At 50.5% G+C, this 221561-nt stretch overlaps 3 protein-coding genes across 7 annotated transcripts; 1 reads left to right on the plus strand and 2 right to left on the minus strand.

Moving 5' to 3' along the window:
• Window positions 1-13305: 13305 nt before the first annotated feature.
• Window positions 13306-152708, minus strand: RBPMS (RNA binding protein, mRNA processing factor). Of its 5 annotated transcripts, XM_084627011.1 has the most exons (11): window positions 132160-132277; window positions 119280-119357; window positions 109100-109138; window positions 107190-107252; window positions 83687-83763; window positions 82365-82459; window positions 77040-77190; window positions 49931-50061; window positions 32661-32730; window positions 18747-18852; window positions 13306-14989 (listed from the first exon to the last, which is right to left on the minus strand). In XM_084627011.1, coding segments are annotated over exons 4-9 (519 nt in total). In that variant the 5' UTR covers window positions 107192-107252; window positions 109100-109138; window positions 119280-119357; window positions 132160-132277; the 3' UTR covers window positions 13306-14989; window positions 18747-18852; window positions 32661-32667. The 5 variants fall into 5 exon arrangements, with proteins under 5 accessions (XP_084483137.1, XP_084483136.1, XP_084483134.1 ...); XM_084627008.1 differs by lacking the exons at window positions 82365-82459; window positions 83687-83763; window positions 132160-132277 and adding exons at window positions 120191-120299; window positions 152509-152666 and having other exon boundaries at window positions 13307-14989; XM_084627010.1 differs by lacking the exons at window positions 49931-50061; window positions 82365-82459; window positions 83687-83763; window positions 132160-132277 and adding exons at window positions 120191-120299; window positions 152509-152708.
• Window positions 152709-193065: 40357 nt separating this feature from the next.
• On the minus strand, window positions 193066-204044 carry DCTN6 (dynactin subunit 6). Its single transcript, XM_084626618.1, has 7 exons — window positions 203910-204044; window positions 202042-202106; window positions 199465-199570; window positions 196846-196934; window positions 195997-196044; window positions 194372-194514; window positions 193066-193523 (listed from the first exon to the last, which is right to left on the minus strand). Exons 1-7 carry the CDS (start codon window positions 203930-203932, stop codon window positions 193425-193427), a joined length of 573 nt encoding a protein of 190 aa, XP_084482744.1. The 5' UTR covers window positions 203933-204044; the 3' UTR covers window positions 193066-193424.
• Window positions 204045-210131: 6087 nt separating this feature from the next.
• Window positions 210132-212506, plus strand: MBOAT4 (membrane bound ghrelin O-acyltransferase MBOAT4; the record flags this gene model as incomplete). Its single annotated transcript, XM_084627357.1, has 2 exons — window positions 210132-210310; window positions 211549-212506. The coding sequence occupies 2 exons, from the start codon at window positions 210132-210134 to the stop codon at window positions 212504-212506; spliced, it is 1137 nt and encodes a 378-aa protein (XP_084483483.1).
• Between the last annotated feature and the right edge of the window lie 9055 nt (window positions 212507-221561).

A 221561-nucleotide genomic window follows, 5' to 3' on the forward strand; every position in this document is an offset into this window, starting at 1 on the left:
GCAGGTGGAATCTCAGGTCCATTTAGTCAGATCCACTTTTGAGAGACTGGGCCTCCTCCTCAATGTGAACAAGTCAATCTTGTCTCCCACCCAGAGAATAGAGTTCTTCTGGGTGGTGCTCGTCTCGGTGCAGGCAAGAGCGTTGCTGCCAGAGACAAAATTCCAAGCCATGTCAAATATTACTTAAGGCCTCAGGCAGTACCCGACCACTACTGCAAGGGGATGTCTGAGTCTCCTCAGCCACATGGCAGCCTGCACTTATGTGGTCCGGAATGCCAGGCTGAGGCTCAGATGCCTGCAGGCGTAGCTCGCGTCGGCCTATCACCCGCAACAGCCTAAACTCAGTGGTCACGGTATCAGAGCACATACTCAAGTCCCTCCAATGGTGGCTTGACCCTCGGACGGCGTACGAAGGAGTCCCCTTCCACAGCCCACAGCCCTCCTTGTCCCTGGTAGTGGACGCGTCGGCTCCGGGTTGGGGTGCACATTGGGGAGATCTCCAAACACAGGGCCTATGGTCACAAGACGAGCTCTCCCTCCATATCAGTATCAAGGAGCTCAGGGCAGTACACCTAGCATGCCAAGCTTTTCGGGCCCGGCTGCAAGGCCAGTGTGTGGCAGTGATGACGGACAACACCACTGCCATGTTTTACATCAACAAGCAGGGTGGAGCCCGTTCCTCTCCCCTATGTTGAGAAGCCCTATGGGATAGCCTGCATAGCCCACTCCATTCACCTGGAGGTGTCCTATCTCCCAGGAGTTCAGAAAGAATTAGCAGACCACCTCACCTCAGCAGATCGTTCCACAATCACGAGTGGTCCATCCGCCCGGATGTCATACACTCCATCTTCCAAAGGATGGATCTGTTCACCCCCCAGAGCAACAGAAAGTGCCCAATGTTCTCCTCCTTCCAGAATCACAACCCTGGCTTGATCATGGACACATTTCTGCTACTCTGGAGAGGCTGCCTGTTGTACGCCTTTCCCCCAATCCCTCAAGTGCACAAAGTACTTCTCAAGGTCTGCAGGGACAGAGTGGAGGTAATCCTGGTGGCCCCGGAGTGGCCTCGACAACACTGGTACACCACGCTCCTGGAACTGTCAGTGGATGCCCTGATCGTGTTACCACTCCGCCCCGATCTGACCACTCAGGACCACGGTCGCCTTCACCACCCAGACCTCCAGTCCCTCCATCTCACGGCCTGGAAGCTTCATGGTTAAACCCCATGGAACTTCTGTGCTCGGAACAGGTAAGTAAGGTCCTGCTTGGCAGCAGGAAACCATCCACCAGGGCTAAATGGAAAAGGTTCACTTGCTGGTGTGTCCAGCAGCACACACCTCCACTCCAGGTGTCTACACCACTCATCCTAGAGTACCTTCTGTACCTGAAACAACAAGGACTGGTAGTGTCATCTATCAAAGTACATCTCGCTGCTATCTTGACCTTCCATCCGGGAGTGTCCGGATGCTCTGTATTCGGCAACCTTGTGGTAGGACATTTCCTCAAGGGTCTGGAACGGCTACATCCTCAGATGAGACAGCCTGTTCCTGCTTGGGACCTTAACCTGGTTCTCTCCAGACTAATGAGGCTCCCATTTGAACCGTTGGCGACTTGCTTACTCCTCTACCTGTCATGGAAGGTGGCCTTCCTGGTTGCCATCACATCAGCTAGGAAGTTGTTGGAGTTAACGGCCCTTGCCGCCTATCCACCCTAGACGGTCTTCCACAAGGATAAGGTGCAACTCAGGCCTCACCCAGCCTTTCTTCCCAAGGTAATGTCATCCTTCCTTACTAGCCAAGACATTTTTCTACCTGTCTTCTATTCTAAGCCTCATGCCAGTAGTCGAGAGCAGAGGCTACACTCATTGGATGTTCGGTGGGCACTAGCATTCTACATCGAGTGCAGTACGCCATTCAGGCAGTCAAACCGGCTGTTCATGGTGGTAGCAGACTGGATCTCAAAGAATATCTTCCTGGATCCCGTCCTGCATCCGCACATGTTACGAGCTGGCCAAGATACCAGCCCCAGCACTTACGGCACATTCCACGAGAGCACAGGCGTTCCTCGCTCAGGTCCTGATACAAGAAATTTGCAGGGCAGTGACTTGGTCCTCGCTGGGCACGTTCACCTCTCATTATGCTGTCACCCAGCATGCCAGAGATGATGCATGGGAGTCACCTGATTTGGAATTGACATGAACAAGCACTGGAAGAAGAAAAAATCGTTACTCACCTTCTCGTAACTGTTGTTCTTCGAGGTGTGTTGTTCATGTCCATTCCAATACCCACCCACCTTCCCTTCTGTTAGAGTAGCCGGCAGGGTCCTATATCCAGCTCCATGAAGGGGCCACTCCAGGGGGCTCCACGGCTGACCCGACGGGAGCTGGTAAGGAAAAACTTTCCAATGACTGTGCATGGGGTGCTCACACAACCATTTGGAATGGATGTGAACAGCACATCTCGAAGAACAATGGTTATGAGAAGGTGAGTAACCGTTTTTTCCACGATGTGCAGGAAGTACTGGGAGGGAGGAGGCGGAGTTGATCAGCAGGGCTGGCGGCCCTGGACATGACTCACAGAGCCCCTGGAGTACCCTCGTGGACCCCAGTTTAAGAAACGCTGATATAGTGGCATTATGATATTTGCTGTCTTATTATCAATCCCTTTCCTAATGGCTCCTAACATTGTTAGCTTTTTTGAGCGGATATTTTCAGAGAACTATCCAAGATGACTCCAAGATCTCTTTCTTGAGTGGTAACAGCTAACTTAGGTCCTATCATTTTATATGTATAGCTGGGATTATGTTTTCCAACGTGCATTACTTTGCAGTTATCTACATTGCATTTCATTTGGCATTTTGTTGCCTGGTCACCCAGTTTTGTGAGATCCCTTAGTAGCTCTTTGCAGTCTGCTTTGGATTGAACTATCTTGACTAGTTTTTTTATCATCTTCAAATTTTACCACCTCACTGTTTACCCCTTTTTCCAGACCGCTTATGAAGATGTTGAACAGCACAGGTCCCAGTACAGATCCTTGGGGATCCCACTATTTACCCCTCTCCATTGTGAAAATTGACCACATTCCTACCCTTTTTTCCCTATCATTTAACCAGTTACTGATCCATGAGAGGACCTTCCCTCTTAGCCCATGACTGCTTGATTTGCTTAAGCACCTTTGGTGAGGGACCTTGTCAAGGCTTTCTGAAAGTCTAAGTACGCTATATCCACCGGATCACCGGTGTCCACATGCTTGTTGACCCCCCTCAAAGAATTCTAATCAATTGGTGAGACAAGAGTTCCCTTTACAAAAGTTAGGTCGACTCCTCCCCAGCATATTGTGTTTATCTCTGTGGCTGATAATTCTGTTCTTTATTATAGTTTTATCCGCTTTGCCTGGTACTGAGGTCAGGCTTACCGGACTGTAATTGCCAGGATCACCTCTGAGACCTTTTTTAAAATTGGCAAAACATTAGCTACCCACTAGTCAAGTGGTGCAGAGGCTGATTTAAGCGATAAATTACATACCACCATTACAACTTTTCTCTGTTAGATTAAAGAGCCACCCTGTAATTATTCCCCCCACCCTGTAATTACTTATAGACTGTAATCAGTCACCCCTTAACCTTCTCTTTGTTAAGCAAAATAGATTGAGCTCTCTGTGTATGTCTGCACTGCAAGAAAAGACCCGCAGATGCATTGGCTACTTCCCGCAAAGTTACTGCGATTGAAGAATTCTTCCATCTCCTCCCTGGTTGGGAGGGCAGGGGACAGCAGGATTTTGCATGGTTGAATAAGAACACTGACATAAGGCAGTTTGTAGTGCAGCTGATCTTTAATTCATCACAATCATTCCAGGCTCTTAGAGAAAGGAGAAGAGAGAGGCAAGCTAGCCTAGACCAAGAATACCCACTTGGCTGCGGTCAGCCTGCTCCTGTCACTTCCTATATGTGCAGGCAGATGGCAGTCAGGCACAGGGGGCTGCTGGGCTCTTGTTACCTGCTCATCAGGAGGGCTTGGAAGCTAAGGATGATTAGAGGAAGTAATAGCAGTGACATCTGATTATTTCCTGCTTTGTTGCTCATATTCAGATTGCTGCTAATGTTCCAGCCTGGAATTCAGGAATGTGCTGTTGCGTGGAGACTATGAGCAAAAGCAGCAGCAGCAGCCACGGCCCGGGGAAGGGCAGCGGAGGTGGGGATGAAAATGGTTAGTGTTTACCAGATAACTTTGTCGGACTAGTGCCTGCAAACAGGGACTGCGCTCACTGCCCATCTTCACCAAAGGACCCAAGTCTGCTGTCCTGCCAAGGCTGTTCTGCTAGACCGGGCACAGGGGCACCTGGGCCCTGCACTGGGAGGGAGCTATGTGCCCAACCCTGAACATCTCCCCACCAGGCTCTGTCTACACGACGACTCAGACTTGCCCGCAACCAGTTAGTGACATGGTAGGCTCCAGTTGTGGCTTGTGTCCACACAGAAAGTGTTTAATCACAGTGAGGGGAATGAATGACACTGAAATCTACATCACCTGGTGCCTGCCCATCCAGACTGGGCATCTCTTTCTAAATGATCTGCTCCAGCTCAACCAGAAGTGATGGTCTCAGTGCAGGACTCACTGGCTGGGATGCTCTAGCTTTTGCTATGCAGGAGATGAGATTAGATGGCCATAGTCGTCCTTTGTGGCCTTAAAGCCTATAAACTCATAGTCTGCCCTGGCCACATTTGTTTCACTGGTTTGGCCCATGGTTTTTTTCATTTTTGATGAGACCCGTAACCATGTCAGTCTAACCACTTTGGTTGGTTCTTCTTCCTTTCAGCTCTCTGGGTAGCAGGCCATCCGTGTGCTGTGCTGCTCTGTGTGCATAACCAACGGGCACTCTGCTCCAGGATATCCCAGCATGCACTGGGATACTTGAAGCAGGTCCAGAAGAATGGTTGGCACATGGGTGTGTTCTGAGAGAGACGTGCTGTATGGACACCCCTCATTGCTGGGATGAGGTGGAAGGAGCGTCACAGACTCAGTACCGAAAAGGAAGAGGCTGAAGCTCAGCTAAACCTAGACCTCACTAAACTGGGCAGCACTTGGGGTGGGATTTTTACTTAAGTGGAATTCTACTCTTAGAAGTTTCTTTGTGAAAATAGCCTGATTGCTCTTAGCAGCCACAGCTAACATTTCTCTAGCTGGAACGTTCATGTATTTTTGATGCTCAAGCCAGAATAGCATCCCTCTCACATTCCGATGACTCTGCTGGCATTAGCAGTGAACATGTCTAAGTTAGTGTATTAAGCAGACAGAACCAAGGGCACACTGAGGGAGAAGACCTATTGAGTAAGCAGCTTCCACTTTTACCAAGTTAATTTTCTGACCAGGACTGCACTTCAGGGTGTACATTATCCAAGGCATTATGCACCAGTCTTTTCTCTCCCTGTCTCCGTCGTGCATGTTCTTTTTCCACTTGTTTTTTCCCCAGCACTAGACTGTTAATCAGGGAGCGTGCAAAGATAAATGCCAGTCTGCATTAATGGTTATTTCCTCACACTTTAAACATACCTCAGGGCACTGCTAATGGCGGAAACTTTAGACTAAGTTTCAAAACTCCGCTTATGGCCAGGAAGCAACTGGTAGTGTGTAACCATATGTGTTAACTGTGGCTTTATGGAGCCCTGAGAGTGAGTTTAGAGGACACTTGCACAGTATCCAATTTTCTGGGCATTTGAAATCCACTTTCCCCAGCAAACACACGAAGACCCCAGATGGATCCCGTATCCCATAGCAGAGTGCATAGTGGCTGCCTCAATAGAAGATAAGGCTATGGACACAGCTGTATTTTGTGACTGTTGTGTCACACCACGCCAGGCTTTGATGCGCAACTGGTGCTTTGCTCTCTGTCACTCAATAGTGTATAGTTCTGACTTTTTGTGCATCATTTAACATAGAAGATTCCAATGTGCAGTTTCCCCACATCCTTGCCAGGGCGTTATGGAGTGTTAGGTATTTTTCTGTATCCTGAAACCTTTCTCGGACAGGCAGGGCCTGCAAGGAGCAGCACTGTGGTTGGGCAAGCGTCTCCGAACGGTCATGCTGGAACATTGCTTTCAGTCACTTTAATGACAGACATTATCTGTGTGACTTTCCCTCTTGACTTCTCCAAGGCTCTGAAAACTCAGGTACAAATCGGCCGTAAATACTGCATTTCTTTTGAGTGCATGATTATACTTAGCATGTGTGTAGCTCTTTTCATCCATGTTTGCTAACGGGGCCTTTCCACCCCATTACACAGATGGGGCAATAAAGGCTCAGGGGAGGTTTCACTTGCCCAAGTGTTTTGCATTTGAAGGTGGGCAGAACTGGTTTCCATTGTCTAGATACTATGTGTGAGTGTTACTAATCTCCAAACTCCCTGTTCCGTGCACAGACCCCGGAACCATGGGCATGCAGGGAAACAACCGCATGGGATTGCGAGGGGTGGGAAACGAGAAAACTGGAAGGTGCGGACTTGTCCCCAGCCCTTTTGTTTTTCCGCAATAGGCAAAAACACATACCCAGTTCCTCAGCGCACCCTGGGATTTTTTTCCCTGTGTCACTCTCTCTCTCCTGCTTCAGGGCCTATTGCAGGACTGTTCTCCCCTTTCAGCTGAGCCCCACCACCCAGGAGGCTCTTTTTCCCTGCAGGTCCCCACTACCTCCCCTCCCAGGGGACTCTGGTAGCCTCTCCCAGGGGCTTCCCTGCTGTTCCTTCCATACTGACAGCCCGGCTCCCTATAGGGCACACCTGTCCCTTCCTTAGCTGTGCCTGATTAGTGAGCAGGGCTGGCTGACCCCAGGCTGCTGGCCCTTAAAGGGCCTGTCCCTGTAACACTCAAAAGGGAATGTCAGGGTTATTGTTACGTGCACCCCGCATCTTTAAGGGTTTGGAGCTCTGCTGAAGAAGTAAAAAGGAACACAGTGAGGCTGCAAGGGGGTGGTTGTGCTCTGGTCAAGCTGAGCTGGGGTGTGGGGTATGCAGGCTGCCTTTGTTTGTTTGTTAATATTACATTCACTACAATTCCTTCAAGTGGGCGCATGTGGTAAGGATTTTACCTTGAATCTAGTCTAGCTGGTTAAGTTTAGTTACTAGAAAGCATTTTATCTTCATTTCTTTTGTAACCATTTCTGACTGTAATGCCTTCTACTTGTATTCACTTAAAATCTATCTCCTTGTAGTTAAATAAGCTTTTATTTTTTTAACCAAAACGAATCCAGTGTTGTGTAAAGTGACCTGTTTGGGTGACTCTGGTTAACGTACCAAACTGTTGTAGATTGGCGCCCTTACAGGGGCAACAGACCCTAATCTCTGAACTGCCCAGGAGAGGGCTGGACTTTCTTTTGTTCTTATAAGCTGGGAATGGATGACAGGGGACGGATCACTTGATGATTGCCCTGTTCTATTCATTGCCTTTGAGGAGTCCGGCATTAGCCGCTGTCGGAAGACAGGGTACTGGGCTAGATGGACCAAGATGGCCATTCTTAGAGGAGAGGGCAGAACACACATTTTGGAGAAAATCTGGGACTGGGAGTGTGTTGGGGTCAGCGGTAACCAAGGCTCCGGGAAGCCAGAGTGTGTCTGTTGTGTTGCTGACAGGCTGCTGGGGTCCGAGCTGCTAGATCAGGCCTGTAGCTGTACACAGAGACTCAGGGTGTGACCTGCACGCTAGCAGGCCGTTTGTGAGTGGCCGAGGTTGAGCGTTACAGCCGCAAAGCATTGCGAGGCACCCAGCGCTGCAGGACAGGTGCTGAGACAGCCCCTCACCGGTCTGGATTGCATCCTGGAATGTGACACCCGCCTCAGCTTGTGTCCCGGAATCTCCCCTGGGATGTCTCAGCCTCTTAAGATGAACGTGACTAAACCCAAACTTCCTTATCTTCCCTCTTCTATCTGTGGGCAATCCCACTGCCCCCTGCCAGTCAGACCTACAACCCGAGGGTGTTTCTGAACCCCCTCCCGCTTTTACCCCACACATCCAGCCCATTCCAAATCCTGCCACCACTTCCCCCTCAGCATCTCGATCCCTCCTTTCTCTCCCAAACACACACGCCCCCCTCCAGCCCATGCAAAATGCAGCCACTAACCTCTTTTTCCTTGCCCAGTGATCTGATCATGTTACTTCCTATTTACAATACTCCCATTGGCGCCCCATCAAATACCAGTTTGTATTTCAGCTCCTTGTCACTGCCCTCAAAGCTCTTTGTCACTCTGACCCTTCTACAGATCAAGCTTTGCGTGTTGCCCTGTCCTCTCCTCTTCGCCAGTCCCCTCTTTGTAAGAGTCTCATACAGTCGCCTACGCAGCCCCTTAGGCAGGGCGTGACCACCTGAGCTCATCCCTGTCCACATTGAAGTCCCTCTTAATATTTCCTTCGCTGCACTGCCTATGGTGAATCAAGGTGACTTCTAAATAATTTGCCTATTGTGAGGCCCTTCCCTGAGCTCTGGCTGCTTGATTGTGAGTTGCTCAGCACATGGGCTGTCCTTAGGTTCTCAGAAGGGCCTAGTACACCGTGGATGCTATCACAAACTCCTACGACTACTAATCTTCCTGTATGTGACTTGTATGTTTAATTAATATTTGTACAGACGTTAGTGATTTTTAGACATTGGGGCACATTCACTTCTGTATATATTGTGTGTGCAAAGATGGAGATTGCAAGGGGCTGTAACATAGCACAAATGCAGGCAAATATGTAGGTGCTGTTACAGTGACTTGGGACACTTAATGAATTTGAATATATTTTTCTCCTTTCCAGGTGTTCCAACCCATCCCATTTAGTCCACTGGGATTTTACCCGGTGTTAGAGTCCAGTATTGGCCCTGGAATTCCAGCTTTCAGCCATATCCTGCTGTCATTGTGGTCACCTGCATGTACACATGCCATGCTGAGCTAAGGGGTGTGTAGAGCATTTCAATAGTTCCATGATGGATTCCCTGGGTCATTTATTACCCTCTTTGCTCGTGGAGACACATGGAACTGTTGGGGTTTGTTTTAGTAAATGTGGGCCCAATGAACGCTTGTTCCAGCAGGTTCCACTAGGCTCCCTAGACTGGTTACCTCCCTCTCAGTTAGCAATTTTACCTTATGTGACTTATATTTTGCTCTAACTACATGCCTAACTCCTGCTCTGGGTCTGCCAAAAATTCCCTTCCCAATGCCTCTTGGAAAGAAAATGGTGACTGCACTGTTCACCTTGGGGTTTCCTTAGCCCTGGTCTACACTAGGGGGAGGGATCCCTCTAAGTTACGCAACTTCAGCTACGTACTTAGATCTGCTTACTGCGGTGTCTTCACCGCAGTGAGTCGACTGCTGTCGCTCCCCCGTCGACTCCGCCTGCGCCTCTCGCGGAGCCGGAGTACAGGAGTCGACGGGAGAGCGCTCGGGGGTCAATTTATCACGTCTAGATCCCCGCTGGATCGATCGCTGCCCGATCCTTAGTGTATAATGTTGAGAATAGCTTCCCGGTTCATCTCGATTCTCATGGCCTTCACTAAAGCGGCACAAACAGTGCTTTTCCCACAGAAAAAGGCCACATTTTAATCCTTTTGATGCATGCTGAGTTTACGTACTATGGTTCTCAAAACTGTTTCACCAAGATGGCTCTTTTCATTAGTATGTTGTTTTAAGCATCTTACTCTTTGGTCGAGGCTAATGGGGCATATAAGGACACAGGCATTTTCATCCACTTTATAATGAAAACATTCTGGTGCAGATTTATGGCCAGAGTTTTAAAAATGCTCAACACCCATTGGCTCCCACTGGGACATTCCATGTTCCTTGTTCTCAGTGGGAGCTGCTGGGCACTTTTGAAAATCTGGCCCTTAGAGTCAGATTTTTAATCATATTTATATGCCTAAAGATGCAGGTAGACACCTATTGATATTTTTCAAACTCGCCTGGTGCCTAGCTCCCATTGCAATCAAGGAGAGTTAGGCACCTAGGGCTAGTTACACAAGGGGTTTAGGCAACTACGTCCAACATTTAGATACTCAAAACCTTTCCTCAGCTGCCACCTAACCCTGTATGCACCTGAATGTCTGTTGGTGGGCATGTGCAAAGCCATCTAAGTCAAGCTGCCAGGTGCCTATCTCACACCTAAGCCCCATAGGATTCATGAATTTGGCAATTCCCCTGCCTGTCTTGCCTGCAGGGGTCCACTCCAGTAGGTGTGCTCAGAGGTGCCCACAAAGGGCATCTACCAGATCAGGCCCCACACAATGTGGTGGTGCTGCCCCCTCCTTTTCAGCCAATAGCTCCCTGGTGAAGGCACTCACCTGGGATTTGGGAGACCCTCCTCTACCTGACCTGGTGCAGGGACTTGAACCTTGATCTCTTCTATCACCCATGACTTCCCTACCCACTGGGCTAGCAGGTCTTCTAGGGTGCAGCTTTCTCAAGCTTTCCTGTTGATGATGGGCCACGTTATATAAGTACTGAAATAGTCAGTGGAGTAGGAACTTGAGCCCAGGCTGCCCCCCCTTAGATGATGCCCTAGCCACTAGGCTAGAAAGTCATTCACATGCTTTCTCTGGCCCAGTGAATGTTTAGGCACCTAAATACCTTTAAAAGTCTGGCCTTTAGTGTCTGCTGTGTTCGCGTTTTTCATGCCTAACTCAATGGGAAATCACATCATTGCCAAGCCGGATGGGCCTCAAAATCAACCCATAGCAATTTTAAAAACACGGACTCATTGCTTGAGGTCCTGCTGATCCCTTCCATGCTGGGTTTTTAAGCTTTCTTAAAGGACCAAGCAAGCCAGGTGTACCGTGTTTTGCCCTGGATATCGTCGTGTCTGGGTGAATGCTTTACCCAGACTGCTAACTTTGAACACCTTGTATGGACGAGAGCAGAATGTGGAACCAGTGTGAGGGCCTGGCGTTTCATAGACCCACAGGGTTAGACGGGGGCCGCAAGGGTCATCTATTCTAAGCCCCTGCCAAGATGCAGGATTTGTTGAGTTCAGAACATCCAAGACAGGTGACTATCCAGCCTCCTTTTGAAAACTTCCAGTGAAGGAGCATCCATCCTAGGCGGTCTGGTCAGTTGTCCTACTGTCCGTATAGTTATAAGGTTTTCCTGAGATTTAATCCAAATCAGCTGTGCTGTAGTTTGAACCCATTGCCTCTTGTCCTGCCCTTTGTGGCAAGATTGAGCAACTTTTCTCCATCTTTTTTATGGCAGCCTCTCAAATATTTGAAGACAGCTATCACGTCTCCCCCTTGTTCTCCTCTTTTCCAAACTAAACATACTCAGTTCCTTCAGCCTTTGCTCATATGGCTGCATTCCATCCCTTTGATCATCTTTGTCACTCGCCTTTGGATCCTTTCCAGTTTCTCTACATCCTTTCTATCCATTGGTGACCAAAATTGGACACACTACTCCAGCTGAGGCCTAACCAGCACCGAGTAGAGCGGTACTATCGCCTGCCATGGCTTGCATGCTCTGCCTCTGTTATTGCAACCCAGAATTTCATTTGCTTTTTTTGTACCAGCATCACACTGTTAACTCATGTTGAAGTTGTGATCTACCACAACTCCCAGATCCTTCTCAGCAGTGCTGCTGCCAAGCCATTGTCCCCCATGCTGTATTTGTGCACTGGGTTTTTCATGCCTAAGTGTAGCACCTTACTTTTGTCTTTGTTGCATTTCATTTTGTTGTCTACAGCGCAGTTCTTCAATTTATCAAGCTCCCTTTGAATTTGAGCTCTGTCCTCCAAAATATTTGAACCCCCCACCCCCAGCTTTGTGTCATCTGCAGATTTGATCAGTATGCTCTCTATTCCTAAGTCCAGGTCATTAATGAAGATGATAAATCACAGTGGACCCAGAAAAGATACCCGTGGAACCCCACTCTAGACCTACTTTCAAGCTGACATCATCCCATTAATAGTTACCTGTTGTTTGTGGTTGTTTAACCAATTATGTCTCCACTTAATGGTAGTTCTGCCGAACCCGCATTTCTCCAGCTTACTTGTCAGAATGTCACATGGGACTGTGTTCAAAGCCTTGCTAAAGTCCAGGTATATTATGTCCACTGCATTCCCACATCCACCAAACCAGTTACCCTGTCAAAGAAGGAAATCAAGCTTGTTTGGCATGATTTGGTCTTAGTAAATCCATGCTGGCTGCTAGTGATCTCCCCCTCATTCTCCAGGTATTCACAAATTGAATGTTTTATACATTGGTGTAGTAGCTTCCCAGGTATCAGGGTCAGGCTGACTGGTCTGTAGTTCTCGGGCTTCTCCCTTTTCAAGATGTTAACCCTTCCCCAGTCTTCTGGAACCTCTCCTGTCATCCATGAATTCGAAAATATTATTGCCAGTGGCTCTGAGGTTTCTTCAACTAATTCCTTCAGCACCCTGGAGTGAATAGCATCAGGCCCTGCGGACTTTAATGTATTCAAATTAGTCAGAAGATCTCTGCTGTGTTCGTTACTTATCCTGATCTGCCTCCCTTTCTCTTCATAGTCTATGGTAACTTTCCTAGTCGTCTGGTCACATGTTATTTTTTGTGTGAAGACCGAAGCAACGTAGACATTGAGCTGCTCTGCCTTCCTATCATCTTCCATGACCAGCCCACCTTCTCCATTGAGCAGCGGACCCACACCGTCCTTGACCTTTCTCTTTTGCCTGACATATTTAAGGAACCCCTTCTTGTTGTCATTAACATTCCTTGCCAGCTGTAACTCATTCTTTGCCTGGTCTTTGCTGATTTTGCCCCTGCACACTCATGCTATTCCCATGTATACTTCCTTGGTGACGTGCTCTGTTTCCTCCCTAAAAGTGCAAAAGGGACCATTGTGAGCACCTGGTTTGACCTCCTGCATAGCACCAGCCAGAAGAGAGTGGGCCGGGCTGGGAGGCCTCTGCATACACAGTCCAAAATTGCCCCCCATGTTCCTCCCCCACCCCCCCAAACACTGAAAAACATGAATGCTACTTGCTGCTGGCTAGAACTGGCCTGTAATGATCTTAGGTTGGCTGCCTGACAACAATGATGAGTTATCGAAAGTAATGGTGCACCACATTTAACAATCGTGTACAGCGCTCAGATCTTGTAATTCATTTCCTGATATCAGGGCCTTGTGATATTCATTCTAGAGCCGGTAGGCCAATGTAGTGCCTGTCAGAGCTTCTTGCAGGACTGAGACCCCAGCCTCAGTCACATGTGAGGTTCCCAGATGCACGTGGATTGGTCACCCTGCCATAAGCAAATCAGCACCCCAGGCTGTGGTATAAGTTATAATAATCATTGTTTTATTTTTTAAAAATTACAATAGAAAAGTACCTTTAAACATATTTCAAAAAAGCAGAGTAGACAATGTGGAAGTTTCTTTCCTCTATTACCCAAAACAAATACAGAAAATCCGTTTTCTAAAGAACTAGTCTATTGGTTCGAATGCTTATACATTTCTGTTTAGATTTATTTCAACATTTGCCTTAGAATTTAATTTGTTCTCAAGTTCTCCTTGTCACTTTGTTTAAACAAAAGTAGAAGTGATGTTTTTCTTTCAACTACCGTTGTGGTCTTCGGACTGAAGAATTCTCAACATCTGCATTTCCACAAAGAACAATTGTGTTGTCATCATAAAAACACTGACATCACTACGTGTTCAGCACAGTGTGAACAAAACTAGGGGGGAAACTTGTGAGCACACTTTCACCACACTTGTCAACAATCAGGGCCTCGACCCAATCAGTGCAGTCTGCAGCACAGCATTCCTTACGGGCGAGTGGGTGGAGAGAGAGTCGTCTGTAGGGGGAAGGAGTTGTCAATCCTTTTACAAGAAAACAAAGACTCATCTTTATATTCTATTCCTGTGCAGAGTGAAAAGCAATCGGGGAAAAGGAATGTACTGTGAAAATAAGCTTCTTGTTGCTGGTACAGTATTCTCAGTAAACATTACAAATATTGCTTCAAGACAATGACTGGAGTAAAGAACAGGGTTTAGCAGAAAATGCCAACGCTTCCCTTTTTGGCTTCACTTTTGCATTGAAAATACCAGTATATTACCGAGCAAGGAGCTGGACAGGCATCAACTATTCATTAAGGCCCAAATTCAACAAAGCTCTTAAGTGTAACTGTGAGCATGTGTTTAAGTCCCATGCACTTCAACTAGACTTAAGCATGTTCTTGAGTGTGTTGCTGAATTGGGGTCAATTTTTCCCCAGTACAGCTGTTTACATTGCCAATAAAAATTTCAAGCAGTTACTGGAACCAGCCCTTCCTGCCCCTGGAAGGAAAGATGTGACCCAGCAAATGTATCTGTACATGAAGAAAGCACAGGGAGAGCTCTCATCAATAACAGTCTCAACTTGCTCCATGCATGGCTTTTTCCTGCACAGCTCTCTGCTAGACTAAAGCCTCACACTGCAAGCTGTAACTGTAGCCCAAAGGTAGAAAAATTATACTAAGTTGTTTTCTGATTGTCCTGCCTGATAGAATATGGTACACTGGGGAATAAAACCCGAATACTGTAAATATACTCAGATCTGTAGTTCAGCACATTTTAACTCCGCCCAGGCTGAGCACAATACCTATAAACCTAACAATACAATTATTTAATTCTGAACAAGATTTAAAAACGTCTTCAACATGCAGCTTACAAAAAAGAAAAACAAGAGAGAATCTTAATTGCACGCATTCAAAAGTCAAGCACAAAACTGGTGATCTAACCCGGTGTAAGATCATTATACGCACAATGTCTGGTATAAAAATACTTGCTCTCTTTTTGCTTTTATAGTTTGCTTTTTTATGTTTTTTGTTTGAAAATACTTTTCAAACTATACAGCAATGACTGTCCGACCGTGCTTTCACAAGTAACACTCTTCCTTACAATAATACAGTGTAAAAAAGGAAAACATCATTAGTTTGTATGTTTTTTTTCTTCTACGAGAGCAGATGTGTGATAGAGGCTGTGGCAAAGTCTTGAAGGAATCAAAACTTGTGTGAGGTTTTTCAAGCCTGCAACAATGGAGAGGAACAGGAGTTAGAAAGGCATTTGAAATCCTGGAATGGGAGAGATTAAAAGTAACTGGATTTGAAGGAAGCTTTAGATGCATTCACATGCAGAAGTATGTGTCTGGAGAGTTGTCAAATACATCTAATAAATGAGCTCTCTGGGCACCTGCAACAGGGAGAGTTTTTTTTTAAATGGGTGTATGTGTGTATCTACAGGGGCTAGAAGGGTGGTGGAGAGGGAAATCATTACCACATAATAGACACATAGATTTTAAGGCCAGAAGGAACCATCAGAACAATATAGTGGCCACAAGGGGTCAGCCCAATGGTCCACCTAGCCCAGTATCCTGTCGTCTGATAGTGGCCAGGTGCTTCCGAGGGAATGAACAGAACAGGGCAATTACTGAGTGATCCATCCCCTGCCATCCAGAGCATAGGGTTGTGCCCCACACCATCTTATGGACCGATCCTCCATGAATTTATGTAATTCTTTTTTTAACCCAATTATACTTTTGGCTTTCACAACATCCCTTGGCAATGAGTTCCACAGGTTGGCTGTGCATTGTGTGAAGAAGTACTTCCTTTTGTTTGTTTTAAACTAGCTGTCTATTAAATTCATTGTGTGGCCCCTGGTTCTTGTTCCTTTCCTAATGGTTCCTCACATTATGTTAGCTTTTTTGACTGCCTCTGCAAATTGAGCAGATGTTTTCAGAGAACTAGTCACAGTGACTCCAATATCTTTTTCTTGAGTGGTAACAGCTAGTTTAGACCCCATCATTCTGTATGTATAGTTTAGATTATACTTTCCAATGTGCATTATGTTGAAGTTATCCACATTGCATTTCATCTGGCGTTTTGTTGCCCAGTCACCCAGTTTTGTAAGATGCTTTTGTAACTGTTCGCAGTCCTGGCTTTGGACTTAAATATCTTGAGTAGTTTTATATCATCTGCAAATTTTGCCACCTCATTGTTTACCCCCTTTTCCAGATCATTTATGAGTATGTTGAACAGCACAGTTCCCAGTACAGATCCTTTTGGGATCCCACTCATTCCCCCTCTCCACAGTGAGAACTAACCATTTCTTCCTATCCTTTGTTTCCTGTCTTTTAACCAGTTACTGATCCATGAGAGGACTTTCCCTCTTATCCCATGACTCCTTATTTTGCTTAAGAGCCTTTGGTGAGGAACATTGGCAAAGGCTTTCTGAAAGTCCAAGTTCAATATATCCACTGGATCCCCCTTGTCCATGTGCTTGTTGATCCCCTCAAAGAATTCTAATAGATTGGTGAGGCATGATTTCTCTTTACAAAAGCTGTATTGACTCTTCCCCCACAAATTGTGTTCATATATGTGTCTGATAAGTCTGTTCTTTACTATAATTTCAACCAATTTGCCAGGTACTGAAGTTAGGCTTACGAGACTATTATTGCCAGGATCTTCTCCTGGAGCCTTTTTAAAAAACTGGCGTTATGTTACATACCCTCCAGTTGTCTGGTAGAGAGGCAGATTTAAGCGATAGGTTACATACCACACTTAGGAGTTCTGCCGTCTCACATTTGTGTTCCTTCAGAACTCATGGGTGAATGCCATCTGGTGCTGGTGACTTATTACTGTTTAATGTATTGATTTGTTTCAAAACTTCCTCTACTGTCACCTCAGTGTGGGACAGTTTCTCAGTTTTGTCACCTAAACAGAATGACTCAGGTGTGAGAATCTCCTTCACATCCTCTGCAGTATTCATTTAGCATCTTAGCAATGGACTTGTCTTCCTTGAGTGCTTCTTTGGCGCCTTGTTTGTCCAGTGGTCCCTACTAACTGTTTGGCCGGCTTCCTGCTTCTCATGTGCTTTAAAAAAATCGCTGGTAGTTTGTGTGTCTTTTGCTAGTTGCTCGTCAAATTCTTTTTTGCCCTGCCTAATTACACTTCTATACTTGACTTACCAGAGTTTATGTTCCTGCTATTTTTCTCAAGATGTCTTTCTATTTTAAAGGATACCCTTTTGTCTCTAACTTCCTCTTTTAGTCTGTTGTTTAGCCAGGGTGGCATTTTTTTTGGTCCGCTCACTGTTTTTTTTTAATTTGGGGCAGACATTTAGTGTGTGCCACTATTGTGGTATTTTTAAAAAGTTTCCATGCAGGTTGCAGGCATGTCACTCTTGCGACCGTTCCTTTTAATTTCCATTTAACTAGCTTCCTCCTTTTTGTGTAGTTCCCCTTTTTGAAGTTAAATGCTGCTGCGGTGGCCGCCTTTGGTATTTTCTCTCCCACAAGGATGTTAAACTTAATTACATTATGGTTACTAATAACAAGTGGTTCAGGCATATTCACCCTTCTGGGGGAGGTCTAGATTGGATATTAGGAAAAACTTTTTCACTCGGAGGGTGGTGAAGCACTGGAATGCGTTACCTAGGGAGGTGGTGGAATCTCCTTCCTTAGAGGTTTTTAAGGTCAGGCTTGACAAAGCCCTGGCTGGGATGATTTAACTGGGAATTGGTCCTGCTTTGAGCAGGGGGTTGATGACCTCCTGAGGTCCCTTCCAACCCTGATCTTCTATGAGTCTATGATTCACCTCTTGGACCAGACCCTGTGCGCCACTGAGGACTAAATCAAGAACTGCCTCTCCCCTTTTGGGTTCCAGGACTAGCTGCTCCAAGACACAGTCATTACTGGTGTCTAGAAAATTTATTTCTGCACCCTGTTCTGCAGTGACACATACCCAGTCAATATGGGGATAGTTGAAATCCCCCAGTGTTACTAAGATTTCTATTTTTTTAGACTCTCTAATCTCCCTGATCATTTCAGATTCCGTCACCATCCTGGTCAGGTGGTCAGTAGTATTTTCCTACTGCTGTATTCTTGTTATTCAAACATGGAATTTCTATCCATAGAGATTCCTTGGTACAGTTTAATCCATTTAAGATATTTACTGTATTTGACACTATTCTTTCTTTCCCATATAGTACAACTCTCCCACCTGCACGACCTACTCTCATCGCTGAGTATTTTGTACTCTGGTATTACTGTGTTCCCACTGATTATCATCATTCCACCAAGTTTCTGTGATGCCTATAATAATAATAATCTCATTTAGTACCAGGCACTCAAGTTCACCCATCTTAGTATATAGATTTCTAGCATGTATATACAAGCACTTATAAAATGTGTCACTGTTTAGTTGTCATGTGATGTAATTGAATAGGATTTCTTTTTCAAATGACTGTTTCTCTTCAGTGGCTTCTGAGACTTTATCAACTTCTATCCTCTCTGCTTTATTAGGCTATAGAGAATCCCCGTTAATAGATCCTCCCCTAAGGGATCTCTCTGTCTGAACTTTGTGCTCCTCTCCCCCAGGCCCTAGTTTAAAATGTCCTGTACCACCTTTTAAATTTTACATGCCAGCAGTCTGGTTCTATTTTGATTTAGGTGACGCCCATCCTTCCTGTACAGCTGCAAAGTGCTTTGCATGGCAGACAGGTGACGGCCCAGCATGTGGGCTAATGAATGTATTCTTCTCTACGTGCCCCTGCGACTGCATCTGTGCCATTTGCCACACAGATGCAGGAGCAGGGTGAAGTGCCAGTCCCATGATTCACTGCACTGGACACTGCATCCTCACTCAGGTCTGAGACAATAATTCTCCCACATTATGACTGTACGCCCCACTGCAGCTTAGGGGGTGAAGAAGCTGATCCTGCTCATTTGCTGCCAGGAGGGTTTCATCCCCAAAGCAGTGTGTGGTTTGACAGTTGCCTCTAACTTACCAGCACACTGTAGTTTTGCAGGAGGGCATGAGAAACCAGTAGCCACCTTCAAAGGCTCCATTAATACCCACAAGACTGATTGTAGCCACCATCACACACCTGATACCTGTGACATAAAAAAGACAGGGTACAGTCAGAAACTCCACAGGAACCATGTGTGTTTCTGAATTGACACTGAGGTCTGGAAATCCAAGAGGAGGAGTACCAAATAACAGAGAACTTGCTGCCATTCATGCAACACTGACTGTTTCCAAGTTGTCAATAATGGAGGTGATCACGTCTGTTTCAGAGGAGCAAGGGGCTGGGTGCACGGCCCCAGGAAAGGCTGAAGTTGCTGGAAGTGGCCTCATGCCTTCATGGATGACCTGGGAGGTTGCTGTGATAGCAATGTCAGGCGTTTGGCCTCATATCCTGCTGAAGAGGTTTGTGGGGGACTGGGGACTGTGTGTGAAAGTAGCTAGAACTACAATTCTCTTTGCTGTTTGTGCAGTTACAGCTGCATTACTTTTATGCTTCATAAACTCCCTGTTCAGTTCCTAACTCTCCACTGGACTTCCTTAGCTGGTGGATTAAACACAGCAAACATCTGCATCGGGGAAGGTTGGGAGATGGGAGGTAGGGGTGTCGGCCTCCGTGTCTGGCCTTTGATGCTACAGGCCTGGTTGGGATTACTTGGAGACTGCTCATTCCAAAGTACAAGAGACAGGTGTTCAAGATAACACGGGCATGTTGACTTTTTAACAAAAACTGACTAATGTAATAAAAAAAAAATCAAGTTTTAAGTAGAGCATCTTTAACGAGAATGTCCAGTATTACAACCCTCATGATTTTCTGTCCCCGGCCGCTATTTTTAAGAGTCTCTTCAGCAGGGAGTGTGAGTGGGCCTGACAGACACCCCAAATGTGCTCAGGCTTGCTCATAGATCTGCAGATTCCAAGGCTAGAAGGGCCATTGTGATCATCTAGCCTGACCTCCTGGAAAACATGGACCACAGACTGTCCTAGAGCAGATCCAAATAATTCCTAGAGCAGATATGTTAGAAAAACATCCCATCTTCGTTTAAAATTGCCAGTGATGGAGAATCCACCACAACCTTGGTAAACTGTTAAAATGGTTAATTACCCTTGCTATTAAAAATTTACACCTTATTTCCAGTCTAAATTTGCCAAGCTTCAACTTCCAGCCATTGGATCATGTTATATCTTTCTCTGATAGACTCGAGGAGCCCATTATTAAATATTTGTTCCCCATGTAAATACCTATAGACTGTGATCAAGTCACCCCTTCACCTTCTCTTTGTTAAAATAAATAGATTGAGCTCTGTGAATCAAGGTGTGTTTTCTGATCCTTTAATTATTCTTGCAACTCTTCTCTGGCCCTTCTCAGATTTATCAACATCCTTCTTGAACTGTGGGCACCAGAACCTTACACAGTATCCAGCAGCGGTCAGACTAGTGCCAAATACAGAGGTAAAATAACCTCTCTACCTCTACTTGAGATTCCTTTGTATACGTATCCCAAGATCACACGAGCTTTTTTGGCCACAGTGTCACACTGAGAGCTGATGTTTAGCTGATTGTCCCCCATGCTCCTCACATCTTTGTCCAAGTCCCTGCTCCCCAGCATAGAGTCCCCCATCCTGTAAGTATGGCCCCCATTCTTTGTTCCTAGATGTGAACATTTAGATTTAGCCATATAAAATGCATATTGTTTGCTTGCACCCAGTTTACCAAGCGATCTAGATCATTCTGATTCCGTGCTCTGACCTCTTTGTTTTTAACCAATCCTCCAATTTATGTGTTGCCTGCAAACTTTATCAGTGATGATTTTATGTTTTCTTCCAGGTCATTGATAAAAATGTTAAAAAGTATAGGGCCAAGAACTGATCCCTGCAGCACCTCACAAGAAACACACCCACTTGATGATGATTCACTGTTTACAATTACATTTTGAGGCCTATCAACCAGGTTTTAATCCCTTTAATGTGAGCCACATTAAGTTTATATTCTAGCTTTTTAATCAAAATGTCCTGCTGTATCAAGTGAAAAGCCGTACTTCTGTCTAAGAAGATCAATCAACACTATTATCTTAATCAAACAAATTTGTAATCTCATCAAAAAAAGATATCCATCAGTTTGAGAGGATCTAGTTTCCTTACATCCTTATTGATTGGCATTAATTATATTACCCTCCTTTAATTCGTTATTAATGATAATAGTAATTATCACATGATTTGACTGTCTGTTTTTCACCAATACAAAACAGAAATATTTATTGAACTTCTGCTTTTTATGCATTTTTATTGATAATTCTGTTTTGATCTAGTAATAGACTAGAATTCTTTTTGTTCCTAATATACTTAAAAACCTCCGCCTTATTGTCCTTAATTCTGCTGGCCATGATTCCTTTTTGGGTCCCTTTGCTTCCCTTATCATTTTTTTACAATTCCTAGTTTCTGCTTTATATTCATTACTATCAGCTTCCCCTTCCTTCCATTGTTATGTATTTTTATTTTTTACAGCTGCCTTCACTTCCCCTCTAAACCAGGTCAGTTCTTTAACCAATATCATTTTCTTCCTCTACTGTGGGATTGTGATTTTTTGGGCATGTAGTTTGGGCTTGTCTGCACATTTCCCCTTTCCCTTCCTGTCTGTGCACACACCGGCCGGCCACGCCCGCAGTTTTAACTCTACCGCTGCGCAGTGTAGGGGAGTGATGCCAGCATGCTAGCGCTCCCAGCATCACCAGTCCCGGGTTCACCAATCCCAACACCCTGACCCCAGGAGCCAATCATCACATACTAGATGTGCAACATACTAGAGCAGTAACTAAAATGAGTCACTGGGCAGAACAAATCAAACAGAGCAGTAAGCCCAGCTGCCGCAGATCCCTGCCCAGAACTGTCGCGGTCCCAGGACTTTACCAAAGTGACGTGCAAAGCTCAGGCAGCCGCTCCCCAGAAACAGTCAGTGACCACACAATTGAGGTGCAAATCAGGAGGCACCCGGCGCAGTCTGAGCCAGGGAGGAGCGACAGTGACCCTGTGTGCCTGGGACACAGAGGCACATCCCACTCCCCTGTTCCCACTTGGAAGGAGTGCCAGAGAGAGACAAGTGGAGCTGCCCAAGTCGTTGTCTCCCTGGCAGGCTGCTCTTGGGGCAGTGCAGCGAGAAGCACGAGACAGACTGCACTAGGCCTGACTCTCGACTGGGCAGTCCGAACATTTACTGCTACTGCTCACTTTGAACTGTAAGTGTCGCCCCTGTACCTAGGGCATCTGCAGCCTTCTCCTTTTCTGCCAGCCCTAATAAACACCCTCTCCTGTAGCCCTACGAGTGGTTAGTGGGATCCACCAGGGCTAGCGCCTACAAGGCCCAGCTGCTGAAGCACCTACAAGGCTGGCCTCTGAGTTGCAGTCCACCCAGCATGCTATGGGCACCGTAGGGGTTTGGCGTGCCTGGCCCTGAGCAGCCCCAATAATGACAGCATGACTGAGCCCGTAAATGAATTAGGCTGTCTCTGCTGCAGGGGGAACATTGCCCCGCCTCGCAGACTTTCAGGGATTCCTACAGGGTGGCACAGAAAGTCTGGAAAAGAGCTGGGAGCAGAACGCCGCTCTCCCCGCAGAACTCTGATGGAGACAGGACCCCGTCCTGCCGAGAACCTCGCGGGGGGAGCCATTCTCCTGCCCAAGCGCCGCGCCCACTCTGTTCTGGAGAGAAATGTGGGTGTCTCGTTTCAGACGACAAGCTGTGCGGATCCCCAGGTGCTGGGGGGGCCCTTACAGCAAGGTGCAGGGGCTGCTCTTTTCTGGGCCAGGTCGTGTGGCTGCAGCAGCCAGAGAGCCGCGAGGGACCTAATAATACACCATGCCCAAATACGGCGTTGTGTACGTCTCCATTAGTGATGTTGGAGCAATCCTTATTTTGGAAAAAAAGCTGTTCCCCAAACATTCAAACCAGATTCTTCATGCATCGCTTTCTAATACGCAGGCATGGAAATAGCCACTGGACATCATGTCCTTTCCTAAAAAGACAGGACCAAGATGTGGAGGCTTAAAGGCAACAGCCATAAATTAAGGTATCAGCTAAGAGACATGGTCCTTTTCCAAGTGTGGCTATTTCCAGCAAGGCTGGTTTTGATCTGTTCTGGGGCCTCAAGCTAGCTGTGAGGGCCTGGGAAGAGTCAAGCTAACCATGTGGATGGGTGGGGGCGTGCGTGGGATTGGTGGCTTGGAGTGGGGAGCACTCCCTCAAACAGTAAGCAACCCCCTTTCGCAGCACCTCCCCAGCCAGCTGTTCTGCAGTCTGTCCAGCTGGGGAGCTTTGATTTTTCACTGGTGGGAATTTTTCTTGTCGTCATCTTATAAGTTGTTAGTGGGGTGGGAGGCAGGGGAGTGGGACTCTGACCTGGTTACTGTTAGCGAGTGGGTGAGACTGGGACAGAGGAACAGGCTCCTCCCGTTTGGCTCTTGTTTCTATGGGGTGGGCTGGGAGGGTTTTTTGGAAGGGGCAGATGGACGATGGGGCGGGGTAGGTGGGTCTGGAGCAATCTGGTTAAAAAGCACCTCGCAAGATGCGCCGTTGGGATTTTGGCTGTCTGTCCGTCTGTCCCCACTATGGCTGTCTAGGCTGGCTGGCTTGTAAGCGCTTCGGGGCACAGACTGCTTCTTAGTCTGTATTGTGCAGGGCCCGGCCCAATGGGAGGGGCGCGATGCTGCATTGTGGTCACACTGGGGTTGAGTCAGGAGGGGACTCACGAGTCCATTGTATTGTAACTGCCTTGGATTGCTCCTGCGTTGTACGCTGCTGGGAGGGGAATGAAACCTATGTTCTCTTTCCCCAGGGTCTAGGGGATTAGCACCCAGGAACAAAAGGCCAACCTGAAATGGTGCTGATGGCTCTAAATACTGAACTGGATGGGCAAGAAGTGGCTTGTTGCCCATTGCAAGAGGGCTATCTGCTCCTTTAATAGCCCAAAGGGAGAGGGCTGGGGAGAGCTGACCCTGCCCTAGCATGAAGCCCAGCAGACAGATGCTGGGAAGCTGCTGACCAGCACCACATGATTGGTCCCCACTCTCAGCTGGCCAATATAAAGGGGGAAAACCAGGAGAGCAGAGCTGGTAATCACTGCAGGCAGACCAATCAAACCTGTGTAGGTGCCCTGTGGGGTCAGAGAGGGCCCCACCTGGTAGCTGCCAGAAGACCCCAGTCTGAACCCCCCCCCCCACCCCAGATGGTTGTTTGTGTTGCTTTTTGCACACTTGTCTATCTTGTTTGTGAAGACAATAAACAGAGCCCCAAAGACAGGGACAGAAAATGAACCTGGGCCTGTCTGATTGTCTATTTCCAGCTGGTGACTAGAGCCACCAGGGTACACGTAATGGAGAATGCGGGCGTGGCTTTCCATGGCCCGGGGAAAAGTAGGGGTCTTACTGCTTCTGTGACGTGGAAAGGAAAGCAGTGGCCACCAGAGTGCCTGACTGCCACAGCAGCAGCCGTAGTTCCCGCAGAAGCATCAAGAGGGTCATCAGCAATTCGTGCTCAGAACATTGGCTTGGGACCCTCCCACTCTACAGGTTGGTGCAGGCTGCCAGGGTGGGAAGAGGATCCCTCACACTAAGATGGGACCAGAGGGTGACCTGGAGTCCTTCCTAGAGACCTTTGAGCAGGTGGCTGAGGCCTACTGACCCCCAGTATTCAGTTTTGTATTGACTTCCACAAAATAAATGAAGTTCTAAATTTGATGTGTATCGTATGCTTAGGATTGATGAGATGCGAGATGAACTGGGGCAGGCCTAATATATAACAATTCTGGCCCTTACTAGCTGACTGCACTTGCCACACCTTATGACCTCTATCAATTCCAAACCCTTCCGTTTGGTCTCCATGGGGGCTCAGCGACATTTCCAAGACTTATGGATAAGCTACTCCTACCTCACTGGGTATATGCTGTGGCCAACCTGGATGATGAAGTGATTTATATAAGTATCTGGGCAGAACATCTCCAGTGGGTCAGAGTGGTGCTCTAGTCCTTCAGAGAAGTGGGCTTCACTGCCAACCCCATGAAATGTTGGATCGGATATGCAGATACAAAATACCTGAGATACCCTGGGGGAATGGGAGAATCAAGCTGCTGGTAGACAAGGTAAAGGCTCTTGTAGACCCGCCAATCTCTGCCACTAAGTGACAAGTAAAATCTTTTCTGGGGCTAGCTGGATACTATTGTCGATTTATACCACCGTCCCTTTAACGAACCTTCTGCACAACAAGGCACCACAGAAGGAGCCTTGGGCTCCTGCATGTGCAGATGCATTTGGGGATATCAAGTGAATCCTTTGCAGCAAACCAGTGCCACGTAGCCCGGACTTTACTAGGGACTTCATCCTGCAGACTGATACCTCCGAATGGGGGTTGGGGCTATCCTTGAGGATGGGGAACCCCCATGTTACGTCTGAGGAGAAAGTTCCTGCCCTGGGACCAAAACTATGCAGTGATTTGAAAAGGAACGCCTGGTGATAGAGTGGACTATTGAGGACCTGAGGTACCATTTGCTTGGAGCAAATTTCATCCTTATCACTGACCATGCTATGTGCAAGACAAACCCCAAGACAGATACAACGGCACCTAGCCCTGCAACTGTATGCATTTACAGGTCACTACCGGTCCGGAGCCAGACACGTGAATGCAGACAATTTTCATGGGAAGGAGGCACTGCGGGCACCACTCTTGGGGGTTGGGGGGGGTGGGGAGGCATGTAATAGCGCAACCTGCCCCTTTAAGTCCTGGGGAGGGGCGGGGGGAACAGAGAGCAGCTGACCCTGCCCCAGAGAGAAGCCCAGCAGGCAGGTGCAGAGAATCAGCTAATGCATCTGATCAGCACTGCATGATTAGCTCATGCTCTCAGCTGGACAATATAAAGGGGGGAAACCAGGAGAGAGGAGACGGTAACCAGAGTAAGAGGCTGCAGGCTAGCGGGCAGACCCTGTGTGGAGCCAGAGAGGGCCCTATCTGGTAGCTGCCAGAGGACTAGCCTGAACCCCGAGCCAAACTGTTGTTTGTGTTGCTTTTTGCACACGTTCCTTTCTGGTTTGCAAAGACAATAAGCAGAGCACTGAAGAAAGGGAAAGAAATCTAACCTGGGCCTGGATGCTGGTCTCTTTCCAGCTGGTGGGGAGGAACACCAGGGCACACCCCTACGTATGGGAGGCTGGGCAAAGGGGAGTCCAACTGAACAGGTTTGACAAGACAATGTGATCAGGATCTGAGCGCTTGTTGCCAGGGTACCAAGAGCACGTGGTGTCCTACATAGAACAGAGACATGGGGGCCAGCTAGGCCCTGAACATGTGCCATTTGCAAGCAGAGCAGCAACGTTAAGGAGGGGCACGACAGCCTCTGAGCGATCAGTATCTCCGTGGGGAACAAATATTTAACAGCAGGCTCTTCAGTCTAGCAGAGAAACGGATAACCCGATCCAATGACTGGAAGTTGCAGCTAGACCAATTCAGGCTGGAAACAAGGTGTAAGTGAGTAATTAGCCACTGGAACAATTTACCAGGGATCGTGGTGGATTCTCCATCGGTGACCATTTTAAAATCCGGATGGGATATTTTTCTGAAAGATCTGCTCTAGGAGATACTGTGGGGAAGTCCTCTGGCCTGAGTTACACAGGAGGTCAGACTAGATGATCAGAATGGTGCTTTCTGGTCTCAGATCTATGAATCCCTGGGGATGCAGGCTTTCTCCCTGCCAGTCAGGGAGACGGTGTGCTGGGCTGGCCGCGGGGTCTGTACGGGGCGCTGGGCTCTCTCCGAGACGGTGTGCCGGGCTGGCCGCGGGGTCTGTACGGGGCGCTGGGCTCTCTCCGAGACGGTGTGCCGGGCTGGCCGCGGGGTCTGTACGGGGCGCTGGGCTCTCTCCGAGACGGTGTGCCGGGCTGGCCGCGGGGTCTGTACGGGGCGCTGGGCTCTCTCCGAGACGGTGTGCCGGGCTGGCCGCGGGGTCTGTACGGGGCGCTGGGCTCTCTCCGAGACGGTGTGCCGGGCTGGCCGCGGGGTCTGTACGGGGCGCTGGGCTCTCTCCGAGACGGTGTGCTGGGCTGGCCGCGGGGTCTGTACGGGGTGCTGGGCTTTCTCCGAGACGGTGTGCCGGGCTGGCCGTGGGGTCTGTACGGGGCGCTGGGCTCTCTCCGAGACGGTGTGCCGGGCTGGCACTGGGGTCTGTCCGAGGCGCTGGGCTCTCTCCGAGACGGTGTGCCGGGCTGGCCGCGGGGTCTGTACGGGGCGCTGGGCTCTCTCCGAGATGGTGTGCCGGGCTGGCCGCGGGGTCTGTCCGAGACGGTGTGCCGGGCTGGCCGCGGGGTCTGTACGGGGCGCTGGGCTCTCTCCGAGACGGTGTGCCGGGCTGGCACCGGGGTTTGTACGAGGCACTGGGCTCTCTTGGAGGTGCTGGGGTCTTTCCAAGGTGGAATGCCTGGCTGGTGCTCGGGTCTCTCTGAGGCAGTGCACCTTGGTGGTGCTGAGGTCTGTCTTAGGTGCCAGGGTCTCTCCAAGGCACTATGATTTCTCTGAGGCAGCATGCCCAGCTGGCACTCAGGTCTCTCCAAGGCACTGGGGTCTCTCTGGGGTGGCACGCCTAGTTGGTGCTGGGGTCTCTCTGAGGCAGTGTATCTTGCTGGCATGGAGGTCTGTCTTAGGCACCTGGGTCTCTCTGAGGTGGCCCACCTGGTTGGCACTCAGGTCCCTCTGAGGCACTGGAGTCTCTCTGAGGTGGCCCACCTGGCTGGTGCTGGGGTCTCTTCTACGTATTTGTTTATCTTAGGGTACGTCCACACAGCCACTGCGCGGGTGTTTCCCAGTGCGGATGGACAGACTTGTGCTAAGTCTGCTGGAGGCAGTGCACGAGAAGTAGCAGTGTGGCAGCAGCCTGGGTTAGCCGCCCGAGCACAATCCCACCTGACCCGTGGGCACATAGTCAGGGTGGCTAGCCCGAGCCGTGACCTGTCGGTTTTAACGCACTGGCTTGAGCAGAGCTGGCTCATGTTGGTCTCCCCGTGCTGGGATGACTACTCCCAGCTGCCGTGAAAACATACCCTTAGGTTTAGAAATTAAAGCCAAGATTTTCTAACGCGACTCGTGAGTCTGGGGTCCAATTTGTGGCAGCTTGTGGTGTTTGTTTTTCAGGTGCCCGGGCACAAGTCTGCAGCACTGCCGGCCAGATCCAGCCTTGGAGATCAGGCCCTTCTGAGGGCTCTCAAGTTGGGCACTGAAAGGCACGAGCTGCTTGCAAAAAATCTTGCCCTAACTGGCCCGAGCCCATCTGTGTCAGGATGACTTCCCGTTGCTGCTGCTCCCCTCAGCCTCAGAGCAGAGGTCTGCTCAGGTCTACTTTCTAAGCCTGATGTGAACCCAACCCAGACCCAAGCCCCAGCCCGAGAGGCTTGAATCATTTTCTGACCCAACACTTCCCCCTGAACCTGAGTGAGTATCAGCACCACTTCCTGCCCGTGCGGCTGGCATGGTGGTGGCTGCAGCTGTGTGCCCGGCTCCTGACAGCCGCTGCCCCATGCTGACTCTGTGTGCCGTGGAGCGAGCGGTGCTGTGACTTCTTGGCACGCTCACTGCACAGCATAGTGAGGTGGTGGCAGCCGGCAGGAGCGGGGCCAGCAGCCACCGCCACGCCAACACCCAGGCAGGACGCGGAGAGCCAACCTGACCGCAGCCCCGGAGGATCCAGTTGTTTTCCCACCTGCCCCAACGCGGGCCCAACACTCGTAGTCAGGTCCTCCTGCTGGGTTCAGGTCAGGTGGCACAGCTTGAGCGCACAGGGGGCTAGGCTCTGGCCTGCTTGCACAGATCGGAGTGGGAGAGCAGGGCCTCAGAAGAGGCTTGGAGCCCGGTGATGGGGCCGAATGTGCTTGCGGCTAGTGAAGAGCTGTGGCTGAGTGGAGGATGTACAGCCTAGCCCTGCCAACCTGGCCCCTTTGCTAGGCACTAATCTCTCACTGAGGGCATATGAAGGTGCTCAGTGGGACATTACATACAACATCAGAGCTAGCCAGATGTGGTAGCATTTGCTGATCTCCCTTAAGAAATGTATCCCCTGAGTTTTATTTGTGACAGTCACGTTTATTGAGCTTTACATGTAAAATGCACAGCTAGTGGGGAGTGTGAGGGAAAGGGGGAGGCTGTCTGGCCGTAGACAGTATCACTGGGAGGGACAGTACGCCCAGACTCCAGGAGCTACCAGTGGTGGGTGACCTCGGCGTGTGTATGGTGGGAAGCCTGCTGAACCCTTTTATCTGAGCTGCATGTCAAGAATCACAAGGAGCTTAGACTGATGTGCTGTGAAAGTGGGCAAAGCCTGGGAACAGTCTGGTAGATGCATTAGGGCCTAGCGCTGCTACTGGCCTAGCGGTTTTACTTTTTGTTTTAATATCCACAGTTTATTTATCCACAAATGGCTGCAATATTTACAGACTGTATCTTCTCTAACTTCTCTTCCAACACTGATTGCATCAAAAGAGTATATTTGTATAATAAAATAAATTCTCCCCTGTGCTGTTGTAATCTGTGCTCAGTAACTACATGTGTTTTTCATTTATGGACCCTGGCCTGATCTGCTGCCAAGGGAGTTTTCATTAACTTTTAATAAGACACTTTTGTTGTATTTGGACATGCATGTTGTAAAGAGTAAGGAAGGATCTGTGCATTTCAGAGAGAATGGAGCCTCCTTGCTTTCGTCTTTGTGGAGAATCTTTGCAAGCTGTATTCTGTATGCACTTTTAGATTCAGATTTTAAAGCCTGAAGGGGACCATTGTGATCATCTAGCCTGACCTCCCCATCTAACACAGGCCAGAGAACCTCACACAGCGATCTCTGCATCCAACCCATAACTTAGTTTGAGCCAGAGCATATATTTTAGAAAGAGAGAGTCCAGAGAGACAGATGTCAAGCGATGGAGAATCCACCCCGTCCCTTGGTAGTTTGTTACAGCAGTTAATCACCATTCCTGTTAAACATTTGCACCTTATTTCCAGTCCAAACTGTTAAGCTTCGACTTCCACCTGTTGGATCTCGTTCTGCCTTGGTCTGTAGGTTAGAGTCCTCTGCTCTCAGAAAGCCCCTCCCTATACAGGTGGCTTGCAGGCTGTCATAGTCACTTCTCAACCTTCTCTTGAAGCCTGAGCTGCTTTAGTATTTCTCTGAAGGCAGGTTTTCCAGACTGCACATCATCCCTATAGCTCTTTTCTGAACCCTCTCCAGTTGATTAGCATCCTTTTTGCCATGTGAGACATCAGCGTGGGACACAGTAACTATTAATGGTCTCACTAATGTCATAAGCAGAGGTGATCCCACCTCTCTGTGTATGCACACAAGGATCTTCAGACGTGTGGTGAATGTTGTCTACGGGTGACTAGAGGCCATGCTGCTGGAAGATTTACTGAGTAGTTCAGTGCCATTCTGAATGAGTCTGGGTTACAGCTTTGACTGTACCCCTGCAGAACATTCAGTGGCAGGGTGACTGAGTCATTCTTTCAGCTGAGAAAATATCCGCTTATTAGGGTTGTCTCTCTCTAAATGAAGTCTATCCCATGGTTTCTTAGCAGAGATGGTTTTGAGAGGGGGCGCAGATTACAGGCACTTTCAAGTCTAGTAAGAAACAGTATTGCTGAGATGGTAATCAGCTGGACAATGAGGATGCGCTGAGGATTGGCACAGTCACTGCGAGGGCATCAGTCAGACCACAGCATGTCCCACCAGTGGGCACCAGGATACCCCAACGTGATGAAGCTGGTAAAAGGCAGTTTCCTCGTGCCATTTACTCCCTATGGACACTGGTGAGTAGCTAGAAGCTCCACGGGCACTGACAGACCTGCCGTCTGGAGTGGGGCATGCTTGGTAGCCTGGGTGTTTCAGATAGACTGCTCTCGGCTTTGCACTGCCATCGGCCAGTGCCGGGCCACTGGCAGGGAGATTCTCCCCCACATACAACTGCATGAGGGACCACCCACAAATGTCAGCAATAGACAAGGGCAGCAGCACGTGGGGCACCCCTCAGCGTGCCAGGGCCTACCGTGGGCACAAGGTCCCCGCAGCAAGAGAGACAACTCAGGCCAGGAGCACCGAGTGCTACAAGACCCCTGCCCTGCAAGCACACAGGCCTCTCTCTGACCTCAGCTGTGGGCTCCTGCAGTGCTGAGGTAGACGGCTCTCAACAAGGAATGTGATGGTGGGGACCCCAGCTTTGTGTGGCGCATAGGGAACGTGGTGCCTACAATGAGCCTGTGAACGAGGAACGCTTGGGGATGAGCGCACAAGCCGGAGCCATGGCACTGAGCCACCCAAACCCTGGGTTATGTTCTCCAGCCTTCCCTGGCAGCCCTTGCTAGTCACCTCCAGGCCACGCTCCGCGAAGCTGACTGCCAGTGTGAGACATATGTTAACGTCACATCTCTTTGAAGGTGCATGCCCACTGCGGCCAGCTATGAGAGCGTGCTCCCAATACAGCCTTGCCAGCATGGCACCGTGGGGCACAGGGCCGAGGAGATGAGCAGTGGTGTCTGGGCATGATCCTGAATCCATGCTGACTCTCCAGCACAAACATGCTGCTGTGGCCAGAGTTGTGGGCAGTGTCTGCAATCCTCTCCCCTCCCTGCTCCAGGGGGCCCAGTACAGCTGGGCCTGGGTCAGCTTGTGCCCATAGGGTGCCAGGCCCCAGCTCTGTGTGTCTGCTCTGCCACCATAGCCTGGGTCCTGACCCCATGGGCTGCAGGGAGAGCAAGGAATGACGGGGGGATAAGACTAGAAAGAGAAAACAAGGTGCAAAGGGAGAAGGTGGAGAGAAAACAAGGGACAGGAAAGAGCATGGCCAGGCCAGACATAGGGAGAGGCAGGGTAAGTCTGCCAGGGGATGATAGAGGGGCTCTAGGCATGGGGCACAAGGGCTGTGGGGTCAGGGTACCCAGCCACCCAGCTATTAGCCTGGGGCTCTGACAAAGCCAGGCTGGGAATGACGGAGCTAAGACCTGCCTGTTGGGTTTAGTTAGTTCACCTGGGGCCCTGTTCTCCAGGGTGTGTGATAGAAACACACAGCAATGGTGAACGAAAATGTTCGCCATCTTTGCCTGACGGAGGCTAAACCAGTCACTCCAGCAGCAGAGCCCGCTAGCTCTCTGTTCGGCTAAACATGCACCCGAAGGAGAGAGATTCACAGTCAATGTTTAGAAAACACAGGTGTTCGTTGAGCACGTGTGAGCGTTCTGAACGATCTGCTCTAGGGCACCCACAGGGAGGCGCCCTGAGTGAAGGATACAGCTTAGGCTATGCAGGTCAGACAAGACCTGCAGCCTCCTCCTGGCCTTCCAAGCTACAGAGCTAGGGCATTTTCTCCCTGTCTGGCCCTTTGATGTGGTTCTGCTTCGTGGGCTCCCCGTGTCCCACAGAGCAGAATGCCCGCCCTTTTGCCTACACACACACACACACAGCTTGTCTTTCCATGTGCTGCACCCTCCCTTGCAGCCAGCGGTGTCCCCTCCTGGCTCTGCTCCGGGGGGGAGCCTCGTACTGAATGAATGGCATCACAGCCACTCCAACAGCACTGTCCAGTGACTTCCTTCAACTGCAGTTTTGGAGCCCTGGGCTCCGTCACCCACCCCTAATGCCATCTGCGGGCACTGAATCACTTTATCAGACAGTGACAGCAAGGGAGAGGACTGTAGGGACTGGGGATGCGTTAGGAGATACCGCCGTTCCTCCCAGACCTACAGACTCCAACCAGAGCCGGGGGCCGCGACGTGAATTCTGCTATGGCAGGACATCCCCTTCCTCGCCTGCCCGCAGTGACGGTTGGAAGGAGCCATTGCCTCCAGCTGGTGCTAGGGAAGTGAAGCCCACGCGGAGCCATCCACTTACACAGTATTCAGCAGAACTGACGGGACTTCCAGCCCTGAGAAGCAGCCTCTGAGGGAGGGAGCCAGCGCATCTGAAAAGACAAGAGCGGCGGAAGTGAAACATGAGCTAGGGTGCATCACACGCCTTCAACTCCTGCACAAACCACATCCTGGGTCTCATCCTAAGTGCCAAACAGGCCTGGCCCAAACCCCTGCTTCAAACACCACCCCCTTCTAGTTCTGGGCAGTTTAGAGCTGCAGACCCAACATTTTGTCACCCGTGCATTTCCCCTTGCAACCCTGTGGCGGTGCACAACGGATTCAACAGGAGGGCCGAGGCCAGTGTTCGTGGCCCCCTGCCAGAGCACACCTGTGGGGCTGGATGTGGGGCAGATCTGTGCCGGAGCTGCGCACCCGAAGTTGGAGCTGTGGCTTAGAGCTGGGGTTCTCGGTTCTCGCGCCCCCTCCCCCCCAACATGCTGTAACAGCTCCATGGCCCATCTGTGCCACAACAACTGTTTTTTCTGCCTATAAAAGCCAGGGCCTGGCGTTGGCCAGGTTTGCCGAGCAGTAACTCGCTGGCGCTCCATGGACAGCGCCTTTCCTGCTGCACAAAGAGGCGCTCATTCGCGCCTGGCTGTTCCTTCTGCAGGGCAAGGGGGACTGAAAGCAGGGAACGCTTCTTTCAGCGGCGAGCGCTAGCAGCTGGGACCCTGGCTCTGCAGAGTGGGCAGCGCTGCTGGGAAAGGAGGAGGTGCCGTTTTGACTCAGCGCAGGACCGCGTTCTAGCACGCACACGTGACGGCGAGCTTGCGGGGCTGTTGTTACGCAACAGAGACGTCGCTAAGATCGTAGCGTATCCTCCGCTGCTGAAAGGATGGCTTCTCCCTCCTTTGCTGCACCAGTAGATGGGTGTAGGAAAGCAGTACTGCCTGCGTGCTGAGGGGACACAGCTTCTTTCCAGCGGCACGTGCAGCACCCAACACTATTAAAGGGACAGCTGCAGAAGGAGGGACCGCACCCTGAGAACGCGGCTCTGGAGAAGGCACTCTGTCAGGGTCGGCCTGAAAAGTTGCTTTTGCTCCCACAAATAGGGTGTGAAATGCAAGGTCTGCATTAGGGCCTGACTCTGCCGAGTGACTCCCCTTGACATGGGGGAGGAGCTGCTCCGATGTCACTCGGCCTGCTGTTGTATAAGGTGCTAATCAGCGTGGGGGTGGCAGAAGCAGGCCTTGAAACCCTTTCTCTCTGTCCTGCAGGTGCTTCATTGCGTACCAGCTCTCTCTGTCCCAGGCCAGGATGCATGGAACATGTCCAACCGCAACCATCAGAGTGAAATGGGACCATTTTCACTTGGCCGCTGAGCGGCCTTGTCCAGCTATATGGAAACATACTATTTCCCACTGATGCCTTTTGTGCCTGAATGTGAGCAAGGCAGAACGGAAAGGCAAGAAAAGAGCCCACTCCGACCGCCAGTGGGGACAGGGGCTCAGGGAGGGAAGAGTTGGGCAGGACTGGTGGGGGGTGGGGGGAGAGTATGAAGCTTGAAACCAACCCCAGCTCTCCTGGCTCTGAGTTTCATTCCAGGGTAGTTGGGCCCTTTGACATGCAAAACTTGGAAGATTCTCATTGTAGCCATTTGAAGTTGGGCGAAACCTGATGATTTTGACTAAGTTTTGGGTTCATTTGAAGCCAGAAATTCATTGCGCAATGCAGGGGCTCAAACTCATGTGAATTGAAACAAGTGGGAGTTTCATGGATCCTTGCACGTGGAGATCATTGTTCGATGCATCCATTATGATGTCATCAGCTTATTTCATTAATAACCAGTGAGGATGCTGTTAATGAGTCCTGAAATGTCGGACCTGAAAGCACAATTGTGCACAAATAATTTGTATGTGCAAATAGGCAGTTAAATGTCTAACTGATCATTGGGATATGCAATCGCAGTAATTACATGGACAAATTATGTGCCACGCTTTTGCACACTCATTTTTAAATATACCTTTTGATATTTCATTGTTCAGGTACTGCTGCTGGCCCCTTGGCGCTCTCGGGGTGGAGGGGCTGTTATCAGATTTTGGTTTGTATCCACAGCATGTCAGTGGAGCCAGAAGGGAAGGAGACACTGAGGGAGAATGGGACAGAAGCTGGTGGCCAAGTGCAGCATCTGGCACTACCTCTGCTCTGCAGTGTTTGGTGGAGGGATGTAGAGATGTCAGGAGACTGCTCGCCTCATGGGATGCATTGACTATTTCTGTATAGGTGAAAGCCATGGATCTTGCTGAGGAAGCTCTGAGCTTGTTCTCCTGATGAAGATGGCCTGGAAAAACTACTTTGGGTAAGAACTCTGGAGTATCCTAATAACCACTGGCCTGAAAATTAAGGAGGGAAACTTTCTCTGCCAGACAAAGTATTTTATTCCTAATCCCTGTGGCTGGCAGCTTTGATAGAGAGGAATGTATCAGAGTCATAGGTTATAAGGCCAGATGGGACAGACCATTTGGTCTGACCTCCTGCATGGCACAGACGAGAGCGGCCCCGGTTTTCAAAATTCGGGTCGCGACGGCATTTCAGGCACTGGGTCACTCTGGGCAGCACCGCCGACTGGGATGTGAAAAGTCCCCTCGGCGGTGCTGCCCAGCTGAGGCGGGCTAGTGCCTACCGGTTCCGACACCGCGCTGTGGCCAGCCGTGGGTCCGGCTTCGAGGCGGGGGGCCACGGGGCGCTGCGCCCACCCCGAGCACATTTGACTGTATTGAAACTCATCCTGTTTTAAGCATGTTATCTCAATACAGTTACTTTTCTCAGCTGACCTTGTTATCTCATCCAATATCAAGTTTGCCTGACAATACCTGTTTTCCATAAAACCATGCTGGTTATTAATTATGCTGCAAGCCTTTAATTATTTACTGATCGATGTCCGGGTAACTGGCCTGTAGTGACCTTTCTGAAATTAGCTATTTTCCAGCCCTCTGGAACTTTCCCAGATTCTGAGGTTTGTTAAACAGGAATAGCAACGTTTCGGAGATCACGCCTGCCAATACTTTCTAAACTAATCTGTTGGATGCAAGCTACCTGGTCCCGCGGACGTCAAAATAGTTAACGCTCGCGGTTACTGTTTGTAGTTGCTTTTGCAGTGTCTGTGTGTAGCAGGGGGTGAGGCTCACAGGGCAGCATCTGCGTGTAGCAGGTGGACAAAGGCCGGTGGGGCCGCGTCTGCGGGTAGCCAGCGGACAGAGGTGTCTGTGTAGCAGGCGGATTGCTCTCCAGATGGTAGGCTGCTAACTGTGGATCAGAGAGGTTGTGAAGCCCTTGATTTAAGGGACTAGCCGGGTGTGGCCCGCTGCGCAGACTAGTGCAGAGTCTGTCCCTGGTGCTAGAGATGTGAGAAGGAGCAAGAGCTCTTTTGCCGACAGTTCTGCCAGGCTGGGCTTATCATGTAGCGGGCCCGGATGCCGTTGTGTTGACATGGGAACCAAATGAGCAGGATGTCCAGGTAGCAGGAACTGTGAAAGCCCTCGTGCTCAAAGCAGGCAATGAGCATCACTGCAGGCTGTAAGAGCCTCATCAGCAATACCCTTGGCTATTTGAAGTGTGACCCAGTCTGGACCCAAGGCACTGGGATCAGCCACACCTTAGCCCCTTGGCCACAGTCCAGGTCTGGATCCAGACTGCTGGTGTGGAGAAAGAGAGGAGCAGAACTGGTGCCATACTCAAGAGCCTGCAGCCTAAATCAACCCCACTGAGAGCAGAGCGGCTGAGAGAAGCTGCTTGCTGTGGCAGACACAGTGCCCGGGCCCATGCCTGTATGCGTGGAGCCTGGAGGGCACCAAGAATTCTACCAATGGCTGCTTCCGTGCCATGAATGTGCCTGGCAGCCCTCGCAGCCAGCCCCCAGGCCACAGGGCTCGGTGGAGGAGATCAGCCCTGAATACAAGCACTGAAGAGTTAGTTCTACTTGCTTAAGTAAAATCATGTGAACAGAGACAGTTGCCAACGCTTAGGTCTGTGTATGTGCCGTGCCTCGCACAGCAGGCTCACTCCTGCCTACAGACACAGTATTGCCAAAATCGTGAGTCAAATTCCTATAAATCATGATTGGCCCCCACACAGCAGGAGATGTTTTTAAAATCAGCAAGCCAGACTTCTTAGTCCATCTTTTGACTTTTTAACTCCCCTCACCCTCTCCTCACCCCTAACATAGGGGAACTGCCAGCCATTTCCTATTACTGCCTTCACTCCCCTCCCTCCGACCCAGCAGCACCACCTCCCTGACTCCCTCCCTCCCACTACCCCGGCACCCTCTCTCTGCTCTAGCATCATAAATGTAGGCAGGGCTTAGTGGCAGGGCCGGTCTGTGTCCTCAGGCCCGAGGCTCTCGCACAGAGCTCTGCCAGCCTCGAAAAACACAGGATCAGAGGCGCTTCTCGTGTCACAGCAACAGCTCCTCCGGCAGGTGCTGAAATCCTGTGAGAGAATCCTACGACCCCTTTGCCAGTTGGCAGTCCTTCCCCTGGCTGCTACCCGTACCCAACACTCGCCCTGGGCTGTGGGCACTGCCACTGGATCCCCTCCATCTCCCACTCCATCACTGTCCTCTGCCTCTCCCTGCACCCGCATGCCCCTGCAACCTCTAAATCACACTCCTGATCCCCCCCCCGCGCTCCCCATCACAGGGTCTCTGCTGCTCCTCACAGTCCCTGTGCCCGGTCCAGCCCCCTGAAACATGCAGTGACAGCCACATTACCTGTGGGCCCGGCTTCAATCTCATTGGAAACCATGGGAGGTGGCAGATATCTTTCTCAAGGGCAGCCTCCCTTACCCACGCAGACTGTAGGGACATGGTGCCCATCATGTCAGCGTTAGGCCCATTCGCTGGCATGGCAGTTGGCGGCCATTTGGAATCAGGGACACTTCCCGTGTGGGCACCTTCCATCCTGTATTCATCGACGGGTGCAAACAACCCAGAAGCACGAGAGCCGTGATAAACCTGTGAGCGCCGGCCCTACGGGGGGGGACCAAACCAGCAGCTAATAATACCCAGCTCTTGAACAGCAGCCATACAACCACTGAGTGGAACTAGGGGCCGAGCCGTCTGGAACGCTCACAGGCCCCATTTCGAGGCAGATGGAACAAGAAGGCCTAGTAAGCAAAGGAAGTTCCTCCTAGCCACGCGCGTTCCTGGCTCCAGGACCTTCCCTACCGACCTGTGGGCGCCTGCCTACTCTTCTTTCACTTTTGGTCTTATTGCCATTTCCCATCTTTCACTGGAGCGAGGGCCAGCCACCGGGTCCAGGAATACACTTACTCTGTGCTGCACAGCACTTCCCCTGGCTCCAGTCTCTACCTCCCCAGTTTCCTCACACCGTGATTTTTGTACCCCTGTAGAAATCCTGGTGCCATTCACCCAACCAGGTCTGTAAATGGGGTAATAAGGGTCCCTAGCTGCCAGGAGCATTGTGAGGGTAATCCAGGAACACTTGGTAGCTATTCGGATGTCTGGATGCTGTGGGCTAGGTAACGCACCCTGGCTGGATGACTCGGCCGAGGGGCACAGCAGGGGCATTTGTGCTGCTGCTCTCCGTGTGCTCTGGGCATCAGCAGCTTCAGTTTCTGGGGCTCTGCAGGGACCCCCTTTCCCTATGAACGTGCTATCAGCCTGGCCTTGCCAGGTGGGCTGTGTTGTTTGGAAGGTAGGTTAAATGTAGGCTGAAAGGAGCTGACAGTATCCTTTTAACTACAGCTCATTGTTAATCCAGGTGGGCTCTGACTCTGGTAGGGACCATGAAGCCCCACCTCTGTGTGGCCTGCCTCTGGCACAAGCAGGACCATAATAAATTGGTTGGTCTCTAAGATGCCACACGTACTCCTTTTCTTTTTGCGAGTACAGAGCTAGTTACGTAGGTAGCTCTCTTGCTGAATTAGCCTTCAGTGCAGGCACGCTCCCAGGGCCAAATGCAGCCACAATGTTACTGGACTGAGTGGAGCTGCATCTGCTCATACTGAGCCTTTGGGGTTGCTGTTCATACAGGCGCCCATACGGTGCCGATACTCCATGGTTCTGTGCATCCTTCTCCCGCCCCATCCATAGAGCAGGGGCGTGTTACCTGCTTGGAGACTCCCAGCTCTACGCAGATTTCGAGATGGGAGTGACAGTCCCATACGCCTTGGCCAGCCATACCTAGGCTACAATTGCCCTGGCCCCCAGGACATGGGAGCTGGGTGTACTTCATCCTTGGGTTCATTCAAAACAAAGAGATGGCTCCGGAACTCACTGGGTGCGACATGAGCACAGGGAAGGGAGGTAAATTTTCCCGAACCCTATTAAACAGCACTGGAACTGTCCTAGGGCCACAGCCCATGACAGGCAGACAGATCCCTTTTTCAGTCATTTATTCCTCTGAACATGACAAACATTCCTGTGTTTTCCCCCCTCCAGTTCCACGCGTTCCCGCTTCCCTCTGGCCATGGCGTTACCACAGCACATCGGAACAGGGTGGAATGGTGGGCACCCTCCCAAGGCATTACTTGGGTACCCAGCCCAAGGACCCAGGAGCCGGCAACAGGTAGAACTGGCACCTGGTAAGCCGTATCAGCTGTTTCTGTATCTACTGTTTGGGGTAATGTCATCGCTTCTCTTATCTGCCTGGCTGCACGCTGCGCAGAACTGCCATCGGGCAGCACACCACCAAAAGCCCCTGCTACTCACCTCCCCAGAGTGGGGAGGTAATGGCTGTCTTCGGATCAGCAGAGGAAATGGGCATTTGTTTTTCATGGTAGAAAATTCTGGGCTGAATTTCCAGCAGGATAAAAGGAGATGTAGTTGTTTAACTCCCACTCGGCTTAACAGGCTCTGAATGTCTTCCCCCGCCATGCTGAAATAGCCCCGATTTGTAATAGAAATGTGTGTGTGGGGAGGAAATAAAAGGAAACACGTACCCCTTACTTATGGTTTGCTGCCTCTGAGTCCATGAATTCACTAGTCAAATGGCAGCGTTGGTGTTGCCTTCCTGGGATAGGTGGTAAGGGCCGGGGGTGGGTGTGTGTCGGGGCGGGGGGGGGGCATTGCTACCACAGTGTGTTGGGGCAGAGCTTAGGACAGCATATGATAGAATGGGGGGGGGAGGGTAAATGTGTGTAACTACTGTCAGTGTCAGGGTGCAGCAGGTGGAGATTGGTGCATCCTGTGGGTTGGATAAAGGTGCCCAGGGGGATCCAAAATGATTGAGAGCTGGTGTTTTCCAGAGAGGAAGAAAGGAAAGAACGAAGAGGGGAAGAAGGTAGGCAGAAGACAGTCTAATTCCCACGGCTGTGCCCAGGACTGGCAGCTCGCCCTGCTCCTGGAGCGGTGCTGTAGCATGGCTCCCGGCTACCCCTCTGCACACTCACTTCCATGCACTCACCACACTCACTATGTTACCTGTCTGCTGTCACGCTTCATACTAATACAGGAAGCTAGAACAGGTCAGCCGGCTCTGCTTAAGACTGGGCTAGCCCAGCTCTGGGCAACCAGGAGCTACATCGCATGGCCACAGAGGGGCAGATGAGCCACCATGGAAACAGAAGATAATGCCATTCTCCCCATCTGTGGCTACCTACAACACATCCTGTCATCCCTGAAAGCCAGGGACCTTCAGGACCACAGCCAGGGGCCTCTGGTGCATGAGCTAAAGAAGAACTTGGTTAGCTGGGAGAGTGCTGGGGGCTCTGAAATAATCCCTGGGTACAGCGGCTCCAGAGAATGGTCTCTTGCCCTAAGCTCATGTGTTAAAGGCTGATGCCAGACCTGGGTGAGTAGCTCTGTAGTTCCTAATACAGCTAGAACCCAGCTGTTCTTGCAGAGGTACCTACTGGTGCTATATTGCCTTTAAACGCACTGCAGTGTCATTGCACTGGCTAGGCCATTGTTTCTCTCTTACCTTGGTGGGCGAGATGTTCTGAGAGATGCATCACAGAATTCCTAGCCCCCGGAGAGGGGGGTTAAGCAACCTCTGCACGTCCTGAGCATGGGTTGCTCTGGGGACTGGAGAGGCCCCTGGCATCACTCAGACAGCCCTGGGGGGGCCTGGCTAATTGTAGCCGTCTCCCCAGGCTGTGCTGTGGGCTGCAGCACTGCCGGGACACCACACAGTGCTGCATGCCGCGGGCCCTGCTCCTGGCATACCTCTTCTGCCCTCAGTCTGCCCACTACACCAGGGCTTGTATGGGGTTCCCTGCAGTGGGGGAATCCTCTTCTCCCTGCCCCCAGAAGTGGGGCTGTTAGGGACCCTTTATGCCACTCTGGCTCTTTCAACCAGCATACGGGTGAGTGTGAGGCACTCACCCTGAGAGTGTGGCCAGGACCTGTGGTATAGGAAATAACTCATCCACAGCTCTAGTATCATGACAATCTCTTGCTTGGTACAATACAAATGAGGGAATTACTGTCTGGGAGCATGGGCCGCGTTCGGCCCTCAGATGTGTACCGCGCATCTCCTGACCTCACTAGGGACTGAAATCTGTCACTTCACTTCTATTCCTGTTTGCCTGAACTTTGCCACGGGCCAAGCCACACTCATTATCTGAGCTACCTTCTCAGTGACTCTTCAGAAACAGGAACATTTTTACCCCACATGTGTGAATTTAGTGAAAATGGTCCCATTCTTCTGCTATTAGCATCTCTCTCTGGAGGGCTCACAGCTGGCTTTTATGGTACTAACCCATACCTTTGAAATTCCTCAGCTGGTAGCTACTAGGAAATTATGTGGCTACCTGTGTTTTTAAAAATCTCTTGACCATTATCACTGCACACCTATAAGTCTGCAGTTGTGTTTTCATTATGCCGAATAGGAACTTATCTCTGGTATCTCTTCATATACCAGCTAAAGTTCTGGCACTGGCCGGTATATAATAATGATCGCTGATATTAATATAAGTGCCTTTCATCTCTAAGAATTCCAAGCATTTGCACAAATTGAAATGCAACCGCAGTGGGGCTGGAACATGGAAGATTTTTAACAGCACGTGGCAACTCTATACAACAGTTAAAGATAGACAGAGGCAAAGGACTTCACACCTAAATTACCCACTGCAGAGAATTTTAAGTAGGGGGAATGCCTAATTACGCAAATTAAAATGTGCCCAGAGACAACTGATAGTGGGACAAGGGCCATGAGATCAAATGGGAAGAAATGCCCCAGAGTCTCAGGCTCACATCTTGTTGGAAAGACAATGCCTCCAGCCAAAGCATGCCCTCTAGCACCAGGCTGGCTCACAACAGACAGAGGCAGCGTCTGCATTCAGTCACCAGTGCCATGACCTGCAGCACGTAGGTGAGCGTAGTCAGGCTCCTATTCCAGCAATGACTTGGCTTAGCCACGCTTATCTGGGAAGAGCTCACTCAATTACAGCCCAGAACAGTTGTGTGGAGAGCATGCTGACTTAAATTCTGTACATTCATCTGTGCAAGATCTAATCCTGCTTCTGTTTGCTCCATTTCCCAGATCCCTGCAATAATAAAAGCGGTGAGCAAAATCATCAGATTTAGTGTGGCTGATAAAGTAGAAATAAAGATCTGTCGGACACACGCTTTATTACTCAAGTTAGACGTGACTAAGATGCACATTAAATGATTCTGTATCTTGCGTTTGCAAACTTGTTAGAGAAGGGAGGATCATACTGCTAAGTACATTTCCTTGTAATTCACCAACACAGTGAGCTTTCTGCATCTCCGGTACATTGCAGGTTTTGCCTGTCAAATGCTATTTGATAAGACAAGTATATATCTGCAGTAATATTCATCAGCTTTCTTCCCGTAAATAGCAGTATCTGAAAATCTGGCCTTTCGCCCAAGTCTGAAGTTGGTTTTTGAAGCAAAGCAGTTTGCTCAACCCTAATGGCAAGTATTGGTGGGTTCAGCTCTCCTCCACAAAAGGTTCGTTTCCATCTCTATTATATGGCCTCCAGAGCTTAACTGTTTGTGTTGTCTCCTGGCCAGAGCAGGGGACTGCAAACCAGTGTTTTACTGTGTGCTACAGCAATGCTGGGCTGTGAGTCATTGGCCAAGCCGCTCACTCACTGAGACACGTCTCATGGGGGTTAATTAATGTTTAGAAAGTGCTTTCAGATCCCCAGGTAACATACTACAAAGCTCTCAACTGCTCTCCCAATTAGCTTTAATTAGAAAGTTAAATAAGGTAATTAAAAGCTGGCTGAATATTCCTGAGACAGCTTTACCCATTGGCTAGATTCCACTGGCGAGCTCTGCTTTAGGGCCGGATTCTGATCATTCAGACGCTGCGGATTGCACTGTGAACTATTACTTGTAAATAAATGGACGGCGCCTGCTCTCATTGACCTCCAGGGGGGTTTTGCCTCAGTGAAACTGATGGAATTGGGCCAGAAGTCTTTAAAGGTACTGTGGAACTTATCTGGAAAACCCTTGTCTATTTGCAGCCACCTTCAGTGCACTTCTGAACAAAAGGCGATGAGCAAACCCCCGCTTCTCTAGTTGCCCAAGCTGAAAGAGAAGAAAACTTCTCACCAGTGGTTTTTGTAAGTCCACTTTCATTGTGGAAACACAATGATATTATAAAATAACCCAAAGCTCCAGCCAGTGGGTGCCATGGACCAACGTTTGCAGTGTGGGTCAGACGTGGCTGGGGGCCGTTGGCAACCATTCTGAGTGTAGCCCCGGTGTTGCCTGGTGCTCTAGGCAAACACATTCTGAATGTGGGTCCAGAAGCAGCCAGGTGCCCCGGGCAAATATGTTCTCAGTATGGGTCAGATGTGACCTGGTGCCTGAGACAAATGGGTTCTCAGTAGGTCAGAGGTGGCCATTCATGCAGGAAAATTCCTCTCTGTGGCAAATCTGGAAACCTTTCACCTTCTTGCTAACTCCTTTCCCCCCAAAGTAGGGCCAGCTATGTAAGTACTTTGTGCAGAGCTCTCCGGATTCTCAGCTCCTCTCTGGCGTGCTGCCTTTAAACCCTGATCTGGTCACTAGTGACAAGCTGTTGGATTACATGAGCCATGGATTGCCATTTCCCCATGTTAACAAACCACCAGCTGACTTGGGCTGACTGGCAGCCTCCACTAGGAGAGGCTCCCCCACCCTGGAGTCGTGAAGGTGTTTCAGGGCAGAAATGCATTAGCATAGCTGGCCTCAGGGAATCCCCAGCCGGCATGTGGCAAATGCCAGTGCTGTTAGCCCTTCATTTTCATCATTACAAAGTTCATGCTCATCTTTTATGTGCATTAAAAATAAGTTATAATCCACTGCCCTTGAAAAGTCATTGGCACATATTACTAATAGTCCTCTACGTATTTCTCACAGCAAATACTCTGAGCACTTAACTGGCACCCTAACAATTTAATTTTCAGTTTGTTTGCCCATCACTAGATCCCAATGCTGCTAGAGCAGAAAAGGGACCAAAGCCTGCGAGCTTAGCACGAGCTGCAGAAGCACAAAAAAGCCTCTGCACCTACCAGCCTCTGCGCTGCTTCAGTCTCATAACTTACATGGCCTGGTTTCATTTACGGTTTCGTAAATGCAGCCACCTCTGGGGCTGAGCCCTTGAATGCTACTGTCACAGCTGAGTAATCACCCTCTGCAAGCAGCTGTACAGTGGAAATGCTGGCTAGCTTGGGGGTGTTCACATCTGGTGCTTGGGGCAAGCCCAGCTAGGGCTAGACAAGTAGACATACCGAACACGAGAGAAGCCCGAAGCAATAGTTTGGCCCCAGGAACGGAACAGGAGGATGGAGGGCTATAGGAGGTAGACTGCATTGCATAGATTCATAGCTTACACTCCCCACCAACCAAATAAGGCTAGCAGGGACCATTGTGATCATCTGATCCCCAGCATAGCACAAGCCCTATGACCTCATCCAGGGATTCCTGCATCCAGCCCGGTTAGTGTATGGTTAAACTAGAGTGGCTCTGTTAGAAAGCAAAAAGAACAGGAGGACTTGTGGCACCTTAGAGACTAACCAATTTATTTGAGCATAAGATACACCCAATGTTCATTCCAATGAATGGAGAATCCACCACATGCCAATGGTTAATTTTCCTACATTCACCAAAGGATGTATACTCCCATTTCTACCTGAACCATCCAATGCTCCCTCCCATAACAAGCCTGGGCTCTCACCAGGGTTGGAAAACACGACATGCCATCTCCATGTGGCTCCCTGCCCCAGCCGCGCTCAGAGAGGAGAAGCATGAGGCCAGGTCTGAGACCTGGCCAGCCACATGCCTTTTATACCCACAGTGTAACCATATGTACTCCCAATGAGCAGGGCATTATTCTGCCAGCATGTCCATAGAAATCAGTGGGGCTGGGCCCAGAGACGGTATTGCTCCATGTGAGTACAGGTGGCAGAACTGGGTAACGAGAGCCGTGCAGCTGAAATTTCACTCCCATGTTTCAGGGAAGCTCTGATCCGGGTTCTGGTGGCCCAGCTGCAAGGCCTTTGTCTGCATCCCTGCTGGTTTGCTCTGGTTTTGGTGAACCCCAGCAGACTGATCACCCCCAGGAGCCACTGGCCAGCTAGACCATCTACTGGCCAGATGAGCACATACATCCAAGGGACACTCCCCACCAACCAAATCACATGTTGCCACCATGGCCCTTCCCCTGCACTAGTCATAGAATCATAGAATATCAGGGTTGGAAGGGACCCCAGAAGGTCATCTAGTCCAACCCCCTGCTCAAAGCAGGACCAATTCCCAGTTAAATCATCCCAGCCAGGGCTTTGTCAAGCCTGACCTTAAAAACCTCTAAGGAAGGAGATTCTACCACCTCCCTAGGTAACGCATTCCAGTGTTTCACCACCCTCTTAGTGAAAAAGTTTTTCCTAATATCCAATCTAAACCTCCCCCACTGCAACTTGAGACCATTACTCCTCGTTCTGTCATCTGCTACCATTGAGAACAGTCTAGAGCCATCCTCTTTGGAACCCCCTTTCAGGTAGTTGAAAGCAGCTATCAAATCCCCCCTCATTCTTCTCTTCTGCAGGCTAAACAATCCCAGCTCCCTCAGCCTCTCCTCATAACTCATGTGTTCCAGTCCCCTAATCATTTTTGTTGCCCTTCGCTGGACTCTCTCCAATTTATCCACAATGGATAAATTGGCTCATCACCCCGGCTAAATCAGACTCACTTGTCTCACCCCATGCCATGCCGCAGATGGCAAGGCTATGGGCCGCTCAGCCCCCCTGAGCCAGCAGCCCCTGCTGGGAGGAAGGGGGAGAGCATGGAACGAAGAATGGGGAGGGGAAGTATAAAACCCCAAAGAAAGGAATGTCTGAGACTAGAAAGGCCAGGAGGAGGAGCAAGTGCAGAGAAGAAGGGGATGAGGAAGAAATAAGGCAGGATTCTGAGCAAGGGGCTTTACAGGATCTGAGAGGAGCTGGGCCTGCAGCTGTGGGTAGATGCTACAGTGAAGGGGTTGGGGCTCGGGGAGCCACAGGGTGACACCTGCCATGTCTTGGGCCAGGGCCTGGCACCATGCTGCACAGTGGGGACAACAGGGGAGGGCGGACAGGGAAGGTCGTTGCTTGGGCGAGGAGGTTGACAAGCAGGCGTGGCCTGCCGCCCTTCTCTCTGCCCCCCGCCTTGGCATGGACAGCCTTCCTTGGGCCCATTTCTCCTAGCAACGGGGCTGCCTGTGACCGAGGCGCTAACGGGGCATTGCTTTCAGGAACGCCCTCGAGCGGACCGAGATGTTCGAGCGTTGCCTGCCGCGCCGAGCCGTTCAGGAGCAGCCAGGCATGCTCAGCCTGCTGGCAGGCCAAGTCCACAGTGAGTGCTCGTCATCCATATTTAATTATTCCTCTTGCTCGTTAATTTTTAACTACAGCACTCCTGCTATCAAGGGCCATTAGGGGTCCCAACTTCAGGGTTCAACGAGCAGAAAAGTGCTTGTGACATTACTTGGTGTTTCTGCCTTCCACTTTGCTGGGCTGGCTGGATTGCATTAGCCAGCAGGCTGCTCCACCACTGCTTGTGAATAAAACATGGCCCTCCATTTGGAGTTCATTTTCCTTTTCCTCCCCGTCACAGGCACTTTGCTTCAAGCTGAAGTTCATGAGCTCACTCGAGTTCCTGCATTTCCATGAACTATCTGAATTGCTGTAGGGAACGTCCCTGCATTACCAGTGGGTCTCTCTAAGGGTAGGCCTGGCGCGGGCAAGCCAGCTGCATGGATGTACATTGCCAAGGGGGAGGAAACCCAGAGTCAAGTGTTTCTGCCCCTCCAGGGCCAGGGTCTGCTAAGTTACTGAGTCAACAAGCGGTTGGGCAGCCCCAAGTGGCAGCTTGTGCTTATGCTCAGCCCTGGCTTATGCCCCTGGATCCTGGGCTGTTGGTCCAGTCCAGGTCCCTCTCTTGAGAATCTGTGGGCTAAGTTTAGGCTAGCCTTTCCAAAAGCAGTCCCTACCCACGATGGCAAACACGGGGAGCTGCTGGGTGTCGGGGTCTTTTGAAAAACTGGCCCATAACTAATCAACTCATGTATTTAGAGCCATTCTCCCCAACTGCCGTGCTTTAAGCACTGACCCCAGCCCTTCCTGGGCAGAGGAAACAAGGAAAGGCCTTGGGTTTTATACCGAGCCTGCAGCATTGCAGCCGTACATGATAGCCTGGCATGGCTATTTGTCCACCAGTCTGGCCCTTTAACGCAGAGTGTGGGAAAAGAACTTTTACAGCCCAGAATAGAAACGCACCATCCTGTTGGTCCCTTCAGGCCCTAAAATCTCTGAATCTAGCGGTGAGTTTTGTTCTCACTGTCTGGTGGCTTTTCATCCTGGACAGACACGTACACCCCACTCAACACTTTCAGTCGCAGACAGATCTGCAGCAGCAGCGTGAACGGGAATTCTCCCACGTTTACCCTTGAACAAGGTCAGCCTTTCTACATTTTCAGCCTCCCTCGCTAGTCGGTAACCCTTGGGCTCAGCTCCAGTGGAAATGCATTCAGCATTAATAGTGGAAGGAGGACAATTACCCACAGCCTGGGGAGCAGATACAGCCAGGGTGGATTTACTAGGTATTGTAGAAAGTAGTTTGAGACCCGCTCTTCCCTCATGCGAGTGGCTGACAGTGTAAAGGGAACAGCTCAATGGGGCTATGCTACCACAGTGGAGTGTGACAGCTCTAAAGGCGAGTGGCTGGCTCTAAAATGGCCTCTCTCGGCAGGCAGTGCTTGCTTGTGCACTTTCCAAAGGTGGCCGAGTCTGTCTAACTCCGGCATCACCTGCCGATGGAGACGGAGGAACGATGTGCTCAGTTGCAGAAAAGAATCTGCAGTGACCAGAGCTAGTGAAGAAATCTCAAAACTGAACTCCCCGCGGGCCCAAACTGAGCGGCAGCAAAGCGAACCCTGGCCTAGCTCAGCGGATCCACTTGCAGGTTGGCTTGGTGGTAGGGCACCTCAGAGGCCACAGCTTGCAGGCATGTAACACCCAGCCCTTTGGTTTGTGTAGGCATTTCCTGATGCTGCTACCTATCTCTGACGCTCATCTTGGGAGGTGCTGTTCGTGGGATCATATGGATGAACAGTTCATGGGATCACAGCTCTTCTTTGGCTGCCTGGTGCTGCCTCAAGAGTTCTGCTCTCTGTGTTGTGTTGGGACATGGAGGAGAAGGGAATCACAAACAGCAGTAAGACTTGCCTCTCTCCTGCTGCTTAGCTGAGTGTGAATGCTCCTGGGCTGCTGTGCATTCTGCCCTAGGAACATACACTGCTCCATAACATGTTGGACTAGGGTTTCTGACTGTCCCTCTATGGAAGGCATGCTGCTTTGGCTGTCGCTTGGGCTATGGATTGCTCCTGGTGTAATGTCGCGGAAATCACTGGCATCTCCTCCAGCTTAGCTACTCAGATACTCCATGCATGACTACATGCATTTGTATGTCAGATCAGAAGAGCATCAAAGTGTCTGGATTGTTAATGCAGGAAAAGTCGCTCCAGACAAGCCAGGTGTACGGAGACAAGTGCAGTTGCTATCAAGGAGTGATAAAACGAGTCTCTGATGGAAGGAGCTCCCCAGCTTTGGTAACATTGCGCTGCAGACTCGGCCCCTCAGGGGGGTAGAAACGTGATTTGCTTGGTGGTGGTTGCCATTTACATGTAGCTGTCGTCATATGTGGCCAGCTCGCAGCAGGGATTCACCTGGCCCCTGCCCCCTTGCCTGCAGGAGTCAGTGTTGGAAGGTCTCAAGGACTAAGACTTCCGTCTCTAAGGTTTCTGACAAATAATTTTTCAGGGCCTGATCAAAAGTGAGTTCTTCTGTTCTCTCTTCCATCATATCATTTAAGAAGCTGGAACCCAGCTTATTCAACCCATAGTGCCCAGGAGCCAGACTAGGCCCTTGCCTGCACCATGCCTGGAGTCCCACCTTTCATTCGGCTGGGATCACCTGAACCCAGAAGGTTTCTGGGGCTGTTGCAAATCCTCATCTCCTTGCTCACACTAATCCCCGCTCCTTGGAGCAGAGCTGGGCAGCAGCTGCAAAAATGTACCCCAAGCAGACCCTGGGCACCCCAGACCTAAGCTGGGGGCGAATGACCCATCCCCCGACACTTTTGTCCGCAGCCTAGCAGACCTGCCAGGGATGACCAGCTAAGGAGCCTGAACTCCTCTCTCAACAGTGGTGGTGGCTTCTGGCTTGAAAACACCGGTGCGTGAGGTGGAAGGAGCATTATTAATCACCAGCGAACACCAACCCAGTGACCAACTGCAGCTGCAGCACGTTGATCTGTCCACGTCCGTGCGACCGACATGCAGCGACAGCTGCTCGTGTAGCCCAGCACTGGAGCACCTACCTTGGGATCGGGAGCCCTGACATCTAGGCTACAGCACCAAACTCCTGACCTGACGGGTGGCCAACTCCAAACACACCCAGCCACACAAACACACGCCACACTGATTGCCTTCCAGATAATTAGCCGCACGTGCCAGTCTGGGCTGCACAGTACATATATCCAGAGGTACATATGTACGGGGTTCTTCAATACCCGGTAGATTCTAGAACTGCCTCCCGTGTCCTTTGTGTGAATGAAAGTGAAAGGATTAAGGAAGAGAGAGGTTCTGGGATACATCAGGCAGTGTGCGCGATCATCTCGGTAAGCCTGTCCCCACCCGTCCCCGGAGGATGGGTCAGCTTGATTGAGGTGAGCTCATTAATCTTCTGGAGGAGGGTCTGTTAGCCGGACAGGGGTTAGTTGTACAGGGTGCGCTGGGGGGCCCAGCTTCGAAAGGACCGGTGGTAGAGTGAGCGAAGTTGTGGCTGGTTGGTATAAATTACCTGGGCATGCAGTGAAGCGGGATAGGTGAAAGCAGGAGGAGGCAGAGCAGGTGCTAACTCCGCTGGGTACAGAGGGTACGGCGCCCACACTTCAGGGCTACTGGGGTAAAGTGCAGGCACTGTGAGCTCATCTGCAAGAAAAGAATAAGGAGAGTTCATGGTTACAAAACAGCAATGTTCAAAACAACCGCACAAGAGAGCTCGCTTCACCTCCGGCAACTCCTCCGGCAACTGCTACCTAAGCTCAGAGGGAAAAGCCAAAAGACCGGGGGGAAAAACACTGCTCTGGAGGAGGGTCTCAGAGCCACTGTGATCCGAGCAGGACTGTGTGCTAACGTGACAGGGTAGCGGCGGGAGAGTAGGCGACTGGGATGACAGGATGACAGCTGGCCGAAGAGACTCCCCATCGGACGGACTTGTCTCGGAACGGGCTACTGCACGGGGACCAGGGTTCCCGCAAGGGAGACCATTTACCTACCAGAACACTTAGCCCTTTCAAAACTGACGGGAGGTGTTTCGCTGCCACTGTGTCGCAAGGGGGAGAAGCTCCGAGTACGAATCAAGGGGGAATATTTCCCCTGGGTGGAGACTGTTAGCCACAGTTACAGGCTGAGCCCCAGACCGGGTTTGTTGGGCCAGGACACTGCACCGTTCGGTGATGCAAGGCAGCAAGCAGTAAAAGAGACACGTAAGCATTGTAACCAAACAGACTGAGTGCTGACGCTGCCCGGGGCGTGTGTGACAATGGCAGTACAGTGATTGGGGTGCACCACAGGCCGGATCGTTCCTGTGCCGGTGCAGGGAGAGAGGGCCTGGGTCATGCCTCCCTGCTCAGAGTCTGGGGCCACTGCACCCTCTGCCACAGCCTGCCCTAGGGTGCATCCAGCCTTGCCCCTTCCTGCTCCAGGGCACCCCCCCACTCCACCTTGAGGCTACTGCAGAGGTGGCATGGAACTGGTTCTGTGCATGGTGTGCAGGCCCCTTGAGCCAGGGGCACTCCCGCCCGCTGGGCCCTTTGTGCCAGCCTGACAGGGGAAAAGGGGCCACAGAGCAATGATGGATTGAGCCCCACTGGTCTAGAAGAACTCAAAGCATTACAACCACTGGCATTTGCAGAGAGGCCACGCATGAGTTCTGCTGGCTAGAGGGAAAGGGAAGCTGATAGTGTCGTCGCTTTGGGAGTTAGAAACATCAGCCTGGCTGTGGACACTGAGTACCCAAACTATGTCCTGATGGTCTGGTCAGAGCCATTTACCAGCTGCCAAAGATGCACAGCTGGGGCCTGATCACCAAGAGAAATCCTCTCCCCGTTATGCCATATGGGGAAAAAGGAGAGGTGCAGAAGAAGGCAGATGGGGGACAAGGAGGAGGATGGCTGGGGGGAAATGGCAGCTAGTGGCCATCTGGCCATCTCTCTATCTCATCCATCAATGGGGTCTCTGCATGCAACACTCTCAGTGGGAAGTGTCTACGGGGCACACGTTAGTGCAGCCAGGGAACAAAGGGCAGCAGAGCAGACCCAGATGGTTGGCAGTGCTGCTGTGGCAGGGTTACAAAGGGATCTCACTAAACTGGGTGACTGGGCAACAGAATGGCAGATGAAATTCAGTGTTGATAAAGGCAAAGGAATGTGCATTGGAAAACATAATCCCACTGAACGTGCAAAATGATGGACTCAAAATGAGCTGTTACCGCTCAAGAAAGAGATCTTGGCGTTATCGTGGCTAGTTCTCTGAGAACATCTGTTCCATGTGCAGTGACAGTCAAATGTTAGGCGCCATTAGCAAAAGGATAGATAATGAAACAGAAAATAATAATAATGCAGCTGCATAAACCCATGGTACGCCCACACCTCGAATACTGTGTGCAGTTCTGGTCATCCTGTCTCCAAAAAGATATATTAGAATAGGAAGAGGTACAGCGAAGGGCCACAGAAATGACTGGGGGGATGGAACAGCTTCCACATGAGAGATTAATAAAACTGGGACTCTTCAGTTTAGAAGAGAGGCAGCTAAGGGGAGATACGACAGAGGTCTATACAAGCATGACTGGTGTAGAGAACGTGATAAGGAAGTGCTATTTACTCCTGCTCACAACAGAAAAACCAGGAGTCACCCGATGAACTTAACAGGCAGCAGGTTTAAAACAAACATAAGGAATGCACAGTCACATAAGGCACACTCAACTGGTGGCACTTGTTGCCAGGGGATGTTGTGAAGGCCAAAACTAGAATGAGGTTCAAAAAAGAACTAGATAAATTCATGGAGGATAGGAGGAAAAGTCTATTAGCCAGGATGGGCAGAGACGCAGCCCCATTCTCTGGATGGCTCTAAACCTCTGACTGCCAGAAGCTGGACTAGACAACAGGGGATGGATCACTTGATAAGTGCCCTGGTCAGTTCCATTCCCTGTGAAGCACCTGGCACTGGCCAGTCAGAAGACAGGACACTGGGCTAGATGGCCCAGTGGTCTGACCCAGTATGGCCGCTTTTATGTGCCTGTGAGAACCCTACGGGTCTGGGTAGGGCATTTCAGTGTTTGTGGTCCCAGATTGGATTGCATTTCTTTGTAAAAATGCATTCTTTTTTTTCCATATTTTTCCTTGTGGCAGGGCAGAGTTAAGGTTCTTCAGGTGCCCTCATTGTGCGTTTCTTATCTTAACAAATTCGGATTTCTTTTAAGTGTACTCTTAATGTGAATTACCTGGCTTTATAACACTTGCATTGGGGTAATTATAGAATCCCTGTAATTTTTTTACCCTTAAATTACTGACACATAATCTCAACATAACTCCATTTTAAGGTTTTTTTTTGTGAGTTTCCTTCGTTTGGTAAAAATTATTTAAAATGTCATATGTGAATACTACATGAGAGACCCAAAGAGCATGCTGCCATGTGATATTTCTAATTATCTGAAGATAGATAGATAGACGCCCTTAAACCATAGTTTAAATGTTAACTTCAAAGGACAGATTCACCAGTACACCAGACCAGCACAAAGAAGCTGGAGTGGGCCAGTCACGTAGGGTGAGTTTATAGCTGCTTTGCATCACTGGAGCAGCCAAGGCACAGGGGAGAATCCAGCCCTAATTTGCAACTGACCTATTGTTTCGAGGGCTGTGTTAGTGAGATGGCACCATGTGAAGGGGGCAGGGGCAGCCCAGTGCCTGAGTCCCATTGTCTGTGCTTTAAAGGGTCCCGCTTTGCTTGTGTCTCAGCGCACAGGGGAGCCAAGGCAGCAGTGCTATGAGAAACCTTTCAGGAACTGATATCTGGGCCAGCAGGTAGCCACAGAAAAGCAGTTGGGCCAAATAATCTCCCAATGAAGCTTCTGGACGTACGTCCAGTCTCCATCCTATCCCTGAGTCATTACAGACAATGACATTACAGGCATTAATGACATTACAGGCCTATCTGTAGCCTGTAGAATAATACAATTAGAGACAACTACCATTAATGACTTAGCTCAATTTCTTCCAATATAGCCTATGTGCAAGATCATCATTAACTTTACCTATACCAAGAGTCTGAAGACTATATGTGCTAGTCTGTTGTTAAGATCATTTGGGAGAAAGAAAAGTCTGACAGATGCTAAATTTTTTTTAAGGGCCCAGTTTTTAATTAATTTTAACTCACATTTGATCCTCCTCAGCTGCATGATTCTCACCAGCCCTAGACGCTTCCGAACATGGGGGTCTTGACTTTCCCCAGCCACAGGGACCTTGCCAGCCTAAGAACCTCCCCAGTCACAAGGGTCTCACCAACCCTAGGCCTTCCCCAGTCACAGGGGCCTGGCCAGCCTCAGACCTTCCCCAGATGCTTGAGCCTCGCCAGCCCTAAACCCTCCCCAGCCACGGGGGCCTGCCCCCCCCCGACCTTCCCCAGCCATGTGGGTCTCGCCAACTCAAGACTCTCCCCAGTGGCAAGAACCTTGCCAGCCCTAGCCCCTCCTCAGCTGCATGGGCCTCACTAGCCCCACGGAGGTGACAGCTAAGGGTTTTTCTCAGCACTCATAGGGTATTTCAGCTGAGATGTGGCATGGGGAGAGCCTGGGTCCCAAGCCCTCATTGTCCAGTGTGTGCTGGCCTGGCAGCTTCCATCACATTTTATGCTCTGCAGAAAGCTGGATCTCTCCAAGGAGTCACAGGAGCTGTCCTCCTCCTGGTGCCATCCCAGACCATTTCCAACACAGGCTCTCTTGGGAGAGAAGCCCTAGGGAACTGCTGGCACGCAGTATTCAGACATAGCAGGTACTGTCAGGGATGAGAGAGCCAGATCCTCAGCTGGTGTAAATCAGACAAATAATTGACATCAGTGGAGCTATGCTGATTTACGCCCGCTGAGGTTCTGGGGGACAGTGTAGGAGCATGCCAGGAAGGCTCAGTACAAGCTCTTTAAGGCTGTTCTGCCCTATTGCATATCTCACAGGAACACCAGACTTGCAAACCTGCTGCAATTGCTAGATAATTCCCTTGTTGCAGAAGCTGCCTCTTTTAATTTACTGTTTTCCTAGGGTTAGTTGTGAGCCTTCACTTTACTGATCTGTGTAGATGCCACAGGAACTACACAGCTGTGAATGATTTAACAGCATCATAAATTATTTGTGGGGTAACAACCATGGAAAAAGCTGCTTACCCCAAAAAGATAAATAACAGTAGGGAAGTTGATACCAAGTTTAAGATTCTGATTAAATTGTGGGATTTATTACTCCCAGGGCTTGCATTACTTACGCATAGTGAACTTTATTGTGAACTTTATTGGAGGTTTATTTACAGCTAATGCGTAGGACCTGATTCATTCATGAGGTTTTTTCCATAAAAAGAAGCCCACTCTATTTTTCTGCCAGTGGCAGCCGATCAGAAACAGCAAGGAAGTGTGGTCCCACTCAGAACGTGGTGCTGTTCACTTACTAGTGAGTGTTCCCTGGTCAGAAACTACAATAATCTTTCAACATGGGGAGAAAAAAAAAAAAAGCTTGAAAAAATGACTTCACTGTTAGCTGCTTTTTTGTGGTACCAGTGCAGTGTAAGCTGCAGGAACTGATGCCTATAGGCCCAGGAGTAACATGTGATGCTGCCCACACTTTGCCCGGTTCCTGGATGGACGGAGCACTTTCCTTTTCATGGATACCAAAGGCAGAGTTTCACGGGCTTAGCACCCACACTGGGACCAGGTTTTGCAAAGAGCTCAGCACCCAGAAGCTCCCACGGTGGTAGGCAGGGACAAATTCGCAGAAGAGCTCTGCATCTCGGGAGCCAAGCTCTCTGGAGAATCTGGCCCTGACTGTGGATGCTGAATACTTCTGAAAGTCTGGTCCTAAGTGCAAATAAAGACTTGATTGCTTGTGCTCCCCATCTGTCTGTATCCACCTGCTCCTCTGGTCTTATACTTTGATTGTAAACTCATTTTTGTTCTGTGGTTGTACAGCACCTAGCCTGATCTGCGCCTGAAGCTTCTAGGTGCTACCACAAGGCCACTAAATAAGTGACACGACTGTATCACAGTGCCTACATACAAGGAGGCAGAGTGGACATTGTGCAGGCAACCTGAATGTCGGCATTTCCAGATTCTCACGTGTTTCTTTTGCTAGCCTTATGTAGGGTGGCCAGATGTCCCCATTTTATAGGGGACATCTGGCCACCCTACACAAGGCTAGCAAAAGAAACAGTTTTGTTTACAGTTTACATTTTATAGGGACAGTCCCAATTTTTGGGTCTTTTTCTTATAGAGGCTCCTATTACCCCCCACCCCTGTCCCAATTTTTCACGTTTGCTGTCTGGTCACCCTGGCCTTGTGTAGGCTGCTCTACCGAACATTTCCTACACGCACACATGGACTGAAGTCCATCTAATTAGAAGGATACCGATGGAGCGTATTCCGAGAAAGAGGGAGAAGAACATCTCGTGTACCTGGGCTGAATCAGAAACAACAAATCTGAACCATCAAAGGCAGAAGGTGATGAGAAATTCCAGTCTCGTTTCTTTAAATTAAAAAAACAAAACAAAAATGAACCACTAAAAAGGACAAACAAACAAGTGTCTGAGTTCAGGGAGATGCACAGATGCTTTGCAGCGAGCCGCCTGCTTCCCAGCATTTACCACCAGCACAGCCGGAACGGGATGATTACTTTTGGAAGCTCTCCCATTCAGGCAATGCTGATTTTCCGGGTGACAATACTCCCCTTGGTTGCACCTTCCGCTCGCACACCCAAAGCAGCCCCCGCACTCAGCTCGCAGAAGAGAACATACACAGCGAGCGGCCCGCTTCCTAGGGTATCAGCACTGTGCGTTGGATGTGCGTTTACAGCCTGGCAGTGAGGTCAGTGCAGCCCTCCCAAGGTGGGTGCTGCAGGGTAAGCTGCAGGAGCACCCTGTGGCTGGTAATGGCTTTGGTTGGGCTTTATTTCTGGGTGAGCCGAACGTCCCTTTGAAAGACGAGCTGAAGAAAATCCTGACTGGTCGGGTCGTTGTCCGACTGATTGGCTCGACAATGGCCTTTTAGCAACCAACAAGGTTTGAAAATGCTGTGGAGAGAGCCCCTTCGTTCAAAGCCTTCTAGCTTTCCCCACGCCGCCCCCCTGCTTTCCAAGCCACCCCTCCCACCAGCTTGTGCTAGCTGAACAGTGGTGCGAGCAAGCTGCGGTTCAGAGCTGTTCCAGCCTCATTCCTCCACTAGAAATCGTCGATACCCTGTGATCCTTCATCATCGCAACTGCCAAGCCTTGCGCAGCTCCCTGTCTGACACTGTATGCAAATTAGTTGATGAGCTAATTTGCAAATACTTTGCATATTACAATAAACGTCAGCTTAATGGTTTTTGGAAGTGATGTGGATTTATGGTTGGTTAAAGGTACTGCTTCAACAGCTCGGGGCTGTTTAACTAGAGGGCTGTTCCCTCATCTGCTGCCCCTGCCAACCTGCCCAGCTCTGAGCTGTTGGGGTGAAAGGGGCCGTTCATCCTCCACGGCCCAGACAGTTCTTGGCCTCGCTCATGAGCCTTCCTATGCTGAGCACTGAGTTTGTGACGTGAGAGCTGGAATTGGGGCCCACCACACTCAGCTCATCTAGGGGCCACCAGCCATCCATCAGATAGGAATGACTTTTAATCACTGCTGAGCTGGGCTGGTTTCATACGTGGAGCCACAGGTGAAAGGGTTTATTATTTGAAGGAGGACTTGTGGCACCTTAGAGACTAACCAATTTATTTGAGCATAAGCTTGAGCTGTAGCTCACGAAAGCTCATGCTCAAATAAATTGGTTAGTCTCTAAGGTGCCACAAGTCCTCCTTTTCTTTTTGCGAATACAGACTAACACGGCTGTTACTCTGAAACCAGTTTATTATTTGAGTAATTCAGTATGACGGGTGAGCAGGAAATAAGGTAAGGGACCACTGACTGAATGGTGCAGATAAAAAGTGAGTGCCATCCATCCTGTGCACCGAATGACGTGGGGAAAAACCAGCGTGTGCTAATGTCATTACAGACAGTATCATAATGCATAAGTACCCAGGAGCTGGGCTGAGGTTACCTGGGCTGCCTTGATTCTGGCATTTCCTAACTCTGGAGTGTCAACTTTGCAACCTTAATGGTCTTTTTTTGGATGCAACATATAGACACTGAACAAGCAGACAGCTCCTGCTGCTTGGGTTCCATCATACCACATGATAACTGCTATGAAAATGCCATTGACAAGTGGATAGCTACTGCCAGCAAAATGTTCACATGCCTGAATAAAAATGGTTTGAACCGTACCTCAGAGGACATGACAGCTAAACCCAGGTTATACCCAATATTCATTGTACCCTCATTACCTTACGGCTGTGAAACATTGATACTGACAAAGCATCTGGAGCAAAAGCTGCAGACATTTGAACTGCACCATGTCCTAGTTGTGACAAGTCTCGATAGACTAAGAGAGGACAACACCCCTAGAAGACTGAAAGTGCAGCGTGTGACTACAGTCACCAAAAGATACCAACTACAATTGTTTGCCGATGTTGCTAGAATGACCCCCTACCAACTGTCTAAACTGTTCTCTATGGAAGAATGCATGGAGAGAGAGGCTGCAGGTACCCACAGAGACAGTGGGATAACAGTATCTAAAACCATCCAGGCAAGTCCCCAAGAGGTGCAATGGTGGTTCACAACAGACATGGATGGAATCTGCTCATAACCTCAACCCTACCCAAACCCGGCTTGGAGGCTGTTATCTTCTGTATGTGGACTGCCTCTGGAGGAAGGCACAATGTGGTCTAACAGTCAAGAAATCCACTTTCCCAAGAGATGGGAGCTATGTTGGTGGGAGAAACTCTTCCAATGACATAGCGCTGTCTACATACAGGGTTAGGTCGGTATAATGTGTCGCTCAGGGCTGTGAATTTTTCACACCTCTGAGTAATGTAGTTATATCAATATAAGTCTGTAGTGTAGACCTGGCCTTAGTTAATTCAATGGCAAAAAACGATATTAATGCAGAGTTCAGGTTGCTTGGTGGTAGGTCGCTCCCTTGCAGAACTTATACTTAGTGTTCTGTAAAAATTCCACACCGGTGCGCGACCTAACCCTGAGTGCAGACAGCGCTGTGTCAACGGTCCTACGGCGTCAGGAGAGTTCTCTCCCGTCGGCTTAGAGCGTCTTCATTAAAGCCCTACAGCAGTGCAGCTGCACTGTTTTAAGGGCAGCCTTGCCCTGAGCTGAGCAAAACACAAACTTCTGGACACCAGGAAATGCAAAGGTAAGGTTGCCCATCCTACCCTAACTCTGCCCTCTTTCCGCACTGCCCCACTACGCCCCGTTAACACAGACGTCTTTACTCTGCCAGCCGCACAGCTCAATGGCCAGTTAGCAACTCTGGTAGTGCATGTATCACTTTCCCCTCAGCAGTCAACGTACCTGTGCTGTGAGTTCCCAACCCGCACCCTATGTATCTTTGGAAACACCACATCTGCCCGAAGATCAGGGAGTAGCCACTCTCCCCACCCCAACTTCCCCAGGGGATAGTAAAATATAAAAGGTCCCAAACAACCAATCCAACGCTTGCCTACGACCCATCCACATTGCCCACCCCTTCACAGCCACAGCACCTCTCCCTATCTGCTCCGTCCGTGTCTGCCCCCCACAAAGTCCTCTGTCTCCAAGAACGTTGGCTGGACGGGCTGCTGACTATTCTGCTGTGCCCACGGTCAATACACTATAGTGTAACAAGCAAACATGAATTATTACATGTTTACTGCACAGATCCACAACTGGCACCATTTTGACTTATCTCACAGCTACAGTTTGCGCGCTAGATCTCAGCAAAAAAACACTTCGCTGCTTTTCAGAAAAGTTTCTGTGTTTTCAGGGCTTAGCTATCTGGAGCCCTGGCTCAAATGATATCAGATGTGGCTTGCTAACCCTACCCTGCACTCCCACAAGCTACCCCAGATTCCAAGAAAATCAGTGCACATTTTAGAGCATTGTCCTTTAAACAGGAAGGAGGGAAAGGGCTTCTCTCCACACCCATTGCAGCAGGAATGAGAACACCCCATGGAGGCAAATACACCCTGAAACAAAAGCACGAGACATGTGAACTGCTCCATTCAGCTCAGTGGGTGGTCCCACCCCCTTCTGAGTGTTTTAGAGCCTCTGCTATGCATAGGACATGCCATTTCTCAGCTCCGCACCCAAAGGGGCAGGATTTCCCCAGATCCTGGCTCATGTGGAGAGTCCGACTCCTGGTGTAGCATGGGGACAGTGAGAGGGGTCAGACACCCACATGGGGCATATCCCAGCTCATACGAGGGGGCATGGACACCCCAAGAAGAGCAAGAGCCCCCCCTCCAGATCTGGGCACCCACATGGGAGAGGTGCTTGAGGGGCTAACAGTTGCCCCTGCCCCATAGCTTCCCCAGACCACTCACCCTCACATTTCTCTTCCCACTGTCCCGCTTGCTGCACTTTCCTTAACCCTAAGCCTTCCTCACCTGAGCCCCAACCCCTATCTCCCCTCCCCCCATCCCCATGTATCCCCCTCCCAAGCCTCCTCCTCTCGCCGCAGCCCTGAACCCCTCTCCCTCTATTCCCCCCCACTCATCTGCCACCTAATTATACCTCCTCTCCCAGGAACCATTCACACATCTAATCCCCCCCGCCCCCGAAAGACTCTGAATATATTCCTTCAGAACAAAATTGCCATTCATGACGCAGGTCCACACTACAGACCTACATCGGTAGAACTACGTCGCCCTGGGGGGTGGATTTTTCACCCCCCTGCGCAACGGAGTTATACTGACCTAACCCCCCATGTAGACCGCGCTATGTGAGAGGGGAAGCGGATTCATTACGCCGACGGGAGAGCGGGCTCCTGTCAGTGGAGGGCATCGCCATGGAAGTGCTACGGCCGTGCGAATGCGGCGTTGTAAGTGTAGACCTGCCCTCACAGGTCTGCACACTTAAAAGGCTGCAGCAGCTCCCCTGTAGCACTGCAGGGTAAACGAGGAGTTCTCCCGTCGGCATAGGGAATCTACCTCCCCGCAAGGCGTTCGCTAGGTCAATGGAAGGATTCTTCCGGCCACCTAGTGCTGTCTACACGGGGACGTTTTCATACACCTGACCAACGCAGTTAAACTGACCTAATGTTCTAGTGTAAACCGGGCTACAAATTGTGGCAATCTCCAGCCACTTAATCCAAAACTCCTTTTGTCTAAGGTATAGGTTTATGATGAATGTGTCCTTAGTTATGTTAATTGAAGGGTGCGTTCGCAGTCATCAAATGCAATACAGGCTGTGAGCCATCCAGTCATGAGCACCGCCCAGTTTAACAGTGCCAGGCAGCAGAAGGAAACCTTTTTTGGGGGGGGCCCTATAACTCAGGAACCCCTATGTCAAATGACCCCAAATTTGGATGACTAACACTGCAATCTGCCCCCACAAGGCATACTAAATTTCAAAGCAATATGAGTAACCATTTGCATTTTAGAGCACTTACAAGAGTTGAGTTTTAAAGCCTTGTAAAATGGCCGGAATGGAACACTCTCGCCATTTTTCGGTAGTGGAGCGTGCATAGTGTAAAAATGTCCATTGTCTGACATAGTGTTCACCATTTCGGTCGCACAAAAACGTAGTGGATGCCAGGCACTAACTGTGGGTAAAACTCAACAGACTGAGCCCATTTTTACCTGCATCACAGCAATAGTTTGACCGCAAGCTCTGGACAAGAAAAATCCCCACCTAGAAATGTGTTTTTAAAAAGGGGTATTATTTCTGGGCTTATGTCTCTGGAATCCCTGGCTCAAATAACTCCAAATTTGGGTCAGTCGCCCAATCCCATACCCACCTGAGTTCACACCACATTTCAAAGGAATCCAACTAAGCAGGTCGATTTTAGATGGTATAGAAAGACTGCGCTTTAAACAGATGTTTTGATGCCACCTTAATTATGGAGGGGCTGTTGCACCACTATAATGTTGTACGGTAGTGTCTCTTTCACGCTGTAGATCTGTAGGCTCCACAGCAGAGATGTTCACACTTCGCAGGGCTGCATCATGTGTACAGTTTGAAGAGAAGCCTGTGTTTTAATTGCCTTGATTCAGGGAAGTGAACGTGTGAGAGCAGTTTCCCTTACGCCAGGTAATATGAAAACGCACCAGGATTTCTAGCAGACAGTGAATACTGTGATTACTGCAAGTATCATTATGCCATAATAGCAGCCCTGTCTATCGGGAATCCGAACCTCCATGTACAACTTTCTGCAATGAACAGTCTCGTTTCTGCTTCGGATCCACATGAACGGTGCTGAGCCACAATGCCTGTGCACTTGGCCTGTGGTTACCCTTCCATACAGATGCACTGTGATAATCAAAGAGTGCCTGACTGCAACCTTCAGCCACTCCTCTAACGAGTAAAAAGCATGTGTGTGTGTGTGGGGTGGATTGACGGGGCCAAGGCCTGACTGGTAGTTGGAAAAGAGACATGGGTGAGGTCACGCTAAAGCAGGATCCAGGAAGCAGCTGCAGCGTGGAGGAAGCAGGTGGGCCAGTGAGCAGAGAGTCAGCAGCCAGCTGCCTAGGGGAAGCGAGAGCATACAGGGAAGGGAGCACCTCTGGGGGATGAGGATCAGGATCCGCCATCGGGAAACTCTGCACTACTACCAGAACAAATGTTCCCTGGATCCTTTAGGGCTGCAGCGTGTGAGCTGCTCTTTGGGATTGGCAGGAAAGCCGTGTCATTTCAATCAGAGTGACCGCCGCCTTCTCTCTTCACCTCTCCACTTCTGCTGCCCTTTCCCTCCTGGGGGCTCTTAGGCGCAGCTGCTCACCTGCATAAATATCTCGCACTGCTAAAAAGGAAGGAGCTGACAATTTATGTCTCACCCCCAGGTGACTAGGTCCTCCGTAGACAGAGTGTAGCTGGTTCATGTATGGAGGAACAGCCCTCCTCGGCTGGTGTACCAGAGAGTGCCTGCTTTAATGCATGTTTTTATCTCCTCCATGCTCCCCACTGGCAGGGTGACCTGATTTCATTTCCCCTACCACTTACAAGGCTGGTGTGTGCACTCACGGCCATTGCACGGGCATTTATAAAACATCTCTTGCATTTTTCATGCACACCCCACTTATAAGAACGCTCCAGTTCTATGAACAGCTCCCCAGCGTAGCAGCCTCGGCCTCGAGTTTTCAGGAGTCGCGGTTTTCATGTATTTAATTAGGGCTGGATTTTCCCACGCCCTAAGGAAGCCACACGAACCAGCCCTGCCTGGCCACACTGCAGCTCAGGAGAGCATAGTCTGCTGTGGGCTCCATAACTCCACTGCCTGCAAGCAAGTGGGCAGGGAAATGCATGAGTGGGGGATACATAGCTCTGCATCCCCCGTCACCACGTGCTAGCTGGCAGAACTTGCTGGGATTGCCGGGGAAATAGAGTGTACCCCATGAAAGAATGAGGAATCTTTCTCCCTGCCCTCTGACCAGAGGGGCTCAGGGATAGAATTGCTCTATGGCCCAGCGGCTGCTTGGAGCCCCCCTGGGGCAGTGCAGCTACACTGAAAGCTCAGTCCAGCCCTTTAAGAACATAGGTCTTGGCTCATAAAGAAGTGATGAAAATTGATGCTGCCCAATGTTTTAGGGGCGGCTTCCGGGTACCCACAAACATCTGCCTCCTCGAGCCATGCCAGGGAGGGAGATCACGGAAAAGCGCCCCACCAGCATGACCTGAGTGAGCTCTGGGCACCAGCCCTGTGCTAGGATGTGGCTGCAGGGCTGTCGTTATTGTTGAGAAGAGTTTCCCAGGCACGCAGGGTGGCTGGGTGCCCAGCTGCCTTTGGATGTCACTGGGCGTTGGGTCCCATTGGTGCCTTTGATTCGCACAAGGCCTGGAAGAGAGCATGAGGAGAAGTGCTGACTGGGCCATCGAGCTGCTGCTGCTGCTGGTGGTGGTGTAAAGGGCAGAGTCCCACCTTGGGAGCAGGTTGGGTAGAATGGGGGCCAGCTGTGGAGGGCTTTGTCAGGCAGGGCAGGAAGTGAGGTTTGATGTGGTGGAGGAGGGAAGCCAATAGAGGGACTCAAAAGGTATGATGTAGTCAGAAAGCAGGTTAGGCGACGGTGAGACGGCCAGAGAGGAGTCCAGCAGCAAGATGATCAGAGCTTGGACCAGAGAGTTGGCCAGGAGGGCAGGGGGGAAGGTCCAATCTCAGAGAGGCTATGCCGGGAGAAGCAGCAGGACCAAGCATGGCCTGGCTGTGCTGGTCAAAGGAGAGGTCTGAGTCAGAGATAACGCGAAGGTTGTGGGTTATCTCTGGGTGCGGTTGATGACATCAAGATCAGACAGGAAGTGTGACGGGAGGCTTCAAGGGAAGGATCCGGAGACTGGTTTGACCATGTTAAGTTTCGGTGATGACTGGACACCCCAGAGGAGATGTCAGAGAGACAGGCCCAGGGTTTGGTTGGGATGGAAGGTCCCACACGGAGAGGCAGATCTGTGAGTCGTCGGCATCGCGCCGGTCATGAGAGCCATGGCTGAGGCTGAGATCACCCACAGAAAGGCATAGAGAGAAGAGGTGAGGGCTGAGGATGTGCCAGCATTCAGTGCCTTTGCCCTACACTCCTATAATCATGCCAGTGAGCGAGTCCCTCCTCACTATACTCTCCATGTCTGGTGCCATGCTTTATCACTCCCAAGCCGAAGCGAGAGCCTAGTGCTTTGGGGGAATAAGGGGAGTGAGTTCAGCAGGGTAAGTTTCGATTTCCATCGTGAATACACTGACAATGGAACCTGCAGCTGCTGCCATTGTAGCCTACAGGGTTTCCCCTTCCACACCCACAGAATGCTTGAGCCAGATAGGGAGGAGAAAGGAGAGGACTTGTCATGACATGTTCAGTGAGAGCCTTCAAGCCAATGCTGCATCAGAGATTGAGCCCAGGGCCTGGAGGATCACCCTTGCAGACAGCTTAGACAAGGATAGAGTGGAGAGGAGAAAGGTGCAAGAAAAAGAGAGTGGCATGCAGCAAGGGGTGCTTGTGCTTCTCAGAGAGCAAACAGAGATGCTGCAAAGTCTGGTGGAGCTGCAGCCCATAGAGAACGCTATATCCGGACCTCCCTGTACCCCGCTCAGCATTCCACATGGCATCAGGGGTCGGTGCACTACCCTTACCACTCCACCTGGGGGGCCATTAAAGAAAACAAAGGCTTGACGTACACTGACTTGTGAAAGCCATGGTTGGTGTAAGTGTACGTGAAGTGGAGTGTTCTTTCCTCTTCATAAGCTCTGTTCCGTTAATTTATTACATTTTAAATGGTTGTTTTAATTGCCTGAGTTCATGTTACAGAATAAAATTCTATATTTTGGACATAATTAATCTTGGTTAGTTCACATGTTGGCTGGTGCTGAGCACCCACCGGCAGCCCCCATCAGCTCTCCCCCAACGCCCCCGTGCTTCCCGCACCTTCGCAGCATTCAGGAGGCTTGGGGGGGGGGGGGAGAAAGAGATGACAAAGAACTGGGTGGGAAGAGGCGGGGTGGGGGTGGAGTAGGGGCAGGAAGAGGCAGGGCAGGGGTGGGGCCTTGGGGGGAGGGGTAGAGTGGGGGCAGGGCCTGGGGCAGAGCCTGGGGTCGAGCAGCCCCCGGCCCTTTGGAAAGTTGGCACTAGTGGTTAACACACATTTCAAGGGACCATTCAAGGTGAAATGGCCTGCTAACACCCCTCCAGTCATAGGGAGGAAAGGAAGGTAGGAGGGGGAGGAAGCAGCTGGAGAGAAGGCGGTTAGTGGGTTATAGGTTGTTGTAATAAGCCATAAATTCGGTATCTCTGTTCAGTCCATGATTTTTAGGGTCTAGCAAAATTATGAATAGGAGTGTGATTCGTTATCGATTTTGTTATACCAGTGCAACCCCTTGTGCACTATCCTGGTACACCTCATTCCCTTCCCAAACTGGAATAAACTGTACTGGTGTGAGTGCCTTTAACGCAGCAGCAGTGCACCCATGCTAGGGATTTTTGGTCACTTCAGCTATACCCCTACAATTAATGTTGCAAAACTTTCTCGGGTAGACAAGCTCTAAGATACTTCTCCCCCACCGGAGTTCCAAACTAGCAGCCTGAGGCTAGGTAGCATTAGCCACTCCCCGCCGTTCACCCAATTTCCTCCTCCTGCTCCTCTTCCTCACTCCAGGCTGGGGGGTTGGGGGAAAACAAACTTTCTTCTCAGTTGACACTTTGAGTTTCAGTCAGGACCGAGAGGCTCAGCCCCTCTCGTGCACAGTGAGGAGCGGAAGGCTGGCCTACAGGTCCCAGTGCTGGCCTGCAGCTTGAGAGACTTCGGTTCAGTTCTCTGTCCTGTCCCAGATCTCTGTGCGACGGTAGGCCAATCCCTGTCTCTCTTTGTGCCTCAGTTCCCCATCTGCCCAGTGGGGATCGCAGCTCCGCCCTGCCTCACAGGAGGATACAGACATTAAAGATTGAGAGGGGGCTCAGGCACTCTGGTGATGGAGTGGATAAATACCGTGGACAGATAGTTATGCTGTGCCCCCCAAGGTCCTGCCCCTCTCAGTGACCTGCTCCTGTGGTAAGTACTGGCCCCACCTTCTCCTCTCCCCCCCTTGAGGCCCCCCCCCGGCCAGGTTGGAGGCCAGATGCCGGAGCTGGCCAGTGACGGGCACTGGTTGCTCACAGCTGGTAAGAGTTGCCTGGGTGGGGGGACCCGGCGCTGGCAGAGCCCTCAGGGAGCAGCGACTGCAGAGGGCAGGGCGGATCAGTCCAGGCTGCTGTGGAGAGCCCCAGACCATCCACTTGCCCTGGGCCATGCGCTCCGGCAAGTGGGGACATGGGCCAGGGGCTGCTCTCGGGCCCCCCAGCCTCCTGCTACAAGCTTACTTCTTTGATGCTGCTGGAGCTGGGCACCCAGCCAGGAGCCGCCACTTTCTCCGCTCTGCCTTCAGAGCTGGGCAGCTGGAGAGCAGCAGCTGCTATGGGGTGTGTGTGGCTAAGGCAAATTTTGGGGTGACGATAGCCCACACAAGCCCTCTTTACCCCCAGTGCTGCCCCTGGCTGCAGATCTCTGAGTACTGCAGCAGCCTGCAAAATATGAGCCATTTGTCTTAACTACCCAGGAATTGGAACAACTGGATGTAGATTTTATTAGCGTCCCTTGCTTCCCCCTTCCTGCCAGAATCCTTCAGCAGCTCCCCCAGCCTGGTGGGGGCTGCCTGTTGCCCATCCCCCTCCCATCTTTGGCAATGGCCCTGAAATTTTCACTGTACCTTTGTCCCTTGTCTTGTTCCAGACTATTTTCCCGCTCCCACTCCAAGCCAAAACAGCAGAACCAGTCAACAGCAATAACACCCCCCCCCCCCCGCCCCTGAAACCAAGGAGAAGCAAAGCCTGCCGGGGAAGCCTTTGAATGACACAGGAGATTAAGAGTTTACACTGTTGACTTTAAAGTAAGATAAACAGTGAAAACTTGGCAAGGGTTAACATAAACAACTCCCTCTCCCGCCACTCATTCCTAAGGCCAGAGCTCATTGCTAGGGGAAAGCACATGCCAAATAGGGCACTCTAACCTTTCCCAAAGGGGCTTTAGCTTGACTCAGAGCCGAGGGACTCCAGCTATACAGTGGGGTGGAAGGAATACAGAATGGGCCGCACAGCACAGTGGGAGCTGAAAATACTTGGAAAGCGTTGTCTCTTCTGGTGCTTTCTTCCCTTTCCATCAAAATCATAGTATGGGGAGAAAACAAAGGGTTGGGTGTTTCCACCATAGGATGAAAACGTTTCGGGTGAAACTGTGCCCTGTGCAGTGCCCAGGTGCCATCTAGGCCCCACTTATGTCCTCCCTGCAGGGCTTGTGCTGCTCTCTGCACAGAGGGAGGTTCACTATAAATGAGCTACAAACGAACCTGTCTGTCCAGGTGAAAATGCCTTCCTTGCATCTGTGCTGGCAGTTACACTGTTCTTCACACTGATTCAGAGGGATCCAGCACAGCAGCAGGTCATTTCCTACATCGGGGCTCCATGAGAGGCACTGGGCTGTGTCTAACGTCCACACAGTTTGGACCAATTGATTTTTGACTGGAGCCAGGATATGGGGCCTACAAGATGCTCTGTTGTAATCTCTTGCTAGCTCACATGTGACTGAGTCGATTATGACGAATTGCATCACTGTTGGGACTTGTTCACACGATTTGAGGAAATGAAAATGAGTGATCACAATTCTGCACATGCTCTTGATAAAATGCAGATTAAAAACATGCATCAAAATGTCACTGAAGCTTTTGTGAAAAAGGACAGATGGTTCTATTCTGAAATCTTACTGAAACCAGGTTTGGAACACGGAAATTCCTTGCCGACCTGCATTTCCTTTTACCAGCCAGCTCTCCGGACAGCACCACTCACTGCTGCTGTTGTTTGGTTACACTTGGACACAGTTAGTGTCCCAACTGTGGATTTTACATGGTGAAATGGGGCCCTTTCATGGTTACGTTCTGGGGGGCAGAGGGCAGAAAAGGGAAAAGAATCTGCTCCAACTAATTCCCGGATGCAGGTGAGGTTCTCCAGACTGTGCTGTACAGGTGCTCTCGTTCGATGGGCGTAATGATCCCTCCTGGCCTTTACATCTACGGCTATTCCAGGATCACTGCACCACGGCGTGCTGTTCACAACACTGACTTCCGTGTTAACCCCAACATTTATCTAACTCTTCTCCCCCCACAAAACGCTGGCTTTTAGAGCATCACAGACGAAACACCCCCTGCCATCGTTCTTTAGGCCTCGCTGAGTTGCACTCTTCAGGCCCAAACTAAAACCTGGGGTTCACATGCCCTTCAACTTTAGGGATAGAGAGTGAGGGAGACAGAAACTGAATCCAACCCCTGGCTGGGCAGAGCCTGAGCTCTGGATTCCAAACCTCACCCCTCCTGAATGTTTGCTCTTTACAAGAGGGTTGTTTGGGAGAGGAGAATGGGGAAATCTGAACGCTTTGGTTCCATTTGCTCAGCACACTGTATTCACCAGGGATTTGTAATGCCTTTTGAAAATTTATTCATTAATCTAGCAGCATAACTCATTTTCCATCCCCGTCCCTAAAGTAATTTGTAGGTATTTTTGTTGCACCAACAAAGTCCAATCAGCTGACAGATCCTTTGGGAAAAACCTAAAGTGTTACATAAAAATCATTCCTGGGGGGGGGTCATCTTTTGTTTTTCATTCACTTGGTCTCTTCCTAATGTAGCCCCAACTCTGGGAACTTCTTCGTTGTTTCAAGCAAATTCCATTTGTTTTCCACATAAGCTGCTCCTTAAAATATGATCTACTTGAGAGGAGAGGATGAAGCTTATACCTTGGATTTCTTTTTACATAATTTAATATTCCTTTTAGTGAATTTTAATTCCCTTTTAAAAGATTTTGCTTCACTGCACTTGTGAAAAGTAACCAAAGTACTTCCAGACAGTAGGAATTTGCAGTCATAGTAGGTTTTAAACTATTGCTTGCTTGATTGCAAAAATACTGCAGAGCTGGCAGTTGTCTCTAGTAAACAAGTTGCTGTTTTTGCAGAAAAAGTAAGTTTGTTAAACCCCTTTTCCCACTCCGAGTACCAGCTGCATGGAACTCTGGGGAAAATGCCCCCAAAAGTCTCATGCACATGCAGTGAGGGTAAAATTACTGCAGAAGGCAAGCACAAGGCCTTGGCATAGTGGGCACTGTTAGATTGTTTATTATTTGCTCTGCACTAATAACAGGACCTCTGTCCCCCAAAGAGTGGTGGCTCTCAGCCCAGAGGCTATGTCACTTCTACGATTCTGTCCGGGCAGTCTGAGGGACACACTTTCTTAGCCTGACTGTGTCTGCCCCTTGATCTTCCTTAGCTGTTTTCCACCTTCTCCTTTGTCTGTAACTGAGTTCAGCTGTCAGTGAAGAAGCCAAGAGACAGCACTCCTCATTCTCTTGTGTCAGAGATTTCTGAGTCTGCAGAGAGCCTGGAACAGTAGCTCTGAGCTGTGAACTGCCCCATTCAACTTGATGAGTGTTAATTCAGATGCCACTACAAATGCTAATAGGGTTAACAATTTCCCTGATCATTGCAGCATGTGAGAAAGGAGACAGTCATGTTATGCAGCTGTGCACAATCTATTTGGAGCGAGCGCTCATTCTGGGGCCAGAACAGGTTGGCCTGGAAGAAACCCTCATTTTTTTGTTTCATCAATCAAGAAGAAGCCAGGCCCAAGGGCCACCTGTGTCCCTACAGTGGAGTGGCCAGGCCCAAGGATGTCACAGGACATCTGAGCCCCAGGAGGGGTGGCCTGACCCGAGGAGAACAGTGGACATCAGAGAGTACACATGATTGTAATTTGAACATCTGCACAATCTATCTATTGACAGCAGCGTCTCATGCTGGCATCTAGAGAGGGTGGAACTTGGTTTGTGGGTGGACTTGGAAGAGTTCCATTTCCTGCTTCCCCCAATTTGACCCCTGGATTCATCTAATATAAAGAAAGAAGCAAAAAACACAAACCCATCTGACTTCAGATGTTGTTTGTGAAAAAAACCCAGAGGCCAGATCTTTCCATGGTAAAGGGGCAACGAAGGTGTCAGCTGTGGGTGTTTGGTTTGTGCTTTGCACATCACCATTAACCACTTGCAAAGTGCATGAAAAATAATGTCATGGTGTCTACATTCAGTTTGCAATATTTGTATTTTGCTGAGGGAGTATATGTGAATAACAGTCAGTGCAGAATCATAGAATTGTAGGGCTAGACAGAACCTTGAGAGGTGATCTAGTCCAGCCCCCTGCACCAAGGCAGAATCAAGTACATCTAAATAGTCCCTGACAGGTGTTTATCCAACCTGTTCTTAAAAACCTCTAATGAGGGGAATTCCACAACCTCCCTTGGAAGCCTGTTCCAGCATTTAATTAGCCTTATAGTCAGAAAGTTTTTCCTAATATCTAACCTCAATCTCCCTTGCTGCAGATTATGCTCATTACTTCTCCTGCCTTCAGTGGACATGGCGACCAATTGATCACCATCCTCTTTATAGCAGCCCTTAGCATATTTTAAGACTGTTATCAGGTTCCCATTTCAGTCTCCTTTTCTCAAGATTAAACATGCCCAGTTTTTTAACCTTTCCTCACAAGTCAGGTTTTCTAAACCTTTTATCATTTTTGTTGCTCTCCTCTGGACTTTCTCCAGTTTGTCCACATCTTTCCTTAGGTGTGGCACCCTGAATTGGACACAGCACTCCAGCTGAGGCCTCACCAGTACCAAGTAGAGGGGGACAATTACCTCCTGTGCTTTACATACAACATTCCTGTTAATATGCTCCAGAATGATATCAGCCTTTTTCACAACTGCATCACATTGTTGGCTCATATTCAATCTGTGATCCACTATAAACCCCAGATCCTTTTCAGCAGTACTACTGCCTCGCTAACTATTCCCCGTTTTGGAGTTGTACATTTGATTCTTCCTTCCTAAGTTTAACACTTTGCACTTGTCTTTATTGAATTTCATCTTGTTGAATTCAGACCAATTCTCCTGGCCTCCAAAGTGCGAGCAACCCAGCTTGGGGTCATCTGCAAAGACTCTCCATTCCATTACTCAAGTCATTAATGAAAATGTTGAACCAGACCCCGGCCAGGCCCTACTAGATATGCACCCTCCAATTTGAGAGCGAGCCATTGATAACTACTTGCTGAGTATGGTTTTTCAACCAGTTGTTCATCCGCCTTATAATAATTTCATCTGCACCACATTTCTCTATTAGGAGAGTGTCATGTGGGACTATCTCAAAAGACTTACTAAAATAAAGATATAGCACATCTACGGCTTCCACCCATCCATAAACCAGTAAACCCTGTCAAAGAAGGAAATTAGGTTGGTCTGACATGATTTCCTCTTGACAAATCCATGCTGGCTATTCCTTATAACCCTATTATCCTTTAGGTGCTTGAAATGGATCGTTTAATAATTTGTTCCAGTATCTTTCCAGGTGCAAGGGGACTATTGCCCCTTACTAAAACTCAGTGGGGGTGTTTTGGTTGGCTAGTTCCCAGTACCAAAAGAAAGGGGAAGGGTCGGTGGGAAATCAGGACCCTGAGACTGGCAGTCCCCAGGGGTAATGGGGAGAGGCCAGTGCTCCAGGTCAGCCTGATTGACAGTGCGGGCAGCTAATCAGGGAGTCAGGAGGCCAGGATGGGTCCTGTCCTGTGTGTGAGCTGGAATTGCCAGGGTCAGACAGAGTGGGGCTGAGCTCGGGAGCAGAGCTGTGCCAGCCAGAGGGGCCAGAAAAGCAGCCCAGGAAGCTGGTCAGAGCTGGGAGCAGAGTCAGAGAAGCAGCCTGCAGAGCAGACCCTGTGCTGGGAGCAGGGCTGCAGCCTCAGAGCCAGAGACACAGCCCAGGGAGAGCAGATCCTGTGCTGGGTGCAGGGCTGCAGCCACAGAGCCAGAGGGGCCAGAGAAGCAGCCCAGGGGGCTGGAGGCAGAGCAGCAGCATCAGTGCTGAGGCGGAGTGGAGCCGGAGCTGGAGCAGTCTGGAGCCGGGTGTGGTGAGCAAGTGGGGCGAGCTAAGGGGGGACCCTGGGCAAAGGGCCCAGCGCAGAGAGACACCCCAGCTGAGGGTCCTTGCAGGCCAGACTGGGAAGGGGATCTTAACCCGACGGGGGGCTGACGCTGGGAAGAAGGGTCCCACCGCCCAAAGCCCGGAAGTGTGTGGCCACCACCAGAGCGAGTGTCCAACCCGCAGCATCCCTGCAGCACAGCCAGGGCCGGAGCAGGAGGCCTGGGACCTACAAGGAACAGACTGTGAATTGCCCAGGCATTCCAGAGACACTGTCTGTGATGTTCCCTGCCACAGAGTGGGGTGATGTGTTTCCTTTCACCTTTCCCGTTTTTCCTTATTGTTTTTTAAATTAATTGTTGATTAAATAAGTTGCATTTAAATTGTATGTAACGATCAGTGGGTCAGGGAAGTGTCCAGTGCAGAGAGAGCACCCTGGAGTGGGGACACCCTAGCCCCTGTCCTAGGTGACCACAGCAGGGTTGGGGGTCGAGCCCCCCAGGAATCCTGGACCCAGCCTCGTCGGGGTTACGAGGACACTGCCAGACAGGAGAGTGGAAGGGGAGTCCTTAAGGGCAGGGAGGCCTCTGGGTAAAGGAAGTGGGAGCGAGGGCACAGATCCTTTCACTAGCCCATCTCACCGGGGTCATGCAGAAGCCAGGAAAGTTCCCCACTATAACGGGACCATTCTCCCGCTTACACAGGTATCAAAGTTAGGCTGACTGGTTTATAAATCACTGGGTCTTCTTTGGCCCCCTTTTTAAAGACAGCTACAGTAAAAGCTGTTTTATCTGGCATGTTGGGGGAATGGGGGGTGCTGGTAAGTAAAAAATTCCAGTTAACTAAGAGGGAAGGAGTTTGGGTGCGGGAGGGAGTGCAGGGCACAGGCTCTGGGAGAGAATTTGGGTGCAGGAGGGAGTGCGGGATTGGAGTGTGGGAGGGGGAGCAGTCAGGACATGTGGCCACTTGCGGGGAGCCGCCCAAGGTGAGCGCCCCCCAGCTCCGGCACCCCCATGCCATGCCCCAACCCACTGCCCCGAGCCCCCTCCCGCACCCAAACTCCCTCCCAGAGCCTGCACCCCCACCCCAAACCCCTGCTGGCCCCGCGCCAACCAGACTATAAACCAGAATTTCAATGAAGATCAGAAATACCCATTTATAGAGCTTTCCAGTTGGTGAAGTGCCAGATAAAACAACTTTTACTGTACTGTGTTTGCCCTTCTCCAGTCCTCTTGGACCTTACCCGTCTTCCATGAGTTCTTGAACATAATCTCTAATGGTTCTGAGGTCACTTCAGTCAGTAACTTGGAGTGAATTTCATCAGGCCCTGCAGACTTGAATACATCTAACTTATCTAAATATTCTTTAACCTGTTCTTTCTTTATTCTACCTTCTGTTCCTTCCCCCTTGTTGTTAATATGAAGTGTGTTAAGTATCTGGTCACAATTAACCTTCTTTTAGTGAAGACTGAAGCAAAATTGACATTAAACGCCTCGGCCTTTTTGGTGTTGTCTGTTATTAGCTCTCCTTCCCCACTAAGTAGAGGACCTAGGCTTTCCTTTGTTTTGCCCCTAAGCTATTGAAAGAACCTCTTCTCATTGCCTTTTTTGTCCTTTGCTAGCTATTACTCATTTTGCACTTTCGTCTTTCTGATTTTGCCCCTACATACTTAAGGATGCCATGTACACATCCTTATAATTTGGCCATGTTTCCACTTTTTGTAGGATTCCTTTTCAATTTTCACTCCATAAAAGAGCTCCTGATGGAGCCATATTGGCCTTTTACCATTCTTTCTATCTTTCCTTTGCATCGGGCGTGTTTGCTGTTGTGCCTTTAATGTTGTCTCTTTGAGAAACTGCGAGCTCTCCTGAATTTCTTTTTCCCTTGGATTTTTTTCCCATGGGACCTTACCTACCGGTTCTCTGAGTTTGTCAAAGTCTGCTTTTCTGAAATCCATTGTCCTCACTCTGCTGCTCTCACTCCTTCCTTTCCTTAGAATCATAAAATCTTTCATTGCCTGATCATTTTCACCCAAATTGCCTTCTACCTTCAGCTTTGATACCAATTCCTCCATTAGTCAGAATAAATTCTAAAAGGGTCCCCCGGTTACGTCCTCCATTTTCTTCAACAAGAAGCTGTCCCTAAGATGTTCCAAGAACTTATTGGACATTTTGTGTTTTGCTGTATTCCTTTTGCAACAGACGTCTGGGAAGTTAAAGTCCCCCATCACTACCACGTTTTGTGTTTTTGTTATTTCTGTTATTTGTTCTAGAAATGCCTTATCCACCTCCTCCTTCTGACTGGGTGGTCTGAAGTAGACCCCCTACCATGATGTGGTAGGTATTTGTCTGTAGTGACTTGTATTGGCTGAGTTAGGATTTAATTTCGCTATTAAGGATGAGATTTACAAATTAAAGAGAACTAATATTCACTTGACTGAGAATATCCAAACAGGGTGTTTTTAGCTTTGCTGTTCTTTCACAGCTGTATTTGCAGAGCAGAAATGGTTTGTTGAGATGCAGAACTTAATACAATGTGAACTCTAGCCTATTTACAGAAATTCAGACAATCTATATTTATGATGGTAATGTGTACAATTGTAAAAAGACATCCATCATCTAGAAACGATGCTATTTACACTATAGAGTTAGTCTCAGTGCAGCGCGGTGATTAAGAAATACGTTTATGGACATCTCTAGCTCCCTAATGGCACTATCCTTCCACTAACAAAATGGTGTGATAAGAATGTGGAGGGCCACCAAATAATGCCATTAAACCCAAGTTATCTTTCATTCAGACTGTAACTGTAGAATAAACTGGTGTGTGATCCGGGCCTCTATCACACAGGAGCCTCGCTGCAGAGTGACTGCAGGGTAGTTCACACGCCTGTTTCAGGGTTGAGAATTTGAGCACGTTCTGGGAGCTGTTTTGAACTCCCAACCCTCCAAATTAAAAAAAAAAACCAGCTCGGTCCCACTCTAACTGCAAGGCACCAGGGCAAATTGGGACAGGGCACCCAAACACAAGGAGCCCAGCTGAGCTCATGGGCATGCTCGTCTGCGTCAGTGTGACTCCCTGGTGTGCCCAGTCCAGGTGGCACAGAGGGCACATGCTATCACCACATCAGACCATGTGACACTCAATTTGCACAGGGCTACGTGACTGCACAAGATGCTGGGGGAAGCCACACTTACACGTGAAAAGCCAGCAGGAGTGAGGAAGGGACTGCCCCCAGGAAGGGGTAGGGATGGAGTTACAATCCCCTCTGAAACATCCACCGTTGGCTACTCTTGGAGACATGGTACCGAACTGGATGGTCTGTGCCAGTGCCCTGCTACCAGAATCAGAGCAGACGTGGTTTTCAACACAGATTCATAGATTCCAAGGCCAGAAGGAACCACTGTGATCATCTAGTCTGACCTCCTGTATAGCACAGGCCAGAGAACTGCCCCAAAATAATTCCCAGATCATATCTTTTAGAAAAATATCCCATCTTGATTTTAAAATTGTCAGTGATGGAGAATCCACCATGAACCTTGGTAAATTGTTCCAATGGCTAATTACTCTCACTGTTAAAAAATTATCGTATTTCCAGTCTGAATTTGTTTGGCTCCAACTTCGAGCCATTGGATCATGCTATGCCTTTCTCTGAGCCTATTATTAAATACTTGTTCTCCATATAGGTACTTATAGACTATGATCAAGTCACCCCTTAACTTTCACTTTGTAAACAGACTGAACTCCCTGAATCTATTGCTATAAGGCAGGTTTTCTGATCCTTTAATCATTTGCGTGGCCTTTCTTTCTTTTCGCCAGTTTATCAATATCCTTCTTGAATTGTGGACACCAGAGCTGGACACAGTATGCCAGCAACGGTCGCACCGGTGCCAAATACAGAGGTAAAATAACCTCTCTACTCTTACTTGAGATTCTGCTGTTTCTGCATCCAAGGACTTCCATAGTCCTTTTGACCACAGCGTCACACTGGGAGCTCATGGTTCAGCTGATTATCCACCATGTCCCCAAAATCTTTGCCAGAGTCACTGTCCCCAGGTTATAGAGTCCCCAATCCTGTGAATACGGCCTGCTCTCTTTGTTCTTAGATGTATACATCAACATTTACATCATCCAGTGTTCACTGTCATGTGTAAACATTCAGTCTCTGCTTCCAGGTGTGACTGTGCATCGGGGTGTAGCTATGGGTGGCCCTAGGTGGGCCACGGCCCACCCACTTGGCATCCAAGCCCACCCCGCAACCCCAGCTCTGCTTCTGCTCCAGCCCCAGCCCTGCCCAGCCGTGGAGGACACCACACGCTGGGTGCACCCCCCCCCGGCCGTACCGGAGGGGGTTGGGACAGCAGCGGCGCACCTGACAAGCCTGCCACGCATGCATGCATGCCGCAGCAGGAGGTGGGCAGCCGGCCCGCCCAGTGGTGGCGATCATTAAAAAACGTAGGCCTGCCACCTCTGGGAGCCGGGCCCGGCGTTGGTCAGTGTGATGGGGATGGGAGCCATGCATGCTGGAGAGCGGCATCTCCTCCCAGAGCCGGGTGCGCACGCAGGGCCCCGTGGGACTCCTGGCCAGAGCATCCATCGCCCCCCACAAGGCCGGCTGCGTTGGAGGGAGTGGGCGGAGGCAGGCCCCCCAATGCCTCCTGTTCCCCCCGTGCCCCGCCCCCATCATTGCCCACCCACCCAAATGTCCCATGCTAGCTACGCCACTGCTGTGCATGGAAGATCCAGAGAGTACCAGTATCAGCTATATTTCCAGAAAACAAAAGCACCAACAACAAAAGAGGCCACTCTGTTGTATCTGCTGCCTAAACAGCCTGCCAGAGGCAGAAGGTCACCTCCAGATTCTGGTCTACAAACAAAGGACTTGGTCATAGACAAAACCACCTCATCTTCCAGCAAGCACGAGGGAGGCGCATTTCATTCACGTCTAACATTGCTTTGCAGAGACACCAAACTAACGCAGTCGTTTCTCCTCTTTCGGGTTGTCTAAGTCGCAGAGCACCACAGGATCCAGCTCCTTGGCCATCTCTACCCGCTGTTCAATTAAGAAGACCATAAAACCAAACACTTACATTGCTCCCTGGTAATGAACTGAGGTACAGTGCTGGGGAGAGGAGTGCTCGGGTTCGGGGTTCCCACTAGCTTGCTCTTGGCCATCTTGGTGTTTGCCTTGGCGAATTCTAGTCGTAGCGTTTGTGGAATTTCGGGGTCAAAGCGAATTCCCTTTGTCAAAGCAAGAGAACAGAGCGTGTCAATTATCTGTACAGCCAACATGGAAAACTACTGAATGAAATCAGCACTATGGGCGAGCCCCGAACACCAGGCGGAGAGCCCGCTGTGGCTTGGGTCACCAGCACCTCAAGCGCATTGCTCGACAAGCCAAACAAAGCGAACTCAGATCACACTGTGATGGACACAGTTCTCCACACTTTTGACTCTGTGATCCCACAGTGAGATCCTTGCTGGCAGGCCCCAGCACTTGCGTAGGGCTCCAGGGGCCACTAGGGTCTTGGTGCATGGATCTGATTGCAGGATAAGGGCCTCCACCACTTTGTACACAGAAAAAACATACCAAAATTCCAGTTTTAAAGCTGAATCCGATGACTTGCTTTTAAAGCAAATTCTTATTTTTATTGAATCGGCCGATAAAACATGCACCAATAAGGGCTTTGTTTTCCTTAATTTGTTCACAAATAACAGAACTTGCCTTCATCTGGCTCATAGATCACTATGGAATTGGAATTGCAATCGCTGTGATCATAATGTAGTTCACAAGGCAGACAACATCTCACACGCACCAGCCTTCGAAGGCTGGCGCCCTCAGGCCGCGGGATGGCCAAACTCAGAGAGCATTATGCAGTTACATGGCAGTGTTCATGACACATGGTTGTGAGTTGATCTCTGGACTCCAGTTATCTTTAACTCCACTGCAAAGTGATAATGGAGCCTCCCAGAGGCTTGGGGAAGAAAGGGCTGGATGGCCACACATGAGCTACAGGGCAGCAATCCTAAAATCAGGGGAAGGGAGAGCAGCTGAAAGGCTCAGAGTCTACATGGAGGAAGGGATTGTTTGGGATTTGTATTTTGAGAAGGCTGGGGCAGGGGATGAGGAACCTTACAGGAATATTTTTAAAGTTAAAAATAGGGAGAAATGTTCATGTTTAACTCAGGCTGGACTCCCAAGCTCCAGAATTAAACCCAATCAGGGTCCAAAAAGGCAAGGAGGAGGGGACAAATAAAGGAAAAGAGAAACACTTGCCCCGCAGGACCGGCCAGTCTCAATAATGTCCTAGCTTTCAACTGCTACACTTCTTAGAGTCAGGGCAGATGGCCTGGGGAGCTGGAAATGACTTTCCCCTGAAGGCAGCGAAGAGCACAGCCCCAAACTGGAATTAGAAGCACGCCGAACTAGCTAAGAACCAGGTCTGGACTTGGGGGCTCAGGGCACATCTAGCTGAAATGTTCTTTAGAGACAGTGATGATGCACAGCTACAAAATGGCTCTGTTATATAGGACCCACCTGATGAGAAGCTTCTCTGAATCTCCAGCTAAACGGAACTGAACATCTTATTAGAACAGGCTTGCTTGTGAGATCTCCAGAACTTCCTGTTTTTATGCATGGGCCAAAAATACCCACCACAACAGCCTTTCCCCTGGAATTTTGGCACTTTCACTTCTAGGTCCACCCAGGAGTTGAAGGAGGGGCTTGTAGTCAAGGCATGGGAGTGGGGCTCAGGAGATGTGTGTTCAGTTCGCAGTTCCCAGCTCTGCCACAGAGGCGGTGTGATCCCGGGCAAGTCACTTCCTGTAACCTTTTCAGAAGGAACGTACAGAGTGGAGACTTGTGATGAGACTTGGAGTCACTCTTAAAAGTCACTGAGGTGCTTTGGGACCTTTTGTGTATAGTGTCTCCACACCTCAGTTCCCATCTGTAAAATGGGGAGAATGAGCCTCCCTTTCTCACCCATCTCATTTGTCTGTCTAGACGGTAAGTTCTTTGCTCAGGGACATGATACAGCCCCTTGCACAATGGGGCCATACCCTTGGTAGAGAGCACTAAATATGGTGGTAGAGAGCACTAAATATTACAATGAATAACTGAGGTGTAGAAAGAACGAGGAGTACCTGTGGCACCTTAGAGACTAACAAATTTATTTGAGCATGAGCTTTCGTGGGCTAAAACGACTTCATCGGATGCATACAGTGGAAAATACAGTCAGAAGATATATATATATATATATATACACAGAGAACATGAAACAATGGGGGTTGCCATACACACTATAATGAGAGTGATCAATTAAGGTGAGCTAGTATCAGCAGGAGAAAAAAACCTTTTGTAGTGATAATCAGGATGAGGTGTAGAAGTATGTGGAACCAACCAACCACAACGGTAGCTTTGTTTAATTGCCGGCTTGCGTGTGGGGGAGGGATAAGGGGTTCTGGCCCTGCCCAGGCTGTCATGTCCATTGCTAGCAGTGACCAAAAGCCGTGACCTCCGACAGCTCTTTGATGTCCGGTGTCAGGAGAGCCAATCCTCTCTCCACTGCTCAACAGACGTGTCCACAGCCCAGGCCTCCCAGACAACTGGCATTAACTGGCTCTCATGTCATCACTGCAGAGAAACTGAGGACAGAGCAGACATGGAGGTGGAACTGCCCTGAGAGGGAGATGGAGGCGGAGAAAAGCTTCCACTGCTGGCCTGCCCTGGATAAATAAAACCCTGTAGTCTCCAGAGCTACGATTCTGGCATCGTCTACAAGCACTGCAATTCTTCAGCAAGAGGACGGCGTGCGGCTGGGGGACATTTCAGTTGATTGTGTGTTTATTCTTACTTTTACTGCTATTAGAGGGTAATGACCACTATGTCCAGCAGGAGAGAGGGCAGGCAAGCCGCTCCTTAGACACTGTGACACAGGCACTGGGATGCTCATGACTCTCACAACGCTTGATGTTTTTCTTACAGCCCCAGCCACCGGGGTCAGGTTGTTAGTCGAGACTCACACCTTTCACGAAGAAAAGGGACTTTCTGGGGCAAGCTGGAGAGTGTGACGCCCCCTCCCCCAATGCTCCCACATGAGAAAACAAACAAAGAGAACTTCACTTTTAGTACTTTGTAAAATCGCTTAGTTTTTAAGCCAGTCTCAGGATCGTTTGGCACCTTGCTCGTGAGTTTTGAACACTCGGGGTTGGCAATATTGCAGAGTAGGAGCTAGCTGATAAAGGCCAAATCTGGTTTCGAAACATGGCAGCAGATCCTCCGCTGGTGTAAATGATCAGGACTCCATTGAAGAAGGATCTGCCTGGGGGTGTGTATGGTCTCCATTCCTATGCGGTCTCTAGTAGCAGACCTGTGCTTATGTGGGATAGAAACAGGCCCTTGTTTTGATGACCCGACTCCACCCGGCTGGGGTGGGGGCACGGCCTCACCAGAGTGCTGCGGCCTCTCAAATCCGTAACTTGCAGGATCAGCGGGGACATCTCAAAGCCCCTTCTCTTCTCAGATTGTCTGACAGACTGAGGAAGAAGGGGCTTTCCCACACAAACCCACACTTTTTTTAATCGCCTTCCTAAGGAATCTGCCGCCCCCGCAAGTCCATGCGGCTTTGGCAGAGTGAGAAACTTTCAGTAAAATGCCAAGTCGCAGCCCCACAGCAAAGCAAGGCTCTCTCTTTAGAGGAGAAAAGAACAAATGGGTGGGCGGGGGGGCAGGGGAACAGTCAGCTGGGTGAGTGGCTAATTCTGCTACAGCTGGATGGAAAGATCCTCCTAGGGGTACAGAACTGTCACGACAACTAGCCAACTGGGCCAGTACTGCATGACAGCCCCAGGAAGGGCACGGAGAGAGCAGAAGACACAATACTGATGCGGTGACGGTGCAGTGCAGATGACAGCTGCTTTGCTTTAGCAAAACTCACAGGAGTAACCTCTAGGATTTGGCGGTCCTAGGGCGATGCTGACATTGGGGGCCCTCACCCAGAGAAGGTATATGCACTCTGCGTCCCTGTTATCTTCCAAACCAACCCAATGCTTCCTACTATGGAACTCTTGAACATCTGTCTCTGAAGTAGAATGGCAGCCCCAGGCTCCTCTTGCACATAAACTGCTGGGGAGTCAGTACATCCACGACATTAGGAGTGGGGGGAGGGACACACCTGGTAAAACTGGGGGCACACTAAGTTGCCAGAAGCTCGAGGCCCTACCCAAGTTTGCATAAATGAAACCATTTGCATGTATGAAAGAGCAGCTGCTGAGACAACTCCTGCAAAACTCCATCTTGCTGCTACTGGCTGGGCTTCTCCGAGCAAGACAGAACACTGCATGCGGGGCTTGTGTTTCTGTGGACCACTTCTTTATTAAAGGGGAAGGTGGCTAGGGCTCACATTGCAGAATCTATGGGTCACATTGCCTCTAGGCTGCTGCTGGGTCACCTCCTGCTACCATCGTTTTCATCTAAACGCTACACAACAGGATATAATGGGTCTCACCTTCAAAAAGTTAGAAATGAAATTGTGCATACAAATCGCCTTGTTGTTTGTGTGAATAGTCAGCTATGCAGCTGGTTGGCGACATCCACACACGAACAAACGCGCCATAATGGTGAGCATCCACACAGATTACACGTAAAATCTTTGTGTGCACAATGGTGCATCTAAATTACGGCAGCAGTCAATCCAGATCTTACTAAAGCTGGGACTGACCGTCACACAGAGAAAGTGCCAAACTAAATTCCCCAGGACACTGAGCCGTTTAGCAAAAACACCACCAGATTTTTCATTCCAAATTAAAGTTCCAACATCCTTTAAAGCCTGCAAAGTTTAAATGACCTAATTTGTTTGGCAGCAAATTCTGAGACCATAGGCTTAGAGCAAGTCACATTCCTCTAACATCTTTAGCATCAGCACCATATTTGGCAGTCAGTATCCCGCTGCACTGAGCCCTTATCCTCAGGGATTAGCAGAGCCAAAAATATTTTAAATTTAAAAAGACGACAAGGAAAAATAGGGAAAGAAATTAGAGAACGGACTGTTTGCTGTTATCCCTGCCTGATGAGATTACTCAGGGGGCTCAATGATTCACCCAGAATGGCATCGTAATGAGATTAATTCTGTACAGACAGAGGGGAGCTGGGCTTGTTGAAATCAACTTTTTTTCATGGGAAAAAGCAGGCTGTAAATGAGTAATTTGCTAACTGTGAGATCAGAAAATGGCTTCCTTCTAGGCAAGTCCACTGCTTCCTGAGTCCCGAAGGGACTAGGGACTGCAATCATTAGGTCCAGATTGCCAGAACGAGATCTGTGCAAAACTTTTGTCGCAAAGCACAAAACGAAGCAAAACTCCCCTGTTCTAAAGTTTCACTACAAGGTTTAAGGAAAGAGTCACGTAAGTGCACAAACCTGGACCCATTTTGGTTTGGTTCTGATGCAAATCCACATGAAACTCAGCTGCTTCGTCTGGTTTGAGTTTGAGTTTTTGGGCCTTGTTGTCAAACCTGGAATTTAAAGGGTTAGACTCTGGGTGCAAACCCAAATGAATCAAAGCAGAGGCAAAAGCTAACTCTGCAAAGGGGAGCTGCTGGGTTTTCGATCAAGTTCAAATCACATGAAATCAAGGGGGTGGGGTTCCCAACAATTGGTGTCATACAGCCCAGGCCACTGGCGTGTGAGGGAAAAGCAGACAACTGATCGCATGGGACCGGAGACCACACTGAGCCTGGCTGTAAAAGGGCAGAGCTGTGCTGAGGCCAGTGGAATTGCACTTACTTGCCCCAGGGCTGAATCACAGCCCAGTTCTAGAGGGACTCTGTCCGCATGCCTTTGCCCTTCTCCCTGCCAGGGAGAATGGCCAGTACAGTTTAAAGAACAGGAGTACTTGTGGCACCTTAGAGACTAACAAATTTATTTGAGCATAAGCTTTCATAAGTTTCCATGGGCTACAGCCCACTTCATCGGATGCATAAAATGGAACATATAGTAAGAAGATACATATATACATACAGAGAAGGTGGAAGTTGCCATACAAACTGTAAGAGGCTAATTAAGATGAGCTATTATCAGCAGGAGAAAAAAACTTTTGTAGTGATAATCAAGATGGCCCATTTAGACAGTTGACAAGAAGGTGTGAGGATATGTAACATGGGGAATGACCCAGCCACTCCCAGTCTCTATTCAAACCCAAGTTAATGGTGTCTAGTTTGCATATTTATTCAAGCTCAGCAGTTTCTCCTTGGAGTCTGTTTTTGAAGTTTTTCTGTTGCAAAATTGCCACCCTTAAATCTTTTATTGTAGCCCACGAAAGCTTATGCTCTAATAAATGTGTTAGTCTCTAAGGTGCCACAAGTACTCCTTTTCTTTTTTGCGGATACAGACTAACATGGCTGTTACTCTGAAACCTAAAGGAGGACTTGTGGCACCTTAGAGACTAACCAATTTATTTGAGCATAAGCTTTCATGAGCTACAGCTCACTTCATGGCACACAGTGGTGTTGAGGTTGGGTTTTCCATTTGGGATGGCATTTCAATGGGTTTATGCAGGGGTTTTTCACATCATTCAGAGTGTACCCAGCGTATCAATTTATGGCCCATCCCATTCTATTCAAGAACAAGGGGCCTCATGACTGACTGGAAAGATATCAAATTAACATGGCCCACATTAAAGGGATTAAAAACTGTCTTAACGGATAGGTCTCAAAATGTGATTGTAAACAGAGAATCGTTACCAAGCGGGTGTGTTTCCAGTGAGGTCCTGCAGAGATTGGTTCTTGGCCCTACACTATTCAACATTTTTATCAGTGACCTGGAAGAAAACATAAAATCATCACTGATCAAGTTTGCAGATGACACAAAAATTGGGGGAGTGGTAAATAATGAAGAGGACAGGTCAGTGGTTTGCTTGGTAAACTGGGCACATGCAAACGATATGTGATTTAATATAGCTAAACGTCAATGTATACATCTAGGAACAAAGAATGGAGGCCATCCTTACGTGATGGGGGACTCTATCCTGGGAATCAGTGACTCTGAAAAAGATTTGGGAGTGGTAGCGGATAATCAGCTGAACACTAACTCCTGATGTGATGCTGTGACCAAAAGGGCGAATGCGATCCTGGGATGCATCAACAGGGGACTCTTGAGTCGGAGCAAAGGGGTTATTCTACCTCTGTATTTGGCATTGATGCGGCTGCTGCTGGATACTATGTGACCCCCTTGGGGGTTAGTGAGCATGGCTAGACTCAGTACTGGGCATCTTGGAACCACTGGACCCAAAGGTCCTCAAGTTGCATGTAAGCCTGTTTTACTGCTCCCTCATCTTCCCCCCTGGTACTTTGCTCCATCCCTCTGTAAACACATATTTCCCTTTCTATTTTCACTGTACTGTTCTGGTGGGGGTGTGGGGGAGTGTTTACTCCAGGGGGGTTGGAACTGGTGCCCCTGGTGGGGGAGAGGGGGAGTTTCCCTGCTTCATTCCTGCACATCTTTTCTTGGCCAGAGCCACCCGCAGAGCGGACTCATCTTGGCCACAAGTCTGCTTTAGTTACACCTGTGTCCAGCTCTGGCACCCACAATTCAAGAAGGCTGTTGATAAATTGGAGAGGTCAGAGAGAAGCCACAAGAATGATTGAAGGATTAGAAAACAGCGAGAGGTTCACGGAGTTCCATCTACTTAGCTTCACAAAGAGAAGGTTAAGGGGGAGACTTGGTTACAGTCTATAAGTATCTACATGGGGAAAATATTTACTAATGGGCTCTTCTTCAGTCTAGCAGAGAAAGGTCTAACATGATCCAAAGGCGGGAAGTAGAAGCTAGACAAATTCAGATTGGAAATCCAGCATAAATGTTTATGGTGAGAGTAATTAACCTTTGGAACAACTTACCAAAGGTCGTGGTGGATTCTCCAGCACTGACCATTTATAAATCGAGATGGGATGAGTTTCTAACATATCTGCTCTAGGAATTATTTTGCTGAAGTTCTCTGGTCTGTGTTATACCCAGGGTCAGACTAGATGATCGCAATGGTTCCTTCTGGCCTCCGCATGTTTAGAGCAAATAAAAGGGATAGTGATGGCTGCGTAGAATGCACTGCTATAGGATCCAGCAGCCAATCCTGGTGTTGGATTTTAAAAGGGGCTAGATAAATCCTTCCCCACTTATAACATTTATATTTATGCTAAAGGCTGAGGCAGGCAAACCCTGCTGGTTTGGGTCTCTGCTGAGCCTTGCCCGTACCGCATCTGTTGTACAACTGACCCAATGCATTATGGGTTACCGAGGTGTTTGCTCCTTCCTCTGAAGCATCAGGCATAGGCCACTGATAGACAAGATTAGGGTGCACAGCCAGCCTTTTAAAGTGAAAGGCCAGGATCTCTGGGAAGGGGAATGTAAAGGGGAATTTTGGTGATGTGGGGGAAGGGGTGCATGTAGGGGATTGTTTTGTTAGCTGCCCAGCACCCCCAGCACTGGCTGGGGTCAGTGTCCCTGGCTCCCCAGGGATCTGGTTCTGTGTGCTGGGAACCGGCTGGCTCAGATCCCACAGGGATGGGTGTGGCTAGACTAGAGAGACGGGGTGGGAGAGGCACCTCATGAGTTACTGGATGCTTTGCAGGAGATGGGACAGGGTGGAACCATGTGACAGTTCTTACCGGGCATGAGCAGTGGTGGTGAGGGAGGTTATAACACATACACTCGGCCAATCAGCTACCCACTCCACCGACCCAGCTGGCTGGAGACTCTGCCAGGTGGCAGAGGCTGCTGAGTAACAGTGACAGGGATGTCCAGGACAGGACAGATCAACAGTTCCATTTGCTAGGACAGAGGAGTTGAGACTCTGGTAGGGTGACCAGATCACAAGAGTAAAATATCAGTACACAATGTGGGGGCGGGGGAGAGGGGAGCCCCCACCGCAACCATGGGGGAGGGAGGTGCACAGCCTGAAGAAGCTGCAAGGGGGGCGCACAGCCCTGGCTCCAGTCCCAGCTGCAAGTTGGGGGTGCATGGCCCCAGTCCCCACCACATGCCATGGGTCAGGGCTGCATGGCCCTGGCTGCAGCCCCCGCTGCATGCTGTGGGTCGGGTAGCCCACGGCCCCAGCTCCAGCCCCAGCCACAGGTCAGGGGCGCATGGCCCTGGCCCCCACTGCAAGGGGGGTCTCAGATCTGGGGCAGTGAGTTGGGGCACAGGAGTGGGGGTTCAAGGTGCTGACTCTGGGAGGGAGTTTGGGTGCAGGAGGAGGTTCAGGGCTGGGGCAGAGGCTTGGAGTGTGGGGAGGGGATTCTGGGTGGCGCCTACCTCAGGTGGCTCCCTGGATGTAGCAGCATTTCCCTCTGGGTCCTAGGCGGAGGTGCGGCTAGGCGGCCCTGCGCACTGCCTCATTGGCAGGTGCCACCTCCACAGCTCCCATTGGCCAGAAGCTGCAGAGCCGGCGCTCAAGGCAGGGGTAGCATGCAGAGCCCCCCTGGCCGTCCCTGCGCCTAGGACCCAGAAGGAGATGTCGCCACTTCTGGGGAGCTGTGCGGAGAAGGCCAGGTAGGGAGCCTGCCAGCCCCGTACCAACTGGAGGCCTGGCAACAACCCTACAATATTGGGAGCAATGGCACCGAATTGTACATTGGTCTGGACGCAGGACAGAGAGTTCGATATCGAGACATCTGGTCACCCTAGATTCTGGCAGACATGGCATCTCACCCTCTCCCTGTCAGGCTGTAATGCATGGTACCAAAGCAAATGGTGGAAGAAGACCAAACTTCACGTTTCAGGGTTGAAGCCAATCTCTCATATGTCAGAGTTTGGATAAGACCCTCATGAAAGAGCAGACCACTCACCACCCCACCCACCACCTGCCCACTGCAGGGTTTTTTGCACCTTCCTCAGAAGTATCTGGTGCTACCACTGTCTGAGGATACTTGGCTAAATGAGACCTCAAGTGTGATCCCAAGTGGCAGTTTCCACGGCCCTATGTTCTCTTTCAGTGAAAGAACCCCGGAGCGCTGGATGGGATGGGACACTTACCAGAGAATAATCTCCCGTCCCCACTTTCTGCTGCAATGTTACAAAAGTTGCCCAGTTACAAACACAACAAAGCACGGAACGGCTAACCCTGCATTCCAAGGGGGTTTTTCTTACCTACGTGGACAAGCCTTGGCATTGTCTACTTTTACCTCATCTCATATGGCACAATGCCCGTGGAAGTCAGTGCCGCCGGCAGGAAGTTCAGAGCTCCGCTGACATTTTTCACACATTTTTTCATACCTCTAAAGCTCTCCCACAGCTTTAACCCCTGTTCTGCCAATAGAAGAAGTGTGTGAAATGAGCCCCTCGCTCACTAATGCACAAGACTAATCCTAATTGAGACGAAGCTTTAAGTGATTTAAGAGGAGAAAGGTCTATGAGATGGTTGGATAATTTTATGACCAATAATATTTGTACTTAAACATGCTAAGATGGGAGCCATCTAATCTCATGCTTCAGGGCTCATGCATGAGTCTCAAGCTTCAGGGCACCATTTCATACTATACATCAGGGCATCGGCTGATCACTATAAGGGTCAGGAAGGAAACTCTACCCCCAACTCCCTTTATCCAGCACTGTAAATATGGGCAAATATGGCTTTCGGAGGCTAGAACCCTTTCAGTGTGAGAGAGAAGACTGTTTTCTGAATATCTTCTCTACATATAGAAAGGGACCACGGTCACCAGAAACACTTTGAGAGAAAAGAAAACAGAGATTTAAAAAAAGCCCCACGGGTGAGCTGTCGAGCTAACAGCTTAGGCTGGAGTGAGGTTCCTCCTGGAGAATGGATGCAGAGCTGCCAAGTCTCATTCATCTCCAGGACTTTTAGGGCAGTTCTAAAAGCTTCTCTCTCTCTCCCGAAGAAGGACTTGATGTTCGCTTCAGGGAGATCAGCCTCCCTCAGCCTGCGCCAGCCTGACAGAGGTGGTTTATGGATCCTATTGCATTTTTAAAAAGGCAAGCCACCACTTTCAGAGACAAGCCACGGAAATACACAGTCTGACTAACAGCAGCATTGCATGCTCTCCTGGGGTCCAGAACCCGGCTCCCATTTCCTGAGACCGCTAGCCACAGCCACTGCTGTGTTCCAGGGGCTGGGCGCAGCTCAGCCTCCACCGAGAGGTATGCAAACAGGCTTCCGGCTTCCCATGAGCCCTTGCAACCATTCTGAATCTTTCTGTAGAAACTCAAGACCTTTTCTCCATAGCCCCAGATATCTGCCCCCAGGAGAGAATGGGTCTTACACTCTGCTGGGTAGAAGTTAATCTTTCAGCAGCTGGTGAAACAAAGCAGTGAAGCCACTGTGAGAAAAAGAGCTGGGGAGGTGGGCGGAAGAGGGTTAAAAAGGAAACGCCCCAGTGTCTAGCTGAGGCGGGAGCTGGGATGATGGTGGGCTTGCTGTGTGATGCTCGGAGAGAACAAAGGTGATGGTGGAAGCCTTGGGGGAATAATAGGTTGAGGCAGTAGACACCAGCCTCCACCAAGAGGGCTTCCTTGCCTTTTGTTATTCAAGCGTGCAACAGGGAGGGCATCCTCCTGGCTCCCCAGCTGCTCCTGGATGTTGTGGATCTTGCCTGAGCTCTCCTGGCCTTTCCTGCACTCAGCTAATGCAGAGCAGGGCATGCTTAGTGTGTGGCTCACAGGGTGCGTGTTACCTGTGCTCCACCAACCGCACTGGCCTCGGGGCTTGTTTCAAGGCACTGGCTGAGTTGAGCCTGTAGGGCTCTGGGGCTCTGGCTAACCTGCCACCAATTTCCTCTCCGAGCAGGACGCGGGACCAGCACTGCCAAATATCCTCCTCCTGCTGTAAATCTCACGATGCAGGACAGCCCAGGGACATCTAAACCCTTTGGCTAACTGAGCACTCAGGTAACCGGAAACGCTAGTTTGAGCTGTAGTTTTACTGGGATAGAAATACAGGGAATAATTCTTATGTTTGTGAAATACTCTTTAATAAAGTACAAAGTAAAAGAACCAAATTACTGAGTTTATTAAAACACAAATGTTGTAAGCCTGAGCAACTTAGCTTCATGGGGGCCCCTGTAGCATGGGGCCTGTCAAGGTTCCTTCCCCACTCTGAACTCTAGGGTACAGATGTGGGGACCTGCATGAAAACCCCCTAAGCTTATTCTTACCAGCTTAGGTTAAAACTTCCCCAAGGTATAAACTATTTTACCTTTTGCCCTTGGACTTTATTGCTGCCACCACCAAGCGTCTAACAAATATATAACAGGGAAAAAGACCGCTTGGAAATGTCTTTCCCCGCAAAATCCACCCCAAACCCTACACCCCCTTTTCTGGGGAAGGCTTGATAAAAATCCTCACCAATTTGCATAGGTGAACACAGACCCAAACCCTTGGATCTTAAGAACAAGGAAAAAGCAATCAGGTTCTTAAAAGAAGAATTTTAATTGAAGAAAAAGTAAAAGAATCACCTCTGTAAAATCAGGATGGTAAATACTCTACAGGGTAATCAGATTCAAAATATAGAGAATCCCTCTAGGCAAAACCTTAAGTTACAAAAAGACACAAAAACAGGAATATATATTCCATTCAGCACAACTTATTTTATCAGCCATTGAAACAAATCAGAATCTAACGCATATCTAGCTAGATAAATTACTAAGTTCTAAGACTCCATTCCTGTTCTGTTCCTGGCAAAAGCATCACACAGACAGACAGAGCCTTTGTTTCTCCCCTCTCCAGCTTTGAAAGTATCTTGTCTCCTCATTGGTCATTTTGGTCAGGTGCCAGCGAGGTTATCCTAGCTTCTTAACCCTTTACAGGTGAAAGGGTTTTTCCTCTGGCCAGGAGGGATTTTAAAGGTGTTTACCCTTCCCTTTAGATTCATGACAGGGCCCCAGGTAATTGCCCTGCTTGCTACCCCTTAACGTCAGCCCTGGCTTTTATATGCAGAAAACCAGTTGTTGTGGTACAGGTGGGCCATGGAGATTTTTATAGCATATTGGGGGGGCCTCAGCAAGCAAAAGGTTGAGAACCCCTGCTCTATACAACTAGAAACCCATTGATTGGCATGCCAAGAGACTAACTGGGAAGTTATTCGTGGTGATTAACTTACAAAAGGCAACATGGGGGATGCACTGTAGATACGGATAACTAGGATTTGGGGATAAAGGGAGTTTGGGTAACAAAATTATGCCATATTTGGTATTATTTTTAAAGCTCCTGCTCCTGAAGTCAGGTGATTCAGTGAGAATCTCAGTTTCTATTTTTAAAAAGGTACGTTTCCAGCCCTCATAGATGCAGAGAAAAACTAGAAAATCTGACCACCTAAAGGCTCAAATGCCAGAAGGTCAATAAAAAGAACTTCATATCGATTCTTTTTAAAAATCTCATTTTTTAAAGTCAATCTCATAATTTTGGGGTGGGTCTGACTCATGCTTTTGGAACCACACACAGTATCCAGATGAGTCCATACCACTGATTTCTATCATGGCATTATAATATTATCCGTAGTAGTATTCTTCCCATACAAACATCTTGTTTGCTCTTTTGACTGCAGCTGCCCATTGAGCAGAGGTCTCCATTGAGCGGTCTCCCCTTCCCTGAGTTGATACAGTTAATTGAGACCCCTGTAAGGTCTCTGAGCAACACAGCACCCCTCCCCGCACTGTGCTTTACTTTGCATGTATCAGCAGTGAGCTGCATCTCCCATCATGATGCCGTCACTCCCTTAGCATGATTCAATCCCTCTCGAGTTCCCCACACTCCTCTCTGGACTCAACTAACCACAACAACTGAGGGTGATAGGGCATGAAGGGCTGTGACTGTGAACCACGATTCATGGACAAGAGGTTTTTGTAAACCTTTAAAGCTAAAGCTTCTGTGTTCTGCACCTGGGATGGAAATCCCTTTAGAAATGGTAACCTTAGCTAGAGAAGGGTGGGGGGAAGCTTCTTTGTTTGGTCTGTGGGTTTTTGGGGTGTGGAAAGTTTATGAGCCTTTTAGAAAGTTCAAGTGTTTGTTTATACCCCTGGTGCTGAGTTTCCTCTCCTGGAGAGATGCCCGCGTACCTCCTGTTAGCACTGCAAGGCAGCACACTCTCTGCAGAGGAGAAAGGACCCATTTTGAAGCACTTGGAGAACAGGAAGGTGATCAGGAACAGTCAACACGGATTCACTAAGGGCAAGTCATGCCTGACCAACCTGATTGCCTTCTATGATGAGATAACTGGCTCTGTGGATATGGGGAAAGCGGTAGACGTGATATACCTTGACTTTAGCAAAGCTTTTGATAGGGTCTCCCACAGTATTCTTGCCAGCAAGTTAAAGAAATATGGATTAGATGATTGGACTATAAGGTGGATAGAAAGCTGGCTAGATCGTCGGGCTCGACAGGTAGCGATCAACAGCTCAATGTCTAGTTCGCAGCCGGGTATCAAGCGGAGTGCTCCAGGGGTCAGTCCTGGGACCGCTTTTGTTCAACATCTTCATTAATGATCTGGATGATGGGATGGGTTGCACCCTCAGCAAGCTCGTGGATGACACAAAGCTGGGGGCAGAGGTAGATATGCTGGAGGGTAGGGAGAGGGTCCAGAATGACCTAGACAAATTAGAGGATTGGGCCAAAAGAAATCTGATGAGGCTCAACAAGGACAAGTGCAGAGTACTGCACTTAGGATGGAAGAATCCCATGCACCACTACAGACTAGGGACCAACTGGCTAAGCAGCAGTTCTGTAGAAAAGGACCTGGGGATTACAGTGGACGAGAAGCTGGATATGAGCTAACAGTGTGCCCTTGTTGCCAAGAAGGCTAACAGCATTTTGGGCTGCATTAGTAGGAGCATTGCCAGCAGATCGAGGGACGTGATCATTTCCCTCTATTCGGCACTGGTGAGGCCACATCTGGAGTATTGCGTCCAGTTTTGGTCCCCCCACTACAGAAGGGATGTGGACAAATTGGACAGAGTCCAGCAGAGGGCAACAAAAATGGTTAGGAGGCTGGGGCACATGACTTATGAGGAGAGGCTGAGGGAACTGGGCTTATTTAGTCTGCAGGAGAGAAAAGTGAGGGAGGATTTGATAGCAGCCTTCAACTACCTAAAGGGGGGTTCCACAGAGGATGGAGCTCGGCTGTTCTCAGCGGTGGCAGATGACAGAACAAGGAGCAATGGTCTCAAGTTGCAGTGGGGGAGGTTTAGGTTGGATATTAGGAAAAACTATTTCACTAAGAGAGTGGTGAAGCACTGGAATGGGTTCCCTAGGGAGGTGATGGAATCTCCTTCCTTAGAGGTTTTTAAGGTCAGGCTTGACAAAGCCCTGGCTGGGATGATTTAGTTGGGGATTGGTCCTGCTTTGAGCAGGGGGTTGGACTAGATGAACTCCTGAGGTCCCTTCCAATGCTGATCTTCTATGATTCTATAACCCATAGGCAGTTCAGCTGCTCATCTCAAAGGGGCCTGGCAATAAAATGCCCACTGTCCCTCTAGGCTCTCCCTATGGGTGGAGATCCAGATAATGTCTAAACTAGATCAGAGTCACCTTTGTGTAACCTGAAATGTGCTTACGGGCCTCTGCCTTCTCCCCCCTCTCCCACCCGCCACATTCTGGGGCTCGCTCGCCCTGTGCCCTCAGAACGGCACACACCCAGTCATGGTATCACCACACGCTCTGGCAGGCTTCCTGTCAAACGTCCACCGCATCGTCACCCAAATACAAGGCGCCTGGAAAACTGCCGAGATTGCAGCGTTTAGCCCTGCGCCGATCCAGAGAGAAGATTCAGAAAGTACAAGGCTTGATCCTTGAGCTTTGGCCCCATCTCCTACCCGAGGCTGTGACCTGGCTCTCCCCATCTAGGCAAGAATGGAGACATCCCAGCCCAAGCCAGCGTCAGTTCTATGCTACCGCAGTGCTCCTCCACCGCACTGTGTGCGGAGACTCAGTGGGCAGAGCTCAGCATTGCTGCCGGACACGTGACACAGCTGCCCAGATGTGTCAGCCAGCTACATGCTCCTCAGCTAAGCAGCAGGAATTGCCTGGTATTCAGTGTTTGGGGGACGCTCACCCACACCTGGAGAGTGCTCTGCCCCTCGAGCCAGCTCCTTCCACTCATGCCAGCACAGCATATGCTGCACGTGCAGCCATTCACACCTTTCCACGGCCTCCTGGGAAAATCACAGGCCCATGCCCTCTCCATGTTCCTCTTCATCCTGAGGGAGATGGAGGATCAGGATATGGCAAAACAAACTGTCATAACCATACAGCTAAGGGTAGCCTAGAATTCCTCCTTACCTGCAAGGGGTTAAGAAGCTCAAATAAACTGGTTGGCACCTGACCAAAAGGACCAATGGGGAAAGAAGATACTTTCAAATCTTGGGGGGGGGGGGGGGAGAAAGGCTTTGTTGTGTATGTTCTCTTGGGAAGCAGAGAAGCATCAGGTCAGAAAACTCCTTCTCCTATAAACCATCCTAAAAGTCTCTCATATTACAAAAATTGGAAGTAAAAGCCAGGCAAGGCGTGTTAGATTATCTTTTGTTCTGCTTGTGAATTTTTCTTTTGCTGGAGAGAGGTTTATTCCTGTTTTTTGTAACTTTGAAACTAAGCCTAGAGGAAGTTCTGCTGTGTTTTTGAATCTTTTGTTACCCTGTAAAGTTATTTTCCATCCTGATTTTACAGAGGTGATTTTTACCTTTTTTTTTTTTTTAAATAAAATCCTTCTTTTAAGAACCTGACTGATTTCTCTATTGTCCTAAGACCCAGGGGCTTGGGTCTGTGATCACTTTGTAACCAATTGGTTAGGATATTATTCTCAAGCCTCCCCAAGAAAGGGGGTGTAAGAGCTTGGGGGGATATTTTGGGGGAATAGGAACTCCAAGTGGTCCTTTCCCTGATTCTTTGTTAAATCACTTGGTGGTGGCGACGTACCCTCCAAGGGCAAAGAATTTGTGCCTTGGGGAAGTTTTAACCTAAGCTGGTAGAAATAAGCTTAGGGGGTCTTTTATGCGGGTCCCCACATCTGTACCCTAGAGTTCAGAGTGGGGAGGGAACCCTGACACAAACAAACAAACAAACAAACAAACATCCTCCCTCCTAATCCTCCTGACATGACCCGCTGCGGGCCAGATCCAGCCCAGCTTAAGGTGGTTACAGTTCCCACCCGCATCCGCACCACCTCTCCTCAGTCTCCACTGACGTCTGTCTCCCTTTCCAGTGTCACAGCCTACTGCCGCGCCGCACTGGATGACTAGCAACTTCCAGAAGTAAATAACAACCCCATACAATGCAGCAGGAATGCCACAATGCACAACAAGCTGGCTTGTCCAAACAGACCCTGGGACAGGGCAAGGGCCTGAGGGCAAGGTCCCAGGGGTGCCTCTGGTCACCACCCCGTGCAGCGATCCTCACCATGCTCCCAGGCTAAAAAGGGCTAGGCTGAGCTAGCAACAGGGGAAGAGACCTCAAGGAACTCCTAGGCAGGTGGCACTCCTTCCTCTGAGTCTACACTGACCCAACCCCTCAATGGCGGGTCAAAGTACCCCTCGGCCTCCCTGGCAGCCATACCAAAATCACTGGGCGGACTGCAACCCTTCCGGTGACAGCCTTCAGGGAAGAAAATAAAGTGCTTGGTACCACACTTTCCCATTTCTCAGAGAGGGAAGAATAAATCCATCCACTCTTGCAGGGTCCTGAAGATGTGAAACAACACTTCCTGGCCAGTGGTATCAAAGGCTGCTCCTAGAGATAACCGGTTCATCGGGGCCTGTTGCTAGGGAGAGATTGTCAGCCATGGGTAATACATCACTGGTCCAAAATTAGGTCTAAAAGCTGCCTGGCAAAGGGGGTGGCTATCTGGGGTCAAGATGAAATGGCAGTTCCTCCAGCAGCACCTACTCAATAACCCCCACCCCCAGACGGGAGGTCAGAGGCTGGAGAGCTGGCTAATGTCAAGCGAGGGGCCTGAGACAGGGGCCCCTGTTGTCTGTGGGTGGCAGACATTCCTGAAGGGAAACTTTCACCACCCCCTAAATAATGTTCCCCCCAAATACTCTTCACTCTGCTCTCTTCCCTAGCCAGGGAGAGCCGGATCCAGCTCACAAGTGATGGGGAGCGCACACAAGATCTCACAGAGCAAAAGAAGATGAAATTTAGCTGAAGAAGACTGCATTTATAGCTGCCTGCCTAGCACTTTGTGGGTTTGACAAAATTAGATTTATCTTTTCAGCAAAGCAGGTGCACAATTATTGTTTATGTAGACTGATATACGTGCACACACAGTATCCCAGGTCAGTGGCTCTTAACTTTTCCAGACTACTGTACCCCTTTCAGGAGTCTGATTTGTCTTGCATCCCCCAAGTTTCCCCTCACGTCAAAACTACTTGCTTACAAAATCAGACATAAAAATACAACAGTGTGGTACTGACCCATTGCTGACTTTCTCATTGTTATCACAGAATTATCAAATACAACAATTGCAATGTAAATATTGTATTGACATGTCAGTATGTCGTACAGAGGGCAGTGTAAACAAGTCGTTGTCTGGATGAAATTTTAGTTTGTACTGGTTTCGATGGTGCTTTGTACGTAGCCAGTAGTAAAACTAGGCAAATATCTAGTGAGTTGACATACCGCCAGAAAACCTCTGTGTGCCCGCAGGGGTATGCGTACCTCTGGTTGAGAACCACTGGTCTAGGCAGAGCTAGGAGTGATGCCCATAGCTAAGATTACCCAACACTTCCCGTTATAACTGCCTTTTTGAAGCTTTTACAATTTCCCACAACACAGTCAGGGAGTTGGATAGGAGCTGGGGGGTGTGTATCTCCGAGACAGGGTATTGGATAGGAGCAATGTGGGAAGAGGAGGAGACAGGGTGTTAGAGCTGGCAGTTGGAGCAGGGGGTGGGAAGCGGGAGCTGGCGGTTGGAGGTGGCAGGAGGGGGCTGGAGGCGGGAGCTGGCAACTGGAGAGGAAGGACGGGGCGGGAGCTGGCAGTGGGAGGGGGCAGGAGGGGGTGGGAGGTAGGAGCTGGCGCTGGTCGGATAGGAGCAGAGAGGGTAGGGGATAGGAGCGGGAGGTTGTAGGGGTCAGCAGGGGGCGGGAGGCAGGAGCTGGCGCTGGTCGGATAGGAGCAGAGAGGGTAGGGGATAGGAGCGGGAGGTTGTAGGGGTCAGCAGGGGGCGGGAGGCAGGAGCTGGCGGTGGGAGGGGGTAGGAGGGAGTGGGAGGTAGGAGCTGGTGCTGGTCGGATAGGAGCAGAGAGGGTAGGGGATAGGAGCGGGAGGTTGGAGGGGTCAGGTGCTGAAGAAGGGGGGGTTGCATAGGCATTTTATAACTTGGGAGTTCTTGACTTTGCACCTCCCTCTGGTGTCAGCCTCCTGTTTGGGACGCAGTCGTGGGTATGCTGTCTATCGACCACGTGCTCACAGTATGGGCCAGATCTGCACCCACACGAGTTTACAGTCAGTGAAGCTGAGGAGAGCTGGGGGCAATGTCAGCCTTCCTGCTCGCCTGACCCTGGGCTAGTGGGAGCCAAAAAAGCACCGGGTGCAGCTCCCCTCGGCCATGCCCTTCATAGGCAGGGGAGGAGCAGGTGCTTCAAGCTAGCTTTAAACCGGCTGGGGATTTCCCTCTATCAGGGCGCTCCTCGCTGCCCCAGAGCTGCCTTCCAGCACAAACACCTGGACGGGACTGCGTGTCTGGCCTAGCTATTAAAAATCCCTGACAAAATCAGGTTGACATGGAGTGCACGGTAGGACAAGTAGTAATGGGGTTATTCTGCAGAAAGGGTGAGTTAGGTTTGATACTAGGGAACTCTTTCTAACTACAAGGCTAGTTAAGCTCTGGAACAGGCTTCCAAGGGAGATTGTGGAAGCCCATCATTGGAGTCTTTAAATCATGGACAAACACCTGTCAGGGATGTTCTGGGTTTACTCGGTCCCACCTCAGCGCAGGGGGCTGAACTAGATGACTCAAGGTCCCTTCCAGCCCGACATTACTACGAGTCTAATGAAAGTAAATTACATTACAGGGATGTTGTAATTATCCCAAAACTAAGTGTTCTGAACCCCGGAAATTTGCAGAGAAAGTTAAACTTAAAATGCATCCAAACATGTGGCGGTAAGAAATGCATCCAAACAATGTTTACTTTGCCCTGTGGTGGTTTATAGTCATTTTTTGCCACTGTACTGTTGGAGATAGAGAGTTGCGCTAAGAGGCAAATGCAAGCAGTAGCCATCTTTGCTAAGGCAGCCTGTGCCCTCAGCCCCACTTCGATGCTAGCCATTTTGAAAGAGGGAAGATCTTTGTGGAATTCTCACCTTATCCGTCAGCCTCTGTTGAAGAAGAAACTTTCAACTTTGAAGAATAGTAGCAAAAAAGACCAAGAATCCTAAAAATAATCCTATAAATATAGTCCATGCACCAGATTTCACTGAGTTTGAATAGTCTGTGTTATTCTGTTACTAAGACCATTAAGGACAAAAATAGGTTTGACAGACTTTTCTTAACGGAGTCATTTAAAATTCATTTTTAACGGATTATCTAATTACAGCTTTCATAGCTTCATAGATTCCAAGGCCAGAAGGGACCATTGTGATCATCTAGTCTGACCGCCTGTATAGCACAGGCCAGAGAACTTCCCAAAATAACTCCTAGAGCAGATCTTTTAGAAAAACAACCCATCTTGATTTAAAACTTGCTAGTGATGGAGAATCCACCATGACCCTTGGTAAATTGTTCTAATAGTTAATTATCCTCACTGTCAAAAATGTACACCTTGTTTCCACTCTGAATTGGTCTAGCTTCAACTTCCAGCCTTTGAATCATGTTATCCCTTTCTCTGCTAGACTGAAAAGCCCATTAGTAACTATTTGTTCCCCAAGCAGAGTTGGACCGTGCAAGGGAATGAAAACCAATAATAAACAGCTCCAGAGCCATCTAAAGAAGAAGAAAACAAGGGAAGAATAAATGAGACCTCTGAGCACTGAGGATGGGGTGGATATTAAAGATTATCTAGGCATGGCCCAACACCTAAACAAATACTTTGCTTCAGTTTTAAATAAGGGTAATGAGGTGCTATGGGGTAGTGGCAGGGTGGCTAATGGAAATGAGGATGTGGAGGTAGAAATTACCATGTCCATGGTGGAAGTCAAACTCAAACAGCTTAATGCAGAGGTCCCCAATCTGTGGAGAGCCACCCAGCTCCACTCCTGGCTCCGGTTGCAGCCCTGTGCCTGAGGATCCAGCTGCCAGCCCCACTCCCAGGGGTCCCCTCCCAGCCCCAGCTATGGCCTCAGCCTCAGCCCCCTTACTTCTGTCCGCATCCCTCCCTCCCAGAGCCGTGGCCCTGCTCCTGGCCCTGACTCCGGAGGGAGCGCAGACAGGGGTAAGAGGTAAAAAGTTTGGGGACCACTGTCTTAATGGGACTAAATCAGGGGGCCCAGATAAGCTCCATCCAAGAATATTAAAGGAACTGGCACATGAAATTGCAAGACCAATAGCAAGGATTTTTAATAAATCTAAACTTGGGTGTCTTACCCTATGACTGGAGAATTGCTGATATAGTTCCTATTTTTAAGAAAGGAAAAAACGTGATTTGGGAAACTACAGGCCTGTTCATTTGACCTCAATCGTATGCAAGATCTTGGAACAAATTCTGAAAAAGAAAGTAGTTAAGAACAGAGGTGAATGGTAATTGGGATAAAATACAACATGGGTTTACAAAAGGTAGATCATGCCAGACCAACCTGATCCTCTTTGAGGAGATAACTGATTTTTCAGACAAAGGAAATGCAGTAGATATAATTTACTTGGATGTCAGTAAGGCATTTGATATAGTTCCATATGGGAAATTATTCGTTCAATTGGAGAAGATGGGGATTAATGAGAGAATTGAATGGTAGATAAGGAACTGGTTAAAGGGGAGACTACAACCTGTCATACTGAAAGGTGAACTGTCTAGCTGAGTTTGTCAGGGTTCAGTCTTGGGACCAATCTTATTTAACACTTTTATTACTGACCTTAGCACAAAAAGCGGGAGTGAGCTAATAAAATCTGCAGATGACACAAAGTTGGGAGGTATTGCCAATATGGAGGAGGACCAGAATAGCATACAAGAAGATCAGGACAACCTTGCAAACAGGAGTAATAGAAATGGGCTGAAATTTTAGTGCAAAGTAATGCACTTGGGGACTAACAAGAAGAATTTTTGCCATAAGCTGGGGCTGTATGAGCTGGAAGGCACAGAGCAGGAGAAAGACCTGGGTGTATTGGTTGTTCACAGGATGACTATGAGCTGCCAATGTGAAGCAGCCATGAAAAAGGCTAATGTGATCCTAGGATGCATCAGGTGAGGTATTTCCAGTGGAGAAGGGAAGTGTTAAAACCAGTATACAAGGCACTGGTGAGACCTCATCTGTGTGCAGTTCTGGTCTCCCATGTTTAAGAAAGATGAATTCAAACTGGAACAGGTGCACAGAAGGGCTACTAGGAAAGAAATGGAAAACCTACCCAATGAGAGGAGACTCAATGAGCTTGGCTTGTTTAGCCTAACCAAAGAAGGCTGAGGGGAGATATGACTGCTCTCTATAAATACATCAGAGGAATAAATACCAGGGAGGGAGAGGAGTTATTTAAGTTAAGGGCCAATGTGGACACAAGAACAAAGGGATATAAACTGGCCATCAACAAGTTTAGGCTTGAAATTAGGTGAAGGTTTCTAACTATCAGGGTGAAGTTTCCAGAACAGCCTTCCAAGGGGAGCTGGCTTCAAGAATGAGCTTGATACGTTTATGGAGGGGATGATATGATGACACTACCTAAAATGGCATGTGGCCCATCTATGACTTCTAGCAGCAAATACTCCAATGGCCAGTGGTAGGACACTAGATGGGGAAGGCTCTGAGCTACTACAGAGAATTCTTTCCAAGGTGTCTGGCAGCTGGGTTTTGCCCACATGCTCAGGGTCTAACTGATCACCATATTTGGAAGGAATTTTCCCCTGGGTCAGATTGGCAGAGATCCCTGGGGATTTTTCGCCTTCCTCTGCAGCATGGGGCACGGGTCACTTGCAGGCTTAAACTAGTGCAACCAGTGGATTCTCTGTAACTTGAAGTCTTTAAACCATGATTTGAGGACTTCAGTAACTCAGCCAGAGGCTAGGGGTCTATCACAGGAGTGGGTGGGTGAGGTTCTGTGGCCTGCAATGTGCAGGAGGTCAGACTAGATGATCATGATGGTCCCTTCTGACCTTAAAGTCTATGAGTCTAGATACTTCTTAACCTTTTCTTTATGAAGCTCAATAGATTGAACTCCTAGAGTCTATCACTATAAGGCATATTTTCTAATCCTTTAATCGGTCTCATGGCTCTTCTCTGGCCCCTCTTCAATTTATCAACATCCTTCTTCAGTTGTGGGCACCAGAACTGGACACAGTATTCCAGAAGTGCTCACACCATTTCCAAATGTAGTGGTAAAATAACCTCTCTACTCCTACTCGAGATTCCCATGTTTATACATCCCAGAATTGCATTAGCTCTTTTGGCCACAGCATCACATTGGGAGCTCATGTTCAGCTGATTATCCAGCCCCACCTCCAATCTTTCTCAAAGTCACTGCTTCTCAGGGTACAGTCCCCTATCCTGTAAGTATGGCCTACGTTCAGGATCTGTCCCTTATACTGTGTTTGCAGCTATATTAACTATGCAGAATGTTCTCATTCAGATTCACGCACTGGCTGTTTTATGTGAGTACCCGTATCAGTCACGTGCATCGACGTCAGAGCTCACGGTTAGCTTTCAATAGACCATACCGGCTGGAACAAGTCAGGGGACAAGGCTGAACAATGTTAATGTTAACACAGGTTGCTTGTGAATAAAGACAGGTATATGCAGAGTCCAAAAGCATTTCAGAGAGGAGTTACGTGCAGATCAGATATATAAAAGGCAGCAAAGTATAGCGTTGATGCGATAAGACTACTGTATGCTGCTCTCATCAGCTGTACTGATCTGTTATCCACCGCCCTGAAACATCACCCTAGTTCTGAATAGCGTGAATGCCTCTGTTTATTTCAGGTGGATTTTCCGGAAGTGCTCAGCATTGGCCTAACTCTGCTCCTGACCTGGAAATTCATTTGGCACGTACTGCCTGCCACAAGCCTACAGCAATCTTTCTTGGACTTTCTTCCCAGGTACAGTAGCCTTTCCCCAGCTAATATCTCTTGTGTTCGTTCCCTGTCCGTCTGCGTGTGACTTGACAGGTATTTATACTGAAGCTCATCTTGTTGCACATGTTGCACTGTTCTAATCCCTCCAAGGCACTTCAGACTTTTCTCTCACGTTGGTTACTTTCCCAGTTTCGGGTTCACCCGGGAACAGATTACGGTGAAAGCTATACCCTCCTTTAGGCAGTTCATGGAAATATTAAATGCCATGACCCCCTGGTATGCCACTAGGAGCAGTTTAGGACCCCGGTCTCCAAATGATTGCTTGTTCAAGTGGCGCAATCTTCAATCTGTTTATCATGTGGCCTGGCATTGAAGGAGATTGGCTTTGGTGAGCCTTGCTCTATCCACGGTCTTCCTGTTCTCTACGGCAGATCCTGCAATCTGATTGCGGGGAGCAAACCATAGAGCTGAATGAAGCCTCACTGAGGTCAGAGAGGTGCTGCATGGTGCAGGGCCCTGGCCCTCCCCTTCAGACTACAGGTGGTTCAGGGATGCTTGTTCAGTATTAATAGCAAAGGCAGCAGACTTGCTTGCCATGGTCTATTTGATACATCTGTTCGTTGCTGCTGAAAAGACATCTTTTCCCCAATGATAAACCCCTCCATTGGAGCAGAGTGAGGCCGATACCAAGTGCTTTGGAAATCCCTGCTCTCTTGCATGCAGAAAAATATATACATCACAATGCTGTGTCTTCTATAATCTTAGATACCCAGTAGTGTAAGTTCCCCCAACCCCCACTCTTTTCTCCTTACCCTAACTTCCCTGTCCGTGTCCAGCATGTGTCTCTATTGCCTTGGACTGTGTATGGAATAAATCTGAAGGCTTGCAGCAGCTCTGTCCTTCTCTGGGCACCTCACAAACTTCAGTTTGTTTACTCAGGATGATGGAGCTCAGTGCACATTTAAACTACCTGCACAAGTATCCTGAACCCTTCTGCTGAGCACACCAGGTGCTGAAGGGTTCTCCCAGTGGTGAGCTGGAGCCGGTTCGCACCGGTTTGCTAGAACCGGTTGTTAAATTTAGAAGCCCTTTTAGAACCGGTTGTTCCGCGAGGGACAACTGGTTCTAAAAGGGTTTCTAAATTTAATCAGCCAAAAGTGGCACCTTAGGCACCTACTCCGTGGGTGCTCCAGGGCTGGAGCACCCACGGGGAAAATTTGGTGGGTGCAGAGCACCCACCGGCAGCTCCCTACCCTGCACCCGGCTCCAGCTCCCCTCCGCTCTGCCTCTGCCTCCTCCCCTGAACATGCCGCCTTGCTCTGCTTCTCCCCCCCACCCCCGGCTTCCCACGCAAACAGCTGTTCATGTGGGAAGCCGGGGAGGGCTGAGAAGCAGGCAGCGGCTTCGCGCTCAGGCCCAGGGAGGTGGAGGCGGAGCGGAGGGGAGCTGGGGCCAGGCATGGGGTGGGGAGCTGCCGGTGGGTGCTCTGCACCCACCAAATTTTCCCTGTGGGGGCTCCAGCCCCAGAGCACCCACGGAGTCGGTACCTAAGGCGCCACTTTTGATGTGATCAGTGGGGGGAGCGGCTGCTCCTCCCTAGCTACGCTCCCCCGCCCCTAGGAGCCAGAGGGACCTGCCGGATGCTTCCTGGGAGCTGCCCCAGGTAAGCCCTGCTGGGACTCCCCACCTCACCCCAGCAGGGTCCTCTGGCTCTTAGGGGTGGGGTGGGCACCCACTACAGTGGCCCACGAGACCCTCCTGCCCGGTTCTGGGGGCAGTCAGGGGAGAGGGGAGGGGGAGAGACGGGGCAGAGGTCCCGGGGGGAGCATCAAGGAACATGGGGGGTTGGATTGGGCAGGAGTGGGCCACGACCCCCTCATGGGGTGAGGAGGGAACCGGTTGTTAAGATTTTGGCAGTTCATCACTGGGTTCTCCCCTCTCCCACACACAGAGCCCAGACCCCTTCATTCAGCCCCCCCGCAAACCTCACAAGGTGTGTGTGCTGAACCAATGGCACAGTGACACCCTCACAAGCTGCACACTGCTTAGGCCAGGCTGTCACCTACACACCTCCAGACTACAGGAGCCATTAGCTCAGCCCTGACCCTAGCACGAGTCAGCTCATGGCAAAGCCGGCTTAGCCAAGCATACACAGCATGCTGGGCCTGAGGTGAGCACTGAGGGAGCTCCCCAGGGACTCAGTCGAACAGAGCAATGTGAATAACCGACTACGTGAATAACCGACTTTTCAGGTCAGGGGCCAAACTGAAAAGAAAAACAAAAAAGTTTCCGGAGAACCCAACTTGAAATCTTTTTTATTACATTTGTTCGAACCAAAACGAAACATCTTGTTTTGGGAGGAATTTTTAACCTTTTTTTTTAAAAAAAAAAATTGTAGTAAAATTCAGAAGAAATGGGGCATCTTGAATCAAAAAACCTAAATGTTTCTTTAGAAAATGTAGAAACAGTTTTGGGGGAGGGGGGGAAGGAGAGGGAAGGGAATAGGGTGACCAGACAGCAAATGTGAAAAATCGGGATGGGGGTGGGGGGTAATAGGAGCCTATATAAGAAAAAGACCCAAAAATCGGGACTGTCCCTATAAAATCGGGACATCTGGTCACCCTAGAAGGGAAGGTGGTCTGAAACAGTTTGGCAAATATAACCTCAATTCAGTAAATGTTTTGGTTGACCTGAATCTTCATTTTTTTGGCCAAAAATGCATAGAAGATTTCCAAGCATGGAAAATTTCAGCTCCCAAAATGAAAGCTTCAGAAAGTTAGAGCAAGTGACACCGGGGTGGAATGAAAACAGCTCCTCTGCTCTGCTGTAATCACTGTTTAGATCCACTGTTTTCTATTAATGTTTTGAAAATAGGCTGATGATGTGGGCTCTGGGAGGGAGTTTGGGTGCGGGAGGGAACTCCGGGCTGAGGGGGGGATTGGGGTGTGGGAGGGGTCCCAGTGGTGCTTACTGCGGCTCCCAGGAAGCAGCCACCAGGTCCCTGCAGCCCCTAGATGCATGGGCACCAGGGAGGCTCTTCACTCTGCCCCCACGCCCACAAATGCCGCCCCTGCAGCTCCCATTGGTCGCGGTTCCTGGACAATGGGAGCTGCGGAGCCGGCCCTTGGGGTGGGGGCAGTGCGTGGAGCCTCCCTGGCCACCCATGCATCTAGGGGCTGTAGGGACCTGGTGGCTGCTTCTGGGAGCCACACAGAGCTAGGGCAGGCAGGGAGCCTGCCTTAGCCCTGGGCCCCGAGTGTGCCGCTGACCGGACTTTTAACAGCCCAGTCGGTGGTGCAGACCAGAGCCTCCAGGGTCCCTTTACGATCAGAACGCCTGGCCACCCTAAATCAGACAAAGAGATTTAACAGATTAACTCCAGATTACAAACACGATCTCATATGACAGCACTGTGCCTCTCTCTTCCCTGCCAGCCAAAACCCACAGCTGGGACTGTGTCAGCCAGGTCTAACAAACTAACAAAGCCTAATACAGCATTTGGCTTTGAATTTCCCTCCTCCACAACACCCTTCACGTAGGGGGGAGAAAGGAGCACTTGTAACACAAATGTGCAGCTGTCTACACAAGTATTCCAGGGTAACCTTAATCTGGTCCCCTTGTGCATGTGCATTTTGGTGCAGTCTTGTCTAACGCCAGAGAGGAAGTCTGTGACACTCAGAGCCAGAAATAGAACCCAACTCCCTTAGGCCCCAGTCCATGCCTTAAGTAGAAGAAAATATTGTCCCTCTTCTTATGTTTTGCCTCATTCACTCCCCATCCTAGGCACTAAATGAAGCAGGGATCTTACAGTAAAAATTCTACACGCTTGTGTAATTACAGATAGTATTACCATGCATATGCACTACGGTACTGATAAAGGCAATCTGAATTTCCTAACATTTGAGTGCTTGATCTTGCAGTTTTAATGTAGTCTTTGGGTATGTGATTATTTAGGTTTTTTGGAACCATATCGACCCATAGGCTCCCCACCCCCATGAATTACCAGCAGGACTGGAAGCCAGGACCTTTAGATCCATAGCACAAACCGCTACCACTTGAGATAAAGGACGAACTTGTGGGAACTGTGAGCTGTTTTCTTCTACATAGACCAACCACTAAAAGGGGAAACAAGGCAGTCAGTACCTTGTACAACTATTTTCTATACAGCATAGAATACATAAAACTTTGGCACCAGGATGCCTCAGTTTTGTTCCTAGTTCTGGAGGCATGTGTGGTACAGGAGGTCACAAAGACAGCATAGCCAAGCACATAGATCTGGCTCATTCATTCTGAAAGGCAGTACGTCTCCATGGATGAGACTTGAGTCTGCTCTATTATAGGCATTCCTAGCTGTGCTAGTAGTGACCTTGTGCAAACACTCAGTTACCCCCTCCATAAAATGAGGGGGAATATTTACCCAGCTCGGAATACAGGGAGCGAGGTCTTGCGCTATCATGAGGGCTATGAAGTGCACAAATTATTAACATCAATCAGGAGGAGGTCTGCTGGGCATGGGGAGTGAGTGCTGCTGCTATGGCTGTGTGGCCCTTTAGTTCAGAGCCTAGCACCCAGAAGGCTGTGTGGGGCTCAGTGCAGTTGGCATGCTTGGAGCTCTTTGCATCAAGCCTTCAAAAAGCTCAGCTAAACATGTGCAAATGGCTGTTTTCAGAGTCTTATCATCCGACCAGGTCTGGAGAGAGTTACACAGGAGCAAGAGTGCAAAAGGCACGTTCCTGACCCCAGGACTATCCCATGACAAATGTCAAGTTCCTACTACGAAGCATGTTGTTTTCAGAAACACCCACATTCTCAGAACTGGCTGAATCATTTTCGCAGGGACTTAACGAAAAAGAATTCATCAGGGTCAGAGAGCAAACGAAAATAATTTCAAACCGAACTAAAAATAAAGTATTATGATGGAAAATGTTAGGCAACATTAAGTTCAGACATCAACTAGCCCCACCCGTAAGAACCCGTATGTGGGGTCAAATCCTCAGCTGGTGGAAATTGGCTTCAATGGAGCTGCTCTGATTTATAGCAGCCGAGGATCCGATTTGGTAGGTCTCTGTCGTAGCTACGTCTCTCAGGTGAGCTCCTTGAGTCAGCAGACAAAGTGTACTCCTGAGAACTCTGCCGAGTACAAATTCAACTCACGGGGCTTAGTGCTGATTGTAGCCATTGTTTGAAAGAGCTGGACCTTGATCAAACTGCGACATTCCTGGAGTAAATCTGATTCATCTCTCTGAAGTAGGGTGCTCAGACTTTGAGCTTCTGTTTTCAAGGGTCTCCTTGCAAGTTGCCCCCTGATTTGCAGAAAACTGAGAAGATTGCAGGAGCCCTTGTCTTTCTGAAAAGAGACTGATTCGAGCGTATGCCTATAAAGTGAGGAATGTGGCCAGCAAAGGGAGGCTAGTATAAAAATGGGAAAGAGAGATGGACACTCAAGAAGTCATGAGGAATGTCCATTTAGCAGCTGATGAACAGCAGAGCAGGAAACACTTGGGAAAACAGGATATTTACAAACCAGCAGGTGCAGAAGATATACATCCCACGTGGAAGGCATTTAGAGAACTACTGGCAATCATTTGGGGAAAGTCCTGGAGAACTGGGGGAAGTAGAAAAGGACAGGAGAAAAAACGTTGATCTTCTCCAGCACCCAAAACCCATGTGAATCAGTAAATCTAACTAACATCCCTGGGAAAAGAATATAAATCTGTAACACTTCACACCAGAGGAAAATGAAAACATGGGCAATAAGCAGTATGTTTATGAAGAACAAACCTGTGTACAGTCAATCTCTTTGCTATTTTGGATACAGATATAAAATGGAAGAAGAGAATGCAATTAATATCTGCACTCTGCTAAATGTTGGCTACAGCATCTCTGTGCATCGTACAGGAGGAATTCCATGTTTTGTATGCACAACTCAGGAGCAGCTTTCAGAGGGCTTAGCCACTAGTCTGCTGTCAAGGTGATATCTCACCCCATGTATGTATAGAAGGTATGCACAGCTGCCGTTCATTCCCTTGCTCATGCTTCCCCCCAGCCCTCCTCCACACACAGCCAAAGGGAACTGTGGCTTATAGCATCAGGTACTTACATTCAGCGCATTCTTAGCAGCTTCTGCTTCTGAGCGACTGTCAAAGCTGACAAACCCTACAGGCTGAGGAGAAAAGAGAAGAGGAGAGGGTCAGGGGATGACTCATGGAAGGAGCAGCACCGTCGCCTCACAGATACAGGGACCCTGCTCACTACTACCCACCAAGGGTACTTGGGACCTGCAGTCCCCAACAGCCATCTCCCTGTTTCAGAGCTGAGAGCCATCCTGCAGATCTCCAAGGTCCATGTCTGCTCAATGGGCTTCACTTTGGCCACCTCTGCTATAAACTCACTGGCTCTGCTGCCCTCCCCTCCTTCCAGTGGAAGGTCTAAGTGTGCAAGGGCTGGGATGAGTGTTGGGAGACATGCGGTGCACTGGGTACCCATAGGCCTAGTACAGCGTACCTGAAACCGCATTGGCTTCCCCAGTTGGCTGCAACTATGTTCTTAAAGTGGAGCCTTCAGGGACCCTCCCTCCATCCTTCATCTAGCTCTAGTGTGGGCAGACACACGCTGGATGGGGACTCCGAGCCCTTAGGCAAGGCCTAGAAGGGCTGTGCTGTGACTGAGCAGGAAACCTGTGTTCGGGGGCGACCACAGGACTCCTGCTCTCTTCCAGGTGCTTGGGGGAGAAGATGTGTCTGGAGTCTCCGGGTTACCCCTGCATCCTTTCTCCCCTCCGTTTTCCCTCTGGGTAATCCCAGAGGAGCTGTGGCTCAGAACTATGTTCTCTGCCCAGAGGATGCTGCTGCTGGGGCTGGTGCTACATGTAGCGGGAAAGAGCTGAAGAACGGGCTGAGCCACAAGGCGGCTCTCCACACCGGGCCAGACGCCAGGCTGAGCGCCCAGCGGCTCTCCCTGTGCCGGGCCGGGCCGGGCGGCTCTCCCTGTGCCGGGCCGGGCCGGGCGGCTCTCCCCACGCCGGGCCGGGCCGGGCGGCTCTCCCCACGCCGGGCCGGGCCGGGCGGCTCTCCCCACGCCGGGCCGGGCCGGGCGGCTCTCCCCACGCCGGGCCGGGCCGGGCGGCTCTCCCCACGCCGGGCCGGGCCGGGCGGCTCTCCCCACGCCGGGCCGGGCCGGGCGGCTCTCCCCACGCCGGGCCGGGCCGGGCGGCTCTCCCCACGCCGGGCCGGGCCGGGCGGCTCTCCCCACGCCGGGCCGGGCCGGGCGGCTCTCCCCACGCCGGGCCGGATGCCAGGCTGCGCGCCAAGCGGCTTTCCCTGTGCCAGGCCGGGCTGAGCAGCTCTCCCCACGCTGGGCCAGATACCAGGCTGAGCGCCAAGTGGCTCTCCCTGCACCGGGCTGGGTGCTGGGCTGAGCAAAACTCTCCCCACGCCAGGCAGTTTTCCCCGCATGCAAGGAAAAAAATCCCTTAACCGTGAGGCTCAACTTGAGCTCTTTTCTAGAAGGCTTGATTCCACCTAGGAATGCTAATAAAAGTACAGGTTCTGACTGCCCTGAGCTGCTCGCCCCAGCTGGCCTGCACACCTTCCATTACAGGGTAAAGATGCTGCAATGAAACAGGACGGGGCTGCTTGTCATGCCACTCCCGAGTGTTTTCGATTTGATTCACAGTTCCGCTTGTCCACAGAAAGCGCAGACTCAGCCGCATCTTCACAGAGAGCTCACAGGTCTGGGGCCCTAACACTGTGCTACCTTTGTGGTACACACCCCATTGGGAGCACTTCATTACCTTGCTGCTCATTCCTAAATTACCTCCCCCCCCCACCCCACGAAATACAGTCTTCTGCTCCTTGCATTGAGCAGAGCCAGCGGCTAGCCTGCAGGGAGGGTGGGGGCAAGGGAACATCCTGCACCTGGGTGTGCGGTGAGGCCACTAGATGTGTTTCTAATCCGTTTACAGCTAATGACTGTGATACTGGAGGTTCTGAGCACTGGTCAGGCTTTTACCTGTTTAGAGGTGAGTTTTATAAGAGAGCCTTCATAACCCTGCAAGAAAAGAGAAAAGCATTGTTTAGTCATGGCACTCACCGGGTCATGGCAAACAGTCAGCACTTGGAGCTAAAATGGGAAAAAGTGTAGGGTTCTGAGTTGTTTTTCACCATTTTACAGGGCATGCTGGCCCTTTAAGGCAGGCTACTGGCCTAGCAGAGCGCCACTAGCGATGCCAGCCTAGAACAGAGCCATATGGAACCATAGGCCACAGCAAGGCCTGCTGGGAAGGGAAGTTATACAGAGGCAGCTTTCTGTACCCTCAGCCAGAGAGAGGCCAGGGGAATGGGCAGAGAAGGCCAGAGGCTGGGAGAGGCGCTCTGGATCTCACCATAAGGCCTAGGAGGCCAGTTCCGGTGCAGTTCCTGCAGAACCCTGAAGAAAGGTCCTTGGAGTGGGGCGGAGAAGTGGGCATACTTTGGGGACGGATCAGACAGCTAATAATCCTGTTGGAGCTCCCACGGTGGGGAGGGTGTGAGCTCCCCAACAGCTGTATAGGACATGGCACAGAGAACACCTCTTTGCTGGGCATACAGCAGGGGTCAGGCACTAGCCCATGCTACAGCCCTTGGTGTTCCAAAGCAGTGCAAAGGGGCTGTACAGCTCCCCAAAGCAAGGATTCCTCTGGCTCTGCTTCACTTCCCCTGGCCTAGGGGGTGTGTTGGGGGCTGCCCGGAGGAGGGGGTTGTGGCAGAATGTACCCCTGTGTTCACACCCTACACGTGATTGTAATCATCTTTGTACAAAGTACACCTTGTGAAATATCATCTGAGAACTCATAATTTGGTCGCCAATATTGTCTTGGTAAAATGTGTAGCAACATTATATGTGAAGTTATAAGATTCCACTGTATTGTGTTAACACATGTTCCAACTGAGGCTGGCAAATAGAGTCTGTCTCAAACAAAGGGATGAGTGATCTTCTTAATTTGCATTTAAGCAGGGTCATCAAGCAGGGAAGGAAGATAAAGGAAGCTTAAACAGGTGAGAAAAAAGTAGCAGGGAACATCCTTCCATATAGACTTTTTGTCTCCTGGTACCCAGCTGGAAATGTTTTCAAAAAGGGGGACTGAAACTATAAAAAGGAGGGGCAAAGCCCCGCACGACATCCCTTCTCTCTCCCAGCCCATCGTATTCAAGGCACCTGAAGCAATAAGACAAAGCAAGCATTCGCTGGATTCTGGGGAGAGGGGGATCCTGACCTAAGAAGTTTGGTCAGCAAGACTGCTGAAAGCATGTAGTGAGAAAACGTTGCTTTGAATTGAACACAGTTTGTTCAGTTAGGCCAGGTCTACACCACAGACCTCTCGGAGAGGGGGATTAACTATGCAGACAATAGAAGTTCTCCCATCCAGGCAGTAGCATCTTCACTAAAGTGCTACAGTGGCGAGCTGGACCAGTGCAGCTATAGCACTGTACGTGAAGACAATGCCTAAGGGCGTATCTTTATTTTTCTTATAAACATTTCTGGCTTTTATGCCTCATTACTTGCACTCAGTTAAAATCTCTTTGTAATTAATAAACTTCTTTTACTGTTTTATCTAATCCAGTGTGTTTAAATTAAAGTGTTTGGGAAACTCCATTTAGGGTGACAAATTGTATCCAAATTATTTCTACCAAAGAGATAACGGACTTGATATAAACTTGTATTGTCCAGGAGAGGGCTGGGCAGTACAAGACATACACTTCTGGGGGAAATCTAAGACTGGGAGTGTGTTGGGGTCACCCTGCAATATAACCCAGGCTGGTAAGAGCCAAGGCATGGCTGGCTGGCCCCAGCACACACACAGACAGAGCTGGGAGTGATTTACACACTGGGGGCTGTTTGTGAGCAGGCCAGGCCGGAGGCTACAGCAGCAAAGCATTGTAAAGGACACCCCAGATCACAGAGCAGAGGTGACACAGACAGTGGCAGATTAGCCACTGGGCCAATGGGGCCTGTGCCCAGGATCCCAGGCCAATTGGGAGCCCCGAGAAAAATGGGCGCCTCAGGGCCCTGACCCGCTCCGTCCACCCGGCCTTCCTGTCGGGGTATGGGTTCAGGGCACAGGGGCTTGTCCTACTCTGCCCGCCTGGTGCTCCTGCTGGGGAGTGGGTCGGGGCACAGGGGCTTGCCCCACTCTGCCTGGTGCTCCTGCCAGGGAGCGGGGTTGGGGCGCAAGGCCTTGCCCCGCTCCACCTGGTGCTCCTGCCGGGGAACAGGGGCGGGGCGCGGGTGCTTGCCCAGCTCCACCCTTGGCAGGAGCACCAGGCGGGCGGAGCTGGGCAAGACCCCATGCCCCAACCCCGCTCCCCAGCACGAACACTGGGCAGGCAGAGCAGGGAAAGCCCCCGCGCTCTGGCCCCATTTCCCCCTCAGGAGCGTGGGAGGGAGGAGGTGGAGGGGGGGACGGATGACTGCAGATGAGAGGGGAGGGGCCCCCCGCTTGATCTGGCCCAGGGCCCCACAAAATCAAATCCACCTCTGGACACAGCTACTCATTAGTCTGGATTGTCCCCTTATACGTCACAGGGGTGTTGCTTTAAATTATCGCAGGGGCTGAATTGGTGTATAGCCACCTTTGTCCGCCACCTCAGGACCTGTGTCAAACACAGCTTCGCCAAGCCCAAAGAGCCTACGCTATGAGACAGAAGTGCTTACAACTCTTCTAGTTGCAAAAGCTGGAGCCAACTTCCTGCGCGCAATTATTCCTTATACCTGGAAATACGCATTTTGTGTGGTTCTAATTTAAGACCGAAGTTAAATAAGAAACGACAGAAAGCGCGTTAGGATTATCCCAGCGTCTGGAATTCCACAGTATTCCACAGTATTGCTAAGTGGATATTTGAAGTGTGATCCTCATGTGGATAATAGGGCCCTGTATTTTAAAAGAGACAATATCCCAGATTCAGTTCTTGCGGGGTTAGGAGACTCTGTGGGTCTGGAGAGGGTTAAAGGTGACATGGTCATGCAGTTAAATGTAAATCAGTGCAGCATTTGAACCGCCCAAGTAATCAGGCAGACTGAAACAGCTTCTCAATCTTCTGCCAGGAAAAAAATACTGCAACATCGTCTGTCATCATGTCTATGGGCAATGAATGAAATGATCAATGAAGCAGCCTTTCTTGGGGAAATGGATGATGCAACAGGCAAAACATGACCTGATAAATTCCATAACACTGCGGAGCGACAGAGCAGCTCTCATTGTGCCTCCTAACAGAGCTCAGCTCTTCGGGGAGCATTCGGATACGCCCCAGCTCTGCTAAAGACTGACTCATACTTCCTCATTTATTTACATTTCACCACTTTCTTTTCCCACATTCCCAAGGGATTTGATTGTACGCACTCATTATATGCAATGGTTCATCAAATGGATTCTGGTGAGATTCTCAAGAGCCCCTGAATGAGTTAGGAGCACAAGTTCCACTGCAAGTCAATGGGTCTTGCACGGTCCAGCACCCTGAGGTGCTTTTGAAAATCCAACTCTGTGTGAATAAGTTTTCGCCTGTCACCTCCCCTACAGTGTATGTCTGGTCCCTGAGCAGAGGAGTGCAGCTGTTAGAATCAGGGACCCAGTGAAAGTACTCAGGATTATAAAGCCAAAAGAGGCTTTCTGCAAATAGCGTGCGATATTCACGGACAGTTTGCTATTTCTGTGCACGTTCCTGCCAATCAACGTGTTTGCTGGCATAGCTGTGAGAGGGGAGCACAGAGGAAGGGCAAACACAGCTGAAGCTCGTTTGTTTAAAAATTCAGTCCAGTGTTTGCAGACATTGTTTTGCGGTATTCCCCCCGCTCAGCGAAGCATATGGGTTCGGATGGGGCTACTGGGTTCCAAAGTCTGGCAAAGTATTTTAATATTATTAACATTGTTATTAATTGGGGACATTAAAGTAGCACCTAGGAACCCTATTCCTGGGCCAGGACCCCATTGTGCTAGGTGCTGCACAAACATGTGAATGGACTTTCCTCAGCTTCACAGTGAAGCTTCAGCCGGTTTGTCTAAAACCATACGCAAATCTGAATATTGAGTTTAAAATGTCAGTAAACAACGAGAGAGGGGTGTTTTTAACACTGTATGGGCTATTTCCTAGTTTAATAAATCACAAACAGGAAACACTAACTCAGAATTTGGTATTCAAGAGAAACTCTCTCTGTGTCCATGGGCTCCAATATACAATGTGAAAAGGAGGACTTGTGGCACCTTAGAGACTAACCAATTTATTTGAGCATAAGCTTTCGTGAGCTACAGCTCACTTCATCGGATGCATCCGATGAAGTGAGCTGTAGCTCACAAAAGCTCATGCTCAAATAACTTGGTTCGTCTCTAAGGTGCCACAAGTCCTCCTTTTCTTTTTGCGAATACAGACTAACACAGCTGTTACTCTGAAATATACAATGTGTGTCCTCCGCATTACTTGGAGGAATTTAAGACTCCAGGAGTCTCCCACTTAGGGTGACCAGATGTCCTGATTTTATAGGGACAGTCCCAATTTTTGGAGCTTTTTCTTACATAGGCACTTATTACCCCTCACCCCCTGTCCTGATTTTTCACACTTGCAGTCTGGTCACCCTACTCCCACTTAACAAAATTTCCTCAGGCAGTGGAAAGTGGATGAAGGGCAATTTAAACAGGTTTCAGAGTAACAGCCGTGTTAGTCTGTATTCGCAAAAAGAAAAGGAGTACTTGTGGCACCTTAGAGACTAACCAGTTTATTTGAGCATGAGCTTTCATGAGCTACAGCTCACTTCATCGGATGCTCACAAAAGCTTATGCTCAAATAAATTGGTTAGTCTCTAAGGTGCCACAAGTACTCCTTTTCTTTTTAATTTAAACAGGGATTCACTGGTTATACCATCAGTACAGGAAATGCTGTAAACAACACACACACACACAATTAGTGTGCATAAAAAGATAGAGGGTCTGTCACAAATCTGTCCTTTGCAGAGTGCCCCCTTTAGGAGCTGAGTTGTTACCCCCACGAATGTGGAGGAGGGCTATGTTGTACCCCGCAAACATACATTTTGCGATAACTCATGAACTAGTGACCCACAATTCAGAAAAATGAAAATTAACATGAAAAAGATTTTTTTCTATATCAAAAAAAAAAAAGGTATGTGGGGTACAAAAGTACCCCCAAATGTGTTGCACTGTTATTCTCTCTTTTTAGTAGTTCACATTTGCTTCTAGTGAGAGTATCTTATATTGTAATGGCAGTGACAATGGTTGCTGTATACAGGTATCCTAATATAGAAGGTACACCAGGGAGGTTGGTCCCTTCAGATCCAGGCTTGTCAGGTATCCTCCACACAGAGCAGACTGATGCTGGCTCTCTTTTCATAATACTCTTCAGGGGATTTTCTGTCTAGGTATTGTGCTACAAACAATCCAGACTCAGGAGACTCTTGAGTTGCACGATTCAAGATTGCAAACACATCAGCACAGTATTCTGCTTCTGACCTTATCAAAATGATTTGCAACCCTGAAAGTTACCGTGTGATGACAACATATTATATGATAGTGACTTTGTGCCAGATCACGTTGAGAATTGCTCTAAAAAAAGGAAGACCTTGTTTCCATTGATTGAAGACAAATTTGATGAACAGACAACGAGGAGCTTGTGGGTCAGCCCTGGTATAAGCCTGGAAGAAATATAGATGGGGATAATTTCTTCAGCTAGCTGAATACTGATGGAGCTCTACTCAACAAAAATGTGATCTGCGTTAGAACAATCTGATGGAACAAGCCAGACTATACCCAATAAGATGCATCCACATGGCAGCAGAGAATAACAGTCATTAGGATTTGGGTTTGCTGAGCCACTCAGCCTGGTTCCAAAGAAGGTTCCAAAGAAGGGCAAGTTGATAATAATGCTGTCGACGATGCATCATGACTAGGTTGTAGAAGGAGACCAAAAAAGAAATAGTTCTTCCACTACACGGACACTAAAAGTGGTGCTGCTAACATGGACCATCTTGCAAGAATGCACTCCTACAGGCGCAAGATAAATAAGTGGTCAATGGTTCTTTTCTTCAACATGCTTGATGTTGTTGGCATTGCAAATTTCATTGTTTGGATCAGTGACAATCTTATTTGGCACCACACTTGACCAAGACAAAGAAAACGCCTTGTTCCTTACCAGTCTAGGAGAATAACTTGTAGGTGCACGTATAAAGAGAAGAATCTTCTATACCCATCATCTCACCATGCCCATCAAAGCAGCACTCTTGTCCTCTGGCTACCATTGAAAACCAGCCACCACTGGAGCATCTGGCAAACTCGACAGTGGATGCTGCCTTACTTGCCCAAGGACTGCTGACCAGAAGAAGTGCGAACAGTGTGGAGAACACAGTGACTTTGCATGCACTGACCACTCCACATCAATGCTGATGTGTGAAAACTGCATATAGGCTTATGCTGAAGGGGACTCCTGCTAGTTCTTTCAATTTGCTCGTTAAATAAAGTGTTTTCACCTAAAACACTGAAGGATTGTTCTTGGTTTCTGAATGCCTTTGGGGTACAAATTTCCCCCATGACACCATTGATGTTACTTTTATCTCAACACTGGATGAAGGTTTAATAAAGGTGGAAAGGAAGAGAAAGAAAACCTAAAGGCAGCTTCCATCAGGATACTAGCTTCTCTTAATCCCGAGGGCCTTGGTACCATCGCAGTCCACCCCAGAGTCCACTGTGTCCCCAATGCAAGTCAGTCCCTTTCCCCTTCTTAGCCCAGGGGATTCTTGTCCTACTTTGACAAGGGCAGAGGCGCTGCTGGCTGCCAGCCCTCTGTCTGGGTGCTGGGGCGCTCAACAGCCAGTTGCCCCCATCCCAGTGGAGTTCCCTCCTTTTAACTCCTCCTCCAGCCCTGGCTTGGCGGCAGGTGTGGAGGGCTGGGACTTTCCAGCCCAAAGCAGCTCCTTAACCCCTCCCATGCTGGTGCAGGGTTTGATACCCCTTCACAGGGGTCAGTGCAGGCCTGGGGTACAGCTCAGATGTAGTCAGTAGCTGCTCCTTCTTATACAAACCACGCATAGAAGGCAAGGATGGGCAGCGGATGGGACCTTCTCACAATTTGGCAGGTTAGTTTCTAAACTCCTCCAACTAGAGTGAGATGGAGTGTTTCCCTATGGGGCCGGGGTGGGTAGACGGAGGGGACTTGGGGTGAATAAGGGTAGTGAAGGACGTTGACTGGCAGCTGGACAGAGGGTAGGTGGGGAAAGGAGTTGTTATAGACCTGGTGTGGAAATAGATTTCTCATTGCATGAAACTTGGCAAGATTTCAAAACATTCCCCCCTTTTGCATGGGGATGAAACAGAGAGAGCCTGAACCCAGAGTGGCCAATAGCCCCTGGTCAGGGTGCTACCCTGAAATGTGGCAAACCCTGGTTCAATTCCCTGCTCTGCCCGATTGGAAGCAGGGACTTGAATCTGGGCCGCCCATATACTAGCTGAGTAGCCTGACCACCGGGCTATTCAAGGGTGGGCTTCTTGACCTCTCCTACTGGAGCTGTTATACAGCATGGTATGGATATTTCATATTCATTGGGCAGAGAGAGAGACACACACTGACTCTACAGGCTGATGGTCAGGCTGCTCACCTGGAATGTGAGAAACACAGGGAATTGACTCTCCATCTACCACATGAGCACCCTAATCATCAGCCTATGGAGCCAATCACGGTCTTGCTTTCTCTGGCCCAATGACAATTTAATTATGCCTCCAGCAGGAGAGATTGAGAGACCTGCCCCAAAATGGCCAACAGCCTGGTGGCCAGCTCACTCACCTGGCACAAGGGAGAATGGCAGAGCGGGGACTTACCCTGTATCTCTTACATCTCAGATGAATGCCCACTGGGTTACTGGCTGTTCTGGGGGCTCTTTCACACTCTGGCCAGAAATTCCATCCTGGACCTGAGAAACTTCATGAGCAAAGTTTTGTAAACCCGGTACGTTCCTGCTAAAAGTTTTAGTTTCAACAAATCGGCATCTCTGACTAAAAAACGTTCTGACAAAAAAATTCCTGGCCAGTTCTGGTTATTACATCCAACATTATACTGGGGCTTTGACAAATTGCTTGATAGCTCTCTGTCTGTCTTGTCTTTTAAACTGTAGGGTTTTTGGGGCAGGGATTGTTCTGTTCTGTCCAGAGCTCAGCACAATGGAGCCACCACCTTGGCTGGGACCACAGGGGCTACCACAATACAAAGAAATCATCATGGATTTTACAGGGAAGGTGCTCAGATGGCATGGTGATGGGCCACAGGTACTAGATACTCCTGCCCTAGATACTTGTAGCCCACATGTTTCTGTGCTCCATATTATCTCAAAAGCTTGTCTCTTTCATCAACAGAGGCTGATCCAATAAAAGATGAACTGTAACAACGTGGCGTCCACCTCTCACAAGCACCCCTTCTGGTCAGGTGTATTTGCAGTCTTTAAACAGTCCCAGCTCTGGCAATTAGGTCGGGTCATACCTCCAGGGCTTCCCCCCTGGAGGCAATGTTTTTTTTCCTCTCTGGAACCTTCGGACCCCAGCTGGGCCACTGAGTAGCTCAGATCCCCTTCTGGGAGGTATATCATTGTCTAATTGTGAGCCACTTCCCCAGTGACCTATGGGGAGACCCAGGCCTGCCCTCTACTCTGGGTCCCAGCCCAGGGACCCTATGTATAGCAGTCACGCACCATTGTGTGCCAGCACTGAGCTGTCCGTGGTGCTGCAGTTCCCTTTGGCCAGCCAGGAGCACCATCTGCCTTCCTCTGGCTCCAGCAAGGAACTGAGTATGGGCTGCATGGCAGCTCCTTTTTATATTGCCCTTCTGGGCTCTGATTGGCTGCCCTCTGCAGCCACTCTAGGCTGCTTGGAGGACTCCTCTACTTCTTCTTTCCTGGGATTGGTGTGGCAGGATCCTGAGGCTTTCAGCAGGGAGCCTCTGGGCCTACTGCACCCCATCACACTCACCCACCTTGTCTCCTTAATATTATCTAACTATTTTGAGTTTGACCTCCCTGGACCATCTTAAATAATTCCTCTCCCACTGGTGTTTACACCTTACAAGAATGAGTACAAACTATACAGAGTTCGCTTTTATCTTTTATTTTAATCAGTCTCTCTAGACCTGTAGTCATTTATTTACTGCCTGAATTATTCCTGCTTCCTGGCATATTTAGTATCATGATACCTAGCACCAAATATAGTAGAGAAATCTTACACCCATAGCTTGCCTTTATGTTAGTACAGTACAATGAGCTCCGAACACCTCTCAATCGTGCTACACCACGTGCATTACAAGTTCAAATACATGTTGCCCACTTCGATCTCGGGCCGAGATTTAAAAACCCCAGAAATCTAAAGGTAGCCAGACTTTCTAAAGTTCTAAGCGGTGTCCAGTGATGTCAATAGTGGGTGCTGGACGCTCAGCACATCTGAAAATCAAGTTCCTTGGTTAGATGTCTGAACATCGATTTAGGAGCCCGGCCTTTGAAACCTCTTGGCCAGGCTCTGTTTCATCTGAAAAGCAGAGGATGAACTCTTGTTTTCAGTGTAAAGTAGAGTCTGGTTTGAACGAGGCATCACTGCCACTAACTATCCCATAATAGGCATTTCTGTGGCTCCAAAGAGCTCGGTATCTGAGCGCATCATCGACATTCATGGGTTTAGGCTCTCAACATCCCTGTGACATAAGGAGGGAACGATACCCCCATTTTACAGGTGGGGAAATGAGGCACACATTAATGAAGGGCTGATTGTCAGATGTGCTGAGCATCCCCAACTCAAGTCAATGGGATTTGCAGCTCCACAGAACATCAGGCCCCAACCACTGGTCCAATGGCACACAGCGTCTCCATGGCAAGACCTGGAACTGAACCCAGACTTCCTGAGCCCCATCCCACAAGCCCACCTTTGGCCAATTGGTAGTTGTCTAATGAATAGGTTAACTAAGACCAAATCTATTCCTGACCCCTGGCTCACACCTTGAGACACCTCTCGCCACTCTATACTCAGCCACTCGCTGGTGTTACTCACATCTCTTGCACCCGCTTTTGACACTAGCTATATAATGACGTGGCCATGTTAGTGGAGAAGTGTGTCAGATACAGCAATACGCTCCTCTGAGGAGTACATGTGTTTTCAGATCCCTGAAGGGCAGGCAAACAGTACCTGGAAGGGTCTGAAAAGCAGGTAGAGTTCCCGCGGCTTGATGTCGAGGGGAAGCCCGCTCACAAAGAGAGTCCGGACCTAGAAATCAACAAAGACAAACATGCAATTGAGATATGCATCCAAAATCTACTGCAGGTTTTGACATAATCCAGACAATCTGAACGAAGAACCTAATTAAAGCTCGCTTCAGGTGTAAACACAGATGCCTCCTATAGCCTGGTGGGAAAGGACAGAAATGCACTATTAAAGGTTCTTTTGACCTTTTTCTGAAGAGTTTTAACACTCACATGGTTTGCAGGAGCTCTTTGAAATTTGGCAGGGGACTGTTCCTTGGGTCATGAAGGTGCCTTTTGCTGGCCTCGGGAAATTCTGTCCAGATACGGCTATTATGAGTGGTTGACAATCGCCATTGCCTGTCTGAGGTTCACACGGTCTAGCTTGTTTTTGGCAGCACATGAAAATCCCTCAGCATTATGAAGACTCCTGGCTGGTGACTCCATAGTTAAGGCGGAGTTTTAAATTGGGCTTGGAATGGGTCATGAATTCCTGGTTTCCCCTAAAAGTAGGTGGCCAATTGGTGTTAAATGCCAGACCGGATGAGATTTTTATGGTCCTTTCATTTTCTCTACAGTTTGTTTGGTTCCTCTATATAGCAGCACAGATACTGCTTTAAACACATTGTTTCGCCACACAGCACGTGGACGAGAAGTGGGTCCTGAGTAGATCATAGAATCATAGAATATCAGGGTTGGAAGGGACCCCAGAAGGTCATCTAGTCCAACCCCCTGCTCGAAGCAGGACCAATTCCCAGATCTTGTGCAACAGCTATTTACAAACCAGAATTTGGACTGATGGTCACTTTTAACTATGATTCATGCAAGAACTGAAAATGTATGTACTGTGCACCTAACCTTGATTGAGCACAGCTGGGCACACAGAAACTTGATTGACTGACTGGAGCCAGGTGCATGCAGAACCTTCTCCATCAGGAGCTGGAGACTTTTTCTTTCAGACTTTATCCTACAATGGAGAAGTTTTCACCTGCAGCTGCTGAGGGATAAAATCTTCTCCGCCAGCAGCGGCACTTCTCTCCCACTCCCCTAGAGGTGTAGCCCCCTCCTGTCCAACCCCTCTCCAATTCAAGCATTCAAAAAACCTAGGAAGTTAATACACAAAAAATCTGCACCCTTAACTCTGCCCGTAGAGATACCAGCTTTCGATCAGACCTCTTCACTGCCATTCTGTAACACCCCTTTGCCAGGCTACCATCTCCCAGCAGAATCAGCTACTGCACCACCCACCCACAACCCTGGAACGAAATCTGGGAACGGGGTGTGCATGACGAATGGACAACGGGAGGCAGAATCATGGCGACAGGGCGTCTGTGGTGGAGGGTATTTGTGGGAATGGTAAGACGCGTGCTTGTACTATTATGTTTATAATCCAAATTACAGCAGAGAGTCTGTACTGTTGGATGGCTTAAATTTCCGTTTCCTCACTTTTGTGTATTTCAGGCAGGTTTGCTGGGTGTGTGATCTCTCTAACTGGCTCACGATGGCATTTCCTGTGTGTTCAGTCCATGCGTTGCCCCGTTCAGTGTTCCACACACAGCGGGCAACGGTCAGCCAGCACACAAACCCGGATCCTCCTCTTCCACAGCAGCTGCTTTCCCCATCACAGCGCTCACTGGCCATGGGGAAGTGCACTGTGCTGGGGACAACGGCCGTATTCCCAAAGGAAGTCGGGCACCTCAGAATGCAGACAGCTGCAGAGTGGGACTTTCAATGGCACCTAAGCAGACTAAGGCACCTAACTCACGTGCTTTTGGAAACCCTACTGCTGATGATGATGATCCTGTTCCCTGCACAACCCGCAGTGCTGGGCAAGGCCTCCTGGGCTCCCCAAGCTGGGACTAGAAACCCACTCGCTCATATGGCAGATCCAAGTCTCAGCCTGTTAACCACACTGCACTCGGCAAGAGTGGGAAGTGCTCTCGCAGAGAACACGGAAGGGTGCTTGCCAAGCCCTAAGGCTACACATAGGATGTCTCCAAAGGGCTTGGTTCTCTTCCTCTGCTCCAGCAGCTTTCCCCTAAGGTGCTCAGCCACTACAGGGGTGAGGGCGGTATAAGAATCTCTATGGAATGGAATAAAATAGGGGTACACCCTGGCTGGGATCTGGCTCCACCTGGCCAGCTAAGAATGCCCCAGTAGCTGGGAATTCTCAGTGGATGCAATGCTGGCATAGCTGGTTCCTGTGCCAACTTCCCCTCCCGGCACCCAGCATAGGAATGGCGTGCTCCTGTGTTGCACCAATTTGTAACCCAGTACAGTCCCTTGGGGGCCACAGCTGGCCGTCACAAGTGAAAACAGCCTTTAGGCTGCTATCACTCATGCCCGGACCCAAGATCCTGCACCAAGCAACTCTTGGCATAGAAGAGGGCTATAGAATAATTCCTGAACATGAACTGGAGCGCACGGACAACAGCAAGATGCCCCTTCTGAAGCACTGTCATTCATAAGTAGGGCCCTACCAAATTCATGGTCCATTTTGGTCAATTTCGGTCAATTTCACGGTTATAGGATTTTAAAAATGGTTGATTTCTGACCATTGACACCCTGATATTCTATGATTCTATGATTTCATGATTTCAGCTATTTAAATCTGAAATGTCATGGTGTTGTAATTGTAGGGTCCTGACCCAAAAAGCAGTTGTGCGGGGTTGGGGGGTTGCAAGGTTATTGTAGGGGGGGTTGCGGTATGGCTGCCCTTACTTCTGTGCTGTTTCTGGCTGCGGCCCTGCCTTCAGAGCTGGGCAGCTGGAGAGAGGCGGCTGCTGGCCGGGAGCCCAGCTCTGAAGGCAGAGCCTCCGAGTAAGGTTTGCATGGTACAGTATTGCCACCCTTCCTTCCGCATGGCTGCCTGCAGAGCCAGGCCCTCAGTCCGCAGCCGCCGCTCTCTGGCCGCCCAGCTCTGAAGGCAGCATAGAAGTGAGAGTGGCAATACGGCGACCCCCCTGCAACTCCCTTTTGGGTCAGGACCCCCAATTTGAGAAACACTGGTTTCCCCCGTGAAATCTGTATAGTATAGGGTAAAAGCACTCAAAAGACCAGATTGCACAGGGGGAGACTAGATTTCACTGTCTGTGATGCGTTTTTCATGGCCGTGAATTTGGTAGGGTCCTATTCATAAGCTAGCTGCAGCGTAGCTACTGTGATTCGTGTGAGTCATTCATTGAAAACGCCGTACTGCTAAAAATCCTCTTCTGAAGAGGTGCTACTCTACAGAGTGCAGCCTTCCATTTCAGGATAGCTTCTTCCCACGCTGCCTGCAAAACAAGATGTGCCGGAGAATCTACAAGGAGAACCACTGTTCTGAAAACAATGCCTGCTGGCTCTTTGAAACTTAGCCCCGGAACAAGTTAATTTTAGTTCACGTCCACAGTGTCCACACAGGGGAGACACATAGCAGCACTTTGGTGCACACTGCTATTCACATCTCCATAGTCTGAACTGCAGGGCAGTGTAGACATGCCCTGCGAAAGGCAAACCAAAAGCACTTCGTGCTCCAAGAATGTGGAAGGGATCACGGACAGTTTCAATGTTTTGAATGCGATTGGTTTAAAAACCTCACTTCTCTGATAGAGCAGCACCCTTTAAATCGCACATCCTGATTTACTACAATTCCCTTTTAAAAATGTTCCCAGGGTTTTTCTGCACCTCTGTTTATGCTTAGAAAGGCCTGAGAGCAGGGACACAGCCTTAGCCAGGGTGCCCCCTCGTAAAGATGAGGACAGTTCGAATGAATGTTGCTTCCAGAATACACGGCTAATTAGGAAATTAGAACCTACCAATGAACCCTTCGGAAGTCTTCAGCTCCCATCAATACAGCAAATCAGACTGTTAGTAGATCATATTTCTCTAAAATAATGCCCTGACAGTGATCTGCCTAAATCATCACTTCTGTGGACAGGATCACACCATGTTATATATAACCTCATTACCATCCTGGAGAGATTAGGTGCATGTGGTCTCCCTGGCAGTGCAATTGGGTAAATAAACCCTGAAAGCCCACTTTTTGTTCTCACAATGGGATGTGATAGTCGCCAAATCCTCTCCTTAGCCTGACTGTTAGTCAGGCTATGTCTACACTTAAACCACTGCAGCTGCATGTTGTAAGCACTTCAGTATAGACAGTGCCTACACTGATGAGAGGTGGGAGGTAATGCACCTCGCCGAAAGGTAGCACGTAGGTGGATGGAAGAATTCCTCCATCGACCTAGCGCTGTCTACACCGGGAGTTGGGTTGGCATCGCTACATCTCTCAGGGGTGTAATTACTATGCAGGTGTAAGTTCCCAGTGTAGACCAGCCCTTGGCAAATGTGGTAAGGTCCTTGTCTTTAATTCAAGGTACATCCTGACATTTAATCATGGAAAGATGCATTTTCAGCTATACGTTTCTTTCTTCTCTAGGTGGGGAATCTCCTCATAATCTGCTTCCTTACTGAGGAGTAACTTGCATCTTCCTTGAAGTCATATCTCAAATCTGTGTGAAACACTCCTCTCTGAGGCTAGTTTGAAAGACATGAACGCTTGTTCAGAACACCCACTCTTCCCCAACCCTGAATTCGCTCACTCCCCCTGCAGCACTCCAAAGAGATTTGCTATCAGTGCCTTTCCTTCAGGCCAGGGACACACTCGAATACACACTCAGAGGATGGAAAGGCCAATAGGGACAGTCAGAAGAGGGGGAATTGCACTTGAGATGCCCGCCTCTTAAAGGGGAACCTTTGGTCTTTACATTCTCCTGGTCAAACAGGACAGGGCTATTCTACAACACACTTCCCCGCCAGTCAGTCCACTGGAGTCAATAGGTCAAATCCACAAATGATGTCAATCAGCTGGAGTTCCACTGACGCCTGGGCCGATTTACTCCACCCGAGGGTATGGCCCACGAGTCACAAGTCCATATACCGATCTGCGGGCTGTTACAATGTTGCTCCCAAGAGATCTTTCAGCCCTTACTCCTCCTTGCCCATAGGACACGGCCCACGAGTCTGCCTGTAGAAACACATCTGCCTTACCACTCAGCCGCTGGCATGTCGCGGTGGAAGCTGGAACAGGAATGTGACAAACTCACCCAGCTGTTTGCCAGCACTTAAAATAGCCCCATGTTTACATTTCCACTGGGAGGCTGGTAGCCTTACCGAGAATACCTTGAAGGGAGAGACGGTGAGACTGGGTGGGGAGACTGACTCAGAGGCCTTGCCGCTGGGACTGGGAAAGAGTGTCAGAGGGTGACCGGCCTTGAAATGCACACGCACCCCACCAGTCTGTTGTCAGTTTCACCGGCTCCCCTGGACAGAGGCTCCTTGGTGCAGCAACTCTGCATGGGTCACAGAGACAGGGGACCAAATGCGCGTAACCAACAAGGACCCCCAGACATGCCCTGGAACAGGGACATTTCCAGTTTCCAGGGACACATGACTGCTGTGCACAACAGGAGGATCGGAGTTCATCTCAGCTGTTTGACCCATGGCAGCTTGCCAAAGAAAGTTCTATCCAGCCTGAAAAGTACCGCAAAAGTTTTTAGATCCCTGTGTTATTGCTCGATGAAGGGGAGGGTCAGCACTGAGGTAAGCTGACCTCAACACAAGGAAACCGTTGCTCTCTCTGCAAACGTATTCTGTGTGGAAACAAGATTCAGGCTTCTCCATTCATGTGCAAGCCAAATATCAGCAAACTCAGCCCCCAGTAAAAATCTTACTCCACCCCACCTGTGAATCTGAGGTGGACTATCTGAGCAGTAGCAGGGTATCTATAAATTGAGGAGGGAACAGGGAATGATGAAGGAACATACAAGTTATCTAACAAAGATGTGGCTTTTTAATCAACTTCCAGCCAGGGGAATAGGTGAGCATGTTCTGTTCTCTGCTACTGCCAGATATGAAAGGTCACAGTGATGCCCGCCCCTCATCGGCTTCTCCAGCAATTTAGCTCCACACCACTGTGGAATTGATTGGCCTCTCCCATGCCTGTCCACCCAGTAAACACCAAATCCCAGTTAGTATTTCCTTGACGACTGAAACTTAGGGGTAAGGAACTGAAACCATCCCAACCTGTCAAGCCTGTGTGTCTGTCTGACTGCGCACAAACATCAGTGTGTCCTGACAGACAACAGGAAAGCTGGACAGGCAAAGAGGCTAGGGAGGGATCTTTTTCTCTCTGAGCACCTTGCCATATTTAATGTGTTTATCCCAGAGATAGGCAAACTACAGCCCGCGGGCCACATCTGGGACCCGGGACCGTCCTGCCCGGCCCTTGAGCTCCCGACCGGGAAGGCGAGCCCCCAGCCCCTCCCTTGTCCTGCAGACTCAGCTTACCGTGCTGCCAGAACTCCGAGCAGTGGGGCTGCGAGCTCCTGCCAGGCAGTGCGGGGGCGTGGCTGGCCCCGGCTGGGCCGCGTGGCTGCCAGTCCTGGTGCTCTGAGCGGCATGGTAAGTGGGTGGGGAGCGGGGGGGTTGGATAAGGGGCAGGGGGTTCCGGGGGGCAGTCAGGGGACAGGGGGCGGTAGGATGGGGCAGAGGTTCTGCGGGGGCGCGGTCGGGGGATGGGGAACAGGGGGGATTGGATAGGCGTGGGAGTCCCAGGGGGTCTGTCAGGGGTTGGAGGTGTGGATAGGGGGTGGGGCAGTCAGGGGACAAGGAGCAGCTGGGGGTTGGATATGGGGTGGGGTCCCAGGGGGGCAGTTAGGAATGGAGGGTCCCGGGCGGGGGCGGTCAGGGGACAAGGAGTAGGGGGAGTTGGATGGGTCGGGGGTTCTGAGGGGGGCAGTCACGGGGCAGGAAGTGGGAGGGGGCGGATAGGGGGCAGGGGCTAGACTGTTTGGGGAGGCACAGCCTTCCCTACCCGGCCCTCCATACAGTTTCAGAACCCCGATGTGGCCCTCGGGCCAAAAAGTTTGCCCACCCCTGGTTTATCCTCACACACCCGTCAGGCAGGGCTGACCTGTTATCCCCATGGCATAGATGGGATCTGAGGCACAGGGGGATGAAGGCCCAGATCCACAAAGGCTCCTAACTGTCACTGATTACAGTGGAAGTCAGGAGCCTACAGACCTTAGCGGAAGCGGGCCAAGGTGACACAGGGAGTCAGCAGAGGGCTGCACTGGCGTGAAGGCTGCCTAGGGTGGAGGAGAGGAATGTCTGCTTTTAGCAAAACGCTCAGCCAACCCAGCCCCCATCCAAGCTCGTGTGCTCACATGCCCATAAAATTGCCAAGTCAGGACAATTTCTCTTCTTTACATTTGCTTCTTCCCATGCAGATAACCGATATCTATCAAAATCTCTGGCTAGTTCTGGAGTGTGAGCAGACCTGGTTTGTATGACAAATAACCCTTGGCTGACCTACAGGCAGACAGCTATTAAACGGTGACGGGTATCCTGGTCTGGCTATACAACACCGGCCTGGTGCATACAGCTCTTGTGTTAACGGTGGGGATAATGCTTGGGGTAGCTCATTTGATATCTGTCCCATCGAGGAAAGACCTGAGAGACCCAGAGCAAGTCCATGGGCTGTGGTGAAACCTGGAAGAGACAAGCCAGGCACAGGACAGACACGCAGGGCTGCTGCCGTCTGTGCCAGCATGACAGACAGACACAGGGAATCTTTCTGCCTGTGCTTTACGGCATTCTCCACTTTTTAGTCCGTTAACGGGCTTTTATCAGAGTCATAAAACTGCCTTTAATCAGGAAGCTTCATACAAGCGCACACAGAAGGCACCACAGCAAGACCAGGCTGATGCAAACTGAGGTCTTTGCTTTTGTACACCAGGGGGATGATTCTCAAAACCAGGTGCCTAGGTTTCTGTTTAGGTACCTAAATCATGCGGCCTCACTTTTCAAAGCGCTGAGCTCCCAATGGCTCGAATGGGGTAAAATGCAGGTTTCTAGCCCACAAATTGTTTTTGAGGCTCTCGTCAGAACCCTCTCCAAGTTTTCACCGTCTGCATCAGAGGGCAGACACCAGAACTGGACCCAGACTCCAGTAATGGTCTAACCAACCGCTGTATGTTATGGTAATGCCACCTCATTTCCTCTGCTTTTACGTCAGTCATCTCCCTTCCAGATGTGCCAAGCTCCAACTGAAGCCAATGGGAACTGCTGGTTTCTCAGTTCTTTTCACAATCGGGCCACTGACTTCAGAGTTAGGCTCTTATTTCGGAACCTCTCGGCCTCCGGTTGCAGTTTGAGCCAGGAAATGCCCAAGTTAAGGTTGCCCATGCGTCTTCACGCCCGAGACACTGACTTTGGGCTTGTCCACAGGGAGACATGGTACATGGCAAGCCCAGGTGTGCATCTTCGGCACCTCCAGCCTGCCACACACTCCCTGTCCGCATGGAGCCTGCTGCCACGTACTCACAGTTCCCTGGCGTGCACGGACCTACAGCTGCTTGAAATGCAAGTACAGCCATGTGCACCACCGCACTGTTGGCACGCACTAGCAGGGTCCACATAGACGCTTAGTGCGCTGCAGAGTTACACCCCAGCTTTCCACACCCGAAGTCTCCATGCAGACTCTCCCAGACAGGGCGCCAGTAGCTGGAAAGAGCAGGGCATGGCCACGGGTGACCAGCAGCAGTCACGAGGAAGGGGGATGCCCTACCTCATTCATGACAGAAACTAGCGGGCATGACGGAGTGAGCATTAAAGTGCATGGGAAATGAGCTGGGCGAGGAGAAGCAAGGGGGGGAAGGGCAGAGTTAAGCTGATTTTGGCTTTTACGGTAGCCAACTAATGTACAAAGAGAGCAAAGCACTGAGAGGTTTATGAGTCCAAGCCATCACCCTGAACTGCCCCTCGGAGCAACCACAGGCTCTCAAGCCTTGGCTGTGTGCAGAATGGAAACATCACATCTAGTGTGGACAAGCCACTGGGGGAATCCTGCCCCCTCGGAAGCTGATGGGAACTTTGCCAGTTTTATCACCGGGGTCCAGATCCCATCCAGGATGCCCAGGGCCAACGTTGGACTTTGGAGGGATGTCTTCAGGTGACAAGGTGGAGCCACTTACCGCACTTCACCTATGATCTCAACCAGGTCCAGGGTGAACACCCAGGATCCAAACCCAGTCAGTCCCCACTTGCCCACTGCAGCACTTCCTGCAGGGCCTTGAGCATATTTGTTGTCTTGTGAAATTATCTCCAGTGCGGCGGGGAACCATCCATACCCTGGGACCTATCGCTGAGGGAAACTCATTCCTTCCACAGACAGGCCTCGCAGGATTCCTTTTTTAATCACTCCTACCTCAGTGACCACCAAATGAAGTCATCAGGAACTAAGTCAAAGGAGCAAGACTGAGTCCTTTGTCCCCTGACATTACTGCTGCTCAGGAATGCTGGGCTTCACCTCACGCCCTATTAGTCCTCATTGGCTCGGCTGGACCCGGCCTGCTCCTCCGTCCTTTGATGTCGAATGGTTTCAACTTGCAGCGCACAAACAAGAGAGACTCCAGTTAATATTAGACCCAGATCTTCCCCGCAATCAGCAGCCAGAGTTACTGACCCCTGACAATCCCTTCCCCTTGTAATTACAATTGTACTGCCAGCCAGAGCCCACAGCACTTCACCCCGTCCTCCAGCTCTGTAATATGTAAGCTAGCTCTGTCATTAATAACCTAACTCGGAGGCTCCGCTCAGAGATTTGTTCTGATGCTTTGTAACAAGGTCATTTAGGCCTAACCGCCCCCCAGCCCAAGGTACTGGTGCTACAATTTATCTCACACTGTGCATTACACGGGTTACAGAATAACTGATACAGAGCCGAGCAACAGGATAAGAACAGCTGTATTAGGTCAGACCAAAGGTCCATCTAGCCCAGTTTCCTCTCTTCCAACAGTGGCCAATGCCAGGTGCCCCAGAGGGAATGAACAGAACAGGTCATCATCAAGTGATCCATCCCCTATCGCCCATTCCCAGCTTCTGGCAAACAGAGGCTAGGGACACCATCCCTGCCCATCCTGGCTAATAGCCATTGATGGACCTATCCTCCAAGAATGTATCTAGTTCCTTTTTGAACCCTGTTATAGTCTTGGCCTTCACAACATCCTCTGCCAAAGAGTTCCACAGGTTGTCTGTGTGTTGTGTGAAGAAATACTTCCTTTTCTTTGTTTTAAACCTGCTGCCTATTAATTTCATTTGGTGACCCCTGGTTCTTGTGTTATGAGAAGGAGTAAATAACACTTCCTTATCTACTTTCTCCACACCAGTCATGATTTTATTGACCTCTATGATGTCCCCCCTTAGTCGTCTCTTTTCCAAGCGGAACAGTCCCAGTCTTATTAATCTTCCTCATAGATGCCACAAACACAGGAGACCCAGCCCCTTAGGGAATCGTCACTGGGCCAGACAGCCCCCAGTGCTGGAGTTGAGCCGAGCACAGAGGTGTATAGCCACTTGGCACCTCCCCGATCTCTTGCCTTTCGCACCTGAAGCAGGCTAGGGCAGCCTTTGCCAGGGAAGTCCCTAATACTGAGGAAATTCCTTGGCAGACAGATTCAGCTGGTTTAGGGCCCCTTTCTGCGAGTATGAAGGGGCCTTATGGTGAGCATGAGCTGGGCCATTCTCAGTGCTGGAGCAAAGGCGATGGAATCCTGGCTTGGAGAATCGAGGATGTGGGCTATGCTCCTGCCTCGGATGTTAGGGCCAGATTCTGCCACCCTCCCTCACTCTGAGCAGCACCTTTCTCAGACAGGGGGCAGAACTGGGCCCTTCCTGGGCCTCTCTTCTGGATCCCCGCCCCAACTCTGTGGGTGCTCGCCCTGGGGTTGAGAGCAGCCCAACCAGCATGCCCAGGGCTGGAGGACAGCGGCAGGTGCAGCCTGAGAGGCGGATGTTAGTCTGATAACTGGCAGCGCTGCCCAAGAGGGGAGACGCGTGGTTCTAGACACCACACCGCTGGCTTTTTCACTGCAGCTACCAACTCTGCTGGCTATTGATACAAGCATCCAGTAACCTCATCACCTCACTCTGCTACTTCCCTTCCAAAGAGACCCCTGCTGTGTGTCCTCTTTGCAGTGGGAACCGGAGAGCGGGGATGCCCTCCTGGGGCAGGGCTGGGCTGGCCCATTCCCACACAGAAAGGATTTGGGCAAGGAATGCAGCAGCTTTGGGCGGCAGTACGGGAAATGTTCGAGTGAGTGTTGGCAGCCCCTTGAAGAAGGAAGAGTTCCAAAGTAGAGTGTGTGGGTTGAGAGTCGACAATGAAATTAATTTGAATTTTATCTTTGTTCCAAGCTTATTTTCATTTCTTATTCCTTCCTTTCTGGATAACTACCCAGCGTATTGGGACAGAAGATTAATGGCTTCAATAAAATGCAACAAGACTTTCAGTTTGTTCCAGGAAATCAAGAAAAACAAAACTAACCGGTACAGAAAACATTTCTGGCCCTCTAGCCTGCCATCACTTACACAACCGTTCAGTCGTTCCAGAATAATTAGGGAGGCCTCATTAAACAGCTCCATCATTATTGGGCAGTTGAGATTTTCAGTTAAAGCAGAGTTTAAAACCCTTTATTGTTATTCACATGTTTATTAAGTGAATTTGCACCACTTAGGCTCAGGGTACAGATTTTGCTCCCTTTGAAGTTGCAAGCAAGTGCAGTCTGTATTTAGGAGTCTGAAGGAGTTGAAATGACTCCTTTGGGGAATGTTACACCTTGTGTCAGATGCCCCTTTCTACCCTGCTAATCTGCAAATGGTTTTAACACTTGAAACTTGATGTGGCTGTAGCCATAAATAAAGTGCACACAGAGGCTAGGTAAAAACACCGAATGCAGCACAGCAAGCCCCAAACATTTTAAATCAGGCGTCAGGCCCCAGAATCATGGGGTTGTTAACCCAGTCACGAGATTTTTAAAAATAACAAATGTTGATTCTTTGTAGCTGCTTTCTGGGTTCTGAGTGTTTAGGGAGTAGCATTTGAGTCATGTTTTCAAGCTTTTCTCACAAGGCCTGGCAGAAATTTTTCTCTGAAATGAAAGTTGAGATTCTCACCAAATCCCAAGGCTCCAGAAGCTGGGGTTTGAGAGATGCACCCAAAATCACAAGACTTGCAATAAAATCACACAGCAAGGCTATTAGCCTTCTTGTCATCACCAGTCTATTCACGCCAAGGAAGCAAATAGATACAAAATTCTCAAGCAACTGTTGCCATCTCCAATTAAACAAATTGTCCCACCCCCTCCAGGAGCCAATGTGAGCTTTTTTTCCCCTGCTGCTGGGCCCTGCCTGGGAGCTGAGTGGCAGAAGGGAAGAGAGGGCAACTGTGTCAGCAGAGGGATCCTGTTGGGATCCAGGAAGTGGGTGGACGGAAGCCTGCCCGCTGCTAAAGGATCCCCTCCCCCGATTAGCGGCACCGCCCGACGGGTGGGAAGAGTCAGCAAACTGGCTCTTAAGCCCAGCAGCAGCTCGGTGGCTGCTCAAAGCATTTGCCCATGGCTGCGATTGCTCCTGTGCCCCCGCTTGTTCCCAACCCTGCCCCGGCCTTGGACCCAGCCTGCCTCACTCTGACCCTCAGCTCCGATTCCTCACCTCTGACTTCGGCTCTGACCTTTGGCTCTGGCAGCTGGCCTCTGCCCTGATTCCTGGCCATGGACTCCTGCTCCGACCACTAGGCTCGGCTGCCGACATCCTGCTCTCTGACACACGCAAAGGGCAACACCAAAGCCAGCAGGCCCTCGGGTAGCACAGTACTGCCTCTGTTATCGCAGAAGGATGTCGGTACGGTAATGTGGCCCTGGCTTCTGCCTGCTAAACAGGTTTTCAGAAGGGCCCGGCCCCCACATTCTCCCACCAACTTCCCCAAAAGCTCAGCTGGCACCTACCTAGAGCGGCTGGTTGTCAGAAGTGTGGGCACCCGGGGTCTCTTGTTGAGAACAAAGGGGGATTCCCCCCTCCCATAGCACTGAGTGCCCTAGTTGCTGCTAAGGTCTGTCAACTCTCTGGCCTGGCCGGCCTGCAGCAAATCCAGACAAGCAAGACATCGGTGGCTGCTGAGATCTTTACAGAAGTTCATCAGGGGACATCTGGACAAAGCCCCGGGAAAGATGGCTAGCTCGCCGAGAAGCTGGCGTGCTGTAATCTCATCTATAATCTCCCTGGCCCGGGGCCAGAAATGTTGTGGGAGATGTCAAAATCACCATAAAAGGAGAAAGAGCCAATCCCAATGGGTCTCTGTCAGCATTTACGTGGGATGTTAGTCTGCAAGGGTCATATACATGCCTGTAGCGCAGTTTAACGTGATTCTCGTTCACTTGCCACGAGAGCCATAGCTTTATCTGCATTTACACACGTCCGATCCCCAGCGCTAAACGGGGGTTCATGCGCGTGTCCAAAGCAGCAGCTGTAATGACCTGCACATACATCGGAACGAGCACGATGCACGCAGGCTCTCGGGCTGAAAAGCGGACGGCCTGGTTCAGGGCAAAGCTGTCCCAGCCATAGCAGACTGGTATCTGTCGCGGAGGGACTTCGGACTCACTGCGCCCATGCCCCCTCCAAAGACGCTGCCCCTGGAGGCGGCTCACACAGGACTACAGGGCAGCAGCCCTCTCCTGCGGTGACTCCTGAAGGGGGAAGGATAATCTGCACAAAGGGGCATAGGGGAGGGCTGTTTCCGTGTCTGAGCATATACATCTGGCTCCATGCCCTGCCCACTGTGTGTTGTCAGGGGCTGGAGGAGAAAGAGCTTTATCTCGTGTGCTGCGAGGCCAGGGATACATGCAAGGGCCGCACGGCAAGCGAGCCAGCAGACTGGACTTTGCATGTCTGGACCCTAGTGCCCCAACCTCATGAACCCCAGCCCTCTTTCTCCAGGTCCGCTCCCCACGCTGGGTGAAGGGGCACAGCACCTGGGCAACATTTGGACCCCCCCCCCCCCAGCTGAATGGAATAAAACAATCCAGCAGGCATTTCAAATGCCATGTAGCATTCCAGTGACCTGGGCAAGGCCGGACTGCCTGGGAGCTGCCCTTGTTAGAATTACTGGTGCCCCAGTCACGGCCCATCCTAGGAGCCCTGGTGTCAGGAAGTGGATGGGGGTGGAGAACATTCAGCTCCTTTTGGCTGCTATTAGAAATTGGAGTTGGAAAGTTGTTAAAAGGTAAATTTACAGAAGAAATTTTTTTCACCCAAAATATTGAAAAAACAGTGTATCGTGTACAAGAACTTTGACTCCCTGCCCTCCCCCCCCCCGGCTTTCTAATTGGCCCTGAATTCTTTCATTCCTCATCTACCCAGGAGATAGGCCAGCTACTTCCTGTTTGATAGATCACTATTTCTCTCTCTCTTTTTTTAAATCAATTAATAATACAAACCAGCACTTATTCACTCATCCTGGGTGCTTTGTTTTAGTGATTTTGTCTCCTTTGCAATGATGTAAAGTGGCTAAAATGTCTTCTATCACACCAGAGTTTTCTTTTAAAATCACATTTACCAGTGAGCCCCTTGCTGTAAAGCGAGGATTGCCAGCCCCAGACATTCAAAAATCACGAGCCTGCCCTCAGAAAATTAAGGGATGGGCTAAAATATCGCAAGATGTTTTTAAAAAAAAATAATTCATTTGGATTCTTTTTTCTTTTCTCTCTGGTGCTTGGATGTTTAGGTCAGGCTCGGGTCAGATTTTCAAGCTTTTCTCTGCATCCACAAGGGCTAGAAACATATATTTTTTAAATGGAAGCCAAGATTTTCACATAATCCCAGGACTCCGGGAGCCAGGACTTCAGGGAAATCACCACGTATTATGAGACGTACCAATGGGCAATGCTGAAAACAGTATGAAAAAATACAGCTGGAACCGGACACCCCAAAGAGACATTCTGGTCACTCTTTCTCCTCTCCAGTCCACGCTTCAGCTCAGTGCTCCTGCTAGTTAAAAGCACAAGGGACGGGTAGCGCTATAGGGTCAGACTCTACCAGGCTTACTCATGCGAGTAGAACCTCGCTCAGTTATTCATGGAGTACCTGTAGCAGAATCAGACCCATATCCGAGGGAGTGGCACACAAAAATAACCAAAATTCCCCCAGAAAATCCAACTGACGCTTGGTTCTCTCCTGCAGTTGTGGCACTGGAAAAAACAGAATGGGTTTTCACCCAAAAAACGATCAAATATTAAGACTCTATCATCCTAAGAAAGAATCCCAGAGACCCAAAGAAATCCTGAAATTCAGATCCTCTGCAGCTCAACATAGATTTTATAATTTTGACCTACAACTTGTTCGAGAGAAAAGTTCTGAGAAGTCCTCTAAAATTAGGCCTCAGAAAGCCATGGCATCTCTTTAATAATGCCTTGTTTTCTTTGAGAGTTCAAATTCAGGTCAGCCAAGTTTTAAACTACAAAATTATACTGCAGTGTTAGTCAAGGAGGGAAGATGGGGGAGTGCCGGTTAGGAGTGATCTTTAAAGGATCTCTTATCTGGTGTCTATACCAAAAAGAACTTCTCTTCTGAGCCCATCAGATCATCAGCATTTGGGGCAGGAGGGGACAGGTATTTCTATGGCCTAATTTAATCAAAGCTCCACATTTCCCTTCTGCAGACGCCCCCACAGCCTGCACACACAGACATGAAAGTTAGATTTTGGGCTTGTCTGGTTTTGCTCAGGCTTCTACGGTGCAGAAGATTAGGAGATCTTAACAGACCCTGCAGACACGGCCACTCACATCTAATCCTCTCCATCAAGAAGCTACAAGAGGAAGAGCCCCTAGGGTGACCAGATGTCCCGATTTTATAGGGACAGTCCTGATATTTGGAGTTTTTTTTTTTTTTTAATATGGGCTCCTATTACCACTCACCCCCGTCCCGATTTTTCACACTTGATATTTGGTCACCCCAAGAGCCCCAGAGGAGCAGCCCTGGAAGTGAGACTACAGCTGTCAGTGCACTGTATTTCACTCACGCTCAGTTCCCGCTGCATGCGTCTGGGGCGTTCAAACTCTGGGGCAAGCCAGAGAAACTCTTGTGGAATTTGCTCGTGCTCCCTAGATCCAGCAGGAGGTAACTGTAAAGTACATGACCATGTGCAGGGAATCACCTGTTCTGCTACTAAAATGAGCTACCTTTCCACAAAGTCTTAAAGAAATGTCACGCTTAGTAACAACATCTCGACGGGGTGCAAACGTTTTCTCAGAAACGGCTGCAACTTTATGGGCCTGCTTCTCCACTTCCTTCCCCCGGAGTAGAGGCTTAAGCTGTATGGCGTGGCTGTGAAATGTGACCAGATTGGCATGGCAGTGCCCTATCCCCGCTTTGTACTGCGGGGGGTGAGCAACAGCACTTGGGGCCTGGCGTGGCAAATGGGGGTCTGTGCATTTGGTTTGAAGTGTCTTCAGCTGAAATCAGACCTATGTGGTGACATTAGTGAAATGTGGAGAGTAGACTGGTTTTGATTTCAGTAATAAAAAGACACATGGTCAAGGCAGTAGATGCCCGGACGTGTATCAGCAGTGTAATGCAGCATAGCAATACATGACGTTGGTGGAGAAGTCAGGAGAACATCCCTTCTGATCTAAAAGGGAAACACTCAGATCATCTAGCCCACAAATTGTATGGAAGATTTACATACAGACCACAGGAAATTTGTTCTTTATTCCATTGTTAAATTACACAGCACCCTCCTGCATGGATTAAACCAGCAATTAGTGTAGGTCCTACATAAAAAATACTCTGTAAACCTGCTATGTTAAGGTTCCAATAGGAGTGGGGAGTTGGCACCTATAAAAATGAAGTGGAGACGATACACAAATAGTAGTTTCTCCGCAATAATTCTTGACACACTGTGCAAATGGTTTTTGTTAAACATTGAAAAAGACAAAGATTTTACATGGAAATTAGGATGGTTTTGCCTTATCTGCAGAGAGCATCCAGGGGCCTCACAGTCCATAGGAAAGGAGTGAAAAAAGCTCCAGAGATAAATCTTTTTTAAAAGCCTAATAAAATAAATGGCTCAAGTCTGACAGCCCCTGTCCTCAGAGCGGTGTTAATTTACCCTGGGAACGTCTCGCAGGCCAGAGAAGAGAGTGACCAATCATGGCTCCCTCCCCAGACAGCGGCTGAGCCCCAGAAATAAAGCAGGACCACAGAAACCACAGCTGACAGAGCACAGGCTTGCAATGGCATCAACTGGGGGGGGAAATTCTGCAATTCATGGTACTTTTCCGGACCGTGAGGAAGGGATTGCGAGGGGGCCTAATGCAAGAAGAGCAGAGGGATGGATCGTCCTGTCGCAGCGTTTCAAACCGACAGCCGACGTTGCGCTGTTACTGTGACAGCGGAGGAGCGAAAACTGTAAGAATCAAAACCCGGGCAACACTAGATCTGCTCCAAGCTGGGTTTTCACAGACTCATCGATTCCAAGAAGGGACCTTTATGCCCATCTGGGCTGACTCCTGCATAACAACCTTCCCCAGGGATTCCTGCACCCGGCTGTGGCAAGATGGCCGATGTTAGTCTGGTGGGTCCTGCGCTTTTCTTGGCGGGGAGCTAAGATGCCCCCCTTTGCCCCTGCTCTTGGGTGCCGAGGGCCCCGTTACTAGCCCGGGAAGGTGGCAGAGGAGGGAAGCAGGGGAGGGGTCTGGGTTTAAGTCCCAGCCCCTCTCAACCCCTGTGGGTTTCTTACCCTCGTCCCCCTTAGGTGGGGTTACCCTCAGTCCTTAGATGCTGGGGGGAAGGGAGTCTCCCTGTCCTGCTGGGGCAGGGTCTCCCTTACTTCAATTCTCAGGTCTTCTAAATCTCTCAACACACTCCAGTCCTTCCTCCTCCTCTGTCTGCTTGACGCAGGGGGGGGTTATTAGGTTCCTCACAGGGCCTTAATTGACTGCAGGTGCTCTAATTAACCTGCAGCCACCTTTCCTCCTCTACAGGGACCCACGCCTTAATTAGCCTTGAGCTTATCTATTTCCCCTCTAGCACTCTCCCACTGCTCCCTGGCCCTCCTGTATCACACGGCTCCTAACTTGTGCTTGAGTCACCTGCATGGACCCCTTGGCAAGATAAGCGCTTTAGCAGGGTTGGAGTGATGACCATACATATCAGCTCCCATTGCAAATGTATAAGCACAGGGCGCTGGTGTCTCAAGCTTATCACAGGGTGGAGGAAAAGTACAGAAACCCAACTGCCTGATGATGCCTCTGAGCTTGTGTGCTTGGTTATGATGATGCCGTGTAGCTGACTATACATACCATGGCAGCTGGCGGCCTTGCACCGCAGGCATCAGCAGACCGCTGTTATATCTGCCGTGTGTAAAATGTACGACTTGGAGCCCCTGGGAAAGCATCCCGCAGCCGTGTGTGTTGTGGTTGCATGGTCAGTGAGCATTTGCATGTAGACTACATGCAGTGGGGTTTGCGTCAAGGTGCAGTTAATACTGGAGGCCTAGTTGCCAACTTGAATAAAAATTCTTCACTCCTTGTATGACTGAAAATGAAACAACCTCTGAGTGTGTCTGGCTAGAACTGTAACTGGCAGAGAGAGGAGGTGGTGAGCAAAGACTTTGGATTATTCACCCCAGCAAAGTATGGCCCACGGTGTGGTTTCCATTTGTGAATCCCAGGCCTCGCTGTGAGGCCCTCACACACACGCACAGCTGCCTCTGCATCCACCTCGAGCTACAGACGAGTAGCAGGAGTTGGTGCAGTGGCTAAGAGGTGACACTTTTCTTTCAGCCCCACTTCTAGGGACATAAAAAGGCAATTTGAGATTTTGAAATATGGAAAATTCTTACACTTCCTAAAAATTGATTTTACTGATTCAATTCAGAATCAGCCAGAGCCTCTTCTCTGGCCTTAGGTCAAATTTTATGGAGCCTGGGGGCAAACTTGGGACAGTGGGTTGAAATGGGGCCTAGAAGAGAACGGCAAACTCAACTCCTGCGCTGCCCTGTCCTCGTCCAACCCACAAGGAGGCTCCAGCCATGCTTTAAAGCAGGTCAGGCTAACGCATTGTAACCCGAGCTTGGCCAGCCGGAACGGTGGAGGGCAAAATGTTTTAAACTGAGTTTGCAAACTATAGTCTCTCCAATAGAATATTGCTTTCAAACGCTGCCTATGCCTGGCTGGGTCACTCCCATGCTATGCTTGCACCGTGGAAGCAGGAGCTAACCTATTAGGCCCCAGTTGTGCCATGCAATCGGCTAGTGCCACCCCCATGCCAGTAGATTGCAGCGCAGGACTGGGGCCCGGACCCAGATCCTCCAGACTTCTCCCTACACCTCACTCCGACCCTGGCTACCCCAGTCTGTTGTGCCGACAGGTCATCACACTGCATCTCTGGCTGAGACAAAGTGATCCTGGACCCGACTGCAGACTACAGTACACCTGGGATGTTCTGGCTGTTAAACAGCAGCAACAAAATATTTGCATTCGTATTCTCTACTTCCTCCTTAGCACAGCTTAGCACCTTATTAGCTCTTCAGAAAGCCTCTTGTGTGCATGGTCCCTTCTCCATGAGGCCGAGATCTTTTGCTGCTCATTCAGCAGTTGTCAGTGTAAAATGTTTCCTTCCCATACGCGGGATGGACCTTGTATTCTGCACAGAATTTCATCTATGATGCGTCACCCAGTTCCTGAATTCAGCTAGGTCCTCCTGGCCCTCTCCACCATACCCATCCCACTACTTCTTCTCCTAGCTCTGACTGCTCTGGGAAAGTCCCACACGTCTCCCCCTTCGCACCATTTCTCTGTGTGTTCTTGGCCTTCCAATACTCTCTGAACACTGATGCCTTTCCAGACCTGGCCCATCTCCCTCTACCCATTCCCTGACCTCAGCTGTCTCTCTGACGTCTCCTCCCAGATGCCTCGCTGCAGGGGGGCTGGAACCATTTGTATAGTGGGGGTGCTGAGAGTCATTGAACCAAACTGTAAACTCTGTATATAATGGAAACCCCTTCAAGCCAGGGGGTGCCGCAGCACCCCACAGACCCCTAGTGCCAGCACCTATGCCTCACTTAACTTCAGCGGCCATAACCGAGTGGATCACCCCTGCCAGCCGTCTCCACTCTCCTGTCCATTCGATCGTCTCTTCTACCCGTCGTACCTGAGAACCTATGAAAAATGCCACCGTCCCACTCGGACGTGCTCTCTGTGCGCTCGGACACAGGGCTCCTGACCTTGGTTACCAGCGCCACTGTTTTATTGCTCTTTTACTCCTGCAACCCCTGCAGAGTCAACACAGCTCAGAGAGAGGGAGACGGATTCATGTTCTCACACCGCCCCAGGATTGCTGACTATGTCACTGCTGGGCTAGACCCTGCCCTGTTTGCACCTATGCGCGTGCAGGGAAATAACCGAGGGCGGGCGCAATGCACCCAAAGGATCATGACTGCTGGGGGTGATGTGAGAGCCAGAAAGAGCCCAGCCTGCTTGCCGAGCACAGTTACTGCCTCACTGGGAGGTAGAACACGCACCTTTTGCCTTGTAAACTGAGCGTGTTTGATCTAGTGTCACTGAGAGTCTACAGGCTGAAATTCCACAGTGCCACTTTACAGAACGGCACGTTGGGGGCCACTTGAGAGGGACACCTCAGCTAAACACCTTCGGAAAGTCACCCGTTGCAGCCACCAGACCATTAACCCCTTCAACCAGCTCTCAATGAGGTCAAGGGGCCGGATTTACTCTCCTGTTTATCTGTCACATTATACTCCTCTAGGAGCTTTATATCATCTTCATCGCTGTTCTCAGTGATTTCGTGGGCACCCCTTCTCCAGCCCTGACGTGGGCTCTGGAGTAACTGAACGAGAGACAGCCGGGAGTGAAGGATGGGAGCAGAGGCACTGGCTCAGACCCAGGGGCTGGACATTTACTGACACAGGTTCAAACCCATATAACTGACCACACAGGGTTTGGCACAAATACAACTCAAGTTTTTAATGAATTTCAGGTAAACTGGAGCAACTTCAGTACAGGCGAGTCCTCATGAAACAACTCGCCCAAGGTTCCACTTGGGTCAGAGTCACAGTCGTGGGGGATAGCGATTTAACAGTGAAAGCTCAACTAGGGAGTTCAGTCTGTATCGAGGGATGGATTCCAGGACAGATTCCCTGGCTGCAAAGTGGGGGAATCGTCAATGTTCTGTTTGGAAATGCCTTGCTGTTTTGAAGTTTGTTTTATTGTAATGAATTATAATGCAATATAAAATAAGAAAAACACTCAAAACATTTTGATTTTTTCATGTTTCCATTGACCAAAAACAATTCCCCCCCCCCAGAATTTTCATTCCATGGGAAATTTCACAATGTTTTGTTTTCATTCCAATTTGGAAAAAATGCCAATTTCCGAATGTTGGAATTTCCCGTGGAACAGAGTTTCTGCGTGTCGCTAACTCCCGTCATTACGCTGCACTGTATGTTTCCAGGTGTTTGACACTGCAGGACCTGACATTACTGACATTCGACGTGTTCGTGTCTTTGTTTCTATCTCTGTCCCCAGCTTTGCCTCATTTCTCTGTATTTATCTCAGCCCGGTGGGGAAGGCTGGCTGCTCCCAGGTGACCCCAGAGACCAGTTTGCACACATAGACCTCAGACATGAGATTCCTCCCTATTTCTTTCACATGCTGAGGCTGGTTCTCTCCTGCTCTGCACCTTGTTTGGTCACTTACACCCTTATGTGAGTGCAAAGGCCGTGAAAAATGCTACCACATCAGAACGGACGCATTTGCCAGCCCTGTGCACAGACACCTGTGGGACACAAGAGACACAGACAGTGGGGAAATCAGGCCCCCCTATGCACACCCTCATCAGGGTTCCCACAGCACATGCTATGTAGCTAGATGGTGGTGACAACAGACCATGGCAAATGCAGCCAGAAGGCCCTTGTGATCAGTGGTTTCCATAGCCGTTGACACCTGATTGACCCCATCACTTGGAAAGCCTCTCCTCCCATCTCCACTGCATTTCCTGACACTGGGAACAATCTGTCACCTGCAAACAGCTCCAGAGACATTGGGATGCAATAAACTTGTTTGCCTAGCCCGGCTCAGGTCACATTATGCAAGCCTGCCACCTCAAGAGGACTCCAAACACAAGGGATTTACAGATAAAATACAGTCAAGGCTGCCTGGCTGGGTACAACACGCTCCCAAGCAAACTTTAACTTCAAAAAGGTGAAAGGTGAGTGGCAAGACAGTGAATATGAGTCACTTGCAAGGCACTTAATTAGCTACTCCTAACTAATACTTAAACCAAACCTTCCAGTTACCACACTTCAGCAGAGCTAACTTTAATTTTCTACTAGTGGTTTAACAGGTTGACTGCCCACTGCCCAAGAATAATCACTTACAAGTCAGAAGACTGGAATCCTGGTTACAGAATAAAATGATGGTAATGGAATATTTTACCAGAATTGCTCTGTAGTCATATGGCCTGACATTCGTATTTGTCAACACCAAACCGATTTTGCAACGGGATTACTTTGCTTCCAGTTACTCTACAGCTCCTGCTGACGGTGAACTAAACCGAAGCTTCCTTGGAGAAATGATTTGGGAATATAGTCAAAGGGTGACAACAGAGGTCACGTCATTAAAAGTTTCTGCAATTCTAAGGGCTGCATAATCACACTTACAATGCATGTATGGGGAGGGATAGGTCAGTGGTTTGAGCATTGGCCTGCTAAACCCAGGGTTGTGAGTTCAATCCTTGAGGGGGCCATTTAGGGATCTGGGGCAAAAATTGGGGATTGGTCCTGCTTTGAGCAGGGGGTTGGACTAGATGATCTCCTGAGGTCCCTTCCAACTCTGACATTCTATGATTCTATGTCGCCTCCCACCTGCATCATCTAGCTCCCTATGGAAAGGCCATTTCTGAGTGACTGATGATCCGAAGCTGCCCCGTCTCAGGTTAATTTATTAGCCCTGACTGGCCACCCTTCCTCACAATGAGTGAGTAGTCCCTTGGAAAATGGATGCAGCATAAGGTAGGGAAAATCTGGCCTGCATGTCCGATAGGGAGGCAGGCACATTGCACTCAGTGGATTTCTATAGCTCACAAGAGGCTGGGATAAATATAAGAAAAGGAAAATGTAAGTAAAAATCAAGAAGCAGTTCCTGATAGTGGGATCTGGGACCTACGTCCTGCCCCCACAGTTCACCTGCCTGTGGGATTCTCTGTCTTTGCTAGTAGCCCCGCAACGCAACTGAAACTGACAGCCGGTCTCAATGAGCACTGGATAAGTCTGAAGTGTCTCTAAGCATCAGACTGTTTAGTGCTGGTTGCCGTTACCAGCCACGGTGCTAGCAGAAGAATGGTATTCCTCAAGGAAAGGATTTTAAAGGGGTGAATGTGTGTGGCGGCAGAGACGGGAAGGAAAGCGGGAGAGGAGCTGTGACAGAAGAGACAGAAAACCATCATTTAAGACCTCAAAAGCTGCTGGATCCAAAATGTGCTGGCAGGCTTCTCTCCTGTTGGCACAGAACTGTGTTCCTGAAATTGACTTGTAAAACACGCCTGTCCTTTAGGAAAGTGGAATTTCACCACAACAGCAAAACACTGCACAACACGCGTCTAACATCCCCAGCGTGGGACGAAGGTACGCCCAGCGCTCTCCGCCGGCCGGGGACATTCCATCCCCGGGGATTAGTCCTTACATAAATACTCTCTCCATTAACGGACTTGCTCTCCTTTTGGTTTAGATTACCAGGGTCTGTTTAAGCATGTTGCAAACCCACAGATTCACTGACATAAACAAGACCGTCTTCGCTGGGGCCCAACTGGGATTTGCAGCATGCCTTGTTGCTGGCCTCAAGACTCATCCCTGCCACGCAGGGCCTGATGCTCACCTGTGTTTAGAACCAAGTTCAAAGCCACATGGCCCTGGGGGGCAGCAAAAAGGGGGGAGGAACGTTTCTGCCCCAGCATGAGGCAGTGCAGGAGAGCGGGAGCAGTGCTTCTGTAGGCAGCTTGGGGCTTTGCCACATTGCTCCCCCTGTTCCCACCAAACACAGCGGCGTGACCCGCCGCAGGATGCAGCCCTGCACCCAAGGGCCCCTGCCTGCCAGCTCCCTGGCGGTCATTCAGCCATTTGAGAGAGACATTTGCTGACTGCCGCGACGGGAGGGGCTGACTGTTCTAGCGGCACTGCCAGGGGGAAGGGACATGGCCACAGTGAACAGCAGCCACCCGAGTCCTGCAAAAGGCAAGCAGAGGGCAAGAGACATTTTGTCCTGGGCTGGGCTGAGTGCTCTGCTGATGCCATCCACTCAGGGCACACCATGATACAGGCCCAGCTGGGGAGAGCGTGACGGGGGGGCCCCCCCCTCCCAGAGAGGCAGGCCCTGCAGCACAGGCCCTGCCAGGAGGGACAGTAGGGGCTTCCCCTCCCCTTCAGAGAGGCAGGGGTGACAGCTGGTGTGCCCCCAGCACTTACCCCACCAGGGTGTCTCTGCTTGGGAGGGGCATTTGGGCCCACTGCACTGTTTAATTTAATTTAATAATGTACAGCACAGAGCCCCCTGCTTAGCTGGCAGGTCCCCCAGAGCAGAGGGGCTTGGAATTAGCACCCCAGCAGGACGCATGGAGCAGCTCCCCACTCCTCCCCAGAGTGATGGGCTCAGGCTCTCTAAGGAGTCAGGCACATTTTAAAGCTTTTCTTCACAGCTGAGAGCTAGACCCACTTTTCTTTTATAATGCAAGCTGAGATTCGCATGCAGTCCTGTGACTCCAGGGGGTTGAGCCCTCGGCTTGGGTCTATACTGTCTGGGCCTTCATCCAGCCCTGCCTACAAGAGCTCAGCTTGAAGCCTATCAGCACTGCAGAATAACGCCAACAGAAGACCTGTCATGAAATCCCAGAGACCCTGGCAAACAGCAGCAGGGGAGAGGCAGACGGGAGAGAAGTGGCGGGTAAAGTGAGGGACAAGGACGAAGGCTGGGGAGCTATGCCAGAGCGGGAATGCGGAAATGGGCACAAGAAAGCAAGAGGCCAAGCACTCAGGCAGGAGATGACTATGGAGGTGAAGTGGGAGCTCAGGGCAAGGACAAAGGCAGACAATGGAGGCAGCTTTACTACCAGGTTATTTCATGTCTCTGAGTATTCTCTAGGGCACTTACGCAGTAAAGGACGCTGGGTATCTGGGAAACAGCCTAAAAGCCAGACAGTTTCTAAGAGGGGAAGGATGGCTCAGGGGATGGGGTGCTAGCCGGGGACTCATAGACCTGCATTCAGTTCCAGCTCTGCCACAGACGCCCTGCATGCCCTTGGCCAAGTCACTCAGCCTCAGTTCCCAGGTGTACAATGGCAGGAACAGCCCTGTCCTACCTTCCAGGGTGTGAGGGTAAATACATGAGAGCTGGGGAGGGGCTCAGCTGGCACAGGGATGGGCTCTGTGGATGTACATTATTAAAATCCTGGAATATTTTCAGCTGCCTCCCGACTTAGGATTCCTGAGCAGCGATCACTGGCCTCGCACATGACACCTCCACGTGCATTCAAGGGCCAACACACGCTCTCTACTCCTGGGGTGAGTGTGGGGGTCCCCCACTCCTGTCCGGAACCCTGCAGGCCTGTGGCTGTCGGGGGAGCAGCCAGGCCTGACAACCCCCTCGGCCAGACTTGGGGAAAGTGAGCTACAGCCAGCTAGAGCTCAGCCACCTTAGCGTTGGCAGGTGTCTGGTTTTCGACCAGATGGCCCAGTCGAAAAGGGACCCTGGCGGCCCCGGTCGGTGGTGCTGCGGGACTAAGGCAGGCTAGTTCCTACCTGTCCTGTCAATGTGCTGTACCCTGGAAGCAGCCAGCAAGTCCAGCCAGTTAGTGGGGCAGCAGGGGCTGGAGAGCAAGAACCTCTGTCCGTGTGGTCCCTGGGTCCCGTGGAGCTCTCGGCCGCCTGCTCTGCACGCTGCACCCTGAACGTAGAATGCAGAGATTCCAGTGGGAGTCCGCCCAGCTCCTGCCCACGAAGGATCAGGGATTTGGGTCTGAGCATCTGGCTGGGGGGAGGCAGTTGCTGGGGTTTCCACTCCACTACCAAATAAGGCATCTGCCAAGTTACATGCCATTCTCAGGCTACAGTTCGACAGTCTCATTTACAAAAGCCAAAAGATCTTCTGAGCGCCACATTCCCTACCAACCGCCTGGCGGTCTCAGCCTCGGACACCCGGACCTCCCGAAGAGCCAGTGGCACTAAGTGCTATTGAGGCGCAGGAAACAGAGCTAGCTCCTCCCATCAGCGAACGCAGCCCCTTGCTATTAGCACAGACTCGTCAGGCAAGGCCTCTCGCAGCGCTCCCCACTCATCTACCGTGTTACAGCACGTGCCGGGAGAGGCTTGCTGAGCCCCTAATGACCCCACCGTCCCAGGAAGGCTCCTGGAGGATTGCACAGGATTGCATGTTCCAGTCCTGCAGCTGATCACTTGGGCCGACCCTGGCCCTCACTCACGCCAGAGGCCAGGCAGCTGAGCACTGGAGGGAGGGCTGAGGCCTGGGCAGATCCGATTGCAGGGACAGGGCTGACGGTGTGCCAGGTCCCATGGCGCTGGAGATGGGGATTTAGGTGTTGTCTGGGACACGCTGCCTGGATGGAACCCCACAGAGGGTAACAGTGACGAACGCAGCCCTTTTGCTAACAGCTGGGGGCAATTTGCCGTACCCAGTAATCCAGTCCTCCTAGCCCGGGAACAAGCGCGAGGTGCAGTATGAACAGGCTAGCTCCGTGGGGATACAAAGCCAAAGAAAAGGGTCCGGGTTCCTGTCTGTGTGGTGCTCAGACCCCTGCCTTTGGGGGTATAGCGAGGTGAAGGGGTTTGCTTCTACAAACCCAAAAGCACTCCTTCGTCTAGCTGTGGTGGCCCCCACTCATCATCTGCCTGGTTTGCAGGGTATGAAAACAGCTGAGGGAAGGGTTTGGCCAAACCAGCCCCATGCTGGGCAGGACAAGGCCTGTGCTGGAAGCCAGCACACAGATGCAGATGGCTCCCAAAAGGGGAGATGTGTATGTTGCAGGGTGATACCAGCATAGCTGAAATACGGTGCAAAGGCCACTCCCTGGCCCTCAAAGGTAGACAGACAACCAATTTCCAAGCCTGGAGCCTAGAGTACACTAGAGAAACCCAGCCTGCTCACCACCATCCTCCACACACCCAGCAGAACAACCGCCCTTCTGCTGATTGTCCCAAAATGGGCCCTGGCGTGTCAGAGGGACCCATCTCTGTCTCCCCACATTGACCCTACAAAGGCCACACATGTATATCAACAGGCAGATTCTGCCACAAATTGTGTGTTTAAAAACAAACAGTGGCAAGGCAAGGGTGAGCTGAAAGACGCCCTCCTCCATGCAGCCAGCCCCGGCTGGCTCTCCCATGCAGCCACGAAGCTGTTCGACACAGTGTTCATCCCAGGATAGCTGTGCTGGGGAGGAGGTGAGTTTGTACAGGTCATTGTATAAAGGTGTCTATGCCACTATAGCCCGTTCCTCTTCCCAAACGGGGCTAGCTGTATTGGTGTAAGCACTTTTATTGTGGTATAACCACATCCACACTAGGACGGTGGAATGACATTAGCTATCCTGGGCTTGTTAAAACACTGTGTAGACAAGTCAAGAGACAGGCAAAGGCCATGGGCAGAAGCACGTTTCCAACTTGTGATTGCTTGACTGATGGCTAAACTGATGCGGCCGACCCCGCATGCCCCTTCCAGCCAGCCCCAGCGCTTACCAGCCAGTGCCTCTCACAGCCACATCTCCCATGGCAGAGCCTGGCTTTTAGGAGGGTGCTGGGTAACCAAGTCACATGGCTTATCATCCCCACGGCAGCCCATTGGGATTGCCGGGAAGAGATGCCATGAGGCTGTGTCCCGGCAGATCATGCTAACATTAGAGGGGATGTCACAGACTGCGGGGGAGGGGAAGGAAGAGTCACAGAATAGAGGGAGTGTCACAAAGCAGGGTGATGGCAGGAGGGAGACAACATGGGTGACCCATGCTGTAAAACAAAGCTTTGATTTTATGGAAATTTGCCACGTCTCCCCCTTCATTATGCCAAGATCTGATGTGCCAGCCCCACAGATGGAGTGAGTGACCATCTCACCAACGCTGCTCCAGTCACACCTATCCCGCAGATGGAGAAAGATCTGGGGGGATGTTCACTGAAATCTTATCTGTGAGGGACACTGCTGCTGGCTTTCACCATTTTATTGTGTCTCATGATATTTAGTGTTTTCTTTAAAGCCCCAGCTCCTGGAGTCAGGTGATTCCCTTTCATTGTAAAAGGACATTTCTCGCCCTCCTGGTTAGAGAGAGCAGCTTGAAAACGTGACTTGGCTGCAACCTGAAGGCTCACAGACCAGAGAGCAAAGGAAAAGACCCCAACATTTATTATGTTTGACAATCCAGTGAGTCCGGGGGGGTTGAACCCTGAGGTTGGAGGCTTGGAGTTGGTGATACTGGAACTATGACTGAATTTCCCTGACAGAAGTGCTTCGTGACCACAGGAAGGAAGCCTACGGTACTAACCACGGCAAGGGCCAGCTAGCTGTTCTCATTGTCAGCGGCAAAACCTCGAGCCTCCATATCAGAAAAGAATCCAGCGCTATTAACGCCCCCTGCCCCAAGCCACGTTAATATCAGAGTTATAGAGATTTATCTGGAGCATTCCACTCTTGGTATTGTGCACCGAACGCTCCCGGTCATGGGCTTTTTATACAACATGGTCTGCACTCTCCATAGCACACTGGCACCATTCCAAACACAACGACTTCCCCCTCAGTCTTCTGCTGGACATGACTCCATTTCATTTTCTATCCAGCCAAGTCTTGGGCCTGCTCTGCCTCCTACTCAGTGTTTTGTTTGTTGACTTTACTGGAAGCAGGGTTAAGCTCTCAGTGAGTAAAAAACAATCTATATCCCACTTGAATACAATGAAAGCCAGGTATAGTGACAACCTGCCGAGTGACCGTCTATGCCGAGAAGATACACAATGGAGTGATGCAATCAAGAGAAAAGTACTTTGTCACCGCCTTACCAAGTTCCACTTGCCTGCTGAGCTGGGAAGAGCACTGGTTTTATGGACAAAAATAAATAATTATTTGTTATCGTTATTATCCATGCAAAGGGCGGGCCAGTAGTTTTAGTACCTGGTACGTTTTCAAGCCAGTTTTATAATCCATGTCAGAAATAATGCATTTGCCCATTTAACGGATGTTTGTATTCTGTGGCGAGTTCCAACTGAAAACAGAAAAGGGTTAGGTCTGAAATTACCCTCCCAAGGTTTGGCAAGTTTGATGCATATATTGAATTTGAATATAAATTATGATAGTCAGGTACCCACTGAAAAACAAATAATTTAAGAATGTTGCCATTATCGTGTGAGATCGACCTGATCCCTTGATGCCAATCTGGGGACGTATCTGATATATGTTTGATAATGGGTTCCTCTGTCTAGCAAAGAAAGGTACAACATGAGCCAATGGCTGGAAGCTGAACCTAGACAAATTCAGACTGAAAACTAAGCATGCATTTTAAGGGTAAGGGTTTTAGCCTTTGGAACAATTTACCATGGTGGATTCTCCATCATGGACAATTTTCAAATCAAGATGGGATGTTTTTCTAAAAGATCTGCTCTAGGAATTATTTTGGGGCAGTTCTCTGGCCTTTGCTATGCAGAAGGTCACACTAGATGATCACAGTGGTCCCTTCTGGACTTGGAATCTACGAATCTGTCCAGTAAGATATTCCTCTGCTAACAGGCTTGGAGGAGCTCATGTTTGGCTGTTATCACACTCAGAATACCTAGATCAGCGGTTCTCAAACTGTGGGTCGTGACCCCATTTTAATGGGGTCGCCAGGGCTGGCATTAGACTTGCTGGGGCCCGGGGCCAAAGCCCAAGCCCCAAGCCCTCAGGCTTCAGCCCTGGGTGGCAGGACTCAAGTTACAGGCCTCCACACCTGGGACTGAGCCCTTGGGCTTGATTTTTCTCCCCCCTCCCCCTGGCTTCTAGGGCAGCCAGGCTCAAGCAGGCTCAGGCTTTGGACCTGTGTAGTAATATTTGTTGTCACAAGAGGGGCACGGTGCAATGAAGTTTGAGAACCCCTGACCTAGATTATCCTAACTTCCACTCACAGGTAGAACCCACAAGCTTATTAGACATCTAGAAAATATTCTTTCCAGTGACATGCAAATGGTCTGAATTTCACCTTCCACCAGTGTAGGAGCAGTTTGTGACTCTCCACATTATATGATTAAGTTTAATATTTAAGTATTTAGCAAAAATTATATCTGAACCAGACACACACAAATAGCATGTGGGGGCAACGGAGGGGGGAAGAGGAGGGTTGCACACGCATGCTTACAGACATCTATGCCATTAACTCAGTGAGCCAGTCCCAAAATAAACCCAGGTATTTTCCTTTAAGTGGGTGAGCCCAACCCAGGGACGGGAGGCCCCCTCCCAAGCATGATGAAAAAGTACCTACTTCAATACCTTGCAGAAAGCTGCAGCCCTCCAGACTAGCAAACCTTCTCTATGATCCCCCTCCTGCAGAGCTGGGGGAAGTACCACTCAGTGCAGGCAGCCCAGAGCTGAGATTTAAACCACTCCAAATATTTATACTCCTATTAGGTGACCAGATAGCAAGTGTGAAAAATCGGGACAGAGGAGGGGTAATAGGCACCTGTACAAGACAAAGCCCCCAAAATCAGGCCTGTCCCTATAAAATCAGGATATCTGGTCACCCTAACTCCTATGTGCTATAAAATATCACTCGCCATGTGGGTGGAGGTGTGGAATACATTGATGGGCACTTGTTCAGGAAAACCTAGCAGTTTACGGGACAGGAGAGTTACTTCATTATCTGAGGTTTCAGAGTAGCAGCCGTGTTAGTCTGTGTTCCCAAAAAGAACAGGAGGACTTGTGGCACCTTAAAGACTAACCAATTTATTTGAGCATAAGCTTTCGTGAGCATCCGATGAAGTGAGCTGTAGCTCACGAAAGCTTATGCTCAAATAAACTGGTTAGTCTCTAAGGTGCCACAAGTCCTCCTTTTCTTTTTTCATTATCTGACACTCCTATAAACACACCATTCCACTCCTTTTACTGTGTCTGTATACGAACTGTACGTAGACAGAATATGTACCAAATGGTGGCGAGAAAAGAGCTCGGAGAGATTTGACTGGCCAACAGGAATCCCATCTGACACAGATCTCTCTCGGTCACTGCACGACACCATCCCCAAGGTAAGAAGTCACAGAAGTTTGTTCTGTTGACTGGGAGCTACCGATGGCCGGCTCACAACTCCCTCTGTGGGTCTGCAGTAGGCAAGCCGCAAAGATGAACATTTCTTTCTTAACTGGACAGAAAGGTAGGTAGATGCCACAAGAGCCTGCCCTGGAGAAGCGTCTTTCACACCAGCAGAACAGTAGCATCCCCAGGGGGACAGTTATCTTTTTTGCAGTCCTTCTGCCAAGAAGGACAGTTTTTAAAGAGCAGGAGGAAAGCATTACAATGGAGCAGTACCAGCAGATGGGATGGTTTGCTGGGCTTAAAAATGAGGTAGGGCCCATGAGTCTGACCTGGCTGGCCCTTCGAATACAGACTAAACCAAGTGAAGCAGAGTGTTACTAAAAGGCAGGAAAAGTGTCCAAGCACTAGGTGCCAGGTGTTCTTGGTGAGACGCCTCCCCTCTGGGGCGTGCAAGCCAACCACCCTGGCCTGGTGCCTCAGTCCTCCAGCCTTGCCTGCAGCCCTGTGCCACCGCACTGTCCTGGCAACGCTCAACAGCCCAGGGACTGCCCTGGCTCAGCCCTGCCACATGGCACTTTACGGCATGTGCATATTAACTCTCCTCCCGCCCCCGCTGCTATCCGTGTGCTGCCCTGGGATCGCCCAGCCCTGCGGGGACAGGGGAGCGCCAGCCGGGCAGGCAGCCCCCAGCCGTGCCCAGGGCGCAGTGACGCGGCAGGAGGGCGAACCCCTGGCGGTGCCTTCCGCGGGTGCCGGGCCGGCCTGGAGCCGGGGGCTCTGGCTGGAGCCCAGCGCAGCGCTCCATGGCCCGGCGAGTCCCGGCAGCTGCCCCGGGCCGGGCGGCGGGGGGTGCGGTGAAAGCACGGCGCGGCCTCCGGGGGAGGCTCTGGGGCCCGGGCTCTGTCCCCGCAGGAGCGAGGGGCGGTGCCCGGCCGGCGCGGAGCGAACACCTGAGCGACCCCGGCCGGCCCGCTGCAGTGCCCGGGCTGGGCGGCCATGGGGCCCGGGCCAGACCGGTCGGGGGGAGAGCGAGATCGGGCACTGGGGTCCTCGGACGCGGCCGCTCCCTTCTGGAACCCCCTGCCCCGCTCCCCTCCGGGCCGCCCCGCTCACCCCGGCCCCGCTCCCCTGCCCCGCTCCCCTCCGGGCCGCCCCGCTCACCCCGGCCCCGCGCCCCTGCCCCGCTCCCCTCCGGGCCGCCCCGCTCACCCCAGCCCCGCGCCCCTCCGGGCCGCCCCGCTCCCCTCCGGGCCGCCCCGCTCACCCCGGCCCCGCGCCCCTCCGGGCCGCCCCGCTAACCCCGGCCCCGCTCCCCTCCGGGCCGCCCCGCTAACCCCGGCCCCGCGCCCCGGCCCCGCTCCCCTCCGGGCCGCCCCGCTAACCCCGGCCCCGCGCCCCTCCGGGCCGCCCCGCGCCCCTGCCCCGCGCCCCTCCGGGCTCCGCTCCCCCCTGCCCCTTTCCTCTCTGGGCCGCCCCTCTCCCGTGCCCGGCTCCTCCCGGCCCCTCTACCCCGCTCCCCTCCGGGCCGGCCCGCTCCCCCCTGTCCCGCTCCTCCCCGCGCCCCTCTATCCCGCTCCCCTCCGGGCTCCGCTCCCCCTTGCCCTGCTTCCCCCCGGCCCCTCTACGCCGCTCCCCTCCGGGTCGCCCCGTTTCCCCTTCCCCCTCCGGGCTCCGCTGACCTGCCCCGCTCCCCTCCAAGCTCCACTCCGCTCAGTCAGGCCCGCCCCGCTCCCCCGCTGCCCTCCAGGCCGCCCCGGTCCATTCCGGGCTCCGCTCCCCTGCTCCGCGCCCCTCTACCCGGCTCCTCTTCGGGTTCCCCTACCCCCTCTGCCCCGCTCCCCCTGACCCCTCCTGCCCGCTCCCCTTCGGCTCCTCCTACCCCGCTTCCCCTCCGCCCCCCAACCGCCCTGTCCTGCTGCCCCCGGGTCCCACTTCCCCCTTTGCCCCGCTTCCCCTCCGGGTCCCCGGCACCGCGCTGTCCCGCTCCCCGCCCCGCACTCGGACCCCGGCAGGTACCTCCTCCTCGGGCAGGCTGGGCTCGGCCGGGCTGCTCTCCTTGTCGGCGGGGAGGCTGTTCATGGTGCAGTCCCGGGGCGCACGGAGCCGGCTGCGGAGAGGCTGGTCCCTGCCGCTGGCAGCAGCATCAGGAGCTGGCGGCGCTGCACTGAGCCCCCAGCAGCCCGGCCCGGCAGGGAACTGCGGCGCGGGGGGAGGGACGGGGGGCGGGGGAGCCTGGACTGCTGCCACTGGCCCAGGGGTGCCCGGTCCGTGCGCCCTACGCGCTCCGGGCAGCGAGGGCAGCTCCCTCCCGGGCACCCCGGGGGTGGGGGGATCGGGGCGGGAGCAGAGCAGACAGGGGAAGTTGGGCGGCAGGAGGGTCAGAGAGGGAGGGGGAGCTGGGCTGTGTGTGGGGCACAGAGGGGAAACCCCCTAAACTCCCTGTCCCCAATACAGGGTCCCAGCCCTAGCTCCCTCCCACGAGCACCCTGTGATGTTCCGGAGCCATCAGTGACCCTGGCTCAGCCCTAGCTGTGGGTTCGCCGTTTTCAGGCTTCCCAGAAAGCCAAGGGCTAGAGACTTGGCTTTTACCATGAACGCTGAGCTTGTCCTTTACCTGAAACTGGGTTCTGGCAGGGAGGGGTTCTCCTGGCTGTGGGCTTGCGGGGGTCACAGACCAGCCATGCCAACCAGCTGTACTTCTGCTGGGACACTTTGTACCTCCTTTTTGTTAGCACCTGCTTCTCCCGCTCCCCCTCACATGGGACTGGGGGGCGCACAGAGCACTGGGGCTGGAAGTTTTTGTTGTTTTTGCCACTAATTCAGACCCTAATCCTGCTCCGCTTTTGGCATCAACAGCCAAACTGGCATCACCCCCCTGGGGCCCTGGCAATGCAAACCCCTGGGGCTGGCACCACCCACTTATTTTTTAAGGGGTCTCCGTCTAACAGACGCAGTCTAGTCAAGCACCAGTCGCTGGGCAGGATGCGGGAATCCCTGAGTGAGATTCTGGGGCCTGCAAAATGCAGGTCAGACTTGATGATCACAATGGTTCCTTTTGGCCTTACCCCCTGGGAATCTCTGAAATCAGAGCTGGAAAAGGCAACAGCCCAGGAGCGCTCCCTTCAGTAGCAGGTAGCCAGAGAACTTGGGGGGATTTGTGGATTACATGAAGGAGGAACATTACATTGAGCCAACTTTGTGTTTGCTCTGGGTTTCTCCAAATACACCGAGAGCGGAAGAGGAGTAAGAGAGCATACTCTGGAATCAGCCTCCCTCACCAAGGGCGCTTTCAAACTGGTATCTTTTCGCATTTCATGGTGCCGGCTTGGGCTCGGATAGATCCGCACCGAGCCCCACTGAAGCAGGGCACTCCCCTGGCAACTGGCTTCACCTGCACAGGACCCGTTGCAAGATCTAGCTGCAGTCATACTCTTCTCCCGCCCCCCGGACCTTGCACATTGCCTACTGCAGGCCCCCCTGCCCCCCTCTCGCCCCACTGAGCGCAGTCTGAGCCCAGAGAAGAGTGACTATGCTGCGGGCAGGGCAGAGGAGAGACTGGACTGTCCCTCCACACACCAAATCCCCAACACCGAGTGCAAGCGAGAGATCCCCTCAATGGTCAGGGGCCAGAAGAGGCGCCTTATTGAAACGCAGCCTGCCCCTGTGAGACAGAGAGATCTCACACTGCGCAATCCCCTGTCACTGGGGCGGGAAAGGACAGGAATAACAAAGAGACCCACAGGCTCCGCCCCTACATGCGGCATGTGCCCCCTTCCCTGGAGGGTTCCTACCCACTCTGACAGACCCTCCCCTTCCCGAGGGCCCAGATTCCCTGGCACACTGGCACAGCTCCCCAGGCCCCCACAGCCCCATTGTGCTGAACAGAGCATACACAGGGAAGCACGCTGTCGATGTCCACGGGCCAGAGCCCCTTGCAGGACATGCTTGGAGGAGGGTCCAAAATGAAGCATCTTCCCTGACCTGTGGGAGTTGCTTCATTCCCTTGGAGGTAACCGTTGGGTGTGGCCTGCACTGGGCCCCCAATAACACCCTGCTCCATGTTATCCCTCGGATTGTGTGTACACACTTCTAGGACCACCTCTATTCTTGCTACCCTGAACAAACGGATGAATGAAGAATTTGCATCCCATCCAAAATATTTTCCCAGGCCTAGTTGAATTTCAGGCCAAAGCACCGGGCAGGGTGCTGCTGTACTGAAGTGGGAAGTTTTTGTAACATTGTTATGAATGATACTCTTGGCCATAATTTACTTGACCAGGAGTTGCTACCCAGTGGGTACAGAAGGGTTAAGCAGCTGCGGTGGGGCAGAGCAGGAGACAGGAGGTGTGCGTCTCACCTAACTGTATGGTCAGAGATGGGATGAATGAGTGGATTGTTAGAGCACTGGCTGAAAGGACCCCTATCAATGAAGGGTCTGCAAAGACAATGGGAATACCATGGCCGGGACATTTGCACCTAGCAACCAGCCAAGATGAAGGAGGTTTTCCCCCCACCTCTCTGCAGGGAAGCAGAGCAAAGGCCCTGAGCTGGAGAACAAAGGGGGCAACTGGCTGGGTTAAGAGCTGGCCTTTGGACAGACACAGCAGCTCTCACCTGGGACCGAGAGACAAAGGGACCGAGACGAGAGACAAAGGGACCGAGACGAGAGACAAAGGGACCGAGACGAGAGACAAAGGGACCGAGACGGTTCCTGGAGCAGCATGGCTCAAGAGTGCTGGCTTGGCCAGTCCAGACTATGCTGTACCTTTGCTTCCCTGTGCTAACCTAAGGACAACCCGATGCTGTGGCTAATACACCCAGCTCTGTTTTGAAAAGGCTGCCTGGGGTTATTGCAAATGCTTCGTAGATTCCAAGGCCAGAAGGGATCATTGTGATAATTTAGTCCAGAGATTTTCAACTGTTTTTTCTGGTGACCCAATTGAAGAAAAACTGTTGATGACCATGACCCAGTGGAGCTGGGGATGAGGGGTTTGGGGTGTGGGAGGGGCGAGGGTTGTGGGGTGGAGCCAGCAATGGGAGCGTGGAGCCGGTGCTTGGGGTGGGGGCAGCACGTGGTGTCGGAACAGGTAGGGACTAGCCTGCCTTAGCTGGGCAGCACCCCGACAGGACTTTTAATGGCCCAGTAAGTGGTGCTGACCAGAGCCAGCGCGACCCAGTCCCTTCTATTCCGTGACCCAGTTCTGAGTCATGACCCACGGTTTGAAAACCACTGATCTAGTCTGACCTCCTGTCTACATCAGGCCAGAGACCTTCCGTACTTGCTGAGATGCAATGATTCCTGAAGTGGAGAAAGGAGTCTCTCTCAGTTGGACTCACTGAGCAGATCTCATGGTGAGCAACAGGAAAGATGGAGCCCAGAAGCTGTCTAAGAAGTTCTGAGGCCACGTGGCCTAACCTAAAGGAAGTGTTGGACCCCTAGGGGGTCTGGCACAACCAGGGGCTGTTGTCTGTTTAAAAGCTGGAGTGTAGCTCTGTGACAGCTGCATGAGTGAGACACAAGCCCATGAATGATGTCATCAGGGTCTTCCTCTCCAAGGATCTCCCTATCTTAAAGTATGGGTCACTGACAGGCCAGCCCCCAGGAAACAGTCATAATCTGCTCGCTCTGTGCATGGCCAGGAAGGCTGCTGCTTGATTTTTGGTTTTTGCCATTTTTGATAATAGCTAGTGGTCAGTTCCCAAATTAAGCCACTTGGATGTTTCCATTTTAACTTTAACACAACACAAGCAACCTGCCACTTTATGGACCTACCAGCTGCAAACATGCTTGTCGGGGATTTTGCTCGTCAGAACCAATGCAGTGTCCTGTGGCCCTGCATCATTCTCTGACATTCCACATTTGGGAATTTACATGGGGAAAGCACCTTCAAGAAGCAACGGGTGAAGCAGATGTGACCTAATAAAAGCAGAGAGGAGTGAGCTTGATAGCACGGTGGCTTGGTTACAGAAGATAACTCACAAGTCACTTGCAAAATAGGTGCCCTGGGCCATGCCTTACCCTGCTCGAAACCACACACGTTTGTAGCTCTCTGCACATCACAAGAGGAAAAAAGCAAGAGCAGTTGACCTTGCAGCTGGTTATGCCTGAGTCAGGGCAGCATCCAGCTCCCCTCCCTGGGCTGGCTCTGCAATATGGACAGGAGCTCAAAGCAAGAAAAACTCATTTTCTGCACTGAAGTGAGCACGAGGGACCCCTTGGGAGCAGGTCACTGAGTGAGAGCAGCTGTTTTCACCTCGAGATGTTCCAGAGGAACTTTGTGACGCTGCGGTGAAGATCCCAGCATTGTGTGGTACATGCAGGTTGATGAAACAACGCATGTACTGGCAATGGCAAGATGTAGGATGCTTCATGCTCTTAACGCACAATCTCACTGTGGGGCCATCATTAAGGATACAGGGAAGGCTGCGCTGGGCATCACAAAATGGGGAAGAGATGGCCAGCCCTCTGTGGAGATAGAGGTGGTTAGGGACTATTTAGAAAAGCTGGACGTGCACAAGTCCATGGGGCCAGACGAGTTGCATCCGAGAGTGCTGAAGGAATTGGCGGCTGTGATTGCAGAGCCATTGGCCATTATCTTTGAAAACTCGTGGCGAACCGGGGAAGTCCCGGATGACTGGAAAAAGGCTAATGTAGTGCCAATCTTTAAAAAAGGGAAGAAGGAGGATCCTGGGAACTACAGGCCAGTCAGCCTCACCTCAGTCCCTGGAAAAATCATGGAGCAGGTCCTCAAAGAATCAATCCTGATGCACTTGCATGAGAGGAAAGTGATCAGGAACAGCCAGCATGGATTCACCAAGGGAAGGTCATGCCTGACTAATCTAATCGCCTTTTATGATGAGATTACTGGTTCTGTGGATGAAGGGAAAGCAGTGGATGTATTGTTTCTTGACTTTAGCAAAGCTTTTGACACAGTCTCCCACAGTATTCTTGTCAGCAAGTTAAGGAAGTATGGGCTGGATGAATGCACTATAAGGTGGGTAGAAAGCTGGCTAGATTGTCGGGCTCAACGGGTAGTGATCAATGGCTCCATGTCTAGTTGGCAGCCAGTATCAAGTGGAGTGCCCCAAGGGTCGGTCCTGGGGCCGGTTTTGTTCAATATCTTCATAAATGATCTGGAGGATGGTGTGGATTGCACGCTCAGCAAATTTGCGGATGATACTAAACTGGGAGGAGTGGTAGATACGCTGGAGGGGAGGGATAGGATACAGAAGGACCTAGACAAATTGGAGGATTGGGCCAAAAGAAATCTGATGAGGTTCAATAAGGATAAGTGCAGGGTCCTGCACTTAGGATGGAAGAATCCAATGCACCGCTACAGATTAGGGACCGAATGGCTAGGCAGCAGTTCTGCGGAAAAGGACCTAGGGGTGACAGTTGACGAGAAGCTGGATATGAGTCAGCAGTGTACCCTTGTTGCCAAGAAGGCCAATGGCATTTTGGGATGTATAAGTAGGGGCATAGCCAGCAAATCGAGGGATGTGATCGTTCCCCTCTATTTGACATTGGTGAGGCCTCATCTGGAGTACTGTGTCCAGTTTTGGGCCCCACACTACAAGAAGGATGTGGATAAATTGGAGAGAGTCCAGCGAAGGGCAACAAAAATGATTAGGGGTCTAGAACACATGAGTTATGAGGAGAGGCTGAGGGAGCTGGGATTGTTTAGTCTGCAGAAGAGAAGAATGAGGGGGGATTTGATAGCTGCTTTCAACTACCTGAAAGGGGGTTCCAAAAAGGATGGCTCTAGACTGTTCTCAATGGTAGCAGATGACAGAATGAGGAGTAATGGTCTCAAGTTGCAGTGGGGGAGGTTTAGATTGGATATTAGGAAAAACTTTTTCACTAAGAGGGTGGTGAAACACTGGAATGCGTTACCTAGGGAGGTGGTAGAATCTCCTTCCTTAGAGGTTTTTAAGGTCAGGCTTGACAAAGCCCTGGCTGGGATGATTTAACTGGGAATTGGTCCTGCTTCGAGCAGGGGGTTGGACTAGATGACCTTCAGGGGTCCCTTCCAACCCTGATATTCTATTCTATGATTCTATTCTATATCCGCGGTTGTTTTGCAGTGAGCTGCTCTGTATGTTAAACATGTCCTGCCGTCACACGGCTTAACACAACCCACAGCTGGATCAGTCCCACACGGCTTCCTAGTGAATTTAGAAAGCGTCTCCCGCATCGTTCGCTGGCTGAGCAGAACTCCTCTCCCCGGGAACTTTGTCTGCAGACTGGCCTTGAGTGACAACTCCCCGAGAGCCACCTGGGCCAGCCCCAGTGACAGACACCGAGTGCAGGGCTGTACAGTGTTCCTGGAGCAGCAGGGACCACCTTCTCTTGGGCTGGGGCTACTACAGTCAGCCAGGCCTCTCCCTGTATGCATCACAAAGGTGAAGGTCCAGAGCCAGCAGGGGCAGTGATCTATACCATTGTCTGCATCAACAGTATACATTCAGTGAAAGGGCCGGGCCTCTTGTTTGTCAGACACCGCTCCCTGTCTCCAGGCTCTTTCACAAACTTTCCAGCCTTAGCTTCCTATGGTGCAGCCCTCCCCTGGCTGCCCTCTCCCTGGCAGGGAACCAATCCTGTACTCGGGCTGCCCAGGACCCCTTAGAACAGCCCCCCTCTCCACCCCCCGTGCCTAATGGAATCCCTCCCTGCCTGTTAAAATCTCTCCAGCCTCATGCCTATACTAACCCAGTCACTCTCCACTGCAGCCCTCTTGCTCTTTCCCACCCCCATCCCTAGGTTCTGCTGGATGTCCTAGCCCCCAGAGATGACCTGAATTGCACTTTGAACTCAGCCTCCAGTCTAGTGCCATCTCTGAGTGTGTGGAAACAGCACATTGACAGCTCAGCTGAGCCCTTTCCGGTGCATAGCATCCATCCCCTGGCAGGGGGCCCAGGCGAGCGCTCAGCAGACAGCCAGGACAAGCTGGTGAGCAGGGCACTGGCCTGTGACTTCCAAGATGTGGGTTCAAGTCTCTGCTGTGTCACAGGCTTCCCGCCCAGCCATGGGCAGACGTGTGTGGCCTGAATGGGGCTAAGATCACCTCCCCCCAGCACAGAAGTGCACCCATGCTGTGGTGATGGGGCCGTGTCTACACCCCCAATCAGAACCCCTCAGCTAGCCTGTTGTGCCAGCTGACTCAAGCGTACCAGCTAAGGGGCTGTTTAACTGGCTCAGGCTGCAACCCAAGCTCTGGGACTCTCCCACCTTACAAGGTCCTAGAACCCGGCCTCCAGGCCAAGCATCTACCCCTGCAATTAAACAGCCCTTTGTGCCACTGGCAGGGGCCAGCTGTGGGTTTTTAATTGCAGTGTAGACATACCCTGAGAGAGTGGATGGCTCCTTATATGGGTGTCATGCACGTGGGAGCAGCTTTAGCCAATCCTGCGTTTTAACAGTGTGTTCAGCTAATGCTGTTTTCTCGAGATGGGCCGATAATCTCCCCCTTCCCCCACCCCACCTCCTCCTCTGCCATTTGCAGTGACCCAGACCATGGCCCGTAGCAGACGGCTGAGATGGGCTTGGTTTAAATGCAGCTAGCAGTCCAATGCTCGCAATAAACTGTGGGCGGCTGCTGTCTCTGAGCCCTGGGAGCAGGTGATGATAGGTGCTTTGTATGAGCAATCAAGGCCAGAATGCCTGGAATCTGGGCTGGCCAGACAAGGGAGGGGGAAGGGGAAGGGAGAACTCTCTCTGCATTGACTTTGGACTATGTGTGAGAAATCGAGGCCTGTCCTGGTTTGTAAGGCTGAAACCTGCCTGCTGTGCCCTGAGGCGCTGAGTGGTAGAAGATCTATGGGGAAAGGGCTGAGGGGTGATGCAGATGGGAAAGGGGCTGCACAGACCATGCCCACCTTGAAGCCACCTCGGCGTCCCCTGCAGCGATGCAGAGTGAACAGGGAGGCGAATGGCTCACCCATGGCAGTGCAGGACGGGCTTATGGCTCAAGAACTAACACAGGCAGGGGGCATGGGTTCTGCTCCCATCTCTGCCCCAGGCTCAGGGCTGCTGGGTGAGTCACCCAGGGCTGGATTTTCAAAGGTGTTTTGGTGCCTAAAGCTGCAGCTAGGTAGGGGGGGCAGGGAGGGCGGACTTCCAGGAGCTGCTGAGCAGGTTAGATGCCCAACTCCCAGGAATCCTAGGATAAGGAGGAACAGGTGTAAATACCTGGGCAGTTTGCCTTAACTAGGAAACATGGCTGAAGGCAGCACCTGCCCAGCTTGCTCCTGTCCACTGAGCCCAACCAAACCCCAGCTTCTTGTGCAGTCCAGACCAGGCCGAAGAGTCCCCTCGCAACACCCCATGCACTTCCTGCCAGCTCTCCACCCACCTCATGATCTCTCCCTGGGGCTCAGCAGGGCAGTGCTCAAAGGGGGCAAAGTAGAAATCCCCTGAGCTGCCCTTACTTGAAGGCTTTCTTGCTGTTAGGAGAGGGAGGGAGGAAAGGCTCCTTTACTCTTATCAAATGCCACGTGGCTTCCTAGCAGCCGTGGCATGGCATGAGAGAACAGCTCCCTTCAGTGGGTGGCCACACTGGAGGGATCGTGAGGAGAATTGGTGGGAAAATGGGGGGCTGTCGATTAATCACCGTTAACTCACATGATTAACTAAAATTCATTGTGATTAATCACACTGTTAAACATTACATATTTTTGGATTTTTTTCTACATTTTCAAATATATTGATTTCTATTACTACACAGAATACAAAGTGTACAGTGCTCACTTTTATCATTTTTACAGTGCAAATATTTGTAATAAAAATATAAAGAAATAGTGTTTTTCAATTCATCTCATACAAGTACTGTAGTGCAATCTTTGTGTAAGTTACACTTTCACATGTAGATTTTTTTTTGTTACATAACTGCACTCAAAACCAAAACAATGTAAAAAACTTTAGAGCCTACAAGTCCACTTAGTCCTACTTCTTGTTTAGCCAATCGCTAAGACAAACAAATTGGATTACATTTATGGGAAATACTGCTGCCTGCTTATTTACAATGTCATGCGATTAATTTTTTTTAATCGCTTGACAGCCCTAACAATAATGACAACAAAAACAAGATCACAAGTCTGTGAGTTTGCTACAGCTGGTAGGGCTAGCCAGGAAGAGAAAGTGACACCTAGCCTGTGTTGTCCTTCATGAAGCTGGTTGGCTTACCCCCTGCAGGAGTGCTTTCGCTTTCCCTCTCTCTGCCACCTCCTCCAGTCACCAAAAAAAGCCTACACCCAGCTTTACCAGTTTCCAGCTTTACTGTAAAAAGTAACAGAATGTTAGCAACCATTAGGAAAGGGATAGATAAGAAAAAAATATACTAATGCCACTCTATAAATCGAAGGTACGCCCACACCTAGAATACTGAGTGCAGTTCCGGACACCCCATCTCAAAAGAGATATATTAGAATTGGAAAAGATACAGAGAAGGGCAACAAAAAAGATTAAGAGTACAGAACAGCTTTCCTAGGAGGAGCGTTTAACAAGACTGGGACTGCTCAGCTCAGCAAAGAGACTACAGGGGGGATATGATAGAGGTCTATGAAATCATGAATGGTGTGGAGAAAGTGAATAAGGAAGTGTTATTTACCCTGTCACATAAACACAAGAACCAGGGATCATCCAGTGAAATTAAAAGGCAGCAAGTTTAAAACAAACAAAAGGAAGTATTTCTTCACACAATGCAGTCATCCTGTGGAACTCATTGCCAGGGGATGTTGTGAAAGCCAAGACTATAACAGGCTTCAAAAAAGAATTAGATAAGTTCATGGAGGGTAGGTCCCTCAATGTCTATTAGCCAGGATGGGCAGGGATGCAACCCCCATTCTCTGGGTGGCCCTAGCCTCAGACTGCCAGAAGCTGGGAGTGGACAACAGGGGATGGATCATGTGATAATTGCTCTGTTCTGTTCATTCCTTCTGAAGCACCTGGCATTGGCCACTATAGGAAGACAGGATACTGGGCTAGATGGACCACTGGCCATACTGGGTCAGACCATTCTTATGTTCCCTGAGCTTTTATCTGGTAAGAGTTGATCAAGGGGCCTCTTCATTAACTCTCCTTCTACCTCTACCAAATATGCCACTAGTTCCAGTATCTGCTTTGCCACACCTTTTCACCACTTCATCCCTCCCCTGTGATTTCATAGCAACACTAGCTGCCCTGGGAAGAAAAATCTGGGAGGTTTATGGTGTGGGGATTTTCCCCTGTCTGCTGGCTCTCATTGAGTGCTCAAAATAAGTCTGGTCTACGTAAATCAGCTCTAGTACGTAAAGGACATCTTGAAAACAGCTTCGTTGGACTTGTCTGCATTGTAGACTGTGGAGTAGACCTAGCTTTGTATTTTAATTTCAGTTCCCCCACTCTGTCTGGCATATGGTGCATCCCACTCCAGTCCAGGTTCAGCTTGTATAGCCATTTTCTGCCAATCAGTGGGCGTCCATTTCCTTCCCTTCCAATTAACTCTAACCAATACCTTTGCAAGTTACAGTGGCAGGGAGCCTGCCTATCTGTAAAAGCACATGAGTGTCTCAATCTCACCGCAGGCAAAGTTCTCTTGTAACCCTCTCAGAAATCACCTGGCCACTCCTCCGTCCATTCCCATTGTAACGATCACAGCATTGCCCGTTACCTTAACATAACAAGGGGGGTGGGGGGTGAGAGGCCCGTTGCAGGTCTGGGCCATCTCCAGCATCTTTTCATCCAGGGACAACCGGCCTCTGAGACTGATTCCTCCAGTCACAGAACTAGGTCAGTGGCTCCTGCTCATAGGCATTGAGGGCTTCCTCTTAGTGACTCCTTTGCTATGCTGTGGGTCCCTGTGACAAGCCCAGGCAGAGTGTCCCCTCTTACCGCACTTGATGTGTTGCAGCTTATTAACGACATGCTGCTCCTGCCAGGGTGATGTCCGCGATGTCCCTGAACTGCATAAATAGGGGTCCCTCCGTTTTGTTTGGCTGACCATCAGCTTCTTCACCCCTCCCTCCCCCCACTGTGGGGGTTCTTCCCAGGCCTGGCACAATGGGACCAAGTGTCAGGGATCCACAGGATCTGTGCTACACCCCAGCTTTTAAACAGGCCCTTGGAGGAACCCTTCATTGTGCCGGGGCCCCAAGGGGTCCCACCTCTTCCTTAAGGGTCGGCCATGCAGCCTCAGAGCCTTCAAGTCTGAGCCTCTGGGCTCCAGCTCTCCTGCCTGACACCGAGAGATCTGCCCAGCAAGGCCCCAGCTGAGGCAGGCTCCTGATCTGAGACTTTCACACTCTTCAGGGACCTCAGCACATATTTCAGTGACCCCAGGCAGCCTTTCCAAAACAGAGCAGGGTGTATTAGCCAGTAGGAACACAGCATCAGAAGTCCTTAGGCTAGCACAGAGACATAAAGGGTTAGTCATAGTCCATTCTGGTTAAGCCAGCGCTCCCCCCAGCCAAGCTGCCGTGGTCTCCATTTTTGGCTCTCTCCCAGTCTCTCTCTTTCAGGCCCAAGTGAGAGCTCTCTCTCTCTCCAAAGGCCAGTTCTTATCCTAAGCCCCCTGACACTTCTCAGGCCATTGTCTGCAGAGTCATGCGGAGTTCACATGCTCCACTTGCTGGAGGTTCCCACTATCCAATGTTAATTGTTCAGTCCTTGGGGCTCCTGTTGTCTTGATCCTCCATTGAGATGGTCTGGTTTCAACCAGTCCTTTAATGACCCATTCATACCACCCCAGACAGTTACAGGACAACTCTTCATGTCTCCTGCTCTGCCTCAGGAGCAGATTTACCCCTTCTTCACCCACTGGATAACAATGCAAAGCGTAGGAAGAAATTGAGGCACACATAAGAATCACAAAAATATTACTGAAAATTTCCACTTGGTAAATGTTAACACAGGTTTCTTTATGGATCCAAACGGAGCAGTCTCCACAGTGGAAGTCCCTTTTTATACACAGCACTCGAAGTGTCCAAAAAGAAAGTGATCTCCGAGAGCCTATTTCAGAAAGTTCCCAAAACAACAAGTAGCAAATTGTGGTTTTTTTCTGGCTTTCCAAAAATGCAGAGATACTTCTCTGCTTCGATTTGGTTTCTTAGATGGAACATTTGGTTGAAAAAAGTGGTGGTGGGCACATAATGTTTCTTTAAAAAGAACAGGAGTAGTTGTGGCACCTTAGAGACTAACAAATTTAATGTTTCTTTAGAATCTCTGTTCAGTCTTGATACTCCAGCTCACCAGATTATTGTGGAAGACATAAGGTTAAGCATGGTAAATGTGGTTTTTCTCACCAGTGTTAAACAAAGGGCTGTTTTCCTATCAATATTCGCATAAAAACACTGCTCTAGTCTGTGTATATGTTGCAAAAAATCCTCTTTTCATTAAATTGGAAACTGCCCTTATTGCCAGGGGCAGCCATTTTATCTTCACTCTCTCCTTTATTTTTATAATCACATCCTTGTTGCCAGCTTTTCTCTGGTATGGTCATGGCAAACACAGAGAAATTAGATAAAAACATAAATACCCTGCTGAAAGGTTGAATTACAAGTCAGAACAACATTAGCACCCAAAAAACCCACACACAGAGAAAACAGGCTGCTTCCTAAGACAGCAAGGCACAACTCACCCCACCTGGTTTTAAGGGCTCTTTCCAGATTGATTGCTGCTATCCCACCCTGCAAGCAGGCCCAGGAAACACCCCCTATTCTCCCTACAGCGATAGCTTCCAATTCCAACAGTCCTCAATGCACCCCAGCGAGCAGCTGGCTCTCTGCCTCTGTGCTGAGCTCCAAGTCTGCTGAGCAGCCAGCTCAGTCCCTGCACTCTGGCCTGTCCCCTGCCTGATCCATGAACAGGTTCCCTGAAAGAGTGAGTAAAAACCAAGTCCTTTAAATATAACTGGTCAGAACCCTGTAGACCGGTTCAGGGGAGTCAAGTGCTCATAATGGAATTAACAGCATGTATCTGCCCTAGAGCAGGGACTTTGTGACCTCATGTAAACTAAGCAGAACATTCTTCTCTGCTCAGAAAAATGACATCTTTTCTGCCATATGTCCGTTGTCCTGACATGTGCACGCCAGTCAGGGGCTGGAGCCTCAGCCTGGTCACAGAGCTTGCTCCAACCCCTTGGTAGGCTGCTGCTAGTCCAGGTAAGGGCTGGCCTGAGTTCAGCCCTTGACCTCTCTCTGCTCACTGCCCTCCACAGCCTTGGGCTTCTCCCAGAAGCCTTTGCTTGGCTGGTGGCTCTCATTAGGACTCGCATGGCCTGGGCCTTCACTGGGTTTAGAGCCACGTGGGGAGTTCCAGGATGTCTCTGGCCCAGATCCCACTGGGTTTGAGGATGGCAGACAGCTATGCAGGGGTTGTGCAGACAGCAGAGTGGGTTAATGGGAGAGCACAAGCAGCAAAAGGGGCAAGAGATGTGGGGAAGGGGGTGGAGGGGTGAGAGACAACACCTTGGCTACGCTACCCCCAAACATCAACTCCCTCACTGGATTCTGGGCCTTAGGAGACCAGCAGCCCAGCAATGGCGGGCCAGATCTGGTGGAGATGAATGCGACTGTCCTGTGAGCACATCCCGCCCCCCACCACCACCACCACCATCAGCCCTGGGAGGATCCTGGCTCTCTAATTCCCTTAACGGAGGGGGTGGGGGGAGTTCAGAGGTGGTTGCCCATCCTCAGCAGGATCAGAAGTGGGGCAGGGAGCTGCTCACACCAAGACGCAAGCCTCAAGACAGCCCCAGAGCCAGAGAAATGCTGATTGTGTCAGGCAGATGGAGATAAGGGAGATGAAAGGCAGCTGTTGCTGTCACCCTGGAGGGGCTTTCCCCAGTGTGCGCACTGTGGGCATGTGTTAGGGTCAGAATAGGCACATTCCGCAGAGGCCACTGTCTGCAGAAGCGGCTCCGCGCGTAGCTTTGGGCAGGACCCCTGGCCTGGCCTTTCACCGCCCTCACTTGGAGCAGTTTTGGGTGGATCAGATCCAGGGTGGCGGGAAAGAAGAGGAGCAAACATCAGGCTTTGCCATCCTTCTGCAGGGAAAAATCCAGCCTCTGAAATGAGCCCACTCCCAGTCCGCCCTCCCCCCACCCTTGATAAACTGACCCCTACAAGCAAAGCCAACCACTGCAGCTGGAACTGTGACCTGAGATCTTCCCCTCCGCCCCCCCCCCCCCACAGCCTCTGAGCAAAACGAGGCAATAACCTAAAGGCCTCACTGAGACCACTGCACTGCTGATATCATTGGAAACAACAGCCTAAGAAACCAAATGCTCCAACAGCCTGTTCCAGCACTCCGGCCCCTGCCTGACAGGATAGACATTAGCACCAACATTATCAAAACTAGGAGCTTTCAGCACTATTGCCAACCAGAGTGGTAAAGCCAGGAGTCAGACCCTCAAAACCTCAGGAGATGGGCTTAAAAAAAAAAAATCAATCATGTTTTTTTTTGTTGTTTTGTTTTTTAAAATAATACATTTGGGGATCCTATACTTCCCCATCTAGCTCCTGAGCCTGAAGATTGCACTCAGGTCACAATGTTTTCAAGCTTTTCTCTGCAACCAGGAGAGGGGCTAGAAACATGCACTTTTTTTTAAACAAACAAACAAACAATGAAAGCTAAGATTCCCTCAAACACGGACTCCAGGAGCTGGGGCTTTAAATGAAGCACCAAACATTGTGAGACTTGCTTTAAGATTGTGAGAGTCGGCAGCCTGTTAAAGTTAAGCCATTACGGACTCCTTCACAAAGATTGAAGGGCCAGATTTTTAACAAGATTTAGGCAACTAAAGATGCAGATAGGCACCTGGAAGTGGGAGTTAAAAGTGCCCAGGTGCCTTGGGAGCTTTTGAAAACCCCACCAGGTGCCTATCTGCATCTTTAGATACCTAAACACTTTTCAAAATCTGGCCCTAAGGGCCTCATTTATAGGGTCCTGATTTTGAGGGTTTCAGAAGTCCCTTCTGGCCTAAAAATATGAATTGGGAAATGCTGCTGTAATGCCTCATAGGTGAGTAATTCTTGTGTGTTATGTCTCCATTCCCCTATAGTCTAGGCTCCCCAGCCAGACATCTCCCATAATGCACCATATCCCAACTCCAAGAGGTGAGGCTGTAGTGCATTATGGGAGATGTAGTTTCCTGGCCTATGGAGGAGACTGAAAGCATGACAAGCCAGAACTACAATGCCCATGAGGCACTAGAGAAGCATTTCACAATTGAAATTTTTCCAGTTTTGACTGAAATATTTTAGTTTCCAGTCACTTTTTGGATATTCACATGTCTGCTGAAAAATCAAAACTTTATGATGAACAAAAAAATTGTTTTGACCACATAAAGCATTCACTCACCACAGCAACGCCTCCTCATGGCCAGGTGCAGCACAGGGGCTGTCTCCCGCTGCGGCGGTCGTTCCCTCACTGCGGTGGTCTCTTTTCCCACAACCTGGCCCTCTGGCCAGGTCACAGTTTAGACCACCTCTTTCGTGGTAACAGAAAGTCTAACCCAGCAATAGTCCAATGACTTTATAGCAAGTCTTCCATCTGTCTCTGGGATCCGTGGTCCATACACCCCTCACCTTAGCCCTCCCTCTGTGGAGGGTAGGGGAACCCAGGGCCACCCTCTACTCTGGGTTCCAGTCCCGGCACCCTGTAGCTGGCAATAAAGGTCCACTCCCTCAGACTCCTTACTGCTGCCATAGACCATTTCCTACCTCCTCTATTCCCCAGAGAGAGGCCGCAGACCCCATTCCTGCCTTTCAACCCCTGTCTACTGCAAACTTGCTGGCTCGCTGCATAATCACCACCCAGCCAGGCTTCCTCCTCAATTAAGCCTGGCTGTCTCTACCTCTGTCTTCTTCACAGGTGCTGCCAGGTATGTTAATTGGCCTCCCAGAACCACATTAACCCCTTCAGGGGCTGTGTGGGGTGCAGTGATGCACCATCGCAGACCAGTTCTTGTTTAAAGCAGAGCACAGACATTCTTTGTAGAGCTAGGGCAGCTGAGCCCAAATGACTTCACGCCTCCATCCATCCTATTGGCCACACTTTTCTCCTGCTTTGCAGAGCGAGTGCAAAACGCTCCCAGATTCGCAACTTTTTGCACACTTTTCTGCAATAGTTCTAATTCTCACCTTGGCTCAACAAGCTGGGATGGCACAATGATGGACAAGACAATGCCCTGCAATCTCCTGGAAAAACGCTATTGAATTAAATTGCATATCTTTGGAGTCCATTGCATTCAGTGACTGGCCTATGTACTCTGATGGGCCAGGAATTGTATGCATTTCCAAGGGGGAGGGCAACTGCATTTCCTCCAGGAACTGAGAATGGTGTTCAGGTAAATTCACCCAGGCTGGGACACCTGCAGACAAGCCCCACCCCCTGGAGAGGTTGGCCTGGACTGGTTCAGACTGGATTTTTCAGGGACCGACAGACAAAGAAAGGATTTTCGGATCTACAGCCTGGTTTCATGGGCGGCAGCGGAAGCTTCCCCAGAGGGAGGCAAGTTCCCTGTCCTGCCTCTTCTGGCCTGTGCCCCGTCCACACTCCACCCCTGTTCCACCCAGGCCCCGCACCTGCCCTGCCCCCTCCCTTCTTGGCCCCTCCCGCAGCTACTCAATGTGTCCCTCCCCACCTGCTGCGCCACCCCGCCGCTCACTGCGCCCCTCCTCACACCCCCGCTTGCCCACCGCTTGCCTCCGCACCCACTGCTCGCCACATCCCTCCCCACCCCTTTACCCCTCCGGTGGGTTGGGCGGGGTGAGGAGGAGGGACGTGGGGAGAGGTGGGGACCTCGGGGGCGGGGGGTGTGGAGGGGAGGGGAGGAGAAAGATTCACCAAGCAGCAGGCGGTGGGGGCCTCGGGGAAGGAGCGGAGCAGGGAGGGGAAGAGGCGGGGTCACCATGGCCCAGGTATCCGGCGGCGGGTCCGCAGCAGCTGTGGCCAATTACACCTGCCACCCCTGCGTTTAAACTGACTCTGGGCCTTCTTCCGGATCCAGCAAACAGGCAGGACCCCAAAAAGAAAAGGAGTTCTTGTGGCACCTTAGAGACTAACCAATTTATTTGAGCATGAGCTTTCGTGAGCTACAGCTCACTTCATCACAAAAGCTTATGCTCAGATAAATTGGTTAGTCTCTAAGGTGCCACAAGTACTCCTTTTCTTTCTGCGAATACAGACTAACACGGCTGCTACTCTGAAACCTGTCATCAGGCAGGACCCCTGATCCCTGAGGGGGCCCCATCCTTAGGGAAGTGTTGGAAGGACTGTTCGCGGGCCAGAGCCCTTGCTGGAGCTGGGGTAGCCTCTGGTGAGCTTAGTAGCATGCGTCTGCGTTCCAGGGTTGCGTTCATACGTTTTCTCTGTAATGCTGTCATGTTAACAATGGATGTGCTTGCTTCGAAAAAGCTGTGTGGTGACTTAGCTGTGGGCCATCGCTGAGGAGAGCGGCCAAGCAGGCCGGCTTAGGCAGTCTGTCTTTGGCTGTGGAGTTCACGGGTATGGTCAGGGAGCTGTGCAGCCTGGAGATACCCCGGTCAGCCTGGGCGGGGGGTATCACAGGCCAGGGGAGGCTGTGCCTCCCCAAACGGCCCGGCATGGCCCCACCCACGCTGGGGCTGGGGGTGCCAGGGCTGCGGTGGGGGTGCTCTGGCAGGGGGAGGGGGTGAAAGGGGAGAGGGAGGGGCAGGGTTTCAGGCAGCAGGGGAGCGGCCTGGGACTAGCCTCCCCCAATGGCCAGTTCACCTGCCCCCCCCGTGCCAGTCAGGAGGGAGAAAGACATGATCTGCCCCAAGAGGCGAGAGCTGAGAGTCTGGAGCCCAGAGTGGGCCACAGAGGGGGAATACAGGTGCAATTGCCCTGAACTGTGACAGGAATCTTGTGTGGGATGAAATGAAGGCGGCTGGGGGGACACACACAAATGAAAATTAATAGGGAAGAGGAGAGCTGGATCCAAAGAGAATGAAAATGCTCACAGATTGACACGGCACGGATGGTAGAGGCAAAGAACCAAGAAACAGTGAAAACGTGACAAGGAAAAGAGAGACCCCCCACCCCACCACCACCATAGTGTTGCCTCCAACTCCCAGTCCAACTATCTGCACATGCCGGACAACAAGGAGCCAGAAAGGCCATGCCAGAAGCCTCCTATTAGAAATAAGTGCTGTCCACAACTCAGCTCAAACTGCACCTCTCTCCTGGGTCCAGAATAAACCCAAACTGCTGCGCTTCCCATAGATGAAAAAAGTCCTAAATCAACTCGCAAGTCTTATGATTCCAGAGACCCCACAGACAAACTTGGACTGGGTGCCACATTTGAAACCCAAACTCCTCAGTGGGAGAGGTTCCCATGTAGTCGTACGGTCGTCTCTCTTAAGTCCGAGCAGTTAGCCAATATCCAGGGCCTTGCTGAGTTGCTTTCACTGCGGAAGAAATGGATGATACAAGTCAGTGGTTTCTCTGATGCAATCTTGTTTATTTATGGAGAATGTCCATGCAGTCTTTTTTCCCTGAACAGAACAGAGGCAAACAACAACAGGAGACTCAGTGCTTCACAGAAATTATAGCAACAGGAAGGGGTCAAGTCTCCAAATGTGGTAAATCACCCCCTGTCCACTGGAGTCAATGGGCCACATCCCCTTCTTCTTCTTCTTATGTGGCATCTCCGTCACTGGAGGTTTGCAACCATGGTAGCCCGTTCTGCATGATTCCCTGCTCTCTTTGTGCGTGAATAGCCCTTTTGATCCAGCCAGGATTCCACATCATCCCTCTAAGATCTTTTTTTTTTTCTGCCTCGTGTTCTTCTGTCATCAGCTTTCCCTTCCAGTGCCCATAAATATGCATTGCCCGCTGATCCTCTTAAAATGTGCCCTATGAATTGAATCTTACTTTTTATGAGAGATGACTAGTGCTTGCCGAGTCCAATCATCTCCAGCACTTTTTTGGTTGTTAGCAAATCTATCCATGATATAGAAGAATTCTTCTAGAACACTATAATTCAAAGGACTGTAATTTCTTTATTATCGATTGTTTGAATGTCCATGTGTCACAGCTGTAATTTGACACAGACCAAATGTAAGTTTCTAAGAGTTAGAATTTAGTCTTCAGATTTATGTTCCTTCTCATCAGATGTTTATTCTTCCGGAATGTCTCTTTCACTTATGCTATCCTGGTGATGACTTCAGTATCCGGTCTTCAATCTTCTGTAATGATGCTTCCCAAGTAGCGATAATTTCTCACTCGCTGTATAGCTGTGTCATTCACTGGAATCTCCCATATTTTCCCAGAATTCTTGCATACCACCGTATTTTTTTCTTGTCCAAATTCCACGCTAGCCCATATTCTTTGCTATATTCATATATAATCTCCACTAACTTCATCAGACCTTCATCAGACCAGCACTGTGTCATCTGCATTGCGAATGTTATTCACCCATATTCCATTCATCTTCATATCTTCTTTTGTTTCTTCAACTCATTTCATCAAACATTCACTATAAATATTGTTTAGATTTTCATTTTCTTATCTGCCGTTATAATCACCTTGTGTAGCGGGGTGAGCACCTGCTCCAGTCCTGAAGGGGTTGGAAAAGCCCTGCAGGGGGCTGGGGCTGGGGAAGGGAGTGAAACCCTGGCTGACTGGGGGAAGTGGTGGCAGCTGGGGGCCACGCCCCAATCAGGGCTCAGCTGGCTCTATAAAGGCTTTGAGCCAGAAGTTCCAGGATAGTCTCCCTCTGCCTAGAGAGGGAGAAAGGCTTGGCTGCCAGGTGCTAAGCAGGACACCTAGATTGGAGCAGGGCTGGGGAAGGGCTAGAGGAGATGGGAGCTCTGGTCTGGAAAGGCCTATTAGGTATGGGGGTTCCAGGGGCAGCCACGGGCAGGCAGAGGCAACAGGTCCAAACCCCCTCCCCTGTGATGAGTGGTTTATACTGCAGTCTGCCCCAGGGAGTGGGGGCTAGTTAGTGACTGGCAGTAGCCTAAGACTGAGGTGGAGATAGTGGGTGGGGGTTCCCCTGGGAGGGGGAAACCCAGAATGGTGGGGGTACTGCCAGGGGGCAGAATGCAAGACAAGGGCACTGCGGTCTGGGAGGGACATGGGGGGGCCAGGGGTGGTGAGACACTGGTCTGAAGGAGGTGCTCTGGAGGCTGGATGCTAATTCCCTGAGATGACCAGCAGGAGGTGCTGCTGGGTGAATCTGTGCCTTGTGATTCCAGTATAATTATTTTCTTACTCAGCATTTGTGTTTCAGTCCCTACAGATCTCAATACGCTGAGCAAATTGCAGTGGTTGATTCTGTCAAATGCTTTTCTAGAAATCAATGAAACCGAAGTACATTGTTTTCCCCATTTCAATTGATCTTTCTAATATGAGCTTCAAATTCATAATGGTGTTCATTGTGTCCTTTCCACCTTTGAAGCCATAGTGTTATTTATTTATCAGTCTTTCTTTTCTGTAGTCATTACAATCCACAACATTGTTCTTTCCTGGGGTTTGGATGTACAGTGAGACTGTAAGGTCTTCTAGCAATTCTATGGTGTCTGGCCACATCAAAGATAGTCCTCTGATTACAGTCATGAGGAATGCTTGCATGTGGTCATGCCTAGAAAGGCAGAGAGCCATGAATCTCTCTTTCTCCTAATTAACTATCAATATCCTTGTGGCTACTAGTGCAGTTCTCCTCTTCCCTTCATTCAGGCTCTGAAGAGGGTTGCTCTTCCTACCCTTAGAACTGGAGAGCCCCTCTTTAGACCACCAGGTTGTTACTAGCAGTGAACAATTTTTGTAAGGTGCCTTGGAACAACTAGTTTTGAAGGATAATACTTCTAGTGAAGGAGGGGGTGCGTCCGTCTCTATTGACCTCCACCAGGACTGGCTCTAGGCACCAGCAAACCAAGCACATGCTTGGGGTGACACAATTCCAGGGGCAGCATTCTGGGTTGTTGGGTTTTTGTTTTGGTTTTTTGTTTTTCGGCAGTTGCGCTCTCAGAGGGTTTTTTGTTTTGCTTGGGGTGCAAAAAACCTAGAGCTGGCCCTCCACTCCACACTCTCTACCCTAGATGAGTCTAGCATTGTGTGCTGAGAAACCTCAGCTGTTGAATTACGAATTTGAGCAAATTGCTGCAGAGAAGCTTGTTGCGGAGGTTTTTCCATGTAACTCATATGAAATATGAGCTCACAGCCAGAAGGTGTAAATCACTTCTGGGGCCCCTGATGTAGGTAATTTATTAATCAGTTTCATTTTTGAAATCACTCTCCTAAGTATATAGGAGATATTATTTGAGGAGAGTGGAATCTATGAGGATTTGCATTGTTCACTCAGCTTTTCATAGTTTTTACCTTATTTTCAACTGTAATGCCTTTCTGACTGTCTAAACGTAAGGCATGTGTGGGTATAGTCCAGTTAGATGATGGTTCTAGTGTATCTTTAACACTATCCAGTGTTTTTGTTCTATGTACTGACTTTATTCAGTGAAATATCTATATGGTTTGGGGGCCTTCAGGCTGACCTAGAGGGGCTGTGGTTAGCAATTTTGCTGCCAAAGTTCAACTTCTGATTTCTAGGCAATTGCATTTGAGATGAAACAGCCTGATTATTTTTACTGCATCTGCCACTGCTTTGGGGTGTAACAATATGTTCTACTTTAAACATTTTGGTTCCATAATGCCTCTAATTTAATACTCCAAATAGACAACACCAAAACAAACTCCTTATCTGCATCTAAACTCTGTATAGCCGTTGCCATAAATATAAAGGGAAGGGTAACCATCTTTCTGTATACAGAACTATAAAATCCCTCCTGGCCAGAGGCAAAACCCTTTCACCTGTAAAGGGTTAAGAAGGTAAGGTAACCTTGCTGGCACCTGACTAAAATGACCAATGAGGAGACAAGATACTTTCAAAGCCGGGGGTTGGGAGGGAAACAAAGGGTCTGTCTGTCTGTGATGGTTTTGCTGGGAACAGATCAGGAATTCTTCATAACTTTTTAAGTTAGTAAAAAGAAAAGGAGTACTTGTGGCCCTTTAGAGACTAACCAATTTATCTGAGCATAAGCTTTTGTGATGAAGTGAGCTGTAGCTCACAAAAGCTTATGCTCAAATAAATTGGTTAGTCTCTAAGGTGCCACAAGTACTCCTTTTCTTTTTGCAAATACAGACTAACACGGCTGCTACTCTGAAACCTGTCATTAAGTTAGTAAGTAAGCTAGCTAGAAATGCGTTAGATTTCCTTTTGCTTAATGGCTGGTAAAATAGCTGTGCTGAATGGACTGTATATTCCTGTTTGTGTCTTTTTGTAACTTAAGGTTTTGTCTGGAGGGATTCTCTGTTTTGAATCTGATTACCCTGTAACGTATTTACCATCCTGATTTTACAGAGGTGATTCTTTTACTTTTTCCTTAATTAAAATTCTTCTTTTAAGAACCTGATTGCTTTCTCACTGTTCTTAAGATCCAAGGGTTTGGGTCTGTGTTCACCTATGCAAGTTGGTGAGGATTTTTATCAAGCCTTCCCCAGGAAAGGGTGTAGGGCTTGGAGGATAATTTTGGGGGGGAAGACCTCTCCAAGTGGGCTCTTTCCGTGTTCTTTGTTTAACACGCTTGGTGGTGGCAGCATAGGGTTCAAGGACAAGGCAAAGTTTGTACCTTGAGGAAGTTTTTAACCTAAGCTGGTAAGAATAAGCTTAGGGGGTCTTTCATGCAGGTCCCCACATCTGTACCCTAGAGTTCAGAGTGGGGAAGGAACCTTGACAGCCATAATCTTGGGTTTGTGTTACCATAGTCTTACTTTCTGTCCCACAGGAAATTGTGATAGCTCAATGTGTCATTCTAAATTGGGATGAAATGTCAAAATATCAAATCTTTTGGGGGAATGAAAAGTTCCGAAAAAAGTTGATTTGGAAATGTTGAAATCTTGTTTCGGGTCAGTTCAATATTAATCTGCACACTGTGATCAGGGGCCTTTCATTGCTTTAACAATTCCCTAACAAGGTCTCTGCCACATGTCTTGACATGGCAAGCCCTAGCTCCTCGGGCAGGGGGATTGCCAAGAGTAACAGGAAAGTGCACTCAAGTTAAGAGATCTAGGGGCAATTCTTTAGAGAAAACAATAGGAAGGATGGAAAATTGGAAGAGCTGGCCCTACTTGGCACGGGGCCTTTATCCCTCATGCTAAAGTCCCCTTTTCTGGGCTGCAATCCTGTAATTGTGCAGCTGTTAGCCTGACTCTACTCCTCAGCTGCTCAGGCTAGGATGCCCACAGCTCAGGTCTTCAACCCAGAGCCCCTATGATGGGTAAGGCCCCTGAGGGGCAGAGCAGGTGGGCCCTCCTATGGGAGGGTCCCCAGCAGTTGCTTGCAGGGAGGCTGCTGGCTCTGAGGTGGCTGCAGTTAGAAGCACTGATGCATTGGGAGTGCTCAGGAGCTGTGTTAAGCCTTGTTAGGGGTGGAGTCAAAAGCTCCTTGAAACTGATGTGGGATCCCTTCACTTAAGAGAACTGTGAGGCAGCTAAGGGGCCATACCCAAGAGAAGGCCTAATAGAGTCAGCCCAGGAATTTGGGCTTTTGCTGAGTACGGGGGGTGAGTGAGAGCAAGAACATCATCACTCAGCGTGACACAGCCAGCCAGCAGGACTCAACAGCAGCTGACAGCATGGTGGCCGACCCTGGGGAGAGGTTCTTGGGCCAGGAGTGCAGGCTGCAAAGAGCACGCTTGGTGCTCTGAAGCAAATGAAGCTGTTTCCTGCTACTTTTATTTCATTCCTTCTGCATTCAGAGACACAGGGATTCGTGCATTCTTTAAGTCAACAAACCGCTTCAAAGAAATACCTGGCTGTCACCAATATCTACTCCCAACTGGAACATCCTCAGGGCCCCACTCATTGACTAGCAAGGGTCTAAAGGGGGCTATACTATAGAATAGCCACAAGGCAAGTGCTTGCTCTGATCTTTTGGAGTGACTCCCCATTCTCAGCCCTGCTTCCATCACATAGGAATAGAACTGCAGAATCAGGAGGTAGAGGTGGAGGGCATTTGATTAAACACTCGTGCCTGGCCCAGGCTGGTTGGCTGGGGCTGGGACTGCAGGGCTGTGAAATTCAGCTGTGTAGCCGTTTGCCCTTGTGGGGTCCCAGAGCTTGGGCTCCAGCCTGGGCCCAGAGGGGTCTAGCCCAGGCTCCAGTCCCAATGTCTACACAGCATTTTCAGCCCTGCAGCATGAGTCCCATGAGCCAAAGTCAGCTGAGCCAGGCCAGCTGTGGCCACCCTGCGGGTCTTGTATTCCAGGGTTTATGCAGTCCAGGCAGGATCTGCCCTTACAAGACATCTGCTAGTGCTTCTCCTTCGAAAGTCCCAGCAACGGGGTTCCCACTCTGCCCCTGGGAGATGGATTGACTCTGCCCCAGCCTGATACAGCCATGCTGCCAGGGCAAATCTTTACTTGGCCTTGTTCCTGGGCAGGGCTGGGCCCCTGGTATATTTAATGCTAATAAATGCCTGATCATGTGGGGAGCTGAGCACCCTCCACTGATTCCTCTTCTCAGGATCAGGCCCCAGGTGAGTGATTAAAACCAAGCATGAAGCCAGATCCACACATCCTGGCTCCCAAGTCACTGACCCCATTTGCCATGACAATGCATGTGCACCCTCCGGCATGTAACCAGCCACAGGTCAGCAGGCTGGTTTCTGCCCCCCTCCCCTCGCCCCATGACAGGCCTCGCAGACAGAAACCAGGCAGGGCTGCTTTTAAAAAGCAGTGGCTCCGAAGTGACACTGTTATGGTTACCCTGGCCTCAGAATCTGCCATTAAATAAACAAGGTGGGAAGATGCCCGAGTTGCTGTAGCAGCATGATTCAAAGAAGCTTCTCCGCCTAGAAACCCCAGTCTCTCTCATTCTTCCTCCTGGTTATTAACCAACCCCCTGAAGACAAAAATCTGGAAAGCGGGTCCCCAAAGCCCAGCTGGTGTCCTTAGATGCCATTAGAAATCCCAGCAAATTGCCAGGCCTCCTGGGTCTCTAGACATCACCTCTATTTGTCACTCATGCCATGGCCCTGAGTACACTGGGGCTCACACCCCCACAACACCCTTACACAGGTGCTCAGTTAGGGAGTGACAGGCTCAGTAGGGAGGCCTAGCCTGTACCCAGAGCTGTATATCAAAGCACTAACCAACAATGGCCAAATGTCATGGTACACCTGGGGAAACTGAGGCAAACCCAAAAAGGGACTTGCCCCAAACCACAGAGTGAGATTCATATCCAGTAGTGCTGGTTTCTCTTCTGCTTAAAACACTACGTCACCCTCACTCTCTGGCTAGCATGGGTTTTGCTAGCATGATTGTTTAGGGGGGGGAATCCCTTACCATACTGACACTTGAACGCTGCTCCCAGAATGCCAGTTATACCTAGTGCTGCTACCATCAGCCCTGGATCGGAGAGAACCGTGACTATGTTGCATTGTAGTTGTAGCTGTAGAGGGACAAGGTGGGGGAGATATCATCTTGCAGGGGCTCTCGACCAGAGGTCTGGGGCCCCCTGGGGGGGCTGCAAGCAGGGCCAGTGTTAGACTCGCCGGGGCCCAGGGCAGAAAGCCTAAGCCCTGCCATGCAGGGCTGAAACAGAAGCTTAAACAACTTAGCTTCATGGGGCCCCTGTGGCCCCAGGCAATTGCCATGCTTGCTACCCCTTAAACCTGGCCCTGGCTTTTATATGGAGATAAACAGTTGTTATGGCACTGGTGGGCCGTGGAGTTTTTATAGCATGTTGCGGGGGGAGCTTCAGAAAGAAAAAGATTGAGGAAACTCTGGACCAACTTCTGTTGGTGAGAGAGACAAGCTGCACAGAGCTCTCCTTAAGGTCTGGGAAAGATCCTCCCAGCGTCACAGCAAAATGCAAGGTGGAACAGATTGTTCAGCAGAAGCAGCTAGCGCATATTGTAATGGACCATTCAAGGTAGAGTGGCCCGTTAACACCTCTGCAGTTATCGGACAAAAGGAGGGGGTCACAGATTGTTGTAATCAGCCATGAATCCAGTGTGAACTGGGCCACTGCCGGGGTGTATGTTTGTAAGATAAATAGCTGAGAAATTAAACACTTCACCAAAGCTATTCTGAGGCATAGACACAGAGACCTTGGTTTTGGAGTTTGATGCTTACAATTTAGCCTTCTTTTGAAGCTCTGCAGGAACATAAACCAATGAGCAAGGAAAGAAATGCAACTCCGAGAAGTGCATGCTAATCAGTCCTCACCTGGTCATTTTATTTACAGGTTCAAAATAGCTCCATTTACTGGAGGTCACCCAGAAGAAGCAATCTCCCTGCAGTACATTTGCCATGGGACCCTGGTACAGTTCCTAGACCAGCCTTAGTGCTTGCAGGAAACTGACCCAGTGCAGCTTCCTTGTGCAGTACGCCCCCACGCAATCCTATCTGGTTACTCACTGCATTTAGCATGTCAGACAGCAATTCCTTTGTAACACACTGTGGTTGAAAAGATGGACACAGATGTGCTGTAGATACCAGTTACATCAATAGCAGCTGTCAGAGCCAAGCACTCCTCCATTGACTGTGCCCATCATCAGTGCTCTCAGGGATGGGTACCCACTTGCACAGGATGAAAGGATGAGCAATGCCCCCAGGTACATGTACTTGCTTTGTTACTCAGCCAACAAAGACAAAGCAGACAGCACAGGAAGGGCAAGATTGACTCTAAAAATCTGGGTCCCCTGCGGAAGCAGGAAAGCAGCCGCTCCCCAAGCAAAGAGACAGCTTTGACAGGAGGCCTATTAGCCCCAGATAGTTTCACTGTCATAGTCACAAAGGGCAGCTGTGCCTAAAAAGGGACTAAAATGGTGGTTCCAGGCTCATTGTCCCTCAGTGAATTTCAACTCCAATATGCTCGGAAGCTGCATCACTTCCTGCAGAGAACTTTTCCCTCTGTGCTCCCCACCCCCAGGATCTGGAACAGTCTACCTGTCCCCCTCTGCCTCCTTGCAAATCTCACCTAGAAGCCTGGTTTACCTCTGCTTCTTACTCCCTTCTGCTTGGCAGCCTCTGTAACTCTGTTATGTATTTTCTAGAACATACCATTCTTTAACTATTTATTTCTATTTACTTCTGTAATTTATTAAACTTGTAGAGCCCTCTGGGACATGTTACTATCCAACTGCTATAAACCATTGTTGTAACAAGCAGGGCAGTGACAGCTGGTAACTCGTCTGTCCTCAGAAAATGATTTATACTTTAATTAAGTAACTCCACTTATAAATAAGCCTTTCCTATAGTTTTGTACAATAATACAGTAAGAAGGGGAGCGGCACTGAACCCTTTATAAAAATTTCCTTGGCAGTTTTTTAAAAGAATTCAAGAACCTCCCAGGTTTGCAGCAGGACTTTGAAATTTGGCAGGGGACTGGTCCTGGAGTCAGGGAGGTGCCTTTTGCTGGTCCAGGAAAATCTTTTCAGATGTCAAAAATGACCATTTCCCACCTGTGTTTTGCTCAGCAGAGTTTGCTGGAGGCAGGCTGTTAAATCCCTGACCATTCTATCTGGACTGTACCTGTGCCCGAGCTTCTAGCTTCAGCATGACACACAGAGAACCGACAGTGCAGCTTCTTCTTAACGCTCTTTGGCCTCGAGGAAGGCACGCTGGGCTAGGAGCAAAGACGCCATGAGTTCTAAACACATATCTTCCGCTAACTGACGTTAAACTCTCTGGGCCTGCCATAAACCTTATTGCTGAACGAAGTCCCATAGCAGACATCGAGGTTACGCAAACTGGGACTAGAACCCAGTGCTTGACACTGGTGTAACCACTCAGCAACACTGCCTCAAAAAAAGAAGCAGCAGTCAAATGTCTGAGCTGGGCTATGCTGCCTGTAAGATGTTTCTAAGCTCTGTACCCTGCTGTTGCAGTGTGTTAATCATCCCCCCCTCCAATCGCTAATCCACAGACGATAACCGCCTACTCTGGGGCTCAGTAACGTGACCGGGTTTGTGTACGTGGTAGAGGTCAGTGCTGCGAGGCTGAAAGTTCAGGAATGTTACCCTGCCGCTGACAGAAAAGGGGGGCGTCACAGTTGCACGGAACAGAATTTGTTTTTTTTCCTTAAGCAATGTTAGAAGGACATTAGTAAGGCTGCAAAGTCAAGCACTCCAAAGTTAGGCAATGCCAGCTTTACAATTGCCTGTGCAACCTGAATTCAGCTCCCTGGTGCATACGCATTAGGAATCTGTCTTTAATCACGAGCACACACCCCTGCCTCGGTCAGTCACGGGATGGCCCTGGCGCTAGGGATGCATCGTGTTATGTCCTGAAGGCGGCTGTTGGCTGGGGGCCCCTGCCTTGTTTGTTGCAGAACTTGGTGTGTACTCGTGTGTACTATTAGCACTGAGATTGGGCGGGTGGAGGCCGGCTTCAAAATGAAGGCCTGTCCCCTCAGCTAAAGGGGCGGAACCACTGAGCCCGGGGCTACCACTGATTTCTGGGGGCAACAAAAGAGAGGCTCAGGAGTGGGGTCAAAGTTGAATAACAAGGAAGCTGGAGAGGTGGCACCAAGCAGCGAGCCCCAGACAGCGCCCGCTGCTCAAAGGCATCTAGGGCATCCCTGCAGGCTGTCTAGAGTAACTTTGGCTCAGAGGAGTGACTGTACAAGGGACTGGAAATAGGCCCCTGCCCCCCCCAGTGGCAGAGCACCCCCTGGTCCAGCTTCCTCCTTCGGCAGTGATGGAGGGCCGTCTTGGCCAGCACCAGGATAGGGTGACCAGATGTCCCAATAAAATCAGGACTGTCCCGATATTTAACTTTGTCCCGCATCCCAACCGATGTATGATTGGGACACCATTTGTCCTGATATTTTAGGGTTGCCAGGCGGCCAGTTGGTGTGGGGCTGGCAGGCTCCCTACCCAGCTCCGCACAGCTCCCCGGAAGTGATGACATCTCCCTCTGGCTCCTAGGCGCAGGGATGGCCAGGTGGCTCTGCGTGCTGCCCCTGCCTTGAGCGCCAGCTCCGCAGCTCCCACTGGCCAGCAACCGTGGCCAATGGGACCTGCGGGGGTGGTGCTGAGGCAGCACGTACAGCTGCCTAGCCATGCCTCTGCCTAGGACCCAGAGGGAGATGTCATCACTTCTGGGGAGCCGCCTGAGGTAATCTTCCCGCCCACACCCTGCACCCCAGCCTGAGTCCCCTCCTGCACTCAAACTCTTTCCTGGAGTCAGCACCCTAAACCCCCTCCCATGCCCCAAACCCCTGCCCCAGCCCTGAGACCCCCCCTTGCAGTGGGAGCCAGGGCTGTGTGCCCTTGACCTGTGGCAGGGGGCTGGAGCCAGGGCCATGCATGCCCGACCTGCGGCAGGAGCTGGAGGCCCCGACCTGCGGCTTGCATGGGTGGCCGGGGCTGGAACCCAGGCCGTGTGCCTCCCTCCCGCATGGCTCCGGTGGGAGCTGTGAGCCTGTGGCTGCCCCACCATGTGTCCTGATATTTTACTCTTGCGACCTGGTCACCCTACGCCAGAAGGAGGTTGACAAGGCGGTCCTGCAGCTTTGTGGGGCTATGGATGGGGTGCATGAGGAAAGTGGGGGAAAGTGCAGCCAGAACCTCATAAGAGGTTCTCGAGGAGCCGGAAGAGGGGCTGCAGCCTGGGCGCCGGGGTCATCCTCTCGCTGCAAAAGAGGCAGGTGTTGGGAGTTCGTGAACCACGCCAGCTATGTGTCCATTCTCAGGGCTCTGGGAAGAAGCTGCCAATGAATATCCCCCGTGGGCTGTGGGACCAGAGCGGGGTACAGACTGGCCCACTGGATTCTTTGCCCTCCTCAGATGGCAGCAGGTCCCGCCCCCTGGTATTGGGGCAGGACAGAAGGGCGAGGAAGTGGATGATGTGAATCTCAAGCATGTAAACACATTTCCTGGGCACAAGCCATAGGCAAACTGGCTGGATATCATACAGATGGCTCACAGGGTGGCCGGCGATGCTCATGGGGCAGGGGCCTGACAATAAGGTCTGGAGGGTTGGAAGGTGTGTAGTGAAGGAGGCAGGGGGTTGCAGGAAGAGAAAAGACAGTCTCGTGGCTAAGGCTGCTGCCCTGGAGAACTGGTTTCCGTCCCTACCTCTGCCACAGAGTGCCTGCGTGAGGCTGGGCAAGTCACTTGCGCCAAACACGTCACAGGAGGTTGCTCACTGGGCGTTCCTCATTTTCGGTTCCTCATTGTGAGACGTGCCAGGGCTACGATTTACAGAACCGCTGAGCACTCACAGCTGTAACTTGGGCCAGTGGGAGCTCTGGATGCTCACAGCTCCTTCCCCCACCCAGTCAGATTGACCCCACAGCCCTTCCGCCCCAGAGCCTGACCCCATAGATCCCTGAAGCCAGCCTGAGCCTGCAGCTCCTCCTCTTCTCCCCAGCCTGACCCCATAGCACCACGTGGGCTGCCTGGCTACACAGCTGCTCCCCTCCCCCACCGCCTGACCCCACAGCCCCCCGGCAGCCAGCGGGCTCGCCCCAGCCCCTCCTGACCCCACCTTCACTGCTCACTGCCTGTCCCTGCTCTCCCCAGCTGGTATTTATTTCCAACAGGCAGAGGCTGCTCACTGCCAGGATGGGGTGTTAGGCTTCACCTTCCTGGCCCACCATACTTCCTCCCTCCTCCATTTCCCAGCTGCACCCCCCGCTTGTCTTTTTTCCTTCTTCGGTGTCAGCCCCACTCCCCCCACCCCTTTGTTCCCCCCACTCATCTCACAGCCCCGTTGCGACACACAAACTTTGAAGACCCCACCAGCAGCAAGACACGCGCTGGGATGTCCAAGCAAACCCCAGCCCCACAGTGACCTGTCCCTTCCCCGTTATCCCTCCAGCAGTGTCTGGAGGGAGAGGGGAGGTGAAATGCCCCTTTGGGTGTATGTTTGTATAGGGTTACGCTAGCTGGGGTTTGGGGAACCGGTGAGGAAAACACATCAGATCCATGACACTTCTACTTGTCCCAGAGAGACCCAATTTAGACAAAAAGCACCTCAGACATTTGGGCGGGGGTGGATGGGTGGTGGCGGGGGTGGGGTGGGGAAATCTTCTCTGCCTGGCTTGCAGACAACTGTCAGGGTGATCTGAAACACACCAGGGCTCTGGCAGGGGGCTGGGGAAAGTCAAGATTACTAATGGTAGGACAGAAAGTAATAGCAAAAAATAGCTGGCTGGCAGGAAAGACGGGCTCATGAGAACACTCTAGATACATTCCAGCGGAGGGGAACCAAAAAATGTAATCTACGTCTGCACTCTGATTAGTTATGGCCAAATAAGTCAGGCTGTGTCCTGTGCCTAAGTGCTGCTACAGGGAGAGGAGACAGCCCAAGGTTTTCGCAGCCCTCTCGCTTCTCCTCAGGGGGGAAAAACCAGGACGTTTCTTGGAAAGAGCCTGAAGCTCTCCTTTCAGGAGGAATCGCAGGGCTATGTTGCAGCTGCCCGGCCTAAGGATTGCAGGACCAAGGAGACACTGACTTGCTCTTCAAAGGGCTGGGGCGGATCGGCAGTTAAACCTCCACAATACTTTGCCTCCAGCTGTGCTAGTGGTTAGTTCCTGGTTACACACTAGCCATTGGGCAGGTCCAGGACGGTTAGGACAAGTGCATGACGGCGAACATGGGTCCTGCTGTCTTGCAGGAGGTGCTCACCCACACCACAAATACAGCACAACTCCCCCCGGTGACGGGGATAAAAGAGCTTCCATGGTCCTGTGTAAGCCCCGCTGCTTCAGCGTGAATCTGAAACAGGCCAGGGTCCCGTCTTCACCGTGCCCAGGGGCTGTGCGCTGACCGGAGATACAAAGGCAAAACCAAATGATTCCCAGGCCAGTGTTATTTGCCCCTTCTGGGAGGTAGTTAATCCCCTAGAACATGAGGCCAGATTCTGCTTCCCTATCCTTCTCCTGCAATGTAAAGGGGCCAGAACAACTCCTTGGGGAATTTCCCCAGCACTGGGGCAGTGTTGGATCAGCACACAGCACCCTACACGGTTACCACGGTTTTGGGGTCTCTCTGGGTGTGTGCCGGGATATAAGGACAGATGGATCTGGGGTTCCGGGAGTGCGGCCACGGCACTCTGTGCTCCGGCTGCACAGAAGCCGATAGGCAGCGATGGAGGGCTGCGGTAAAGGAGAGCTGGACGGTGCACGCTCCATGCCGACCCCTGAAGCAGCCATGACTTTGGGAAGTGCAAAGCTGGCCTAAAGCCACCTTAGCTCACCTGTCCTGGGCTGAGCCTTCTGGCCATGGCTCCTGCGAGGTCAGCAGAGAACCTGGCCCACGGGTTCTACAAAAAGGGTACAAGGAATATGGGTGCATTCCAAGAACGTCACGTGCGCGTGCCCCTCCGCAGAGCCATGGCGATGGAAAAGGCCTTGGGTTCCCCCCTCGAGCCCATCTCCTGGCCAGTGAAGGGGCTAGTGCAGTCTAGCTGGCATGGTTTACAGTGTCGGGTTAACCCGCTGGGCCTGTCTGATGTCGGAGCACGCCAGCTCCCACAGCAGAGTGGTCTCTGCTTACTCCCCATTCGTCCGCGTACTCCTTGCTGTTGGGATGCGGGGCCAGAGGTCACCCTGACCATTCACTGACCATCTTCACTGCGGACCTGGGCAGGTCTCAGCAGCGGCTGACGGGCGACACGTGCCGCGTTGGAGAGAGAAACTAACCCCACGCCCGGGGGGGCTGAGCGTTGGCGGTTTTGAGGGGACAGATTTGGACACCTCTCTCAAGGGGGAATGTTCCTGAGGTGGTTTTGTGGGTAGAACTCAGAGAGAGCAGGGCCCTGGACAAGCCCAGAGAGGCAGCCCAGAGCTGACCGTCTGACCAGGCCAACACGGGCACGGGCGGCTCTAACTCTCCAGCACAGCGTGCTGGGCGACAGCTGCACGGGCATGGCACCGGTACCACTCCAGCGGGGAGGGTTTGGGAGACTAGAGGCCAGGTTTGCAGGGAGACTGGTGCCTCCACCCGGCAGCCCCGGCAGAGTTGTGATCAAGCCTGGGAGATGACGCCCCACAAGAAGCGCTGTCCACTGAAGACCAGATTGGCAGCATCCCCCCCATGACTTCTAATTGGCCCAGGAGCACTAGCTAGCCACGGAAGCAGTCCCAGGACACTGTCTGTGCAACCCAGCAGTACCTGGCCTGCTGCTACACCACACCACACCCCACTCTGGCACCCTTCTCTGGCTCTGACCCCTTGCTCAACCCCCAACTCCAGACTCTGGCTCTGACCCTGGGCCTGATTCCTGGCTTCCTGCTCCAAAAACTAGAGCTAACTCCTGGTCCTATCCACGAGGCCAGGCCACCCACATCCCAGGAGCGACCTGTTGCACAGACTACCTCAAACCCCTCTCTGGACAATGGCCCAATAGTAGAATGGAGGGGGCAGGCCTCATACTGCCTAGCACACCCCAGGGGTGCCAGGTTGGGTATTAATTGACTGAGCTGCCACACTTCCTCCCTTGTGACCACTCGCCTTCAGCTCAGATAACTGCTCAGCTCCTAATGGTGCACGTCATTTACCTTCATGGACTTCCTGGCAGCATCACTTCAGATTGAGGACCATCCTGCACTTCTGGCGCAAGACCCACCGGTTACTAGATGTCCATGCCTATGCCTCCTCGGCATATCACCCCTAGATGGATGGCCAGAGAAGGTGAATCAAGTATCAGAGCACTATCTATGATCTATGATGTTTCATTAACTAACACCAAGAGGACTGGTCCACCCTCCCACCCTCTTTTGAATTTGTGTACAATAATACCAACCATGCCTCGATTGGGCAGAGCCCCTTTTTTGTCAACTACAGGTTCCAGCCTCAGTTTCACCCCATGCTACCAATGGCTTCCCAAAACCCAGCAGCAGCCGAGTGGGTTCAGCAGATCCTTACATTCAGGAAGAGTTGAGGGGTCACCCCAAGGATGCTAAGGCGGCCTATAAATGGTACGCACACCACTGGAGACAGAAGGGGCTGACCTTCCCAGTAGACCAAAAGGTTTGGATATCTGCCAAAATCTCCACACAAACAGGCCATCTCACAACCTAGATCATCAGTTCCTTGCACCTTACCGAAACTGCAAGAAAATCAATCCCATTCCTTTCAAGCTCACTTGTGTAGATCTCTCAGAACGCTTCCTGTCTTTCACATTTCCCTCTTAAGGCCCTACACAGAAAACCTGTTCCCTGACTGGTTGTAGGTACCACCCCCACAGAAAATATGTAGTCCGTGGATATTGGATTCCAAATTGAAAGAGAGAGGTTGTGGTACCTCGTGAATTGGGAAGGCTAACACCCCAAAGAGCAGGCCTTGGAACCCCAAATAATGTCCATGCCCCAAACCGGTAGAGAGTTTTCACAGGAACCATCCAGCCAAGACTGGCCCAGTGATGCTCATGAGGAGTGGGGGGTGAAGTGAGGATCATGGGGGCTAGAACCCAGGTCTGTAGAGTCCGAGCAACCACCACTTCCACACCACCATCCAGCCGCCATAGCAGAGCTGTGAGCAATGCACTATAAACCCTGGGAGACTAAACACCACAGGAAGTGCTGCCCACAGAAGACCTAAATGGCAGCATCCCTATAACCTCTGATTAGCCCAGGAGCACTATTTAAAGGAGGAGGGAGCTCCCGGAAGCTGTCTGTTTACTGCTTAAATGCACATTAAAGCAAACATACACTCCTTTGTTCAAGACAGGCCTATTTGACCAGTTGGAAGCTCTGAGAGTTTTGAACGTGCACCCCCAACATCATACAGAGGAATCTTATACCTTCACATATGTGGTCACACACATTTTATGAGGACAATATTGATCAGCAAATGATGAGTTTTCAAATGATACCCTTACAAGGCGTACCTTGTACAAAGTTTATTACAATAGTGTGTAGGGTGTGAGCACAGGGGTGTGTTCTGTCACTGTCATCAACTGCCCTGTAACCCTGTGTGCCTTAAAATGCTGACAAGCTTACACTGAGTGTGTGAGATCAGCTGCCCTGCCCCATAGGCTCTGACTCCAGCAGCTTGCTGGTTACACTCCAGCCACACTCTGGCTTCCACCATCCTTGGTTATACCTGGCAAGATCACCCCAACACCCCCAGTCCTGAATTTTCCCCAAGCCATGTGCTCTGCAATGTCCAGCCCTCTCCTGGGCCATTCAGAGCAATAATGTTTGTTTGCTCCTCTACCAAGATAAACTGCCCAACTGATCACTGTAACTGGCGTTAACGATCACTTCCATTCCAGCACAGCAGTGGGCTGGTTCACATTAAAAGTAAAAGAAGTTTATTAACAAGAGGAGATAGGATTTTAAGTGAGCTCAAGTACAGAGTTAGAAGTGGTTGCAAGCAACTCAAAGCGAAAAACGCTTTCTAAAGGTTAAGACTGAACACCACACCAGTCTTGGTTCAAGGTAAGACTTTTATCACACTTACCTTCCAGTGAGATGGCTGACCACTCCCTTGGTCAGGATCCCCCATGAAGTCCAACAGTGCTCGGTTCCTTTGTTTTCTTAGACCCGCTGGGTTTCTCTGCCCCTCTCCTTTAGAGTCCAGTGACCCTTTGAAATGAATTCCGCTGAAGGATACCCCCTCCAACATAAAGTTCATCCAAACTGCGAGGAAGGAGCCGTGGAGTCTAGTGGTGAAGGAGGCTCCCTGCTGTTTTCTTCTTCCACTGGTGTTTGCTAAAATGCAAATTGATCTGTTCCTGCAGTTTCCTCCCCCTGCTGTGATGTTGATTCGTTATCTCCTCACCTTAGCTTGATGGTTTTGTTCACCTTTTATGTAAATTGCATTTCCATGGCCTCTGAATGTATCTTGGAAGTACTTTCAAGGTGGCAGAACCATACTCCTTTGTCTAGGATGGGGTAACGTCTGCCCTGCCTGTCAGACACACTTTAAGAATGTAATTCCCAATAGGTTTGTAATTTTGAATTTGTCCTCTGTCCCCACTCCGTGCAATAATACTAATGATCTGTATGTTAATAGCTTTCCATGTATAGCTTGCACAACACCTTCTAGGTACAGGTTATGACATTAGTGAGTTGGGGTACACTGACCTTGTGAACAGCTAGGACTCACTACCAGACACCCATGCACTGAGATGCTGTTAGGGTGACAGAGTGGTTGGTGTGTGGCCCATCCCCTGTCCTACCGTGGCTCTCCTCCCTCCCTCATGGTTCTGCTGCACCTCCCCACCAAGCAGCTCACTCAGTGGTTTTTGCAGCTCAGCTTTGTTGTTTGGAACATAGGAAGTGCACTGATGCCCCCTGCAGAGACCTGTAGATGTGGGGTGGGGCATCCCAGAGACAGCAGCATAGTGGGGTGCCCAGCTGTATATCCCACTCTGCCCAGAACCCAAGGCCAGAGTGCGAGGGGAGGGATGGGACTCAGCAAAGGCCAGAGCTAGCTGGTGGGTATGTGGCTTGGGGGCACTGAGAAGCGCCCAGCCCTGTCAGAGTGGGTGGGGTGTTCTGCAGGGAATGAGTTCTCTGGGAGAATGCAGGAAGTTGGTACCACAAGAGCCAGCCAGGCAGGTGCTGGGAGCTGACAGGACGAAGGCACACTGGCTGCAAGAGGCACAGGAAAGGCCAGGCCGGAGCTCTCCATAGGAACCATGGAGGCAGGAGATGCCTGTAGGACGTGGGTGCCCCTTCAGGACCTGAGAGCCTTTGCAGAATTCAGTGGTGGGTCAGTGAGCAAAAGGCCACGTTGGGGCGGGTTGCCCAGCACTCTGTGCCTTTTGGGAGGCTGTGGGAGTTGGAGCAGGTACTGATCTTGGAAGCTCTAACTGGCTTCGGACCTGGCTCTCCTCTCCCCGTGCCTGGCTGTCATGGCTAGGCCCCACTTCGTAAAGGAGAAGGTGCTCACCAGGAAGGTACCACACCTCAGTCATTCCCTCACCCTGCTCTGTACCAGCTCGACAGGCTCCCGGATTGTGACGTTTAAGGACAAAGCCACTGCCCTCTGAGGAGCGATGCCCAGGAAAGGGCGGGGTGTGTGATGTATGCTGCAGGTTCCGTGGGGAGCCTAGCACTTGTGGGGGGGGAGGGGGGGAGGAGGCTGTTTTTTTTTACTGACTGGGATTTTTAACCACCCGCCACAGGTCTAGAGTTCAAGAGAAATGCCTCCTTTTAGGAGCCCCAGTTAGCCAACGAGGCCCTGGTGAGGGGTAATGCATCATGGACTCCAGACTCTCTCCCCTGTTGTTGCTCTCCTCAGCACAGCTCCCGGGATCATTCATTCTCATGCCTTGTGCAAGGGGAAGCACTTTGGGCTGGATGTTGTCTATGAAAGGGCTAATCAATGACTGTCTTCAAGAGACCACTGACTGGGGTAACGAGACCTGGATTCATTGATCTTGAGACAGTCTGCAGGTGAGATGTGAGCAATAGCTCGTGGGAGAACAATACAGATCCTATATGTCTGTGTAATAAAGTGAGCTCAGGGCAAGAAAGTCAGGGGCACAAGGCATTGCTACCTCCCGCATCTGGAGCCAACAGCACCCTCATGCTATGACAATGGGATGCACTAGCGAGGAGCAGAGGGGGGAGGCGGTGTCCTGCTGAGGGAACATGAAGGGCTGCGGCACTGGGACCGTCTCTGTGTTAGGCCAATTCCACAAAACCCTTGGCTGCTGGGTCAGCCTCAAGAACTGCCCCGGGATCCACTTGCCTGGCACAGCTGGGATATGAGAAAGGGGTTTCTCAAAGGCCCCAGGTCAGCCCAGCCCTCCGCCCCATGGCGGCCAAGAGTGAATGCTGTTCTGCTGCTGATTAGCAGAGGGGCAAACTGCTGATGAGTTGGCCCATTTGAAGTGTCCTGACACTGACTTTGGGTCTCTGCCCACCATCTGCCTTCCTCCCCCTGTGCTTTAATGGCACGTGGGAAGCTTAGCAAGACCCACTGAATCCTGAGCGGGTTTGCCGAGAGGGGTCCACACTGGAATGCTGTACTGTTATAACAGGGCAGTTAGGGGTGTGATTATTTACCTATGGAGTTATAGGAGTACAGCTCCTAGTATGGATGCTCCTATACTGATATAAAAGAGCCTTCTCTCAGCGTAGGTTATCCCCCTTCCTGTCTGAGAATAGCTACACTGGTATAAGCATCTTTATCCTAGTATGATTGTCTGGGTCAGGAGAGTTTTGCCACCTTAACTACAGTATAATTATAGGTGTAATTAAAGCAGCAAAACTTTTTAGAGTAGATAGAAAGCAGCCTTCCAAGCTAAGGGAAAGAGACAGGTGAGGCCACCTCTGTAACATGGGGCAAAGAGACAAAAAGTGAAGGAAACAGAATAGTCCCAGTTCTGGGGCCTGAGAAGTCATCTGTCAATAGCACGGGAAAGCACACCTTGCCTGCTGTCCAAACCCAGTCATGTCAGTGAACTCTACTGCATGTATTCCTGAATCACTGCAGTGATGGAAATACAGCCCAGGCCACGCCCTTCCTTGGGCCAGGGAACCTTCCCATCCAGGTTCTCTAAAGGTAACTTTCAGAAAGAGCAGAGGCAACCCAAGTGCTTCCTACTCGCTGGCACACAGCCCTCACTCAGAAGCATTGATAAATCTATGGAGTTTTAGCAAAGCGTGCCACGTTACAATGGGAAAGGGCAGCTAATCTGTCTGTCACTGCTCCACACACAGGAAACTCTTCCAGCCTGGAAACAAGCAGAGCCCCCCACCCCTAAGTCACTTTGTCTACCCTTAACTCAGATATCCTAATCTGACACAATCTCACAGTACATTCACAATTCTGTTTGAGTTATGAAAGCGATCAGCTGCTCATCCTGGCCAACAAGGTCCCGAGGGGCCTAGGGCTGACCCTGTGGATTTGCCGCAGGCAGCTTGAGGGCTCCCCTCCTTTTGCTAAAAGTCCATCCCTAAATCTGCACTTGGAACCCTGCAGGGCCACGGTAACTAAATGCAAAGAACATTTATCCTGAAATATTGCTGAGAGATCAGCCACCCACCGAGAACTGCTCGGAGCCCACCCACTCTTCCCACCAGCCACTTGCAGACACTTGATAAGCTAGAAAGACAACAGAAGGATGGGGACAGCTCTCCCAAGAGCTTTCAGCTTTACATTGCAGCGCTAGGCCCACCTTCAGCTCCAGGAGCAGCAGCTTAGGGGGAAGAGAGTACTGAAATGTCTGTGAGCATGTCTCCCCTAATGGCTGGCCCAGATAGGGGATGGGCGCTGAGGGTGCACCTTGATACCAAGAGATTGAGCACTGGGCTTGGGGGAGGACTGTTCTATTAGCACAAAAAGCCAATGACCACAATGGAACCGGGAGGTGGAACAATAAAAAACAATACATTTTCTCTCTATTGCAGCAGCAGCCCAGCATTAGATTGAAGCTTCGGCCCATTCTCTATAAGGGGGTTTCCAGGAAGCCCCAGGGGCAAGCACCAGGAAGCCCCTGACTCTACTGACATGAACACACTGGCAAACCTGCTGCCCTCACATATAAGAAAAAACAGGCAATTTTCCTAACCACATTCTTCTCCAGGACCTTTTGCCAAAACCACCACCTCCTGCTGTAAACCTGTAAAAGGAACTTGGGATTTTGCAGGAAGGGGAGGTTGCTTAACCCACCCCCAAAATGTCATTATTAAGGTGGTACTCCCTAAAGCATTCAGGTTGATCATTTCAGAACTGATTTAGGGTCTCAGACCCACAAATCCCATTAGAATGAATGCCCAGCTCACCTGGGCAGCTCTCTAACATTTTTAATAAAGAGGACTTTTCACCAGGGAAATGAATTCTGGGTTGAAGGATTGTTAAATGTCTGCAGGTCTCGGCTAAGGTTCTGTTCCAGGCTTTGGATACTTTTCAGTATTCACTCCTGAAGTCCCTCCTCTGAAGACTCTTTGCTTTCATTGTTCTACAACCCCCTGTGAGTGCTGACGCAGTTCAGTATACACACAGGACAGGACTCTCTTCGTTTTAGAAACATGGTCAGAACAACTCATTGATTATCGAATACACCATTTCCTGAACTAACTGCTTTCCAGGGTGATAACACACAGTTTATCAGAAAGGACTTGTGATGGGGTTTTGGTTCAGAAAGACTGAAAACTGAATGAGCAATGTTTCTGAAAGTTCTGAAATCTAAAACAGACAGCAGAAACCTTTCAAAAATTACCCTTTGCCAACCATTGCCCCGCTCCCCCACTAGAATAAAAGAGGTCTCGAGGCTCTGCCAGGCCATAAGAGTCAGGGCAGCATCACAGTAAATAAATGGAGGAGCTGCCTCCACTGACTTCTCTTAACTGCATTATCTGAAGAGAACACGAACGCTCATACATAGTGCTATGCATCCACAAACACTAGGCAAACTAAGTGCCTTTTCCACCCCCACGGGACAATGTAAGAGCTGAGATAAGAGCACAGGAGTTAATCTATTTAGACTATAAACTTTACTTAGATTATGAACCGTGGGCCCCTGGAGGTGCTAACATAACACCAGTAAATAAGAACCGGCATTATTGGCTCTCCCTGCTAGGCCAGGATGCCTCTAGTCATTTTGACATTAATATTGGCTGAAAGTCTTCAAGATGAAATAGGACCATTAAAATCACAAAGTTGGGAAGGTAACATCTTTATTAATAGCATAAAATAAGCTGTGAAATATGTTCTAATCATCCGCCACTTTTGTGCCCCTTTGAAAGAAATTTCTGTCCTACATCACAAGAGTAACTGGTGACATCATTATCCAGAAGGAACTGTGTATAATATTATAACCAAGGCAACCACCAATCAGACTTCAGATCCAGATATTTTACTAAATATAAACAGTAAAAAACAACAAACAAACCGTTTTCTCCAAATGGAATGCATGAGGAAAGATCAGCTACATGTGTGTATGGAGTGCTAGAAATGGAGGGGAAATTCCCAGATCAACTCCTTTTGCAGATGAGGGCATGGTACCTTGGGGGAAACTCTCAGCTCTTTGCAGGAGTAGATGTCATCTTCATGGTCTTCTTTAGATGGTGATAATTTGGCAGGATTTTCATCAGGAAATCCAGCTGCAGTGTTTGTGGCTACAAGGAACAACATATAATTAGACAAGCACTGGCAAGGGGTAAGAAACAACGGCATGTTAAACACAGTGGAGTTGGCTCTGTAAGTCACCTAATTTAGACCCCAATCCTGCCCCAAGATCGGTATGGGCAGACTCTACTGATGGCACAGCACTCCACCCCGATGCAGTGCAGAGCCAACTGTAGGACTGGCACCAATCTGCGTAAAGCCAAGGCACCTGGACACACTCATGCTTTAGAGCGGTCCTGGGCCAAGGCACTTGGATTAGTGTAACCGCACTGCAAGTTATGGAGACAAAAAGATGGACGGTTAAACACAGGCATGTAACGGGGCATATGCACAGAAGCCTAACCTGAGTGCAGAGGGCACATGTTTACGCTGTATTGGGCAGCTAGGGGGAGACACACTCCAGATATTTCCTAGGTGACAGGCCTTCAAAGTCTGACATACTGCAAACTAACTGTATGGAAGGAAATTAAATTGAAGCTCCCAGGGAAGGACCAGAGTATAGTTGGTTAAAAAGCCGTCAAGACTAAATGTGCTTCCGGAAGAGCAGAATGGTGAACCTCAAAGGGGGCCACTGGCTGCCCTGCCTGCTGCCCCAGAGGGACTATGCAAGGTTGCTAAGGATGGCCATTCTTTGGAGTGACGCACTGTTTTCCTGCTGGAAGAAAGCTCTGCAAATCTGGCTCCCAGCCTTTGCTTCCCCCTCCTGGATCACATGTTTTGCAGCTCTTCTCTCCCCTGGAATAGTGTGCCTGCTTCAGATGAATGGAAATGAATCGCTCTGGAGCACAGCTCACTGAGGAGCGGCAGACTGCATGGCCTGGCAGTACAGCATACTCACCTGTGGCCGCTCGGTCTGCACTCGGCGAAGGCACTTTGCGTCATAGATCACAGTGTTCTCCGGGATCACTTCATGTGTGTTGATGTTGCAGCAGGCCCCGATGACACAGCCACTGGTCAGAATCACATTCCGACCAACAACGGCTGCAAAACAGAGAAAAAAACCTTGCCGTGGCTGGAAAGGGGAGAGAGACAATCAAAGCACCCAGAGTGCTGCGATCCAGGACGGGCAATATTCACACTCATTCAAACTGTCATCCTGCTCTCAAACACTCCTTTCGCTTGCCCAGGCCTCTCTATCCTGACTTCTACCAGCCTTCATGCCTGCTCCAACAGACCTGCCTCCCATTCCGTTCCCTTCACGTAACTGCACACTGCTCTCACTTCCATGCCCCTGTCTCTCGAGGCAACTCAGCCACTTCCTCTTCCGATTGTGCAGTAAAACTTTCCCTGAGCTGTGACCCTGTCACAGATTCTCTACACAACATGCAAAGCAAATCTATTGTATATCACTTCAGTCTCACAGGGAGGAAGCTGCATTCAGTTACTGAGTGTGCACACAGCTGCTCTGGAGTGAGCCAATAATCCTGTGAGGTGCGCTCACTGCAGCACCCAAGAGGGGGAGTGCCGCACAGCTGGCTTCATGCTACCTGTGAGCCCCTCCCCAATCCTGGGCACAGCCAGGGTGTGTTCTGGCTCCCAGCACAACTTAAGTCTTAATATCACTCCCACTTCTCCCTCAGTTACCAATCTCCGTTTCATAGCGGTGCAATTATCAGATGTGCGTGCAGGCTGTTCAAGCAACAACCTGGGGGGAGGGATAGCTCAGTGGTTTGAGCATTGGCCTGCTAAACCCAAGGTTGTGAGTTCAATCCTTGAGGGGGCCTTTTAGGGATCTGGGGCAAACATTGGGGACTGGTCCTGCTTTGAGCAGGGGGTTGGACTAGATGACCTCCTGAGGGCCCTTCCAACTCTGATATTCTATGATTCAACAGAAGTTTAGCTTTTATAGACTAACATCCAAAAGTCAAAAGTCATTAGAAAATGCACTTGAAACTCTTTTGATCCCAATTCAGTAGCTCTGCAGCAGGAACGGAAGCCACTGCCTGCATTCAGTCCCTCTTCACCACTTCTAAGGCCAATTAAAGGTTGCTTTCAAATTGCTGGGCTCTGTGCTTTCAAATGGGAATGCTGTGAATTGACTGGAATCACAAGGGTTAGAGATGGCATAAGCCATTCAATAATGTAATCCACCCCCCCGCCCAAGGGTAGGGGATAGTCCACTGGGAAAAAAGGTGTGGTGTTAACACCAAGATGTTACAATTCTAGTGCAGACAAAGGCAGTTGTAGTTTTAACACATGCTGCTTGGTTAGCTTCCTCACCAGGGTTTACCTTGACCAGCTACCATGTTAAAAACCACCCCTTTTCCCCTTTCCCTCCTACTGTACACATGGCCTGAGAGAAGACAGAACAGTTGCTGAAGCAATGCTGCACTAGATCTTACGCAACAAGCAAGTACATAAACCCCCTGGCTTTAACAGAACACAACATAATGTAACAGGCATCAACCCTGCCAGAGAAGTGTCTGATGATTTCAGCATGAAGACACAACTAATAACACTCACCTTTTGATTCAATTACGTTGTTATCTCCCATTTTCATTGCTTGTGAACCTACAAGTTATAGTTAAAGAAAATATATAATTCTAAGGCCGTGTCTCATATTCCCAGCAACAAATACCCACATAACCCCTCCTTCAAAAAACAAACCCACAACCCAGTAAGGAAGGTGCTCATGGACCTATGCGTGTGTGTCCTGCACTGATTATCATTGCTTAGGCAGGACACTGAAGCTATGGCTATTGTATTCCAACAAGACATGCAGAAAGGCCTATAGTTTGACAACGTGTGGGAAATTACTACTGCCTAATATTTCACCTTTTTCTTTTTAGTCACATTGAATCCAGAAAGATTTTGTGCTTCCTGTGTCCTGAAAGCTAGAAAGCCCCCATGCTATTTCATATAAAGATGGGTATTTTCAAATGACTAACTTGAGTTTCAAATTCAGACCACAAGAGTCGCCCTCTTCTGACTGAACACAAATTGTCTCCAGATCCTTCAACACTGCTGTAAAAATAGATATGTAAGGACTGATAAGGAATACAAACAAAACCCTCGGACACAAGTCCAAAATAGGCAGATCATCATGAGATGCTACGTGAGCTAATGGACTGAGGAAGGAACTTCAAAGCCCCAAATTCTAATCCTTGTTCTCCCATTGACTTGTTGTGTTACCTTGGGCAAGTCACTTAACTTTTCCGTGTCTTTTTCCCTCCCCCTCTGTTAAAGGGGAATAAAAGTTCACTACCTCACAAGACTGGAATGACAGCTAGTTAACGTTTGTACAGTGCTTTGAAAATATAGAATACTAACATGTTCAAGTTTGCGTTTTACGTCACTGCTTAGCAAGGATACAACAGCCAACTTCAAAAACATTATAGGTGCCAATGACCATTGGTTTTGCTTCCACCTCTTCCGTGTCTGGTGAAATATTTTCAGGATATCTGCAAGAGGATTGAAGATTACATTTAGAACTTGACCTTCAAAGGGTAGTGTCTCCTTAGAGATCAAGTGAAAGGAAAAAGTGTCCTTCCCTAAAATCTCTACAGCATTTTAGATTGTTTAAATGTGTAGGATTTAATAATCTCATTTAATTTTAAACATAAGGTTGCTGGTTTACTGGGGGCATTTTTCCCAGCCTGGACAATGAAGAGAGACTAGTCAGTTTCTAGATTCTCATGCAGTCACTGAATCCTGCAGTGCTTAAGATACAAACAGAGCAGAGGAAGGAGAGTTGGAAAAACTGGAACTTTAAATAACCATGGAAACATTTCTAACGAGCTTCCAAAGTTTTGTAAAATGTTGTCTTGACCTCAAGCCTGCTGTGAGGGTTGAGATGAACCTCAAATTCAACACAGCAAGTTCAAAGTCAGTTTTTGAATCTCAGTAATGATGAAATATTGAGAACAGAGAAGGATGAAGAGCACTGTTTCCTAATTCATAACATCCTCATACTGCCTCTCAGAGAGGCCATTTCAGAGGGAAACAGAAAGCAGACAATAGTAACTCATTGAGCCCAGCTTTGCTTTGTGACTGCATCTCCACCATACTGCTATGAAGGCAAAAGCTGCTCATGCCCTGGCCCCACCTACACTCTAGACCAGAGGTGGGCAAACTCCAGCCCGCGGGACCCTCCTGCCTGGCCCTTGAGCTCCCAGCTGGGGAGGCTAGCCCCCAGCCTCTCCCCTGCTGGTCCCCCCCCATCCCATCTCCACCCCGAGCGTCAGCTCACTGCGGCCAGCGCTCTGGGTGGCGGGGCTGCAAGCTCCTGCCGAGCAGCACGGCAGTGTGGCTGGCTCCGGCTGGGTGGTGCAGCTGCCAGACCTGCTGCTCTGAGTGGCATGGTAAGGGGGTGGGGAGGTTGGATAAGGGCCACGGGATCCCGGGGGACAGTCAGGGGAGAGGGAGTGGTTGGATGGGGCAGAGTTTGTGGGGGACGGGGGGGTTGGATAGGCATGGGAGTCCTGGGGGGCCTGTCAGGGGGTAGAGGTGTGGACAGGAGTCGGGGCAGCCAGGGGACAGGGAGCGGGGGGGGGGCTGGATGGGTTGGAGGTTCTCAGGGGGACAATCAGGGGGCAGGAAGTGGGAGGGGGAAGATGGGGGCGGGGGCCAGGCTGTTTTGGGAGGCACAGCCTTCCCTACCCAGCCCTCCATACAGTTTTGGAACCCCGATGTGTCCTTCAGGTCAAAAAGTTTGCCCACCCCTGCTCTAGACAAATCTCAAGGAACATGCTGCAACATTTTAAGCTAGCTATTTCAAAAGGGTTGCCAGTCTGGTTTCTGCGGCATCTCTCCCATTTTTATCATGAAGCTGAGGGAAGAATTTTGCAGGCAGATTTTTTTTTCTAGACAAAGCGACAAATGTGTTTTACAAGCACAAATGGGAATAATTTGGGTTTCTAACATGGTGATGAAGGTCTCTCTCCCTCTCAGGCTGTGTAAACATGACCTTGTGGCTGAGGAGGGGGGCAGACCAGGGTGTGCAATGATAGCAGTACTGGGTTGAGAGAGTTTTAGGGCCAAATGTTGCATTGAAACCTGGGCCAGCTCTCTCCTGTCCCGAAAGATTATAACCGGTTCCAGACAGCTAATACCGTGCAGCTGTGGCAAGCGTCCCCGCTTTTGGTAAATGAATTAGAGTGACACCTCAGGAAACTCCAGTCCTCTGCTTAGCCCAGAACAGGTACAATACAGGGAGCCACAGCTGAGGCTTCCCACTCACTGCCCCAATCTGGAGAGACGAATTCTAGGACTAAGAGATAATCTATGTTCTTTCAGTCCCAAGCCCCATGCTGAGACTGCCAGTGATGGTATTAAACATAGATTTTTGTGCCTTCAACAGCATTGTAAAGATTCTTACTAACCCAGGGCCATCCCTAGCCATTTTGGTGCTCTACTCGGCGCCCCCATGGGGGGGCTGTGTATGTGGGGCCTGGCTCCAGGCCTCCACAGGTGGGGGGCAAGAGCAGGCTTGGGGGGCAGGGGAGAAACCACCCCCCAGCACAAGCTGGTGGAGTGGAGCGGGTTGGGGCTGGGTCGCTCCACTCCCTGCCGCCTGGTGAGTGCAGGGCAGGCCCAGCCCAACCCCGCACTCACGGGGCGGCAGGTAGTGGAGTGACCCGGCCCCAGCCCACTCCATTCTGCTCCCCTGGCTCCCAGGCTTGGGGGGGGCAGGGGAGAAAGCCGCCCCCCACACTCACCAGAGGCACAGCTGAGAGCTGGCGGTGCGGAGAGGCTGGGGCCGGGTCGCTCCTCCACTTACCGCCACCTGGTGAGTGCGGGGCGCCTGACCCCTGCTGCAGTCTTCAGGGGAAGGGCCGGAGTGGGGGCGGAGGCTTTGGGGCGGAGCAGGGGTGGGAAGAGTCGGGGCAGGGGCTGGAGCAGCACGCAGCTGCGTAGGGCACCAGCCCAAATTTCCTGGTGCCCTGCACAGCTGTGTACTTTGCGTATGGGTAGGGATGGCCCTGTACTAACCCATTTATGATCAATGTCTGCTCTTCTATGAGATTGCCTTCACCAATCACGATTGGTCCTGCTTCTGCAATGATTCGCGCTTTAGGGTGAATCACTGTCCTAGGTCCTGCAGAAACAAGATAAGCTCATTACTAGCAGAATCTAAACAACTGATATTACTAAAATCAGAGAGAAGGCCCCAAGCGGGGAAATCATTTGAAGAGGTGTCATATGTGCTTTAACATCACAAAAATTCCAGAAACAAAGGAAAGGGACATGGAAATGACTACCCGAAACACAGGAAAAATACATTTTAACTCAACTGAGAGGCAGGATGGGCTTGTGGCTAAGGCACTAGCCTGGGACCAGATCTGCCAATCTCCCTGTATGTCTTTGGACTTAGTGAATGAGTATCACCGTTAAAGAATGTCAGAATTCAAAACAAAATCTCAATGTTAGAAACAGTTCAGGCAGTTCTTCTCAAATAAGAATGCCACGCAATCTTAGCCCTGCTCCTATACCTATGGCCTGAATAAATATGCTCACAGCACTATCTCCATCCACAACAGTTTCACTTTATCAGTGACCCCAGGAAAGCTAGACTACTACAACCTGAACTGGGTATTGGGTGGGCTCCGTGAAACTCTTTATGGACAGACAAATACCAGATTCCTCCCTCGGCCCAGGTTTCTGATTGGCAAAAAGCATACTGAAGGCAATAACTGCTCACTCTGTATTAGAGGCCTAATCCCGCCAAGCAACATACATAAAGAACTGAACCCTACAATTCCAGTGCCCATTACACACAGAGATGGCATGTCTCCATATACAGGAGTCATGTGCCCAGTTCAGAAATTAGAGAATGTGAGAAAAGCAAAGGCCAGGCCCTGATCCTGCTCGCTGTTCTGCACACACACAGGAACCTGCCTGCAGAAAAGCTGAGTGGATTGGGGGTTTAGGACGAGAGATGTATATACCTGAATCAAATGAGAAAAGCAATGTTCTGCGATGCACATTTTTGATACCCTGCAAGAAGAGGTGTTAGGTTGACATCTTGACAGTGCCAGAGTTCAGGGTTCGAGTTCTTGTTTGACAGTGCAAGTTTAATTCAGCATTTCTTGGGTTTCCAATTTAAAACACAACAGAACCCCACTAATTCTTGAAAGGCAGACTTCATGCAGATACGTGCATGCATCCTGAACTTTCAGTAAACAAAGGTTTTCTGTGGGGAATTATACTATGCAAACTGTGGTACCATAACACAAAGAACAAAAAAGAAAATTTAACTCTCACTCCTGCAAATGCTTACATGAGTAACTTTATTCATGTGAATAGTCCCATGGATTTCAATAGGGCTGAGTGTAAATTATGCACGTGTGTATGGAAGTGGAGCCACAGTTTGAAACCTACCATTTTTCTTCTAAATTGCCCTCTAGTCTAAATCAGTGATTCCCAAACTTTAACAATCTGTGAAACCCATTTCACTAAAATGTCAAGTCTCGCAAACCCCCTCCTAAAAATGAGTATTTCCAGGGATTTTCTCCTTTACCTGAATATAAATTATAAAAACAGTGATCTTAGAAATATAAAATTTGTTTTTATAACATGCTTATTACACACTATTTATTAATTATTTATCATTACAGTATTTTTATTACATTATGAAAATGGCAACACTCTTCCAAGATCTCACTTTCGTAGCTTGTATCACTTTGAATAAGCGTGTTATAAGAAGACAAGGCTCCTAGGTTTCATCAAGGAGTATCAGATGTGAAACAGCATGAAGGGATTTAAGAAGCCAACTCAAAGAGTTCCTCCTACACAAGCACTCAGGTCTTGAGCAGTCCAGGCAAACAATGCACGTTTAACAAAGCTTAATCTTGTTCTTCGTAATAATTTTTAAAACAATACTAGCAGCCTATTTAATTTTAAAAACATCAAAAAATATCCACCTCCCTTTCCATTTCTTATAAGGAGTCTTGAAGTTTAAATCTCTTCACTGGGATAGATATGCTTCCTTTGATCTGCTTAGCTCTTGGAAGGCCAGGGGCTCTGTGCTGCTGGCCCTGTGCTGCCTCGGGTCGCTATGGACAGCTCTGTCCGCCATTAGGGAATTTTTTCCCCGAGAACCCCCTGTAACGGTTCACGAATCCCAGTTTGGGAACCACTGGTCTAAACTGACATATATATTCATGACTTTTGTAAAGGTCTGAGCAGCTCAGGCTGGGAGGGCACTGCAAAGGGGTGCTCTGTGGCAGAATGTCTAATGCATTTCACAGTGAGTCAGATTGCATGTGCCACTCCCGAGGTCTTCACTGTGTCAAAGGAAATATTGATAGCAGTGACGCCAAGACAGAATTTACTGCACTAGTCTTCACTTCTGGCTAGATTTCCACCACAGAAGCCCAAACATTCCAGAGACAACTTACTGGGAAAACACATGGTCTTCTATCACTAAATCCTGGGTAGTTACTGACTACCAGAGATGGGGGGCTTCATTCACTACCTTCTGTTTTCAGAAGCACGGATTCAAATTCAATAGGACAGTGCTTCTGGGGAAGAACAAGACAAAAGCAGCAGCACCGTATTCTCTCTTACCGATAGTTACATCTCCCCTGATTTCACTTTCCACGCAGACGACAGCTCCAGGAGCAATCTTCACACTGCAACCAAAAAATCAATATTAGAAGAAATAAACATAATGCTTTTTAAGGCCAAGAAAGAAACCTAAGAAAAGTGGGTAGATTTGTTCTAACGGATTCCATCTAACTTGCACCTCTATTCTCAACATTTTCACTGAGTTCCACAGTTCAGAAGACCATACACACATTTAAAGGGACACATGAGCGTCCCAATTTACAACTGTATAAACCAATGAGAAAAATCCTCTGGGCTCTAAATGTGAATTTTTAAAATCTTCCACTTTGCCAAGAAACTGAAAGATAAAAAATAGCCACTCTTTCTAAATTCATAAACATTCTGTTTTGCATTTCCTTTTATCTCTGCAGCGCTAACTAAACAGAGATGAGCCAAAAAATCTGAGTCACGTGATTACAGGGAACATTTTGTTCACACACGAAGAAAGGAGACACTGGACTGCATTGAGATGGCATGGGAGACAGCAGAAGTATTTAATATTGATCACAGTCAGGTCTTGAGGTTATGTGATAATGCAGCACTGCAGCACACACAGATCGGTTAGGACTGGAAAGGAAGTGAACAAGACAAGAAATGGACCTGAAATAAGTTCACATCTGCTGGCAGGACTGTGGCCAGCCAAACAAAACTATACGTACACAGTGTGTCAGGCCATGCAGTGCATATCTCTGGTGCTCCCCATCCCAATTTCTACCAAGATGGAGAATCTGTATATACAGTTGGGGATGCAGGGGGGTTCAGGTGCTGTCTAACCTGTGACATTTTAGAAAACCCCATGGAATTTCCTACAGGATGGATGTCTAAGGACACTTATAGAGAGCTTTTATGCAATAGCTGGGTTATTCATGGGAGAGACAGTGGGGTGCAGGAGTCTATTTCCTCCCCCTTTTCTTGGCAGGGGAAAGGTACTGTGGGGTGGGACAGATCTTTCTTTACAGAAAGAGAAGCAAATTGGGTGCTCCCCGGCTAGGGCGCATCTTCCTCCACCAGTAGGAAGGCCTTGAAGCCCCAGAGTTTCTTCACTCAAACACCACCTCTCTTTGACCAGCTTGCATTTCAGACACCCCAGCTCACAGGGCCTGCACTCCCCTTGGCTGAGCAATTTCCCAAAGAACACTGGAAACCTCTTTCTCGGCAAGGCATGTTTCCCAGTCCTTTAACCATCCTCACGGGTCTCTGAGCCCTCCTGAGCGGAGGACCATCTTCCCTGAACGAGGGACGCCAGGACCGGGCGCCAGGCAGTCCTCTCACCCTTCCCAGACAGGCGACTGCACCTCCCTTTCAGGAGCCTGACTGGCTCCGGCGTACCCCGAGTTGCCCCTCACTTAGCCACGGCTCGCTCGCAAAACCAGCACGCAGCTGCTCACACGCTGCGGTCCCTCCTATCGTTATAACACACGCCGGCGGCAACATAGGCGCGGCACGGACACTCCCCGGAGCCCGAGCCCAGCGGCCCGGCCGGGAACGTCGCAGCGTGGGGGCCCGGTGGGGGGGGGGAATGGCGTCGCGCGCGCGCCCCCCCCCCGCGCTAACGCCGGCCCTGCTCGCGTGACCCCTCCCCCACCCGTCCGTCCCGTGACGCCCCGGGGGGTGGCGCGGCTGACGGAGGCGGCGAATCCGCGGAGCAGCGGCCGCCCCCCCGGGAGACCCGCGCGGGCCCGGGGGAGACCCAGGGCTGCAGCCGGCGGGGGGAAGGGGGAAGCGCAGGGGCGGGTGCGTTACACGGGCAGCGGCCAAGCCCGGGCCGGCAGCGCACCCCCTCCCCCCGACCGAGCCGCTCAGGCGCCTGTCAGCGGCCCCCGCCTCACCCGCTCTGCGCCCTCTCCGCCATCTTCCCCGATCGGCCAGCGACGGCTCGGCCTGCGCTCCGCGTCAGCGCTCGACCGGCCGCCCTGGCCGGGAGAGGGGCGGGGCCGGTGGTCGCGTTGCGCACTCGCCCCGCCCCGCCCCCCTCGTGGGCGCGGTCCCGCCCCTCGGCGGCGGGGCCACGGGGGCGGGGCCAAGCTAGCGCGCGGCCGGGCCGGGGCGGGGCCCAGAGTGCTGCGCTGCAGCCCCTCCCCCCATCCTTCCCAGGCCCTGCCTGCCACGGGGCCCCCCTGACTTTCTCTCAGGCCCGGGCAATTCCCCGCGAGCTCGCTGGTGCCACGGGCTAACCGTCCCTGGGGGGGCTGGCCACAGGACCGGGGGCTGGGGTTCCCCTCCTGTGGAGGTGGCCGCCGGTGCCACAACTCTACAAGCATACCGTGTTTTAATATGTCAGTTATGTGGAGCAAACACTCCAAAGCAGGGTTTGACTGATGGCTGGGAAGCTGTCTGTCCTGTCGCCTAAAGGAGATTTTTCAGATGTGGTTGAAACAGTACAAATGACCCTAAATAAAATCAAGGCTAAGGGACGGGGAAAAAAACAAACAAACAAACAGGGAACTCACTCCCTGCCATCTTGCTCCTGAGCAAGAATAGCTCCCAGGCCTTTGTTGCTGGCATCAATGTACGCTCTCAAAGGTAGTTCAGAATCTGGATAGGCGGTTGTACTAGGAAAAATTTCAGTTCTTCGAATAGAAAAGGAGGACGTGGGGCACCTTAGAGACTAACCCATTTATTTGAGCATAAGCGTTGCAGCCGATGAAGTGAGCTGTAGCTCACGAAAGCTTATGCTCAAATAAATGGGTTAGTCTCTAAGGTGCCACAAGTCCTCCTTTTCTTTTTGCGGATACAGACTAACACGGCTGCTACTCTGAAACCAGTTCTTCAAATGTTGCTTAACACTACGCGCTCCATTTTACCTGGGCAGCTTTAGAAATGTTCCTACCTCCAGTGTTTCTTAGCAATTCATTCAATGGCAGAGCAACTTTAGCAAAGTGCTTAAGAAATCAACAATAACTGACAAAGCCCAAGAACGTCTTCTACTGTAGCAGGTACTGGCCACTCCTCTACCACTTTCAGTTTCTCTGGATCAGTAGCCACCCTGCAGAAGACACTACACGTCCCAAATAGATCAAATACCACATGCAAGTATTGCAAATGTTCTTCAAGAGATTTTGAATATACAACAATGTCTAGATACAATAAAACGGTATCAAAGTTCTCAGAGTCCAGGCAATGCTTTACCAATCTCTGAAATGTCCCTAGAGCATTACATAACCCAAATAACATTCTTGTAAATTCATAAAGTACCATGGGTGTTACAAAGGCAGTTTTTTCTTGGTCTTCTGGCGCCACGGGAATTTGCCACTACTCACTTGCTATATCGACAGTAGGAAAGAAACTTGTGACATTAATACCATTAAGGAATCTTCAGTTTTAGGTAAGGGATAGGTATTTTATGGGTGACTTGGTTCACTTTTCAGGAACCTACACAAAAGCGCAGTTTCATGTCTTTTGTCTTAACCAGCACAGTGGACACAGCCCATAGACTGTGACCCTCTTTTGTCACATTAGCTTCCAACACCTCTTTTTATCCTTTCCTACAGCAGCTGATCCAAAGCGAGCGCAATTGCTCACAATCATTCCCTAACTGGAGGATGTACTGCGGTGGGTACGGTGTGCAGTATCTGGGTGGCACACCCGAAATCCAAAGGATGTTGTGAGAAAGCTTTTTCATGTTTCTTAATCAACTGTACTACTTCTCCACAGATGCTGAAGGCATTTCCAAGTCTATTTTCTTGGTCCAGGCTTATGGATCTATCCCACCATCCTGGATCACTGTCTGCAGGTGTCCCACTTCCACAATCTGTTCCTCAGGTGTCTTCCCAACCTATGCACATCATATGCCTGACCACATCCCAAGCAAATGCCTTAATCCCCGCACCACTGGGCATAACCAATAGAGATCAGGCCGTTAGGTGCCTAAATCCTATTGTGGAGCTAACCCTGGGAATGTGACATCACCCTTCCCTGACACCACCTGCCATTGTCTATGCCCGGCATGACTCCCAATCACCCTTCTGCTTCCTCTCCTCCAATGGACCACTGCCGGGCCCTGTGCAGCACCGCGGATCCAGGGAATGCGTGTTGCTGTGGCTTGGCAGCCGGGGAAAGGCACTGTGATCAGCCCGAGGAACTGCGTAGGGCTCAAAGGGGCACACGGCAATGACACTCTACATTGCCTGGTTTGCTGAGGTCTGTTTTGTTTGCTCCTGGTACGCTCACGTCTATCTGTGTGTGTGTGTGGGGGGGGTCTTTCCTCTGCATGCCCTGGTTTGCCAGCCTTTGAGTGGGGTAATAAACTGTCCTGCTGTGGGAGGAGCACAGGACAGTGCTGAGTGATGGTTATCTTCCCTTCATGGGGGCAAAGTGATCTGTAGGTGAATGCGTAACCACTGGTAAACTGACCCTTAACTTACTGCATACGTGGGGGGACCAGAGAGCAAGTGTGAAAAAGCGGGACATTGTTTTCAGGGTAGGGGTACAGTTGCCTATATAAGACAAAGCCCCTAATACTGGGACGTCTGGTCCCCCATATATGTGTGTGCACCTGGGGTTAGTGTTGGTGCAGGGTCCAGCTTTCAGAAATGCCTGACGGTTGCCCCGAAATTCTCAGTCCCGCAGTTGTGTTACCATGACAGGGATGAGAGCACCGGCACATTTATTGCACTGGAATGGCCCTTGGGGACCACGCAGATGGGAAGGCTCCTGCTCCATATTCTCATTTCTCACCTGTGGCTGCCAACAGCTTCCTGCCATCCCCGCATGCTGTGAATCCCCCATAGAAATAAAGGCCTGGCCTGACCGAGGGAAGCTGGGAACAGCCAGCTCCACTGGCATGTTCCCTCACTCCCTTCGAAGGCATAGTCATTGCTGCCACTTGGAGCTGAGGGATTCTGATGAAGCAGGACATCCAATATCCTTCTGTTACACGCAACAAAGCCAGCTGGCTAAATGCGTGTCCAGGCCTCAGATGTTCCCTGGAGCGAGGGACTCTCAGGACAGCACTCATTGGGAGCAGAACTGTCTGCACCATGGCTGCTGGGTGTGTGGCTCTTGCCTGCACATTTTGGAGCTCTCTGCTATACATTTAGGCCAGTATTTTAAAGCCTAATGTTACACACCTACATATTGAAGGTAAACTGGCCAGGGACACAGCCAAGGCTGCTGTCAATGACCCTGAGATCATGAGAAGGGAAAACCTGAGCGTGAAACATCTCAGGGTGTGTGCAAGGAGCTGTTCTGTCTCTGTAGTGCTCCTGAACTCCTCCTGCAGCCATGGCAGCAGGCCTAGCTCATTTGCTGTCTTTCCACTGGCTCCTCCATGCCCTTCCAACAGCTTGAATGTGACACCGTCCAGCTGCAGGGGCGGGGGTAGCAGAACACAGAGACCAAGCAAATGCAACTGCCCTGCTTTAGTCGTTGGATAATTGCTGAAGTCATTTCGCCCCTCGTCAAGGTGTTCCAATAGCCTGGTATTTAAGCTACATGTTGGAAAAGAACGCTCTCTTATCTCTGCGTGTAACGCTTCCTGTGATCGAAAAGCAGGAGGTTGCTCAGGAGCTTAGCAGCCCAAATATGAAGCAGCATGTTTTCCATCTGAACACAAGTCCTGGGGTGTCGGCACTTAGCAGAAATAGCGTTTACAAAAACAAAGAGAATATTTTCCTTTTCTTCTCCTTGTATGTATCATGGTGTGCCAGGCCCCCCAGTTCAGATAATCTCGTTTCCTTAGCACGCTGGCTTTGCTCTCTGACAGACACATTTACACTGCTTATCTGGGGTTTGGCTTTAACCCCACCTTCCTGCCCCATATAAAGAGAAGGGGAAAAGATACAAATTTCAGTTCTTCATCTAGGTGCCCCAGGAACTGAAGACCATTGCAGAATTAACTCTCTTGAAAAGCAGGCTCTCAATGGATTGGGCAAATCCACTTGCTCTTCACCCTCTAGCTTTCTACCAGCTGGTTGCGTTTCCATTTGCCGTTTCCTTTCACTATCTCTGCACCTCTGGGTCTCTCTCGTTAAATGCCAGGTATGCTTTCATGTTTGCTTTAATTCCATGCTTGTGAGCTTTGGTGGTGAATTCTAGTCGAAGTGCAGGTTTCACAGGTGAGGCAATTTTGCTAACCTCTTTCCTAGGGAAGGAGGATGGGTACAGCAAGGGTCTGGGAATCAAAACTCTCTGTATCTACTCATGACTGCCACTGATTCACATTGTGACCTTATCAAAACTTCTCTGTGCCTTGGTTTCACCCCATGTAATTAATGTTTGTAAAGTATGTTGAGATACTTCGTGATTCTCTAGGGCTGGTCATCTACGTATCATTATTTGCATAAAGACCTGCAAGCTACAGTAGATCTGGCTTGAAGATGCAGCAATTACATGAATCCAAATCACAGGTCATGTTCCAAGGAATCAGTGATGAACTTGTGACCCTCAGGTGGGATTTTCAAAGGCACCTAAGTGACTCAGAAGCACAAGTCTCCCCGACTGGCAGAGGGTCTAGTGTTCCTGTTAGGTGATTTATAAAACCCCACCTCCACAGTTGGGCATGTAGGCAGCAGTCACGGGTTATAATCTGAGGAAAGAATGGGGAGAGGAGCTCAATGTACCAAGTTCACTCAGGTCTTCTGGAGTTAATGGGACCTGCAGGTCAGTCAAGTGATACAATGAACCAAACGGAAAGCCAGCAGCTGGATACAACAGCATTTGTATGCAACTATATGACGATACAAGGCCTACATTTTCAGAGATGCCAACTGCCCCCTCTCCCACCAGCATGTGATGGCACTGCAGGTCATCAGCACCTTTAGAAATCAAGTCACTTTGGGTTGGATGCCCAGGTTGGACAGTTTGGGCCAAAGGCCAGCCTGGAGAACACATACAAAGTTCAAATCAAAAGACTTCACTGGAGCCCTTACTGTGAATCCACCATGGACTACAGTCCTCTGGAAAGCTGCCTGGCTGACTAGCAGGGCAAACTCACAAGTGGCACCTGTCTGTTTGGGAGGTTGAGAGAGTTCCCACAGGCCCAACAGGTTAGCTCACAGAATGATGGCATCCTCCACCCTGTCAGTCACAGCAGCAATCAGGTTAGATGCATATCTAGGCTGCAGAGATACCTGGCCTCTAAAGGGTGGAGGGACAGGAAAAAACGGGCAACTAAAGCAGAGAAAAGCATAAGACGATGCTCGTGGGTGGTGAGTCCCTGGAGATCAGAGAGCTGGCAATGCTCAGCGCCTTCATGCTTGTGAAGATCAGCAGCATGGTGCTGCATTAGAGTTAGGCAACGAATCTGGAGCAGGAAATATTGTACCAAATTCCCATGCCCCTTGGGGCCCCGGGAGGGCACAGCCTCATGGACCCTCATGGTTTCCCTCTGCCCCTGGGGGAGTGCCAAGCTCTGCCAGGAAGAACTGAGCACAGCAGTGTGGGGAATGTCCCGCCTGCTGCCCAGGAAACACTGGCAGGGGTTTAGAGAAGAGTGTGAGGCCCAGGGGTTGGTGTCAAACACAGCCGCACTGGCGTGGGGAACTTAGCCTCTGTCGACCCAGAGACGACGTGGTGGCAGGGCTGGCTAAAGAGCAGGGCTATGCTGGTGAGTTTGTAAAGATTTAGAAACAAAATGTACTTAACCCTGAGAATCACCGGCGATTGCTGGCATGGAAGAGCCTCCCAGGAGGGAACCCAGCAGGGCTTGGTTGGAGGCAGGGGAGAGTGCCTGGAGAAAATGCAGCACTTGGCCAGGTCTGCTTTGGGGTTGGTGTGGGGGAATGAGTCTGGAAATGAAGCAAGAGGAAGGCAGTGCCACGAGCTGTCTGGTCCTCAGGCACCCTCTGTTAGACCACTGAAGGAGCACTGACGAGGAAGGGGGGAGGACAGCGGGAGGGGCAATCCATACAAAGGCAAGAAGCTACAGGAGAGGGCAAAGCCAGCCCAGGAGAGAATCTCACCCACCTCACCTGCAGACTGTCGGCCCTTGGTGCTGGGCAGTGCCAAACCCATTGAACCGCCACGGCTTCAGAAAGCCTTTGCAAACATTTCTGATTTCTTCTAGGTACGTCTTGCTCCTGGTGGGAGGCTGCCTTCTAGCGTGTGCTGCCATGGGATGGTATGCCCTGATGCTCTTCATCCCCACCTTCTGCTCCGTGGCCATTTTCCATTCAGTCGGCCCACTGCAGGTCCACACGTGGGCATTTGTGCTCCAGATGTCCTGGCAGACTCTCTGCCACCTGGGCCTGCACTACAGGGGACATTATTTACAAGGAGCCCCATGCGTCAGGTACCAAACAGCAATGCACAAGCCCACCTGTTTCCTCAAATGACACAGCCTGGGCCAGATTTTGCATGAAGACTTGTCCAGATTTTTCTGGGCTGTATGGGTGTAACAGAGGAGAATTGGTGTGGTCCCTAGGGGCAGTCATACTCCCGAGGACAGTCCATGTGCCTTAACACCATGCACTCTCTTCTCACATGAAATGCTGCAGCAAGCTGTCCCGGTATTTCACAAAGCTTGTCGTTCCTATGCATGCTTCAGCATTCAAAGGAGATGATTCCCCCCACCGTTTAACGGCCTGGTTTTTGCCTTTTCTGTCTCATGCTCAGCAACTCCCAAAGTCATTAAGGGCTCAAATCAGGTGGCCCCTTCTCCATATACCTTTCCAGATGTGAAATGTTCATGACCCTTCCAGTATTTGCTTGCCAGGCCGGGCGCTCAGCATCCCCCCAGGGCAGCACTGACGGTGATGGACTCACTTCTCGTTCATCAGGATGTCAGTCTGCTCCCATCCCTGTCCTGACTCAGCTGTCCCACTTGGGCACCCCACGCTCTGACTACGCCCTGGGTCCGGCCGGCCGGCTCCTCCTGGCAAGATGCAGGGACGGTGCCATGCACGTTCAGGGGAACATACGGAAGCAGAGCAGGCCCACTGCAAATAACCAGGCAGTCGCTAAGCATGTTGAGGCTTAAAGGTCCGGGTGTGTGGCGTGGGTATTGAGGTTGGTGCCACTGTAGCTCGCAGCGTCCACAGGTTTTTGCAGACATGCAGCAGGGTTGGCTCAGGCACCTGTACAGCTGCCTAAGGCAGGCAAATGGGAGAGGCAGGCCAGTGGTTAGTGGCTGCTTATTAAGTCGTGTTTGCAGCACAGAGAGGGAGGCCAAGGCAGAGCTCCGCCCGCTATGACCTGATGTTTATACAGGCAGGGGTCCAGCCCCATGCAGCCAGAATGCTCCTCAATCCAAGCCAGCACAGAAGGGGCCGATGCTGCAAGCTGCCCCCTTGCAGTGGCGGAGCCGGGACACGCCAGAACCGTGTTCCGGCACTTTCACAAGGCCATGCCACGTGGAGGAAGCCAGGTTGCTCTCAAAATGGCACCCTCCACACAGCGCGACCTTGCACGCAGCACCGTGGGCGTGTTCCAGGAGCAGCGCTGTGTGTCCATTCAGGGCAACACCAGCCCTGGCGAGCACAGCGGGACTCCTATCACAGCCACTCTGCTTGCTCTCTCCCCCCCTTGCAGGTTGACAATCGCCCTCTCGTCTCTCATGCTGCAGACCCAGAAGGTCACATCGCTGGCTCTGGATATCCACGAAGGGAAGGTGACGATGGGATCTGAATGGGGGGATGGGAGGGAGCCATTGCTGCAGGCACTGCCTCTGTGCAGTTACCTGCTCTTTTTCCCTGCCCTGCTGGGAGGCCCGCTATGCTCCTTTAGGAGATTTCAGGTCCAGATCCAGGGCTCATGCATGTCACAGCCCACGCGTCCCTTGAGGGCTGCAGGCCAGAAATGCCTTTGTGCCCTGGCTCTGCACCTGCTGAGAATGGCTGTGAGGAGCTGCGGAGCCCCACTGGCCTGCCTGACGGACTGCACCGGCTTTGGCTGTGTGTACGTCGTGTGGCATTCTGCCCTGCTCTTCAAACTGGCGTATTACTCCCAGTGGGTGCTCGACGAGGCTCTCCTCAGCGCAGCGGGCTTTGGGCTGGAGCTTGGCCATGCCCCTGGTGCAGAGGCTGCCTGCGGCGACCTCTCTGATGCAGACATATGGACCTTGGAGACCACCAACAGAATAGCCCTCTTCACCAGGACCTGGAACAAGAGCACTTCCCGGTGGCTGAGGAGGCTCGTCTTCCAGCGCAGCCCCGCCCAGCCCCTGTTGGCCACCTTTGCCTTCTCAGCCTGGTGGCATGGGCTCCACCCAGGGCAAGTGTTTGGCTTCTTGTGCTGGGCAGCGATGGTGGAGGCTGATTACCGGATTCACCCTTTTCTCCGTTCACTTGCGAAGTCCTGGCACACCAAACTGCTGTATAAGGCCCTGACTTGGGTCCAGACCCAGCTAATTATTGCGTACATCACGGCTGCGGTGGAGATGAGGAACTTCTCTGCACTCTGGCTGCTGGGTGCCTCCTACAACAGCTTCTTCCCTCTCCTGTACGGTGTTTCACTGCTGTGGCTGGTCGTGAGATCCAGAGAAAAATGAGTCTGACCCACACTCTTCTCCCCCCTGCCCCTCCATGCTATTCACCCCGCCCTTTTCAGCAAGAGATTCCAGTGTGGAGAAGTCCATATTCTGTCCTGGGCACTAGCCATGAGTTCGCTGGGGCTGCACAACGTAACTGAGGGTGCAGGATGGCTGAGTGTCTAACTGCACCCCTTTTAGGGGTTCCTCTTAATACAAAACAGAACCTGCTCGAGCCCCAACCCAATAATCTGGGAAAATTAAGCACCACCCCAGGGAGACTCTAAGAGGCAATATTTTCCCTCTCACAAGCAGTGAATCTGTGACTGCAAAGAAAACTTTTAATAAAAAGGGAAAAGGAACCCAGCATTCATTTGGAAAAACACCACAACCATGATTCGAAAGTATGTGCCCAGGAACTAACACCCACCCCAGAGTAGATTGGGCAGTGTCCTTTGCCGCAGGGTCTCCCCTTGCAGTGTGAAAGTCAGATGTACAAACGCTCCTTTAACCTGCCATTCCCCTCCCCCACAAGGCACCCCACTCACAGTTGCTGTCCTTGGTCAGCGAAGACCCAGAGTTCAGAGGTGCGTTCACATGGATTCACTGCCCACCCCCAGCCGGGTAGGCGTTGAGTCACCACTGCAAGTGGCTCACAGCTGTCACTGTTCACTGAGCTGCCACTGCTAAAGTCTGCCGCCGTCAGCCACGGCACTATGGGTCTCTCTGCTGCCGCCCTCCCGCCGCCGCCGCCCCGGCCTCTCTGCTGCCGCCCTCCCGCCGCCGCCGCCCCGGCCTCTCTGCTGCCGCCCTCCCGCCGCCGCCGCCCCGGCCTCTCTGCTGCCGCCCTCCCGCCGCCGCCGCCCCGGCCTCTCTGCTGCCGCCCTCCCTCCGCCCCCGCCCCGGCCTCTCTGCTGCCGCCCTCCCTCCGCCCCCCCGGCCTGTCTGCTGCCGCCCTCCCTCTGCCGCCACCCTGGCCTGTCTGCTGCCGCCCTCCCTCCGCCACCCTGGCCTCTCTGCTGCCACCCTCCCTCTGCCACCCCGGTCTGTCTGCTGCAAGGTTAGAGTCTGAGGTTCCACCACTTAACCCCATTCAGAGATTTCAGAGGGCAGCAGGGAACCGCCCTGCTGCTGGGGGCTGCACCATCTCTTTCACTGCAACACCATCCAACAGCAGGTCTAAGGCTCAGTGCCTGGTTATCAGTGATTTCAGCGCTAGTGATCACTGAACAAAACAAGGAATCTCAGCTGTCTTTAAACAGCAGAGAGGAGAGAATCAAATGGTGTCCAGCATTCCTCAAGCAAAGCCCACATCACCAGGCAGGAACATCTGTTGTTCCTACCTTCTCTTTCCTTTACTGGCATTTGGCATCCTGCTTAGTGTGTGAGATTCAAGTCAGGGTGATCCCTTCAATCAAGGCAGGCTAAGTACACTTCTGTCCCCCTTTACTCATACAATAAGGACGACAACATTTCATTCCCCCTGCACTCAAGTGACTCGTAACCCAACCCCAGCCAAAAGTGATCACTTTGGCAAAGCAGCTCCATCATGCTGCGCACCCAGGTAGTGTGTGACTATGCCAGGGGTTCTCAAACTGGGGGTCGGGACCCCTCAGGGAGTCGCGAGTTGTCAGCCTGCACCCCAAACCCCACTTTGCCTCCAGCATTTATAATGGTGTTAAATATATAAACAAGTGCTTTTAATTTATAAGGGGCTTGCTATGTGAAAGGGGTCACCAGTAAAAACGTTTGAGAACCACTGATCTATGCAAGCACAGGCTGTTCCTGAAGTCTTGTCCCTCAGCTCACCACTAGATGTCCGGGGAGAGCTCATTCAGCCCCCGCTTACATTTAGATAAACCAAAGCTTTCTACTGCCACGTATCTGGTGTTACATATACTGCATGATGTACAATAAAGCCCCTCTGGGGCAAGTGAAGGCTGTTGATAAGAAACTCATGAACCATCAGATCCCATCTTCAGACGCCTCTGGCCATGATGCCAGGGACGAGCTAGATCTGTCCCCCCGCCACCGCCCTTCTGTTCCTCAGTAACTCCCCATTCCTGACACTCACTCACCCCACCTCAGTCCCCATTACACATATGCTCGTATGCATTCCAGCCCCAGCCCTCCACCTGCGTGTGTGTTTTTGACAGGAGCTAGAGGACTCCTTAGCTGTCTGGCACAGATGGCTCCAAGTCCCTGCTTGTCATGCTAGAGTTAAGGCCTAAATTAACAAGCGTAAGCAGCAATTTTGGGGCCCCAACTTGAGTCAATTTAAAGGGCCTGCGTTTCAGGAAGTGCTGAGCCCCACCCTCTGAAAACCAGACCCCCAAAACTTGAGGTACCCAAATCATCAGTCACTTGGTCACTTAGACATAGAGAACACATAGTGCTGGTCCTGCCATTGGCCTGTTTGCCTGGTGACAGTCCTGCTGTTTGTCTGGTTACCTCACGCTGGTCCTGCCTTTGGCCTGTTTGCCTGGGGCTAGTCCTGCTGTTGGCCCGGTTGACCCATGCTGGTCCTGATGTTGCCCTGTTTGCCCAGTGTTGGTCCTGACGTCAACCCAGTCTCCCCATGCTGGTCCTGCCAGCAGCCCATTCATCCCTGGTGCTGGTCCTGTCATTGGCCTGTTTGCCAGGCATGGGTCCTGCCATCAGCCCCATCGCCTCGTGCTGGTCCTGCCGTCAGCCAAGTCATCCCATGCTGGTCCTGCTGTTGGCCTAATAGTCTCATGCCAGTTCTACTGTCACTCCTTCCTCACAAGGTTTTAGCCCCATGTGCCTAGGTGGTACCCCTCTGCTATGGGGTTGCTGATCTTGGGACCCTAAGCCAACGGGGAGCAATCTACTCTAACCCCACAACTGCCCGGCCTCACAGGACCACATGGGTGGTGTTTGGGCCTTCTCCCCAGCAGTCGCCCAAGGAGCCCGCCCTGGCTCCGTCTCCAGAGGGAGCCACAGCGAGCTGCCTCAGCAACCTACTGCCCTTTGGCAGGTTTCCCTGGCTTCTCCCATCAGGGGCCGCTGCTGGCCCCCTCTAGTACCTGCAAGCCCCGCACCCCCCGCCCCAACTGCTGCTCCTGACAGCTCTCCCCACACCGCGCCCCTCCCAACATTCAAGTGGCTACGGCACCCCTCTGGTTTGGCTTGTCTACCACTCTGCGACGGAGGGGTGGCCGGGCCGGAGCGACCCTACACGCCGGGCCTCAACGGTACCGGTGTGAATCTGTGTCACACCGCTCAGCCACGAGGTGGCGCCGTGTGTAGCCAACCTTATTTAAAGCTAACCTCAGCCCTCAGAGCACGAAAGGGTCTGCTGATGAAGACACCTGGTGTGTATAAGCGAGCTCTGTTACCAGGCCATAGCTGCTACAGAAGCACGTGACATCACCGTCGCTTGGTTCGGGCCCTGGGGCAAACCCCCCTACCTCTGGGCAGCCCAGATGCTGCGCTGTGTGTGCCCCTTAGGAAAGGGGCCAGCTAGCTAAAGGCACAGATGGGCTTTGGCCCCGGATAGCCCAGCAGATGGCAGCATGTACCTGTGTGCAGACTCGTCCCAGCGCTGCGGAAAGCCACAGGGGCTGTGCAGGGGAAGTTAGAGCCCAAGCAGTCAGGACCATTGCAAGTGACATGTGGGGCAGCCAGGGAGAGGAAAGCCACCCCTCAACGCATGGCCAGGGGTCAGGGCTAATGCACACCTCTCCGCTCCTCCCGCAAATGGCTGCCAGTCTAGGGGCTGGATTGTTGACCAAAGCCCCTCTGCCCTGGCTCTCTGGGGCCACATAAACATGACTGCCCAGTGCCGAGAGTGGTTTCCTGCACCAGCCTGTATGGGGCTGGGCAGGACCAGTTCAAGGAGCGAGCAGTATCCCTGTGTGGGGCTGGGCAGGACCACTCCATTCTGCCACGGGCTGCCAGTCTGGTGTTTACCTGTTCCTGCCTTCTGATCCTCCCTCCTGACTCTGGGTGACTGCCACCTGGTTCCTGCCCTCCGGACTGGGTCTCGATTCTGATCTCCTGGCGCTCCAACCTGGCCTGGTTCAAACGGCTGAGGCTGCTCTGAGGAAACTCCAACAGAGGCAGGATATGGCGACCACCTATGTGGCGCACTTCCACCATCTCACAGCAGACACCGAACTCAATGAGGCGGAACAGCTGGATCAGTTTTGGTGGAGTCCGTGGGCAGAAATAAAAGATGAGCCGGCCCACGTAGGATTAAATGCCTTTGTGGATCTCACGGTTTGTGCAGAGAACCGGCTGTGTGGAAGAAGAGAATTAAAAGGGGGCTCCCTGCAACCCCCCCTCTGCGCATGTTGCTCCCTCAACACGTGCACGTCCCCCAAACCGATGCAGGTAGCTATGTCCCATTGTGCTCCAATTTTAGAGTGTCGGTCCCCTCTATTTCTGTCAGTCCCAAGCGAATGCCAAGGGCTCTGGGAAGAGGCAGCCCATACAGGCTAAGGGGGGCGGACCTGGGCAGAAAGGAGTTTTCTCCCACCTCAGTCCTAATTGGCACACAGCCTGTGCCCCATCAGGAGGCACTTTAAGACTCCTGCCCTGATTTGACTGAAGTGCCCATGAAAGATGCTGATGCTGTTAGTGATTCAGAGCAGGACCCTCCTGTCGGCAGGCAGCTCTGCAGGAGGGGCAGTGTTACTATTTATTAATCCTGGGCCCCATTGTGCTAGGTGCTGTATTATGCCAGAGACAGTTCCTGCCCCCAAGAGCTCACAGAGAGCTGCGGGGCACTGGCTGTCCTGGGGAATCAGAAACTTCATATGGGGAGGGTCTCTGGTGGAGGCTGGCACCCCAGGGGGACAGCTGCAAAGCTCCCTGCCTAACGTGATGATCTGTCAGAAGACGTGCGAGGGGAGCCTCAGGGCATGTCCTGGCTTCCTGGGAGTGGTCCTGGGAAGGTGCCATGTGGTCCGCAGGCCTGGGCAGAACTCTGCCAAGCACTGGTGTGAACAGCACTGACTGCCTTCCCCCTAGCCATGGCAGGAGGGCGTGCCCAGCCAGGCTCCCTCTGCTCCGTGCTCAGCAACAGCTTGGACTTTGGCCAGGAGCGTACGAATCACATTTCTAGCTTTTGTATCTCAGCCAAATATTCCCCACAGAGCTCCTTTCCCAACAATCACCCACCCATGTTTCATTACCTTGTGGTCTGGCTCGGTGAGCAAACACCTATGTAGTTCTCACCCTACCCCACCTGACCAGTTCTCAGCACCCAGCGAGCATCATAACCCCCCCCCCCCACCCCCCAGACACGGAATCTTGCACAATGTTTGCTCGGGGGACGAGCGCCCACACAGCCAGAGCATGGGGACTGATGGACGTGCCTTTCAGTGCACACCCAAAAGTGTGCCCTTGGGTACTAGGCACTCAGGCCACTGCAAAGCGAGAGCAAAGCGGGGCGGGGGGGGGGCACGACCAAGTGAGAGGGGGGTGGGAGGCCTTGGGATCCTGCTGATTAAAGTCTAGGCAGCTGAGGCAGACTGTATTTCTGCGTACAATTTAGCGTGTGGTAAGTGGTCGGGTTACAGTCTGAGCGAACATCACACCCTTTATTCTAGTCCAGACAAGGCCTAGCACGTGCTGCAGCAAAGCTTGTCTGAGCAGACTTTCTGAAGGTGTTTGTTAGATCCCAAGGCAGGGCTCAAACAGGGGGTAGCGTAGGGGTGCATCTGCCCTAGGCAAAAAGTGCTTATTTACCATGTGAGTGACCACGTGCCAACTAACGCATGGTAACCCCTGCCCGCCCTGCCCCCTTTCCGAGCGCAGACAAGGCCTCGGGGCAGAAAGAGATGGCAATGAGGAGGGAACTGTGAACCCCGAGGGACCCCCGAGCAGAAAGGCTTTCTAGACAAAGGTATACGTGCCACGTGACCAAAAGGACCAAACCAAGACGGCACAACAGAACCTGCCTATTGCTGGGCCGCATCACTAATAAGTTGCCCATAGTAATGGTATAGAAGCACTTGAAGCTTTGCTGTCTGTGCTATTTATGCCACACATCAGCGGTCTGACAGAGGGCATTGTTCAGTGACTTCCTTCCCCTTGGCACTTCCCCGGACTCACTTCTGGCCAGGCAGCTCACTCCATCGATCCGACAAACAAAGTGCAAGGCCTGGGCTGCCAAGCGTGAACGATGTGGTGGGAAGAAGAGACCCTGCCCATTTCTGTTACTCAGTCCGGCCACGAGACAGGACAGCCTTTGAGGCCCAGCAGATGAAGGGCGAGTGCCTCTTTAAAGCCGCCCTTTTAGCTGCAGTCATGTGTCATAAGAACATAGGACTTGCCAGACTGGAGCAGACGCTCCGACCACCTAATCCACCGTCCTGCCTCTGGCAATGACTCGTGTCAGTTCAGGGCAACTGCTCCTGGTGTTCCCTGGCAGCGGTTCAGTAAGGGCACCCACTCTTGGCTTTCCACTCCCCAGCTGGTGCCTCCCTTCAGTGGAGACGTGCGTCTCTGTCTCCCTTCTGATCGGGCTATTTCCAGGCTGGACACTTCCCTCGCCTTCACTGTGTCATTCCCAGCACAGACAGGTTGCTCTGCTTCTCTTCAGAGATGGGTCACAATGTAATTGCTACAGAGATAAAGTTACAACACAGCTCTTTCTAAGCGACCCTACTTTAGTCGAAGTACAAAGCATTACAAAGAAAACATATTAAACAATAAAAGAGCCTACCCACATGCTAATAAGCTCACTAGAGTTCATCCCATCTCTCACATTGGCTCTGGCAAGTGCAGTTTTAATCCCCTGCCTTAGGGCACCCATCTGGTTACAAGTTCATCAGAGCTTCAACTCATCAGAACAGCCGTAGTGAGGCAGACCAATGATCCGTCTAGCCCAGTAGCCAGTCTTTGACTGTGGTCAGTACCAGATGCTCCAGAGGGAATGGACAGAACAAGGCAACTGTTGGGTGATCCATCCCATCGTCCAGTCCCTGCTTCTGGCAGTCAGAGATTTAGGGACACCCAGAGCATGGGTTTGCATCCCTGACTATCTTGACTAATAGCCATTGATTGACCTGTCCTCCATGAACTTATCTAAGTCTTTTTTGAACCCAGTTATAGTTTTGGCCTTCACAACATCCCCTGGCAACGAGTTCCACAGGTGGACCATGCATCGTTATACTTCCTTACATTTGTTTTAAACCTGCGGCCTATTAATTTCATTGGCTGACCCCTAGTTCTTGTGTTATGTGAAGGGGTAAATAACACGTCCTTATTCACGTTCTCCACCCCAGTCATGATTTTCTAGACCTCTCTCAGATCCCCCCTTAGGCCTCTCTTTTCCAACCTGAACAGTCCCAGTCTTATTAATCTCTCCTCACATGGAAGCTGTTCCATCCCCCAGATTATTTTATTACCCTTTTCTGCACCTTTTCCAACCCTAATATGTTTTTTGTGAGATGGGGCAACCAGAACTGCATGCAATATTCCAGGAGCAGGAGTGCCATGGATTTATATAGTGGCATTATGATATTTTCTGTCTTATTATCTATCCCTTTCCTAATGGCTCCTAACATTGTTAGCTTTTTTGACTGGGGGTGAGGTTTTTTCAGCCCCCCAGAAGCAAGCACTCCTCCCAAGCACCCCCATTTCCCTATGGGGCCCAAGAGTGCAGTCAGACAGCCCTACATGTAGCGCAGAACAAGCCCATTCATAATGTGTTCAGATTCCTTTTTATACAGTTCAGGGGTCTTTGAACTGGAGTTTCCAGGTGCATGCAGTTAGTAGGCAGAGGGTCTCTTTTTCTCTCCCTCCAGAGTGTATCTTCAAAGAATTGGCTTCAGAGGGAGAGAATGTGCATTCCCCTCACCTTGAGGTATTTCCTAAGGAAATCCATCTCACACCTATTGTTCCAAAAAGACCTTTGAACTTCCTCATGCCTTCCAGATATTGCCTTAATCTTGTTTTCCTGCTAAAGAAGTTCCATACAATCCCTCAATGTACTCAAACATTTGCATTTGTAATATAATGAATGCCAAGGGTGCTAACCCTAATTTGATAAGGTTTAACTTAATTCAGTAAAGTTAATCTGAATTCCATAAGGTTTGTTCTGACAACTGGCCCCAGATGCTTCAGCGGAAGGTGTAAGAGCCCTAAAGTGCATCACTTTCTGTCTCTGAGAGTCAAAGATCATCTTAGGTCCCGAAGCAGAAGATTTAATCTCTCTTCTGGAATGTAGCACCCCCTCTCCACTAGGTTACCTCCTTTAATGCCAATCTGCTTATGGGTTTGATGGACAGGCCTGGGTTCTTCTGGACCCTGCCACCCACTAAGCAGGGTGTAACTTCTTTATATTCTTTCTATAGGAGTTTATTTGGCAGTGCCTCCACCCCTCGCTCCGTCCTGGCAAGGTCACCAGGGCAGCTTGGAAAATTCTAACCACAGGATAACCCCCACTTACTTTTCAGATAGTGCGAGACTCCCAAGAAATAACCCAAACAAACAGTAATTATGATAACATAATAGGGTAAAACACTATTCTCAGGGTGACCGGTGCCCACGCAGATAATACACGCGACCTGATACAGCAAACTTAGAATTAGCGTCCCATTGGTATGTTTATAGGGGCCCTTGATGATCTGTGACCACGATATCTTCTGTGCAGTAGTTAGCAACTTGGCTGACTGGGTTCTTTCAGTACAGCCCAAAAAACTCACAAGTGGGATAAGGGGGTCAGTCCCTCTGCAGGTTTAGTAGGCAGCAGGTAATACAATCCCCAAACCCTTACCCCCTAGCTTGAAGTCACAGTTCAGGGAGTAAGGGGTCTCCCAAACAATTCCCTGACTGGCTAACTAAAAGACGGCGCATTTACAACTCCGTGACGGATCCACTGGTTTAGAGATGGCTCTGAACTCCTCAGTCACTGCAGAGGGCTGATTATTGCTGCTGGCAGGCGTCCTCTTCATTCAGGAGTCAGGCTGCTTCTGGGCCAGGATTTCCCATCACCACCAAGGGGTTCAGGGCTCAAGGTGCAGGTTACAGAACTCGACTAAAATCCCAACTTTAGTCTCCACCCCCAGGGCCCAGACACTCTCAGCAGCCCTGGACTAACCCT

Source organism: Lepidochelys olivacea (assembly GCF_965140295.1).
Source record: "Lepidochelys olivacea isolate rLepOli2 genome assembly, chromosome: 4".
NCBI lineage: Eukaryota > Metazoa > Chordata > Testudines > Cheloniidae > Lepidochelys > Lepidochelys olivacea.

Excerpts from the sequence above, each read along its gene's own strand:
- RBPMS (XM_084627008.1), bottom strand. The coding sequence starts at position 120,265 with ATGGAGAAGGTTCTGCATGCACCTGGCTCCAGTCAGTCAATCAAGTTT. Across the intron at positions 107,253-109,099 it reads TAAAACTCACCTCTAAACAG|CCTGTAGGGTTTGTCAGCTT; the intron begins GTAAAAGCCTGA and ends TTTTCTCCTCAG. Across the intron at positions 77,191-107,189 it reads CTGCTAAGAATGCGCTGAAT|GGAATTCGCTTTGACCCCGA; the intron begins GTAAGTACCTGA and ends GCTTTGACAAAG.
- DCTN6 (XM_084626618.1), bottom strand. The coding sequence starts at position 203,932 with ATGGCGGAGAGGGCGCAGAGCGG. Across the intron at positions 196,935-199,464 it reads CAGACATTGATCATAAATGG|ATATCCTGAAAATATTTCAC; the intron begins GTTAGTACAGGG and ends ATCCTCTTGCAG. Across the intron at positions 194,515-195,996 it reads CAACGTAATTGAATCAAAAG|CCGTTGTTGGTCGGAATGTG; the intron begins GTGAGTGTTATT and ends TCTGTTTTGCAG.